Genomic DNA, 250,898 nt, shown 5'->3' with positions numbered 1-250,898 from the left:
TTTGTGTGTCCTGCCAGCTCTTGTCGACGTTTGGGTGGAATAAGTTGGAGCGTCATGGCTTCAAAATCGCGCTGCTCCTCTTTTGATGGAGGAGTGTTCAGACTTGGTGTGCGAGAAAGTGTGTCCGCAATGTAGAGATGCTTAGCCTTCTTGTAAACGAGTGTTAGGTTGAACTTCTGTAGTCTGAGCATCATTCTTTGCAATCGCGCTGGGATCATGTGAAAGTGCTTGTTGTGGATGGTGACCAATGGTTGGTGGTCGGTTTCAATCAACACTGATTTTCCGTAGATGTAATCATAGAACTTGTAACACGCAAACATAACAGCGATAAGCTCTTTCTCGATCTGCGCATACTTCTTCTCCGTCTCTGTCAAAGTTCGTGATGCATAGGCAACTGGTTTGTCATCTTGTAGGCATGCAGCTCCCAGGCCGTACTGAGATGCATCGCAGGTGAGGGTCACTGCCTTCTTCATGTCATAGTACTGAAGCACTGGTGGGCTTGTGATGCATGCTTTGATTCTGATGAACGCCTCTTGTTGATGATGCGTCCAGCTCCATACAATGTCTTTGTGAAGCAGCTGGCGCAGTGGCGCTAACAGTTCACTCAAGTTTGGAATGAACTTCCCTAGATAGTTAATCATTCCTAGGAACCGCTGGAGAGAAGCCTTGTCTTCAGGCGGGGGCATGTCATTGATCGCCGCAATTTTCGATGGGTCAGCTTTCAGTCCTTTGTCTGTGAAAACATGTCCAACATAACCCACCTCTTTCAATCTGAATTTGCATTTCTTGGGATTTAGCCTGAGTTTGACTTGTCTTGCACGATCTAGGACTTTCCTGAGGTTGCGATCATGCTCTTCCTCCGACAAGGATATCATCGATAATCACTGCACATGGATAACCTGTAAAGATTTGTTCCATGGCCTTTTGAAAAACTTCGAAAGCTGCGTTAATCCCAAATGGCATTCTCAGAAATTTGAATCTACCAAAAGGTGTGGCAAATGTTGTGAGCAGGGACGAGGCATGATCTAGCTTTATTTGCCAAAATGAACTCTTTGCGTCCAGGACAGAAAATACGGTTGCCTCGGGCATTTGTGCTGCAACCTCTTCAACTGTACGCATGGGATGGTTTGGTCTCATTAACGACTTGTTTAACTCACTTGGGTCGATGCATAGACTCACATCATCAACCTCTTTCTTATGAGTGGCTACCATGTTCGACACCCATTCAGTAGGTACATCAACTGGTTAAATCACACCAAGTTTTTGCATTCTTTGGAGTTCACTTTTCACCTTTTGTTGCATTGGCACTGGAACGCGTCGTGGGGAGTTGATGACTGGAACTGCATCAGATGCGAGCTTCATCAAGTAGGTCACTGGTAATTCCCCAAGCTCATCTTTGAATAGATCTTTGTACTCTTTAAATACTTTCTCCTCAAAGCTTTCATTTGGAATCGCATCAATGTGAAAAACTTCTTTGTTGAAACTAACTAGTTTCATATTCACGCTGTCCTTGAGTCCCACGATAGACTGCACATTTTGTTTCACAACTCGGAAAATTAGGTCATAGCTCTTTTCTCCTAATTTGCATTTGAGAGTAATCGTGCCTGCAGACTTGACTAATCCTCCAAAAGCGATTAGATTGATCTGCTTGTCTTGTGGCTGTATTTTCTCACGCTGAAACATATCCTTGCAGGTGTTCAGAGAAATCATGTTACACTTCGCACCCGTGTCCACTTTGAGCTTTAGCATCTTCTCTCCGACTGCAACAGAACAATAGCCTTCTTTCTTGTGACTATTCTCGCCCTCCAGTGTTAGGTGCTCGATAGTGAATGTTTCGTCACTGTCCGAATCATCAGTTGATATTTGGTTTACTTGTCTGCCTCTTGCGTGTGCTTTTGCGAACCTGCACTGGCTCTTGAAGTGATTTGGCTTCTTGCATGTGTGACATTGTTGTCCAAAAGCTGGGCACTGGTCACGTTTGGCTGCGTGTGAACCACCGCAATTTCTGCAATTTGAGATTTCAGTCGCCATTTTGTCTTGTTTCTATTTGAAGTTGTGAGTCTTTTTAAATGTGTGGCTGTGCTTTATTTGTACAGTGTCCACACTTGTTGATGCCACGTGTTTTGGAGCAGCTAGCACTTTGCTATGTTGGTCAGTGAGCTGGTTTATTTGACAAATGCGCACTGAGAGAAGTGAACGTCTGATGCTATCACTGTTAATTCCACACACTAATCGGTCTCGGATTAGCTCATCTTGCAATGCTCCAAAATTACAAGTTTTTGCCATATTGCGTAATGTAGTCACATAAGCTTCAATCGTTTCTCTTGGCTTATGTTGTCTCACGTTGAAGCTGTGCCTCTCCATTATGATATTTGTTTCTGGGTTGCATATTTCTTTGAACTTCCTTTTCAAACATGTCGGATCTTCCCGTGACTCCGCTGCGGTTATTTCCACTCCTTGATCTGACACAACTGCTGGGGCGTATGTGAACGATCTCTCTATTTCAATGGCCTCTGGTCCCGCCAGATTGAGGAGTATGTAGGCCTTTGTTTTAGCATTTTTGTCACTGTGTGCTGCGGCTATGAATATATCATATTCTTGCTCTAACTTACGCCAGTTTTCAGCGACATTGCTGTCGAAGATGAGAGGATCAGGCCGCCGAAATCCGTCCGCCATCACTGCCTTTTCACGAAGGTAAAATCTCGTCCTTTTTGCTCACCACCAGCACAGACTGTCTTCGTGGACCCTGCAGACTTTTTGAAGAATCCCACTTCTGACACCATGTAGTTTTGATATGAAGAGACCAGTCCTTATGAGCTTTAAAGTGGTTCTTTACTCAGCAGCACCAAGAACATGTTACAGGCTTCCTAATGTTGCCAATCAACCCCAGAGCTCCCGCGACACCTTGTGGACGGGTGGCATAACAGCGGGTTAGAATGGCTAAAAAATTGGGACATACAAAATAATAAACAGATCTACAATCACTATTGCGCAGCTGCATATCCCAAATTGATGCTCTCGCAGCTATACTTGCACCGCAATGCAGAGCTGGATCTCTGGTCAGACAGAATTGGCGTTCGACCCGCTGTTGCTGCATGAATGGTGGCAGAGCATGACGCGGGACTCTTCGTCTGCCAGAGAGGCTGAGTTCGCGTCATGGAGCTCTGGTAAAGAGGACGATAGCAGGCAGAGTTCCTCTGATCTGTGGAGAGGCCGGCGTCCGCAATATAGAACTCTGGTAAGAGAGCGACCGTGATGTTTTTGTTTCTAGAGGGAACACCGGCCCATGATCAGATCATCAGCCAGCTCTGAACCAGCATCAGAATGATCCTGATTATTTGAATTTCTCACCAGCACCTAGAAACCACCTGACCTGAAAAAGTCTCTTGGAGCCTATGCTAAAGCTAACAGGAAGTCTCCCATTTTGCCTGACTTTGATGATCAGAACATTCAGGAAAATATATGCAACTTTGCACACACATCAGGCCTGGACAAATATTTTATTAGTTTATCTGGCTTTTTTTTTTTTACAAAGCAAGTTTATTTTGAGAACATGTTTCATGTACAACACAATTCAAAGTGCTTTACATAAAACAAAATCATTTGCAGATATAGGAACAAAAAATTAAGACATGACAAACATCACCAATTAGAACAATTTGAATGAAAGGATTCAAACCAAGTATTAGGTTGGATAAATTAAAAGCGCAAATGAGGATTAAAACAAGAGAATAACGGATGGATTCATCATTAAGTTTTCAGCCCTGATTTGAAATAACTGACAGTTTGAGTAGACTTCAGGTATTTCGGGTGTTTGTTCCACAGACGAGGAGCATAGTAACTACATCCTACATCCCCTTGCTCGGTTCTGGGAACACACAAGAGACCCTTCCCAGACAACCTGAATGACCTGGATGCTTCGTTGAGTACGAGTACATCTTGCATATATTTTGGACCAAGACCATTTCAAGATTCATAGGCAAGCAGCAAGCTTTTAAAATCTATTCTGTGCATCTATTCAGTGCAGTGATTTGTTGTGATGTGGTCCAATTTCCTGGTCTTTGTTAGGACTGTGACAGCAGGATTTCGATCAACTGCAGCTACCTAATTGATGTTTTTTTTTTTTTTATCAAGACCTGTAAAGACACCATTACAGTAATCTAGCCGACTGAACATAAAAGCATGAACACGTTTTTCTGTCTGCTTGAACCAGAAGGCCCTTTATTCCAGCTATTTTTGTCAGCGGGTAGATTTAGTAATGGCTTTTAAGTGGTTGTTAAAACTTAAGGCTGAGTCAATAACTACACCAAGATTAATTTGCTCACTGACAGAGTTAAGGTGAGCACCGCTGTCATTTTCAGGGCGAAAAACTAACTTCTGTCTATTCTGGATTGAGCTGGAGAAAATTCTGGTTCATCTAGTAAATAATGAAAGGATGTCAATTTATGTGGGTACCAGTATGTTTAAGATATGTAAAGAGTGATTATATTTTACATATTTGAGACAAAGACTACAGCAGTACACGTATTTACTTAAATCTAAAATGATAAAACCTTATGTGGTAATTAACATTCATCAGCATTGCCTTCTGAGAGAGGCCAAGAGAGTTGTGTTTGTGGCTCTCCCTTTATGCTCTGGCGGTGTAGCCACCGTTATTCTCCAGATAGCTCCAGGACGCTTTTATGATAAGACAATTAATCGGTATTGATGAGGAGGAGGCTGAGAGAGACGTGCTGCTTGCTCTCGCACTCACTCTCGCTCTCGCACTCTCTCTCTCTCCCTCCCTCCGTGGTGGAGGTGTGGCGCTTGTCGCAAACACAACAGAGAGTATACCAGAGAGAGAGGCAGGTGAACGTTTAGAGCAGGGGTGGGCAAACTACGGCCTGCGGACCGGATCCGGCCCCTTGGTCTTTTTAATCTGGACCGCCGAAGATTGGTGCACAATTAAGGTTTGATTGCATTCATTTCGTTTGGACTTGTAATGACAGGTTGCAGTTGCAGAGCACAGGGAGGGAGTGGGAGACGAAGGCAGAGGGAGAGAGTAATGACCATGGAAGGGAAAGTAATATGTATCTGATTAAACGAAGCGGGTAACAAAGTACGAAACATTCAGGAGACGCCTGGAGTCGGAAAGACTCAAATCTACGAGACTTTGAAAAACAAGGAAGTGATTCTTACTCAGTCAGATTCTGGCAATTTTCATGCTCAGAGTGAATTGCTTGTGGCTTGAGTAAATGAACATTTCCTAGAATGGTTTGATTGTTATTATGTTAAAAACTTTCCGCAAACTGGACCGCTAATAAGAGTCGGAGAGCAGTCAAATGTGTAGAGCGTGAACAACAGGGGGCTCAGTACATATCCTTGAGGAGACCCAGTGCTGAGTGTGATGGTGGAGGAGAATGTTACATTATTACTGGCATACAAAGACATTGTGCTATCTTCTTTATTTTCTATTTCTATTTATAACTTTTGGCCCGGCCCTCCACAATATTTTCTGCTTCTCATTTGGCCCCCGCGGGAAAATAATTGCCCACCCCTGGTTTAGAGTCAACAGCGTGACGAGACACAAGGGAAGGTGCTGGGCTCACGGGAAAATAAATCCACCCCATGCTGTCGACGTCGCGCCGGGAAACAATCACGCATACAGGAATGTACAAAATCTGAGTCATTCTGCATATTTTTTTTCAATACAATACTTTGTACCTCACCCCACGGGGGGCAACAAAAAATGGCATGTACTGAAGCTGTGACAAATGAAGCGCGATATAGTGAGGGACCATTGTAGTTACTGCCCTCAGTTTCCAAACACACATTGAGTATTGTTAAAAGGGAAGGTTACGACACGTCTATTTTTTTAGAAAGTAATGCAGGTATAAAATTAGCAATAAGTGAATATCTGAAGAAAAAAAATCAGTTTCAACATTGCATATATTTGTAGTGTATTCATTTGAAGACGTTGAAAGATTTGCAAATCATTGTATTGTTTTGGATTCTGTTTCGCATAACATCCCAATTTCATTGGAAATTGAGTTTGTGTACAGTAGATGATGGTACAGGTTGGACAGGGTACATTTTTCTTTGATGCTGTAAAATCTAACCGTGTGATATAATAAGAATGCAATTATTCTCAATACTGAACCAGAGAGTATACACTGTGTGGTTTCAGTCTGTCACTACCTTTCAGTTCAGTCAGTTCAATGACGACCATGCAACCTTGAATTTCTGCATGTTGTTTCTTCATTAGTTCACAAGCTGCGAACAGAGTACCTAGAAAATAAAAAAAGAAAATTCAACATAAGGTACAAAATAAGATCTGTCAATGGATTCATATAGCATACAGACGGTATTGGAAATTTGATGTCACGACTGTTGTGGGGTAATATTTTAGCATGCTTGGCTTAGCATGAACCTCTTGCTCGCCAGCCACCGAGGCTCGTGGTTTCTAGGTTTAATCAATTTTGCGCACCTTTCATGTCACTTAAGGGTTATACCAAAAAGATAAAATGATTTATTAAAAGATGAACAAGAAAAAAAAATTTGTCCAAAACACACGACTCACACAGGATACAACTAAAAAGCCATGAGTGCGCCTTAAAATCCCATGCGCCTTCGAAATGGATCAATGCTCTGATTTCTTGCACACAATATTTGAAATGTTCTGTCAAGTGCTTTATTACAGCTGCAGCAGTTGTGAAAGCGCTACATAAAGCTGCATTGTATTGTATTCTCTTTAGCGTTGCTCCATCTATTGGATGCATAATACAGCCGCAGCCACTATAGTAGCATGTATGTTGCAGTGTGCCCTCTATATGAAAACAGTTTTAAAATAGGCTACCGTATTTTCACGACTATAAGGCGCCATTAAAAGTCTTAAATTTTCTCCAAAATAGACAGGACACCTTATGGTGCGGAGCGTCCTTTGTATGCGCTGAGTTCCAAAATCTGACTGACAGCCGACACGCTGTTTATATAGAGAAAAGGCGGAAGTGACTGTGGCCAGGCATGCGGGAAAGAAGTCGGCCAATCAGGGAATGGTGGGCGTGTATATATACATATATGGAGAGGGAGAGAGAGAGAGAGAGAGAGAGAGGACAGGCAAGCTGGGGAGCAGTCCGCCAATGGTGAAAGGTGGGCGTGTAAGTGGACGCTAAAGGGACGCTGCAAGCAGGTACCAACACCTGTATAGAGTGTGGCAATGTCCATTGTTGCAAAACAACTCCGGTTTTGGTTTCTAAGAACCCCTGAAAATAAATTCGACAAATAGACACGCCTACGAAGCTCAGTTCAAACTTAAAGCCACCGGTTATGCTTTTGGCATGCGTGCCCATCTCACAGCAGCGGTGAAAAACCAAGTCAAGCAAATGAACTCTGAGCTTGCCGTTATTCCCGGAGGCTTGACTAAAGAACTCCAACCGCTGGACATTGGCATCAACCGGGCGTTCAAAGTAAAGTTGCGAACGGCATGGGAACAATGGATGGCCGATGGCAAACACAACTTTACAAAGATTGAGAGGCAGTGCTGGGCGAGTTACGCCACAATACGCAACAACGAGAGGGAACGCTGCGTTTTTGATGGATTACGGTACTTGCACAATTCTTTCTACACACGCAGACGCGCTGCCACCATGTTTCGCTTTGTTCTTTACTTTCAAATATGGGAAAGCTTCACACGAGAGATATGTTGACTTTGCTGTTGCTGCTCCTTCTTTCCGCTCGGCAATGCGTAGCAACTCACACTAGCATGAGATGCGTTCAATGACAACTGGGATGTCCAGTCCTCTGCTTCTGATACAGAGGATGAGGACTTTGATGGATTTCTGGGTGATGATTGATCGAAAAACGTGAGAACATTGTACGATGGCTAAATAAAATACACCCGAACTCAGTTCTGTTTTCGTTGCCTTTTTAAAAACGTGTTATTAGCTTGTATCTGTATATCTTAGCATGCTACCGTATGCTTCAAGCTAACGTGTTAGCGTGCGCGCATGCATGCCATATGTTTAAGCTGGCGTATGTTTTACCACTGTAAAACTGCGGCCATTGGTACAGTGCAGTCTGTCTATGTCTAAAATACAGAAATGTCACTCATTAATGAGACTGCGCCCAACCGTACGGTGCGTCGAATAGTCGTGAAAATACGGTATTCATCAGACATGCGCCTTATACTCCAAAGTGCCTTCTAGTGCGGAAAATATGGTAGTTAAAACCAAACTAGTTATGAATAAGATGCCTGTTTAAAATAGTTTCTTTTGAGTCATGATTAAACGTGATGACAGAGCCCAAGTTCCTAATTTCACTCTCCTACAGCATTCCAAGGTTTGGGGCTGAGCAGCTGAAATGAAGCCGTGCTGATCAGACAGGCGGGAGGTGAAATAGATAGTAGAGCGTGGGCTGACCTAAGACAGGGGTCGGCAACCCAAAATGTTGAAAGAGCTATATCGGACCCCAAAAAGAAAACCCCAAATCTGTCTGGAGCCGCAAAATAAATATATATATATATATAGGCCTTATAGCGAAGGAAACACAAGCTGTATGTATCTATGTGAGCTATATTAGCCTACTATCAAAATGACTAAATTGGCTACAAATACACAATGGGCCTTCATGATTAAATGTTTTTTTTCTCCCTGCATTACATCCTGTAGAGCAGGGGTGCCCAACCTTTTTTGACCGAAGAGCTACATTTCGATCAACCAAACTACCGCGATCGACCCGTTAGCGCACGAGACCTGACGCGGAGGCATGGGATGCACTTTTGCAGCGTGTTCACTCGCGTAGCTCACGTGTACCGTTTTAAAATAATTCTCTCAGCCCTCCACATTCTCGTTCTTTGCCAGTACCCTCGGTGAATTCGACATGAAACACAGGTTTTTTTTGCAACAGCCACTGCATCCCGCTCTAGAAACATGCGTCTTCGTTGACAGAAGCGTTGAAATGTAATATTTATTTGATACATTTTTACAGCATTGTAAAACATTCAGAATGTTTGTGTCATGTTATTCCTCCTATAGAAACCATATTAAAACAAAAAAATATATTTCCCTCCCCCATCTTTTTCCATTTTTAAGCATTTTTGAAAAAGCTCCAGGGAGCCACTAGGGCGGCGCAAGAGAGCCGCATGTGGCACTGGACAGGCGGATTGCCGACCCCCGGCCTAAGAGAACAGGTGGGTCTGGTGATCTGGAGGAGGTTGGTGAAATACTGAGGGTCACAGGATAAAAAGGGATACTTATAGCAGATTTTTCAAAATGCTGTAGAGGTGCAACGAATAATCCCAAAATGCTCATCTTGATCGATCATAGTTTTAAGAATCAATGAATCATTTCAAAACCCAGTCTAATTTAAAGTGGACAAATACTTGGAATTTCAGCCTCTCAACAGCAGCGTGGTAGTCCTTCGTGAAACCATACGTCTTAACTTTGTGTTGAATCAAAATAAAACATTTGGGTAGTTTTCAGAAGTTTTCAAGTATGATCCAGGAATGTGACATTATATCCCAGAAATAAATGTTGTTTAAAACCTGGACAAAATGATATATACAGTGGTGTGAAAAAACTGGACCTGAATGCAGTTTGAAAAATGTTGCCCCGCAATAAGCAATTGCTGAAATAGCTTCCACACCAAATAGAACATTTCACCTCCAGTTGCTAGAAGGTCATCAAGAAGCACAACTTTCTGCCCGGGGGTCACCGCATCCACTTGGATCTCTGCTTCTGCCTGGAATGGTAAGGTGTGTGTGTTACTATACATTTTGTGCTGGCAGGATTACCTCGAAAATTTATTCCAATACAGTTGCTAGTTGTTAAAAAATATAATCCAAGCACCATATCATTGAAATGCTATCACTTGATTACTTTTAATTAATTTTGGATCACTTCCAATAACAAATTTGCTAATGATGACAAAAATATATACATAAAATCACATTTTTTTTTCAAAAACGTTTTGGTCCTATGAATTTGAAATAGAATGCATGGTTTTGAAATGTAGGAGGAAAACAAAGCACCCAAAATTCACATTTTAAATATCTGAATTTTTCGGCAGTTATGCTAACCACTTATTTATGGTGCTGTAGAAAATTGGTCGGATGACAGCTAGAGAAAACAGACAGTAAAGGCCATATGAAACAATTGTCAAAAGTAGATTTGTGCTTGCTCCATTAAAGTTTTACCTTACTGCCCTCTTATACATCGCAAATACGCACGCACACACAAGAGGTAGGATACATTAAGAATGACTATTTTTACATTCTCTACTTGTGTTTTTATTTTCCAAAAACTGACATGAATGAGTCCGAAATAGCCACAAACCTTTCCAGTTGCCCCTTACAATATAGTCCAAGACACATCAACATTTCCATTTGTCCCAGTCTCAGATCTTTTGAAGACCCCAAGATTTCTGCCAAAATAGCCCTGTATTTGGCTTCATCATACTTCCCATTAAGTACATCTTGCCAGTCCCTGGTGACTAAAAGCAGCGCAAGACTTTAATGCTGCCACCAAAATGTTTGACATGTTTTCAGGGTGAAGCGCACCGGTTCCTTCACGCCAAACATAACCTTTTACATTTCGCCCAATTCTTGTCTCGTCTGACCAGAGCACCTTTTTGCACATTTGTTGTCTCCCTGTTGGCTTGCTCCGCGAGATGTTTAAAAATCTTGGAAAATATTTCTATCTCCTAATCTTTAAACATCTCCACAACTTTATCCCGCAACTACATGGTCTCTTCCTCTGTCTTCATGATACCGTTTGCTTCCCAATTTATCTTTTAAGAGATCTTTTTAATACCATTACATTACACTGAAAAGGCTACATTGTCTTTCATATGAATGATTCATGTGCCTTAATATCCTATCATCTATACAGGGTGACCCAAAAAAAAGGGCCCCAACTCTAATTAGGCCCCGTTTCTTAGTGTTTTGTCCCAATGAAATGAAACTTTGGCCATAACTAGTTTATTATATTCAAAATTATGTCATCAGGCACCGACAGGTATGGCAGCCTCGGTCACATGCTTCCTAGTGTTACCCTGTTTTTTGTTTTTGTCATTTTCGTTAGTTTTTGGCGACCCTAAGCGACTTACTTACACGAGGGAAAAGTTGCTGCACATTGGGGAGTCTTCGCTCGGTCTTTTTTCACCAGCACACGAAAATCCAAAAGGTTTTTCAGAGCTAATCGCGAGCGGAGCGGCGACGCTGTACGGAGCATGGAAACGGCACCGGAGGAGGGGGAAGCGAGACGGCGTGCTCGTCAAGCTCCGGCAGCGCGGATTTCGAACCCCGCTCCCATCAATCCATCTTGCTAATCTACAGTCTTCGCCAAACAAGATGGATGAACTTCTCCTCACAAAGACCAACAAAACCATTGCACGTTCTGCTGCGCTCTGCTTCACTGAAACCTGGCTCAGTGACCGCCACCCGGAATCCGTGCTACATCTAACCGGCTTCCGCCTTCTCCGTGCCGACCGCGACACAGAGCTATCAGGGAAATCGAAAGGTGGTGGGATTTGCTTCTATATCAATGAAGAATGGTGCACTGATGTCACAAAGCCCGACGCACACTGCAGCCCGGACCTGGAGTCGCTGTCTTTAAACTGCAAGCCATTCTACTCGCCACGTGAGTTCACCTCCTTTTTACTAGTCGGTGTTTACATTGCGCCACAAGCTAACGCTAACACGGCGATACAAACGCTAGCCGAACAAGTAAACAAACTCGAACTAAAATACCCAGAGTCACCCCTGATCATTTTGGGCGATTTTAATAGAGCACATCTTAACCGTGATCTTCCCAGATATAAGCAGCACATTGTGCTTTTTACCAGAGAAGGCAAAATTCTAGACCACTGCTATACAACAATCAAAAATTCATACCGATCGGTCGCCAATGCAGCATTGAGTTTTTCTGACCACAATTTAATCCACTTAATACCTACATACAGACAAAAACTCAAATGTGCCGGTTGTTAAGACTGTGAAAAAATGGACAGATGAAGCAAAGCTAGCTCTACAAGAATGCTTAGACTGCACTGATTGGGGCGTCTTTGAAACTTCAACGGGCACACTGGATGAATACACAGACACTGTAACATCATACATCAGTTTCTGTGAGGACATGTGTGCAGTCCTTCCGCTCCTTCAACAATAACAAGCCATGGTTTACTCCCAAACTCAGGCAACTCAGGAAAGAGAAAGAGGCCGCATTTAGAAGTGGGGATCGGGCACTGTACAAACACGCTCGAAACCAATTGACAAAGGAAATTAACATCGCTAAGAGAAGCTATGCAGAGAGGCTGAAAAACCAGTTCTCTGCTAACAACTCTGCAATCTGTTTGGAATGGCCTGAAAGCAATCACTAACTATAGAATGCCATCCCCCCAAACAGTGAACAATAAGGGTCTTGCTGAAGAACTAAACATGTTTTTCTGCCGATTTGAAAAGGACACCCCCGACAAAGGGCCCGACAAAGTGTCCCCCTCCTGCCTGAAAGCTGGCTCCGGTCTTCACACAAATCTTCAACAGGTCCCTGGAGCTGTGTGAGGTCCCATCCTGCTTCAAACAGTCTACCATCATCCCAGTTCCCAAAAAATCTGCAACATCGGAACTGAACGACTATAGGCCTGTCGCCCTGACGTCTGTGGTCATGAAGTCCTTTGAACGCCTTGTGCTGAACCACTTAAAAAACGTCACCGGACCGCTGCTGGACCCTCTCCAGTTTGCCTACTGGGCAAACAGGTCTGTGGAAGACGCAGTCAACATAGGTTTGCACGACATCCTCGAGCACCTCGACAGCACCGGAACCTACGCAAGGATTCTGTTTGTGGATTTCAGCTCTGCGTTCAATACCATCATCACGGAACTCCTCACCCACAAACTTCTCCACCTCGGTGTGGCCCCTACGATCTGCCAGTGGATCCTCAGCTTCCTGACGGGACGGACACAACAGGTGAGACTGGGAGCAACAACATCATCAACACGCACCACCAGCACTGGAGCCCCACAGGGATGTGTCCTCTCTCCATTGCTCTTCTCCCTCTACACAAACGATTGCACCTCAACAAATCCAGCTGTCAAACTCATAAAGTTCGCAGACGACACCACGGTCATCGGTCTCATCAAAGACGACGAGTCTGCGTACCGCCAACAAGTGGAGCAGCTGGAGCTCTGGTGCAGCCGACACAACCACGGGCTGAACACGCTCAAGACTGTAGAGATGATCGTAGACTTCAGGAAACATTCTTCTCCACAGTTGCCCCTCACACTATCCAACCGCCCTGTGTCAACCGTCGAGACCTTCAAGTTCCTGGGAATCACAGTCTCCCAGGACATGAAGTGGGAAGTCAACACCATCTCCATCCTGAAAAGGGCCCAGCAGAGGATGTACTTCCTGAGGCTGCTGAGGAAGCATGGCCTGCCACAGGAGGTGCTACGACAGTTCTACACGGCAGTCATCGAATCAATCCTAAGGTCTTCCATCACGGTTTGGTTTGGGGCCGCCACAAAAAAGGACAAAATCCGAATTCAACGGACAGTTAGGACGGTGGAAAAAATCATTGGCACCGCCCTACCCACTCTTGAGGACTTGCACACTGCAAGAATCAAGACAAGGGCACGGAATATCCTCCTGGATCCCGGGCACCCTGCCCACCACCTTTTCCAGCTAATCCCCTCAGGCAGGCGCTACAGATTCATGCGCACCAAAACCAGCAGACACTTGAGCACCCCTGGGCTAGAGGGAAGAAGCTGTTTATTAGGTAGATCCTGATATACCGGTAGATCTAAGACAGGTCCCAAGTAGATCCGAGGAGTGTTGAGGGGGAAAAAAAGCCAAACAACCATTTGTGTGTCTTTGTACATGTTAATAATATTTTGTTAATTTAATTAATAATTAATAATTTAATAATTTAAATAATAATTTTTGTTAATGTTCACTGCACCCTAATCATCTTATCAGTCTCATTTTCACCCCAAAAATATTTAAAAATAAAATAAAGCAGGTAAATTTACGGTGGTGCGTGATTACGTCACCGGAAGTTGTTAGCTCTCAGCAGTCTGTAATTGCAGCTTGTGATCAGAACTGTTGCGCTCTATCTTTTATCTTCATTATTCTCATTCAGTGTTTGCTTCGTGTACAATTCACCGAGGGCACGAGCAAAGAATAGGAATCTAGGAGGGCCCAGGGAAGCACTTTAAAACGGTACGTGTGAGCTACGATAGTTAACAGGCTGCAAAAGTGCGTCGCATGCACATCGAAAAGTAGATCTTCGATCCAAAAAGTTTGAGAGTCTAGCCATTAACTCCCTAAACCAGGGGTGCCCAAACTTTTTGGGCCAAAGATCTACTTTTCGATCAACTAACATCCCGGGATTTACCCTTACCGGCACGCGCACACACGCACACACACGCGCACGCCATGATGAGAAACAGCCTGAAACGGAAGCATGCCACGCACTTTTGCAGCCTGTTAACTATCGTAGCTCACACATAGTTTTAAAGTGCTTTCCTGGGCCGTCCAAGATTCCTATTCTTTGCTCGTGCCCTCGGTGAATTGTACACGAAGCAAACTCTGAATGAGAATCATGACGATAAAAGATAGAGCGCAACAGCTCTGATCACTAGCTGCAATTGCAAACTGCTGAGCGCTAACAACTTCCGGTGATGTAATCACGCGCCACCGTAAATTTAAGATTTACCTGCTTTATTTTATTTGTTAAATGTTTTTTTTTGTGAAAATGAGACTGATGATTAGTGTGCAGTGTATATTAACACACAAAATATATTACTAACATGGTCAAAGACACACAAATGTTTGTTTGTTTGTTTGTTTTCTCCTCGACACTCCTCGGATCTACTTGGGACCTGTCTTAGATCTAACGGTAGATCAGGATCTACCTAATGGGCACCCCTACCCTAAACAGTCACTGACGTAGTCACTCTTCTTGTACTACAAATACTGCTACTGGTCACTCTAAAATGGTTCAATGATTTTCTGCATCAACTGTACAAACTGTCATTGTATTGTATTCTACCACTGATCACTTTAGCTCTGCTTGATACTTTTGCACATTTTCTCACTTACATTACGAAATGTCCTTGCATACCTATTTGTCATGTCCTTGTTTACGATGATACTAATGCAACGTGTTATACCCGAGACAAATTCCTTGTGTGTTCTACCTACTTGGCCAATAAAGACGATTCTGATTCTGAAAACATCACATCAAAACACTAGGGTCTTTAGCCTTTTTTTCTCCATTCTACAGCATATGTTCTAGATGGCCTGCATTTAGCTCCGTGCATTTCTTGAGGCGCAGCACGAAGTTGTCCATGACGTTCTTACAGACTGAATTGGTAATGATGGCTTTCTTGAGTTCCGTGATGGTACTGGGATACTGGGTTTCCTTGCGTAGACTCTGTCTTTGAGATAGCCCCAAAGAAAAAAAATCTGGGGGCCTTAGGTCCTATGGGGTGCCCACTCAAAATCAGTCTTGAGACTGATTAGTCGGCCTTCGAAGTTCTCTTTCAGACAATCTCAGGACAGGTTTGAGGTCTGAGAACTTGCTCCGTCTTGCTGGAACCAGAAATCTCAGCCAGAGGCATCATTGGACCAATCTTCATCAAATAATCTGGCGCAGCAGTGACAGTCACCAAGGTGCGGAATGTGGAGGTCCTCAAAACCTTCAAGAATGACCTCCAGACCATCTACCCGTCGCTCATGAGCAAGTTTTGAATATAATAAACTAGTTATAGCCAAAGTTTCATTTCATTCGGACAAAACACGAAGAAACGGGGCCTAATTAGAGTTGGGGCCCATTTATTTTTTGGGGTCACCTTGTATTAGATCTGATACTGTTCATTGTGAATAAGATGAATTAATTGCTTGCAGATTAAACAAATAATTGACAAGAACCTTAGAAACATCCCAATTTGATTATTTTCCGTAATCGTTCAACCCTAATTCATAGTACCCAAAAAGGTGCATGAGGAAAATGTGATACACTCTTTAAGATGTCATAGCGGCACCTCTGACATGCCCAATTAAAATTAATCAAAGGGGTTCTTTATGGAGTAGCCAGGAAGAGTGGTTAAGAATTTGGCAGGTGTCCAAAGGGCCTTTGATCAAGGTGGAAAATCTAAGTTCACAGTGTGTTTCATGTCGGCTCATGACCTTCATTCAACAGCGTTAAACAGCATATAAATGTGTAACTTCTGCTGTTGTATCAGTGCATGCATGCTTGTCAGTACCTTCCCATATTCCAAATTGTATGCCACAGAGACGGTAGCCCCAGGAAGTTTTCCTTTCTTCCTGACCATGACAAAACCAACTCCCAGCCGCTGGGCAAGAAGAGGTCCAAACAGGAAACCACGAGCATCTAAACCTGCCAGTCAAACACAAATGGACACGGGTGGGTAAGTCACACATTCATGAAGATTTAAAAAGATCATTCTGATGTCAGCTGAGGCATACTTTGCAAATTTCCCGATTGTGATGAATATAGTTCCTCACATAATTGAAGCTTAGTCAGTCAATTCTTTCATTCCTGCTTGAGGTATAACTTGTAGATCAACAGTCATTCGGCATCACTCCATTGTTGTAGCTTGCATTCATCATGGGTCGCACATTTTCCGTCAGGGGACAGACATTGGCTTTGTGTTCAAAGACGTTCATGAAAAAAATGCTGCTTGGAAAGGAGCATTTGTTCCGATATAACCTGCATATTTTAGCATTAACTCATTCCCTGCTAGCTATTTTAGAGCATTTGCTCCGGCACCTCCCGCGACCCTAGTGAGGATCAAGCGGCTCGGAAGATGAATGAATGAATGAATGATTGTATACAGTACAGTACAGCAAAAAACTACCAAATGTAAGATTAGACTTCTTTCACCAGGAAAAAAAAAAGTTTGATCTCAGCCTTCCATCGTTTTACAATCACCAGTAGAAAAAGGACATGTTGCAAAATACGCAGCAGTTTCTCCCTTCGGGCTCACAAACTGCTGACAGCTAAAATGGGGTATCAACGACATCTACTGGTGGTTGTACTGTATTGTCACGACCATTCGGCACACCATATTGTTGGGCGAAGTCTCAGTAGCGGTGTTATTTCTGTATTTGACACATACACAAAACGCACTGTATTATTGGACGCAGCCAGGCACAATAAAACATACGCCAGCTTAAACATACGGCATGCATGCGCACACGCTAAAAACATGTTTTTAAAAAGGCAACAGAAGCAAAATTGAGTTTGGTTGTACTTTATTTAGCCATTTTACAATGTACTCAGCTCTCCGTGAGCCGTCACCTTACCGTGGTGGAGGGGTTTGTGTGTCCCAATGATCCTCGGAGCTAAGTTGTCTGGGGCTTTATGCCCCTGGCAGGGTCACCCATGGCAAACAGGTCCTAGGTGAGGGACCAGACAAAGCACGGCTCACAAAGCCCCTTACAAAATCGATGGTACTCAGTTTCCCTTGCCCGGACGCGGGTCACCGGGGCCCCCCTCTGGAGCCAGGCCTGGAGGTGGGGCTCGTTGGCGAGTGCCTGGTGGCCGGGCCTACACCCATGGGGCCCGGCCGGGCTCAGCCCGAAGAGGCAACGTGGGTCCCCCTTCTCATGGTCTCACCACCCGTGGGAGGGGTCAAAGGGGTCGGGTGCTATGCGAGCTGGGCGGCAGCCAAAGGCGGGGACCCTGGTGGTCCGATCCTCGACTGCAGAAGCTAGCTCTTGGGACATGGAATGTCACCTCTCTGGCAGGGAAGGAGCCCGAACTGGTGTGTGAGGCAGAGAAGTTCCGACTGAATATAGTCGGACTTGCCTCCACACACAGCCTAGGTTCTGGTACCAGTCCTCTCGAGAGGGGTTGGACTCTCTTTCACTCTGGAGTTGCTCACGGTGAGAGGCGCAGAGCAGGTGTGGGCATACTTATTGCCCCCCGGCTCAGTGCCTGTACATTGGGGTTCACACCGGTGGACGAGAGGGTTGCATCCCTCCGCCTGCGGGTGGGGGGACAGGTCCTGACTGTGGTTTGTGCATATGCACCAAACAGCAGCTCAGCATACCCACCCTTTTTGGAGTCCTTGGAGGGTGTGCTGGAGAGTACTCCTGCTGGGGACTCCCTTGTTCTGCTGGGGGACTTCAATGCTCACGTGGGCAATGACAGTGAGACCTGGAGGGGTGTGATTGGGAGGAACGGCCCCCCCGATCAGAACTCGAGTGGTGTTTTGTTATTGGACTTCTGTGCTCGTCACGGACTGTCCATAACGAACACCTTGCTCAAACATAAGGGTGTCCACATGTGCACTTGGCACCAGGACACCCTAGGCCGTAGTTCGATGATCGAACTTGTGGTCGTGTCATCGGATTTGCGGCCGCATGTTCTGGACACTCGGGTGAAGAGAGGGGCGGCGCTGTCAACTGATCACCACCTGGTGGTGAGTAGGCTCCGATGGTGGGGGAAGATGCCGGTCCGTCCTGGCAGACCCAAACGTATTGTGAGGGTTTGTTGGCAGCGTCTGGCGGAATCCCCTGTCAGAAGGAGTTTCAACTCCCACCTCCGACAGAGCTTTTCCCATGTTCCGGGGGAGGCGGGGGACATTGAGTCCGAGTGGACCATGTTCCGTGCCTCTATTGTTGAGGCGGCCAATCTGAGTTGTGGCCGTAAGGTGGTTGGTGCCTGTCGTGGCAGCAACCCTCGTACTCGCTGGTGGACACCAGCAGTAAGTCAAGTCAAGTCAACAGTATTTATAGAGCACTTTCAAACAGCCATCGCTGCATACAAAGTGCTGTACATGGAGCGATTTAACATATACAATAAACAGTAAGACGAATCAGTAATAAGTAATAAGTAATAAGGCGGTAGAAAGCACCAAGCAGTAAAATCAAGAGCAAATCTAAGTCATGCTGAGTCAAACGCCAAAGAATACAAGTGAGTTTTGAGGAGGGCTTTAAAGATGGGCAGCGAGGAGGCTTGCCGAATGTTCAGTGGGAGGTCATTCCAGAGAGATGGACCAGCAACAGAAAAGGCTTGATCCCCTCTGAGCCTCAGTTTAGTTCTTGGTACGTCTAGCAAAGACTGGTCCACAGACCTGAGGCGCCGGGCAGGGGTGTAGGGGCGTATGAGCTCAGAGAGGTAAGGTGGCGCGAGATTATTCAGAGATTTGAAAACAAAGAGGAGGATCTTAAAAATAATTCTAAAATGAATGGGGAGCCAGTGAAGGGATGCCAAAGTAGGAGTTATATGCTCCCTCTTACGAGTACCAGTCAAGAGGCGAGCAGCGGCATTCTGTACCAGCTGAAGGCGCTTGATGGAGGACTGGCTGACTCCAAAGTACAGGGCGTTGCAGTAATCGAGCCGGGATGTGACAAAGGCATGAATTACTGTCTCAAAGTGTTCATGTGAGAGGAAAGGTTTTATTTTGGCCAGCTGTCTAAGGTGAAAGAAGCTGGATTTAACAACGGCACCAATTCGCCGATCGAGTTTGAAATCACTGTCCAGTTTAAGTCCCAAGTTTGAGACCGTTGATTTCAGATAAGGAGATAGGGGGCCCAAGTCTACAGGATGGAATGTACAAGGTCCACTGGGGCCAAACAATATCACCTCTGTCTTCTTTTCGTTGAACTTCAAGAAATTTTGTGCCATCCAGGTTTTGATTTCTTCCAGACAGGATAGGAGTGGCCTTAATGAGAAGGTGTCTTTCTTGCTCAGTGGGACATAGATCTGGCAGTCATCTGCATAGCAGTGGAAAGGAATACCATGTTTCCTTAAGATGGAACCCAATGGGAGCAGATACAGCGAGAACAGCAGAGGCCCCAGAATTGATCCCTGCGGAACACCACATGACAGGGGAGCAGTGCGTGATTCAGAGCAGCCAAGGCTGACACAAAAGGTCCTGTCAGCTAGATAGGACCTAAACCAATCAAGAGCACTCCCGCCAATGCCCACCAAGTGCTGCAAACGAGTCAGCAGAATACTGTGATCCACTGTATCAAATGCTGCAGTTAAGTCCAATAAAACAAGACACACGTGGTCTCCAGAGTCATTTGCCAGGAGGATGTCTTTAGAAACGCGTAACAGGGCTGACTCCGTGCTATGCATCGTCTTGAAACCTGACTGGAAGAACTCCAAGATGTTATGTTCATCCAAGAAAAGTTTCAACTGCATGTGCACCACTTTTTCCAGAATTTTGGAAATGAAAGGCAGTTTGGAAATGGGTCTGTAACTTGACAGCTCATCTGGATCAAGACCAGGTTTCTTGATCAAGGGTTGGACCACAGCATGTTTAAACTGTTGGGGAACTACACCAGAAGAAAGGCTGCTGTTGATGATATCCAAGACCGATGCACCAACACTCGGGAGAACCTCCTGAAAGAAGCGTGGGGGAAGAGAGTCGCAAGGGGAGCCAGATGGCTTCGTCTGGCGAACTACATCCTCCAAAAGCGCCAAGGACACAGTATCAAAAGAATTTAGGACAGCTGAACATGGAACATGGACAGAGGGGTCAGATGCGGTATTTGGGACCGGAATCCTAGCTGTAGAGACCTTATCAATAAAGAACTGAAGGAATCTGTTGCACATCTCGGCTGAAGAATCCGAGCAAGTAGGCAGAGGGGGTTTGAGTACAGAATCTATCGTTTTAAATAGTGCACGAGGGTTGTGACGGTTGGCTAGAATAAGGTCCGACAGATATTCTCTTTTGGCCTCTTTTACTGTGAGCTAAACATGTAAGGGATGCCGTCAAGCTGAAGAAGGAGTCCTATCGAGCCTTTATGGCCTGTGGGACCCCAGAGGCAGCTGACGGGTATCGACTGGCCAAGCGGAACGCAGCTTTGGTGGTCGCCGAGGCAAAAACCCGAGCATGGGAAGAGTTCGGTGAGGCCATGGAAGCCGACTTCCGGACGGCTTCGAGGAAATTCTGGTCCACCATCCGACGTCTCAGGAGGGGGAAGCAATGCACCACTAACACTGTGTACAGTGGGGATTGGGCGCTGCTGACTTCGACTCGGGACATTGTGAACCGGTGGGCAGAGTACTTCGAAGACCTCCTCAACTCCACCAACACGCCTTCCTTGGAGGAAGCAGAGCCTGGGGACTCTGAGGTGGGCTCTCCTATCTCTGTGGTTGAAGTCACCGATGTGGTTAAAAAGCTCCTCGATGGCAAGGCCCCAGGGGTGGATGAGATCCGCCCGGAGTTCCTCAAGGTTCTGGATGTTGTGGGGCTGTCCTGGTTGACACGCCTCTGCAACATCGCGTGGTCAACGGGGAGAGTGCCTCTGGATTGGCAGACCGGGGTGGTAGTCCCTCTTTTTAAAAAGGGGGACCGGAGGGTGTGTTCCAACTACAGAGGGATCACACTCCTCAGCCTCCCTGGTAAGGTCTATAAAGGGGTGCTGGAGAGGAGGGTCCGTCAGGAAGTCGAGCCTCAGATTGAGGAGGAGCAGTGTGGTTTTCGTCCCGGCCGTGGAACAGTGGACCAGCTCTACACCCTTAGCAGGGTTCTCGAGGGTATGTGGGAATTCGCCCAACCAGTCTACATGTGTTTTGTGGACTTGGAGACGGTGTTTGACCGTGTCCCTCGGGGAGTTCTGTGGGGGGTGCTTCGTGGGTATGGAGTACCGAACCCCCTGATATGGGCTGTTCGGTCACTATACCACCGATGTCAGAGTTTGGTTCGCATTGCCGGCAGTAAGTCGGAATCGTTTCCAGTGAGGGTAGGACTCCGCCAAGGCTGCCCTTTGTCACCGATTCTGTTCATAACCTTTATGGACAGAATCTCTAGGGGCAGCCGAAGCGTTGAGGGGGTCCGTTTTGGGGGCCTCAGTATTGCATCCCTGCTTTTTGCAGATGATGTGGTGCTGTTGGCTCCTTCAAACAGGGCTCTCCAACTCTCACTAGAGCGTTTCGCAGCCGAGTGTGAAGCGGTTGGGATGAAAATCAGCACCTCCAAATCTGAAACCATGGTCCTCAGTCGGAAAAGGGTGGAGTGCCCCCTCCGGGTCGGGGGGGAGATCTTGCCCCAAGTGGAGGAGTTTAAGTATCTTGGGGTCTTGTTCATGAGTGAGGGCAGGAGGGAGCGAGAGATCGACAGGCGGATCGATGTATCGGTCTGTCGTGGTGAAGAAGGAGCTGAGCCAAAGGGCGAAGCTCTCAATTTACCGGTCGATCTACGTTCCAACGACCCATAGCTCGTGACCGAAAAGAACGAGATCCCGGATACAAGCGGCCGAAATGAGTTTTCTCCGCAGGGTGTCCGGGCTCTCCTTTAGAGATAAGGTGAGAAGCTCGGTCATCCGGGAGGGGCTCCGAGTCGAGCCGCTTCTCCTCCACATCGAGAGGAGCCAGATGAGGTGGCTTGGGCATCTGATTCGGATGCCTCCTGAACGCCTCCCTGGTGAGGTGTTCCGGGCATGTCCCACCGGGAGGAGACCCCGAGGAAGACCCAGGACACGCTGGAGAGACTATGTCACCCAGCTGGCCTGGGAACGCCTCGGGATCCCCCGGGGAGAGCTGGAAGAAGTAGCTAAGGAGAGGGAAGTCTGGGCTTCCCTGCTAAAGCTGTTGCCCCCGCGACCCGGCCCCGGATAAGCGGTAGAAGATGGATGGATGGATGGACAATGTACTCACGTTTTCTCTTCACCTCTAACACGCTCACCCTTCACTCATTGGCGACTGGTACCTGCTAGGGGCATGCCTTTAGCGTCCGCTTACACGTCCACCCTTCACTTATTGGCGACTGGTACCTGCTAGGGACGTGCCTTTAGCGTCCTCTTACACGCCCACCCTTCACTCATTGGCGGACTTCCGCATGCTTGTAGTCACTCACTCCGCCTTTTCTCTATATAAACAGCGTGTCGGCCGGAGGTGCTCTCAGTCAGGCTTTGGAACTCTGCGCATTCACTAGACGCTCCGCATTATAAGGCGTCCTGTCCATTTTGGAGAAATTTTAAGACTTTTAATGGCGCCTTATAGTCACGAAAATACGGTACATCAGTAAAGTTGTTTCCAAATTAGAAATTTACAGAACCAGCTGCTGAGGGATGGGACTCATCCAGGATGGGTAACGGAAGGGCGAACGATCCTGATCATGAAGGATCCCTCAAAGGGTGCAGTCCCATCCAACTACCGGCCAATTTACCTGTCTCTCCACAACATGGAAGCTCATGTCAGGCATCACTGCGGCTAAGATAAGTGGACACATGGATCAATACATGAGCGAAGCACAGAAGGGTATTGGTAGAGATACCAGAGGAGCCAAAAATCAGCTCCTGGTTGACAGAACAGTCGCACAAGACTGCCAACATGTGCACAGCCTGGATTGATTACAAGAAAGCCTATGACTCGATACCACATACATGGATCACTGAATGCTTGGAGTTGTATAAGGTGAACAGGACCCTAAGAGCCTTCGTTGCGAACTCGATGAGGATGTGGAAAACCACACTTGAAGCCAATGGCAAGCCACTTTCCCAAGTGTCCATCAAATGTGGCATATACGAAGGTGATGCACTCTCCCCACTGCTGTTCTGCATAGGATTGAACCCCCTAAGCCAAGTAATCACCAAGACAGGCTATGGATACCGCCTCAGAAATGGAGCTACAATCAGTCATCTCCTCTACATGGATGACATAAAGCTGCATGCTAAGAGCGAAAGGGACATAGATTCCCTGATCCACACAACCAGGATCTACAGCAGCGACATCGGGATGTCATTCGGGCTTGAGAAATGTAGTCGGATGGTGACTAAGAGAGGAAAGGTAGTCCGCACTGAAGGGGTCTCACTCCCTGAAGGAACAATAGCAGACATTGAGGACAGCTACAAGTACTTTGGTATACCACAAGCCAATGGCAACCTCGAACTGGCAACAAGGAACGCGGCTATGGCCAAATACCTCCAGCGAGTGAGGCAAGTCCTAAGAAGCCAGCTCAATGGCAAGAATAAGACCCGGGCAATAAACAGCTATGCCCTGGCAGTGATCAGATACCCTGCAGGAATAATAAGGTGGCCAAATGAAGAGATTCAGACCACGGACGTTAAGACCCGAAAGCTCCTAACCATGCATGGAGGGTTCCATCCCAAATCCAGCACCCTGAGACTGTACGCAAGCCGAAAGGAAGGAGGCCGGGGACGAGTGAGTGTGAGAGCCACTGTCCAGGATGAAACATCCAAGCTCCATGAATACATCAAGGAGAAGGCCCCAACGGATGACGTACACAGAGAATGTCTCAGACAATGGGGAACAGAGGATGAGGCGCTGGAAGAGGGACCATCATGAGAGGACAAGCCCCTACAGGGGATGTACCACCGGACCATAACTGAAGTGGCTGATCTCAAGAAGTCCTATCAGTGGCTAGAGAGGGCTGGCCTGAAGGATAGCACAGAGGCACTCCATGCTGGCTGCTCAGGAGCAGGCCCTGAGCACCAGAGCCATTGAGGCCCTGATGTACCACACCAGACAAGACCCAAGGTGAGGTTGTGCAAAGAGGCACCTGAGACGATCCAACACGTAACTGCAGTGTGTAAGATGCTGGCAGGGAAAGCCTACATGGAACGCCATAACCAGGTGGCTGGCATAGTCTACTGAAACATCTGTGCGGGGTATGGACTGGAAACCCCAAGGTCAAAATGGGAAACACCTCCGAAGGTGGTGGAGAATGACAGAGTGAAGATCCTGTGGGACTTTCAGATCCAGACTGACAATGGTAATGGCGAACCAACCAGATATCGTGATCATAGATAAAGGGCAGAGGAAAGCCGTTGTAGTGGATGTAGCGGTCCCAAGTGATGGAAACATCAGAAAGAAAGAACACGAGAAACCCAAGAAATACCAAGGGCTCAGAGAGGACCTGGAGAGAGCCTGGAAGGTGACAGTCGTGATTGTGGTGGTCGGAGCACTCGGGGCAGTGACCCCCAAACTAGATGAGTGGTTGCAACAGATCCCGGGAACAACAACGGACATCTCAGTCCAGAAATTTGCAGTGCTGGGAACAGCAAGGATACTGCGCAGAACCCTCAAGCTTCCTGGCCTCTGGTAGAGGACCCGAGCTGAATGAGGGACGGACACCACCCAAGGGGTGAGAAGAGGTTTTTTGGGTTTTTTTATACACACACTCACACGTACCCGCACAGACAGAGTATATACACACACACACACACACACACACACCGTATTTTCCGCACTAAAAGGCGCACCTAAAAGTCTTCCATTTTCTTAAAAGCTCACAGCGCCTTGTTTATGGTCATTACGGTAATATGTCAACCCCAAAATGGCTCCTTTCTGGAGACATGCAATAGAACACGGCAAGAGAGTTTAACGTTATTGAGTTATTACGTGGTGTGCCTCGATGGGATCACCACCTTATCGTGGTGAGGCACTTTGCACGTCTCCATGACCCCTAGAGCCATGTCGGCAGAGTCCCGTATTCCTGGCAGGGTCCCCCAAACCGAACAGGTTGAAGGGTAGAGGCCAGAAAAAGAGTGATCGCAAACCGGCACCTGGGGGCAGGCACAGGCGGAGTCCAACAGACCAGACTACCGGCAGCCCCCTGCAACCCTTGCCAGAAGAATGTCGTAATGGGTCCCCTCATGCCACGGGAAACCACCTGGGATGAGTGAAGATGGTGGGAGTGAGGACAGTGCACCCACACCCTCACCTTAATCCGAACCTCTGCGCAAGCTTCTTGCCCGAACCCCACACCAAATCTCCCACCCTGCATTCCCCCTAATCCTGTGGCGATGTGGAAAGGCGGTGGCCACAGGCCAAGTATGTGGCTGGGAGTGCCTAGCCAAACCATGCACACAGGCGGCAATGGAGTGATGGTCATTGACACTGCGGGATGGAGCAGTGCATCTCTTCGGCAGCTTCCATTGTGACTGAGCAGCTCCACATTGCTCAACCCTGTGATGGGGAGGGACCTAGAAAAAGTGATCTAAAAATTGTCTGCTCTCCACACTCCGGACGGTAAAACGCAATCATCGGAGCATCCCTCTTCCGCAAATCTTCATGGAACGTCCGCACACTGTTGGACCTGGCTGAAACTCCTGACAGGCCCCACCGGAGGACAGCACTTGTGGCCACAGAGCTTACGAGGTATAACATCAATATCACAGCTCTCAGCGAGACCAGACTACATGGAGAGGACTCCCTGACAGAAGTTAGTGCAGGGTATACCTTCTTCTGGAAAGGGGTCCCTGAAGGCACTCGTTGAAACCATGGAGGTGGCTTTGCTGTGAAGTCCCAACTGCTGAAGCGCATCCCAGAATCCCCTACCGGCATCAATGAAAGGCTGATGACATGGCACATTCCCCTGGCAAAGGGACGCTTCGCCACACTCATCAGTGCTTACGCACCAACTCTGAATGCCGAGCACAATATTTAGGAGGATTTCTACAGAGCTCTGGACACCATCCTGCAGAAAACACCGGCTACAGACAAGCTTCATAGTCATGGGAGATTTCACTGCTAGGGTGGGAAAGGGAAAAATGAACAACAACGGCCTTCATCTGCTCTCCCTCTGTGCATAACATCAGTTGGTCATCACTAACACCATGTTACAAATGAAAAAAGGTTTAAGACCACCTGGCAGCACCCCCGCTCCAAACACTGGCATCTTCTGGACTATGTGATTGTCCGTCAAAAGGACATATGGGATGTCCTCATCACCCGTGTCATGCGCGGAGCTGAGTGTTGGACTGACCACCTCATGGTCAGATCCTCATGAGCATTCAACCCCGTCATCCAAGGACAGCTCTCAACAAAAGGCTCAACTGTGCAGCATTGAACAACCCCACCACCAAAGCAAACCTTCGGCGACTCCTTACTGAAAACCTTGACAAGATCCCAGAGGAATCAGGTGACTGGCCAGCTCTGCACCAGGCTATCCAGAGTACAGCCTCGGAGGTGCTTGGCCAGTCAAGGAGACACAACAAGGATTGGTTTGACTCCAACTCAATCGAGATACATACACTATTGAAAGCAAAGCATGAGGCCCATAAAGCTCTCTTGTCCTGGCCGACATCTCTCACCCGTGAAGCCACCTTTACTGCAGTTAGAACAGTGACCCAGCAAGCACTCCGTATCATGGAAGACACCTGGTGGGTGCAGAAAGCAAATGAGATCCAAAACCGGGCAGACTGTAACAACACCCAGGACTTCTAAAATGCCATCAAAGCACTGTATGGTCCCAAGAAGCGGGCAATTGCTCCAGTCCGATCAGCTGATGGCTCTGCACTCCTCAAGGACCACCATGAGATCCTTGCCCGTTGGGCAAAGCATTTTGAAAATCTTCTGAATCGCACCAACCCTGTCAACTCACACATTCTGGACAATCTTCCAGACCTGCCAACAATCATGAGCCTCGACACCCCACCATCTTATTCTGAAACCCAGCAAGCCATTGCAGGCCTAAAGAATAACAAAATCGCTAGACCTGATGGCATGCCCGCAGAGGTTTTCAAACACGTAGGTTATCTCATCACGCGCCTGGGAACATGGGACCGTCCCGCAGGATTGGAAGGATGCTAACATCGTACCCGAGGAATCTCTCTCCTCTCCACCGCAGGAAAGATCTTGGCCAAAATCATGCTCGGCAGGCTGGTCGAGCACATCTCAGAAGGTATGCTTCCAGAAACTCAGTGTGGCTATCGGAAGACTAGATACACATTCCGCTCAGTTGCTACGCATTGCCGAGAGGCAAGAAGGAGCAGCAACAGCAAAGTCAACATTTCTCTCGTGTGAAGCTTTCCCACATTTGAAAATAAAGAACAGAGCGAAAAATGGTGACAGCGCGTGTGTAGAAATTGGCGACGTGAAGAGGGGGCTGGACGAAACGCTAGCTCATTACCACAGAAGCTAACCGCGGACGTTAGCACGGAAGCTAACTGCGAAAAGTCGCTACGCAGCTGGAACCCACGACCAGAGACCAACCAAACGCCAGCGAGCGTGAGGGAGCTGGTAAACCCACTTGCCACTTTAGAAACACCCAGCAGCAAGCCCACTGGACACGTCACAAACTAGCATACAACCGGCTAGCAGCGAGACCCGACAAAATGCCACCCAAACAGAAGCAAGACACAAAGCAGGAAGAGGATTCCCTGACCCTCACTCAAGTAAACGAATTACTCCAGCAACAAAAAGAGCTTTTTACGGCACTCTTGCAACAACAACAGGAAAATTTCAAAGGATTTGTCAAGATGATAATAGACTCAACAAACTCACGACTTGACACTTTTACCAGGGAAGTCCAAGAAATAAAAACCAGCATCAACTTTACCCAAAAAGAGGTAGACGACATTAAAAACAAATCTAATCAGTCAAACTGGCCATTCCAAAGACATGCAAACAGAATTCTACAAAGTATGTGACGGCATGCTTGTATTAACAGACAAGGTGGACTACTTGGAAGGACAGTCAAGAAGAAACAACTTAGTAATTGATGGAATTGAGGAAAAACCGGGAGAAACGTGGACTGAAACAGAGGAAAAAGTTCAAAAAATCCTCAAGGAGAAGCTGCTGATACAGGGGCAAATTGAGGTGGAGAGAGCTCACCGCACAGGAAGACAAGAACCTGGAAGACCGGGACAAAGGCTAGTTGTGGTGAAATTTCTAAAATACAAGGACAGATCAAGGATCCTACAAAAAGCTAAATACTTAAAAGGCTCCAACATCTACATCAACGAAGACTTTACAGATGCCGCACCACAAAAAAGAAAAGAACTCCTCCCAAAATTAAAAGCTGCATGTGACAGAGGGGAAACTGCCTACTTAAGACATAACAAACTTATCGTCCACCCCCGTACCAGTACTCCAACACAACAGACCCTACTGAAGCAGGAAATTCACACACCAAAAAACATGGACTTCGAACCCTTTGATGACTTCCAACCCTACTGACCGAGGGAGCCAGCGACGACCGGCCGTGAGGGAGCCAGTGATGACCGCGTGGAAGCCAGCGACGACTGCAGGGAAGCCAGCGACCGTGAGGAAGCCGGGAGACAACCAGCCTGCGACCACCGCGAGGGAGCCAGCGACGACCACAAGGGAGCCAGAGACGACCGAGAGGAAACCAGCGATGACTGCAGGGGAGCCAGTGACCGCGAGGGAGCCGGGAGACAGCGAGCCTGAGGCAGCCGGGAGACAACCAGCCAGCGGACGTGAGAGAGCCGGGAGGCAGCCAGCCGGCGAGCGTGAGGGAGTCGGCGACGAACGCAAGGGAGCCAGCGACCACGAGGGACCCAATGATGACGGCGAGAGAGCGAGCGACGACAGCGAGGGAACCAACGACGGCCGTGAGGGAGCCATCGACGACCGCGTGGGAACGGGATATTCACATCCCAAAAACATGAACTTCCAACCCTTTGAAGATATTGACTATAAGCCATTCGATCCCAAGAACAATTTGGACCCAGACAATAACTTCTTCAACAACAAAGGGTAACAAACTCTGACTATTACCTGGATGAACAATTCAACACTAATATAAAATTGGAAAATGCACTTTCGGTAATACACTTAAACAGTAGAAGTCTCTATAAAAGTTAGTTAGTGAGTTCCGCCCGTTCCTATTTGGAACATTGGGCGACGAGTTTCCTCCATTTGGTCCGGTCACTGGCGACCCTTCTTGCTCCATGCCAGCTGACACCCATCTCACTGAGGTCTTCTTTGGCAGTCTGTCTCCACGTCTTCTGTGGCCTACCTCTCTTCCTCTTTCCACCCTCTGGCATCCAGTCCATGGCCACACTTGCCGGTCTCTCTCTTGGCAGTCGGAGTACTTCTCCTTTTCAGAGACAATGTCTGACAGTTCAGGCACTCCTGCCTTCTTCATCACCTCCTCGTTGGTGATGTGGTCTCTCCATGAGATCCTCAGGATGGATCTCAGGCAACGCCGATGGGAGACATCTAACTTGTTGGTTATGTTGGCTGTCTTCATCCATGTCTCACAGGCGTAAATCGCTGTTGGGATAACCACTGACATATAGAGGCGTAGCTTGGTGGTCGTAGTGATGGCTTTCGATGACCAGATGTTGCGGAGGCGTTGGAACACTCCCGCAGCTTTACCAAGTCTACTGTTGACGTCTTTCTCCACACCACCTGTATTTGAGATGTTACTCCCAAGATATGTGAAGCTGTCAATGTACTCTATGTCATGTTGGTGTAGAGTGAGTGGTTGAAGGTGTTGGTGCTGTCCGACGGCCATGGCCTTGGTCTTTTCCTGGCTAATTCGCAAACCGACCTTAACTCCGTGCTCATACAGATTATTGGTCAACTCCTGGAGTGCCGGCTGGGTGTGACATAACAGGGCCAAATCATCTGCAAATTCCAGGTCAGCTAGTCTGCTCCCTCCCCACTTGATGCCAACTTTTGCTCCTGTGATGGACTTCCTCATCACAAAGTCGATTATGATAATGAAGAGTAGGGGTGACAGAATGCAACCCTGTCTTACACCAGTGACAATGTCAAAATCGTCAGTTGTGCCACTGTTGGTTTTGACACAACAGGTTGAGTTGTGGTACAATGACCTGAAGATGTTGATGTACTTGAGGGGTACACCATACAGCTGGACGATCTGCCACAGTAACTCCCGGTGGATGCTGTCGAAGGCTTTCTTGAAATCGATATAGTTCATTCACTTCATAAATACTATGTACAGCAACAGCTTTTTCCCAGTAATCCTGAAACCTAGCAGAATAACAGTTGACACGGCCACATTAATAGATAACATATTTCTAAATAATATTGATCATAAAATGGAAAGTGGACTTCTCATTACTGACATAAGTGACCACCTACCTGTTTTTGCAGTTTTTCATAATTATTTTGATAGAAAAGCTAAATCAACAACTCGTATAACAGAAATAAGATTAAGAACCCAACGTTCCATCGATGCCTTTAAGCAAGACCTAGAAAAACAAAACTGGACAGAGGTCTACTCAAACGAAGACCCAAATACAGTGTTTGAAGTATTTCAGTCTACCATAATCTCCTTGTATGATAAACATTTTCCATTAACTAAAGTCTCCAAAAAGTATAAAGACCCAAGTAAGCCATGGATAACAAAAGGCATAGAAAACGCATGTAAAAAGAAAAACAATTTATATAAATTGTTTTTAAAATTCAGAACTGAAGAAGCAGAAAAAATATAAGACCCATAAAAATAAACTAGTAAATATTATAAGAACCAGTAAAAGAGATCATTATCATGCACTATTGGAGCAGAATAAATGTAACACAAGAAATATGGAAAATACTTAACCAAGTAATCAGAAATAGTCCTAAAAAATGGATTATCCAGAGTATTTTATCAGAGGCAAAAATACTATTTTGAAAAAAACTGCAGGAATAGCAACTGAATTTAAGGAGTATTTTGTCAACATCGGCAGTAACCTAGCAAAACAAATTCCTGATCCAACAAACTTGTTTGAAATAGATATGTAGAAAAAAATCCTCCATGCTGTTCCTTACTGCTGTAAAACAAGAAGTATCAAATATTATAAAAACTTTAAAAAATAAAAAGTCAACTGATTGCTTTAATATTGATATGACAATAATCAAGCAGATTATAGAATATGTAGTGCGACCTTTCACACACATATGCAACCTGTCATTCAAAGCTGGTATCTTTTCATCAAAAATGAAAATTGCTTAAGTTATTCCAATCTATAAAAGTGGAGAAAGACATCTGTTTACAAATTATAGACCAATATCACTACTACCACAATTTTCAAAAATATTAGAAAAACTATTTTCTCGCAGACTTGATAGCTTTATACAAAAGCATGCGCTGTTAAGTGAGAATCAATATGGCTTCAGGGAAAAACGGACCACCTCAATGGCAGTTATGGAGTTTGTAGAAGCAATAGCCACTAATATAGACATCAAAGAATTTACTGTTGGGGTTTTCCTAGATCTAAAAAAAGCTTTTGACACAATAGATCACAGTATATTATTGAAAAAACTAGAAAGATATGGCATTAGAGGTGTAGCTTATAAATGGATAAAAAGTTATTTAGAAAACAGATATCAGTACGTGCAACTCAACAATAAAAAAACAAATCAACTGAAAATCACTCACGGAGTTCCTCAGGGGTCAGTGCTTGGTCCAAAACTATTCATCTTATATATAAATGATATCTGCAAGGTCTCAAAACAATTTAAATGTGTCCTATTTGCTGATGATACAACTTTCTACTGTTCTGGAATAAATCTGAAACAGCTCCTGACAACCGTAGAAAACGAATTAAATTAAAGAACTGGTTCAACAGAAATAAATTGTCACTTAACCTGAAAAAATCGAAGTTAATTGTTTTTGGCACAAGACCAATCAAACATCAAGCTAAAATTATGGTAAACTCAATTGAAATAGAAAAAGCGTATGAAACCAAGTTTCTCGGATTAGTAATAGACTCAAAACTATGTTGGAAACCACATATCGATAACGTAAAAAGAAAAATAGCCAAGACCGTAGGGATCCTCTACAAAACCAAGGAAGTGCTAAATAAGAGATCTTTGTACACATTATATTCTTCATTATTATTACCATATATAACCTACTGTGTGGAAATATGGGGAAATGCCCGCAAAACAAACACACTCCCTATTCTCAAACTACAAAAAAAAGCAATTTGAATCATTAATAGATCAAAATATACGGAACTCACAAATCCACTATTTATCAAATTAAATACGATGAAATTTTATGACCTGGTTGACTTTAAAATCGCCCAATTAATGTACAAAGCACACAATAACCTGCTCTGCCAAAACATTCTGAAGTTTTTCGAAATTCGAGAAAGCAACTATGAATTAAGAGGTACCAACTTTTTCAAAAAACTCAAAACAAGAACAAACATCAAGCAAAGAAGTGTATCTAGCAAAGGTGTTAATCTGTGGAATAATCTCAAAACGGACCTGAAAATGAGTAAATCGCTTGCCGAGTTCAAAAACTAATTAAAAAAATAGTACAAACAACCTACATCAATCAGAGTTAAAATGATAAATTCTAAACATTAAATATAATTATAAATCAGAACTAAGTTGATAAATAGAGAAAGGTATTGAAATATCCATTATGAATACAAGAGAAAATTGACACAAGAGTGCCAGGGTGAGGATGTATATAATCCTGATACAAACCAAAAGTTGTAAAAATATCACGGTTAAGGGTGAAGTATGAGCCTTAATGGAGACTTCTTCTTACTTTTTCTTTTCTGATTGATATAAAAATGATTTAGTAGATATAAACACATAACGGGGTAGGACTAGATAAGTTTTTTACTTCATCCTACTCCCTTGAACATAATAACTGTGTTGAATAAAGACTGATTTCTTTCTTTTTACTTTTTTATCTACCTTATTTTCTGTCAAATTATTACTGTATATGTTTTATGTTCAATAAACAAACAAACATGATCTTTGTTTTAAGACAGCTAATGGAGAAAAGCAGAGAACATCACAAGGACCTATACAAAGCCTTCATCGATCTCAGCAAAGCCTTTGACATCATCAACCGTGAGTTACTCTGGAAACACCTCTCTAAACTTGGGGTGCCACCCAAGTTTCTCTGCATCCTCCAGCAGCGGCATGATGGGATGAAAGCCAGAGTGCTCATCGGAGGACTCCAGTCAGAGCTCTTCAAGGTGAACGTTGGGGTAAAGCAGGGCTGTGTCTTGGCTCCAGTGCTTTTTAACACCCTCGTATCTGCCATCACGTGCCTCTTCCACCATGGCATGGGACATGAAGACGGTGTCCATATGGAGTACCGCCTAGACGGAAGCCTCTTGAACATCAGACGGCTCAAGGCTCACACAAAGATAAAAATCTTTCAGATCTGTGAGCTTTAGTATGCTGATGACTGCACTATACTAGCTCACAGCTCAAACTCTATGCAGCACACCCTGGACACCATTTCCAGTCTGTACCAAACCTTTGGTCTTCAGCTCAACATAAAAAAAAAACCTAGGTCATGTTCCAACTCGCTACCCCAACTTCCACATCCCCCAGCTTTCACATTAATGGCACTCCACTAAACGTAGTGGACTATTTCACCTACCCTGGCTCCACTTTGTCCTCAAACTGCTCCCTTGACACTGAAGTCCACACCCGTATCTATAAAGCATCATCATCGTTTGGTCGCGTACGCAGCAGGGTCTTCGAAAACCGAAACCTGAAGATCTGTACCAAGATCGCCGTGTACAATGCAGTATGTCTCTCCACTCTGCTCTATGGGTCAGAGTCAATGACCCCATACCGCCGGCACATTACTACCCTGGAAGCCTTCCACATTCGCTGCCTGCAAAAAATTCTTGGCCTGTCCTGGGAAGATCGAGTTCCCCATACAGACATCCGTAAAAGCACCAATTCCATCTGCATGGAAGCGGCCGTGGCGAACAAACATCTTCAGTGGATCAGACACACCATTTGCATGCCCGACAATCGCCTGTCCTGCCAGGTCCTCGATGGCCAACTGAGAGGTGCAAAGCTTTCTGTTGGGGGGCAAAAGTGGTGCCTCAAGGACTACAGCAGGTGTTGTTTTATTTTTAGTGATAACCTTTACAATATTAGAATTCTAGGGGGCAGTGTTGCCTTGAGGAAGGGGGTATATAGCACGGGTTTTATGTAATGTGTGGGAGGTGATCCTTCTGTGGGTTAAGGTGGACAGTCGCAAAAATAAAGAGTTCTACGACCATCATACAAGTGGAGTTATTATTCGGATTAACACTGGTAGCAGAGGATGGTTAGCAACTACAGAATCCCGCCACCTTTTGAAGAGGGAAAACCCTAATAGAGCTGGAAGAATGAATTCGGAATTTGGACAAGAGTCACCGACTTGGAGAAGAAGAAGCAAGCCCGCGATATTCACATATGTGGAAATACAAAATGGAGCTGCTCGACGCTGTTTTAGCTTTCAAGCTGTTGGATACGGCGCGCCTGGATAGGACAGACAGATAACTGGCTTTAACAGCATGCAGTGACTTTCATTCATTCATTCATTCATCTCCCTAACCGCTTGATCCTCACTAGGGTCGCGGGGGGTGCTGGAGCCTATCCCAGCTGTCTTCGGGCAGTAGGCGGGGGACACCCTGAATCGGTTGCCAGCCAATCGCAGGGCATACAGAGACGAACAACCATTCGCACTCACACTCACACCTAGGGACAATTTAGAGCGTCCAATCAGCCTACCATGCATGTTTTTGGAATGTGGGAGGCATGCAGTGACTTAACATTCGCTAATATGAAGTCGGCGCTGAAGAGGATATTTGGCGCGAGTGCGGGGACGGAGGGCATTAAACAGGAAACAGTGTATCCTACGGAGCAGCGAAGAAAAAAGAGCGGTGACTGGCAAAAAAAAACCCTCGACAGAAAACCCCACAGATCGGCACTAATCCGCTTGACAAGTATGGACGGCGATCGAAATTTGCAGTATGCCAAAGCACCTTTCATTGGGCAAAAGACTGCCCACACAAAAGTGAGAATGTAAGAATAACGGAGGATGATCAAACGGAAATGGATGAGTGTAATGTTACACTGCTCACCAAGAAATTGCCTACAGATGCAGAAATACTAATGACAGAATGTTTTGGCACCGCTATAATAGACACTGCTTGTACTAGAACAGTCTGTGGACAACAACGGCTTGAACACTATTGTACGGCGTTGGGAAAGAATAATGCAAATACTATGAGAGAGACAGAAAAGCCAAGTCACAGGCCATTTAAGTTTGGAGATGGAAAAGTGGTCTATTCGGTGAAAAGTGTGAAGATACCGGCTACGATTGGGCACACAAAGTGTCACATAGAAACTGAAGTTGTACCTGTCAAAATTCCACTGCTTTTGAGCAAAGCATCACTGAAAAGAGCTGGAACTGTTTTGGACATGGAGCATGACAGTGCAGTAATGTTCAGGCAGCCTGTTAAACTGGACTTTACTAGCTCTGGACATTACTGTGTTAGCATTTTGGCCAGTGACAATATAAATGACAACATGGAGCCCATATCGGCTACTGAAGATGAGATACTGACAATAACAGATGAAATGAAAACCGATGAAAAGATGAGAGTTTTAGTGAAGCTCCACAAGCAATTTGGACATGCCTCTGCTGACAAGCTGCATAGACTCTTAAGTACTTCTGGCAACAAGGACACTGGCTGTGTCACCTTGCTACATAAGGTAGTGAGTCAATGTGAGGTATGTAAGAAATATTGCCGTGTCAAACCAAAACCTGCTGTTGGCTTACCACTTGCATCAACATACAATGAAACTGTTGCTGTGGATTTGCATGAGCTCGAGCCAGGAGTGTGGTACCTACATATTATTGACCAGCTCACTCGTTTCAGCGCAGGAAGTGTCCTGACTACCAAGAAGTCCTCTGAGATTGTGAAGCATTTTATACATGACTGGATCAGTGTGCACGGCCCCCCAAAAAGACTGTTCAGTGACAATGGTGGGGAGTTCAACAATGAAGAAGTGAGAGACATGGCTGAGAATTTCAACATTGAAGTGAAGACAACAGCTGCCTACAGTCCTTGGAGTAATGGGCTGTTAGAACAACACAATCAAATGCTAACTGAGATTATAATGAAAGTAAAAACAAGCACTGGATGCGACTGGAGCACTCAAGAAAGGGCTGCGTCACACAGATGCGAAGTATGAACTGGGTGACAAGGTTTACTACAAGCGGTTGGACTGTCCAAAATGGAAAGGGCCAGGGCCCATTCAATGACACCAGCGGGCAGCTGGTGCCCCCCTGGTATCCGGTTTCCCTTGCTCCATCTGTGGTTGAGTTTGCGGCTCAAGGATCGGTCTCTATGCCCACGAGAAGTGGCACCAGCGACAGAGCTGCTTTATTAAATATGTTTTTGTTGCTCTGAAAAAATGGGAGCTGAGGTGGTGTTTTTTAAAACGCACCATTTATTCATGGTTTTCAGTCTCAACAAATACAGGTACGTCTTTGTCCGTCTCTGTGCCTTCTCTTCTTTCGTCCAACTCAAGAGGCGTTCATGACCGCCTCAGAAAAACGTAAATTAACGATTACTTCAATGAAACTACGAAAACTGAAAATAATGCATCAGAACACAAAATCAAGCGAGGAAATCACAAAATAAATTGTAGTGCCCCCCTAACAGGATTTATTTTGTGATTTCATTGTTTGTGAATACACATCAAAGAAATAAATAACAAACTTCTCGGGGTGTTCACACGGCAACTTTTACTCTGGTGCAGCACCGAGGCTGCCCCCGTAGAGCGTTCACACTTAAAGTTATACCGGTGTAGCCCCTGAAAACAGCTTAAACCGGAGAAAATTCAATCCTGCTCAGGAGGTGGTTTAAAAATTTACTCCGGAGTAAATGCTAGTTTGCGAGGCAGCACCGATATATAATGGGACGTGTGAACGCTACAGGGGTAGACTCGCTACGCGTGAGAAGAGTTGATTACATAAGGGTAGAATGCATTGCTTTTGTGCTCTGTTGTACTTCCGTCATCTTTCCTTTTGTAGGAGACTGGACTGTGTTGGAGTTGTTTGTGTTGTTTGTTTCTTTGTTGTGTGTTCACCTCGCCGCGCAAAATTACCCATAGAATTTATTTTGTGATTTCCTCTCTTGGTTTTCTGTTTGGCACATTACGTTTGCTTTTCTGAGATTCATTGAAGTCATTGTTGATTTACGTGTTCGGGTTCAGTCATTGAACGTCTCTCGAGCAGGGAGGCACGGAGACGGAGAAAGAGAAGGACGTGCCTGTAGTTGTTTGAGTTAAACAAATTAATAAAGTGCATGTTTTAAAAAGAACCTATAGGACAGCTCTCTTTGTTTCGGAACTGCAACACTTTCTCTCTCCCATCCTTTTACGGTGTCTGATAGACCACAGCGTTGATTTGTCTGGATAAGTACAAACCATGGTTTTTCGACATATCACAAACAAGGCGGGGAAAAGTAATTACACTTTACATACAGTATGCGCATGTTTTACTTCCGCATTATTATTAGCGTATTGTACAGCACCTTGTATGCAGTGCTGGCTGTTTGAAAGTGCTCTATAAATACAGTTGAGTTGAGTATTGCACGGCCGCAGAAAGTGCCGTGTGAACGCAACTGGGGCATCCAATATGTGAATAAAATTACAAAGTAGGTCATTCATTGAAGTTGCGCCACATAATCCAGTGTGCCTTTTAGTGTGGAAAATACAATATATATTTAAAATAAAAATATTTGGGAGGAGAAGCAAAAGGTCTTCAAAGACAACAAGAACAGAGCCCTTCTAAAGCACATCTTTTACATTTGACAGTAATTTTCTTTGAGAGGTGAGGTTTCTTACCTACAATCAGGTCAACGCCCCAGTTTTTGTTTTTCACGTGTTCTTCAAACAGGTCAATAACAGCTGCTAAGGCAGTTGGATCCTTCAGGATGGGACATATATCTCTGCAGGAGACCAAAAACATTACATTATGCGCATAGATATTTGTCGATGTCTTCAGGCCTAGACTCATCAAATCTGTCAAATATTGATCAGATATGATCATGTGGGTCATGCTTCAGGGGCTTTTGTAGTCAAGGCCATGCCAAATTGTAAATTAAATTCAAACTGGCAGACTTCCTGTTCAGCATATGACTCCAAGATTGTTTTGTGTACCATCAGAGAGTGAAACCACAAAAATGTCTCATCGCATTATTACTTATGCAGAAAAAATTAATGGATTACTAGTTTTGGAATCAGTCAACTGTCATAGTCCTGTTCAAATGAGTGGAAAGTGGTGAACAAAATTATTGCAAAATATCAACATTATTACACATGACAATTTGACATTTTAGTTCAGATTTTGGCAAGGATCATGCAAGTTGATACACGTGATTTGCTTTTGCGGTCCACGGAAAAAGACGTGGCAGGCCGGATCTGGCCCCCGGGCCTTGAGTTTGACACCAGTGCTCAAATGGCCCCTGTGCACACTGCCTCCTCCCATGGCTCCTTAGAACATCAAACCTGTTATTTCAATCATACTAGCTCCGTCTAAAATACATCACCTCTGTGCTTTAATTAAAAAAAAGCCTTGTTACGCATTTTACAATTTTTGTAATTATGTATTTTGTGTTATAAAAACATTCTTTTTTTTCAAACACTCAAAATGTTCAGAGGCATCTGTGCTATCCATACATATATAGTTTTTATTAGTTCTTTGGGATTTTTTATTCTTTATTTTTTGTAAAAGGAAAAAAAAATTGTGTCTGGAGGTCCCAAACAAGCCCTACTAACAATCCCGACCGGACGTGTTCATGTAAAACGCATTGGTTTGAAGCCTCCTGCAAAAAGGCAAACTCATTTGCGATCCTCTGGCGCCACCTAAAAGTTGCACAATTGGAATGACCTCAACCCAACAATGTGGCACGCTTACGTGTGTCCAAGCGAAAACAAAGCGATTGACGTAAAAATCGCGTGAAATGCATGTATACATATTAGGTTTACGATGCATTCAAAAATATGAATTATAATGGGTCTCTATGGTGCAAAACATGTAAATTGCAAAGATTACGGTATCAAAACCTTTTTTATTATTGCTGCAATCCCTGAGAATTATCAGACGGTGACGTCATGAAATTTAGGCCATTTTAGAACCCCTCCATACGTTTCAGCTCTCTTGTGCTTTTCTGAATGCCTTTGCCTTTGATTCAAAGACATCATTTTACATTTATCGCAAGCGGTGCACTACGAGGGTTAATGCACACAATCTCATCTACATTAAACATCAGACTTCTGATAAAAATAATCCCTCATCCTAAGGGGTTAAATTATCTCCACATTTCGCTCTGCTCCTTGCATCACACAACATCATGCGCCGCAGCAAATTCTCAAACAGTTTATTCAGAATGATTTCATCATGGATAATATAATCTGGACGTCTTCTGTATCACTGAAACCTGGCATCGCCAAATTGATTCCCTTAATCAGGGGTGCCCATTACGTCGATCCTGATCTACCGGTAGATGGTAAGACAGGTCCCAAGTAGATCCGAGGAGTGTTGAGGAGAAAAAAAGACCAAAAACCATTTGTGTGTCTTCGTACATGTTAGTAATATATTTTTTTTGTGTTTAATGTACGCTGCACCCTAATCATCCTATCAGTCTCATTTTCACACGTAAAAAAAAAATAATAATGAAATAAAGCAGGTAAATCTTGAATTTATGGTGGTGCGTGATTACGTCACCAGAAATTGTTAGCGCTCAGCAGTCTGCAATTGCAGCCTGTGATCTGAGAGTAAATCCCGGGAGGTTAGTTGATCGAAAAGTAGATCTTTGGTCCAAAAAGGTTGGGCACCCCTGCCTTAAATCAAGCCAATCCACTGGATACAAATACCTCGATCAACACTGCCCCATTGGTAGAGGTGGTGATGTTGCCTCAGTTTTCAAGAGGCACCTCAAACACCTCCATCTCTCATATATATACTGTAAATATATATATATATATATATATTATAAAATAAAAATTTCTTGTCTCACCCCCCTCGGGTGGTGTCCGTCCCTCATTCAGCTCGGGTCCTCACCAGAGGCCAGGAAGCTTGAGGGTTCTGCGCAGTATCCTTGCTGTTCCCAGCACTGCACATTTCTGTACTGAGCTGTCCGATGTTGTTCCCTTCAGTTATGGTCCGGTGGTACATCCCGTGTAGGGGCTTGTCCTCCCATGATGGTCCCTCTTCCAGCGGATCATCTTCTGTTCCCCATTGTCTGAGACATTCTCTGAGTACGTCATCCGTTGGAGCCTTCTCCTTGATGTATTCATGGAGCTTGGATGTTTCATCCCGGACAGTAGCTCTCACACTCACTAGTCCCCGGCCTCCTTCCTTTCGGATTGCGTACAGTCTCAGGGTGCTGGATTTGGGATGGAACCCTCCATGCATGGTTAGGAGCTTTCGGGTCTTAACGTCCGTGGTCTGAATCTCTTCCTTTGGCCACCTTATTATTCCTGCAGGGTATCTGATCACTGGCAGGGCATAGCTGTTTATTGCCCGGGTCTTATTCTTGCCATTGAGCTGGCTTCTTAGGACTTGCCTCACTTGATGGAGGTATTTGGCCGTAGCCCCTTTCAAGCTGTCCTCAATGTCTGCTATTGTTCCTTCAGGGAGTGAGACCCCTTCAGTGCGGACTACCTTTCCTCTCTTAGTCACCATCCGACTACATTTCCCAAGCCCTAATGACATCCCGATGTCGCAGCTCTAGATCCTGGTTGTGTGGATCAGGGAGTCTATGTCCCTTTCGCTCTTAGCATACAGCTTTATGTCATCCATGTAGAGGAGGTGACTGATCGTAGCTCAATTTCTAAGGCGGTATCCATAGCCTGTCTTGGTGATTACTTGGCTTAGGGGGTTCAGTCCTATGCAGAACAGCAGTGGGGAAAGTGCATCACCTTGGTATATGCCAGGCTTGCCATTGGCTTCAAGTGTGGTTTTCCACATCCTCATCGAGTTCGCAACAAAGGCTCTTAGGGTCCTGTTCACCTTATACAACTCCAAGCATTCAGTGATCCATGTATGTGGCATCGAGTCATAGGCTTTCTTGTAATCAATCCAGGCGGTGCACAGGTTGGTACGTCGGGACCTGCAATCTTGTGCAACTGTTCTGTCAACCAGGAGCTGATGTTTGGCTCCTCTGGTATTTCTACCAATGCCCTTCTGCGCTTAGCTCATGTATTGATCCATGTGTCCACTTATCTTAGCCGCAATGATGCCTGATATGAGCTTCCATGTTGTGGAGAGACAGGTTATTGGCCGATAGTTGGATGGGACTGCACCCTTTGAGGGATCCTTCATGATCAGGATCGTTCGCCCTTCGGCTAGCCATCCTGGGTGAGTCCCATCCCTCAGCAGCTGGTTCATTTGTGCTGCTAGGCGCTCATGGAGTGCTGTGAGTTTCTTTAGCCAGTAAGTGTGGACCATGTCCGGGCCTGGTGCTGTCCAGTTCTTCATATCTGAGACTCTTTCCTGTATGTCTGCCACTGTTATGGTAACTGGGTTCTGTTCAGGGAGGTTGCTGTGCTCCTCTCTCAGGGTCACCAGCCACTGTGCACTGCTGTTATGTGCAACCTCCTTCTCCCATATGCCTTTCCAGTACCTTTCAGTTTCCAGTCCTGGTGGGTCAGCTCTGTTGTTAGGACCCTGCCACTGAGCGTACACTTTCGCAGGTTGTGTTGCGAACAGCCTGTTTTATTTGTCTGGCCTCATTCTCTTTCGTGTACCGCTTTAAGTGGCTGGAGAAGGCTTGGAGCCTTTGTTTGGCAGTTTCGAGTGCTTCAGGTATGGTCATCTGGATGTACCTCTCGGGTATCTGCCTTTTCCTCACACTGCTCTGGGCCTCCGTCAATTGACTAACATCTTTCCGAGTCGCCTTGATCTTAGCCTCCATCCGTCTTTCCCATGGTGGGTAACGCATCTCATGGCTTCCATGGTTGCTCTTATAGCCAAGCATCTCAAGCATCACTGATGGTGAAGCGTATATCAGCTCATTGTTTTCTGTGATCATTACGGTACGGAATTCCCCACAGTTCTGCATTCACACTTTCCATGAGACTTTCAGGTGGTACTTTACATAGCCGTTGTAATCGGTTTCTAGGTTGCCCAGCTTTCATTCTCGCCATGATCTTAGCTTTCAGGTCAGTTGCTGCCTCGCTCTGCATTTCATTCATTGGGGCTGGCCACCCAATCTCATCTGCATACATTGGGTCTTGCCTCCCAATCTCTGGTATGACCTCCTCCTCTGATCTGGCAGCCTGGGGCCCTTCACCATGGAACCTGCGTTGTACCTCATCAATCTGAAGTTGTGACAGCAGTTGCCGTTTGTTGATGTTGGAACACTGAGCTACTAGTTCAGCTAGTTGAGCTACTCATGGTCAACCGTGACTGTGGGTTTCAAAACCAAAGTAGGTTAACCATTTACCCCACATTCTCTGCATGTAAACCCTCTGACTTGGGTTGCTTGAGTAGTAGCATTCCAACTGAGCCATGTTATCGCATCTCGCCCATCTCCCTTCCAGTAGCCCATTTCTCATCAATGTGCTCTGGTTCCCCAGCACCTGATGTAGACCTTGTTTGGCCGGGCGACGTCTGAGCCGGCATGTCATTCATTTTACTGTCTCTCATCATTGTATGAGGTAGGCATTAGCGTGGAGGATCTTGCCCAAGGACCCACACTGGACTGGGTCCTGGACACTGGGCAAGATCCTTTAAAACGATTACAATATTTAATTCATTCATTCATTCATCTTCCGAGCCGCTTGATCCTCACTAGGGTCGCGGGGGGTGCTGGAACTTATCCCAGCTGTCTTCGGGCAGTAGGCGGGTGACACCATGAATCGGTTGCCAGCCAATCGCAGGGCACACAGAAACGAACAACCATCCGCACTCACACTCACACCTAGGGACAATTTAGAGTGTTCAATCAGCCTGCCACGCATGTTTTTGGAATGTGGGAGGAAACCGGAGCTCCTGGAGAAAACCCACGCAGGCCCGGGGAGAACATGCAAACTCCACACAGGGAGGCCGGAGCCGGAATCGAACCCGGTACCTCTGCACTGTGAAGCCGACGTGCTAACCACTGGACTACCGGGCCGCCTACAATATTTAATCTTGATTAAAAATGCAACTGTCATAATTAACACATAATTACTCACACATTTTGTATCGTTTCTAATTTTCCTTTTATATTTTTTGTCCTATTTTCTCCCGTTTTAATGCTCTCATCAACATGGAATCATGGATCAGTCTTCTATGTGCAAAATGCAAATATTTACTGAAACAACAATTTAGATTTTCAATTTTACATGAACATTTTTCACTTGGAGCAGTTATTCACACATAATCTCTCCCACAATATTACTGTCCATCAACAACAGTGAAAAATAAATAAATAAATAAATAAATAAAATGTTTTGTCACACAACAGCTGCTTTAAATGCTCTTTTTAGGGAATCAAAACAGAGCAATATAAAATTATTGAGTGCACATCTAAGGTAAACTATTCAGCCGATAGTGGATTCAAGCCATGGTTGCATACTTCATTTTTCTCAAGTTTGCTTTGAACGCAGTGGTCAGGCTATGTTGATTCTGTTGGTCCTTCTTGCCCGGAAGTCTCTCTCTGGTTTTGTATAGACATCATTTTGGATGAATACACTTGGTTCGAGGCACAACACTGGAGACATTTTCTTATTTTCAGTGTGGTCGCTGCCACTGCACTGCTGAACTCTCTACGTGCCTCAGCGCACCGTCACTGTCAGACGAACACAGGGAAGCTCCACCCCTTTTATTTATATCGACACGGAACACGGTAACCTTCCACACAAAATAATTCCAAACAAGTAACAATCGTGTCAGTGGCATACATCATATTCAACAGGCTACCTGCTCTTTGTTCACCAGTGTTGTCATCGAACCAAGTGTAGTCATCTGAAATGATGAACACTCGGGCACCCTAGGTATCCAACCTCAGTACAGGCATTCAGATTGAACATTCCATTACCAATTAAAATGCCTCTCAAATATGACATTTTGAGCTCCTCTCCTAATTTCAAAAGATTCTTGAAAATGAATTTCAGTTATCTCTCAATCAAACCAGACCTGCAGGACACTAGAGCACTGCAAGTATCCAACAAGACCATTCGGATCTGACGTCGGCCTCTGAAAAGTGACAAGATGGCCTGCGTTCTGACATGACTTGCATTCTAACATGTTGATCTTTTCGCCCATTTATAGAACATCCTAAAGGAAGGAATCCAGCACCCTTCTTTTCTCCACCCAGACCACCCTCGTCCGGATCCGATTTTGCATTTTGAAATAAAAGGCTTCTGAAAATTGTCATGTTAAATTTATTTCGAACAAGTTGGCCTGAATGCCTAACATGTTGACATTTTCGACCGTTCCTACAAATTGAAAGTTTGTTATCCCGTGAAGGCTGTAGGTCTGAGGATAACTACAGCTCTCCGGCTTTCCAACGTGACACCTCCCATTCAAATCTGATTATGCATTTGGGAATAAGAGGCCCCTGAAATGTGGCAAGATGACCTGGGTCCCGACAAGTTGATGTCAACACGTTGACATTTTTTACCGTTTTGAAAAAATTCCTAAAAATCGAAAGTTTGTTATCTCGTGAGGGCTGTAGGTCTGGGGATAATTGCAGCTTTTCAGCTTTCCAATGTGACACCTGCCGTCCAAATCTGAATATGCATTTGGGAATAAGTGGTCTCTGAAATGTGGCAAGATGATCCTATTTCCAACAAGTTGACATTTTTGACCGTTTCGAAAAAAAAAATCCTAAAAATTAAAATTTGTTATCCCGTGAGGGCTGTAGGTCTGGGGATAACTACAGCTCTCCGGCTTTCCAACATGACACCTCCCGTCCGAATCTGATTATGCATTTGGGAATGAGAAGCCTCTGAAATGTGGCAAGATGACCTGGGTCCAGACAAGTTGATGTGAACATGATGACATTTTTGACCGTTTTAAAAAAAATTCCTAAAAATTTTAAATTTGTTATCCTGTGAGGGCTGTAGATCTGGGGTTAACTACAGCTTTCCAACGTGACACCTATAGAATAAGAGGCCTCTGAAATGTGGCAAGTTACATATGAAATATACAGCATCGTAGATGTTTCAGTGGGTGGGCGTATCTTTTTTGACGACATAAGGAGAGTTTCCGGGTAACTTGTGCACATACGTGGTTCATCCAAAAATTAAACTGGAGATCAGTAACTAATGCACGTTTTGTAGCGTTATTTCGTAATTCTTTGGTCACTACCACAAGGCACCAAAATTTATCGGAGTAATATATTCATGTTAAAACTATTATAGTCCAGTTACCTGAACAAAATGCCCTTCTTCGGAAAGTCAGGAAAAGAATGGATATGTCGACGAACCAGTTGAATTTTGGATTCTGAGCGTCCTTCCATTAAACTGAATAGCACTGATCCCGCTGCAGTATGAAGTTTGTTGTGAGTTGATAACTGACTGACCTTGGCCAACCAGGCTGCATTCGGAAAAATAACTGCACCAGAAGTGTACGGCAAGCCTACTTGGACAAACGACAAGCCTCCTTCACGGGACTTCAAACAGATCACTAAATCGCCGCACAGTCTGTGAGGTTCTTCTCAGAACCCCACTGTTTTACGACGCCCATGAGTCTTTTGCCTAGACTTCAGTGCGCGACTCTGGCTCCCACAATTTTAACCAAAATCTGCGGATCTCAGGTTTTATATTCAATCAGCATTTATTTAAATATTCGGGACCCAACTTATTCAGTGATTTATCAACCAGTAGAATAATTTTCAGTAACACTCCAAGATTTCGGACTTGGTCTTTGGCTTCTAAAGACAGTGACTTCAAGTGTTTTATAATAGCAATCCTCCTTTCTTTATTGCCCAAAACAATTACCTCTAATTTGTTCTGGTTTAGCTGAAAGAAATGGCGGTCCATCCAGCTGTTGTTGAGTTTTTCGTCTGTTTCATGACTAAACAATCAAACAAACAAATTGGCCTAACTTTAAGGACAAACACTGGCATTCAGAAGCTGTTGACTCAAAAGTAACATATACAAACTAAACAGACTTCCAAGGACTGACACTTGAGACACCCCACATTTCATGGTCATTCAAACTGATTCAAAACTTCCAGCGGTCACAAACTAATTTCCTCTAAATTGGACCTAAACCATTTTAGCATTGTTAGATTTAATCCCGCCCATATTTCCAATCTGTTTAGACTATCTCATGGTCAAATGTGTCAAATACTGCACTGAGACCCAATCAGACCTGCACCGACACGTTCCCTATGTCAGTGTTCAATGTTGTATCATTTAGTGCTTTAATAAAGGCTGTTTCTGGTTGAAATTTGTTTTGAGGTTGAAATTCATATTGGAATCTATCAAAAAGTCAGTTGAGTTAAAGAATTTGCTGAGTTGATTAAAAATCATTTTCATGATAATCTAGGTCAAAAAGGAAGGGTTTGAGATGATCTGATTTGCTAACAAAAGACGTCCATCGTTCTCTTTTTTTGGAAGAAGCTTGACAGCAGCTATTTTGAGGGGTTCAGGAAACTTGCCTAACTAAAGTGTGCCATTGATTATTTGCTGTAACTCACTTCTAACAGATTTCACAATCATTTTGAAAAAGTCAGATGATATTGAATAAAGACAGCGAGTTGATTGTCTCAACTGCTGAATCAAATCTGTTACAGTTTTTGATCCACTCTATCAGTTACTGCCATAGTAATTGATTTTTTTAGTTAGTTTTAAGTGCTGCATCATTTTGTAATTTTGCTAGTTTGTGACGATGTTTGACCTAATGGATTGTACTTTTTGATGAAAGTAGCAAGCAAATTAAAAATTCATTGCATTCATCTGGATTCAAGGCGCATTATTGGCCTTGAATGAGTGCCCCTTCCCCTGTGTCTCATCATGCTGTTGACTTTCTCACATACTCTATATTAGTGTTGTGTTTGCGCTAACTTTTTTTGTTCTTGTGATAACTTTTTTTGATTAGTTAAGCTGCGCCCCAACTCCTTACCACCGCTGAAGTAATGCACTCGTCCCTCCCCGGAGATGGCACCATCAACAGTGACACATTGCTACGATGACGGTGGCCTTGACCAGGTCGGGATGCTTTATTTTGAAGGTCTCCCAAGCCATTCATTCATTCATTCATCTTCCGAACCGCTTCATCCTCACGAGGGTCGCGGGGGTGCTGGAGCCTATCCCAGCTGTCTTCGGGCAGTAGGCGGGGGACACCCCGAATTGGTTGCCAGCCACTCGCAGGACACACAGAGACGAACAACCATGCACACCCTCACTCACACATATGGACAATTTAGAGTGATCAATCAGCCTGCCATGCATGTTTTTGGAACGCGGGAGGAAACCGGAGTACCCGGAGAAAACCCACGCAGGCCCGGGGAGAACATGCAAACTCCACACAGGGAGGCCGGAGCTGGAATTGAACCCGGTGCTAACGTCTGGACGTGCTAACCACTGGACTACCGGGCCACGTCTCCCTAGCCAGTCATCTGTTTTTTAAACATGTCACGAGGAAGCAGTGAAAGTTCAGATGGAGCTTAGCTTCTTCTTCTTCACTAAAAAAGACCATTGTCTGCTACAAAAGAGACTGTAGAACTTTTTCAACGAATAAGAAGACAAAATGAACGTCATAGCACTGCCCATCACCATGTTTTTCTCCAATTTAAAAACCTCAGTTGTACCGTCCGCGCCTCCAGCAGTCTCAAGTGACTCAAAAGCCTATGAGTCAAGTGAGAGCCACCTTCTTCAGCACCAACACAAGCCTCTTTGCCTCTCAGAAAACAATGTACAGTATAAGATTTGATAATTCAAGATTTAAGTAAATACATGTCATCTTTTTCTCAAATATGTAAAGTATAACATCCGGTTTACATATTTTAAATATGCTGGTACCCACCTACACATACATGAAAATGCTCAGGTGGGGGGGGGGGGGTGATCCTATGTCGCGGTTTTCACTTTAAGTGGGGAGGCAGGGGTTTATATAATCCCTGGGTTTATTGCAGGGGTTATATGACAAAAGGAAACTGGAATAAGTGAAATCCGTGAAGCAGTCATATGAATTTCATTCATCTTCCTAACCGCTTGATCCTCACTAGGGTCGCGGGGGTTGCTGGAGCCTATCACAGCTGTCTCCGGGCAGTAGGCGGGGGACACCCTGAATCGGTTGCCAGCCAATAGCAGGGCACACAGAGACGAACAACCATTCGCACTCACACTCACACCTAGGGACAATTTAGAGTGTTCAATCAGCCTGCCATGAATATTTTTGGAATGTGGGAGGAAACCGGAGCACCCGGAGAAAACCCACACAGGCCCGGGGAGAACATGCAAACTCCACACAAGGAGGCCGGAGCTGGAATCGAACCTCTGCACTGTGAAGCCGACGTGCTAACCACTGGACTACCGGGCCGCCCTCATGATTTTTTTTAAACAAATACAGTATACAATACAATGCTGTATTGAATGAAACCTATGATTAAACATTATTTTTCAGTTTCAAGCATTAAAAACCTACAAAAATATAAAACCATTTTCTTACAATTGACACTTTGTAATGTTTTGTCGACATTGTGGGTTTTGTCATGGAGAAAATTTGGCTGTAGAGCGATGAGGCACTGAGTGGAGACTGTTGACATTAGTCTACAGCACCTAACGGTTAGGGCCTAACCCAATCAGCAATTCACTCGAAAAAAAAAAAAAAACCTACACAAAAAAAATCTGTGAAACAGTGAAGCCGTGTAAGTGATTTTTTTTAAACTATAGCGGGGGATTACTGTACTTCTACATTCCCAAAACTCTTTTGGGACTGTATGCCATGCATGTTTTGGCAAAACATGCATGGCAGTGTAATGGAATCCTCGAAATCGTCCTAAGATGTTATTGTGAGCGCGAATGGTTGTTCGTCTATGTGTGCCCTGTTTTCGTCTGTCAACCAGTTCAGGGTGTACCCCACCTGTTGGCCAAAGACAGCTGGGATAGGCCTCAGCATGCCTGTGACCCTCGTGGGGATAAATGGATTATTAGAACATGGGTGCATGGATGACTGAAAGGATGAATTTGGTTATGCACCTTTTTAGTGAACCGATAAATACTTTGGTATTCATTTTTTAAATTCTCGTGGTATTTAGGAGGTGCTAATGGTAGTTATGTTTAATTGTCATTGGGATTATAAAGGGGTCTTGAAGATTCTCCCCTGTCAAGGGGCCAAAGGGTGTGAGCAGCTAGAGGGTGCTATTAACTTGCAAACTGAAACTCCTTTTGCAACAGGTGGGGCATATGTTCAATAGTTTCAGTCTGTTAAGACAGAGCTGTAGACTTGTTCGTGTTGAATTTTGTTTTCTATTCAATTCGTCTTTAAAACGAGACATACGAGACAGAAGTTACAATAACCTTCGGGATAATGATCCACAAACGTTTGCGCTCACCGCAGATTTAGCGGACAATAATTTTCAGAGGGGAGGTGACCAGCAACTATGAATTATTCCTCTATGAACGTCCTTCAGACACTCACTTGCTTGTGAATCACTTTTTCCATCCACATTACTTAGACCGGGCTCCCTTCCAACGGAAGACAAGCAACTCAACCTTTTCCTTGCCGTCAGAACCAGTGGAATGAGTCGCTTTCCTCTGCATAGACTCAGTACTGAGGTGCGATTGACAACGAAACATTTTTAACGACTGGACTATGACAGTGTTCGCCAAAAGAGTACCGGTAACTTTACTCGGACTATTTTGCTCTTGGATAATAGCAAATTTACAGTAGGTGGTCTTGAGATATGTTGAAAAATTAAAACATCGCTGCCGTCAGGGTTGATTCTGACGTGCTTGGACATGGACCTTCAATTGATTATTTGGCTCATCTACTGCTTCTTTCTACCAGCCGTCTTATTAACAGGTAAGCCGTCGGCTTTTGACTTTTTAATTCATGAAAACAGTCAAGATATGCGTGGCATTGTTCTCCGTACAGTAGTTTCCAAGATCCGTGACCGAAACTGACGTAATCTCGCGTGACGAACGAATGAAAAAAACGACAACACAATTTTCATTCCTTTTCTACACGGACATGTTACTGAAAGTGATATTAATGTTTTAGCGCATAACGTTTGCTTAACAGTTCGTTTTATTTTCAATTTACAAACCCATCGGGCTCATCCCGGTCCCCCCACCCCGTGTCGGAAAACATGGAGTAAGTTTAGGAAAAAAACATATCGATCAAGATGTTTAGGGGCAGGTATCTGGAAGTTCTGGACAAGGAGACGAGTATTCAGATTCTGATATTTAATACCTGTAGGATACTCCACACAATTTGACGTGGAATGTGGATCTGCTGTGGAATGAAATGTCAGGTATTTACATAGCAACGGACATAAACAATATGAGATATTTGTGTGCCTTGCATGAGCGCGCCTTTTTTCCATGTTCGGAAAGTCCCTGTGCACTTCTACATTTATAAACACAAGTTTCAATATTATTTAATGTAGGCTAAAGAGACTCTCGGTCTCTATAAATACACTGGCTAAACCTCAGTGGGACGAAAAAAGACATGTACAGGACAGCTGTTGTTGGTAGAAAAATATATATATTTGGACAGAAAGAGAAAAGAAAAACATACAGATTGAAAGGGAGCGTGTCCGTCCGACCTCGAGCGTGGTGTTGTCTCAACTCCACTCGCTTAGCTGTTGTCGTGGCTAGCAGTGTTGTGTCCAAGGACCGGCAACCCGAGGCCAAGGCCAAGCCAAGGACTTGGAAAAATTTCCGAGGCAAGGCCAAGGCCAAGGACTTGAGAAATTTTCCGAGGCCAAGGCCAAGGAGCACGGACTGATTTTGAAGCTGAGGCCTAGCCGAGGACATGTATAAAACAATGCTATCATACCACTTGGCATGTCTTCATGATTTACAACACCCCTCCATCATAACCCCTTGCACTCCCTAACGCTTGAATGAAGTGTTTTTATTGAAAGAGTAGAACAGTCAGGGTACGTGTTATTTACACTGAGAAAAACAAAAATAAAAGCATATGATATACTGTACATTTATGAATTAATGTTTTAGTGCAGTAGTTTCTTAATATGAAGCAAATCAACACTCAACAGGGATGACATGGCACGGAAGACAAGTTGAGAAATGACTTTGCATAGAAGTCAATCACTGAGTGCAGAAAAAGCGGTAATCTCTGCAGTGATCATTTTACAGTTTACCGGCAGCGAGTCCCAGGGACTCGCTGATCAGAAAAGTATGAGTCCCATTATGTATTGAGAGAGTCCCAAATTTCGAATTCTGAAACGGTCTACTTATTCAATTGCATATGATAATAACACAAACAACATATACATACAATGATAAACAAATGCTGCAAAAATTTAAATAATTCAGTAGCAGGCCTGAGGATTTCGGAAATTCATGGTAACCGTTTTTCGGTTCCGTTGGATTACCCAATGGGAAACCACGGTAACTAATGTTGGGTTCCGTAAACGTTCATTATGGGAACCCATTTTTCTATTTTGACTGATATTCATAATCAAGAATTCTGATACTCAAAAGTATAATGTTTCAGGGGTAAATGTTTGAAACCATGCATTAACAATGAACATTACATCAGCAGCTATGTACTCCAGGTTTATTCCAAATAATAAATGGATCAAAAACTGGTGTAATCATGTGGCATCATCAGAGTATTTTTTCCAATCTCAAACTGAAAGGATTAATTTACTGGTAATCATTAATACAGGTAAATATTGATGTGGCTTTACATCCTCTTCCCAAGACGATGCATGTGTAATCTACTTTCAATTTGATGAACACATTTAACACACGTCATCATGAGTTCTACCAACAGTTAACATTAGCATTACTACACATTGTGACGAAAGTTTTATTCATAAAGTTGCCTTGCTACAACCAGTAAATTAGAGTATAACCAATACTGTTTCATAATATTTTTCATAACGATTAGCCTACAAATCTAATGACCAACTTGCCTCGTAATTGTGCCTCTCGTCGTATCTTGCTCTCGTGTTCTGTGCATACATCCCAGGTGAGTTAATCAGACTTGCATTCCCATTTCTTAAATGCCGTAATTAGTAGACCTTTGTGAGTTTTTATCGCCACCATCTCAAACTTTCATCCGCGCGGTATCTCAGTTTGCGGACTAAAATAGCAACCCGGATGCGCACATAACGTTATCTGTTGTTATCTGTTATCTGTCAAAATTTCTTGAAGTTCAACGAAAAGAAGACAGAGGTGATATTGTTTGGCCCCAGTGGACCTTGTACATTCCATCCTGTAGACTTGGGCCCCCTATCTCCTTATCTGAAATCAACGGTCTCAAACTTGGGACTTAAACTGGACAGTGATTTCAAACTCGATCGGCAAATTGGTGCCGTTGTTAAATCCAGCTTCTTTCACCTTAGACAGCTGGCCAAAATAAAACCTTTCCTCTCACATGAACACTTTGAGACAGTAATTCAAGCCTTTGTCACATCCCGGCTCGATTACTGCAACGCCCTGTACTTTGGAGTCAGCCAGTCCTCCATCAAGCGCCTTCAGCTGGTACAGAATGCCGCTGCTCGCCTCTTGACTGGTACTCGTAAGAGGGAGCATATAACTCCTACTTTGGCATCCCTTCACTGCCTCCCCATTCATTTTAGAATTATTTTTAAGATCCTCCTCTTTGTTTTCAAATCTCTGAATAATCTCGCGCCACCTTACCTCTCTGAGCTCATACGCCCCTACACCCCTGCCCGGCGCCTCAGGTCTGTGGACCAGTCTTTGCTAGACGTACCAAGAACTAAACTGAGGCTCAGAGGGGATCGAGCCTTTTCTGTTGCTGGTCCATCTCTCTGGAATGACCTCCCACTGAACATTCGGCAAGCCTCCTTGCTGCCCATCTTTAAAGCCCTCCTCAAAACTCACTTGTATTCTTTGGCGTTTGACTCAGCATGACTTAGATTTGCTATTGGTTTTACTGCTTGGTGCTTTCTACCGCCTTATTACTTATTACTTATTACTGATTCGTCTTACTGTTTATTGTATATGTTAAATCGCTCCATGTACAGCACTTTGTATGCAGCGATGGCTGTTTGAAAGTGCTCTATAAATACTGTTGACTTGACTTGTTGACTTGACTTGTTGCAACACCCCCCCCACCCCCAACACTGAAAACAAAACAAAACGAAAATAAATTAGAAGAAAGACACCCACACACCACACCACAAACATACATACATGCACAGTGAAATTGCGTTGATCACACAATCAACTCGTGTGTGGTGACTTTTATGGTTAAACTATTTTTCGGTACCATTAAAATGACGCCACATAACGACACACTACCGGTAACGATTGCGACCGTGAAATGCTCAGGCTTGGCGTATTTTTCCTAATTTCCTTGCGTCCCAAAAACGCATATTATTTGGAACTGTGCATCCCGTGGGAAAATAATGCGTCTAGGACGCGGGACGCAGAGGTAACGAGAAGCCTGAATCTCTAAACCAGGGGTGCCCAAGCTTTTCGGATCGAAGATCTACTTTTCGATCAACTAACCACATGGGATCTACCCTTACCGACGTGCGCATGCACACGCACACGCACACACACACACACACACACACACACACACACACACACACACACACACACACACACACACACACACACACACACACACGCCATGATGAGAAACAGCCTGAAACTGAGGCATGCGACGCACTTCAGCATGTTAACTATCGTAGCTCACAAGTACCATTTTAAAGTGCTTCCCTGGACCCTCCTAGATTCCTATTCTTTGTCCGTGCCCTCGGTGAATTGTACACGAAGCAAACTCTGAATGAGAAGAATGACAATAAAAGATAGACCGCAACAGCTCTTATCACAAGCTGCAATTGCAGACTGCTGAGCGCTAACAACTTCCGGTGACGTAATCTGGCGCCACCGTAAATTCAAGATTTACCTGCTTTATTTTATTTTTTTAAATATTTATTTTGTGAAAATGAGACTGATAGGATGATTAGGGTGCAGCGTACATGATACAAAAAATATATATTACTAACATGTACAAAGACACACAAATGGTTGTTTGTTTATTTTTCTCCTCGACACTCTTCAGATCTACTCGGGACCTGTTTTAGATCTACCGGTAGATCAGGATCTACCTAATGGGCACCCCTGCTTTAAACATTCTCTGGGTACTACTATTATTACAAAGACCACTAATACTACATTAATTAATTTAATACCTTCAACTTCACAATAATAATAAATAATTTAATCAACCATGATTTTAAACTATGTATTATCAATACAGTATTCATTATTCCAAACATGAGAAAGCATTCAGCAAACAACTGGAATCAAGCAAAAGGACTCCAAATCTCAACGACCAAACCTGGAAGTGAAGTACCGGCATTATTGACTCCAGCTGTAACGCAAATTACTTGGTTCAAACAAACATTGTTACAGAAAGGCTTTTTGCTATTTACGGTTTGTCAGCTTTGATTACCCTTATAAATAAGTAACTGTGTACAGTGGACCACCACATACTTGTGGTTCAGAACCCACATATTAATCTGTTGGAGCATTTTTTTTCCAATGTTTTTAGAAAATATATGTTTATATGTTTTGTTTATTCCAGGGGATCCCCCATTTATCATGGAAAATGCTTATTCCCACTTTTTCAAGAATTCTTTTGTTTTAAGAAAAATATGTTAATATTTTTTTCCAGTGCATTTACAGTATAATGATGAATCAATTACCCAATTTATGGCTTTTCGCAGGCCTGCTCGGCCCTTATGCCTTGTAAATAGCGTGGATCCACTCTTCATGCAAATACCTTTTATCCTTGTGATGTATTGATTGCAATGATGCTGGTGAGTAACCCAACTAATTTGTTCTTTTTGCAGCTTGTCTTCTTCGCTACAATGTACTGTCCCTGGTATATTTTGTGTACCTCTTGTTGCTGCCGTGGTTTCTGTGTCCCAACAAACACACCATCAAAGGTGAGACCACCTGTGAATGAGTAAGCCTGCATGTCCAAATGAGAAAAGACATGTTTTAACACCATAATTTTTCTATTCAAGTTAAATAAAATGTTTTTTTTAGTTCATGAAATTGTATATATTAAAAAAAAAACGATTACTCCTCAACTGTATTGAAAGAGTACTTTAAAATAACTACTACTGCTTACATAGTGCTGTAATTGGAGCAAAAATAAGTTATACAGGGTCAGGCAAAATGATCTGTGACATTTGTAGGTTAAATAAAAGGCAAATAAAGTAAATAAACAAAAAAAAAGATTTTATTTTCGAAAAGTACATATAATCCCATTCTGTTTCATTGTTTTAAAAATTAAGTGGAATTCTGGCGGTGCGAGGTCGGACGGTTGAATTTCGTTTCAATGCAGATTCAGTAGCTCTGACGTTGGTAACACAAAACAAGATCGTGTTTCGAGCTGGTATGGCAGTGGTCCTCAACTAGAAATGGTGTAGGTCCACTTTTTTTTTAAATAAGACCAAGGTCCGGTCCCATGCACGGCGGTCATGGGGAGCAGGGCTATATGCCTATTTAGTATGGTCAAGCCAAGCTTATACAAATCAACACTCCTCACAACCAACCAATAATGGGGTGCAGGAAAATAACAATTACCGTATTTTCACAACTATTCGACGCACCGTACGGTTGGGCGCAGTCTCATTAATGGGTGACATTTCTGTATTTTACACATATACAGACCGCACTGTACCAATGGGCGCAGTTTTACAGTGGTAAAACATACGCCAGCTTAAAAATACGGCATGCATGCGCCCACGCTAACACGTTAGCTTGAAGCATACGGTAGCATGCCAAGACATACAGATACAAGCTAAAAACACGTTTTTAAAAAGGCAACGAAAGCAGAACTGAGTTTGGGTGTATTTTATTTAGCCATCGTACAATGTTCTCACGTTTTTCGATCAATCATCACCCAGAAATTCATCAAAGTCCTCATCCTCTGTATCAGAAGCAGAGTACTGCACATCCCAGTTGTCATTGAACGCATCACATGCTAAAGTGTGAGTTGCTACGCATTGCCGAGCGGAAAGGAGCAGCAACAGCAAAGTCAACATTTCTCTCGTGTGAAGCTTTCCCACATTTGAAAGTAAAGAACAGAGCGAAACATGGTGGCAGCGCGTGTGTGTGTAGAAAGAATTGAAGGAATGTGCAGTGCAGTTCTTCCACTAAAGGTGAATGCAATGTCTGAGGCATTCAAATAGTATTTGAGGACGCCATTGTGATGTTCATTTACCATGTTGTGGTGTTCTGCTGTTAAACAGCTGCAAAGATCCCGGGTCGACGGGAGCAAAACTGCACACAATCGAAACCTCGCGCGATTCGTCTTGTCTAATTGTCTGTGTGCGGTAGTGATGTGTCGTTCGCGAACGAGCCGGCTCCCAGAGCCGGCTCTTTGAAGTGAACGATGGGAGCCGGCTCCTCATTGGGAGCCGGAAGGGGAGGGTTACCCACACACACAGACACACACACACACACGCACACGCACACGCACACACACACACGCTGCAGTTTAGAGAAGGGGGAGGGGTTAGAGAATAGACACACACAGCAGCACACTGAGCAGCACGCAAACAAGGCAGACGAGGAGACGAGAGAGCTAGTTAGTGAAAAAAAACAACACGGTGGAAAGTGGAAAGGTGAGATAATGGATAGGAAACGCTGTGAAATATGGACTCATTTCAATTTAATTGATACAGTGCACTCCGCTTAATAGAACACCATTGGGCCGAAGCGCTTCTGTTCTACTAAGCGGGGTTTCTATTAACCGGAGACACTTTATTAGGTACACCTTCAGACACGTCGACGACCAAGTTATGCACGCAGAAACCCCCCTGCTGACGAGTTAGAAGAGATATTTCGACTGTGGACGTCCATATCTTTAATCAAACAACAACTTTAATCAACTTCAGTCAAACATCTCAAATCACGAGAAAAATTTCATTACTTTTGTCTGGAAACAGGAGTCCGTAATTTTGCGGTTGACTTCCCTCTCAATCCGCTGGATAAGAGGGAAGTCCTGGAAACCGCGGGCGTACCTTCTGAGAATCCGGCAATGCATCGTATCGTCTGAGTATGTCCTTCTTATCCGCAGGTGATAGCCCTCGTCTCTTGAATGAAGTTGAAGCCATTGTGACGTGCGTGTGTCTATGTGTGGAGTGACGCGTGCTACCTGTTACTGTATACGGCTAGAACTACCGCGTTTTCTCGCGATAGTGGTACAGTATCGCGATAGCTACACTTCGAAAACCACTAGTTTACAATGTTCATTGCTTACGGCCTATTCTATTAAGCGGAGATCTGTTCTACTAAGCGGAGTATCTTTATAGGAAATTGCATTAGGCAAATCTGTTCCAGAGCCTTTTGCTCTATTAAGCGGATTACTCTAGTAACCGGTGTTCTATTAAGCGGAGTGCACTGTAGTTCAAAGGCAGCATGTAGACTGTGCAAGGTTAAAATATCCCATAGATCAGGCTCCACAAATAACCTGCACAGGCACATCAGAAATGTCCACCCATCAGTACAATTTGAAGAGAAAAGACAAGCAAGGGAACCAGCTATGAATGAAAGTGCTAGTGTGTCTGCAACTGTTGCTGCAATGTCACAACTGCCTAGATGTACAACCCAGAGCTCTATGCCACTTTATGCAAAAAGCTATAAAACCAGCAAAACACAACACAATTGACGAGGAACTGGGTAAAATGATTGCAAGGGATTTTCATCCATTTTGTATTGGCTGTGTGTTGTCGCAACATCTGTCCCCTCAGAGAGAATCTTCTCCAAAACAGGGCAAATATTAACAGAGAGGAGAAACAGGATCAACCCCTCAAAGCTGAGGCACTTGGTTTTTCTTCATGCCAATCTTCGCTAAACAGCAACAACAACAAGCAACGGCAGCCTTTCTTCTGGTGTAGTTCCCCAACAGTTTAAACATGCTGTGGTCCAAACCTTGATCAAGAAACCTGGTCTTGATCCAGATGTGCTGTCAAGTTACAGGCCCATTTCCAAACTGCCTTTCATTTCCAAAATTCTGGAAAAAGTGGTGCACATGCAGTTGAAACTTTTCTTGGATGAACATAACATCTTGGAGGTCTTCCAGTCAGGTTTCAAGACGATGCACAGCACGGAGTCAGCCCTGTTACACGTTTCTAATGACATCCTCCTGGCAAATGACTCTGGAGACCACGTGTGTCTGGTTTTATTGGACTTAACTTCAGCATTTGATACAGTGGATCACAGTATTCTGCTGACTCGTTTGCAGCACTTGGTGGGCATTGGCGGCAGTGCTGTTGAGTGGTTTAGGTCCTATCTAGCTGACAGGACCTTTTGTGTCAGCCTTGGCTGCCCTGAGTCACGCACTGCTCCCCTGTCATGTGGTGTTCCACAGGGCTGAATTCTGGGGCCTCTGCTGTTCTCGCTGTATCTGCTCCCATTGGGTTCCATCTTAAGGAAACATGGTATTCCCTTCCACTGCTATGCAGATGACTGCCAGATCTTTGTCCCACTGAGCAAGAAAGACGCCTTCTCATTAAGGCCACTCCTATCCTGTCTGGAAGAAATCAAAACCTGGATGGCACAAAATTCTTATTCTTATTCTTATTCATCCCATGGCCTAAGAGGCCGTCGGGGTGCCATGGTGGAGGTCTGGGCAGTCAGGGATCTCCAGCACCTTCGGTCCTTAGCTGTTCGTAGCAGGGTCTGGAAGCTGCAGTTAGTCCATTCCTTAATGTTGTCCATCCAGCACTTTCTCTGTCTGCCTCTTCTCCGTTTCCCTTCCACTGTCCCCTGTAGGATGGTTTTGGATAGCGAGGTATGCCTTGTAACGTGGCCATACCAGGCCATTTTGCGACGTTTTACCGTTGACAGTACGGGGTCCTGTTCTCCAGCGAGAGTGGTGACTAGCTGTCTGACATAGTCATTTGTCCGGTGTTCTCTATAAGATATATGGAGCATCCTTCTGTAGCTCTTGTTCTCAAAGGACTGAATCCTGCGTTCCGTGTCTGCTGTGAGTGTCCAACTCTCACAGCCGTATAGTAAGGTGGAGAGTACCAGGGACTTGTACAGCCTGACCTTCACCGTGAAGCTGATGGTATTGCTCCTCCAAATTCTGGCCAGTCTTGTCATGGCTGATGTTGCGATGCCTATTCTTGCTTTAATCTCCTTTGTGGAGCTGCCATCCTCACTCACAAAGGACCCAAGGTATTTGAAGTCCTTAACCACTTCCAGGGTTTGCCTGTTCAATGTGATGCTTGTTGGTGTTGTTTTACTGTGGCTATTGACCAGTATCTTGCTTTTCTCTGCACTTATCTCCATGCCATAAGCCCTCGCTACCTCTTCCAGTCTGGTGGTAAGATCCTGGAGTTCAGCTTCGCTTTTTCCCATAAGGTCTATGTCATCAGCGAACCGGAGGTTGCAGATGGGTCTTCCTCCGATGGATATGGAGGTGTGGAACTCTTCAAGGGCCTCGTCCATGATGTTTTCCAGAAAGACATTGAATAGGACAGGGGACAGAAGACATCCTTGGCGGACACTGATCGATGTTTTAAAAAGTTCTCCCATAGTGTTGTTAATGAGAACTGCACTACTTGAATTTGTGTAGAGTGATTGGATGACCTGGATGAGATTATTGTTGAAGTTGTAGTTTCGGAGCACCTGCCACAGCCCCTCATGCCACACACGGTCAAAGGCTTTTTTAAAGTCGATGAAGTTGTGGTAAAGGTCATGTTGATGCTGGAGGTGTTTCTCGATGAGTAATCTGATGTTAAAGATCTGCTCCGTGGTACTCCTTTTTGGTCGGAATCCTGCTTGTTCTTCTGAAATGATTTCCTCTGCCCTGCTCTTTAGTCTATTCAGGATGATCCGTAGTAGCACCTTGCTTGCATGGCAGATCAGGCTGATGGTCCTGTAGTTCTGACACTGCCTTGAGTTCCCTTTCTTAGGGATGGGAATAACGAGAGATTGTGTCCATTTTTGGGGCCATTGCTTGGTTACCCAGATATTTTGAGAGATGTGTGTGAGTACTTTTGTTGTCTCATGCCCTCCATGTTTCCAAAGCTCTGCAGGAATGTTGTCGATGCCAGGTGATTTGCCAATTTGCAGGCTCCTTACTGCCTCCTCCACTTCAGCCTGGAGTATTGGCACGTCGGCATCTTCGCTGGTAGTCTTTGTGGCGTCGGTGATTATGTTAAGGTTGGGTTTTATTGTGAAATTGTAGAGTTCCTGGCAGTAGTCTGTCCATCTTCTGGTTACTGCTGTCTTTTCGGTTAGCAGAGCACCGTCCCCATCTTCTATTATTGTTGCTGTATGTTGCCGTGTCTTTGTCAGTGTCTTCAATGTGGCGTAAGCTGCTTTACTGTTGCCCTGTCGTATCCCTGCATCTATGTTTTCACACTGCTCTGTGATCCACTTCTCCTTCGCTTACCTCATCCTCTTCCTGATATTTTTGTTCACCAGAGTGTGCTGTTCTGCTGCCTCTGGGTCATCCTTCTTGGTCCTTTTTAATGTCCTTCTATGGTCACACAAATCAAGGATGTCATCTGTGACCCACAGATTCTTTTTCTTTCTAAACTTCCCCAATACTTCTGTCGCTGTTTCTACGAGTATGCTCTCCATAGTGTCTGTTAATGAGTCTATGTCTTGTAGTAGGTTAAGTGTTGCAAATTTCCTCCTATGCTTGCCTCAAATATTCCTGCAACTTGTGGGTCTTTCAGTTTGTCTAAGTTGAACCTGATGCGTGGTGTACTGTGTTGCTTTTGTGTTTTAAGTTTGAGTCTGAGCGTCAGCAGTACCATATCGTGGTCACTTCCCACGTCCGCACCAGGAAACGTTCTGGTTTGGGCTTTGTTGATGCTTGACTTGAATCTTTGTGGGGTGAATATGTAGTCGATTTGATTGTGTGTCACACCATTTGGTGAATGCCATGTCGTTCTGCGGGAGATTTTATGTGGAAACAGTGTGTTGGCTGCGGTGAGCTTGTGGCTCCTTGCGAATTCCAGAAGTCTTAGCCCTCTGTCATTCGTTTCTCCTAGCCCAAAACGTCCTGCTGTCCCTTCCCAGTGCTCATGTGCGTCTGTGCCTATTTTGGCATTCCAGTCTCCCTGGACAATGAGAAAGTCCTTCTTGGGTGTTGCCTTGATGGTGTTTTCGAACTCCTCATAAAAAGTTTCTACTGCATCATCATCATAATCCATCGTTGGGGCATACACTTGTATGATAGTAATATTCATGGGCCGCGCAGCGATCCGGATGCTGATGAGCCTGCTGGATATAGGCATGCAGCTGATGACTGAGTTAATTTTGCTGTTGTTGACAATAAAGCCAACTCCATGTTGGTGTCTAGATTCCTCTCCACTATACCATATCTTGTGACCTTCTTCTGTGGTGGTCTCACCACAGCTGGTCCACCTAACCTCAGCCATTCCCAAGACGTCCCACCTGTATCTGTCTAGTTCATGGGTCAGCTCTTTCACTTTCCCACAGGCATACAGTGTGCGGACATTCCATGTACCAATGACGGTATCACTCCTTGGGAGGCTGTGATGACTTGATGGTGTTCTTGTCCCAGTAGTAAACTTGTCGTCCCCACCCTGGGGCAAATCAGTGGGTAGCGCGGTCGTTGTTTTTCCGGGCCTCGACCGATCCGGCATGTGTGATCCTGACTGTTTATTCCTCATGACATTTCAGTAGGCGATTAAACTTGGTGGTGCCTATCTCCTCTCCAAGCTCTTCACCAGGGGGCCAAGGACCCCCCGGTTACCCTTGTCTAGTTTAGCCTGCCGGTCGAAGCAGTTTACCGTGGTGTGGCCGCAGAAACTCTGCTACTTGGAGCCATAGACAAGAGCTGGGTGTTGGTGAGGACCAGTTAGGGATCAACCAGCTATAAAGCATCAGCAATGCAGCTGCGACCGTATCGCCCTAAAGGGTACTACCTCTCCCGTACACCCCATACACCACGGCACAAAATTACTTGAAATTAAACGAAAAGAAGACAGAGGTGATATTGTTTGGTCCCAGTGGCCCTTGTACATTCCATCCTGTAGACTTGGGCCCCCTGTTTCCTTATCTGAAATCAACGGTCTCAAACTTGGGCCTTAAACTGGACAGTGATTTCAAATTCGATCGGCAAATTGGTGCCGTTGTTAAATCAGGCTTCTTTCACCTTAGACAGCTGGCCAAAATAAAACCTCTCCTCTCACTTGAACACTTTGAGACAGTAATTCATGCCTTTGTCACATCCCGGCTGGATTACTGCAATGCCCTGTACTTTGGAGTCAGCCAGTCCTCCATTAAGCGCCTTCAGCTGGTCCAGAATGCCGCTGCTCGCCTCTTGCCTGGTACTCGTAAGAGGGAGCATATAACTCCTACTCTGGCATCCCTTCACTGGCTCCCCATTCATTTTAGAGTTATTTTCAAGATCTTCCTCTTTGTTTTCAAATCTCTGAATAATCTCGCGCCACCTTACCTCTCTGAGCTCATCCGCCCCTACACACCTGCCCGGCGCCTCAGGTCTGTGGACCAGTCTTTGTTAGAAGTACCAAGAACTAAACTGAGGCTCAGAGGGGATTGAGCCTTTTCTGTTGCTGGTCCCTCTCTCTGGAATGACCTCCCACTGAACATTCGGCAAGCCTCCTCGCTGCCCATCTTTAAAGCCCTCCTCAAAACTCACTTGTATTCTTTGGCGTTCGACTCAGCATGACTTAGATTTGTTCTTGATTTTACTGCTTGGTGCTTTCTACTGCCTTTATTACCAATTCGTCTTACTGTTTTCTGTGTATGTTAAATCGCTCCATGTACAGCACTTTGTATGCAGTGATGGCTGTTTGAAAGTGCTCTATAAATACTGTTGACTTGACTTGACTAAAGACAAGCTAAAACCTTTACCTGAATGCTGCTTTTTTTCTTATTGTTTTACAAATTTTAATTTATAATTTGTTGTGTGGTATTCAAAGCTTATGTCACGTCGCGTGTCCGCCAGCAGGTGGCGGGTTTTTTCTCCTCCGCCATCTGTACACCTGTCCGTAATTTCGGGCTGATTACCTGCCTTTATTAAGAGACTCCGGCAGTCATCTCACTGCCGGAGAATTCCACGCCGTGCCATATAGCTCTCGCGCTCGATTTCGCTATTTGTCGTTCGACCTGTTGCCTTTTTGCCTTACGGCCGATTACTCTTGTTATTTGCGTTTCGCTTCTAGATTTTGTATTAATTGTATTTCCGCCAATTCAGGCCCCCCTCGCGTCGTCTTGTTTTCCGCGAGCGTTTTCAGTTGTAGTTTCCTTCTTTGTTATTCCTGGTCCTTATTTGACCAGCGTTTTGTGTTACCGTTTTTTCCCTGTCGGGCTCTTTCTGTTTTTGTCATTAAAGACACTCTTTTCTTTGATTCTTTCGTTGTCTGTTTTTCCGGGGATCCAACCCTTTAGTTCCTTGTTCTGCTCGGAGCGATCGTTATCGCTTCGGGCAGAACGTGATAGCTTACTTATGTTGTTTTACTGTAAATAGTTAAAACCTTGTAAATATACTAGAGCTGTCAGTTTAGCGCGTTTTTATTGGCATTAATTTAAATGAATTTTAACGGGATTAAAAATTTTCTCGCGAGATTAACGCGGCACACGTCACAAGCGGATGTTACGTTGCTCTATAAATACACCAGAAACAAAACAACAAGAGCGCTGCAGAAGTCCACGCCCATGTCTGTTTTGCCAGCCACGGCGGCGCGATACACCGAAAACCGAGTTTATGAATGGAAAGTTTACTTTTAAAAGGTTGCCATATTGCTCCACTGACAAGACCAAAGTCATCTGTTCTTCTCTCTCTCTCTCTGTATCATACAGGTATACGATGTATGCCACTGACGCGATTGTTACTTGTTTGGAACTATTTTGTGTGGAAGGTTACAGCGTTCCGTGTCCATATAAATACAGCGGGTGGAGCTTCTCTGTGTTCGTCTGACAGTGACAGCGCGCTACAGTGGTAGCGACCTAGCGAAAATAAAATGTCTCCAGTGTTGTCATCGAACCAAGTGTAGTCATTCGAAATGAGGTCTACACAAAACCGTAGAGAGAGACTTCCGCGCAAGAAGTACCAACATAATCAACATAGCCTGACTTTGTTAGGGGCAGTGAAACCCCCCTCTTTCAGAATGGTTTGCCCCAGCAGCACGGGGGAAGTGCGTGTGCTTGTTTGTAAGACCGGCAGTTTCGAATACAGCGGCACATAATGAACACTGGTGTCCGGTGTCTCGTTATTCTTCAACAAACATACGGAAACAGACTGCTGTGTTGAAAGCAAACTTGAGAAAAATTAAGTATGCAACCATGGTTTAAATCCACTATAGGCTGAGTACTAGTGTACCTTATATGTGCACTTTATAATGTTATATTGCTCTGTTTTGATTTCATAAAAAAAGCTATTAAAGCTTTTTGTTGTGTGACAAAATATTTTTTTCACCATTATTGATGGACAGTAATATTGTGTGAGAGATTATGTGTGAATAACTGCACCAAGTGAAAAATGTTCATGTAAAATTGAAAATCGAAATTGTTATTTCAGTAAATATTTGCATTTGCCACATAGATTCATGATTCCATGTTGATGAGAGCATTAAAATGGGGGGAAAAATAGGACAAAAATGTAAAAGGAAATTCAGAAACGATAAATAGTTAAAAGCTTATAAATATACACATTCAGAGATTGGAACTTCTTGACAACCTTGTTTTGAGATGAGTCTTTGTACTTTGTTTTTATTTTTGTAGCACTCCATGTTGAGTATGTTCAGAAGAATATAAATAAAGCCATATAAATAATAAATATTTGATATAATGTCTATTTTTTTGCATTAGTACTTCATTTGACACATAATATTCCGTTATTTTTGGTATTAAATTAATTTAAGCAACAAAAAAAATGAGGAGCCATTTGGGAGCCGAGCCAAAAGAGCCGGCTCTCTAAAAGGAGCCGGAATTCCCATTTGAGTCTTTTCCATCGCAACTGGTGGGCCTTGCGTGTATTTAAGCTCCCGCGGCATTACACCTCCATCCGGGTTACGGGTTGTGGAATTTCCGATTACGCAACTTCCGGTAACACGTAATATCGTAGTCAAAATGTTAATGCATAGGTTTTTATTCCGGGTGAAGGACATTCCTTTCTATAGCATTCCGGGGATGGGAATATTTATTCATTCATTCATTCATCTTCCGAGCCGCTTGATCCTCACTAGGGTCGCGGGGGGTACTGGAGCCTGCTGGAGCCTATCCCAGCAGGGCACACAGAAACGAACAACCATTCGCTCTCACACTCACACCTAGGGACAATTTAGAGTGTTCAATCAGCCTGCCACGCATGTTTTTGGAATGTGGGAGGAAACCGGAGCACCCGGAGAAAACCCACGCAGGCCCGGGGAGAACATGCAAACTTCACACAGGGAGGCCGGAGCTGGAATCGAACCCGGTACCTCTGCACTGTGAAGCCGACGTGCTAACCACTGGACTACCGGGCCGCCATGGGAATATTTACTGTACCTCTAATAGCCTCTGGTCTGCTGACCTAAGGCACCAGGCAGGTCCTACGTACCTGAAGGAGCAAGTCCCATTTAAAAATGTGAAAACAAATAAAAGAATAAATAAAAAATAAAATGTACACGGAGCCAATGAAGGGACGTCAAAGAAGGAGTTATGTGTTTGCGCTTAGGAGGACCAGTCAAGAGGCGAACAGCAGCAATTTGGACGAACTGGAGACAAATATATTAAAACTACCGGTACTTGTTCAGTTATTTCTGTTTTTTCACAGCCTTCTGAACAGGGATCGTCACTCAGCATGGAAGAATTACTCGCTATGTTGTCTTTGACCCTTTATTGAAGCATATAGCATGTAATAACCTAAAAGTAAGAATGAATACAACAAAACTAATGTATCTTCATGCATCACAATGTAAATAATGTTTATAATAGACATGAATTCAGCAACTTAATACCTTCATCTTAAAAATAATTTGATGAATCAGAGTATCTATTATGACTTTATCCCATTAATTTTAGCATGATGTATTCACATTGTCATGATTATTACTTTTAATGTTTTATATGTAATAAAATTTATTTCTAATGCCATCAAGATTCATAGTCTAAATATAATGAGAAACCATACAAGTGGAACCTAACAAAAGTACTACAAATCCCAGCAATCAAACCCGGAAGCAAAGCGCCGGTACTATTACCTCTAGCCGTAACTCAAACTCATCATTCAAACTTTCCGAAGCAGCTGGACAAACATTAAATGGCTTTGATTATAACACCTTTCTTTTTTTGCAAATCTGGTTGAAAAAAACTGATGTCTTCTAATTGGAAACAAAGAATGCTTGTCGACACCGGGATAAAATGTATTCGCTTTATGAGAATGAAACTGTATCGTTCCAATTTTCTGGTCCACTTAGGTGCCCTATTTTTTTTCTTTTGGCCACACAAATAACCATTTGACTGAATGTGAACAGTGCCACACAGCGCTGAGGCATTTCATCAAATAACTTGATCACAATGGCACAGAGCAGCGGGACAATCAACAATGCAGGACAATGGCTGACCAATCTTAATGATGACATTGTGGACTTTAATAAAGAGGTACCTGTTTGGGGTTTGGGTTTCCAACGCCAGATAGTGATCAGCAAACAGTCAGCTTAAACGTCATTTTAAAGGCTGTTGAAAGCAAAGCTTGTAACACAACCAGAATGCTTCTTCAGAATTTAAAACTGACAAACTTGCAGGAGCAAATGTTCCTTTATGCGCGACACAAGACTGAAAACTCCCATTAAGTAACAGATGACATGAATGGAAATTATTGTTTTACCTATGAGAAATACCCAAGTAATCAAGGAGTTGATTGTTCTGAACATTGTTAAAGTCAAGTATAAAGCAAATATTGACACACTCTTTCTGCTTCGTTTTTATCTTTTAGGACATACAGGACATTTCATCAGAGCAATATTTTGGACCAGTCTACTTTTTATACTTGGTCATGTTTGCTTCCAGACAGTACTATACACCTATCTTCCTCTCAACATTGCTATTGCTGATAACTGTTCGCACGTGGATATCATCACCACCCATATCGGGCTCTCCAGGTATTTAGTCAGCATTTAAAAAAAAATCTCTCTCTCTCTCTCTCTCTCTCTCTCTCTCCCTCTCTCTTTCTCTCTGTATATATATATATATATAAAAAAAAAAAAAAAAAATCCTCATCTCACCCCTCGGGTGGTGTCCGTCCCTCATTCAGCTCGGGTCCTCTACCAGAGGCCAGGAAGCTTGAGGGTTCTGCGCAGTATCCTTGCTGTTCCCAGCACTGCACATTTCTGGACTGAGATGTCCGATGTTGTTCCCGGGATCTGTTGCAACCACTCATCTAGTTTGGGGGTCACTGCCCCGAGTGCTCCGACCACCACAGGCACGACTGTCACCTTTACCTTCCAGGATCTCTCCAGCTCCTCTCTGAGCCCTTGGTATTTTTCGAGTTTCTCATGTTCCTTCTTCCTGATGTTTCCATCACTTGGGACCGCTACATCCACTACAACGGCTTTCCTCTGCCCTTTATCTATGATCACGATATCTGGTTGGTTCGCCATTACCATCTTGTCAGTCTGGATCTGGAAGTCCCACAGGATCTTCGCTCTGTCATTCTCCACCACCTTCGGAGGTGTTTCCCATTTTGACCTTGGGGTTTCCAGTCCATACTCCGCACAGATGTTTCGGTAGACTATGCCAGCCACCTGGTTATGGCGTTCCATGTAGGCTTTCCCTGCCAGCATCTTACACCCTGCAGTTATGTGTTGGATCGTCTCAGGTGCCTCTTTGCACAACCTACACCTTGGGTCTTGTCTGGTGTGGTATATTTGGGCCTCGATGGCTCTGGTGCTCAAGGCCTGCTCCTGAGCAGCCAGGATGAGTGCCTCTGTGCTGTCCTTCAGGCCAGCCCTCTCTAGCCACTGATAGGACTTCTTGAGATCAGCCACTTCAGTTATGGTCCGGTGGTACATCCCGTGTAGGGGCTTATCCTCCCATGATGGTCCCTCTTCCAGCGCCTCATCTTCTGTTCCCCATTGTCTGAGACATTCTCTGAGTACGTCATCCGTTGGAGCCTTCTCCTTGATGTATTCATGGAGCTTGGATGTTTCATCCTGGACAGTGGCTCTCACACTCACTAGTCCCCGGCCTCCTTCCTTTCGGCTTGCGTACAGTCTCAGGGTGCTGGATTTGGGATGGAACCCTCCATGCATGGTTAGGAGCTTTCGGGTCTTAACGTCCGTGGTCTGAATCTCTTCCTTTGGCCACCTTATTATTCCTGCAGGGTATCTGATCACTGGCAGGGCATAGCTGTTTATTGCTTGGGTCTTATTCTTGCCATTGAGCTGGCTTCTTAGGACTTGCCTCACTCGCTGGAGGTATTTGGCCGTAGCCGCTTTCCTTGTTGCCAGTTCGAGGTTGCCATTGGCTTGTGGTATACCAAGGTACTTGTAGCTGTCCTCAATGTCTGCTATTGTTCCTTCAGGGAGTGAGACCCCTTCAGTGCGGACTACCCTTCCTCTCTTAGTCACCATCCGACTACATTTCTCAAGCCCGAATGACATCCCGATGTCGCTGCTGTAGATCCTGGTTGTGTGGATCAGGGAATCTATGTCCCTTTCGCTCTTAGCATACAGCTTTATGTCATCCATGTAGAGGAGGTGACTGATTGTAGCTCCATTTCTGAGGCGGTATCCATAGCCTGTCTTGGTGATTACTTGGCTTAGGGGGTTCAGTCCTATGCAGAACAGCAGTGGGGAGAGTGCATCACCTTGGTATATGCCACATTTGATGGACACTTGGGTAAGTGGCTTGCCATTGGCTTCAAGTGTGGTTTTCCACATCCTCATCGAGTTCGCAACGAAGGCTCTTAGGGTCCTGTTCACCTTATACAACTCCAAGCATTCAGTGATCCATGTATGTGGCATCGAGTCATAGGCTTTCTTGTAATCAATCCAAGCTGTGCACAGGTTGGTACGTCGGGACCTGCAGTCTTGTGCGACTGTTCTGTCAACCAGGAGCTGATGTTTGGCTCCTCTGGTATCTCTACCAATGCCCTTCTGTGCTTCGTTCATGTATTGATCCATGTGTCCACTTATCTTAGCCGCAATGATGCCTGACATGAGCTTCCATGTTGTGGAGAGACAGGTTATTGGCCGATAGTTGGATGGGGCTGCACCCTTCGAGGGATCCTTCATGATCAGGATCGTTCGCCCTGCGGTTAGCCATTCTGGGTGAGTCCCATCCCTCAGCAGCTGGTTCATTTGTACTGCTAGGCGCTCATGGAGTGCTGTGAGTTTCTTTAGCCAGTAAGTGTGGACCATGTCCGGGCCTGGTGCTGTCCAGTTCTTCATATCTGAGACTCTTTCCTGTATGTCTGCCACTGTTATGGTAACCGGGTTCTGTTCAGGGAGGTTGCTGTGTTCCTCTCTCAGGGTCACCAGCCATTGTGCATTGCTGTTATGTGCAACCTCCTTCTCCCATATGCCTTTCCAGTACCTTTCAGTTTCCAGTCTTGGTGGGTCAGCTCTGTTGTTAGGACCCTGCCACTGAGCGTACACTTTCGCAGGTTGTGTTGCGAACAGCCTGTTTATTCGTCTGGCCTCATTCTCTTTCGTGTACCGCTTTAGGCGACTGGACAAGGCTTGGAGCCTTTGTTTGGCAGTTTCGAGTGCTTCAGGTATGGTCATCTGGATGTACCTCTCGGGTATCGGCCTTTTCATCACACCTCTCTGGGCCTCCGTCAATTGACTCACATCTTTCCGGGCCGCCTTGATCTTAGCCTCCAACCGTCTTTTCCATGGTGGGTAACGTATCTCATGGCTTCCATGGTTGCTCTTATAGCCCAGAGTCTCCAGGATCACTGATGCTGAAGCGTATATCAGCTCATTGGTTTCTGTGATCGTTACGGTAGGGATCGCCCTCAGTGCTGCATTCACACTTTCTATGAGACTTTCAGATGGTACTTCACATAGCCGTTGTAATCGGTTTCTAGGTTGCCCAGCTTTCATTCTTGCCATGATCTTAGCTTTCAGGTCAGTTGCTTCCTCGCTCAGCATTTCATTCATTGGGGCTGGCCACCCAATCTCATCATCTGCATTCATTGGGGCTTGCCTCCCAATCTCTTGTATGACCTCCTCCTCTGATCTGGCAGCCTGGGGCCCTTCACCATGGAACCTGCGTTGTACCTCATCAATCTCAAGTTGTGACAGCAGTTGCCGTTTGTGGATGTTGGAACACTGAGCTACTAGTTGTTTCGCGGTCAACCGTGACTGTGGGTTTCGAAGTAACCATTTAGCCCACATTCTCTGCATGTAACCCCTCTGACTAGGGTTGCTTGAGTAGTAGCATTCCAACAGAGCCATGTTATCGCATCTCGCCCATCTCCGCTTTGTTCCAGTAGCCCATTTTTCATCAAGGTGCTCTGGTTCCCCAGCACCTGACGCAGACCTTGTTTGGCCGGGCGACGTCTGAGCCGGCATGTCATTCGTTTTATTGTCTCTCATCATTGTATGAGGTAGGCATTAGCGTGAAGGATCTTGCCCAAGGACCCACACTGGATGGTGTTATGTGCTCATTTTTGCCCCAAGCGGGATTCGAACCACCGTCTCCCGTATGCCAAACCGATGCCTTACCAACTGAGCTATCCAGCCGCTCTATATATATATATATATATATAGAGCGGTAAGGCATCAGTTTGGCATAAGGGAGACGGTGGTTCGAATCCCGCTTGGGGCAAAAATTAGCACTTAACACCATCCAGTGTGGGTCCTTGGGCAAGATCCTTCACGCTAATGCCTACCTCATACAATGATGAGAGACAATAAAACGAATGACATGACGTCGCCCGGACTGCGTCAGGTGCTGGGGAACCAGAGCACCTTGACGAAAATGGGCTACTGGAACAAAGCGGAGATGGGCGAGATGCGATAACATGGCTCTGTTGGAATGCTACTACTCAAGCAACCCTAGTCAGAGGGGTTACATGCAGGGAATGTGGGCTAAATGGTTACTTCGAAACCCACAGTCACGGTTGACCACGAAACAACTAGTAGCTCAGTGTTCCAACATCCACAAACGGCAACTGCTGTCACAACTTGAGATTGATGAGGTACAACGCAGGTTCCATGGTGAAGGGCCCCAGGCTGCCAGATCAGAGGAGGAGGTCATACAAGCGATTGGGAGGCAAGCCCCAATGAATGCAGATGATGAGATTGGGTGGCCAGCCCCAATGAATGAAATGCTGAGCGAGGCAGCAACTGACCTGAAAGCGAAGATCATGGCGAGAATGAAAGCTGGGCAACCTAGAAACCGATTACAACGGCTGTGTGAAGTACCATCTGAAAGTCTCATAGAAAGTGTGAATGCAGCACTGAGGGCGATCCCTACCGTAACGATCACAGAAACCAATGACGCTTCAGCATCAGTGATCCTGGAGACTCTGGGCTATAAGAGCAACCATGGAAGCCATGAGATACGTTACCCACCATGGAAAAGACGGTTGGAGGCTAAGATCAAGGCGGCCCGGAAAGATGTGAGTCAATTGACGGAGGCCCAGAGAGGTGTGATGAAAAGGCCGATACCCGAGAGGTACATCCAGATGACCATACGTGAAGCACTCGAAACTGCCAAACAAAGGCTCCAAGCATTGTCCAGTCGCCTAAAGCGGTACACGAAAGAGAATGAGGCCAGACGAATAAACAGGCTGTTCGCAACACAACCTGCGAAAGTGTACTCTCAGTGGCAGGGTCCTAAAAACAGAGCTGACCCACCAAGACTGGAAACTGAAAGGTACTGGAAAGGAGGTTGCACATAACAGCAGTGCACAATGGCTGGTGACCCTGAGAGAGGAGCACAGCAACCTCCCTGAACAGAACCCAGTTACCATAACAGTGGCAGACATACAGGAAAGAGTCTCAGATATGAAGAACTGGACAGCACCAGGCCCGGACATGGTCCACACCTACTGGCTAAAGAAACTCACAGCACTCCATGAGCGCCTAGCAGCACAATTGAACCAGCTGCTGAGGGATGGGACTCACCCAGGATGGCTAACTGAAGGGCGAACGATCCTGATCATGAAGGATCCCTCGAAGCCCCATCCAACTATCGGCCAATAACCTGTCTCTCCACAACATGGAAGCTCATGTCAGGCATCATTGCGGCTAAGATAAGTGGACATGGATCAATACATGAGCGAAGCACAGAAGGGCATTGGTAGAGATACCAGAGGAGCCAAACATCAGCTCCTGGTTGACAGAACAGTCGCACAAGACTGCAGGTCCCGACGTACCAACCTGTGCACAGCTTCAATTGATTACAAGAAATCCTATGACTCAATGCCACATACATGGATCACTGAATGCTAGGAGTTGTATAAGGTGAACAGGACCCTAAGAGCCTTCGTTGCGAACTTGATGAGGATGTGGAAAACCACACTTGAAGCCAATGGCAAGCCACTTATCCAAGTGTCCATCAAATGTGGCATATACCAAGGTGATGCACTCTCCCCACTGCTGTTCTGCATAGGACTGAACCCCCTAAGCCAAGTAATCACCAAGACAGGCTATGGATACCGCCTCAGAAATGGAGCTACAATCAGTCACCTACTCTACATGGATGACATAGAGCTGTATGCTAAGAGCGAAAGGGACATAGACTCCCTGATCCACACAACCAGGATCTATAGCAGCGACATCGAGATGTCATTCGGGCTTGAGAAATGTAGTCGGATGGTGACTAAGAGAGGAAAGGTAGTCCGCACTGAATGGCTCTCACTCCCTGAAGGAACAATAGCAGACATTGAGAACAGCTACAAGTACCTTGGTATACCACAAGCCAATGGCAACCTCGAACTGGCAACAAGGAAAGCGGCTACGGCCAAATACCTCCAGCGAGTGAGGCAAGTCCTAAGAAGCCAGCTCAATGGCAAGAATAAGACCCGGGCAATAAACAGCTATGCCCTGGCAGTGATCAGATACCCTGCAGGAATAATAAGGTGGCCAAAGGAAGAGATTCAGAGCACGGACGTTAAGACCCGAAAGCTCCTAACCATGCATGGAGGGTTCCATCCCAAATCCAGCACCCTGAGACTGTACGCAAGCCGAAAGGAAGGAGGCCGGGGACTAGTGAGTGTGAGAGCCACTGTCCAGGATGAAACATCCAAGCTCCATGAATACATCAAGGAGAAGGCTCCAATGGATGACGTACTCAGAGAATGTCTCAGACAATGGGGAACAGAAGATGAGGCGCTGGAAGAGGGACCATCATGGGAGGACAAGCCCCTACACGGGATGTACCACCGGACCATAACTGAAGTGGCTGATCTCAAGAAGTCCTATCAGTGGCTAGAGAGGGCTGGCCTGAAGGACAGCACAGAGGCACTCATCCTGGCTGCTCAGGAGCAGGCCTTGAGCACCAGAGGCATCGAGGCCCAGATATACCACATCAGACAAGACCCAAGGTGAAGTTGTGCAAAGAGGCACCTGAGACGATCCATCCATCCATCCATCATCTACCGCTTATCCGGGGCCGGGTCGCGGGGGCAACAGCTTTAGCAGGGAAGCCCAGACTTCCCTCTCCCTAGCTACTTCTTCCAGCTCTCCCCGGGGGATCCCGAGTCGTTCCCAGGCAAGCTGGGTGACATAGTCTCTCCAGCGTGTCCTGGGTCTTCCTCGGGGTCTCCTCCCGGTGGGACATGACCGGAACACCTCACCGGGGAGGCGCTCAGGAGGCATCCGAATCAGATGCCCAAGCCACCTCATCTGGCTCCTCTCGATGTGGAGGAGAAGCGGCTCGACTCCGAGCCCCTCCCGGATGACCGAGCTTCTCACCTTATCTCTAAGGGAGAGCCCGGACACCCTGCGGAGAAAACTCATTTCGGCCGCTTGTATCCGGGATCTCGTTCTTTCGGTCATGACCCATAGCTCGTGACCATAGGTGAGGGTTGGGACGTAGATCGACCGGTAAATTGAGAGCTTCGCCCTGAGACGATCCAACACATAACTGCAGGGTGTAAGATGCTGGCAGGGAAAGCCTACATGGAACGCCATAACCAGGTGGCTGGCATAGTCTACCGAAACATCTGTGCAGAGTATGGACTGGAAACCCCAAGGTGAAAATGGGAAACACCTCCGAAGGTGGTGGAGAATGACAGAGCGAAGATCCTGTGGGACTTCCAGATCCAGACTGACAAGATGGTAATGGCGAACCAACCAGATATCGTGATCTTAGATAAAGGGCAGAGGAAAGCCGTTGTAGTGGATGTAGCGGTCCCAAGTGATGGAAACATCAGGAAGAAGGAACATGAGAAACTCGAGAAATACCAAGGGCTCAGAGAGGTGCTGGAGAGAGCCTGGAAGGTAAAGGTGACAGTCGTGCCTGTGGTGGTCGGAGCACTCGGGGCAGTGACCCCCAAACTAGATGAGTGGCTGCAACAGATCCCGGGAACAACATCGGACATCTCAGTCCAGAAATGTGCAGTGCTGGGAACAACAAGGATACTGCGATTTTTAATATAAAAATCCTCGTCTCACCCCTCGCGTGGTGTCCGTCCCTCATTCAGCTCGGGTCCTCTACCAGAGGCCAGAAAGCTTGAGGGTTCTGCGCAGTATCCTTGCTGTTCCCAGCACTGCACATTTCTGGACTGAGATGTCCGATGTTGTTCCCGGGATCTGTTGCAACCCCTCATCTAGTTTGGGGGTCACTGCCCCGAGTGCTCAGCATTTCATTCATTGGGGCTGGCCTCCCAATATCATCATCTGCATTCATTGGGGCTTGCCTCCCAATCTTTGGTATGACCTCCTCCTCTGATCTGGCAGCCTGGGGCCCTTCACCATGGAACCTGCCGTTTGTGGATGTTGGAACACTGAGCAACGAGTTATTTTGTGGTCAACCGTGACTGTGGGTTTCGAAGTAACCATTTAGCCCACATTCTCTGCATGTAACCCCTCTGACTAGGGTTGCTTGAGTAGTGGCATTCCAACAGAGCCATGTTATCACATCTCGCCCATCTCCGCTTTGTTCCAGTAGCCCTTTTTTCATCAAGTTGCTCTGGTTCGCCAGCACCTGACGCAGACCTTGTTTGGCCGGGCAACGTCTGAGCTATGTCATTCGTTTTATTGCGGTTTACACATAGAATAGCATTGCATGCTTTGTTACATGGGCAGTTCAGTTTACTGCCGTTATATTTTAGCTGTATGTGTTTCAATGCACTGCATGTTTGCACTGTGGTTGAGAGAGGAAGGTCATTTCAGCTGTGCTGTATGTTGCACATAGAGCTTATTTGACAATAGAGCTTGACTTGACTTGAAAACACACAAATGGAAGCCCATTGAAAGGACGATAGATCATTGTTCGAAATTAATTTTGTGTGTGTGTGTGTGTGTGTGTGTGTGTGTGTGTCAAATGAATGAGAATATAAGTGATTTTGTATATTACATATAGTGTAGTTTAAAATCAAATATTTGACTACTCAATGTGATTTCTTCAGGCTTCCACTGAAGGATCCTTGGACTGTATTGCGCCTTCTGAGTCCTGACCTGATGCTCTGTGGGATTTCTTTGATAACCATCATCCTTTGTAGAAGATTGGTCACAAACAGAGAAATACTGGCTGCAACCAATATTACAACAGTAAGTTGTTATCATGGGATTTTACCACAGAAACTGTTAGTGTCCTTGGGTGTCTTGAAAGGCGCTGAAAATAAAATGTATTATTATTATTATTATTATTATTATTATTATTATTAGGGATTTTGGAACAATAATAAAAACTATAGATGTGACAGTATGGATGTGACACCTCCTTGTGGGTCCTGGCCTTGCCGTGGCAAGGAGGCTTGTGTGTTCCAATGATCCGGAGAGCGTTACCGTCTGGAGCTTGCTCCAGGTAGGGTCTCCCTTGGCTGGCCGGTCTTCGGGTAGGTTCCAGACTAACAAGGTCCCAACGGTGTGTCGGTACGCCGCTGAGATGGCAGCCCCATCATCCGACTATCCTGCAGAGGGCCAACAACCCACTCAGGAGAAATTAATTGTTACGAAACCGACCAGAAGAAACCAGACTGCCCAAACCGAGACAAGACATAGGAACTCCCCCGACCAACGAGTACGGATTGACCTACGCCTGAAGACGCGCATTGCCACATTGAATGTCCGAACGCTTCTTCGGGCTGGAGCTCCTTCACTGCTGTCCTTGGAGCTCTCCCGCTACAAAATCACCATGGCGGGTCTGTGTGAATCAAGATGGCAAGGCAGCGGCGAAATTACAGCAGGAGAACACAGCTTCTTATGGAGTGGCCCTGAAATCCGGACGGGCCTCCATGGAGTTGCGCTGGCCATGTCCAAACATACACGGCAATCACTTATCAGCTGCATCCCAATTAACGATCGACTCCTGTCTGCACGGTTCCTCCACCGACATGGCAAGATGACAGTCATCGTTGCTTATGCCCCCACAGAACTCGCCGATGATACAGTGAAGGACACCTTCTTCGACCAACTCCATCAGGTCGTTAGCCAAACCCCACCACATGACATCGTCATCATCCTCACTGACGCCAATGCAACCTTCTCTTCTTCCTCCAGAGAAGGACCAGCTCACCAAACCCCCACACAACCCATTGGCACCACCTTTGTCGGTAACACCACAAATGATAACGGCAAACGTCTGCTTCTCCTCCGCCATTTAAATAACCTCTGTATCACCGACACATGGTTCCCCCGCAAGCAGATCCATCACTGGACCTGGTATAGCCCTGATGGAAGAACCCGGTAGGCGATAGACCATATCATCATCTCCCGACGCTGGCGATGCTCCGTCACCAACTGCAGGATCTTCAGAGGTGTACAGTTGGGCAACACTGACCACCGCCTGTTGGTTGCCCAGCTAAGACTTAAAATACGACTAGACCCATCTATCAGGCCACAACCACGCTTAATGTCTTCCAGACTCTGCGACCCCACCACTGCCTCCGCATATCTCCGCTTCATCACCAACGCCTTCACCGCTCTCGCTGTTGATGACATCGCAGACTGGGAGACTTTCAAATTAAAGGTCAACCAGTCTGCCCAGGATGTATTGGGAAGATCAAGATCTCTTCCCAAACAACCATGGATCTCACAGCTGACCCTCGACATCATTGACCGCCGCCGTGCTGCTCGCCTGCGCGGTGATATCACAGAGTACCGCAGGCTCAATGCAGCACGGATTGCGGCAATTGCAACTGACAGGGAGAGATACTGGGGAGAAGAGGCCGAACGCATGGAATCAGCAGCACAGCGCAACGACCTTAGACAGGTCTTTCAAATGCTGCGCCAAACCCGCATCGGACCACACATCAAGACCGCCCTCATGAAGGATGCCAGTGGAAATCGCATCACCACTGAAATAGACTGCCTTGAACTCTGGAAAGAGCACTTCAGCAACCTCCTTCATCACCCTCCAGTCCCCACCGACCCCCGTCTTGTTACTGCTGCCAACTCTACCACCCCCAACCCCAACTGCAAAACTGACAAAGTCACAATCGACGAGGTCAGAGCAGCAATAAAATCACTAAAAAATCACAAGGCCCCTGGAATCTGTGCCATCACTGCAGAGCTGCTCAAAGAAGGTGGTGACTCCATGGCCCAGTGGCTCACCCACATCATTAACCATGTGTGGGTGGCAGAACAGCCCCCCACAGACTGGCCCCGAGGCATTATCCTGCCATTCTGGAAGCGGAAAGGCGACAAGCAACTCTGCAACAACTACAGAGGCATCTCACTGATCTCCATACCCGCAAAACTGTTCATCCTTCTCACCCGCGCCCTTCCCGCCATTCGAAGCCATCGCTGCCCCCAACAAGCTGGCTTCATGCCCAACCGGTCCACCATAAATAACATCTCAGCAGTTGAGAAGGTTAGAGAGTTTCGGAAGGACCAACATCTTTTTATAGCCTTCATAGATCTCAAAGCTGCCTTTGATACAGTCGACCACCTCTCCCTTTGGAACATTCTTAAATACCTTGGAGTGCCACCCAAAATAACCACATTGTTCCAGCGACTCTACAACAACTCAGAGAGCTGTGTTCGTGTGAATGGGAAGGACTCAGAGTGGTTCCCCATTAACAGCGGGGTCAGACAGGGCTGCGTGGCCGCTTCTGACCTATTTAACTGTGTCATTGACCACCTTATGATCCGAGTCCGGGAGCAAGTCTCAGGCGTGTCGCTCGGCAACTTCCACCTGACCGACCTTGAATACACTGATGACACCACCCTGTTCAGCAACTCCCTCCAACACCTCAGCAGTGCTCTCTCCATATACCAAACAGAAGCAACAAAGCTGGGCCTCCAAGTAAGCTGGCAGAAAACCAAACTTATGTATATCGGTGACGGACCGAACCCCTCCCCCCTGATCTTTGGCACAGACGAAGTGCAATTTGTCAATTCCATCATCTACCTGGGCTCCACTATTACCAGCAGCAGCGATCTCAAGCCAGAGATTGACCGCAGACGCGCCCTTGCGGCCGCGGCAATGCAGTCACTGTGGCGGCCCCTCTGGCGCCACCACTCAGTGTCCCAAAAGACCATCCATCCATCCATCCATTTTCCGAACCGTTTAATCCTCACTAGGGTCACGGGGGGTGCTGGAGCCTATCCCAGCCGTCTTCGGGCAGTAGGCGGGGGACACCCTGAATCAGTTGCCAGCCAATCGCAGGGCACACAGAGACGAACAACCATCCACGCTCACATTCACACCTATGGACAATTTAAAGCGTCCAATCAGCCTGCCATGCATGTTTTTTGGAATGTGGGAGGAAACCGGAGCACCCGGAGAAAACCCACGCAGGCCCGGGGAGAACATGCAAACTCCACACAGGGAGGCCGGAGCTGGAATCGAACCCGGTACCTCTGCACTGTGAAGCCAACGTGCTAACCACTGGACTACCGGGCCGCCCGTCCCAAAAGACCAAGATGCGAATTTATAACTCAGCAGTTCTTCCCATCCTCATGTATGGTGCAGAATCCTGGCCATTAAATAAGACCCAGGCCAAGAGGATCGACGGCTTTGACACCAGGTCACTCAGAACCATCTTGAACATCAGCTGGCACCTCCATGTTTCCAACTCAGACCTCCGAAAACATACCCTTCAGCCCCCTGCATCCCGACTGGCCGCTCAGAGGCGCATCCGTTGGCTTGGTCATCTCCTCCGATTACCCCCGGAACACCCAACTCGTGCCATCTTCTCATTTGATCCAGCGACAGCCGGCTGGAAAAGGCCACGCGGCAGACCCCACACCAGATGGCTTGATGTCATCAGAGAGGATCTCAAACACCAGGGCCTTACCCTGGAGGATGCAGCGGACCTGGCCCATGACCGTGGTCATTGGCGGACCCTGGTGAAGCTGATCGGCTCTATGCACTGCGACGACCCAGCCGAATGAGACTGGGCCTCCGCGTCGCAAGAGCATTATTATTATTATTATTATTATTATGGATGTGACAGGACTTGGTAAAACCTTATTGCCAAAGGTTTTTCAGTTTTGCAATTCACTTTGCATTGACGCAGAATGAGTGTGTTTGTCTGTTAAATGTTGAAACTCCAGCTTAAAGCCGCACTAAAGCGTAAAATCAGTGGCATTAGAGAGGGCTTTGATTGATGAAAATTCAAAGAAGCACAGGCTTTCTTAAAATCTGCAGTGGGGTTTCATTTCAGTTTCACCATTGGATACAATGATGATTGAGTGGAAACTGTTGACAATGTCTTCAAGTGTTGCTTGGAACATGTCCTGTACTTTTGATGGAAACCCAACTATTGTGATCAAGTTTCTCCTGTGTTTGTGTCCTTTATAACCTTCCTGCACATGCAACAGTCAAGCTACAGTGAAACTCCTCTAACGGAAACAAAGAATGCTCGTCGACACCAGGATAAATTTCATTCGCTTTATGAGAATGAAACTGTATCGTTCCAATTTTCTGGTCCACTTAGGTGCCCTATTTTTTTCTTTTGGCCACTCAAATAACCGTTTGACTGAATGTGAACAGTGCCACACAGCGCTGAGGCATTTCATCAAATAACTTGATCACAATGGCAAAGAGCAGCGGAACAATCAACAATGCAGGACAATGGCTGACCAATCTTAATGATGACATGGTGGACTTTAATAAAGAGGTACCTGTTTGGGGTTTGGGTTTCCAACGCCAGATAGTGATCAGCAAACAGTCAGCTTAAACGTCATTTTAAAGGCTGTTGAAAGCAAAGCTCGTAACACAACCAGAATGCTTCTTCAGAATTTAAAACTGACAAACTTGCAGGAGCAAATGTTCCTTTATGCGCGACACAAGACTGAAAACTCCCATTAAGAAACAGATGACAACAATGGAAATGTTTTACCTATGAGAAATACCCAAGTAATGAAGGAGTTGATTGTTCTGAACATTGTTAAAGTCAAGTTGCCCACCGATACACTGCAACCGATACACTGCAAAACCAAACTGCAAGTTCCCAAATGGTTGCGGAGACATTTGTTAGTCAATTAGTGAGTCAAAGGTTTTAACGGTAGCAGCTATTCTTTTTTTTTTTTTTAACATTTTAAAAATGTTGTTTCAATGAGAAAAATTGTTTGTGACCCGTTAATAATACAGTATAAAGACACTAAATATGAAAGATAGAACGAAACCTACATGGGCGAAAATACCCCCTTATGTGAAAAAATCTTCACGCATTAACACAATTCCCATTCTCCTGCACCCCATATGACCAAAACCCCCCTGTTGGGTTATACGAATTCTATTCTCTGCTCCAGCCTCGCGAAGACATTCACTACAACCAGAGATGAAAGTCCTCCGGATTTTCCCGGAATTCCGGGTTTTTCAAATTTTTATGACAATCTCTCCGGAGAATTGAGGAAAATTTGCCTAAAATTAATCGGATATGAGTTGAGAACATTGAACGAAGACGTGTTTGAGTTCGTTGTTTTGCTTTCAGGAACAGGAAAGAGATTTTCGTCTCTTTATAAACACACTCGCTAAACCCCAGTGGAACGAATAAAAGACAGTTGTCGTAAAAAATATATTTGATCAAAAAGGGAAAACACACAGATTGGCAGAAAAACGTGTCCATCCGACTTCGAGTGTCGTCTCGGCTAGTTTAGCTTAGCTGTTGTCGTGTGTGAGGTTGGTTGTGTGTCCTCGTTGCGTCAGCGCTGATTGGATGAAATCAAAAGACACGCTTGCGTACATGTTTGCGCTGAAGCACGCACAGCAGAGCGCAGCGGACTATCTACTGCTGAGGCTCGCTTAGCTTGAATGGCGTCACCACAACAGTATTACCCTCGCCTCGCATTCTCATGGCCTCGCCATTTCTCTGAGATTTCGAAATTTCGTCGAAATCGGAAGCCACAAAGGGTACATGTGTGCACACAAAAGGAAGATTAATCATTGAATGTTGAGTATTTGAACAGCGTTTTGTGTAAACTGATTCATCTGCGATCGGCCAGGTGTGTGTGTGTGTCTGTGTGTGTGTGTGTCTGTGTGTGTATTTATTTATTTTTCCGGGATTTTCAGAAAAGTCCACTTTCATCTGTGCTACAACGAAGTCTTATCCAACAGCGACCTCTGCTGCTTTGTTCGAAAGAAGGCAACAGCAACCACCACACTGGTTTACAGAGTGAACAATGTTTATTTCGGTCACAGCTGCGAGTTTCCTGGACTCAACATACTCATAGCTGCTCTGCCATTGGCTTGCCAAGCATCATCCTGGCCTCTGATTGGCCAAGAGGGACCTCACTGTCTATGTGTGGATACTGAAGCTAGATCCGTAGCATCCGATTAGCTGCTCAGAGTAAATTGCTTATGGCTCAACGGACATTCAAATAAATGAACGTTTCCGCGAATGCTTTACTTGTTATCATGCTAAAAACACCCACGGGACGCTTCGTCGTCCTCGATGGCCATAGTTAGCTCTCAAAGGCTAAAAACCTTACGCTAACTGAAGCGCTAATGAGAGAGAAGCGCTCCATTAAGCATAAGGTTTTTGGCCTTCGAGAGCTAACTATGGCCATCGAGGACGACAAAGCGGACATTCAAATAAACGAACGTTTCCGCGAATGCTTTACTTGTTATCATGCTAAAAACACCCGCGGGACGCTTCGTCGTCCTCGATGGCTATAGTTAGCTCTCAAAGGCTAAAAACCTTACGCTAACTGAAGCGCTAATGAGAGAGAAGCGCTCCAGTAAGCATAAGGTTTTTGGCCTTCGAGAGCTAACTATGGCCATCGAGGACGACAAAGCGTTCTGTGGCTGGCTGAAAAGTTCATTGCATGCCAGGAAGTATTTGTGATTGTTAGATTCAGACGAGGATGGACGTTGCATTGCTAAAATGGCTACAAAAAGTACCTTTGGATGTCAAGCAGCTAAGACAAGAAGGGCTCTGATGCTGGAAGAGAGGGTAAAAGTGATCAAAATGAAAGACGGAGCAAGCAAAATAAAATACATTATCCAAGAAAAGGTGAAAGTGAATGCTGATCATAAATTTCGAAATTTCTTTCCCTTTTTTTCTTTCTACACTGACAATATGAAGTGTCAAATAAGCAAATAAGTGTGTCCTCATACTTATGCACTATCGGAATAAAAATAGAGGACACATGCGTTTGTGTGTGTGTGTGTGTGCTTACATCTAAGATCAAATTTGCTATAGTGAAAAGCCCCCTGTTGTGAAAAATTTCTTGCTGCAAACATGATTTCGTTGTAGAGGAGTTTCACTGTATTGGAAATGCTTTTTTTTGGTCCTGTATGGCTCTTTTAACATTTTGGGTTGCCGACCCCTGTGTTAGACTTGACGCCCCCCACCCCTTTACTTCTATTTTTTTTTTTAAGTACAATTAATAAATAACCCTCATTCTTTTCCCTACTTTGAACATAGATCCAAGAAGAAGAAGAAGAAGAAACAGATAATGAGGGCGAAATTAATCAAGAATCAGATGATGAGGATGATGAAGCATCATTTTCTGGTGACACCAATCAGGAGTTTTCTACTGCAACCTTAGCCAAGCAACTGGCTGAGCGTCTCAAGGCCATAGTCTATAAAGTACTGCTGGACCTTTGGAGAATCTTTGCAGTGAGCCTACTCGCTTTGGCTGGTAGGTGCTGCATTCGCCGTCACACTCGCACATACAACAACAAGATGCTAAGAGAAGGAACAATGTTAGAATTACTTTATGCTAACTCACTCATGGCCAGAGGCATATTTCTACTCTTTTGCAAATACCTGAGTGTTACGTATCCGAAAAGAGCATGTGCTAGAGGAAGTTCATAAGGGAGGAGTCGGCCATTGAAGCTACTCTATGTTAAATTACAACACACAAGTCCCTACATTCAGGGTCTGCGCTTTTGCTCTTCTCTTTTAATAATAATAATAATACATTTCTTTTGTAAGCGCCTTTCACAACACTCAAGCAGGGTTCGTACAGGTCCTTAAAGTACAGAAAAATCAATTAAAAAACAAGTTGTAAAATTATGTTCTTAATTGTCCATAATTTCCAGGGAAATCTTCTACAATCCATAAAAATCCATAAAAATTAACGTGCGGTGTTCATTTCATTTGTGTATGTAATTTTCCCCAACCTTCCAATTCATAGTTTTATCAGAAAATGTAGGACCTGGTACCCGCTCTGCTTTTCCCGCCGTCTCCGATTAGTTCCGACGATGATCACGTGATCACTTCAGGTCATTCCAGGTAACAACAATAGATTGACGCCATCCTGGGGCAGTAAATGGATAGTTTGGTTGCCGGCTCGGCAAATAATTACCGTATTTTCAGGAAAAATCTGTTCATCGAATTTATCGATCTCAACAAGTGACAGACAAGTGTGTAACGACGCCATTCGAGCGAAGCGCGTCTCAGCAGTCGATAGTCCGCTGCTATCTGCTTTGTGTGCGTCAGCTAAGCTTAGCTGTTGTCTCGGCTAGGCTAGCTTTTTGTTGTCGTAGATCAAAGCTTATTTGATTTGCGACGTTCGTTGCTTGGTTGAAACCAAAAGACACACATTGAGGCACACAGCAAAACAGAAGAAAATTGATCGCCAAGAACTTGCAAAAGAGATAGAGGAGAAAACTAAGTCACTGTCTGCTATTTCCTAATTGTCATCGCAGTTTCATATTTTTCATTATAAAACATGTCTGATCATTGAAGGTGATAGGAGGGAAAATAATAGGGTTGGACCATTTGGGATTTAGACTTCTGACATGGATTTCAGCCGTTCAGGTATACTGGATACTTCTAAGATGGGCAATCAGTACTACTGTTCGTGAAACCAGATTTTTCTAAACCCTGTCCAGGTGACCCATATGACCATTAGCTCTGTTCTTCGTGTTATGTTTCTTCGAAAATAAATTGAAGTTTTATATTTTCTCAATTAAAATTTTTATGTGTGTGTTTTATTTGAGAATTAACGTTTTTTTATTTTCCTACCTGTGATACAGGTTGCAAAGTGAAACTTTGACATACAGTATGTCAAATAAAGGGTTAAGTGATTGCACCTAAAAATAAAGATGTGCCCTTCTTTTGGCAGCAATGATTTGAACACCAGCTGATATGTGGCTTTCTGTTCAGCCCGTGTATTGCTGAGCAGGCATTAAATCCACTGTGAATCCCCCGCTGAATGGAGAAAAGTCCTTAAAAATGGCTAAATTGGCCCTCAGAAGTCATTAAATGCTCCATAAATAAGCAAGTGGAAGAGTAAGAACCCTGTCAAGGACACTTTACAACCAAGATCAAATAATAAAACCACCGATAAAATTATAAATAAAATAAGAGAAAGATTGAAGGTGGATATGCAAGTCTGAATAGGAGGGTTTTGAGCTGGGTTTTGAATGTGGGAAGAGAGTCTGTATTACGAATATTGGGTGGAAGTGAGTTCCAGAGTTTGGGAGCAGAGCAGCTGAAGGCTCTGCAGCCCATTGTACTTGAGACAGGCAGAGGGTAGAGAGAGGTGGAGGGAGGATGAGGACCTGAGTGAGCGAGAGGGAATGGAAATTTGATCTGGCAGATGGGGGGGCAAGGTTATGGATGGCTTTGGATGCATAGAGAAGTATTTTGAAATTAATTCTAAGTTTGACAGGGAGCCATTGGAGCTGTCAGAGGATGGCGGTGATATGATGGAAGGAGGGGGTTCTCGTGATGATCCGAGCTGCTGAATTTTTGCCGATGAACCTGCTTTCCACCACTCCTTCATCTTCCACCCACATTGCGTGGTTTTCCAATTGGCCACGAAAATTCCACACACAAACATGTCAAATATACTTGACCAGACTAAGATGGTCTCATTGTTAATGGTGCCAGCTATACATACAGATTTACAAACTGAAATTTGCAGTTCATTTAAAGTGCATGGCAAATTGTTATTTGTCTTTTATATAACAATGGCTACGTTCACACTGCAGAGTGTATTACAAAACTGTTTATAAAAACACATTAGCAGATTTGCAGACGATTGCCTGTATACTCTCTCTTCCAAGCACTCTCATCTGCATGCATCGATACGAAAGAGACCGATGTGTCGTATTAAAGAAAAGCATTTCATTTATTTGAGGATACTACCAAAAGGGGAAACACCAGTTCACCCTTATCTTCCAATACATCACCTTAAGAACTGTCACGTTCGCGACGTGGTGGTGAACCCCAAAAAACAGGCAGGAGGGAGGAACAGGGTGTGCTTGACGAATTGTATTAAAACATAGAGAAAACTAAATCCAAAACAAACAAAGTCCAAAGTATCAAACAAAAAACATGACTGAAGATAAAACATAACAATGACCAAAACCTGACTGAAACAAACATGACAGAAGCCAAAAGCAAACAGCAAACAAACGAACATGACAGTAGCAAAGAGCAAACATGACCCAACAATGAGTGGCCGGGCTGGGAGTCCTTTTAAAGCACTAATTACCTAATGACCAACAGGTGTGGAGCTGCAGGGGGAGCCCTACAGTGCCACCTATTGGTCCCAAACCGAATCATGACAAAAACTGCAAACCTCTACAGTACAATATTATACTTCACAATTCATTTTATTAATCAATATGAACGCTTCAATAAATAAATAGCATACAGTAGAAATCACTAGAGATGCCAATGCTGAGGCTCCTACCTGTCTGTGTAGGGCAACCTATACATAACTCATACATAACTAGTAGTTATGTATGAAATGATGGGTCCATGAGGCCTCATGAGGCGTGTTGACACAATGACACACTGTGTTGATACTGTGCTGATACTGTGTCGCTGACCACTGCCACCTGCTGGACCTTAAAAATCCCTGCAGTCAACCCACTTGACAGACTGAACAGACTGATTTGATGATGAAGTGTATACAATGCACTACCTCACTCTACCCACAATAGCCACCAGTGCCATTGTTTATGTTGTTTTTTATGCTGTTTATATTGGTTATATTGTCTGTACTGTTCAGATTACATGTCTTTTTTATACAGTGTAGCTGCTATCCTTTCTTAGCTGTGTGTGTTTAATGCACAGCATGTTTGCATGCATATATGCACTGAGTATTGAGAGGAAGAAATTTCATCTATGCTGCATATCATACATTAAGCATATTTGACAATAAAGATGACATTGACACTTGACAATATCATTCACATTCATATTGTATCATTCAACATGTTTCAATAATGTAAAAGTCATATGAATGAGGTTGTTTGTGGGCTTTGTCTTCACAAATTGTGATTTAGAAAAATAAGATGCTCCAGTGTTTTAAATTTCAGTCTGTTGCGTTTAAATCATGCTATTTCCCCTGTTGTGGAGAACACACACACACAATGGAATAAGACATGTCAAAAATCCAAGAAGCACTTGGTGAGACAAGGAGATTTTAATAAATACCTTATTCTCCAAAAGGAGATCAAAATGGCTCTACACGGCGGACAATTTGTGTTTGTCCGGAAGCTGCTCCATAATATGTACGTACTGTAGCAACATCACTCGAGTGAAGCGCGTCTCAGCAGTTGATAGTTTGCTGCTCTCTGCTGTGTGAGCGTGAGCACGTACTCGCGGCGCCGACCCAACTATATCTATATATATAATATATTATATAGAGAAAAGGCGGAAGTGACTGTGGCCAGGCATGCGGGAAAGAAGTCAGCCAATCGGGGAAGGGTGGTCGTGTATATATACATATATGGAGAGGGAGGGATTGAGAGAGAGAGAGAGAGAGAGAGAGAGAGAGAGAGAGAGAGAGAGAGAGAGAGAGAGAGAGAGAGAGAGAGAGAGAGAGAGAGAGAGAGAGAGAGAGAGAGAGAGAGAGAGAGAGAGAGAGAGAGAGAGAGAGAGAGAGAGAGAGAGAGAGAGAGAGAGAGAGAGCCACTCTGCAAAGCAGTCTTGGTTGAAATAGCTTCATAATGTCAATTTTTTCTTGAAAAGTATGCAGTGAAAAGGAATTTTCAATCCTGGTCCAATCTCATCTTCCATCATAATTCAAGATTTGGCCTCACACACAGAGCCAAACCAATTAGAACTGATAGTAGCTGAACCAATCAGAGGATGGATAAACTCCCTCGTCACAGGGCCTGCGGAATGGCTTTCCGGACATGAATCTACAATCTGCTTGGATAAAAGACACACATACAGTGAACTACAAATAACACGGGGGGCGAAGACGCTGATATATTATGAGATTAAAAATAACCATGGGCATTGCGTATTTGTACGGAAAAAAATACCACAACACAAATGAAAATATGAGGAGCGGTAGTGACAAATGGTCCATACATCCATGAGGATTTTATGAAGTAATATGGTGAAAATTAATATTGACTTTTGTTCTTGTTTCAGTTATTTCCGGCGGCCATCCCAAATTCACAATTTATTAAATGTACTTGATGAATATCATAATTTGTATGGGAAGGCAAGAAGACTAGAATAATGTATTACACCCTTCAGCTGATTAAAGAAAAAGTAGGACAGCCCCGTCTTAACCTAAGGGTATATTCTGAAAAAGGGCGGATACGTCCACTCGTATTGTATTGGACACTCACCGCCCACTTTATTAGGTACACCATGCTAGTAACGGGTTGGACCCCCTTTTGCCTTCAGAACTGCCTCAATTCTTCGTGGCATAGATTCAACAAGGTCCCGGAAGCATTCCTCAGAGAGTTTGGTCCATATTGACATCATGGCATCACACAGTTGGCGCAGATTTGTCGGCTGCACATCCATGATGCGAATTTTGCGTCCCACCACATCCCAAAGATGCTCTATTGGATTGAGATCTGGTGACTGTGGAGGCCATTTGAGTACAGTGAACTCATTGTCATGTTCAAGAAAACAGTCTGAGATGATTCCAGCTTTATGACATGGCGCATTATCCTGCTGAAAGTAGCCATCAGAAGTTGGGTACATTGTGGTCATAAAGGGATGGACATGGTCAGCAACAGTACTTAGGTAGGCTGTGGCGTTGCAACGATGCTCAATTGGTTCCAAGGGGCCCAAAGAGTGCCAAGAAAATGTTCCCCATACCATTACACCACCACCACCAGCCTGAACTGTTGATACAAGGCAGGATGGATCCATGCTACCATCCGAATGTCGCAGCAGAAATCGAGACTCATCAGACCAGGCAATGTTTTTCCAATCTTCTATTGTCCAATTTCGATGAGCTTGTGCAAATTGTAGCCTCAGTTTCCTGTTCTTAGCTGAAAGGAGTGGCACCCGGCGTGGTCTTCTGCTGCTGTAGCCCATCTGCCTCAAAGTGTGACGTACTGTGCATTCAAAGATGCTCTTCTGCCTACCTTGGTTGTAACGGGTGGTTATTTGAGTCACTGTTGCCGTTCTATCACCTCGAACCAGTCTGGCCATTCTCCTCTGACCTCTGGCATCAACAAGGCATTTCTGCCCACAGAAGTGCCGCTCACTGGATAGTTTTTCTTTTTCGGACCATTCTCTGTAAACGCTAAAGCTGGTTGTGGAGATTGTCTTGACCATGTCTGCACTGAGTTGGCGTCATGTGATTGGCTGATTAGAAATTACGTGTCAACGTGCAGTTGGACAAGTGTACCTAATAAAGTGGTCGTGAGGGTCGTGAGGGAGGTATTTTTTCCTCTCTGACTTTCGGACGGTTTAATCCACTACGTAGCAAAATGGAAGAACATTGAATTGATTTCAGACACTGTTAATTATCACATTCAAACATTGTTGAGAAGGAATCTAATACCCCCTCTTGGAAAATAAATAGAATTGAGCCCAATTATAGACATTTTCCTACCGATGTGGTATGGAATATGTAAAATACTTGAGGTGTGAAGAGAATTAAATGTATTTAGATCGGGTGGGATGATACAAGATGCCACATTCAAACAATGGAAGAGAAGAGGATTGATCAGAGAGGAAACCAAGTGACGAGACCAGGGGTGCCCATTAGGTAGGTCCCGAGTAGATCTGAAGAGTGTCGAGGAGAAAAACAAACAGTGTAGATGTTAGTAATATATTTTTTTGTCATGTACGCTGCACCCTAATCATCCTATCAGTCTCATTTTCACAAAATAAATATAAAAAAAAAATAAAGCATGTAAATCTTGAATTTATGGTGGCGCCTGATTATGTCACCGGAAGTTGTTAGCGCTCAGCAGTCTGCAATTGCAGCTTGTGATAAGAGCTGTTGCGGTCTATCTTTTATCGTCATTCTTCTCATTCAGAGTTTGCTTCGTGTACAATTCACCGAGGGCACAGGCAAAGAATAGGAATCTAGGAGGGTCCAGGGAAGCACTTTAAAATGGTACTTGTGAGCTACGATAGTTAACATGCTGAAGTGCGTCGCATGCCTCAGTTTCAGGCTGTTTCTCATCATGGCATGTGTGTGTGTGTGTGTGTGTGTGTGTGTGTGTGCGTGTGCGCGCGCACGTCGGTAAGGGTGGATCCAGTGAGGTTAGTTGATCGAAAAGTAGATCTTCGATCTGAAAAGTTTGGGCACCCCTGGACTAGACACAAGGGAAGGTGCTGGGGGTGGGGGGGACTGCGAAGATGCACAGCCAATCAGCTCAGAAGATGCACAGCCAATTAGCTCACGGGATTAATCCACTCATGCTGTCATTGGGCGACGTCGCATCGGGAACCAATCATGCACACAGCCAAACACAAAACCTCTGAGTCATTCGGCTTTTTTTTTCGGAATACAGTACATTGGGGGGAAAACGCGTGATGCACTGAATGCACAATAAGTAAATCGTGAAGTAGCGAGGGATCACTGTAGTTGGATGTAGAACTCCAGAAATTGATTAACTCTGCATGTGAAGAACACATGGGAAAAGTAGATGGGTGAGGACATCCCAGAAAGTCGATTGAATGACATGTCCAGTGCCAGAGAAAACCAGGACACATGTATTTTTTCCTCTCTGACTTTCGGACGGTTTATAATTTACCGGTACCTCACTTGAAAACTTGACATAATGCTGAGTAGAGCACAGAGTTGTACTGAGTTCAAGTATTTCAAACACTTTTGTCAATGCAATCCATCAGAACTGACTATTCCATGAGGACCTTCTCAGTAAAATCGGGAAAAGTATTGTGTTGGAATACCTGATTGTGCTGTTTCAAATGTCCTTTGTGCAATAATTAAAACTAGACGCACAAGGCCTTAAAAGTATCCCTTTCCCATTGTAAAACTACCAGAAAGCAACTTGTAATTACAATACCAAAAATGACCACATCATCACCTACTACCATTGCAGAGGCAAACAAATGGTCAGAGAAGCATGGGACAAAAATGACACTAACAAAATTAGTAAACGTGTCTGTATACAAACATGAATAATAAGAAATAATAAAGTGAAATGTGAGGGCTTAGGCTCTCGGCTCATATTCAGCTCCTCCGAAAAAGTATTTGTTGGCAACACTGTAGGGATCCAAATGTTCATGTCTAGAATGATATCTTGAAGCTTTTTTTTTTTTTTTAAGTATTATGGCTGGCAACTGATTCAGGGTGTCCCCCGCCTACTGCCCGAAGACGGCTGGGATAGGCTCCAGCACCCCCCGCGACCCTAGTGAGGATTAAGCGGTTCAGAAAATGGATGGATGGATGGATGGATGGATTATTATTATTTAATGATGTTCATTCTGTTCTCTCCAGGAATCACATTGCCATCTGCTTTCTCAGCCATCTACTTCCTACTTTTCATTGGTGTCTGCACATGGTGGGCATGTCACCTTCCAATTACTCACCTGGGTTTCAACACTCTGTATGTGATGGTGGGCTTCTTCACTGCTGGCCACATTGTTTGTCTGTACCTCTACCAGTGTCTCCTGGCCCAGGTTCTTTTTCCACCCCACAGTCTGTGGGCAAGGTAAGATTACACACAGGCCATTTTTGGACAGTCCTAATTTTCACCAAGGTAATCCACTGAACCCACTCTGTCCCTCAATGACGACAGTCAATTGGTGTTGAGAAGGTAATTTACACATCACACACAGGCACTGCACAAGCTGACACGCAACCAAATAAACGAAATAATAACAACAGACACACGCACAACGTAGCGATTGGTGAAATGAAAATATGGGACACATCACTGAGATCTGTGGGACTGAAAGGTGTCCAACACTGTTTGAGTATTTTTTTCCCTTTGCTATTTGGCAGCGTGTCATGTGTGCGTCGCTTGCGTGTGACATAGTACAAGTACGTCTGTTCTTGACACCGTTTGGCTGTTGCAGACGACTCGAACAGACTGGGCCGGCCTGAAATAATGACGGCAGCTCATTTACGGACTAACCGGAATAACAATGATCCTCTTTTTTGATATCAGTACATGAAATTACGGTTTCACAATGGATGACTGCTTTACACGCCCTCCTCACAGTCAATCCATTTAGGTTCAATTTCTAGTGGGAGATGCTACCATGTAAACAGAGGCGCGAGGAACAAAGATCTAGGAATGTGCAATTAGTCGATTGAGATGAGCCCGAAGCACCACCCTCAGAACACCGAGAGAGTCATAATCGAATTTCTCCTCTGAAGTCACAAAACGCATGAAAAGGGTTTGGGCCATCTACCATGACTTGAGGACCTGATGAGAAAGTGTAGCTGTTCCACCCTTCCATGGCCAGGATAGAAACCACACATCTCTTCCAGAATCTGAGACTCTCCAGCACCCTGAATTGACCCTGCTATGGAGGCTGAGGATCTTGTTCTCCCTCTAGTTGGAGGATTTTGTTTTCAAACAGGAGGATCACCATCCCTGTCCGCCAAGCGCTATCCTGAATCTCCATGCGACATTACAGAGAGATATGTTAAGACAAGACAGTCGCATAATATCCATAGCTTTTAGGAATGCTGGGCGGATCTCATCTACCCTTGGACCCCCTCCATAAAGGAGGTTTTTAACCACTTTGATGACCTCTACCCCAGAGACAGGAGAGCCTGCCTTGAAGTCCCGAGACCATGCTTCGTCACAGAAATGCTTGTCGGTGGAATTGAAGTCTTCCAAGTATTCTTCCTTCCAACTCACAACGTGCCGAGTCAAGGTCAAGTGGCACCCCATCCTCATTATACACAGTGTTGATGGTGCATTGCTTCCCCCTCCTGAGATGCTCAACAGCAGACCACAATTCCCTCAAAGTTGTCAGGAATTCTTTCTCCATGGCATCACAGAACTCCTCCCATGGCCGTGTTTTTGCCACAGCATCCACCAAAGCCGATCAGGTGCCTCAAGATTAGGATTAGGTCAAAAAGGCCTCATAGGACTGACGGCATCACTTATTGCTGGTGTCCACCAATACAGGCACGACCAACTTGCAGCCGCAGCTCTAGTTGGCTGCCTCAGCAATGGAATGTGGAATATGGTACACTCAGACTCAACATGCCCTGCTTTGCTCAGAACATGGTCAAAGTTCTGCCGTAGATGGGAGTTCAAACTCCCCCCGGAAGAGCTGGATGAAGTTGCTAGGAAGAGAGAAGTCTGGGCTTCCGTGCCCAAGTGACTGCGACCTGACCACGGCTAAGTGGTCGCATAGATGCATTCCAATCTATACTCAGTACTCCAGTATTAGTCATAAAAGGCAATTTACTCATGTAACCAATCAGTCTGATCTTTGCATATTTTCTTTTTTCTTTGTTCCTATCAAGGCTCTTTGGTCTGAAGGACATTATCAAACCTGGAAATTGCTCAACACCGCATGACTTCAGCCTTAACACTGAATATGACTGGCCAGTGTATGTTAATCCAGGAATACTCTTCCTTCTCTACATTAACTCGGCAATGGTTCTGAAGACAGTATGTCATGGAACACTTAAACAGGTATATTTTGCTTGCTTTCTCTTGATAGGTCCTGGCTGTTATTCAAATTTAAAACATACAAGTGATTGATCAGTACTACTTGGATTATGAGTTTGCAATTCCATATTTGTCTCAAAACTTTGAGTCCTTATCTTATCAGTGGTGATTCTAGGATAAGAGGTTCAGGGGTGCTGATCTTGCCAGGCAAGAAAAATTAAACACTTACACATTATCATGCTGATTTCATTTCCACACTTATGAAAAAAAAGAGTCACATGTCATGGGAAGGCGGTAACTTCAATTGAATCGGATAAAGGTTATTTCATTGTTGAACTTTTGCAAAAGAAGAATTGACTTGAATGTTAACAAAGATATTCAGCCATCTTCTACCGCCGGGTCGCGGATAAACAAAGATATCTTAATCCTAATATTTTCTGAAACTTTATTTTAAATGCAATGCATATGTAAAAATACCTTCGCCGAAATTTAAGTAAAGTGAATACTTTCAAAACCGTCAAATCTCTCTCTCTCTCTCTCTCTCTCTCTCTCTCTGAAATAAATTCCTGGATGGTGCACATTACTCTGTCTTACTACGACTGACCTTCATTCCTCTTCTCTAGTGCAAACCTCCACCTTTCTAGGTTTACTTGTAGCTGCTGCCTACCCTCACTACCTATCACAATGTCATCTGCAAACATCATAGTTCAGGGCGACTCCTGTCTGACCTCATCTGTCAATAATAATAATAATAATAATAATAATAATACATCACATGGGCGGCCCGGTAGTCCAGTGGTTAGCACGTCGGCTTCACAGTGCAGAGGTACCGGGTTCGATTCCAGCTCCGGCCTCCCTGTGTGGAGTTTGCATGTTCTCCCCGGGCCTGCGTGGGTTTTCTCCGGGTGCTCCGGTTTTCTCCCGCATTCCAAAAATATGCACAGCAGGCTGATTGAACACTCTAAATTGTCCCTAGGTGTGAGTGTGAGCGTGGATGGTTGTTCGTCCATGTGTGGCCTGCGATTGGCTGGCAACCGATTCAGGGTGTCCCCCGCCTACTGCCCGGAGACGGCTGGGATGGGCTCCAGCACCCCCCGCAACCCTAGTGAGGATCAAGCGGTACGGAAGATGAATGAATGAATACATCACATTTGTAAGCACCTTCCACAACACTCAAGGACACTGTACAGCCAAGACCAATAGTAAAACACAGATAAAATAATAAATAAAGAAAGAATGATTTAAGGTGGGTAGGCAAGTCTGAATAATCTGAGTAATTTATCCATCACCAAAGCAAACAAGAAGGGACTCATGGACAATCCTTGATTTGTTCTTGATTTTACTGCTTGGTGCTTTCTACCGCCTTTAGTACCGATTAGTCTTATTGTTTATTGTGTATGTTAAATCTCTCCATGTACAGCACTTTGTATGCAGCGATGGCTGTTTGAAAGTGCTCTATAAATACTGTTGACTTGACTTGACTTGATGCAGTCCTTCCTCCACCTTGAAGTCTTCTGTCCGTCCAACTGCACACACTGTTGTACTATTCTCATACATGTCCTGCACCAACCTAACGTATTTCTCTGCAACCCCTGACTTCCTCATACAGAACCACAATTCCTCTCTTGGCACCTTGTCATAAGCCTTCTCTAAATTCAATTCAATTCAATTGTATTTATAGAGCACTTTCGAACAGCCATCGCTGCATACAAAGTGCTGTACATGGAGCGTAACATCTATATATATATTGCGCGTCGTCCCGCACGCGGTCTGTCCTTCCGTCTATCCCTTTTCAAAACGTACCTACCTCACCGCGGCGCGCCGCCACTGCGCCGCTCAGACAGTGGCTCACTACGATCGAGCGGGCATCTTAGCGAAAAAATGTTGTCTACCCACAAGCATTGCAATGAAATTGTTAGTTATTTAGTAGAGCTAAACATCTCTTTATTTTCGCGATAAGCAATGAAGATGAACAAAAAGTTGAACCAAGCAACAACACTTTTGTGGGCCGAAGGCCCACCTTACCAGCCTTCCGCAGGAACTAGCTGATGAGCCGCCCGGAGGGCGGCGAACCACCACCTTACCAGCCTTCCGCAGGAACTAGCTGATGAGCTGCCCGGAGGGCGGCGAACCAGCTAGTATATAATAAACAGTAAAACACTGGAACTCTGGAACTCACTTCCTCCCAACATTCGTAATATTGACTCTCTTTCCTTATTCAAAACCCAGCTCAAAACCCACCTATTCAGACTTGCCTACCCGCCTTAAATCTTTCTTTCTTTATTTATTATTTTATCTGTGTTTTACTATTGGTCTTGGCTGTACAGTGTCCTTGAGTGTTGTGAAAGGCGCTTACAAATGTGATGTATTATTATTATTATTATTAACAAATAGGTAACAAAGACAGTAGAAAGCACCGAACAGTAAAACCAAGATAAAATCTCAGTCATGCTGAGTCGAATGCCAAAGAATACAAGTGAGTTTTGATGACGGATTTGAAGATGGGCAGCGAGGAGGCTTGCCGAATGTTCAGTGGGAGGTCATTCCAGAGAGAGAGGGACCAGCAACAGAAAAGGCTCGATCCCCTCTAAGCCTCAGTTTAAGTCTTGGTACTTCTAATAATGTCGGGTCCGCAGACCTAAGGCGGCGGGCAGGTGTGTAGGGGCGGATGAGCTCAGAGAGGTAAGGTGGCGCAAGGTCATTTAGAGATTTAAAAACAAATAAGAGGATCTTGAAAATAACTCTAAAATGTATGGGGAGCCAGTGAAGGGATGCCAGAGTCGGCGTTATGTGCTCCCTCTTATGAGTACCAGTCAAGAGGCGGGCAGCGGCATTCTGGACCAGCTGAAGGAGCTTAATGGAGAACTGGCTGACTCCAAAGTAAAGGGAATTGCAGTAATCGGGCTGGGATGTGACAAAGGCATGAATTACTGTCTCAAAGTGTTCATGAGAGGTTTTACTTTGGCCAGCTGTCAAAGGTGAAAAGCTGGATTTAACAACGGCACCAATTTGCCGGTCAAGTTTGAAATCACTGTTCAGTTTAAGGTCCAAGTTTGAGACTGTTGACTTAAGATAAGGAGACAGGGGGCCCAAGTCTACAGGATGGGATGTACAAGGGGCACTGGGACCAAACAGGATCACCTCTGTCTTCTTTTCATTGAAATTCAAGAAATGTGCCATCCAGGTTTTGATTCCTTCCAGACAGGACAGAAGTGGCCTTAACGAGAAGGCGTCTTTTTTGCTTATTGGGACATAAATCTGGCAGTAATCTGCATAGCAGTGGAAGGGAATCCCATGTTTCCTTAAGATGGAGCCCAGTGGGAGCAGATACAGCAAGAACAGCAGAGGCCCCAGAATAGAGCCCTGTGGAACACCACATGACAGGGGAGCAGTGCGTGACTCAGAGCAGCCAAGGCTGACACAAATGGTTCTGTCAGCTAAATAGGACCTAAACCACTCAAGAGCACTACCGCCAATGCCCACCAAGTGCTGCAAACAAGTCAGCAGAATACTGTGATCCACTGTATCAAATGCTGCAGTTAAGTCCAATAAAACTAGACGTGGTCTCCAGTGTCATTTGCAAGGAGGATGTCATTAGAAACGCATAACAGGGCTGACTCCGTGCTATGCATCGTCTTGAAACCTGACTGGAAGACCTCCAAGATGTTATACAATACAATACATGCTGATTTATATAGTGCTTTCACAACAGCGGGAGCTGTAACAAAGCGCTTTACAAAACAGTTAACATAAAGTAAAATAATAAACACAACACATAACATAAAACACGGACAGTCGTGCAGTCCTAACCACTTTTCCGTCACACGCTTTGTTGTTTGAAGCAGTTTGAGATGAAAGAGGAGAGAATCAAAGTGTCCTTTAACCAGTGGATCAGAGACGTCATGCTCAAACTGTGCACACGTCGGCTACAAGCTAAGTTTCAAAGTCAACAAGAAGCTGTAGAATCCATTGACGAAAAAAGAGATTGGTTCACTTCTCCTGTCCCATGGAAATTCATTTCAATTCCAAGCGGCGACTCACGGTTCCAAATACGCATCGGCGCTCTTCGCCAACGCTCCTCTCTCCTCATCCTCAACTTCAGCGGCCATCCATCCAGCCGCACCAACGCCAACTGTCCAACAGCGCTGACATAGCCACTGAACAAATCGGGGTTGTGAAAAATGCTGCCCATTACTGGCGCAAAAAACACAAGCGCCCCAGGTCTGTCCAGCACCGACAGTCAACGGCGCCGACATTCCTCCCAATCAAAATCTGTGCTGGTACAGGCGTGCTGCCGAGAAGGCGCAACCACCAAGCACAGATACTGCTCCTTTGACGAATGTCGTGGCCAAAAAGCGCTGAAAACAGTCCATATCAGGTCCACACAATGAAACAACAAACAACATGTGACAAAACAAAAGACAAAAACAGCAAAAAAGAACAAAAAAGCAAGGCTCTTGAAGAGCACTTGCCGAAGGCTGCCTACTCGGGCGCCATCAATGGAAAAAAAAATGTTCATCCTAGAAAACTTTCAACTGCATGTGCACCACTTTTTCCAGAATTTTTGAAATGAAAGGCGGTTTGGAAATGGGCCTGAAACTTGAGAGCACATCTGGATCAAGACCAGGTTTCTTGATCAAGGGTTGGACCACGGCATGTTTAAACTGTTGGGCAACTATACCAGAAGAGAGGCAGCTGTTGATGATGTCCAAGACCGATGCACCAACACTCGGGAGAACCTCCTGAAGGAAATGCGGGGGAAGGAAGTCGCAGGGGGAGCCAGATGGCTTCGTCTGGCGAACTACAACCTCCAAAAGCGTCAAGGACACAGTCTCAAAAGAATTTAGCACAGCTGAACACGGATCTACAAATACACAGTGCAGCTCCTTCCTACCTTCCCTGTACTTCTCTATCAGCATCCTCAGGGCAAAGATTGCATCTGTGGTGCTCTTCCTTGGCATGAAACCATACTGCTGTTCATAAATTTCCACTTCCTGTCTCAACCTGGCTTCAACTACTCTTTCCCAAACCTTCATTGTATGGCTCATCAACCTGATTTCTCTGTCTCGCCAACCTGTACAACTCTTTTTCACCTTCCTTTGTGTCTAACCTCTCGTTTAACTCCTCATATGCCTTCTGTTTGACCATGGCCACTTTCCTCTTCACTTCACATCTCGCCCAGTGATTAGATGCTCAATGAATGCCACAGGATTTTCTGACATATTGCTTGGTTTAAGCCCCACAATGTCTTTGACCAAATTGTTGGTTGAAGTCCAAATTGTAATTGAGACATTTGGAGATGTATCGCAGTTTGTCATCGTTTTTTATTTTTTATTTTTTTGTATTTTCCTGAGGATGAAGATAAGCAACGGCAACTCAAAAATGCAAATGAGCCAAAAGAGGAGATGGTAGAGTTGAGCTCATGGATTCAAAAGAGGGACGACTGTGAAGATGACACACAGGTGAACTCATGACTGTATTTGCACATATGATTTAAAAATATATATGATTTGGTTTTAATTACTATTCTAATTTGTGAAGCTTTCAAGGCTAGTTTTCTGTTACCGTCTATATATGTGACAGTAAATGTTCCTTCTAATTTTCCATGCATCTAAGCATTCACATAAACTCCCTGAGCATTGCTTGAACCGCGATGAGCAATGTCAGATATTCACACGGAAGCCAAAACAGTACTACACTTGTCCACAATCCAAGAACATAATGAGTTACACTATGTAGGTATGTCCAAAAATATATATAAAATCATTTACACATAAAAATGTAGTATGTCAGTGGTAAAAGACTTGTACCGTGAATAAAATGAACATGACTTTCAAAGAATTTATGCCACTTTTTATTTTGTGAATTGGTCCAAATTGACTGCATTATCCAGAAATCAATGTACTGGTACATACAGTGCATTTTTTTTGGTAACAATCGGTATTTTTCCAAAATACATTATGGCTTCAGTGTTTGCTATTTTATCACACTTTGTATTTGAAATGAAGAGTGACATAAGTGACATTATGAACACGTGAGGATAAATATGGTTGAAAATTGTATTAAATGTGATCATTAATTTACTGTAACACAACTCATCCATTCATCCATCCATTTTCTGACCCGCTTAATCCTCCAAGGGTCGCGGGGCGTGCTGGAGCCTATTCCAGCCGTCTTTGGGCAGTAGGCAGGGGCACCCTGAACTGGTCGCCAGACAATCACAGGGCACACATAGACTCACAACCATCTGCACTCACGCTCACACAATTTCAACCTTGCAGCGTTCACAACACTTTCTTTTGGTAGGTTCTATCCTTATATAGTCAGCTACAGAACTCATTTTTCTGTAGGCCTTCAACAATTTGTCAAAATGGTCAAAAATGGCACAAATTTGAGAAAAATGGCTGAGAAAAAATGAAGAGAAAGTACATCCATACACATAAACCCAAAAATAAATAAATAAATAAATTTACAAGTACAAGACAAGATAGCTGGGGCTGGAATCAAACACTGTACCTCTGCACTGTGATGCGGACGTGCTCACTTGTTGATCACTGTCTCACTCTGCATTCTGCTTCATCTTTTGTTCAAAAAAATAAAACCAACAACAACAACAATTAAAAAATGTGGTCCCCCACTCAGCCCTACGCAGCATTGCACATGCACCTGATAAAACCCACCATTGCACTCTGGAGGAAAATGTACCATCGTGGAGGAAAATGTACTCGTTCTACATTAGAATTAAGACCCATGCAGTGCATTTTATTACTAAAGCACTTATGGGTAAACTACAAACTTGATTTCTTATGATAATTCTGTTTACAGGATGTGGACATCAGAAAAAAATGCTATTAGCCACAGGAACAGAACTTTGTAAAACAGCTTTTTCATCATCTGCTCCATTTGTTTCGAATAATTTTCTCGCCACATTAAATAACCAATTCATCCAACTAAGTATTTTTTTTTATATTTCATGACATAACAATGCAACTGCTTTTAACTTGGTCCCTTTTTATTTGACTTATTTTATTTTAACAATTTTCTTTTTTTCTGTTATGTATTTCAAGCCTGTATAATGTCTACCACACTACTGTGTGCAGTGTGCTTATTGTAGTATAGTTGTTTATTGTCTATTGGGCAATTATCTGCCACCTGTCTTGACCAGGACCCTTAATGAGAATATTTTTTTTTCCACTCTCCATTGTGGGACGTTGATTGTTCCAGTTTATTATGATTTTGTAAAAGTAAATTCTAATGGTACAGTGATCCCTTGCTATTTCGTGGTTTGTTTATCGCGGCTTCAGTGCATCGCGGATTTTTTAAAAACATATTAATAAAAAAAAAATCCATATACATGTAGTACAGTACTGTACAGTATATGTTGCTCTATGTCACTCGCTGTTGTTTTGCTGACTTTCACAGCTTCTCGCAGACCGTTTGCAGACTTTTTGTAGACTTAAAAAAAAAAATATATATATATATATATATATATATATATATATATATATATATATATATATATATATATATATATATATATATATATATATATATATATATATATACTGTATATATATATATATATATATAGGGCGGCCCGGTAGCCCAGTGGTTAGCACGTTGGCTTCACAGTGCAGAGGTACCGGGTTCGATTCCGGCTCCAGCCTCCCTGTGTGGAGTTTGCATGTTCTCCCCGGGTCTGCGTGGGTTTTCTCCGGGTGCTCCGGTTTCCTCCCACATTCCAAAAACATGCGTGGCAGGCTGATTGAACACTCTAAATTGTCCCGAGGTGTGAGTGTGAGCGTGAATGGTTGTTCGTCTCTGTGTGCCCTGCGATTGGCTGGCACCCGATTCAGGGTGTCCCCCGCCTACTGCCCGGAGACAGCTGGGATCGGCTCCAGCACCCCCCGCGACCCTAGTGAGGATCAAGCGGTTCGGAAGATGAATGAATGAATGAATATATATATATATATATATATATATATATATATATATATATATATATATATATATATATATATATATATATATATATATATATATATATATATTATTCATAAACTAACCTAACTTATACATGTGTAAATCTATGAGTATACAGCATTAAGTCATGTTAATTACTTCAAAATTTACTTGTACATGCATGTATACCATTAAATTTGGCCTTATAAATATTATGTACATGTACCTATATGGAGGGGGGGTTCGCTACTTCGTGGATTTTCGTTTATCGCGTGTGCTTTTGGTCCTCATTAACCGCGATAAACAAGGGATTAATGTATTTGCATAAGTTCTGCATGCTTTATTTGAATGCTGGACATGGACAGGTACCGCCATTTTTTGTAGCACTTCCACAGTGGCCACCAGTGCACAAATAAAAGAATTGGCTTCACTGATTTGATACTTTTGAAGGGGAGTGAGTCAGGTAATGTTTTTTTTATTTCCTCCATGTATCAGCTCATGCTCATGTGTGTGGGAAGAGAGCGCAGTCATGAAGAAACTGGGTCGGAAGAAAGTCCAACACAACTTGGTATGTTTTTTTTGCATTATAGAGTATGTTATGTTCTATTTCTTGAAGGACATTGTAAAAGAAGGAAGAAAAAAATGGGAATCACACAAGGAGAAACTGCAGCAATGCAACTTGAAGTCTGAACGGGCCATAGTCTATCACTTACCTCTGCTTACACAGTAATGAAGTCATAATTACGGACAATACTTACATAAATAAACACTCCAACCGCATTTCCTTTTCTGATCGTGTTTTCTTTCTCTATCTCTGTCCGTCCCTTCCTTCCAACTTCATACAACCTTATTGTGACCTTTATTGTACAAATTCGACTCCCCCGCAGGTTCCTGTGCCCTTGCACATCTTTTGTGATGCTAGTTAGCTTGGGGACCGGGTATTTTAACATGGAAGGCATTATAGATTCATGATCGTCCTCTCATGTTTTATAACAGTCAAAACTGACAGGTGTTTTTCTTTGACAGGTTTTGGTGACGCAACTGGTGGCCGACAGACTGAAAACCCATTTTTAATGCTGGGAAAGAAGATCATGCAGCAGAGTTATGTCTGTGCTCTGATAGCAATGATGGTAATTATCAACATCAACTAATCTGGTAAATTTACCAAAAGGCATACTCCATGACAAAAAGACATAATGGAAATAGAAACTCTAGACACACTTGTTCAAATGACAGGTTATCGTGGTGTTAAAAATGAGATCAAGAAGGCTTTTGCCTTTAATGTGACCTATGAGCTGTACGATGCAATGGAAGAAAATAATGAAATATTTTAAGTGGAAAAATATCCGCACCTGCATTACTGTGCACACCCTCAAACTAATACTAATAATTGCTGCGCTTTTGGCTTTCATCAACAGTATTCAGGTTGAAGTCGATATCAGTGCAGCATATCTTGATGTGGAAATATTTCCGCACTCGTTTTTTGCCAAACTGCTCAAAATCTGTCAGATTGCAGTGACATCTCCTCTGCACCGCCCTCTTCAATCACCCCAAAAATGTTAGATGGGATTCAGATCTGTGCTCTGGCTATTACAAAACCTTCATATTCTGCTGTAGATTTGGGTTCTTTTGTTCATTTGGATGAGTGCTTTGGATCGCCTTCAGGACATGACCTTGTTGATCGTAGTTGCTTCTTTTTGACAATATAAGTGTAGCCTGTACTTCCTTGTGTGCGTTTCTACATACTTGTCTATTAAAGATGATTCTGATAGAAAGAGAGGTGTGTGTGTGTGTGTGTGTGTGTGTGTGTGTGTGTGTCTGTATATTAGAGCTGTCAAACAATCAAAATATTTAATCGAATTAAAAACACAAATGTCATAATAAACTAACTCAAAATTAATCGTCATTACTCACATTTTTTATCGTTTCTTATTTTCCTTTTAGATTTTTTTGTCCTATTTTATCCCGTTTTAATGCTCTCGTCAACATGGAATCATGGATCAGTTTTCTATGTGCAAAATGCAAATATTTACTGAAACAACGATTTTCAATTTTTTTTCAATCAACATTTTTCACTTGGAGCAGTTATTCACACATAATCGTTCACACAATATTACTGTCTATCAACAACATTGAAAAAAAATATTTTGCCACACAACAGCTCCTTGAACAGCTCTTTTTAAGGAATCAAAACTGAGCAATATAAAATTATAAAGTGCAAATCTAAGGTAAACTAGTACTCAGCTTATAGTGGATTTAAGCTATGGTTGCATACTTCGTTTTTCTCAAGTTTGCTTTGAACACAGCAGTCTGGCTATGTTGATTCTTTTGGTCCTTCTTGCGCGGAAGTCTCGCTACGGTTTTGTGTAGACATCATTTCGGATGACTACACTTGGTTCGATGACAACACTGGAGACGTTTTCTTATTTACAGTGTGTTTGCTATGACTGCCCTGCTGAACTCGCGATGTGCTTCAGCGCACAGTCACTGTCAAACGAACACGGAGAAGCTCCATCCGCTTTATTTGTATGGACACGGAACACTGTAACCTTCCACACAAAATAGTTCTAAACAAGTAACAATTGCGTCAGTGGCATACATCGTACTCAACAGGCTATCTGCTCTTTATTCACTAGAGCAGGGGTGCCCAAACAAGATCTACTTTTCGATCAACTAACCTCACGGGATCTACCCTTACCGACGTGCGCACGCACACGCACGCGCACACACACACACACACACACATGCACACGCACACGCACACACACACACACACACACACACACACACACACACACACACACACACACACACACACACGCCATGATGAAAAGCAGCCTGAGGCATGCGACGCACTTCAGCATGTTAACTATCGTAGCTCACAAGTACCATTTTAAAGTGCTTCCCTGGACCCTCCTAGATTCCTATTCTTTGCCCGTGCCCTCGGTGAATTGTACACGAAGCAAACTCTGAATGAGAAGAATGACGATAAAAGATAGACCGCAACAGCTCTTATCACAAGCCGCAATTGCAGACTGCTGAGCGCTAACAACTTCCGGTAACATAATCAGGCGCCACCGTAAATTCAAGATTTACCGGTGACTGACCTGCTTTATTTTATTTTTTTAAATATTTATTTTGTGAAAATGAGACTGATGGGATTATTTGGGTGCAGCGTACATGACACAAAAAATATATTAATAACATGTACAAAGACACACAAATGGTTGTTTTTTTTCTCCTCGACACTCTTCAGATCTACTCGGGACCTGTCTTAGATCTACCGGTAGATCAGGATCTACCTAATGGGCACCCCTGCACTACAGGCTCATCAACCTAGTCTCTTATTTCTCTCCCGAAACAGTGTCTTCTCCCGCTTGGTGTACCTTAGCCTTTTTCGCGACGTACAATTTCTATAAAGAGCTTCTAATGGAGGCTCTTGCTGGCAATCCTTAGTGGAGTCGTTAGATGCAATGCGAATGATTTCAGCTTGAGTCAAGCTGTGGACAATGTTGACAGGCTTGCATGCAGTCGCCATACATTTAGCTATGGCTTCGTCGTGTCATCCATTGTCCTCGCTTTGAAATGATCCATAGCTGTCTGTCTTAGACGAGGGGGCGGAGTACTCACATCAGCTGTGTGCTTGGCCATTAAGTGGTATTTCAGACTCAATGTGCTATGATGATAAATAAGTTTATGACTGCAAAACATCCATGTAACTTTGGTCTTGTCAGTGGAACTATCTGGCAACTTTTTAAAAGTAAACTTTCCATTCATAAACCTTTAAGTATCGGTTTTCGGTGTTTCGCGCTACCATGGCTGGCAAAACAGACATGGGCGTGGACTTCTGCAGCACGCTTGTTGTTTTATTTATACAACAATGTAAAATCCGCTGTGACGTGTGCCGCGTTAATCTCGCGAGAAAAAATGTAATCATGTTAAAATTCATTGAAATTAATGCTGATAAAAACGCGCTAAATTGACAGCTGTAGTGTATATATATATATATATATATATAAAAATCCTCATCTCACCCCTCGGGTGGTGTCCGTCCCTCATTCAGCTCGGGTCCTCTACCAGATGCCAGGAAGCTTGAGGGTTCTGCGCAGTATCCTTGCTGTTCCCAGCCCTGCACATTTCTGTACTGAGATGTCCGATGTTGTTCCCGGGATCTGTTTCAACCACTCATCTAGTTTGGGGGTCACTGCCCCGAGTGCTCCGACCACCACCTTTTACCTTCCAGGCTCTCTCCAGCTCCTTTCTGAGCCCTTGGTATTTCTCGAGTTTCTCGTGTTCCTTCTTTCGGATGTTTCCATCACTTGGGATCGCTACATCCACTACAAGGGATTTCCTTTGCCCTTCCTCTTGCCCTGGGTCGGTGTCAGAGATTTTCTCGGACAAAGTTAAAGAAACGACTCGGCACACAGGAAAATTGTCTTCAATATCGGCGGGAGCGGACCTCTGAGAGCGAACGACGGTTGTTGCTCCGCGATCACACTCGGCTCCCTCTCCGCCGGTTCGAACTTTTATTGCAAAATACAAGAAAGACTTTGCCCCAGAGATTAGCATACCGCGCCCCCCGGTAGTGATCTGATCTACCCGAATACACAAGTCACAGACTTGGCTGATGACTAATGTCCACCTGGGCGCGACAGCTGTTCCCAAACTGTCTTTTGGTATTCAACAACTCTTTGTTCCCAATTTGTTTATTCCCACTCTGTGATTGAATTTAGCCTTCGCCCCCCTTGCTTTGACGTGATTACTCAAGAAAAAGGCCCTCCGCCCAAACGGCCGACACCTCTGCGCTGAGCATGTCCAGACATGCCCAAATTAACCGAAACTTTAAACATGATACAATTTTGCTCATAGATTCTTCTAACATTCCCACCTCTGTATCATAATTAAAGTTTTGTCAAACGCCCAGGTGACATTGATATGCAATTGCACGGGTGGGAGGAAAAACTGTCCTGAGGGGAAGGTGGTGTAACCTGAAGATCAGGACAGAAAACCCTTCCCGGGCAATGGCTACACCTTCAATGAAATCAAAATCCAATCTAAACACACATTAAATGAAAAGTAAAACCTATTAACTACTAACTAACCAATGAATATCAAACTCTAACCTAAACACACAGTAAATAAAAATCAAAACACATAGTAGATGAAAACCAAAACCTAACCTAAACACACAGTAAACGGGAATCGAAAACACACAGTAAATGAAAATCAAAACTATACTAACTACTATATACAAGGTAAGCCAACCCAAGACATCAAACATTCACATCTGCAATGCCTTTCTGTGAAGTCATCATACGGGCTTACATAAGGTTACAGTAAATCATCGTCAAAATCAGTGGTAAAATAATCCTCGTCAGACTCTGTGTGCACCTGTTGGTATTCCGACATGGCCACAGTCAGCTGAGCGGCAACTTTCATTTCGATAGCATTCATGACTTTGGCCGCACAAACTCTCCCCAGCGGAATACCACAAGCGGCACAAAAACAAGAAAATAAAATTATACACCCAATGCTCGAGGTAAGGGTGACCGCCATGCCCTTCCATTTCCCAAACGTATCCTGTAGCCATTGTAAAAGGGCGTACGGCTTGACCCCTTCTACCTGTTGTGACTTCTCCCTATACGCTCTGAGCAGGGTGAGGGTTTCAGTTAGTGAACCGTTAGACAATGTGTGTAGAGGGATGAAGGTACAGCAATCGCCGGTTTCAATCATTTTACACACTCCCCCCCGTTCGGCCAATATCATATCCAATGCTTGCCTGTTCTGCAAGGCCACGAGGGATTTAGCGTGCAATTGTGACGCTGTATGCATGAATAGTGCCTCGGTAAAGTTGGTCAAAGTGTTGACCTTGTGATTCAGATAATTGATTAGTTCGGTGTGTTTATATGTGGTTACTGGGAACAGGCTACCTATGATGGGGAGCTGTGAGAAGGCCGCGTCGACCTCGTTCAACAGTTTATCTTTATCGGGAATACTCCGTGGTTGGCCAATTGCATCAAAATAGATGGGGGTGTTTCGTGTAATTGGAGGTCTCGGTGTGTTATCATCCACGCCTCTCTTCAGCCTGTGTGTACTGTTGAGCGTTGGTTCATCATCACTTACAACAAAGGAAGTCGTTTGTTGGACCCCAGTAACATATACGCAAGTCCCTGACCAATAGGAAGACAACTTAGCATACAAAGTACCTCCGCCACAATACCACCACAACTGTGACCGTCGGACAAAGTCGGTGAGGCTATTCGAGACAATCTCAGTGGTGTTACATAGAGTGGGTTTGATGCTACCGTGGTCAGTGCATGTAGTTTGTTTGCAACTATCCCGTTTAAAACACGTGAAATGCCCAGATGTCGGGGGATGGAACAACATTGGTTTCGTGTCTGCTTGCACCACAGGGAAGTGAGTTGAGTACGCTGAACAGAAAGCTGTGCCCCTCAGGCCCTGGGCCATATTTAAGACGCACTCCGACGGTATGGCTTCCACGATTTGTAGGGCGGCACGCGGTTTCATGCAAACGACGCAATCTTTCTTTAAGGATTTGGCTACTGCCACAACTCGTTCGAGGAAGAGGTTGTCGTTAATTCCTACACCGGTGTCTTCTTTCAACAGGGTCTCAATGGTTTCACCCCTGTAATGGGTTGTAACACCTCGCGCTGGGGATTTCCTTCCATCACGTACTATTGCGACACTTGCTGACGGGCTGCCCCCCCCCTGGTCTCCCCTGTTTGGTGCATCGTGGCGGGACAACACATACTTTGATTGGGACATTCGGATGTGGCCCTGCATTATACCACGCCCACAAAACAAGCCACGAACATTCGTTACTATCAGCGTTGGGCAACGCAGTCATAGAGGAAAAAACGAAGGTTATTGTGGTTTCATCACTACTTCGAGTTTTTCTTATTTTTACCTTGCCGACCCAGTTTCTGGCCTGCAAATTCCGCGTCGGTCTTTTGTAATAATCACCGGAAATCGAAGTAACGTAATTGTCCCATGTCAGCCAGCTGTCTCGTTTTTTCGGGTCCGGGACGCTAGTTAAATAAAACCAGTAGTCAGCCCATTCACTGAATCTAGTTATGGGAGCTGTCTTTCCACTACGTACTTGTCCCACACACACGATCCGTGTAGGTGGGGCGGACTGAAAAGCGGACAGGGGAATAGTGAGCACCGTTTCCCTGTCCAGTTGTGGGAGGGTGATAAGAGTACCAGTTCGACCCCCGAGGATCGCAACGTCATTTCCTTCCGTCGGTTCGTTGCATCCTGCCTCCCAGTGTCGAGTCTTATGGGCTACGTTGCTCCATTCGTGGCCCTGTGCGCCTCCGGTGGCCGCACCTGGGTCGATGGTGCTGCTGATGATGATGGTGATGCTGATGATGCACAGGCAACGTGTGACTGCCTTTCCTGCGGTCTGCTCCATTTTCCTGAGAGGGCTGTTTTTACCGCGGAAAAACCCTCTCTCCCACTGTGGTCTTTCGGCGGCGCGCTAGGTCAGCGCGCTGGTGTTTGGGTGCCGACTTTCCTTCCCGGGACTGGCGTCGCTAGGCCCCTCAACCTCGAACCGAAGGAGCTTGCACTGTGACTGGTGGATCCAGCCATCGCGTCCTTCGACCTTGACTGCAGTTTTTGTTGCCGCAATCACTCGGAAGGGGCCGTTCCAGCGTTCACTGTCCCAGCGAAGTCTTTTCAGCACCTTGAGAAACACCTGGTCTCCAACCCGGACCTGGCAAGTCTGTGGAGCAGAACACGCTGGCAAGTCATTGTGCCTATGCATCTCTTTCTGATCAAACAGTCTTTTCATGTGTGTAGAGATACAAGTGCCCATTGTCATTGGGGCTGGTGCAAGGTTAGGAAGTCTATATGGTCTCCCATACAGGATCTCAAATGGTGATAGTGTCATTCCCTGTGACGGTACTATTCTCATTGCTGTGGCTACGATGGGAATGCAGTCAGGCCATTGTCTCTTAGTCTCTCTCATTGCCTTAATGAGCCTGGCTTTGACAGTTCCATTAGTGCGTTCCACAAGTCCAGCCGATTGCGGGTGGTACACACAGTGTCGCTTCAAATCAATGTCCAACAGCACGCTTAATTTTTTAACAGCTTTGTTCACGAAATGCGTTCCGTTGTCACTTCTGATAACAGATGGAATGCCAAACGTCGGAATTATGCGTTCACACAATGCTTTTACGACGGTTCCTGAATCATCGCGAGCACTCGGAAACAGTTCAACCCACTTTGAGAACACATCAACAACAAGACAGTATCGTCTGCAAAAATTTTTTGAAAAATGCATAAACCTATGTGTGTGATAATACTGATGCACCTGTGCTACCATCCCCCCTGTTGACACATGTGACAAGCCATGTCACATGGCCCACCCGAAAAGAGAGTTTGGGAGCCACGGTTTCCCGTCTCCCAATTTCTCTATCCCCGCGTCGTCTGGTTTTGCCCCCTTGTTTGTCCAATATTTTCGCTCCGCGTGCGGCGCTAGACCTTGTCTTGATTTCAGAACATCATGTGTTGTTTTTCTGCGCCTCCATTGCTAGCGTGTCACGCGTTACTGCTCTATCATTTAGGCACCCCTGCTGAGCTGCCAGTTTAGCAGCCTGATCCGCTAAGCGGTTACCAATGGTGATCGGATCGTTACCAGTCAAATGTGCTTCACATTTACAAATAGCGACTGTTCTGGGTAGCTGTACTGCTTCCAGCAACTGCTGGAGTAACAACTTGTGGGCCACTGCCGTGCCCGTTGTTGTTTTAAAACCGCGGTTTGCCCAATGTCGACAGAACACATGCACTGACCCCCAGCAATATTGGCTGTCAGTCCATATAGTCACATCTTTCCCTTCAAACATTTTGCATGCTTGAATTAATGCTGACAATTTGGCTGCTTGTGCCGAGTAACTCGGTTTTAACGTTCCCTGGAATAAAACCTTTGTTTGTGTTGTCACCGCATATCCTACTCTATTCCGCCCATCCCCCCTTTCTTTGCCGACCCATCAATGAAAACAACATCACCGATCGGGAGGGGCACATCAGTCAAATCGGGTCGCGGCTTGGTGGAAACTTGAACTTGACTCCCACAATCATGTGGTGTACCATCCTCTGGGGTGGGTAAGAGTGACGCCGGATTCAAAGTGCCGCATCTTACTACCGTAATGTGCCCCTGTGATAACAGTAACGCAATGCAATGGAGGTGTCATGCAGGTGACAGGAATGCCATTTTTGTCTCTAACAATAGCACGGACACCGCATGGGGCACTCTTAAGGTTAAGGGATGAAATAACACCACCTCTGCGGATGCTTCGACCGCTAATGCGGCAGCCAGTACGGCTTGTACACACTCAGGGGTTGCTCGAGCCACCGGGTCGAGCCGCTGTGAATAATAGGCTACGGGCCTCATTTTCGTTCCATGTTTCTGCATCAACACTGATGTCATAAACCCATGTTTAGCTGTCACTGTCTGCTCAAACGGTCTATCATAATTTGGCAAAGCAAGTACAGACGAGTTTATCAATTCCCGTTTCACTTCTTCAAATGCTGTGACCGCAATTGGCGTCCATTTTATCTTGTCCCGCAGTGCCATTTGCTTATCGTGAATTATGTCGAGCAGGGGCCTGGTGATTTCTGAATAATTCGCGATCCACGGTCTGCAGTAGTTACACAACCCTAAAAATGACATCATCTGTCTCTTCGTTAGCGGTTTTGGGGCTGCAGCGACCGCTTTTTTCTGTTTGTCGCCCACAACGCGCCCTTCCCCAGTAAGGGTGTGACCCAGGTATACTACTTGTTCCTTCGAAAGTTGCATTTTATCTTTCAATACTTTATTTCCTGTTTCCCATAAATAATAGAGCAAGGCAATTGTATCGACTCTACATTGCTCTTCAGATGCGGACGCGACCAAGATGTCATCGACATAGGATAGAATTTGGCTAACCTGTGGAGCTGTAAAGGAGGCTAGACAGCGCGCGATGGCCTCTGAGAAAATGGTTGGGGAGTCACAAAAGCCTTGTGACAATCTGGTGAAAGTTAATCTCTCTCCTTTATATGTGAACGTAAACCAGTGCTGGCTATCGGGATGCACTGGGATGCTCCAAAATGCATTACTCAAATCTATGACCGAAAACCATCTCGAATCAGGCCTAAGTGAGTTCAGCAGGGTATGTGGATTGGGGACGTTTGGCGCCCTTTTTTGGACATTTTGGTTCACTGCTCGCAGATCCTGTACAAGCCTCCACTTATTTGTCTGCATTTTTTTCACTGGGAATATAGGTGTATTGCACGGGGAATCTGGGTTTGGTCTCAGTATGCCCGCTTTTCGCAATGCGCTAATTAATGGCTGGATTCCCTGTTCAGCATCTTTTTTCAAAGGGTACTGTTTTATGATAGGCCTGTGTTCTGTTTTCCCCAGTATAGTTACTGGGGGGGCATTCTTAATAAGGCCAACATCCGCTGGCCCTGTGCTCCACAGTGTGGCTGGGAGGTGCTCGATGGCCTTCTCCTCCTCTGCAGTTAACACAAATGTGTCAATTTGTCAGCTAAAATGAGCAGCTGGTGTGGTTGTCACCTTCAAATTAACGTGTTGACGCAACCAGCCAACTTCCGTTTCCTCGCACCCCAGATTGGTTGGGGAGGAGCTCCACATGTGGTTTGGGACAGAACTGACAAGATTATTCGTGTTTTCCCATTTGTGTTGCTCTGGTTTGCCGAGCGGTATGTAAATGTGTTGCCCGGGTGAGAGGAGGCGTTTGAAGAAGAAAACCTTTATTAGTCTCACAATGGAGAAATTCCAGATTCACAGCAGCAAAGTTATGAAAGGAAGAAGTAGAACAACAAAAAAATAGGAGCTGCTGGAAAGGCAGCCACTCTCACGGCGCCATTTTGAAGTCAAAAATAACAAAAATAACAACGCAACACATAGGACAGAGACAGTTGTGCAATCTTCACCACTTTTCTGCATACACTTTGTTGTCTGAAGCAGTTATAGATGAAAGATAGATGAGATGAGAGAGTTTGACCGCCCTTCCCACCCGCGCTGTAGCGAAACACCACTGATCTTTCCAATACACATGTTCAATAACAATACCCTGGGGTTCCAGGCCCAGAAAAACTTTCGCGTAGTCTGGGTCTGGACCCGGTGTTTGCTTACGCCTTATGGTCACGTACGGATCGTTTACCGTTCGCACGTTACCCCCTGGCTTTAGTTTGATACCTGCCAACCGAACCAAACATTCGGAACTCCGAGTTACGTCATCGTGCGGTAAATCGAGCGTCCAGAAATAGCGAGCCTCATCTTGGCTATCCCCCATGCGGGCTTCGACCTGTCCCTTGTGATTTACGACGGTGTAAATCTCGAGTTGCGTCTGAGCATCTCGTCCCAATAAATTCTGCGGAGAGCGAGGGTTTAACGCGGCTTCGACGAGTGCCGTCCGGTCTGGGTTTGTGGGGGAAGTGATGGTTACTGTTTGCGATAAAGTCAGGGGCAGCACGGAGCCGTGTGCCCCCTTCATGTGTATTTTGCCATCGCTTGGCTTCACGGTATCACGATCCCACCGACCGAGAACGGTGATGTCTGCACCAGTGTCAACAAGAAAAACAGTCGGGATTCCTTCGACCATCAGCGTAATTTCCGGTTTAGTCATGGGTGAGGTTTGACGCCTTAGTAGGTAGTCTTCCGCGTCGAAAACCTCATCGGTTAAGATGTCGCCTTCATCCTCACTTGAGGTAGGCGAGTCAAACAGAGGTGCAGAGGGCTTTACCGCCGTCATGGCTGCATCCTCTGTTTTGTTCCGTGCTAGTCATAATTCCCCCTCATCTGAAGATGAAGATCTAGAATTATCCTGCTCCCGCACACGCCGGCCTTTCCGCTGCTGTCTGCATTCTTTTGCCATGTGACCCTTTTGTCCACATAGGAAACATCTGCCTTCAACAAAACGTCTTTTGTCCCTTGGGTTTAACCTGAAGGGAGCAAACGACCTTATTTGTTTATCGCTTTTGTAAGGAGGGCCCGTGTTTTTCACTTGTGCGCGTGGGTTTTTTGCGGCGTAATAAACGTTGGTCACGTGACTCTCATTCTTCTTTTTCTTGCTCTCGAGTCGCTCGAAATTCCGTGCATAATTCAAAACCTCATTGATCGGACATGTTGGCCAATTCAAATTGTGTCTTTTGACATATTGGGTAACCTCAGGATGTGCTTGGTTCAACAAATGCTGTTTTAAATGCGAATTGAACAAGTCTGACTGTGTCTCAGGGATACCGCCGTGTATTTTGAACACCGTTCGCAGACGGTGGTAAAAATCGTCCGTTTTTTCGTCAGCCTTTTGAATGCATGTGGCAATTTCTTTTGGATTTTGCGTTCGCTCGTAAGCCTTGGCGCAACGTTCTATTATTTGGTCAAGAGGTCCCCCTAGCTGCGTGAGTTCATCATAGCACAGATAACCTCCCGCAGCTTTATTACCATTAAAGTTGCCCACAACGGCGCCAAACTTAGACCCGTTAGTTAATGAGAGCAACTTCAGGGCCTCACCCGCGTTAAGCCTGTGGATGTGGACTAAGTCGGACAGTTCTCTTACAAACTCGTCCGGGTCGACTTTTGGTTTTGGAAGGGACGCGGCGATGTCTCGGAATTCAGCCGGCGTCCACGGTCTATATACGTACAGCGATTCATCGTTCGTTGACGGCATTTGAACCATGGGGAACGCTTGGAAAGGGTACCCTTCGAGTCTAAATTCATGCGAATCATGCTCTAGCGGGGCGGATGGGTCGAGGATCCGCCTCCACTCACCCACCGTGCCCTTGGAGCGCGTTTGGTGTTGATGCCCAGAGTTTGGACCACCCTGCGGTTTGACCGGGTTCTCTAGACCACAATTATGTGCGGTAGTTTGATCGGCGGGTGTTATGGGGGCTTGATTAGTTCCGCAGGACGGAGGGGGTACCGGATTATTTTCTCTCGTAGTTTGCGGCTGCGGGGGGAGGGCCGGGTACAGCTCTCCCGAAACGGCGGACGCTGGAGCGGCTGAGGGTCGCGTCGCAGCAGCCGCTGCAATTAAATCCTCATCCAGCCTATCACGTCTTGTCTTTCGCCGTATTCGTTTGGCTCTTTCAATGAGTATTTTGCACTTATACCATTGTTTTCCGTGTTCATTATTTTTCCGCTTTTCTTTGTCTTTCAGCGATAATTTGCCCAACACCGTTTCCAGTTCGTCGCAATCATTAACGTCTCCCGAGAACCCGTATTTCTTTTTCCACTTTTTCACGAATCGCGTTGACCCTCTGCAATCGATTTCAGCCAATCGAGTGTTTTCGACTAACGCTTCTACATCGTGACGTTCTGTCGTTTGCTGCGTTTCGCTCAACCGCAAGCGCTGGAAGCGTTTCCAGGTATTTTACACGAGGGGAAAAAACGCGACCTAGAACTGGGTCGTTACCCGAAAACAAAAAACGGCCCGCGCCGGAGTTTATATGGGTTACGTTACCACAATAGCGTGATCACCAATCACACTCACGCACTAACACAAAACCGATACGCGCAATATACGCATACAACGTTAGATGCAAACACACGCCGAGGTGGTCAACCTCCGCAGGAAGACAAAGCTTCCTCACCGTTTACGCTTAGCGAGAAACGGTATCTAAATGAGCCAATGCTCTCACAGATGCGCTTGGGCTCTGTGTCCCGGGAATCTAATTTCCCCCGTACCGCTAACCACGAAACGGTACTCGAGCTAGCCTACTCCTTTTCGGCATTAACTCGTCTAATTCCGTCATTCAGTGGAGATAACCGACTACGCAACGGCTTCTCCACCACGCCGACTGACCTTATTTTTCCAGACAATTGTCCCGATGCCGAGTTGAACCCAGGTTCGTTGGATGATGGCGCTTGCTCGCTCCTCGCGGTGTCCGGTGCGGGGCTGGCTCCTCCTGAAAAGTCTCCACGAGGTTTGGTTGGTTTCGGAGGCGCAAAACGCGCGATCAGCCACGGATCGTCCACCGGAGGAAATCGGAGAGTCCAACAAAAAAGCTCAAATCCGTTCGAACAAGCACATCATCCTGCCGACAACGCCAAGTGTCGGCAACCCATGGCTCGAGAGCCGCATGCAGCTCTTGCGCACCGTTTACCTGGCTCCCTGAAGCCTTTTCAAAAATGTTGTGAAAAGAAAAAAGATGGTGGAAGGAAATATATTTTTTGTTTTAATGTTTTCTGATGGAGGACAAACATGACACAAACAATCTTAATGTTTTCTAATGTTGTAAAAATGTGTGTCATAAATTATATTTCAACTTTTCTGTCAACGAAGATTTGCGTCATAGCTTGCGACACACGTTACGATAAGCAGGGCGGGATGTCATTCAGGTCGCTGTTGTCAATAAATAAATACAAACAGTATTTCATTTACAATTCACCGAGGGTAATGGCAAAGAATGGGAATCTGGAGGGCCGAGAGAGGAATTTTTAAACAATTCACACGCTGTACAAGTGCGTCCCATGCCTCATTCATCTTAGCGGCCGTTGCTCATTATGGCATGCGTGTTTAAGTGCTTGCATATACATGCGTGTGCGGTAACGGGTCGATCGCGGGAGGTTGTTTGATCGAAAAGTAGATCTTCGGTCCAAAAAGGCTGGGCGAGATGCACTGCAGGGAAAAAAAAACATTTAATCATGAGGGCTCATTGTGTATTTGGAACCAACTTAGTCATTTTGATCATAGGCTAATACAGATACATACAGCATCTGTTGCCCTCATTATAAGGCTTGTAATTTTTTGCCACTCCAGACATATTTGTTTTTGTTTTTTTGTGGGGTTTTTTTTTGGTCCAATATGGCTCGTTTCAACATGTTGGGTTGCCAACCCCTGCACTAGACCAATCCATCCATCTACGTTCTCCACTGCTTATCTTTTTCAGGGTGACGGGTGAACTCGAACCTATCCCAGTCTCAGGGCACACACAGAGAAAGATACCCATTCACGCTCACACGCATATCATCAGGGAGTGGGAATTGAAAGAATCCAGCTTTCACACAAGTCAGGGGAATGTGCCACTACACCATCAGTGACTGCACCAAACATATGTAACATGAAATTTTGCAGCTATTTAAATATTGAATGTCTGTTTTTTCTTGTTGTTCAGGTTTGGAGCATCACATACCACAGCTGGCTGACATTTGTGCTACTGCTATGGGCTTGTCTCATCTGGATTCTGCGAGCGAGGTTAAAAACTATCCCACTAATTGCAATGCATGGAATAGAAAACTAAATGTGTGTGTGTGTTAGGGATGTGAATCTCAGCACTGAGGACGATTTGATACACATCTCGATGCACTACCAGCGATGCGATACTTAAACGATACATGGAATTTTCTGGCGACACGATGCGATATGTTTCACCGTCTTCACGATGTGATACGACGCGATACACATTTAGTTCAAATCAATGCGATCCGATACGATACAGTGCAATTTGTTGTGATATTGTGTGTGCAATTAAACATAATGCAAATACGCAAAGAAAAAACTTCAAAAAAAGATGGAATTCAGTATGGTATTGCAAAACGTAGACCACTTTATTCCTTATAAACAGTAGAACGTGTAAAACAACTTACTTAAGCCCTTTCACAGTTGGGTTTTGTGCAAAGAAAATGTAAACAATTTGGCACCTGAGACTCACAGCTGTTGCTGTAGTGTAAACACAAACAGACTACTCACTGAGTGTCTTATATGAAATATTCATCTCCATAGGACAGAAAAAAATCCATTAGAAAATATTTTGGCAGTCACAGCGTCAAAGCTGCTGTGTGTGTGTATTGTAGCGTACACAGACCACTCTCACTGAGTGTCAAAATTAAATGTCCATATATATATGACTCTCCATATATAAGTTTTTCCTTCCGCGGTCACAGTGAGCTGCAAGGGGATCCCCAAAATAAGAGGCAATTTTTTTCTGATCCTGACCTGGTTTGCCAAGAGTTTCTCCAGTGTCCAACGAGGAACTGGACGGGGAGGCGCGGGGAGGGGGCGGGAAACTTGTCGGTGATCTGGTGCCATCGTTTTAAGTGGTCTCCATATTTGTGGTGCTGCCGTTGTATGGCTTCGTAGTGCGACATTCTTTGCAAATTACGGAACTTTTATCAATCTTTCCGTCTTTCTTTTCGAAGCCATAGTATTTCCAAACATAAGATCTGAATGTTGCGGAAGCATTAAATACAGTAGTTTCCTCGCTGCTGCTTGCGCGAACTACCATAGTGTTTCGCTAGTTGTGTACTGGACTGAGTGGACTGTATGTGACGCACGGCTACCGTCCGTATTCAACAGAAAACGCAAAACAATGACGGTGCATTCAATGCGCCTAGGAAAGGGCAGATAGGTGACGTTTAACAAGAATAAAACGGCGCTTGAATCGGATTTTACCGATACCCACCAATGCATCGTGATGAATCTCGATTTCACCCGTCAATCGCGTCGTACCCAGTGAATGAGCCGATGCACTCGCATCGCGCACTTGCGCATCGATGTATCGATTAATATCGATTATTTTCCACACCCTTAGTGTGTGTGTGTGTGTGTGTGTGTGTATATATATATATATATATATATATATATATATATATATATATATATATATATATATATATATATATATATATATATATATATATATATATATATATATTGCGCGTCGTCCCGCACGCGGTCTGTCCTTCCGTCTGTCCCTTTTCAAAACGTACCTACTTCACCGCGCCGCTGCACGCCGCCACTGCGCCGCTCAGGCAGTGGCTCACTACGATCGCGCGGGCATCTTAGCGAAAAAATGTTGTCTACCCACAAGCATTGCAATAAAATTGTTAGTTATTTAGTAGAGCTAAACATCTCTTTATTTTCGCGATTAAGCAATGAAGATAAACAAAAAGTTGAACCAAGCAACAACACTTTTGTGGGCCAAAGGCCCACCTTACCAGCCTTCCGCAGGAACTAGCTGATGAGCCGCCCGGAGGGCGGCGAACCAGCTAGTATATATATATATATAGCGGCTGGATAGCTCAGTTGGTAAGGCATCGGTTTGGCATACGGGAGACAGTGGTTCGAATCCCGCTTGGGGCAAAAATGAGCACATAACACCATCCAGTGTGGGTCTTTGGGCAAGATCCTTCACGCTAATGCCCTGAGAGACAATAAAACAAATGACATGCTGGCTCAGACGTCGCCCGGCCAAACAAGGTCTGCGTCAGGTGCTGGGGAACCAGAGCACCTTGATGAATGGTTACTTCGTAACCCACAGGTTGACCACGAAATAACTAGTAGCTCAGTGTTCCAAAATCCACAAACGGCAACTGCTGTCACAACTTGAGATTGATGAGGTACAACGCAGGTTCCATGGTGAAGGGGCCCAGGCTGCCAGATCAGAGGAGGAGGTCATACAAGAGATTGGGAGGCAAGCCCCAATGAATGCAGATGATGAGATTGGGTGGCCAGCCCCAATGAATGAAATGCTGAGCGAGGCAGCAACTGACCTGAAAGCTAAGATCATGGCGAGAATGAAAGCTGGGCAACCTAGAAACCGATTACAACGGCTATGTGAAGTACCATCTGAAAGTCTCATAGAAAGTGTGAATGCAGCACTGAGGGCGATCCCTACCCTAACGATCACAGAAACCAATGAGCTGATATAGATTCCCTGATCCACACAACCAGGATCTACAGCAGCGACATCGGGATGAGTGCCTCTGTGCTGTCCTTCTGACCAGCCCTCTCGAGCCACTGATAAGACTTCTTGAGATCAGGCCACTTCAGTTATGGTCCGGTGGTACATCCCGTGTAGGGGCTTGTCCTCCCATGATGGTCCCTCTTCCAGCACCTAATCTTCTGTTCCCCATTGTCTGAGACATTCTCTGAGTACGTCATCCGATAGAGCTTTCTCCTTGATGTATTCATGGAGCTTGGATGTTTCATCCTGGACAGTGGCTCTCACACTCACTAGTCCCCGGCCTCCTTCCTTTCAGCTTGCGTACAGTCTCAGGGTGCTGGATTTGGGATGGAACCCTCCATGCATGGTTAGGAGCTTTCGGGTCTTAACGTCCGTGGTCTGAATCTCTTCCTTTGGCCACCTTATTATTCCTAAAGGGTATCTGATCACTGGCAGAGCATAGCTGTTTATTGCCCGGGTCTTATTGAGCTGGCTTCTTAGGACTTGCCTCACTCGCTTGAGGTATTTGGCTATAGCTGCTTTCCTTGTTTCCAGTTCGAGGTTGCCATTGGCTTGTGGTATACCGAGGTACTTGTAGCTGTCCTCAATGTCTGCTATTGTTCCTTCAGGGAGTGAGAGCCCTTCAGTGAGGACTACCTTTCCTCTCTTAATCACCATCCGACTACATTTCTCAAGCCCGAATGACATCCCGATCTCGCTGCTGTAGATCCTGGTTGTGTGGATCAGGGAGTCTCTGTCCCTTTCGCTCTTAGCATACAGCTTTATGTTGTGTTCAACATGAAAACAAAAGACTATATTTTGCAAATCATTATCAACCTACTGTATAGTCATACTGATAAACTTTATCATTTTTAGCTTTTAAATTTAGCTAATTGTAAATGATCGTTGACTTTGAATTTAATGGTTGAAAAAAAAGAACTGAGACAGCTGGCAAAACAGAAATTTGAAGAATGCTCATCAAATGTCATTCCACCAATGTGGAAAGTATCAACGCAGGCCTAGAGCAACTTCTTGCAGTTTAATGTGAAAATAACACCTGCAATGGTTTAATTGTCAATCATTTCACACATAAGTCGCACACCCAGCCAAACTATGAAAAAAAAACTGTGACTTATAGTGCAGAAAATACGATATTTTTAACACTATATGGCGCTTCGGAGTACAAGGCGCACCTTCAATGAACTGTTGTCATATATACAGGGTGCACCGTATTATAAGGTGCATAGAATACAAGCTACAATAGTGGCTGAGGTTGCGTTATCCATCAACTAGATTGACCTACGCTACAGGGACACAATAGATACAATAAAGCTTTATTTATATCACACTTTCACAACCGTACGATGCAACAAAAGTGCTTCACAGAACATTTAAAATACTGCATCTAAAAAAAACTCAATAATGAACCATATATCAGGCGCACCCTCATCTTTTGAGAAAATTGAATACTTTTCGTTGCGCCTTATCGTGCAAAAAAGACTGCAGTGTCTCAGCTAATGTTGAGTGTTTTTACATGACAAACATCCTGATTCTAATGTCTGTTTGAATTTATTGCTAAGAACTGGTCTTGTTCTCTTTTTGTAGACGACATGCAGCCATGCTGTGTTCCCCATTTATCATGGTCTATGGTCTGGCACTGTGTTGTCTGCAATATGTATGGGCCATGGACCTTGAACTGCCTACCACCATGGGAACCATGAGTCTCAGACAGCTGGGGCTAGATAAAGCCCAGTACCCATGTCTGAGACTGGGAGCTATGGTACAGTAAAAAGAAACCCTTTTTACAGAAAAATTGAACAACTACAGACTCTTATATTCTATGCTCAAGAAGACAAGTATAGCTACGTCTGAAGTTGGCCAGTTCACATCTAAATGATTAAAGGTGAAACCAGCGTTGAATTATTATGTAATGCATTGATGTTTGGGGCTGTTTTTCTGCAAAAGGTAAGGTAATAGGAGACTCCACAATCACAGATGAACAGTAAAATCTTGAGCGAAAACTTTCTCCGAATTAAAAAATGGGCTGTGGATGTCTTTACATATGGTTCCATATTTTCTTTGGCCATGGTGATAAAGTACAACTGTTTTCATGGCTGTTTCCCCCTCTTTTAACTATAGCTGTACTATGGAATCTGGAAAAAGTAGAGCTCTCTGCATATATCCATTCTGGTACTATAAAGTGCATGTATTTCCAGAGTTAGATTTGTTTTTAATTCTGTTTTAAACGAGATTCACATTTTCTTCAATTCTCAGTTTGTCATTTTTTCCCCCATCTTTTTTTTTCTCTTCAGCTCCTGTTCACCTCAACTTTCTGGCTATTAGTACGTCAGTCAGTGAAGGAAAACTTCAGTAAGAGAAGGACAAGGGCTACACCACTTGAAGAAGTCACTTCAACAGGTATTTTATTTTATTTTTTAACTTAAATCTTAAACCAAAATGTGCCCTCATTGTTGCATACATGCACTCACGCATGCCCGCACACACGAACACAGTTTACAGATGAATAAATATAATCATGGATCAAAAAAAAAAATCTTCTAATCTCAATAAACTCCAAACAGTAAAGCCAGTGCCCGGATTTAAACCCAAGACCTCTGCACAGTGAGGGAGCCAGTCGATCAAAGTGCCCCTCAAGAACAATTAAATAGACAAACTTGAAGTTGATGAGTTGCGATCCACCTGAAATTCGAGCTAAGGGGTGGATACCTCACACATCTTCCTGTCTTTTGGAGATAAAAGTGCTCCTCTTTTGTTGTCTCACTGGCTTGCCCTAAAAATCTCTTGATGTACTGACTGCTTTCCATGTTTCTCTGACCACGCCTTATACTGAAATTCCTGTTTCTTGCCTGCATTTTTCTTTTTCTTTTCTTTCTCTGCAAACAAGTTGAAATTACTCGCACCTGTTCGTTCTGTGCGACTCTGCTGATCAAACGTAAATGCCAACTGTGCAGCTCAATAGGGTTCAATTTGGTGTGTGTAAGAATATTGTGAACACTAGTAAAGTGAGCATTTCATAAAGTCTGCCACAAGTTATTACCACCTTCTCACGTTTATCATTTAGATGCCCCATTTCTCCCTTATATCACATTTCTGATATTATTGTTTTATATGCTTCATTCATTTAGACTTTCCGTAGAATAGAATGTTGTTGTACAATTTGTATGTTTCAATAGGAATGGTTATTCAACATTTTCCAAACACTGTACAGAAATCCAGCCTGAATTGTTTGTGTGTTTGGGTCAAAGTATTAACCTCTATTTGGTAAAAGAACTCTTCATTTAGTTTATTCTATCCCCCCTCAGATTTAAAAGCTGATTGAATTAGGATTTTATTCTAATTTACCTTCTAAAATATTTTCACAATTGAGGCGAGCAGGAGTAATAGAAGAATTTCACTATTTTTTACCAATACTCTGACTATTCTCGCTACATCATACAATAATTAAGATAACGGATCACTTTATTACTTAAAAAGGTGCACATGCATAAATGTACCATTTTTCAGTTTTTTCATGTAAACGTAACGTTTAATGCTAAGAAATCAATTAATAACAGACTCCTGGAAAGTCCCTAGCGCGTAACAAAAATTGTAGCATATGGGGCAAAATGAATGGCAGACCAGTGTAATTTAAGGTAAATAATATGACAGAATACATGTTTCGGTGCTATTCCACGAGGACTAAAGACATTTGAGGCCAGCGTAACGACGAGTCTGGAACGCAAACAACAAGAAAATGACTTCTTTGTCTTTTCTATTTATTAAAGAAGTAAATTATACCAAAAAAAGTGCAGTCTTTGTTTGTTTGTCTTCATTTGTTTGATTGAAATACTATATCGCTTTCGGCTGGATGTCTCTCATGTCCAGCTCCCTCTTCTCCGCCCTGTTGCCAGTCGCGTGACGTCATAACAATTCATTCCATCAATTAAATATTCAAACATACTACAATATATTTTAAACAAATGGAATCTAACATTTCCATGAAATAATAATGACAATTATTTCAACTTGGTTATGAAATATGCAAATTCAACATATCAATACTAAATGGCATATGGAACACACCACAAAAATCGACCAATATTAAATTGGGACCTACAGATGTTTATGTCTTCTCAAATTTACCTTCCTATTCTCTTCTAACTGTCTTTCCGACAAGAGATCCATTCGACAAAGGAATCTCTGCTCAAGGTCCTGGGAGGCATGGTCCTGAGTTTTTATGCCAAATATTGGATCTACGTGTGTGGTGGGATGTTCCTCATGGTGTCTTTTGTGGGAAAACTTGTTGGATACAAGATCATTTACATGCTGCTTTTCCTGCTCTGCCTCTGTATATATCAGGTAGGAATATGAAAACAGTTTATTTGTGTTCACTGCTTTTATTTTATTTTTTTTAATGATCCACAATGAAATGACATTATAGTGTTGCAAATTATCAGAAATGCCTTTTTCACTCCTAAATGGGGGAGATGGGCTCGTCAGTAAATTTTTCAGGTCCGTCATTTGTCATACGGCAGCAGCTCGGCCACTTGTCCATCATCGACAGCCAATCATTATTTCAACATCACTGTCATCATGAGTCCATCACTCCATTATTGTAACCACACTTCCTTTACTGTTAAAATACCATTCATTGCGGCTATTTTAGGACTATCAGTAAAAAGGTTTTTACATGGGTAACAGCAGTGGTGGGCGCGTCAATAAATTATAACGGTCGATCATTTGTCATTCTCCAGCGACCAGCCCCCATCTATATAATATATAATATATAATATATAATATATAATTTATATAATATATAATATAATTTGCTTTTCCTCATAAGCATCACAGGGTGTGCTGGAGCCTATCCCAGCTGTCTTTGGGCAGTAGGCGCAGTACACCCTAGAGTGCTTGCCAGCCAATCGCAGGGCACACATAGACTCACACCGAGGGACAATTATGAGTGTTCCATTAACCTGCCATGCATGTTTTTGGAATGTGGGAGGAAATCTGAGTACCTGGAGGAAACCCACACAGGCGTGTGCAGAACATGCAAACTCCACACAGGAAGGCCGGAGCTGGAATTGAACCCTGCACCCCCGCACTGTGAGGCCGACATGCTAACCAGTCGATCACCGGGCCGCCCTTGCCAAAAGCTAAAAATTGTTAATAAAACAAATACTACATGTGGCAAACGTCAGAAAGAACAGAAGTGACTCATCTGTGGGGCCACAACCATTCTCCAGTCAGGAAAAGCTGAATAGCATGACCGATTAAATCGTCAGAGTATCGGCAATAATAATTACTGTGGATGGCACAGAAAAATGACAAGTTGTTGTTGTTGTTGATTTTAAATCTCTTTAAATCCTCACTCTGGAATGACTTCCCACTGAACATTCGGCAAGCCTCCTCGCTGCCCATCTTTAAAGCCCTCCTCAAAACTCACTTGTATTCTTTGGCGTTCGACTCAGCATGACTTAGATTTGTTCTTGATTTTACTGCTTGGTGCTTTCTACCGCCTTTATTACCGATTCGTCTGTTTATTGTGTATGTTAAATCGCTCCATGTACAGCACTTTGTATGAAGCGATGGCTGTTTGAAAGTGCTCTATAAATACTGTTGACTTGACTTGACTTAAATTGACAGATCTGGTTTAATGTGTGGTGTTACATTTGCATTGAGCTCTGACACATTACTGTACATAAATTTAAAAAGAAACTAGGAAAATAACATATGAAAAGATATTATTTCGTGGCAACCCACGAGCGAGAGACAGTCACCCTGACCCTGTACCTTTAAGCGAGGGGGCTCAGTTCAAAGGGAAGATAGACTTAAAAGGGATTTTCAACTTAAAAGGTTTGAAGGCAAGTAGTTTACCGCTTCCTCTGTAAAAATCTGTTTTGTTTGGAGAGTAAAAAGCCTTACCGTCATCTCCTCGTCTCATTATTTACAGCAGTCTTCATTTTACCGTTATTTTACTATTCTGTAGTTCACATTGAAACATTTTTTTTTTGCTTGTCTTGACATTTTTAAGGTATACTATTCTATCTGGAGGCGTCTACTGAAGCTCTTCTGGTGGCTTGTAGTGGCCTATACAATGTTGGTGTTGATCTCCATCTACACATACCAGTTTGAAGACTTCCCTGATTATTGGAGGAATTTTACTGGGCTCACAGAACAACAGTAAGATCTTGCTTGACACTCTGTACCGTCTTGTCTCTTTGTTCCACCAATTTGTTTTAACATAAATGTGGGCTAATCGAGTCCTTTGTCTCCTAAGGCTTGCAGCGATTGGTCTGGAGACATTTGCCCTCTCAGAGCTCTTCAGAAGTATTCTCATCCCTGGATTTTTCCTGTTGGCCTGTATTCTGCAGTTACACTATTTCCACAAGCCCTTCATGATAATCACTGACCCTGAACATGTTACACCAATTCACCGGTAAGCCCACTCGTAAATTATTTAATTTGCTATTTAATAGTAATACCTATGTGGCATGTAATGCTTTACTTTTAGATATGGCAAAGGTATTGCTTGTTCACACTTGTGCAAATAACAAAATAATAATTGCACGTAAAACTGAACATGATATATTAGACAGTATGTACAAGATACTGAATCCACAGTTACTCTTGAGAATGTTGCATCAGTATGTGGGCTACCATTTTCCGATCAGGACTATAAAATCCATGATTTAATTAACTGTATGAGCTCGCAATGGCAGACATTCATTATTAAAGCATTGATTAAGATTAAGTTTTAAAAGTGCTTAAAAGTAATCACATTTTGAAGATGTCCTGTAAGTGTAAAGCACTTTACGGCAGCTATAGTATTTGTGAAAGCACCATCTAAATAAAGATGCATCGCATTGTATTATGACGTAATGGCGAATGAACAGGAATGTGTATGGAAAGTAAGACTTAAACCTTTAGGCCTTTTATGTACCATATTTTCCACACTATAAGGCCCACATAAAAGCATTTAATTTTCTCAAAAGCCAACAGCGCGCCCTATAATCTGATATGCTTTATGTATGTTGTTAGTTACAGTCTCTTTATAGTCTCCATTGAGTTGTTTCCTTTCTATGCCATCTAATGGTGACTATTCGCAGGAATCAATTGTAACTAAAAGGCTTCTGCCCGACACTCATTGACATGTGCATTTTCCAGCACATGGTCAGACAAGTACTTTGTAAGCTCTGCGCAGCCATTATGAAACAATACCAGAAACATAGTTAACTACTGACTAAATGAAGGAAGGCGGAGACAAGCAAGACTTCTAAGGATATTTAGAAGTCCCTGTGTCCATCCACATCCCTGTGGATGTGAGCCCGTGAGGTTGTGTGCCTTTTTGTTTAATTAATTGTCTTTGTAACATTTGTATTTGCATGTTTCATGTCCGTGTTCTTGACCAAGTTCTCACGGCTTGCCAATGAATAAACCCTGTATTGTTATGGACCTTGTGTCGTGCTTCATGCTGCATCCTGGGGGAGTGACATCTGGATCAATATTCTGATTTCCTGGATGTAATATTTTTAAATGTCTGTAAAGAACGTTGATATAGCTGCAGCGGTTGTTCCAATTTTAGTATTTGTGTAACCAATGTAACACTGCAGCGGTTGTGAAGGAGCTATATAAATAAAGCTGTATTGTATAAATTATCTTGTATTCCCTTTAGCGTAGCCACATCTAGCGGATGAATAAACCAACCCCAGCCACTATTGTAGCTTCGATTGTATGCGCCTTATAATGACAGTGTGCCTTATACAGTCAAACCTCAGTTTTCGAACGTCTCTGTTCTCGACCAAATCGTTTTTCAACCAAAAATTTCGAGTTTTCTTATGCCTCGGATTATGAACGAAAATCGGTTCTTGACCAAACTGAGCGCACTTGAATGGGCCACTTGACTCTTCTCGCCTTCCTTACAGGAGGAAGTGACGCTTCCTCGTATAGCGTTCCATTGTGAGGAGATGTGTTCAATAAAGATTTATTTTTTCTAAAGACCGTGGTTTCGTTTTTCGAACAGCCTTCTGGAACGGATTATGGTCGAAAACAGACGTATGACTGAATATGAAAGCAGTTTTAAAATAGGCCATTCACTGAACATGTGCCTTATATAAAACATCACTGAACATTCGGCAAGCCTCCTCGCTGCCCATCTTCAAAACCCTCCCAAAACTCACTTGTATTCTTTGGCATTCGACTCAGCATGACTTACATTTGTTCTTGGTTTTACTGTTTGGTGCTTTCTACCGCCTTTATTACCGATTTGTCTTGATGTTTATTGTGCATGTTAAATTGCTCCATGTACAGCACTTTGTATGCAGAGATGGCTGTTTGAAAGTGCTCTATAAATACTGTTGATTTGACTTGACTTATAATCCGAAGCGCTTTATAGTGCAGAAAATACGGTACATTAATTGTTGGATGGTTAACTTGGATACTTTATATGTGGAAAAGCCGCTAAAAATCATGTCTTGAGTTTTTGAACATGTCTAGATGTTGCCAGGTATGGCTGGTGAATGACCATTTTGCAGGTAGACCGGTGGTTTACCGTCCCGGTGGCAAAAAGCTTGTTAGTGGCAATGTTACCCTGTGTATGAGACAGTATTGAAGGTGCAAACCTCCTGTTGTGTTTAGAGAGAGACTTTCTTGGTTGACTTGGAATGACCTACACTCCTTTCTCAAACCATCATATCTCTCTGTCCAGTGTTTTGACATTGTATAATCTTTTGAGATGCACATTATTTCAGAATCTGGACCTGAAGAGTTTGGGGTGGTGTATTTTTCACCCTCTCCTATACAGTACTGGGATGTTTTTTGTTGCTTCCAGGAAAAGCAGCTGTGACCAGACTGGTTCAACTAATATCGGAACGACCTCTGACTTGGAAGAAGTGTTAACCAATATTGTCGACGAATCAGATGATAAAGGTACAAGTTTGTCCTTGATTTATCCTACCACTAAACTTACCCGAGCACTTTGCTAGCAAACACACATCCCATTCCTCCCATTCTCTGGGAAGATTGCTGTTCTGTATGAACGTCACAAAAATCAAATGTATTTTCGATACTGATAGCACACGCTTCGCCAGTGACACGAATGTAAGCTTTATGAAAAGCGGTTGAGAAATGAGCAAGTTATGAATTGATTTTGATGTACGTGTATTGTTGCCACGACTACCACCAATGTTGCAGACCTGAGTTGGTCTGACATTTGGGGTTGGTCAGTGTGGTAATCTCCGCAATCAGTCGTGTATTTTTTTTATGGGGGGGGGGGGGATTCTTTCTACGTGACTGTATTCCTTGAACAGAATTTGTCAGTATTGGTGACTCCTCAAGAGTTGATTACTAGTATTGGTCTGAAAAAAGGTTGTATTGAACATCTGTGGATGCATTTAGCATAATTCTTTCCTAATTATTCATGTCATGTTTCCTTCTCTTTTCAGTGGAGTTTATGCCTACTAAATGGGGTCTGGTGATTGACAGGTTACTGGTCCTGTTTAAAAAGTCTTCAGACATTCTCAACAAAGGTCAGGTCTTTCTCTGGACTCTTCTGGAGCTTCACATCATTAAGATGGTGGCATTCTACTGCGTGTGGGTTGCACTTGAAGAGGTAAGTACAGAAAACAATGTTGTGGAACCAAATCACATGATTTAAATATATCCTGCACGCTTGATTTAAAATTAGTTTGATCTTTGAACAATAAGCCAGAGCCACTTCAAATAATTTACGCAACATTCATTCATTTATTATTTTATCTGTGTTTTACTATTGGTCTTGGCTGTACAGTGTCCTTGAGTGTTGTGGAAGGTGCTTACAAATGTGATGTATTCATTCATTCATCTTCCGAACCGCTTGATCCTCACTAGGGTCGCGGGGGGGGGTGCTGGAGCCGATCCCAGCTGTCTTCGGGCAGTGGGGGGGGGACACCCTGAATCGGTTGCCAGCCAATCGCAGGGCACACACAGACGAACAACCATTCACGCTCACACCTAGGGACAATTTAGAGTGTTCAATCAGCCTGCCACGCATGTTTTTGGAATGTGGGAGGAAACCGGAGCACCCGGAGAAAACCCACGCAGGCCCGGGGAGAACATGCAAACTCCACACAGGGAGGCCGGAGCTGGAATCGAACCCGGTACCTCTGCACTGTGAAGCCAACGTGCTAACCACTGGACTACCGGGCCGCCCTTACGCAACATAAAATAGATACATTTTTTTTTTAATAGTAATCTAAATTTCTCTCTTAAACCAATGGTTATTTGCCACACTTAATGAATGACACTCCAAAGTTTAACAAAATCTGAAAATGCCGAATGCTTATTGACCTCTTGATTTAATTTGACTTTGGAAACAATTTCTCCGATAAGAATATGACGGCCAAATTGTAGCCATCATAAAACATTTATTAACTGTGAACGCAATATTATAAGTAACATTTTAAAATAACTAGTAGTAATATCATAATTCATTTAAATAAATTACCCACTGTTTGGATTAAAGTGTTAAAACAAAGGCTTTCAAGGCTTTCAAGTTAACCCTTGGGTCCTTCAAATGAGAAAAACACTAAGTTACGCGTTTTACAATTTTGGAAATGATGTAAATTGTGTTATACAAACATTCTTTTTTTTTTTCAAACACTCAAAATGTTCAGAGGCATCTGTGCTATCCATACATATACAGTTTTTATTAGTTCTTAGGGATTTTTTTGCTTATGGACAATAAAGGCAGTACTGTGCTATGACACTTCAAAGAAATCTATAAAAATAAAACCTGAATTGGAAGAGGTCATATCACACAAGTAGAGCCTTGATAATGTCAAATTATTTTAATTTTTTCGAATTATCAAAAAAAAAAGAATATTTTGTGGAAGTGCCGTTTTCATGAATATGTACAATTTCTAGTAAATGTTTTGAGGTGTGATAACTACCGGTAAGTCATTTATGAATATTTCAACAACTCAAAATGTTCAGTGGCATCAGAGCTATCCATACATATATAGTTTGCAAAGGAAAGTCACAAACACAAAACGGTATAGAGGTAAAAAAATTGTCCGTTGTTATTGTGTGCCCTTCCGGTGAGTCCATGCGCCCCGGCGCCGCTTGGAGGCTTGCCGGTGTAAACCTCAAGCTTGGAGGCGGGGGCGGAGGGGGAGGCGGCTGCCAGCGGCGTTCAAGGCGGCTGCCAGTGGCGTTCAAAGCGGCTGCCAGCAGCCTCCAATGTGGATGCTCGCGGCCTCCAAGGCGGCTGCTAGCGGCGTCCAAGGCGGCTGCTAGCGGCTCGAATTCGGCGAGCGGCGGCGGTCGATGCGGCTTTTTTTTTTCTTTTGCAAAAAATAAAGTTATGTTGGGTACTCGGCGGCTGTGTGCGCCGGCGCCCGCGGGGAGAGGCGTAGGGGGTGGGGTACGGTGCCGGTCATTGGCCGGTTTCCTACCCCCTCCGCCATGGCCCACAGCGCCCGCTCGGCGATAGCGGCTGGTGGGAGAGGCGTGGGGCGTGGCGTGACGACGGGCTACCGGAATTGTTCATGCAATAATGCCCCGCGAGGCCGTGGGGGCGGCGCCGGCGCAGCCAGCCATTAGGTACCCAACGTAACTTTATTTTTTGCAAAAGGAAAAAAAAAATTGTGCCTGGAAGGTCCCAACCAAGCCCTACTAACAATCCCGACCGGAATTGTTCATGCAACAATGCATCGGTTAGAAGCCTCCTGCAAAAAGGCAAACTCATTAGCGATCCTCTGACGCCGCCTAAAGTTGCAAAATTGGAATGACCTCAACCCAAAAATGTGGCATGCATACGTCTGTCCAAGCGAAAACAAAGCGATTGATGTAAAAATCGCGTGAAATGCATGTATACACATTAGGTTTACGATGCATTCAAAAATATGAATTATAATGGGTCTCTATGGTGCAAAATATGTAAATTGTGATAATTACGGAATCAAAACCTTTTTTATTATTGCTGCAATGCCTGAGAATTATCAGCCGGTGACGTCATGAAATTTCGGCCATTTTAGAACCACCCCATACGTTTCAGCTCTCTAGTGTTTTTCCGAATGCCTTTGCCTTTGATTCTAAGACATAATTTTGCATTTATCGCAAACGGTCGACTACGAGGGTTTTAATAGTGCCACTCCATTCCTGCTCAACTTTGGCAAGCAACATAGTGAATTGAAGCTTCAGATGAAACATTGTTTACAAAAAACAAATTTGTATTTAAAAATGCATTCAACCTATATGTTTTTTATGTTTGTTGTAGCCATCTGTGCTTAACCTGGTTCTGGTGGTGCTGTGGTCTTTGGCAATGCCATTCAGTCGCTTCAGACCGATGGCTTCCAGTCTGTCAACAATCTGGGTGTGCGTAATCATCATGTGTAAAATGCTGTACCAGCTGAGTGTCGTCAACCCTACCGAGTACTCCAACAACTGCAGCCTGGTGAGACTTGTATGAACTCACCTCACCAATACATCTCGCATAAGCCTGTTAGTTAATTTCACGGTTTTTGATTTGAAATGACCAATGGGGAATGTCTCAATTCCCGATGGCCAGCAAGCCCTTGTGTGCGTGTGTGCGTGTGTGCGTGTGTGTGTGTGTGTGTGTGTGTGTGTGTGTGTGCATAAGTGTCTGGAGATGAATAGATTGCGATCTTTTTCACCCGATACCAAATCACATGATTGATCCTGGTTTCCGACCACGTGATTGGATTGGGACATGCCGAACTAAGATGCTCTCAATACTGCCTGGTCAACCTACCTGATTCTGTTTGGCTCCAATAACCTCAATGTCACGTTGCGTGGTGGTGGTGGACCCCAAAAAGCAGGCAGGTTGATACAGACAAAACTAAATCCAAAACAAACGTAGTCCTAAGTATCAAACAAAACCATGACTGGCAAAAATCTCACAGAAACAAAAACATGACAGCAGCAAAGGAACAGCAAGCAAGCAAACATGACAGTAGCAAGAAGCAACAGCAACAAACAAAAGGGCACATGCAGCCTCTTTTGGGTCATACTTCCGGGGTGAGAGGAAACTTTTCCAAACTTTTCAACGCTCATATTTTCTGATGATTTTTCTTTTGCCCTTCTGTTTTTGGACTGTTTGGACTGTGATTGATGTAACAAATCATAGCTTCACCCGATCAATTAAATCTCAAATCGTAACTTAGTCCACGGGCTAACGCCGGTAGCTTAAACTTACCGGCTGTCACCGCACCGGCCTTTCTCCCTCGTCATGGGGCGGCACAACTTCGCCGTTATTTCTGATACTCCTGACGTTCTGCCATCATCCAGTGACAGGACTACTCCACTATTCTGTCGCGGATCTTCTCCGGATCCGGAGGATTGCACCGGAACTGCACCATCATCCTGACATCGCTCGCCTGCCTCGACGTCGCTACATTCACCGCGGGTCGCGTTGACAACAAAAACCCTGGCTCAATCAACTCGACCTGGTCCACTTCTCGACGTCCTGCCAGAAACCGCGGCCGCAACACCAACTACTATGCAGTAGCCCGCCTGGCTAGGTCGGCTAACAGCACTGCCACCGTCAAACATGACACCTCCGCTTTCAACTTTGGACAGCTGAACATCCGTTCACTTACGAACAAAGGACACCTCATTCAAGATGTACTCGCCGAACGCAAACTTGACTTCCTCGTTTTAACAAAAACCTGGCAACAAACAAACGAGTTCGCTGCTCTGAATGACTCCACTCCTCCCGGCTTTGTTTACATCTGCGGTCCCCGTGGCAACGGCCGTGGAGGAGGCCTCGCGGTAATCCACCGCGAGAAGTGGAAAGTCTTACCAGTCTCTGTTCCTGCATCAAGCTCTTTTGAATGCATGGTGTTTAAACTCCCTGGACCCACGCCAACCATGATTGCCACAGTTTATCGCCCCCCGAAGCCACATAGCGATTTCATCAATGAATTTTCCAGTTTAATCACACACTTATCCACTCTCTCGCCAAATGTAATTTTGCTGGGAGATTTCAATATTCACATGGACAACCCCGACCTGCTACTCACAAGAGACTTCACATCCTACCTGGAGAGCCTCGCGATACACTGTCTTACCGACTTCCCCAACCACATCAAAGGCCACACATTGGACTTGGTTTGCTGCTCTTGCCTCTCCCCCTCCAAGCCCACTGCTGATGTTTTTCCTGAAACCGATCATTTCCTCCTCACTTTTAACACGTACTCCGTCTCTCTACAATCAAAACCTCCCCCCTCATTTCTTTTCGTAATACCAAAAATTTCAACATTGACACCTTCTGCTCTATTATCGACCGTCCCCCGCCCCCAGACGCCCTTTCAAACCCGGATGTCCTCACCGCTCACTACAATGCCTGCCTCACAAATATTATAAATTCTCTCGACCAGGACTGCTTCATTCTCTACATCTGCCCCCTGGTTTACACCCGCTCTTAGATCATTGAAATAAAAAAAAACGCCAACTTGAGCGAGAAAACCGGTCTCACCATCCATAAGGACATGTACACTACCCATATCACAAAATACAAGGACCAAATTGCACAAACCAAATACAGCTACTACTCCGGCCTCATCCTCTCCAAAGAAGGAAATTCAAAAACTCTCTTCTCCGTCATGAACAAAATCCTGCGGCCACCAAATTCTGTCCCCCTCCACCTGTACTCCACGGCAACCTGCAACTCCATAATGGAACACTTTAACCACAAGATCCATCACCAACTCCATCAAAACCTGCCTGCGAACACCCCCCCCCCCATCTGAACCTTCTTCTCCTTGTCATTTCTTCTCCAGTTATGTTCCACCAATGACTGCTGAATTATCCAACCTCATACTCAAATCCAAGCCCACCACTTGCCAACTTGATCCCCTTCATCCCTTGTTAAATCCTGCCTTCCTTCTGTGCTTCCTCTCATATCTGCTATTATCCACTCCTCACTCTCTTCTGGTATTGTCCCATCACTCCTCAAAACCGCTGCTATCACCCCCACACTGAAAAAACATGGCTCTGACCCCAACAACTTTGATAACCTCCGCCCCATCTCCAACCTTCCATTTCTCTCGAAAATCCTTGAAAAAACTGTTGCTGCTCAACTCCACTCCCACCTGTCCCTTCACTCTCTCTATGAACCCTTTCAGTCCGGTTTCCGCCCCCGCCACAAGACAGAGACTGCCCTAATCTAGTCTCCATCCTCATCCTCTTAGACTTGAGCGCTGCCTTTGACACAATCTCTCTCCCTATCCTCCTCAATAGACTCTCCTCCATTGGTCTCTCCCACACTCCCCTCAGTTGGTTCCACTCCTACCTCACTGGCCGCACTCATTTTGTCCAGCTCAAATCCTTCACCTCAAAGCCCTCCCCAGTCACCACAGGTGTACCCCAGGGATCTGTCCTAGGTCCCCTTCTCTTCATCATCTACCTCCTGCCTCTTGGCCATATCCTCCGCAAATTTAATATCCACTTTCACTGCTTTGCTGATGACACCCAGCTCTACCTCTCCTGCAAGCCAAACTCCATACTCCCACCCCCCTCCCTCACCTCTTGCCTCTCCGAACTCAAAACATGGTTCACAACAAACTTTCTTAAATTAAATGCTAATAAAACCGAAGTCCTCCTTCTTGCCACCAAATCCACTTTATCCAAAGTAAACAGTTTTTCCTTCAACATTGACAGTTCCCTAGTGTCCCCCTCCCCCTAGGTTAAGAGTCTGGGTGTCATCCTGGATAGCATGCTCACCTTCCACTCACATATCAACACCATCACCCGCACTGCTTATTTCCACCTCTGCAATATTACCAGACTTCGCCCTTCCCTCACCCCCCGCACCACTGGTATTCTTGTCCACAGTCATGTCACATCCCGCCTTGATTACTGCAACGCTCATCTCTTCGGCCTACCTCAAAAGTCCCTTCATAAAATCCAGCTGGTTCAAAACGCATCTGCTCGCATCATCACAAAAACATCTTCCCAGCAGCACATCAACCCGTTCTCCAATAGCTCCACTGGCTCCCTGTTCAACATCGCATCAATTACAAACTACTTCTATGTACATATATGGCCATCCACAACCTGGCCCCTCCTTACCTATCCGACCTTCTCCAGGTGCATATCCCCTCTCGCTCCCTCAGATCCTCGTCCTCCCTCCGCCTGTCAGTGCTCCCTGCCCGACTGAGCACCATGGGAGCCAGAGCCTTCAGTCACGCTGCTCCAAAGCTACAACCTACCTCCGGACCTTCAAAACTGCACACCTCTTTCCACTTTCAAGTCCCGTCTAAAAACACACCTATTCAGGATTGCCTACAACACATAGCTCTTCCATTTCCTATGTCTTTATGATTTTAGGTCCTGTTTTTATATAATATCTCATTTACTAATTTTTACATTGTATTTTCTTATTGTCTGTATAGTGTCCTTGGGTGGCATGAAAGGCGCTTTTAAATAAAATGCATTATTATTATTATAATTATTATTATTATGATTATAAAACATGACAGTAGCAAGAGCAACAATGACCCGACACTGAGTGTTCGGGCTGGGAGTCCTTTTAAGGCCCTAATTACCTATGATCAACAGGTGTGCAGCTGGCGGGGGAGCCCTACAGTGCCACCTGTTGGTCCTTAAATCGAATCATGACACTCAAGGCTCTTCTCTCCACAATAAACTACTCAAACCCAGTGACCGAAAGGCCTGCTCCTCCATCATTGAAATCTGACACCTTCCTCTCGCACACAATATTTTTTTTACACTTAATTTACATTCGGTATGGGCAAGTGATGACCGCGGGCTGCAAGAGGCCCGTGTCCACACTCTGAGTGGCCCCTTGAAAAATTGTGGCTATTCATCATTTAAGTTGTCCATCCCTGATTTACACCAACATTTGTAGCTCTTTGTGTTGCTATCATATCTTATTATAACTTTAATTCTAACTTATAATTTATATATATAATTTATATAATTACAGATTCTGTCCTCTGTACCCAATGATGAGTGGTTGTCAGGCCCAATTAGAGGGCAAAGGAAGAAACTTGCACTGCCCCAGATCAGCTGTCTGATAGGCTGTGTCAAAATAAAAAGTTGCAAACTATCACACTTTGGGTTGATGGCCTACTGACATGATGCCCGATTTGCCAGATGACCACTCCACAACTGACTTGTCCAATACTGGGCTCTCCCTTTACTCACTCTCACCTGATGCTGTGACCACTTCTCCCTGTCCTTCAGAAACTCCACTGGCTCCCCACTCCCCAACTCATCCAGTTGAAAGTTGCTTTTTAACTTGTAAACTTGTTCTCAGTCACATAGCCCTACAGATTAGGCCCGCTGCTACGTCTTTGATCTCCAACATCACACTCCCACCTGTAGCCTTCATTCCTCCGATGACATCCTCATTATTATTATTATTATTATTATTATTATTAGTAGTAGTAGTAGTAGTATTGTGAAAAATGTGACACAGTTCATCACAGATTTTGTATGATAGCTGGGATTAAAAATTGTCATTTGTCTTGCTTAAAGTTTCTTTCTCTTTTCCTAACAGCCATTTCTGAATGAAACCAACCTTTCACAAAGGGAAATAATGAATTCGTCTCTGTATAAGGCAACAGTGGATCCAGCCAAATGGTTTGGCATCAGAAAGGAAGCAACTGTACTGGACTATAGCAAGGTATAAGTATAAATCTTATGTATTGTTGGCTAGCTCTAGCCCAGGGGTGCCCAACCTTTTTTGATCTACTTTGCAAGCAACCAACTTTCCGTGATCGACCTGTTACTGCGTGCGCACACACAGACACACACACACACACACACACACACGCACACACACACACACAGACACACACACACACAAATGCACACGCAAGCACCCATGCACTCGCGCACATATGCATGCACGCACCCACACAGGCATGCCATGATGAGCAAAAGCCATAACGACCCCTAGCATGAGCGAAAGAGAAAAATAAGACATAAGATAAGATATCCTTTATTTGTCTGGGGAAATTTACAGCCTCCAGCAGCAAGAATGTAGGTAGAAAGAAGAAAAAACAAACAAACAAACACAAAAAGATTAAAGTAAATAAAGGAGATGAGCAGAAATGAAGCCGCCCCTCTCCCCTCGTAGGTTTGGGGTTCAAAACCACGCAAAACAAAATGGGAAGAAGAAATAAATAAAGTAAAAGGACGAAAAGAAACTCAAACAGGGATATAAATAAAGTAGATGCAGGAGTCTGTGAGTTTGTGACAAGGAAATCACTGCCTACCTTAGTAGAGACCCGACACAGATGCACTTTTGCAACTTGTTAAGATACGAAAACCTTTATTCGTCTCACAATGGAGAAATTTACAGCAGCAAAATTATGAGAGGGAGAAGTAGAAGACCAAAAAGTATATAAATACGTATAAAAAATATAAATATAAACATATTAAAAATGGGTGAATGGGGTGAGACCAGGTTTTCAGGTCTGTCTATTGAATAAGTGCACGAAAATTGTAGCTACAATTGTACCGTTTTAAAATGCTTCTCCTGGCACTCCAGATTCCAATTCTTTGCCAGTGCCATAGGTGAATTGCATTTTTTAAATTGTTTTTTTACTATTCTTTTTTGTTGAAGTGAAACTGATAGGATGCTTAGGGTACAGTCGAAAATATATAATATTAATAACACACAAAAACACAGACAAATTGTTTTTTTTGTTTTTGTTTCCATTTCCTGCTCCACCCCTATCGATTTGAGACTAGGAAAATAGACACAACAGATAGAGTGATTTGTACATTTCATTCAATTCTAATATTTTTCATTTGCCATAAGTTGCATAAATCAGAAGAAAACTTGAAGTGGAAGAGATATTTCGCTTTGCGGGAAGGAACTTTGTTTATTTCTATTGAGACTGAGGCATGAGCGCTCTTAAAAAAATCTGAATTCACAAGCCCCTAACCTATAGGTGTCAAACTCGGGTCCAGGAGGTCAAATGAACAGGTTCAATGTCAGGCTTGCACAGAGCTTGCTGATCATCTGATCATTTGAATCAGGTGTGTTGGAACAGGGAGACTTGGAAAACATGCAGGGCAGCGGCCCTCCAGGACCTGAGTTTGACACCTATGCGGCCTAACCCTAATCCTGAACCACATATTTTGAGAAATTACTACACAAGGGCATATTTGTTCTCTTTCCCATAGGTAAGACATTTTACAAACAAACACCACCTTACTACATATGAATATCAACTACAAAAGTAATCTAAACTAGAATCTTTTTTTTTTCACGAGAAAAATATTGATAATAGAAACATAATCATTTGTATATTTCCTATTAAAAAGTGTGCCTTTTTACTAGGACCTTTACAGGACATTTTGACATGGTCGGGTGAGAGGCATTTGATGATCAAGTCATTTTGGGAACAAACATAACTACCTCTTTGCCATTGGTAGGTTAATGGAATACTCTCAATTGACACGCCGACACGCTGTTTATATAGAGAAAAGGCGGAAGTGACTGTGGACAGGCATGCGGGAAAGGAGTCGGCCAATCGTGAAGGGTGAGCGTGTATATATACATATATGGAGAGGGAGAGAGAGAGGGGGAGAGAGAGAGAGAGAGAGAGAGAGAGAGAGAGAGAGAGAGAGAGAGAGAGAGAGAGAGAGAGAGAGAGAGAGGATGACAGGCATGCTGGGGAGCAGACCGCCAATGGGTGAAGGGTGGGCGTGTAAGTGGACGCTAAAGGGACGTCGCAAGCAGGTACCAACACCTGTATAGAGTGTGGCAATGTTCATTGTTGCAAAACAACTCCGGTTTTGGTTTCTAAGAACCCCCGAAAATAAATTCGACAAAGAGACACGCCTACGAAGCTCGGTTCAAACTTCAAGCCATCGGTTATGCTTTTGGCATGCGTGCCCATCTCACAGCAGCGGTGAAAAACCAAGTCAAGCAAATGAACTCCGAGCTTGCCGTTATTCCTGGAGGCTCGACCTGACCTGAGGAGAAAACGAAGGTGTTGTGAAAGGCCAAATAAAATTGAGGTGGCGTATAAAGTAGAAATGAAAATATTTATTTTTGCAGGTGTCATATGCTAATGATGTGATATGATACCAGCTAACCTAAATTATGTATTTTTTGGCTACAAATAGTTTCTTTCAGTATTGACTCATTTACTTCTTTCTACAGAACCACTTAGTAGTGCTGCTGTTGGTGGTATTTGAGGCCACGGTGTATCGTCACCAAGCCCACCACTATCGTCAGCTGCAGCAATCTCCCTCGAACATACCTGCTCTGTTCCCAGACGTCACTAGGAATACTTTAGATGAAGGACTCCTACCCTGCTTCAAGTACCTGCTCAACTACACTTTCTACAAGTTTGGATTGGAGGTAAAAGTGTTGTTTATTCACTTGTTCACAATTGACTTTGACAAAAATGTTTCTTTTCAAAGACTTGTGTTATTTTGCAAGATGGCTTCCTGACTTACGAGTCTCCCTCTGAAACAGATTTCAGAGCATTTATTTTTTATCTATATCCCAAATTGACCCCCCCCCCCTCCCCCAAATTATTTCTATTTTAAGATCTGCTTCCTGATGACTGTGAATGTGATTGGTCAACGGATGAACTTCTTGGTGATAATCCATGGTTGTTGGTTGCTGGCCATCTTGGTACAGCGACGCCGGGCAGCTATTGCAAGAATGTGGCCAAAATATTGTCTCTTTCTGGCCATCTTCATGATTTATCAATACATATTGTGTGTGGGTATACCCCCTGCTCTGTGTAAAGGTAAGCCTTGATGAAGTTGATACACAACAAAAATATAAAGTACATCTTCTGCATGATTTGCATGGTCGTTTTGAATGTAGTTTCCCTCATTACAAGTAGAAGTGATGTAAAAGCTACCCATGCTGATGAGTTAAAGTTACCAAGAAATACCAGTTGATCAGAAAAACTGGTTGAAAAGATTACACATTATATGACCAGCAATTTCAAAAAGTAGTAGGACAGACTTTCCCCTGTCAAAGGTTGCCACAGTGAGTTACTCGCATGAAAAATTTGGCAGTTTTTACACAGGATGCACTTCCTGTCACAACACGCATTTATATCCAGGCTTGCGACCCGTCGCAGGTGGGAATCAACATGGAGTATCTTCCAACGAAATGTTATTGTTTGACCTGATTGGAACCCAAGTGCCGTTCTCCCAAGTCAGTGGTGTTGTCCGCTGTTCGATCGAGCCACCATTTTCGGTTTTGTTTTTATAATATTGTTGTCATTGTCTTCTACGACCACTACTAATTTATGGCTTGATGGACTTTTTTTTTTTTGCTATAGATTACCCATGGCGGTGGAACACCCCACTTTTAATGAACTCTGCTCTCATAAAATGGCTTTATCTGCCAGACTTCTACACTGCGCCTAACGCCAAAAATCTGATAGGTTCGTTCATGTTCATTTTGTTTTGTGTCTGTGTGTGCAATTGCCTTTTTCCCCCCCAGATGATTTCTCCATCAGTTCTCTGATGTTAATTGAGAACCACTCATGTGCTCTGTTCTGATTCAATTCAGATTTGTTTTTATAGTACCGTACATTCCCCTCCGTGAGCCGTCACCTTACCATGGTGGAGGGGTTTGTGTGTCCCAATGATCCGAGGAGCTAAATTGCCTGGGGCTTCATACCCCTGGCAGGGTCACCCATGGCAAACAGGTCCGAGGTGAGGGACCAGACAAAGCACGGCTCACAAAAACTCCTTATGACGAACAAAATAAATGGAACTCAGTTTCCCTTGCGTGGGTCACCGGGGTCCCCCTCTGGAGCCAGGCCTGGGGTTGGGGCTCGTTGGCGAGTGCCTGGTGGCCGGGCCTGCACCCACGGGGCCCGGCCGGGATCAGCCCGAAGAGGCAACGTGGGTCCGCCCTTCTCATGGGCTCACCACCCATGGGAGGGGCCGAAGGGGTCGGGTGCAGTGTGAGCTGGGCGGCAGCCAAAGGCAGGGACCCTGGCGGTCCGAACCTCAGCTGCAGAAGCTAGCTCTAGGGACATGGAATGTCACCACTCTTGCAGGGAAGGAGCCCGAGCTGGTGTTCGAGGTAGAAAAGTTCCGACTGGATATAGTCTGACTTATCTGCACACACAGACTGGGTTCTGGTACCATTTCTCTCGAGAGGGGTTGGACTCTATTCCACTCTGGAGTTGCCCACGCTGAGAAGCACAGAGCAGGTGTGGCCATACTCATTGCTCCCCGGCTCAGTGCCTACACATTGGGGTTCACACCGGTAGACAACAGGGTTGCCTCCCTCCGCCTTCGGGTGGGGGGACGGGTACTGACTGTTGTTTGTGCATACGCACCCAACAGCAATTCAGCGTACCCACCCTTTTTGGAGTCCTTGGAGGGTGTGCTGGAGAGTACTCCTGCTGGGGACTCCCTTGTTCTGCTGGGGGACTTCAATGCTCACATGGGCAATGACAGTGATACCTGGAGGGGCGTGATTGGGAGGAACCCCCCCGCCCCCCCCCCAATCAGAACTCGAGTGGTGTTTCGTTCTTGGACTTCGGAGCTCATCACGAATTGTCCATAACGAACACCTTGTTCTAACATAAGGGTGTCCATATGTGCACTTGGTGACTTTGTGGCTGCATCATTGGATTTGGAGCCGCATGTTTTGGACACTCGGGTGACGAGAGGGGAGGAGCCGTCAACTGATCACCACCTGGTGGTTAGTAGGCTCCGATGGTGGGGGAAGATGCCGGTCCGACCTGGCAGACCCAAACGTACTGTGAGGGTTTGTTGGGTGCGTCTGGCGGAATCCCCTGTCACAAAGCTTTTCCCATGTTCCGGAGGAGGCTGGGGACATTGAGTCCGAGTGGACCATGTTCCGTGCCTCGATTGTTGAGGCGGCCAATCTGAGTTGTGGCCGTAAGGTGGTTGGTGCCTGTCGTGGTGGCAACCCCCGTACTCGCTGGTGGACACCAGCATTAAGGGATGCCGTCAAGCTGAAGAAGGAGTCCTTTGTGGCCTGTGGGACCCCAGAGGCAGCTGACGGATATCGACCGGCCAAGCAGAATGGAGCTTCGGTGGTCACTGAGGCAAAAACTTGGGCGTGGGAGGAGTTCGGTGAGGCCATAGAACCCGACTTCCGACTTCAAGGAAATTCTGGTCTGCCATCTGACGTCTCAGGGATGGGGCGCTGTTGACCTCGACCCGGGACGTTGTGAGCTGGTGGGCAGAGTCCTTCGAAGACCTCCTCAACTCCACCAGCACGCCTTCCTTGGAGGAAGCAGTGTCTCAGTGGCAAGGCCCCAGGGGTGGATGACATCTGCCCGGAGTTCCTCAAGGCTCTGGATGCTGTGGGGCTGTCCTGGTTGACACACCTCTGCAACATCGCGTGATCAGCTGGGAGAGTGCCGCTGGATTGGCAGACCGGGGTGGTGGTCCCTCTTTTTAAAAAGGGGGACCGGAGCGTGAGAGGGTCCATCAGGAAGTCGAGCCTCAGATTGAGGAGGAGCAGTGTGGTTTTTGTCCCGGCCGTGGAACAGTGGACCAGCTCTACACACTGAGCAGGGTCCTCGAAGGTATGTGGGAATTCGCCCAACCAGTATACATGTGTTTTGTGGACTTGGAGAAGGCGTTTGGTCCCTATACTGCCGATGTCAGCGTTTGGTTCGGCAGTAAGTCGGAATCGTTTCCAGTGAGTGTAGGACTCCGCCAAGGCTGCCCTTTGTCGCGATTCTGTTCATAACCTTTCTGGACAGAATTTCTAGGTGCTTACTGCTGCAAAAAGCAGATGATGTGGTACTGTTGGCTCCTTCAAACAGGGCTCTCCAACTCTCACTGGAGCGCTTCGCAGCTGAGTGTGAAGCGGTTGGGATGACAATCAGCACCTCCAAATCTGAGGACCACCTCAGTCGGAAAAAGGTGGAGTGCCCTCTCCGGGTCGGGGAGGAGATCTTGCCCCAAGAGGAGTTTGAGTATCTTGAGGTCTTGTTCACGAGTGAGGGCAGGAGGGAACGAGAGATCTGCTGTGATGTGGACTTTGTATCGGTCTGTCATGGTAAAGAAGGAGCTGAGCCAAAGGGCGAAGCTCTCAATTTACCGGTCGATCTACGTTCCAACCCTCATCACCCATAGCTCGTGACCGAAAGCATGAGATCCCGGATACAAGCAGCCGAAATGAGTTTTGTCCGCAGGGCGTCCGGGCTCTCCCTTAGAGATAAGGTGAGAAGCTCGGTCATCCGAGTCGAGCCGCTACTCCTCCACATCGAGAGGAGCCAGATGAGGTAGCTTGGGCATCTGATTCGGGTGACTCCTGAACGCCTGCCAGGCACCCGACCACTGGGAGGAGACCCTGGGACATGCTGACTATGTCATCCAGCTGGCCTGGGAATGCCTCGGGATCCCCCGGGGAGAGCTGGGAGTAGCTAGGGAGAGGGAAGTCTGGACTTCCCTGCTAAAGCTGCTGCCACCGCGACCCGGCCTAGGATAAGCGGTAGAGGATGGATGGATGGATGGATGTACCGTACATTGCAATTACAACAAATACCACAACATTACATGTTGCTGTGTGATTCCCATCCCTAATATTCAATATTTTAAGAACCAAATGAACATGTTTATGATTATACAACACAGAGAATTATGTCTTTTTTTTTCTTTTCAACTATGAACCCTCACTATTTTTTTCCAATCAACACGACAGACACAGTATTGGTTAAGTTTTTGATGAGGTCTTTATTTCGATGTGTATTTTGGCACTTAAAGTGCCATTTTCTAATCTATTTTGTAAAGCTCCATTCTAATTGCCGATGTCTCTTCCACAGTGGATTTTGTACTTCTGATTTGTGCATCCCAGCAGTGGAAAGTATTTAAGTGTGAGCAGTGTGAGGAGTGGGTGGTTCTGGCTGGAGACAATACAGACAATCCTGATCCAATGGAAGGTCGACTGTTTAATCCTGCACCTAACTTCATCAACTGCAGGTACCTTCAGTATTCTATAAAGCTTCCTTTTTATTTGGTGCTCATTTTGTGTTCTGAAGATTGATTATGCACCATTGCACCGTGACTTGGGAAAGATACTGTGCACTATTCATTTTGATGTTCGCAAAATTTGAATCGAGACAACCGGATTGTTCTGTTTGCTCAAGATGTTTCACCCTTAACCCAGAAGGCCTTTTCAGTTCAACATTTTTTCAGATCTGGCATCTCCATATTTATGCCTCAATGGGTGTGTCAGGTGTTGCTTGGCATGGTTAGTGAGGAGACCCTCCCTTGTTGTCCACCCGCCTTGTGGCAAAACAGTTCATTAGAGCCAGTTTTACTGGAAAATAAGACAATCTTTGGGAGGAGTGATGTCAGGACACTGTAATAGATAGGGAAGAGGTGACACCACTTCCACACTTTTCTAGTTTGTAATAGATGGAACACTGTTAAAAACAAACAAACAAAAAAAACAAACCAAAAAAATGGTATTTTACCGAATGTTCTGGCAGCTGGGTAACAAGAAAAATTCTATTAAAAATACAGATGAACCATAATTCACGGTATTTGAAATCCCGACTGATCACATTTAAAATCTGCTAAATCCAAAATATTGATAATTCAACAGGATTGTCTGTTTTCAAATATTCAGTTTCTGTGCATATTACATATATTTCATGTCTATGGTCGATCAAAAAATGTAGACGTTAATGAAAATCATCCAAGAAAAAACACATTTAGACCAACAATTGTTGCTTGAAAAGAAATTCTTCGAAATAACGCATGTGGACTCATTTGATAAAGGGTATTTTTGACCAAGCAATAATTTAAACTTGCAAAAAACATGAAATTAATTAGCATACCTGATCCATTGTCTACTTTGTAACTTAAATGTCTTAATGATGCTTACATATACCTACATCTACTTTAAATTCAATAAAGGAACAAACATAAATGACAGTATCATTGAGCATTTTATTGAACTGCTGACTTCATTGCATTTCTTCGTGATTACAATGCAATTCTACAGACTGGCATGAAAACTGAGGAATATCATTGCCAAATTTGTCAACTATTAATTTGGCCCAAGAACTGAGTGTAACCAGTAAAATTAACATTTTGCATTAAAATCGATTCATTCACAAGGAACAAATTTTATGTGAGCATAACAATTCCGAAAACAACTCTTGAGATTATCCAATTTTCAACATAAAAACATCATAATTAAAAGAAAATGTCAACTTTGTATTTCTCCTCCTAAAAATACGAGTCAGTAATTCCACAAAGAGCTTATACCAAGCTCTCTTTCAGTCCCTATTCAGCATCCACACCACTTGCTATCAAAGTTATCAGATGAGGATGAAGATTTGACAGTTCACGGTGAGAGGCCTTGTGTTTTTCCGCTCCATTTTGGTTCCTTTCCCTTGATTTATAGCAAAAACTGTTTTTTAAATGGGTAAAAGAGCAAAACAGGTAAACAACAACACAACAAAGTTTTTTAAAACTACATATTTAAAGAATAAATGTACTATTGATCTGAATACAAACTCAAACAATAAACTATTTTAAGCACATTCCGTGAGTGTCAGTCAAAGTTTATTCCATTGCAATTAAACAAAACACCCTAGAATTGTTGATCTGCAGTCATGGTTTCATGAAGTAAAATGCATACATACTGACTACCAATCTTGTGTGTGTGTGTGTGTGTGCGTGTGTGTATGTGCGCGTGTGCATGTGCATGTGCGCGTGTGCGTGTGTTCAGTGTTTGTCTTGGCCACTTCTGAAGGCTGGAGCTTCATTTTACAAAAATTCATTTGTACATGAGCAATCTGTGTATCTGTGTTCCTTACCTCTTTCAGGAGTTACCTGGACATGGCTAAGGTTTTGGTTTTTCGCCACTTATTCTGGTTTGTACTGTCAGTGGTCTTCATCACTGGGGCTACACGAGTCTCTGTCTTTGGATTGGGATACCTTCTTGCTTGCTTTTTTTTTTTGCTTTTTGGGACCCAAGTATTGGTCAAACCGTCCAGGACACGCCTTGCCATGTGGGACTGTCTCATCATCTATAATGTGGCAGTCATCATATCAAAAAGTATTTTATCAGTAAGTATGAAATCAGTCATGTGTTCCTACATTTCTACTTTGTGGCATTTTGTCAGTGAGGGGACACCCAAATTCTGTCTTTTGGTAGCATGTAACAACATTCAGTGACACGATGTTTACGCACATTTTCAATCACAGGCCGCACACGAAATTGCTTGCTCCACACAGCTACACAATTTACAGTACAGTAGTGGGAATTTAGGGAAATTATTTTTTTTCTTTTTCCATACATTACGTTTTAATCAATTAGAGAAAAGTATTTTTAAAAAATTGGGTGTTTGAGTTGGATTCATGATTATGTGAATTGTCTGTTTCAGATTCTGGCATGTGTGTTTGTTATTGAAATGCAGAAGGGCTTTTGTTGGATGATCCAGCTCTTCAGTTTGGTTTGCACAGTCAAGGGATACTATGATCGTAAGTATCATTGTCATTTACAGCTAGGTATTTATGGAAGAGTGAAGTCTTATTGTCGAAGGTGTAATTTCAGGAGAAATTGCATGTGAATGCCAAAATGCTGAATGCACAAAAATCAAATGCATGTATGTGGAACATGAGGAAATTTGAAATCACACTCAACAACATAAATAAGGTTGAATCCTGAGCCTGTTGATCACCAGGCAATATACTTCCAAGTGAGCTGAAGCTGCCTTTGTGAAAACGGTTTGAATCTGTCCAAAAATATATAGAAATTAGAGGGTTAGGACGTCCGCCTCACAATGCAGAGAGGTTCAGGGTTCGATTCCTGCTCCGAGTGAGCTTGAAACCTGCCGCATGATTGAAACCATTTAAGCGTTATATGAATGCATACAACAGTAATAAATGGTTGAGGCACATAAATTATAATGTTTGGCATATTTCCTGAAACAATAAATGACTTGGTGGCCTTTTTACAGTCTCACTGCAAACAGTACATCACAGACAGCCGGTACACAGCATGTATCTCGCCTCTGCTTCAGAGGAAGCAGACTTGAGGAGAGATGGGCGATACGAGATATTTTTTTATTCAAAAGATTACTTTTTTTTTCTGCGATAGTTTAGTGATTACACCTCCGTGAGTCGTCACCTTACCGTGGTGGAGGGGTTTGTGTGTCCCAATGATCCTAGAAGCTAAGTTGTCTGGGGCTTTATGCCCCTGACAGGGTCACCCATGGCAAACAGGTTCTAGGTGAGGGGCCAGACAAAGCACGGCTCAAAGACCCCTTATGATGAACAAAATATATGGACCAAGGTTTCCCTTGCCCGGACGCGGGTCACCGGGGCCCCCCTCTGGAGCCAGGCCTGGAGGTGGGGCTCGTTGGCAAGCGCCTGGTGGCCGGGCCTACACCCATGGGGCCCGGCCGGGCACAGCCCGAAGAGGCAACGTGGGTCCCCCTTCCCATGGGCTCACCACCCATGAGAGGGGCCAAAGGGGTCAGGTGCAATGTGAGCTGGGCGGCAGCCGAAGGCGGGGACCCTGGCGGTCCGATCCTCGGCTGCAGAAGCTGGCTCTTGGGACATGGAATGTCACCTCTCTGGCAGGGAAGGAGCCCGAGCTGGTGTGTGAGGCAGAGAATTTCCGACTGGATATAGTCGGACTTGCCTCCACACACAGCCTGGGTTCTGGTACCAGTTCTCTCGAGAGGGGTTGGACTCTCTTCCACTCTGGAGTTGCTCACGGTGAGAGGCGCAGAGCAGGTGTGGGCATACTCATTGCCCCCCGGCTCAGTGCCTGTACATTGGGGTTCACACCGATAGACGAGAGGGTTGCCTCCCTCCGCCTGCGGGTGGGGGGACGGGTCCTGACTGTTGTTTGTGCATATGCACCAAACAGCAGCTCAGCATACCCACCCTTTTTGGAGTCCTTGGAGGGTGTGCTGGAGAGTACTCCTGCTGGGGACTCCCTTGTTCTGCTGGGGGACTTCAATGCTCACGTGGGCAATGACAGTGAGACCTGGAGGGGCGTGATTGGGAGGAACGGCCCCCCCGATCTGAACCCGAGTGGTGTTTTGTTATTGGACTTCTGTGCTCGTCACGGATTGTCCATAACGAACACCTTGTTCAAACATAAGGGTGTCCATATGTGCACTTGGCACCAGGACACCCTAGGTCGCAGTTCGATGATCGACTTTGTTGTTGTATCATCGGATTTGCGGCCGCATGTTCTGGACACTCGGGTGAAGAGAGGGGCGGAGCTGTCAACCGATCACCACCTGGTGGTGAGTAGGCTCCGATGGTGGGGGAAGATGCCGGTCCGTCCTGGCAGACCCAAACGTATAGTGAGGGTTTGTTGGGAGCGTCTGGCGGAATCCCCTGTCAGAAGGAGTTTCAACTCCCACCTCCGAGAGAGCTTTTCCCATGTTCCGGGGGTGGCGGGGGACATTGAGCCCGAGTGGACCGTGTTCCGTGCCTCTATTGTTGAGGCGGCCAATCTGAGTTGTGGCCGTAAGGTGGTTGGTGCCTGTCGTGGCGGCAACCCCCGTACTCGCTGGTGGACACCAGCAGTGAGGGATGCCGTCAAGCTGAAGAAGGAGTCCTATCGAGCCTTTATGGCCTGTGGGACCCCAGAGGCAGCTGATGGGTATCGATTGGCCAAGCGGGCCGCGGCTTCGGTGGTCGCCGAGGCAAAAACCCGAGCATGGGAAGAGTTCGGTGAGGCCATGGAAGCCGACTTCCGGACGGCTTCGAGGAAATTCTGGTCCACCATCCGACGTCTCAGGAGGGGGAAGCAGTGCACCACTAACACTGTGTACAGTGGGGATGGGGCGCTGCTGACTTCGACTCGGGACGTTGTGAACCGGTGGGCAGAGTACTTCGAAGACCTCCTCAACTCCACCAACACGCCTTCCTTGGAGGAAGCAGAGCCCGGGGACTCTGAGGTGGGCTCTCCTATCTCTGTGGTTGAAGTCAAGTCAAGTCAAGTCAAGTCAACAGTATTTATAGAGCACTTTCAAACAGCCATCGCTGCGATGTCACCGATGTGGTTAAAAAGCTCCTCGGTGGCAAGGCCCCAGGGGTGGATGAGATCCGCCCGGAGTTCCTCAAGGCTCTGGATGTTGTGGGGCTGTCCTGGTTAACACGCCTCTGCAACATCGCGTGGACAACAGGGAGAGTGCCTCTGGATTGGCAGACCGGGGTGGTAGTCCCTCTTTTTAAAAAGGGGGACCGGAGGGTGTGTTCCAACTACAGAGGGATCACACTCCTCAGCCTCCCTGGTAAGGTCTATTCAGGGGTGCTGGAGAGGAGGGTCCGTCAGGAAGTTGAGCCTCAGATTGAGGAGGAGCAGTGTGGTTTTCGTCCGGCCGTGGAACAGTGGACCAGCTCTACACCCTTAGCAGGGTCCTTGAGGGTATGTGGGAATTCGCCCAACCAGTCTACATGTGTTTTGTGGACTTGGAGAAGGCGTTTGACCGTGTCCCTCGGGGAGTTCTGTGGGGGGTGCTTCGTGGGTATGGGGTACCGAACCCCCTGATACGGGCTGTTCGGTCACTATACCACCGATGTCAGAGTTTGGTTCGCATTGCCGGCAGTAAGTCGGAATCGTTTCCAGTGGGGGTAGGACTCCGCCAAGGCTGCCCTTTGTCGCCGATTCTGTTCATAACCTTTATGGACAGAATTTCTAGGCGCAGCCGAAGCGTTGAGGGGGTCCGTTTTGGGGGCCTCAGTATTTCATCCCTGCTTTTTGCAGATGATGTGGTGCTGTTGGCTCCTTCAAACGGGGCTCTCCAACTCTCACTGGAGCGTTTCGCAGCCGAGTGTGAAGCGGTTGGGATGAAAATCAGCACCTCCAAATCTGAAACCATGGTCCTCAGTCGGAAAAGGGTGGAGTGCCCCCTCCGGGTCGGGGAGGAGATCTTACCCCAAGTGGAGGAGTTCAAGTATCTTGGGGTCTTGTTCACGAGTGGGGGTAGGAGGGAGCGGGAGATCGACAGGCGGATCGGTGCAGCGTCTGCTGTGATGCGGACGTTGTATCGGTCTGTCGTGGTGAAGAAGGAGCTGAGCCAAAAGGCGAAGCTCTCAATTTACCGGTCGATCTACGTCCCAACCCTCACCTATGGTCACGAGCTATGGGTCGTGACCGAAAGAACGAGATCCCGGATACAAGCGGCTGAAATGAGTTTTCTTCGCAGGGTGTCCGGGCTCTCCCTTAGAGATAAGGTGAGAAGCTCAGTCATCCGGGAGGGGCTCAGAGTCGAGCCGCTTCTCCTCCACATCGAGAGGAGCCAGATGAGGTGGCTTGGGCATCTGATTCGGATGCCTCCTGAGCGCCTCCCCGGTGAGGTGTTCCGGTCATGTCCCACCGGGAGGAGACCCAGAGGAAGACCCAGGACACGCTGGAGAGACTATGTCACCCAGCTGGCCTGGGAACGCCTCGGGATCCCCCGGGGAGAGCTGGAAGAAGTAGCTAGGGAGAGGGAAGTCTGGGCTTCCCTGCTAAAGCTGTTGCCCCCGCGACCCGGCCCCGGATAAGCGGTAGATGATGGATGGATGGATGGATGGATGGAGTTTAGTGATTATTGTTACCCTAATAAAATACATAACTGAATCAATTACTTTTCAACAGTTACAATGTTTTTTTACCTTACTTTTAATAACTAACATAAATGTTAATGTGCTTTTATTTCTACAACGCAACATTGATGTTCAGGAAAAGCAGCATGCTTACAGTTGTCAAACAGCATGTAGGTAGTAACTTCTCTGAACCTTTTCATAATAGACGGTTGCATTTTACTTGGACTGAATCTACTTTGTAGTCAAAAATCAATATAATTTTGTAAAAATAACTCAAATGTAATACAGTAATATATTTAAATTTTATGTAAATGTACTCACAATAGGACATTTCCAGGTCGTAAGAAAATTATTTTTTTCTGACAGCAGGCAGAGCTTGCACTCTCTTTTCTGTTTTCTTGCTTGACTTTGGTGGCAAATTAAAATAAGTTCAGACATCTTTTAAAAGTACAAATTTTACCACATTTGAAGTGATATGAGTTTGCTAGATATTCAAAATGGCATTTGAGTCTTCTGGATCTGTGAACGGCATACATATTTTAATTGTGTATGTGTGCGCCTGTTGTTCTTTGTCTCGACAGCAAACGTAGTTAGTGATAAGAACTGCAGCCTCCCGATAGAGGAAGCTGGGATCATCTGGGACAGTATTTGTTTTTTCTTCCTATTGCTGCAAAGACGGGTTTTCCTCAGTTTCTATTTCATCCACGTTGTAGCAGAGTTGCAGGCATTTTGCAAACAGGCCTCAAGGTAAGTCACAATCAACCAAGGTCCAGTTTACACAACAATTATGAACAGAAAACAGATAAAAAGGTGAAAAGTGTCAGAAGATCATATGAAAGTGGCACAGTTTGGGAACAAACTGGAGGAAGATGGGATTCCATAAACGTAGACACAAACAAAAATCCGTTTAAAAAAACAAAACAAAAAATTCTATTCAAAAGCGCACTGACATGGTATAAACAGAAATCTCTGGTCAAAAGAACCAGAAAAACAATACATTAACAAAAAGCGCTTGCAAAGCCAAGGAAAAGAAACAGCGAGCTATAAACGAAGTACCTAAATTCCAATTTCACGAAAACAAAAACATGGGCAGACAAAAAAAAAAAACATACTGTACTTACTTACGAGTAATGGGTCCAGCAACACCGATGCGTTGACGCACGCGTGCAGCTCACAGAGCAATCCCCGCATCGGTGCGTGTACTGCTACAAGACGATCACGTGACCAATACCTGAACTGCGTCAACGCCGCAGAAGCCCGCCAGACTTTGTTGATAAGGAAGTGCGTCGAGACACGCGATGCCGCCTGCCCTTGCTCGAATAAAAATACAGGTATATATTTTGAAAAAGGAATACACACAGATTATCAGAAAAACATGTCCGTCTGACTCGTCATGTCGGCTACGCTAGCTTAGCTGTTGTCGTAGTTCAAAGCTACTTTGATATGTTGCGTCGGCGCCGTGAAACATTATGGAGCAGCTTCCGGAGAAACGCAAAGTGTCCGCCCTGTTGAGCCATTTTGATCTCCTTTTGGAGAATAAGGTATTATTCATATCTCCTTGTCTCACCAAGTGCCTCTCGGATTTTTGACATCTTATTCCATTCCAATTCAAATGAATTTCAACGTAACTCTTAGTTGACTATTCACATATTTTATTGCAGGTGAAATGTCGAATTTGCCATACAGAAATATCATATACCAACAAAAGCACCTCTGCAACTACATCTGGCATTTGACTTATCATTATTAGTTTGTTTTTTTGAAATTGTTCTAAACACCAAATTTGTTAGGTTTGGTTTTTTAGATGACCTGTGGCAACATTTGGATGATGGGGTAGGGAGACTGGGAAAAAGTGCAACAGCAGATGCTATATCTGAGGTCCAACGATACTTGGCAGAGGGGAAAATTGTACACAGTCAAAAACCACTATTATAATTGGAAAGACCAACACACTACTTTTCCAAACCTCTCCCACCTCGCAAAGCAGTTTCCCTGTACGCCGGCATCATCAGTGCCATGCAAGCAGGGGAAATAATGTGCAAGAAACGCAACAGACTGAAATTCAAAACACTGGAGCAACTTCTTTTTCTGAATAAAAATTTGTGAAGACAAAGCCCACAAGCATCGTCATTTACATAATTTTCACATTATTCAAACATATGTTTATGTTCTCTGCGATTGGCTGGCAACCGATTCAGGGTGTCCCCCGCCTACTGCCCGGAGACGGCTGGGATGGGCTCCAGTACCCCCCGCGACCCTAGTGAGGATCAAGCGGTACGGAAGATGAATGAATGAATGAATGTTTATGTTCTGCTTGGCTCTCGACGAAGGCGGACGCTTTTTTGCTCTGCTCCTGTCCCCCCCTCACACTCCCTTACTCGCCACTCAGTCTATGTGCTGTCCTTGTCTGACTTTCCTAGCCTCCTGCTGTATTTTCATCCTAAAAACAAACCATGGAATTGGTTGGCTGGTGTCTCGATGCCATCAACAAAATTTTCTCGGCGAGAAGACCAGGCAGTGGGGAGCCTAATTGCCCCTCGGGTACATTTGCTGGATATGCTGCGGATATACCCTAAATCCCTGGAGGAAGTGGAGAAAGGTGTGCCTGTCAATACTGTCCGTTTGGGATGTGGAAGACATCGGCCTTCTGATAGCAGGTATGCTGCAGTTTGGTGTTAGCAGTTTCCTGATCTATCGTAAAATTCAACCGACGGGAGCGGCTCTATTGGAAGTGAATAAGCTACCAGTCTTTAAGGATGGCACGGCGCGGATGTCTGAGCTCAACTGCAAAATGGATGCGGTTTTGGAGCATCATTGCAAGATGGACAACTACTTGGAGAAATTGGGATCTGCGCTCAGAAAAGAAATTGCAGATTTGGCTGATCGACGCCATTGAAGAGACACAGACCACGGACTCAAGTCTGTCTGGAATTATTGGCAGCCGTTCCCAAAACATCTACTATCTGGACCTTTCCCGTGGAACAAAGTACGCATGGAAGCTCGTGGCCCACCATCACTTCCTCCTTCTCAGCCATTGACTGATAAGCCAGGACTCTCTCCATGAGAATACTTTGACAAAGCAGCTGCGGGGCCGAGACAAGAACGCCACTGCCACCCAACTCCAAGCCGAGGTCGACAAGGTGTCCGCCTGGAGTACGACTGCTCGACTCCGACTCAACGTGGCGAAGTGTGAGGTGACAGCCTTCACTCTTTTCGGCCACGTCGCGGTACCACCCCCCCCCAAACACCCTTCCCATTCATCCTCCCCCATAGGCTTATTCATGTGCTAGGGTCTTTTTTTATCCTGGACTTAAATTATCCTCGGAAGAAGATAGTTCGAGCTTGTTTTTTTTTTCCCTTTCCCTCTCCCGACCCAGCATTTTTCCTTCCTGAATTCTGATTGTAATTTCCCCATTGGGGGACAAATAAAGGATATCTTAATCTTAATCTTGGGGTGCTTCACACAGCGAGTACCGACAGGCCCTTTGCACTATATCCTATGTTCGGCATTGTTTTTCATGTTTCTGGTGCAAAGCATGCCTGTTCAGTGAAATTTTCGTTGCACGAACGTGTAATGACAATAAAGACAATTCAATTCAATTCATCCATCCATTTTCCGAACCGCTTGATCATCACTAGGGGGACACCCTGAATCAGTTGCCAGCCAATCGCAGGGCACACAGAGACGAACAATCATCCACGCCCACACTCACAGAGGGACAATTTAGAGCGCCCAATCAGCCTGCCATGGATGTTTTTTTTGGAATGTGGGAGGAAACCGGAGCACCCGGAGAAAACCATCACAGGCCTGGGGAGAACATGCAAACTCCACACAGGGAGCAATTCAATTCAGATTGAATAATACAATATGAATGCATAGATGTGAATGATATTGTATCCACTTCATCATCAAATCAGTCAGTTCAGTCTGTCAAGTGGGTTGCCTGCAGGGATTTTGACAGTCCAGCAGGTGTCAGTGGTCAGTGACACAGTATCAACACAATGTGTCATTGTGTCAACACGCTTTATCATGATTTGTAAGTAATACTTATAAACCGAGAGGCTAAAACGACAAATGACAATATGGAGATAACACATAAGCGAGAGCAACAACAAGATTAATAATTCAACGCAGTTGTGGCCCTTAGGAAGTCCTTAAAAACATGGCTGAACATGATGATCAAATTGGCAGCAGGTGTGCCCGCTGGAGGAAAAGCCCTCCACTGCGACTTGCTGGTGACACACAAGAACAGGATCATGACAGAAAGGATTTTTGGGGGGCTTTTTTCATGCTCCAAAGTTATCCACAATTTTTATTTTTTTTGCTTATGTTATGTTCTAATCACACACATTTGCCAAAGATGGAATCAGACAAGACAAAAAGCATGTCACTCAACTACTTTTATTGTGACATTTTTGCAGGTCCTTGTAAACATTTACATACCGTATTTTCACGACCATTCGCCGCACCGTATGGTTGGGCGCTGTCTCATTAATGGGTGCTATTTCTGTATTTTACACATAGACAAAACGCACTGTATTATTGGCCGCAGTTTTAAAGTGGTAAAACATACACCAGCTTAAACATATGGCATGCATGCGTGCACGCTAAAAACGCATTAGCTTGAAGCATACGGTAGCATGCCAAGACATACAGATACTAGCTAAAAACACGTTTTTAAAAAGGCAACGGAAGCAAAACTGAGTTCCCTTGTATCTTATATAGCCATCGTACAATGTACTCACGTTTTTCGATCAATCATCAACCAGAAATCCAAAGTCCTCATCCTCTGTATCAGAATCGAACAATTGTGCAAGTACCGGTAATCCATCAAAAACGCCGTGTTCCCTCTCGTTGTCAGAGTCACTCTCATTGCCATGTGGCTCCACAGAAATGTGCCGGCTTTGCCAAAAACTCGAACAACAGTGCAAGCAGACACGTTCGTCCAAGCAGCCACAATCCATTCGCAAATTGTGGCGTAACTCGCCCAGCGCTGCCTCTCACTCTTTGTAAAGTTGTGTTTGCCATCGATCATTCATTGTTCCCATGCCGTTCGCAACTTTACTTTGAACGCCCGGTTGATGCCGATGTCCAGCGGTTGGAGTTCTTTAGTCAAGCCTCCAGGAATAACGGCAAGCTCAGAGTTCATTTGCTTGACTTGGTTTTTCACTGCTGCTGTGAGATGGGCACGCATGCCAAAAGCATAACCGATGGCTTGAAGTTTGAACTGAGCTTCGTAGGCGTGTCTCTTTGTAGAATTTATTTTCGGGGGTTCTTAGAAACCAAAACCGAAGTTGTTTTACAACAATACACATTGCCACACTCTATACAGGTGTTGGTACCTGCTTGGGGCGTCCCTTGAGCGTCCACTTACACACCCACCCTTCACCCATTGGCCGACTTCTTTCCCGCATGCCTGTCCACAGTCACTTCCGCCTTTTCTCTATATAAACAGCGTGTCGGCTGTCAGTCAGATTTTGGAACTCAGCGCAGACACAAGACGCTCCGCATCATAAGGCGTCCTGTCCATTTTGGAGAAGATTTAAGACTTTTAATGGTGCCTTATAGTCGTGAAAATACGGTAATTTGGTATCCGTATGTGAAGTTGTGAAATGTTTTCAATTATCCAGTCTCGTAGGTGTAATGACTTGTTCCTCTTGTTTTGCTCTTTTGCAGGGGGTTTGACCTCTTCAAAGCCACTATAATGAAAAACATTAAATCACACCAACGGGCTGAGATAAAGTCCTTATCACAACTCAAGAGATCGTAAGTGTTCAAAAACCAGTATTTTAGACAGCACACTTACTTTTTTATGTACTAGAAAATATTGAAGGCTTAATTTCCTTTAAGCTTGTTGTATTTTCTTTTTGGGATGCAAAAATGACTAGGGGAAAATACAAACAAGTTGTGGACACACTTTACAGGTTGATATAGATTTCAATTGGTATTGGTGTAGCATGCCTAAACAACATAATACTGCACATTTCCATTATGAAGGAGCATTTACATTTACTAAATAAATAAATCATATCATACATATCCCACAGTGAGGGGCCTGTTTGGTGGGTGGGGCGTTAAGGTTGCACAATCAGAGTGTGCCTATGAGTGTACAAGATATGATTGACACCTTGTCAGTCATGCTTTCTGTCTCCGATTAGTTATTTTTCTGCGGGCAAACTGGTTTAAACAAAAAGTGACAGTTTGAACAAAAACAGTGGAATCCCAATTTAATGGACTAATTGGTCGGTGGGATAATTCGTTAGAGCCAATTGTCCAATAAAAGCAAGTACCGGTACTATTTTGTGGCCTAAAAATACCCATTACTGTACAGAAGTATTGTGAAAAAGCTTGAAACTGTTGAAGTTCTTTTAAAGTTTACCCTACCCGGTAATTTACCTCGCTGGTGCTTGTGGGGGGTAGGGGTGGACGTGCATGTGTGCATTCAACCAGCTGGTCACTGTCGCCGCATTTGTTCGCTTCTGTTTTTCGCCTCTGTTATGACTGGATTCCATTGATAAGGGCTTGACAAAAATAAATGACTAAATAAATAAATAATACAACTGTTTACTGTACCAAAAGTAGCATGTTTGAGCGATAATAATAATAATGCATTTTATTTAAACGCGCCTTTCATGCCACCCAAGGACACTGTACAAACAATAAGAAAATACAATGTAAAAATTTGTAAACGAGATCTATATATATATTGCGCGTCGTCCCACACGCGGTCTGTCCTTCCGTCTGTCCCTTTTCAAAAGGTACCTACTTCACCGCGCCGCTGCGCGCCGCCACTGCGCGCCGCCACTGCGCGCCGCCACTGCGCGCCGCCACTGCGCGCCGCCACTGCGCGCCGCCACTGCGCCGCTCAGGCAGTGGCTCACTACGATCGCGCGGGCATCTTAGCGAAAAAATGTTGTCTACCCACAAGCATTGCAATGAAATTGTTAGTTATTTAGTAGCGCTAAACATCTCTTTATTTTCGCGATAAGCAATGAAGATGAACAAAAAGTTGAACCAAGCAACAACACTTTTGTGGGCCGAAGGCCCACCTTACCAGCCTTCCGCAGGAACTAGCTGATGAGCCGCCCGGAGGGCGGCGAACCACCACCTTACCAGCCTTCCGTAGGAACTAGCTGATGAGCCGCCCGGAGGGCGGCGAACCAGCTAGTGTCATATAAAAACAGGACATAAAATCATGAAAACATAGGAAATGGAAGAGCTATGTGTTGTAGGCAATCCTGAACAGGTGTGTTTTTAGTCGGGACTTGAAAGTGGAAGGAGGTGTGCAGTTTTGGAGGTCCGGAGGTAGGTTGGACACATACAACAAGACAAGAACTCGCTCCAGTATAAAAACGGCAATAGATCGATAGTTCCTTTTGACGTGCGTTCCTACAACATTGCTAAGCTAATATATTTCCTTTTCATTACCTTTAATTAGAAAATCATCCCTTTAATGAGAAAGTTGCCCCACAGAGGCACGTCTGTGAGTCTGCTTTAATCTACTGTATATATTTGATCGCAGCGACTTGGGTGACTAACCGTCCAGTGTAGCACATGCACATCCAGCGTTTGAAGCTCACTTCATGAGTCTGGCATATTGAAGCCATGTCTCGGGAAATCACTGCTTGCTCTGCTAAAAATGTGGTCACGGTATAGCCCGGAGGCAAAAAAATATTATTTGAGAGGTCGGCACAGCTCGATCGCAGCACCCAACCCTCACTTGAACAGCTGTGAGTGGTTGCCGCCAACAGCTTTTTGTTGTTATCACACGAGAATGCATGCTATGCTATTTACACTTCGAATAATAGTTTAACCACCTTTTAATATTTGTCAGAATGCACAGAATTCGCTCCAAACAGCAGAAGTACAGAGATGGACATAAAGTCACTGAAGAAGACAATCAGAGTCAAAGTGCAGGTATAATCACAAGTGCAACCTGACGGACAATGGTGGAAATGTGTATGCCTTCTTAAAGCTTGGGGTCCCATTATCTGTGCGTGCCTTACATGAGTCAACAGGCTCAGAACTCCATCCCCAATTACAACACGGACACATATACTGCACTATATTCCAAGCGGACATTCTTAGTTCCGTTATGCAGTACAACAATGTGTCTCTAAAAACCTTCATTAACTATTGTTGGTGGAATAATTTTTGTCGACATCAAAAGTCCCTGTCCAGATGATTTGATAGAACAAAGAAGACTATTTATAGGATAGGAGGTAGAGCACCCCAACTCCCATTTGGGATCCAAGCTTCAAGAACACCATTTGTGTTTAAATATATGATAGTCCCTCGCTATATTGTGGCTCAACTTTTGCGGACTCGCTGTTTTTTTTCATATATTTTTTTTCAAGTGCAATTTTGCTTGCTGTTTTTTACAACCTCAAACCCCTATTTGTCCCTATCGACTTCCTGTAATTTTCACTGTAATTCTGTATGCTGTTTTTTAGAGCGTACAAACACGCATTGTACTCTGTGTACAATTGTACCCTGATTGGTTAAGGTACCATAGACCAATTTGAATCAACCTCCTCCATGCAATGTCTCCTGTACAACAATAAAAAATAGTCACAATACCGTAAGGTTATTTTTCTCAAAAAGGTTTGAAGTTTGGCATGTTCAAAAAAGAAAGAAATGTGAGAAAATGTTAATGTGAGTTTTACAGCCTTAAAATAGTTTGTATAATAATTAATTACCGGTAAGTTTACCCCACTGTACATTACAGTGATCCCGAACTTTTCTCAGGTAATATGTTGCATAATATTAACTGTGAATATACCTGTGAATTTCCACTTATTGTTTTTCTTCTTGCTTTTAATTTATGAATCTAGAATCCCTACACTCAATTCCCACCCTTTAAACACTTCCTAAATGTAAATTTTAAAATGCAAAATTAAGAATAAATAAACTTCATCAAAGTTCTTCTACTTCATCTTCCATGTAGAAGAAGAATGGTAGTTATGGCAACTAGCTTGAGTTTCCACAAGAATTTGCATTGTTAAAAGGCACATTAATCCACCATGATTGTACCTTTGGCTACACTGAGAGTCATTTCAAACCAAAAAGAAAAAAGGATGCGGACATTTCGTCATACTCGTGTGTTGCCGGAAGCAGAGCAAGCACTGCTCACATAGATTTCTGAACGCAGCGGGAATGTCTTTCAGAGCCATGATGAAGGAATGGGGATTTGGGGGGATGACGAGCTCTAATGTTCATGGTATTGGTTTTTGTAAAATAAATTTTCCCCCGAAAAAGTCAATATTTTTACTGGTCCGACATACTGTAGAAGGAAGAAAAAGTTATGGTCACAAATGGAAACCTACTCGAAAGACTAATGCTCCAGTAACTGAACCACGAAGTAGTGATGGAAAACTGCATACGGTATATATACACTCTACTGTGCTATACGTATGTGCAGTATGTACATGTTTGTGTGTGCTTGTGTGTCTTTCTAAGAAACAAAGACAGAGCGAAACAAAGAAGGCTGGTCTCAACCGTGGCTTGACCATGCGACAGGTAGAACAAATACATGGAATGCCTGTGAGAAACTCGACATCGACTGTATTTATGATTGTAACATTTACCCTAAAATGTCATCAAGAAGAGAAACCAGTAACCTAAATCTTTGACCACAGTGCTGCATTCAGGATGGTACTACCTTTTTGAATCAGACAGTGAAGGTGAAGATGAGCTGTTACCAGAGGAACAGAAGCCTCAGAAAAAGACTGCCTATCAGGTCAGACACTCTTTTGTAATTATTACTCTTTTCCGTCCACACTGACCAGCCTCAACATTGTGATCACTTACACGATATAATATCTACAAAAAAGAGGTTTAACTGCCATTGATGGCGAGAGAAGTCAGAAGCTGAATTCTTTTACCATGAGCTGACAGTGAATGAGTTAAAAATACTGGGGCAATTATAAAAATAATAATGTTCAGTTTTGATTGACGCACAGTTATCATTATGATGCAATACCATTCGATTCCCCTGCTTAATACAACCACAGCAACAACATATTCTTAAATTTAACAACTCAGACAATGTCAGTCGAGATCAAAAGGAAAGCTGTCAAGTTATTTTCTGACTCTCTTTACCATGATTAGATTATAATGAGCAAATGATAAATGTGTAAAATAAATAATAATAATAACAATAATAATAATGATGGTGACATGGTGGTTGACTTGCAGCGCCACCTCACAGTGCAGAGGTCATACGGCTCCAGTGTTCCTGTGGGGAGTTGGCTTGTTTTCTCCGTGCCTGCGGGGGTTTTCTATAGGGACTCCAGTTTCCTCCCACATAACAAAAAGATGCATGGCGGATTAATGGAACAGTCTAAATTGTCCCTAGGTGTGATTGTAAGTGTGAATGGTTGTTCGTCTATGTGTGCCCTGTGATTGGCTGTCAACCAGTTCAGGCCGTACCCCAGCTACTGCTCGAAGATTACCGGGATAGATTCGAGCATGCCCAACATCCTCTTGAAGATAAGGAGCTCAAATAAATGATGGATGAGTGAATGGACGGATGGATAATAATAATAATAATAATAATATCATAATATTACAATTAAAAAAAAATTACACTGGTCGGCTCGGCGGTACAATGGTTACCACGTCAATCTTACAGTGCATAGGTCGTGGGTTCGATCCCAGCTCCGGCCTGCCTGTGTGGAGTTTGCATTTTCTCCACGGGCCTGCGTGGGTTATCTCCGGGTTTCCTCCCACATTCCAAAAACATACAGTATATGGACAGATTAATTGAACACTCGAAATTGTCCCTAGGTTTGAGTGTGAGCGCTGATGGTTGTTTGTCTCTGTGTGCCCTGCGATTGGCTGGCAACCGGTTCAGGGTGTCCCCCGCCTACTGCCCAGAGACAGCTGGAATAGGCTCCAACCATTGTGAGGATTAGAAAATGGATGGATGGATGGATGGATGGGCATACTGTGATGTTTGGTCACAAACCCTTTTCTTCATCTGCTTGTGCCAAGCTTGTTCCTTTGTTTTGGTGATTCCACTTCCAGTGGCCTTGTTTTTGTCTGTTCCCCCCGCAACCCTTGTGAGGATAAAGCAGATCGGAAAACGGATGAATATTTAAATATTTGATCCTGCTTTTGTATTGGATATCATTATAATGTACAGTGATCGCTTGCTACTTCGCGGGTTCAGTACATCTCAGATTTTTTCAAACATTAAAAATATATATACAGGCTGTATATATATATATATTATTTTTTTTTTACATATACATGGAGTACAGTACTGTAGTACTGTATATGTTGCTCGATGTGACTCCCTGTTGTTTTGTAGCTTCTCGCGGACCGCTTGCGGACTTTAACAAAAAAAAACCCTTTTTTTTTTACCTGTTTGTTAATTGGACGCTACTTCGCAAATTTTCGTTTAGCATGGGTGGTTTTGGTCCCCATTAACCGCGATAAACGAGGAATTACTGTACCGTATTTTCACCGCACCGTATTGTTGGGCGCAATCTCAGTAACGGATGCTATTTCTGTATTTGACACATACACAAAAAGCACTGTATTATTGGGGGCAGCCAGGCATGGTAAAACATACGCCAGCTTCAACATACGGCATGCTAGGGGCGTGCCTTTAGCGTCCTCTTACATACAGTATGTTAGGGTTTGTATGTGACTCCAATAGCACGACAACAGGCATGCTACAGCACGACAACAGGCGTGCTATAGCACGACAACAGGCCTGCTAACAGTCTTTACAAAACCAACTCAGGAAAAAAGACGGGGAGTTAATAGTTCGGGGGGAAGCACGAGGAATCCACAGAGAAATGTCTGTACAAGAAACGAAAGCCTCACTCAGAGAAAAAACTGGGACTTACATAAAAGTTTGGGGAGAAGCACAAGGAATCCACAGGGAAATGTCTGTACACAGTAGTAACACAGTGTTTTCATTGATGTAGTCACTTTTCTCTCCCAGTTGGCTTATCAGGCGTGGGTGAACAATGTGAAAAGAGCTCTAAAAGATCATCAAAGAAACCGAAGATCACAGAGAAGACTTGAAATAGTTGAGGACGAGTGTGCCACACAACAGACTTCACAAGAGTTCTGCTCAGTGCCAGGTAAATATTTGCACATGTTGTTCCTAGACATTCCTGCTGGATAGTATGAGTAGAAGGGATGGACAGTTAATTTAGCAATTTTGCACATGAGAAACTGGAACGCTAGCTATGGGCCAAGCCTATATCCAAATCTCATCTTTGTTTACATTATTTCTATGTATTTAGAAAGAGCATTATGGGCCCTGTTTTCATGCTCAGCACAAGTCGAGTGCAAGACCAAGTCTAACTGCGCCTGAGTGTAGGTTTATTTTTTCATTTAGAATTTTTTTCTAGACTTTGCACTAGTACAGGGTTGGCCAACCAGTTAGAGACGAAGAGACAATTTTTTTACTGAGTTCCTGCAAAGAGCCACATCATACCCTTCCTCGCGCACGCGCGTACACACACGCACACACACACTTTTTTGGCCAAAGATCTACTTTTGAAGCGACCAACTTCTCAAGAACGACGCGATAGAGCACGTGCAAGCATACACATGCACAGTTGCACACTCGCACGCACGCACTCACGCAGGTGCCCACCAGTGCACTCGTGCACATATGCACGCACAACACGATGAGCAACAGTCGGAACGGGCCGAAAATGAATGAAAGCTCAAGATACAACCCTTTTTTTCCCCACGCATTTCCTCCTCCCACTCTTTGCGGTCGACTTGTGACCAGTTCGCTGGCTCACAATCAATTCTGATCGACGTATTGGACACCCCTGCCTTAAAATCTGAGGTAATTTGCTGACTAGCTTACCACCGTTGTTTGCGCATGAGCGGTGATGCAGTCATCTGATTGGTTGCCCTCTATGTCAATCAAGTAACGGGATTGATGATAGCCTGACTAGCTTAGCGCTTAGCGCCGTTGTTTGCGCATGAGCGGTGGTGCAGTCATCAGATTGGTTGCTCTCTTTGTCAATCAAGTAACATGATTGACAAAGTTTTTTTTGAAAAACTTGTTTGAATGGCATCGCCGCTGCCGAGGCATTTTCGACGCTTGGCGTGTGAGAGCTCGTGGCCTGCATTGAACCAGCCAAAGAGCCGATGCGGCTCGCGAGCCGCGGGTTGGCCACCCCTTCACTAGTTGTTTGCGCTAGTAGACTAGTAGAATGGTCATAATGGGGTGTCTGCGTCGTTGTACAATAGAAGTATAGAATTGAACCTTCATCTTGCAGGGGCCCAGGGTCAATGCAAAAAAGGGTTCAGGGTCAATAAACTTTCTCCTCACTGTATTAAATGTATTCTGCGTCATGTCTGTTACCAATCACAAATTTGGATTGTTATGAACGATCAGTCAAATAATCATGGGACAGTACATGACTGTATTCCCATACGTGAATACGTACGTATTCAGTACGTGAGGTTGCAGAGCTGTGAGTCGGACAGGCTTCTCTGCAGTACTGGAGCGCCGCAGGGGACTGTTCTAGCTCCATTCCTGTTCATCCTCTACACCTTGGACTTCAGACACGCCACCTTCAGAAGTTCTCCGATGACTCTGCGATTGTTGGCCTCATTACAGAGACGGACGATCTGGAGTACAGGGGACTGACGAAAGACTTTGTGGACTGGTGCCAGCAGAATCTCCTCCAGATCAACTCTAGGAAAACTAAGGAGTTGGTTGTGGATTTCTGCAGGAAACAGTCCTCACCAGCACCGATGACAATCCAGGGTATGGACATAGAGAGGGTGACCTCCTACAAGTACCTAGGTGTTCTTCTGAACAACAAACTGGACTGGTCTACAAACACGGACACCCTGATTAGGAAAGGACAGGAAACTGAGGTCTTTTGGGGTTCAGGGGTCGCTCCTTAAGACTTTCTATAACTCAGTGGTGGCCTCGGCCATCCATTATGGCATTGTCTGCTGGTGAGGCAGCATCTCAGCCCGGGACAGAAAGAGACTGGAGTGACTGGTCAGGAAGGCCAGTTCTGTCCTGGGCTGCTCCCTTGACACTCTGGAGAAGGTGGGCAACAGAAGGATGCTAACTAAGCTAAATGCTATAATGGACAGTCCCTCCCACCTTCTCCAGCCCGCCCTGACAGCACTAGGTAGCTCCTTCAGCCAGAGACTGTTACACCCGCGCTGTAAGAAGGAGAGATACCGACGCTCGTTCCTACCGACTGCTGTCAGGCTGCTGAATAAAAATAACAACAATAATAATAATAATAATAATAATAATAATAATAATAATAATAATAATAATAATAATAATTAAATGATGTGATGTGTGTGATATGAAAAACAATTGTAAATAGCACTGCGATTTATCCATTTTGTATTTATATTACACTTAATTGAACGGTGTTTGTTTGTTTTTTCTTCTTTCTTCTTTCTACCCACATTCTTGCTGCTGGAGGCTGTAAATTTCCCCAGTGTGGGACAAATAAATAATCTTAAATATGAAAGGCAGTATCGCAAAAGGGAAAAGTAACTAAAAGTTATGAGTAATACAAACACAATGGTGTTTCTGTAGGTTCAGAGGACAATGATGTGTTTGAAGATCCTCACTTGAAGGAGCCAGAGGAGTCTGGTAAGTTCATATTTACTTTTGGACCTCTTCGCTCCATCTTGTGAATGATCTTGCCTTTCTGCCTCATCAAGTAAAACATTCCTGTCTCTATAAAACAATATGCACCCTCTTGATTGATACAGTTTGGGATAGATTCCACAATATTCAATATTATTATGCATATCCGATTTAAGTTGAATAAATATTACATTCTTTGTCAACCTGGAGAAGTTTTTGCAGATATGATTTCACCGGTTTCAATCAGTGACATTAATCTGATAATTAGTTTGCCAGGCGAGTGTAACCAAAGGAAAATTGCTTTAGAAAGCTGTTGCAGATTCAACAAAGGCTGAAATGAAGCAACTGGCAACTTTTCACACTGCAGGTCAATTCTTTTTTTTTATTTAATGTGAACAGTCCAATTATGATTTTTTCTTTCTGGCATGGGCTTCTTTTGTATTTGTGGATATAAATCGGATATGCGTCTGCAGTATGAACGCTCATCTAGACACTTCCGATCTAGATGCCATCAAAAGCCAAATATGCGGAGGAGGGTGCATAGGAGATTTGTAAAAATGGTCCGTAAATCTGCTAGGTTTTGCTAACAGTGTTAATGTTATATTTCACATTCATTTAAACCCACTTGAAAAATGATGGATAAAGTGGACATTTGGTAGTAGTGATTCAGCCATGCATACAGTCTAGTAGTTTCACGCAGCAATGACATGACGTCACCTTTAGTAGCCATCTCCATCAAATGAGAAGATCAAGGAGGAACCTCCAAAATATTTCTATCTCCTACCCCCTGCCGATTGCAGATGATAAAATGAGCCCCGACAAGCTAGACCATTTTCATTTCGGTAAACACTGTGCCATGTAATGTTTTTTTTTTTTGGTGCTTGTCACTCGATGTCCTGCTTTGTGTGCTTGCATGTCACATCAGACACATTTCGTTCACATTATAAGTCGAATTTATTTTTGTAACGTGAACAAGTACATAAAAACATCGGATTCAACAAACAAACAAAAATCTGAATTGGTCACAGAAGACACCTAAAGACAAGCAGTTGACATGTTCATGCATCCCCTATGATCCCAAAACTGGGAGTCTTCAGATCTATACACACATATTGTGCCGAGAAAAAAAACTCATAAATTACCAATTGTGGGCCCGACCAACACTGAAGATTGGGTTGTATTGTTTGCTGATATATTTGGCTAAGATCATGCAGATAACCTTATGCCACTGCAGGGGTTCAGTCCGTCCAACCCCAGGACAAAGAACCCAATTTAATTTGCACTACTTTGACCTAGAAAAGGGATAGGCAACTTAAATGCTGAAGGCTACCACAATTTTTTAACAGTGCGTCTGGGGGGCCACGTAGGACCACACACTTCCGGACTACCGGCTGTCTGGGTTAGGGCTAATAAAAGTAATGGTAGCAGAGAACCCAAAAGTTGGTAGAGGTTTAAGGAATTGTTTAATGAGAGTGCGAGTCTGCTGGTTAAGGTCGGGACACAAGCATGGCTGGCAATGAGAATGTAAGGTTCTGGCTAATTGTTGGAGAGCTGACAATGTGGTAATGGAATGGCTGAATGGAGAATCAAGTGGACAATGGAGGAAATGCGGAGCAAGGTTGGGCAGAGAGGCACGGGTAGGATAACACACAAAAGGGGTTACACACAAGAGGTAATTGCTGATCAGCTGCAGGTGTGTGAAAACCTACTGGGACTCATCCCACCCAGCCTGATAATTAAAAGGAACAGACAAAAACAAGGCCACTGGAAGTGGAATCACCAAAACAAAGGAACAAGCTTGGCACAATCAGATGAAGAAAAGGGTTTGTGACCAAACATCACAGTAAGTCCATCCATCCATCCATTTTCTAATCCTCACAATGGTTGGAGCCTATTCCAGCTGTCTCTGGGCAGTAGGCGGGGGACACCCTGAACCGGTTGCCAGCCAATCACAGGGCATACATAGACAAACAACCATGCACACTCACACCTATGGACAATTTAGAGTGTTGCATTAACCTGCCACACATGTTTTTGGAACGTGGGAGGAAATTTACTGTCTGACAAATGTATTCAGAATCAGAATCATCTTTATTGGCCAAGCATGTAAAACAAGCAAAGGAATTTGTCTCCGGTAGTAGCAGGCTACCCTAGCATCATCAATAGCAAGCAACTACGATAAACAACCAGTAGTACTACCCAATGACAGCTGTGAGACAATGTGCAAAGTATCAAGCAGAGCTAAAGTGATCAGTGGTAGAATGTAACAGTTGTGCAGTTGATGCAGATAATGCAGATAATCATTGCACCATTTTAAAGTGAACACTGGCAGTATTTGTACAGCAAGTTTAAGTGTGTAATTGTACAGAAGTCCTTGAGTGCTTTAAAGTGTCTGGTGCTGTGGAATAGAGATCATTAACAATGTTTTAAGTAAGTACAAAGCTGGAGCTACAATGATTATTGCGGTAATGCTGTTCCACAGGGGTGAGCAAAATTGCAAAGAGCCGCTATACAAGTAGATTTGGGTCCGTGTTTAGGGAATGAATGGCTAGAGAGAAGAAGCTGTTTGAATGTCTGCTGGATTTGGTGCGCATGGATCAGTAGCACTTGCCTGAGTGGAGTAACTGGCAAAGGTGGTGGCCAGGGTCCAGTAGGATTTTCCGTGCCCTTGTTTTGGTTCTTGCGGTGTGCAAGTCCTCAAGAGTGGGTAGGGCGGTTCCAAGGATTTTTTCCACAGTCCTAGGCATTGTGCTTCACAGATGTCTGTTGGCGCAACATAGGCACAGACACCTGGGATGTGCTTGCAGATGCAGTGGTGTAAAGAGGGACGACGAGAGGGGAATTTTCCACCTAGAGGAAAGGAGAGTATGGAGATAGAATAAGAAGCTCGCAGTGCCCATCCTGCAGTTAGTCTTTGTGATCACCCATTGCGGTAAAATCTATCATGCCATGATTGGATTGCTGAGCCACTCAAGATGCCGTATATCGTAAAAAGGAATCATTCATGAACTACCCAGACCAAAAAAATGGATGCCTATTTTTATTATTGTTATTATTATTATTATTTTAGTGCTCTTCCATATTCCGAACACCTGCGTACATAGTTCGTTTTAAATAGCAATTAAATCACCAATTTTAAACCTGAAAAAAGACACTTTATGATAAACAAACAAAATTGATACTTTTGTCTGTACTCCAATGTTTGCCAATGTGTTTGCTGTATTATATAAGTCATATTTAAAACATTTTAGCTACCTGAGAATTCACTGTTTTGCCTAACCTAGTTTTGAAAGCATTTTTTCCTCCAAAAACAGGGGTGCCCAAACTTTTTGGACCTAAATCTACTTTTCGTTCAACCAACCTCCCAGGATCGCCCCTTACCGCGCACGTACACGCGCGCGCGGACACACATGCACACACACGCACGCACTCACACACACACACACGCACACACAAAGATACGCGTGCGCGCGCCATGATGAGAAACCAAACAGAGGCAAGTGATGCACTTTTGGAGTCTGTTGACTATCGCACTGATTGGATGATTAGGGTGCAGTGTACATTAACACAAAAAATATATTACTAACATTTACAAAGACACACAAATGTTTTTTTGTTTTTTTTCTCCTCTACACCTTTCGGATCTAATTGGGACGAGTCCTAGATCTGCCGATCGATCAGGATCGACGTAATGGGCACCCCTGATTAAGATAAGATTAAGATATCCTTTATTTGTCCCGCAATGGGGAAATTACAGAATTCAGAAAGGAAAAACGCTGGGTAGGGATCTGATCTAAAACAATGCAGTTTCTCTTCCACTTCTCTCCCACACTGTTTCTGTCTATGTTCCACAGGTCATGGAGAGATTGTTCAGAGGATCTTAGATATCATACGTTTCTTGTGGGCCATATTACTAGCGATAATGGATGGATTGACCCAGTGGCTCAACCTGCTGACTAAACAGTATAGAGAAACATCAGCTGTTCTGTGCAATGAACGTTACTTCTTCATACACAAGATACAACAAGTAACCACAATTTACGGACAATTTATCTAAAAGAAAACATATTGTCATAAGATCTCGCTGAAATACTCTCTAATTCTTGGAAAACTCCATGTTGGCAGCCTTCTCACACTCCAGCAGGCTCAATGGCTGATCAGTCTCAACGCAGTTATGGCCTCACAATGGATACCAATGCGAGACAAACTGAGACAGAGTGCTCAAATCAATACAGGTTAGTGAGGGGTTTTGGGTGGAATTAATATATATTTCCCCCCTTCCTGAATTTTGTGTTCTTTGCCCTTTTTATTTGTCACACACAAAGGTCTCAGTTCATCAAACCAATGTTAACATCAGATAGAGACAACCCAACGAAATACAAATTTGTCATTCATTTTTTAAGGCATAAAAAACCCAAACCTACCTGTCCCTATCTGAAAAGGCAATAGCCCCCTGAACCTACTAATAGGTTGTGCCACCCTTGACAGCAATAACTGAAATCAAGCATGGAATTTTGGCCCACTCTTCTTCGCAGAATTGCTTCTACTCCGCCATATCAAAGGTTTTTTTTAGCCTGAACTGCCCATTTAAGGTCACAGTACATCATCTCATTGTCGGTTGCATTTACCTGACATGGTTCCAGTGACCAAATTCCGATTATATTTTTGTTGTGTCAAAATTGAAATATTTTTTGTGTCAGGCTGAATATCCCATGGGAATACGTTTTTCACAAATCTATGGTCTCCCCAAATGTGAGTGTTGTTGGTTACATGCATTCATTCATTCATTCATCTTCCGAGCCGCTTGATCCTCACTAGGGTCGCGGGGGTTGCTGGAGCCTATCCCAGCTGTCTTCGGGCAGTAGGCGGGGGACACCCTGAATTGGTTGCCAGGCAATCACAGGGACACAGAGACGAACAACCATCCACGCTCACACTCACACTTAGGGACAATTTTAGAGTGTTTAATCAGCCTGCCATGCATGTTTTTGGAATGTGGGAGGAAACCGGAGCACCCGGAGAAAACCCACGCAGGCCCGGGGAGAACATGCAAACTCCACAAAGGGAGGCGCTGGAATCGAACCCGGTACCTCTGCACTGTGAAGCCGACGTGCTAACCACTGGGTTACCGGGCCGCCCTGGATACATGCATGTTAGCTTAATTAAAAACTCAAAATTGTCTCTCTAAAGTACCACCTTAATATTCACTAAACCAGACACTATAAATGCTGAGAAAAATGAAATAGATATCTAGAAACGAATCACCGAGCTGGACAAGAAAAAGCAAGCACTTGCTTTGGGCCTGCGAAATTGCCAAGGAGATTCCATCTGACAATTTTGACATGGATGGAGATATTATTAACGAAACTGGACAGTATGTTTTGATGGAAGATTACATTATTGACCTTGAGCAATAATAATAATAATAATAATAATACCCTTGAAATATATTTCATTTATTTATAAGCGCCTTTCAAGACACTCAAGGACACTTTACAACCAAAACAAGAACAATAAAAACACAGGTAAAATAATAAATAATAAAAGGAGAGATTAATTTAAACTGAACATGTGATTTTAAATAGTGATTTTAAATGGTTGACCCCGGCAACATCGCCGTCGCGAGGAACACTAGCCGACCCAACCAGGCCGGCCAACACGCCGTGGTCCGCGCATCGGCCGCCGTTTCTGCCATTGTCTCTGCATGGCCGGCGGGAGGACGACCAAAAGGAGGTTTTGCCCCTGGAGCCATTGAGGTGGAAGCCCCGAGGAGATCAGTGGCGGATGCACCTCCGGGAAGGACGAGGACCGACGCCTGGGAAGTGCCCGACCACCGGAAGTGGAGCCCAAGAAGCCCCGCCACCGAGCACCGCAGCAGCCCCCTCATGGGCAGACGGAGAGCGACAGGACAGTCCACAGCAGCGTAGCCCAGACACAGGCCCCGTCGACCCCCACCACAGAGGCAGAGGGGTGGAGAAGGCACAGGGCCCCGTCCGACAGCCGAACAGGCAGGACGCCGCGACAGCACGAACAAGGACAACCGTGCGACGAAAGATGGTCCAACACCACAACGAATTGCAACAGGAGTTTAGGGTTTCTCCCATGACTGTAGAAGTAAACCGTAGAATAAACCGTAGAAACGACAGTAAACCGTAAAAAACGTTTTAAAAAAAAGAAGAATTGCGGGTGAGCAGCGGCAGCCAGACGCGGCAGCCAGACATGCCAGCGTTCACTCAACCCGGAAGTAATTACAACCAGTAACCAGTGTTCCAACCGGATGAAAAAAAATGACATGACTACTTGATACAATGTTTGCCTTTAAACAGCTACAGACAGCCTATATTGACGAGAAAAATAGACGGCTTGCACTTATGGAATGCCCGCAGTAGAATTACTTGTGAGTGAAATCCATGCTAAAATTGATTTTTGGAATCAGTTCTTTCGATGAATGGAGTGGACCAGACCTCTCAAGTCGGTTTCATTTCAGTTGGAATGAGAACAAAAAAATCAATGTATAAGCTGGTGAGTCGTGAAATATAAACCACTTTATCCTGCTTTTCACATCAGGAATGATCAGATGGCTAACATATTGGGTTTTTAATATCAATGATAATGACAAATTGAAAGGTGAGCATTTGAGAAAATTATCATATTTCCTGAGTTACACAAAGTCATTCAACTCCTTGAGTATTAACTCCTTGAGGATTATTATGTAACAAATGAATCATCGAAACATCCATCCATCCATTATCTCAACCGCTTTACCTTTATGAGGGTATGCTGTAGCCTATCCCAGCTGTCTTCGGGCAATAGGAGGGGGACACCCTGAACTGGTTGCCAACCATTTGCATGCTTTATTGTTTATTTGTTTATTTTGTTAATTTGAATGTACTCTCTGTGTGCTTGATTCCATGAGCCTCTTGGAGGAGACCCGAATTATGGAAGACTTGTCTCCTCCTAGACCACAACTTAACAGCACAGCAAAACTCTTGAGTCCTGAAGTCCCGCTTGACAGCAACGACTTGATACCTGATTCCCAATTTATACAACACAGACACTCCAGAACAGCAAGTGAAGTACTTGGAGACAGGTATACATACACACAGACACACAGCCACACACACACACACACACAGCTCAAATCAGGGTTGGCGGTGACCAGACTGGTGGGCCTCCTGGATACCAGCTACACAGCTAGACACAGGTCCATTCAGGAGGATCATCATGTGGGGCCCACATGTGAAACGGAAGCGGCTGTATGGTGTGCGCTGCTTGAGCAGGTTCAAAAGTAGACACATGTTCCGCAGCCGGAGCGAGGTCGGGTTGCTGCAGCAGGATGTGTGCTGCTGAAACGAATGTCACGTGTCCAGTGATAATTTTACAGTTTGAGCCCTGCGAGTCCCAGGGACTCTCTGATCTGAAAAGTATGAGTCCCATTTTTTGGTTTGGTTTGTTTGTTTATTGAACATAAAACATATACAGTAATAATTTGACAGAAAATAAGCTAGATAAAAAAGTAAAAGAAAGAAATTACCGGTAGTCTTCATTCAACACAGTTATTATGTTCAAGGGAGTAGGATGAAGTAAAAAAACGTATCTAGTCCTACCCCGTTATGTGTTTATATCTACTAAATCATTTTTATATCAATCAGAAAAGAAAAAGTAAGAAGAAGTCTCCATTAAGGCTCATACTTTACCCTTAACCGTGATATTTTCACAACTTTTGGTTTGTATCGGGATTATATACATCCTCACCCTGGCACTCTTGTGTCAATTTTCTCTTGTATTCATAATGGATATTGCAATACCTTTCTCTATTTATCAACTTAGTTCTGATTTATCATTATATTTAATGTTTAGAATTTATCATTTTAACTCTGATTGGTGTAGGTTGTTTGTACTATTTTTTTGAATTTGTTTTTGAACTCAGCAAGCGATTTACTCATTTTTAGGTCCGTTTCGAGATTATTCCACAGATTAACACCTTTGCTAGATACACTTCTTTGCTTGATGTTTGTTCTTGTTTTGAGTTTTTTGAATAAGTTGGTACCTCTTAATTCATAGTTGCTTTCTCGAATTTCAAAAAACTTCTGAATGTTTTGGCAGAGCAGGTTATTGTGTGCTTTGTACATTAATTGGGCGATTTCAAAGTCAACCATGTCATAAAATTTCATCGTATTTAATTTGATAAATAGTGGATTTGTGGGTTCCGTATATTTTGATCTATTAATAATTCGAATTGCTTTTTTTTGTAGTTTGAGAATAGGGAGTGTGTTTGTTTTGCAGGCATTTCCCCATATTTCCACACAGTAGGTCATGTATGGTAATAATAATGAAGTGTATAATGTGTACAAGGATCTCTTATTTAGCACTTCCTTGGTTTTGTAGAGGATCCCTACGGTCTTGGCTATTTTTCTTTTTACGTTATCGATATGTGGTTTCCAACATAGTTTTGAGTCTATTACTAATCCGAGAAACTTGGTTTCATACGCTCTTTCTATTTCAATTGAGTTTACCATAATTTTAGCTTGGTGTTTGATTGGTCTTGTGCCAAAAACAATTGACTTCGATTTTTTCAGGTTAAGTGACAATTTATTTCTGTCGAACCAGTTTTTTAATTTGTTTAATTCATTTTCTACGGTTGTCAGGAGCTGTTTCAGATTTATTCCAGAACAGAAGAAAGTTGTATCATCAGCAAATACGACACATTTAAATAGTTTTGAGACCTTGCAGATATCATTTATATATAAGATGAATAGTTTTGGACCCAGCACTGACCCCTGAGGTACTCCGTGAGTGATTTTCAGTTGATTCGTTTTTTTATTGTTGAGTTGCACGTACTGATATCTGTTTTCTAAATAACTTTTTATCCATTTATAAGCTACACCTCTAATGCCATATCTTTCTAGTTTTTTCAATAATATACTGTGATCTATTGTGTCAAAAGCTTTTTTTAGATCTAGGAAAACCCCAACAGTAAATTCTTTGTTGTCTATATTAGTGGCTATTGCTTCCACAAACTCCATAACTGCCATTGAGGTGGTCCGTTTTTCCCTGAAGCCATATTGATTCTCACTTAACAGCGCATGCTTTTGTATAAAACTATCAAGTCTGCGAGAAAATAGTTTTTCTAATATTTTTGAAAATTGTGGTAGTAGTGATATTGGTCTATAATTTGTAAACAGATGTTTTTCTCCACTTTTATAGATTGGAATAACTTTAGCAATTTTCATTTTTGATGGAAAGATACCAGCTTTGAATGACAGGTTGCATATGTGTGTGAAAGGTCGCACTACATATTCTATAATCTGCTTGATTATTGTCATATCAATATTAAAGCAATCAGTTGACTTTTTATTTTTAAAAGTTTTTATAATATTTGATACTTCTTCTTGTTTTACTGCAGTAAGGAACATCGTGGAGGAGTTTTTTTCTACGTATCTATCCACTTCAAACAGGTCTGTTGGATCAGGAATTTGTTTTGCTAGGTTACTGCCGATGTTGACAAAATACTCATTAAATTCAGTTGCTATTTCTGCAGTTTTTTCCAAAATAGTATTTTTGCCTTTGATAAAATACTCTGGATAATCCATTTTTTTAGGACTATTTCTGATTACTTGGTTAAGTATTTTCCATATTTCTTGTGTGTGACCTTTATTCTGCTCTAATAGTGCATGATAATGATCTCTTTTACTGGTTCTTATAATATTTACTAGTTTATTTTTATAGGTCTTATATTTTTTTTCTGCTTCTTCAGTTCTGAATTTTAAAAACAATTTATATAAATTGTTTTTCTTTTTACATGCGTTTTCTATGCCTTTCGTTATCCATGGCTTACTTGGGTCTTTATACTTTTTGGAAACTTTAGTTAATGGAAAATGTTTATCATATAAGGAGATTATGGTAGACTGAAATACTTCAAACGCTGTATTTGGGTCTTCCTTTGAGTAGACCTCGGTCCAGTTTTGTTTTTCTAGGTCTTGCTTAAAGGCATCGATTGAACGTTGGGTTCTTAGTCTTATTTCTGTTATACGAGTTGTTGATTTAGCTTTTCTATCGAAATAATTATGAAAAACTGCAAAAACAGGCAGGTGGTCACTTATGTCATTAATGAGAAGTCCACTTTCCATTTTATGATCAATCTTATTTATAAATATGTTATCTATTAATGTGGCCGTTTCAACTGTTATTCTGCTAGGTTTCAGGATTACTGGGAAAAAGCTGTTGCTGTACATAGTATTTATGAAGTCAGTTGTTTTTTTGTGTCTATTTGGGTTTAATAAGTCAATGTTAAAGTCACCACATATTATTCGTGTTTTCTTATCGTTGTAGTAACTGAGCATATCTGTTAGTTTTTTATTTAATTTGTCAATACATGTTCCTGGTGTCCTATAGATGCAACTTATGATGATATTTGATGCCTTTTTATTGTGTTGTCTTCAAAGGGTTGGAAGTTCATGTTTTTGGGATGTGAATTTCCCGCTCCCACACGGTCGTCGATGGCTCCCTCACGGCCGTCGTTGGTTCCCTCGCTGTCGTCGCTCGCTCTCTCGCCGTCATCACTGGGTCCCTCGTGGTCACTGGCTCCCTTGCGGTCGTCGCCGACTCCCTCACGCTCGCCGGCTGGCTGCTTCCCGGCTCTCTCACGCGCGCTGGCTGGTTGTCTCCCGGCTGCCTCAGGCTCGCCGTCTCCCGGCTCCCTCGCGGTCACTGGCTCCCCTGCAGTCGTCGCTGGTTTCCTCTCGGTCATCTCTGGCTCCCTTGCGGTGGTCATTAGCTCCCTCACGGTGGTCGCAGGCTGGTTGTCTCCAGGCTTCCTGACGGTCGCTGGCTTCCCTGCAGTCGTCGCTGGCTTCCTCGCGGTCATCACTTGCATTTAGAGAGTCCCAAATTTCGAATTCTGAAATAGTCTACTTATTCAATTGCATATAATAATAACACAAACAACAACAATATACATTGATAATAGGTTTATTTCTTATAAACAAGTGCTGCAAAAATTTCAGGCATACAAGATTTGCTGAGAAATAGGTTCTTTTTTCATCCCATGGTTCAGTCTTTGAGTTCATAAATTGTCCTCTCTTTACTCTGCTTCCAATGATGCAAGGCTTTCTCAAAGTCAACTTATCATCGCAAAAACTATCCAACTTTAGCTGCTTCCTCTGAGATATCTCCGCAATAAACCTTCGCAGCACTTGTTCGCAACACTTGTTTTAACGTTACACAACTTGGCAATTGTCTGCCGATCTCGCCAATCTCGTCTCACGAGAATGAAAATCTCATCACATGAGATTACTTATCGCAAGATCAAAACAGGAATGGTGGCGACTGTCAAACTGAGATAGTTGCTGGAAAAAAGATGTACCGTAGTTTTTTTTGGTTTTGACTGAGAAATTTACTTGCGTCCCAAAACCGCACATTATTTGGAACTGTGCGTCCCGCGGGAAAATTATGCGTCTAGGACGCGAGACGCAGAGGTAACGAGATGGCTGGTGTCTGCTGCAAAATGTGCGCTGCTGGAGCAAAGGATGGGTGTCAGCTGCAGGATGTACGCAGCTGCAGCAATGTCGGTGGTGGCCGCAGATGAGAATACGTCTCCTTTGTTTCTCCTGCCTACACGTCCCCACATGTTTGGGAACATTTAACAAGTTAAAATTGTCAGTCAACGGCATAAATCCCAGTGGGTCATTGCTAGCGAATGGGGGCTGATGGCGCAACTGAAGTGTCTGAAGTCTCGCTCAGTGTTTGGGTCCACATAACAAAAACTTCACGGAAAGTCTAAAGAGATTCTTGTTCTCTTTATAACCACACTGCTAAACCCTGGTGGGACGAAAAAAGACGTGGACAGGACAGTTATTGTTTGTAGAAAAATATATATTTGGACAGAAAAAGGAAAGAAAAGAAGAGACACATACAGATTGATGGAGAGCATGTCCGTCCGACCTCGAGCGTCGTGTCTACTCAACTAACTAGCTTAGCTGTTGTCATGGCAAGGCTAGCTTAGCTGTTGTCGTAGATCAAAGCTCTTCGGTGTGTCACGTCCGTTGCGTCAGCACTGATTGGTGGAAGCCAAAAGACGTGCGTGCGTACACGTCCGCACTGATGCACGCACAGCGGAGAGCAGCGGACTATTGACTGCTGAGTCGCGCTTCACTCGAGTGGCGTCGCTATAAGTCGACCGTTTATCAAACACCTAAACATAGTGGGTGCAAACCTGGACAGGAACTCCATGATTTTTTTTTTTTTACTCTGCAATTGCAAACAGAGATTGCTGCACCAAGAGAAACACACAACTGAGAAAATCTTGATGTTCTTGATCCAGAGCACAGCATTTCCTCCAATGAAAATGAGACGTGAGGCCTGTTCAATGACACATCTGAATGTACTACATGTAAAAGGCAAAGACGAGCCTGCAACCGAAGAAGAAAATCACAGTAACAAAGAAAGACAGTTATGAAGCACTCACCCCAAATCACCTACTACTGCTATAGATGAAGCCATTTCTACTGTGCGGCTTTTCGAGAGTGATGACCTCTTATCTCGAAGGAGATGGAGGCAGGTCCAATACATGGCAGACCTATTATGGAAGCAATGGGCGAGAGAATATCTGCCTTAACTCCAACAATGACAAAAGTGGTGACATCTGTGTGATTGTGGATGATACTCCACCAAAACAAATCTTGGGTTATGGGCAAAGTCATCGATTACTCTGGCAGACTATGGATTTGTTCATCGTGTTTGCATAAAAACCAAGTCCAGTGAACTGGGGCAGTCCATTACCAAGGTCTGTCTCCTCCCGGAGGCTGTAGAGTGACCTGCTAGGATGGACCAAACTGTTGGCTGTACATGCTGTGATGTTGTTGTAATTGTTGCGCGGCATGGAAAACAATTAGGGGACGGGTTATATATGAGTCCAGAGCTCAGAGCAATATCATTGTTTATGCCAGTTATGTTATTGTTTGACCCACTTGTCTCGCGCCACCTACCTCTCTGAGCTCATCCGTCCCTACACACCCGCCTCAGGTCTGTGGACCAGACATTATTAGAAGTACCAAGAACTAAACTGAGGCTCAGATGGGATCGAGCCTTTTCTGTTGCTGGTCCCTCTCTCTGGAATGATCTCCCACTGAACATTCGGCAAACCTCCTCGCTGCCCATCTTTAAAAGCCCTCCTCAAAACTCACTTGTATTTTTTGTCATTCGACTCAGCATGACTTAGATTTGTTCTTGGTTTTACTGTTTGGTGCTTTCTACCGCCTTTATTACCGATTTGTCTTACTGTTTATTGTGCATGTTAAATTGCTCCATGTACAGCACTTTGTATGCAACGATGGCTGTTTGAAAGTGCTCTATAAATACTGTTGACTTGACTTGACTTGACTTGATGTAATCTCATATTGAGTAAGGCAAGGGGCTTTCATCTTGGGCATTGTGTGGGAAAAAAAGCTCAGTCAGGCAGTGTTCATCTGAGAGTTTTGCCAACTTAGGGATGCTTGAGTCCATGGCGGGTCATCGAACAAATCCACACGGCCCACAGACTTAAAAAAAAAAAAAAGATAAATAAGTAAATACATCTAACAAACATTTTACACGCAAAAACAGATCATCTAAATGTTAGGAGATAGCCTCGGTCTGTCCAAACTCAATAAAAGACCAAAAGGGCAATTACAACTTGCCACACCACATTTCAGTTAGATAGCTCGCATTATAACACATAGTGTATGACAAAGTGATACGACAGTAGTGACTGAATTATCCACAACTTTCTGCATTAGGCATTTGTGTTCTGTGATACTACTTTAATTACATTCAGTGAAATGGAGCGCATCATCAAGTCATAGCATATTAATTACAGTGAAATCCCTCTCTAATGTTGAACAAATATGTAAACCCCTGCTCCCATGCTTGTCGAGGTAAAGCGTCATAGGAAGGAATAAAGGACGGAAGAATTAAGATTTCTGTGGTATCGAAGATCAAGTGTGACAGAACAAGTGTTCCACCAAACACATGTAATATTTTAGGGATATTGTTTTATGTTAAAATAAGAGCTTCTTTGGAATTCATGATGTCTGGATGAGACAGAGGCAAAGGTCATATTTTGTGTTCCTTATTATGCGAGTCTGTTTTCTTCACCAGGAACCATTAGTCTTCGTGGGCAGAATTGTTCCGATTATTCTGAATGGCCTCCAGCCTATGTTGATATTGGAGGATAAAGCTAAAATCAGTTACTTCTTTCTGCTTTTAGCAACACCCCCTCAACTCTCTCACCCCTTGCTGCCATAATTTTCAAGTCAATCTTGTACTCTTGTGATTTTTTTTCCTCTCAGTGAAAGCTTTGCTGGGAACTAAATGTTTCAGTTTTATATTTGAGTAAAGGATGACTATGTCTACCACCTGTGTGTGACATTGTGTTTTTTCCCCCTAGGCACTTCTTCATTGAAGAGCTGGAAGAGAGCATAACGTTCTACAACAACCAAAACCGCATGCTGAAGCTCTTGTTTGCCACGCACAATCTGCTGGCAGCCAACTCAGACCTAGTTTGTTATTTTATCATTATTTTGAATAATGTGGTCAGTGCCTCTGTGATATCACTTGTACTGCCGATTACGGTCTTTCTATGGGCTATGTTGACTGTTCCAAGACCGACGAAAATTTTTTGGATGACTGCCATTATCTACACAGAGGTATGTAATGTCTAAAAAAATCGGTCAATGCATAACGTAAAATACAGTTTTTAAATTGGAGATTTTTATTTATTTATTAAGGACCAATTATAATTTAAAGCTACCTGGCCCTGTCTGAAAATGTATTTCCCACCCTTGCTAAATCACCAATTTCTTGTGGCTCATTACATTTATGGGGGAAGCTGTTTTCATTTGAACTGACCACAACAAACCTTATTACCTCAGACACATTCAATCAAGGGTGACCCAGTGGTTGACTGGTGAGCATGTCGGCCTCACTGTACAGAGGTTCAGGGCTCGATTATGGCTCCAGACTTCCTGTGTGGGGTTTGCATGTTCTCCCCGTGTCTACGAGGGTTTCCTCCCACCTTCCAAATATATGTGTGGCAGGTTAATGGAGCTATTCTTCAAAACTGCTATTTTCCCTATTGCAAATTGACAGCAAAAGTTAGTTCAACATGCAAACGTGGAATCAAACATCTTTGCAAATTATAAACCAATAAATGAAAAACTGCTTTTTTGATGTGCACAAATGACACAATGGTGTGAAGATTTAAGATGTTTTGAGAATTTCAATTCTGATCTGAGAAATTGACCAAAGTGACTGAAAAAAACTGTGATTGAACATGATGGGGGAACAATGTCAAACAAAAGTGATTACACATTATAAGTCATGTTGCAGTTGAAACAAATGCATAAATTCATGCTGACATGGTGTGGTGCCCTCTAAAGGAAGTAGATTAACAAAGAAATATGTCTGGGTGTCTATGCCTCTCTCCAGGTGATGGTCGTGGTAAAATACCTTTTTCAGTTTGGATTTTTTCCCTGGAACAGTGTTTATGAGATAACTTTAAATGAAGACAAGCCTTTTTTTCCACCTCGCATCCTGGGTGTGGAGACGACTGACACCTATATAAGATATGACCTCCTTCAACTCCTGGCTCTGTTCTTTCATAGATCTTTGCTCATGGTGAGTCATTTATTGGAATTCTAAAGTTTTCCTCACAAAGTCAAGGTATCTTTTTTACAATGCATTTAGGATTCTATTTGTCCAACTCTTGTAATACTGAAACTTATCAACCTCACAGCGACACGACATGGAAGATAAACTGGAAAATCAATTGTTCATTGTTCTAATTTGAGTTTCAGATCCAGTTGTAAATTGCCTGGAAATTAAAGCTTGAATGTTGATTGCTTATCTCATTCTCATCTTTTGATTTTAAACCCAGCTCAGCTCAAGGCAAAGCAAGACAAGCGTCTGAAAAAGAAAAGCTTTTTTTAAACTTGAATGCATACTGTACAGTTTATACCACAGACACATTTAAATGGTGCACACATGCGGTCAAAATAATGCAGATCTGAGAGTGGCTTGTTTCATACTTCGAGAGCAATCGGAACATCATGTTAATATGATGTAACATATGACTGGAAAAAAAAGCTTTTGCTTATAAACAATCCTAGGTTCTCTTTGGCGATTCAGACCATGTCTCTTTACTCTACTGTACTCATGAACGACTTGTCACATAATGATCTTAACCCTTTCATGCCCTCTGGAACCTGATAAGATGATCAGCCGTCCACTGAAAGGTTTAAGTTACTGCAAGTAAACTTGAGTGATATGTTACAATGTTAGTCAATCCCCTTTGAAACTTTTGAAAGCAAAAGCTGTCGATTGGCTTCTTGTCTCATGAAACATTTTTCATGATGACAGATCAAGAACCAAGGATTTGTGTTTTGTATTTTGTACACTTTTTGATATATCCCCCATGCCCTCCAAATTATAGAATTTAGGAAGCTTTTGACTTTGGGCTTGCCCAATATGTCAAGCGTTGCTCTCACAGGATCTTTATATATTGTGTGTGAAAATAGCGTTATGGCTTGTGGGACCAAAAAGACCCCTTAGTGGAACAAAGTAACTCAACGGGTGATGATAAGGAGGAAAAAGGCAAAAACAAGGACGCCCGATTGAACTCTGTGTCTACCACCGAAAATCTAAATATCACAGACCTGGAAAAACAACAAAAGGTATGTGGGAATAAGAGCAACTAAAAACTATTACGGACATGGACCACTTGAGTGGATTTTTTAGGCATTTAACGAGGTTTCTGTCCAGCTCTTTCCAGCTGACTCAGCAGCATCCCTGGACAGACAAAGTGTTTCAGGACTGATTCATTCCAAAAGGCTGAAAAAGGATGATGGTTGTGGAAGCAGAGAAGAGGTCTTTGAGGAAATCACACAGAAAAGCAGTGGCCTCCACTTACGCAAGAAACCCAAAGAACTTAAAAAACAGACCTGTCAAGGTTTGTGCAGTATGGAATTGTACTTAACAGACAGCATATAAATGTAGTTTTTTTCCAGATAAACACGTGAAATGTATAATATTATTACTCTCAGCAATAACTCCTATGATATGTGTGACATTTTTCCCAATTGTTCGGAATTTACTTTTGTGACACATCGGGATTGTAATAATTTTGACTCAGTTCATGGACTTTAGTTCATCTTAAACTGCTTGGACAGAGCAAAGTCAGTTTTGTTGCTACATAACCGTCATCTTGGTCTGACAGTATTCTAGAATGTAATTTGTCTGTCTGCTATTTGTTTCTATTTTTTTTTTTTGTTTCATCCATATGTGGCTGTTATTACCATTCCAGTGAAGCCCACCACTGAGAACATGGAACCCAGCAAAGACCTTACGACAAGGAAGAGGAAAGTCAGAAGGAAAGAGCGAGCCAGCAATAGTATACAGGCTGTCATACGCAAGCTAAAACAAGCATTTATCTGCAGGTTGGTGAACACAATCAACCTATTCCGTGACTCGACTCTTCTATGTGGAAGGCCTTTGAGTGGCCAGCCCAATATCCATATACAGTACATGTGTATATATAATATATATCGGAGTAGCCCCCACCCCAAAACATACAACAAATATACAACTAAAGTACAGCATAGTTGTACTTTTAATTCACTTTCACCATGTGGCATTGTATTACAAATAATGCTCCTTTGCTTGGAATCATATTCAAATGTAAAGACCTAGAAATAATGAATATAAATATTGGGTCATAATAAACATTTGATGTCAAATGAAAATATTTGCAAATATAAAGAAATTGACCTCACTGTTCCAATACATTTAGAAGGAAGTGTAACATGTCTGCCTCTTTTGGCCAGAATCCGGGGACTTTTAAAGCCCATTCAGGGTTTCTTCTTTGATACTCTCCAAGCTGATGATCGTGTTGCCACTGATGTCTACGCACTCATGTTCCTGACTGATGTTATTGACTTCATCATCATTGTCTTTGGATTTTGGGCTTTCGGGGTAAGTTTTCCATCCATCTTCTTCAACCTACTTCTGGTCACTGTGGCAGAATGCACTTCAGAGGCACCCTTCCCCACTGGGTTGTGTGTGTGTGTGTGTGTGTGTGTGTGTGTGTGTGTGTATGTATATATATATATATATATATATATATTAGAGCTGTCAGTTGAGCACATTATTATCAGCATTCATTTAAATCAATTTTAACGTTATTAAATTTTTTATCGCGAGATTTACACAGCAACACGTCACAGCGGATGTTGCGTTGGTCTATAAATAATCCGGAAACAAAACAACAAGCGCGCTGCACAGGTCCACGCCCATGTCTGTTTTGGTAGCCACGGCAGCGCGAGACACCGAAAACGGATACTTAAAGAGTTTATTAATTGAAAATTTACTTTTAAAATTTTGCCAGATGGTTCCACTGAAAAGACCAAAGTTACCTGTATGTTTTGCAGTCATAAACTGAGCTATCATCGTAGCACGTCGAGTCTGAAATACCACTTAATGGCCAAGCACACAGCTGATTTCTCCGCCCCCTTGTCTAAGACAGACAGCTATGGATAATTTCAAAGCGAAGAACATGGATAACACGACGAAAAACAAATTTTCTGAAGCCTTCGCTAAATGTATTAAACTGTGGAAAACGAATTAAACAAATGAAAAAATTGGTTCGACAGGAATAAATCTCTAAATTTGAAAAAATCTAAGTTTATTGATTTTGGCACGAGACCAATCAAACACTAGTTTAAATAAAGGTAAACTCAATTGAAATAGAACGAGTTTATGAAAATAGGTTTCTTGGATTAGTAATAGATACGAAACTATCCTGGAAGCCACACATAAACAACGTTAAAAGAAAAATATCCAAAACTATAGGGATCCTCCACAAAACTAAAGATGTGCTGAATAAGAGATCTTTGTACACATTATATGAAATGTGGGGAAATGCCTGTAAAACCTGCAAAAACCTGTAAATCCTGTTTTAATTGATGAGATCATTAAAACAGGAAAAAAGGAAATTCAGAAACGATATAAAATGTGCGTAATCGCGATTAATTGGGCGTTAATTTTAGTTAATTATGACAGTTGGGTTTTTAATCACCTCTCCGTGAGCCGTCACCTTACCGTGGTGGAGGGGTTTGTGTGTCCCAATGATCCTAGGAGCTAAGTTGTCTGGGGCTTTATGCCCCTGGCAGGGTCACCCATGGCAAACAGGTCCTAGGTGAGGGACCAGACAAAGCACGGCTCACAAAGCCCCTTAATGACAAATAAAATCGATGGTATCCAGTTTCCCTTGCCCGGACGCGGGTCACCGGGGCCCCCCTCTGGAGCCAGGCCTGGAGGTGGGGCTCGTTGGCGAGCGCCTGGTGGCCGGGCCTACACCCATGGGGCCCGGCCGGGCTCAGCCCGAAGAGGCAACGTGGGTCCCCCTTCTCATGGTCTCACCACCCGTGGGAGGGGTCAAAGGGGTCGGGCTGGGCGGCAGCCAAAGGCAGGGACCCTGGCGGTCCGATCCTCGGCTACAGAAGCTAGCTCTTGGGACATGGAATGTCACCTCTCTGGCAGGGAAGGAGCCCGAACTGGTGTGTGAGGCAGAAAAATTCCGACTGGATATAGTCGGACTTGCCTCCACACACAGCCTAGGTTCTGGTACCAGTCCTCTCGAGAGGGGTTGGACTCTCTTTCACTCTGGAGTTGCTCACGGTGAGAGGCGCAGAGCAGGTGTGGGCATACTTATTGCCCCCCGATTCAGTGCCTGTACATTGGGGTTCACACCGGTGGACGAGAGGGTTGCATCCCTCCGCCTGCGGGTGGGGGGACGGGTCCTGACTGTTTGTGCATATGCACCAAACAGCAGCTCAGCATACCCACCCTTTTTGGAGTCCTTGGAGGGTTTGCTGGAAAGTACTCCTGCTGGGGACTCCCTTGTTCTACTGGGGGACTTCAATGCTCACGTGGGCAATGACAGTGAGACCTGGAGGGGCGTGATTGGGAGGAACGGCCCCCCCGATCAGAACTCGAGTGGTGTTTTGTTATTGGACTTCTGTGCTCGTCACGGACTGTCCATAACGAACACCTTGTTCAAACATAAGGGTGTCCACGTGTGCACTTGGCACCAGGACACCCTAGGCCGTAGTTCGATGATCGACCTTGTGGTCGTGTCATCGGATTTGCGGCCGCATGTTCTGGACACTCGGGTGAAGAGAGGGGCGGAGCTGTCAACTGATCACCACCTGGTGGTGAGTAGGCTCCGATGGTGGGGGAAGATGCCGGTCCGTCCTGGCAGACCCAAACGTATAGTGAGGGTTTGTTGGGAGCGTCTGGCGGAATCCCGTCAGAAGGAGTTTCAACTCCCACCTCCGACAGAGCTTTTCCCATGTTCCGGGGGAGGCGGGGGACATTGAGCCCGAGTGGACCATGTTCCGTGCCTCTATTGTTGAGGCGGCCAATCTGAGTTGTGGCCGTAAGGTGGTTGGTGCCTGTCGTGGCGGCAATCCCCGTACTCGCTGATGGACACCAGCAGTAAGGGATGCCGTCAAGCTGAAGAAGGAGTCCTATCGAGCCTTTATGGCCTGTGGGACCCCAGAGGCAGCTGACGGGTATCGACTGGCCAAGCGGACCGCGGCTTCGGTGGTCGCCGAGGCAAAAACCCGAGCGTGGGAAGAGTTCGGTGAGGCCATGGAAGCCGACTTCCGGACGGCTTCGAGGAAATTCTGGTCCACCATCCGACGTCTCAGGAGGGGGAAGCAGTGCACCACTAACACTGTGTACAGTGGGGATGGGGCGCTGCTGACTTCGACTCGGGACGTTGTGAACCGGTGGGCAGGGTACTTCGAAAACCTCCTCAACTCCACCAACACGCCTTCCTTGGAGGAAGCAGAGCCTGGGGACTCTGAGGTGGGCTCTCCTATCTCTGTGGTTGAAGTCACCGATGTTGTTAAAAAGCTCCTCGGTGGCAAGGCCCCAGGGGTGGATGAGATCCGCCCGGAGTTCCTCAAGGCTCTGGATGTTGTGGGGCTGTCCTGGTTGACACGCCTCTGCAACATCGCGTGGTCAATAGGGAGAGTGCCTCTGGATTGGCAGACCGGGGTGGTAGTCCCTCTTTTTAAAAAGGGGGACCGGAGGGTGTGTTCCAACTACAGAGGGATCATACTCCTCAGCCTCCCTGGTAAGGTCTATTCAGGGGTGCTGGAGAGGAGGGTCCGTCAGGAAGTCGAGCCTCAGATTGAGGAGGAGCAGTGTGGTTTTCGTCCCGGCCGTGGAACAGTGGACCAGCTCTACACCCTTAGCAGGGTCCTTGAGGGTATGTGGGAATTCGCCCAACCAGTCTACATGTGTTTTGTGGACTTGGAGAAGGCGTTTGACCGTGTCCCTCGGGGAGTTCTGTGGGGGGTGCTTCGTGGGTATGGGGTACCGAACCCCCTGATACGGGCTGTTCGGTCACTTTACCACCGATGTCAGAGTTTGGTTCGCATTGCCGGCAGTAAGTCGGAATCGTTTCCAGTGGGGGTAGGACTCCGCCAAGGCTGCCCTTTGTCGCCGATTCTGTTCATAACCTTTATGGACAGAATTTCTAGGCGCAGCCGAAGCGTTGAGGGGGTCCGTTTTGGGGGCCTCAGTATTACATCCCTGCTTTTTGCAGATGATGTGGTGCTGTTGGCTCCTTCAAACGGGGCTCTCCAACTCTCACTGGAGCGTTTCGCAACCGAGTGTGAAGCGGTTGGGATGAAAATCAGCACCTCCAAATCTGAAACCATGGTCCTCAGTCGGAAAAGGGTGGAGTGCCCCCTCCGGGTCGGGGAGGAGATCTTACCCCAAGTGGAGGAGTTCAAGTATCTTGCGGTCATGTTCACGAGTGCGGGTAGGAGGGAGCGGGAGATCGACAGGCGGATCGGTGCAGCGTCTGCTGTGATGCGGACGTTGTATCGGTCTGTCGTGGTGAAGAAGGAGCTGAGCCAAAGGGCGAAGCTCTCAATTTACCGGTCGATCTACGTCCCAACCCTCATCTATGGTCACGAGCTATGGGTCGTGACCGAAAGAACGAGATCCCGGATACAAGCGGCCGAAATGAGTTTTCTCCGCAGGGTGTCCGGGCTCTCCCTTAGAGATAAGGTGAGAAGCTCGGTCATCCGGGAGGGGCTCAGAGTCGAGCCGCTTCTCCTACACATCGAGAGGAGCCAGATGAGGTGGCTTGGGCATCTGATTCGGATGCCTCCTGAGCGCCTCCCCGGTGAGGTGTTCCGGTCATGTCCCACCGGGAGGAGACCCCGAGGAAGACCCAGGACGCTGGAGAGACTGTCACCCAGCTTGCCTGGGAACGACTCGGGATCCCCCGGGGAGAGCTGGAAGAAGTAGCTAGAGAGAGGGAAGTCTGGGCTTCCCTGCTAAAGCTGTTGCCCCCGCGACCCGGCCCCGGATAAGCGGTAGATGATGGATGGATGGATGGATGTGTTGACTGGTGCCAGTAGTGTGTTCGCAAGATGAAAAAAATACTGAGACGAGGTGATGAATGAAGAGAATAAGAGAAAGAAGAGTTGAAATTGTAATTGTTGCAGACCAGGAAGTAGCAATGATTAGAAAAGTGAAAGTTTTAAGGTAAGATATCCTTTATTTGTCCCACACTGGGGAAATTTACAATATACAATTTGAATATCCCAAAAGATATATAAAAATGGGGAGGGCATTCATCCTGATATACAAGCGGAGCTATGTTAGCATTTCGTATCAGTGGCTATTTTTAAAACCAGGTTGTTCTAGAAGGTAAAAGTACTTCACAGGAATGGAGGAAATGTGTCTGGGTGCCTTTTTTGTAGACCAAGGGAGATGTGCAGAGTTTTGAGAACCAAATGGAAAAAATTTAGATAAATCGTCATAATTTATGGGAAAGATTAGTGGCTGTGACACTCAAGACAGAAGTGAGTATTTTTGAGGAACAGTATGGTTTCAGTCCAAGGAAGAGTAAAACAAATAAATTAGAGTGAGCCACCACTATTCGTGGGTGATCGGGACCGTACATAACAAAAATCTGCATGTAATTAATAATTAATTAAATAATTATTTAATATAATAAGTCTGCTGGTCAGGCAGCATCTCGGCCCGGGACAGAAAGAGACTGGAGCGACTGGTCAGGAAGGCCAGTTCTGTCCTGGGTTGCTCCCTTGACACTCTGGAGGAGGTGGGCAACAGAAGGATGCTAACTAAGCTAAAAGCTATGATGGCCAGTCCCTCCCACCCCCTCCAGCCCGCCCTGACAGCACTTGGTAGCTCCTTCAGCCAGAGACTGTTACACCCGCGCTGCAAGAAGGAGAGATACCGACGCTCGTTCCTACCGACTGCTGTCAGGCTGATGAATAAAAAATAACAATCATAATAATAATAATAATTAAATTATGTGTAGGAAAATTGTAAATAGTACTGCGATTTATCCATTGTGTTCATATTGTATTTAATTGAAAGATGTTTGTTGTTTTTTTTCTCTTTCTCCTTTCTTCTTTCTACATACATTCTTGCTGCTGGAGGCTGTAAAATTTCCCAGTGTGGGACGAATAAAGGATATCTTATCTTATCTTATCTTAATTGACTCTCATTATAACATAAATGCATTGAAATGAAAACATTTGTGAACCCCTCCAATTTTTTTTGAATAAGCAGGCATAAACTGCCAATAAGCATTCTCCATGAAAAACTGATATTTGCAAAGACAACATGCATTTTCTAATAAGATGTATGACAAAATTTCTACTTTAAATATGGAAATACTCAGAGCATACGATATATGGTAAAGACATGATCTTAAAATATTTCAATGCAAGTTTCAATGCTTGTAGAAAAGACCCAATATCCTAACCGAACAATCGTGTTAAAATCAACAAAATAACTGTGTTGTATTTCTTTTCCCAGTGCTAAGGGCTCTCTTGTATAAAAAATACCATTCAAGGATGGCACAAAACTGCTTCACAAAAAAAAAACAAAAAAACAAACAAAACAAAAAAAGTAAAAAAGGATAATGTATGTCTGTAAGAGTAAGAGGGGTTTAAGGGGAAGTTTTAGGTTGCAGGGAGAATATTTAGAAACATTTGGAATCATCAATCCAGAGCAAAACTGAGTTTGAAAAGTAGAAAAAGAAACAGATCCAAGCAAGTTAGAACCGTTGGAGGAAGCTGTACTGTGATTGAAGAGTCTCAGCTTGAATGAAGGGAAAGGTTTTTCACATAAAGCTGGAGGAAGAACTAAGACAAGTTTTATAGAAATAGTGAAAGACATGGCAGTTCTTGTTAGAGTGGATGTTGCAGAAGATATGACGCACTGTGCCAATCCTTAATGGGATAATAATTAAATGACCTAATTTAGGCTACATTATCATCTGTGGGAGGTGACCAGCCTACATCATTTTAACCAAGCAATTGTTTCACGTTGCCTTCAGTTAATCAATGAATCAGTGAACCAGTCCACCCATCCATGCATCCAGTTCTGAAATTGAAGCACAGGGTATGTGTTGTTGTGGTTCAAAACCACTGTGGTGTCAAAATAAAAAGCACTATAATAGTACAGGGCACCCTGGTGGTCAAAAGGTTAGCATGTCTGCCTCACGATGCAGAGATGCAGGGTTCGATTCCGACTCCAGCCTTCCTGTGTGGGTTTTCTCCAGGTACTCTGGTTTGCTCCCACATTCCAAAAACATGCGTGGCAGGTTCATAGGACAAATTGTCCCTGAGTGTGAGTGTGAGCGCAGATAGTTGTTCGTCTCTGTGTCCTGCAATTGGCTGGCAAACAGTTCAGGGTGTACCCTCCCTACTGCCCGAAGACAGCTGGGTTTGGCTCTAGCACGCCCTGTGACCCTTGTGAGGATAAGCAGTTCAGGAAATAGATGGATGGATGGATGGATGGATAGATAAAATAGTCCAGATAAACCATAAGGCTGAAATTCTGTACAAAACAAGAAGAGATTATTTTCATTGCAGAAGCAATAGTGGCAGTTCAAACTCAGTCCAGTATACTATACAGCAAAATATTTCTTCTTAATCACTTTCTTGTGTTTTTTTGCCTTAGAAACACAGTGCAGCAGCTGATATTGCCTCTACCTTGTCAGAGGACCAAGTTCCCGAAGCATTCCTAGTGATGCTTCTCATACAGTTCACCACCATGATCATCGACAGAGCTTTGTACCTGCGTAAGGCTGTCTTGGGGAAACTAATTTTCCAGGTTCAGTTCACCTGTTCATATTATTCATGTCATTATTAAATTCCATGGTTTGATTCTGAAGAAGTCAAGAAACTCTGTACAGTACAAAAAAACGTGTCTTGAACATGTTCCTGATGTTTACCGTATGTGGGATTGTAATTCCATTTTTCTCCCCTTTTCACCATTATTGTGAATGTGATTGTCAGATGGAAGCACTGTGAAATTGGAGTATGGACATGCCAAAAACTTGTATTTTTGTGAACAGTCACAACAGGGGTGGGGAATTCAGGTTCCTCAAGAGCCATATCTTGCCGGTTTTAGATCTCTCTCTACTCCAAGACACTTAATTCAAACAATCAGTTCATCACCAAGCTCTGTAGAAGCCTGAAAAGATCATAATAAATTGAATCAGTTGTGTTTGGAGTAGGGAGAGATCTAAAACAGGCAGGATGTGGCTCTTGTGGAATGAGAGTTTCCTACCACTGTTCCACAAAATTCTAAGTAGAGCTGCCTGTTGAACCATTCCTGTTAGCGTTTGAGATCTCGGCTTGAAAAAGCAAACAATAATAATTTGCAAAAATCAGAGATGCAAGACTGAGGCCAACAGCTGGATCCCCTTGACACCACCGCTGTGCCTAGAAATTATGTCCATAAAGCCTTTCATCACAAAGAGTGACAAAGAGTGATTGAGTTCAACCCTCACTTGAATCTGACTTACTGCCAACAATGCGAACCAACATCAATAGTCCAAGGACAGAACGGCCCATATCAAGTTTGGTATCCAGTTCCCCAGAAACACCCGCCAAAGTGCTCCTCAAGGGACAGAGTCAAATGCTTTCTCCAAGTCCTCAGAACACATGTAGACAGATTTGGCGAACTCACATGTAACCTCAAGGACCCTGCTGAGGGTGTGGAGCTGGTACACTGTTCCACAGCTGGGACGAGAAACACACTGATCCTTCTGAATCTGCAATCCACTCCCTATGCACCCTCTCCTCCAGAACCCATGAATAGACCTTACAGGAAAGGAGGGTGATTCCTATATTTGGAACAGACCTTCCAGTACCCCTTCTAAAAAGAGACACCACCATCCCTGTCTGCAATCCAGAATCACTATCCCGATGTATACAAAATGTGAGATGTGAGATGTGTCAACAAGGACAGCCCCACAACATACAGAGCATAAAGGAACTCCGAGTGGATCTCATCCACCCTCACAGTTCTGCCACTTAGGAACTTCTTAACCACCTTGACTCAACCCGAGGGATAGGAGAGCCCACCTCAGAGTCCCCAGACTCAGCTTCATTAAAATAGTTGATGTCGGTGGAATTGAGGATGCATTCAAACTATTCTCCCCATTGACTCACAATGTTCTTAATTGAGGTCAACAGTGTATCATCTCGACGATACACAGTGTTAATGGTCCACTGCTTCCCCCTCATGAGATGTCAGATGATGAACCCAAATTTTGTGGAAGCATCCAGAAGTCGTTTTCCATGTCTTTACCAAACTCCTCCCATGGGTGAGTTTTGCATGGTTCTGTTCTGTTTTGTCTCCAGCAGGTGGCAATGGAGGGCCTTCACTCCCGTTCCTTATCTTGTCTTTATCTCTCACCTGTTAATTCGTCTTGTTCACAACTCACGTCCAAGTGCTTGTTTTTCAGACCTTCTCATCCTCATCCCTCTCTTTATGGTGGAGAACCCGACATCTGCAGTCAATTTATTTACCTATGCTGTCTCTTTTTTGACCAGCAATCCTACACCTACTCTCAAGATTGTACTAAAGTTGCATTCGTTATGAGGTTGTTAACCGGCTAATTCTTGGATTATGGTTGTGAGCAATGGGTGCCTGGAACTTCAGTCCCCCTTCCCTGATTTTCTTGCTGTGTTTTGTCAAGTGTTTCACCACCCGGTTCGAGAAAAGAAGGTCGGAGGACAATTGCTACATTGTAACTAACTCCATTAAGTTTCATACATTAGTGGCAGAAAGTGGTTTTGACGACTGCCCACTACACAGTATTTTCCGCCGTGGACTAAGTTCCACCCTCAAGGATGAGTTGGCAGTTCACAACACTAACCTGGTGAAACTCATTAGTTTGGCTCTCTGTTTGGACAAGAGCATGAGGGGGAGATGCCAGGAACGTGGGCAGGAGCACACTCAAGCGACTTTTAAGATCCTCTGCGACAGCAGGAAATGATCCCTATGAGACCCAAATAGCCTCCATTCAAGACAGCCAACCGACCACAGTGCTAGGTGAGGCCAAGGAAGAAGCTATGCAGCTTAGTGGAGGTTGGTTGCACCCTGAGGAAAGGTGGTGGCATTTCTAAACTGGGGCATGCCTATCCTGTGGCCAGTTGGGTCACAGAATGCTCAAATGCTCCGCAAGACCTTCATGCCAACTCCGTGTTTTTGGGTTACCATGGCCAAAACTCCATAATCCGGACATCGATTGAAACATACCCATGTGTGAGAACTGGAGTCCATTGTACCATGCAGTCGCTGGTATCGCTGTTCCCGTCACAGGAGGAGCTAGTTAAGATTCAGCTCCACTTGTGAAGGATCCATAGAGTCTGCAGGGAGACCAGGGTCGCACTGTCGCCCACTGCCTCTTGCAAATTGGGCCATTGTGGATTGTTGCCATAGTAGGGCAGAAGGTGTAGCTTTTACCCGGGAGTGACATCTGGCCGGTACATCATGCGAGTTTCACAGGACCTTTCGAGGTGGAAGCATAGTCAACCCCATTTCCGTCAAGGCACCCACCATGAAGGTCCACCTGTCTTCCACGTTATCCTGCTAAAACCCATGGCATCCAGCCCCCCTAGTTATTCCTCCAACCCTGACTCCTCCTCTCCGGGTGATTGACGGCGAACCTATGTACACGGTGAGAGAAATTTTGGACTCTAGGCGCAGGGGCAGAGGTAACCCGGATCTCGTCAATTGGGAAGGGTATGGTCTGGAGGGGTGACAGTGGATTCCCTCGCTTCTGGATTCTGGATCCATCTCTTCTTAACTTCCACTCTTCTCATCCATCCAAGCCAGATAATGTGCCAAAAGGCATCCATTAATGGGGCGGCACTGTCATGATTCCGTTCTGTTTAGTCCCCAGCAAGTGGCAGTGGTGTTCTGCTGCTCCTTCCTGCTGCGCACTTATTCCTCATTGGAACACAAACTATTTAAGGACATCCCGAATGACAACTGAGTGCCTGATAATTCACTTTGCTCGTACAAGTTGTTCAATTGCTGTTTTCTAGAAGTTCTAAATATTGCTCTGTATTCTCATTCTCCGTTCTTGGTTCTGTTTTCTGTAAGTACCGTATTTTCACGACTATAAGGCGCCATTAAAAGTCTTAAATTTTCTCCAAAATGGACAGTACGCCTTATGGTGCGGAGCGTCCTTTATATGCGCTGAGTTCCAAAATCTGACTGACTGCCGACACGCTGTTTATATAGAGAAAAGGCGGAAGTGACTGTGAAAGAAGTCGGCCAATCAGGGAAGGGTGGGCGTGTATACATACATATATGGAGAGGGAGAGAGAGGGAGAGAGAGGACAGACAAGCTAGTCCGCCAATGGTGAAGGGTGGGCGTGTAAGTGGACGCCTCAAGCCAGTACCAACACTTGTATAGAGTGTGGCAATGTGCTTTGTTGCAAAACAACTCCGGTTTTGGTTTCTAAGAACCCCTGAAAATAAATTCGACAAAAAGACACGCACGCCTACGAAGCTCAGTTCAAACTTAAAGCCACCGGTTATGCTTTTGGCATGCGTGCCCATCACACAGCAGCGGTGAAAAAAAAAAGTCAAGCAAATGAACTCTGAGCTTGCCGTTATTCCCGGAGGCTTGACTAAAGAACTCCAACCGCTGGACATTGGCATCAACCGGGCGTTCAAAGTAAAGTTGCAAACGGCATGGGAACAATGGATGATCGGTGGCAAAAACAACTTTACAAAGAGTGAGAGGCAGCGCTTGGCGAGTTACGCCACAATACGCAACAACGAGAGGGAACGCGGCGTTTTTGATGGATTACGGTACTTGCACAATTGTTCAATTCTTTCTACACACACACGCGCTGCCACCATGTTTCGCTCTGTTCTTTACTTTCAAATGTGGGAAAGCTTCACACGAGAGAAATGTTGACTTTGCTGTTGCTACTCCTTCTTTCCGCTCGGCAATGCGTAGCAACTCACACTAGCATGTGATGCATTCAATGACAACTGAGATGTGCAGTCCTCTGCTTCTGATACAGAGGATGAGGACTTTGATGGATTTCTAGGTGATGATTGATCGAAAAACGTGAGAACATTGTACGATGGCTAAATAAAATACACCCGAACTCAGTTCTGCTTTCGTTGCCTTTTTAAAAACGTGTTTTTATCTTATTTGTATGTTTTGGCATGCTACCGTATGCTTCAAGCTAACGTGTTAGAGTGCGCGCATGCATGCCGTATGTTTAAGCTGGCGTATGTTTTACCACTGTAAAACTGCGGCTATTCGTACGATGCGTCCTGTGTATGTGTAAAATACAGAAATGTCACGCATTAATGAGACTGCGGCCATTAGTACGATGCGTCGAATAGTCGTGAAAATACGGTACCGTATTTTCCGCACTATAAGGCGCACCGAAAAGTCATTCATTTTCTTAAAATCTGGTGCGTCTTGTGTATGGTCATTACGGTAATATGTCGACCCCCCCCCCCCCCCAATGGCTCCTGGTTGGAGACATGCTTATAATGTTATACCTTGCTGTTGGTTCAGTGAACTGTGTCACTGCTTTATTAAATATTTTTTGGTTGCAGCTCAGAAAAAAGGAGAGCTGTGGTGTTGTTTTTTAAAACGCACACTTTATTAATGGTTTTCACAGTCTCAACAAATACAAGTACATCTTTGTTCGTCTCCGTACCTTCTCTTCTTTCGTTTGACTCGAGAAGCGTTCATGACCGCCTTCGAAAAAAGTAAATTTACGATTCCTTCAATGAAACTACAAAAATTGAAAACAATGCATCAAAACAGAAAATCAAGCGAGGAAATGACAAAACACATTCTATAGCCCCCCTACAGAATTTAATTTGTGATTTACTCGTTTGTGAATTGTCAGAGATTTTCTCGGACAGAGTTAAAGAAACGACTCGGAACACAGGAAAATTGTCTTCAATATCGGCGGGAGCGGACCTCTGAGAGCGAACGACGGTTGTTGCTCCGCGATCACACTCTCGGCTCCCTCTCCGCCGGTTCGAACTTTTATTGCAAAATACAAGAAAGACCCTGCCCCAGAGATTAGCATACCGCGCCCCCGGCCCGGCCCTTCAGTAGTGATCTGATCTACCCGAATACACAAGTCACAGACTTTGCTGATGACTAATGTCCACCTGGGCGCGACAGCTGTTCCCAAACTGTCTTTTGGTATTCAACAACTCTTTGTTCCCAATTTGTTTATTCCCACTCTGTGATTGAATCTAGCCTTCGCCCCCCTTGCTTTGATGTGATTACTCAAGAAAAAGGCCCTCCGCCCAAACGGCCGACACCTCTGCGCTGAGCGTGTCCGGACATGCCCAAATTGACCGAAACTTTAAACATGATACAATTTTGCTCATAGATTCTTCTAACATGAATACAGTCCACAACAAAGGAATAAATAACAAACACTTCTGAGACAGTCCAGTCCCCTACATTTTACTGACATCTGATTGTTCTGTTGGAGCTACGCTCAAGAAAATGGCAAAATAAATTCTGTCGTGGGGGCTATAGAATGTATTTTGTGATTTCCTTGCTTGATTTTCTGTTTTGATGCATTATTTCCAATTTTCGTAGTTTCATTGAATTAATTGTTGATTTACGTTTTTCAGAGGCGGACATGAATGCATCTTGAGTCGACCAGAAGGAGCGTAACTCCATCTTGTGGATGCATTGTAGATTGTGCCTTATAATCCAGTGCTTCCAATATATGAAAAAAATTACAAAATAGGCCATTCATTGAAGGTGTGCCTCATAACCCAGTGCGCCTTTTAGTGCAGAAAATACGGTAGTTTGCCTGTTTTTTATGACTGTTGGTTTTGGTATTTTCACGATTGGGTCAGCTTGTCCTTTGGTGACAAGCTATTTTTGTTTGTATTTTTTCCTTACCTTCTGCAAGTGCTTTTGGTGTCTCTCATTTTCTCCTGATTTGTCTACCAGCGTCATTGTTTGTACTTTGTGTCTGCTTTTCGCCACTTTTTGCTGTAAATAAATATTTTTTGTATACTTATATCTGAGTTTACATTTGTATAATCTCGTTCTCTTCCGGAACCGTAACAGTTATTATTTTTTGGATTTACATTATTTCCTATAGGAGATAATGTATTGATTCAGTTTTCATACAATTTGGACTTTAGTCCATGTTTTTGGAATAATTCATCACCAAAACCATTGTTCCACTGTCCGCGCAAATAAGAATTTTATGAAAATTGATTCAGAAATGACTTTAACCATTGTTTTGCTCTAATCAAAGGTTGTTCTTGTCTTTGGGATACATCTGTGGATGTTCTTTATCCTACCTGCTGTCACTGAAAGGTGAATTTCAAGATAACATTTTATGATTAGATTTTTGTACTGACATGGTAACAAACCAAATGTTATTGTTCCATTATTTTCTTAATATTGTAGTTGCTGCTACCACTTTTTCCATTTGTAGGAGATTCAATCAGAACTTTGTGGCCCAACTGTGGTACTTTGTCAAGTGTATCTACTTTGGCCTGTCAGCGTACCAGATCCGTTGCGGGTACCCTACTCGTATTCTTGGCAACTTCCTCACCAAAAACTACACCCACCTCAACTTATTTCTCTTCCAAGGGTAAGACCACAATGCAATCCTGAATCTTTAAATGATTTTATGCTTTTTGTATGTCACAACATTTTTAAGTAGTGTTTTGAGTTAAACAATAAGTGTGTATGTCTGTGTGTGTTTGTTTGTGCACCTGTGTGTTCGTGTGTATCTGTTTGTGTAGTTTTCGACTCGTTCCTTTCCTTGTAGAGCTACGAGCAGTAATGGACTGGGTTTGGACGGATACCACTCTGTCTCTGTCCAATTGGATGTGTGTTGAGGACATTTATGCAAACATTTTCATCATCAAATGCAGCCGTGAGACAGAGAAGGTAAGACTTACCTAGTCAGCTTTCGGACAGTGGCAGGAGTGCCCAATTTGTTGCCCATTCTTGTTTTGTAAAAATGACATTCAATGGATTGACAAAGTGGAGATGTTGAATTATGAACTATTTGCCTTGTTACCTGCAACACAAAGATGAGATGATTACATAAGCTCTCGGCACACGAAATGTCACCAATTGTCACCCAAAAGTTCCTGAAGGCTCCTAATCAGGGGTCATCAATGCAGACGTACCCCAAAAATGGCTCACTAGTGATCGGACATGATATCAGGGGAATTTTGTGGAAATAATCATTTGAAAATGTGAACACTGGCAGATATATATAGTAACCAAGTTTTGCGTATTGATATTTATCTGTTTCCTAATTAATTATAGAATTCATCATACCATGAGCAATGTCTTTACATAAATTGTAAATGATATGAACATTTAACAGGTGACTGTGATCAAAGGTTATTTCTTATTTGAAAGGAGTGTGTCAAACTGGTAGCCCTTCCCACTAATCAGTAGCCAAGTAGTGGCTCTCAGTTTCAAAAAATCCGGTGACCCATGTTGTATATGGTGTGGGGCTGTTTTGGTTGCCATGCCTCTGCAACATATGAAACATGTCTGTCCACTTGGAATTAATTATTTTAAGAACGGATCCTTACGAACATTTCTCCCCCTCAGAAATATCCCCAGCCTAAAGGACAAAAGAAAAAGAAGATGGTGAAATATGGAATGGGTGGACTCATCATCATCTTCTTAGTGTGCATAATATGGTTTCCCCTGCTCTTCATTTCATTGGTCAGATCTGTAGTGGGTGTTGTCAACCACCCCATCGATGTCACTGTTACCGTCAAGCTAGGAGGATATGAGGTAATCAGGATGGCCACCTGTCTATGCTTCCATTTATTGGTTTCTATTTATTACCAGTACTTATTTCAAGTATAAAATGAATGCGGAATACTAGTATTGGTTCATACTTGACTATTGAAATCTGTGTAAGAGTGGGGAAATCTATAGAGACAAAGCTTGATTTTTTCCCCCTTGCAGTTATGGGTTCTAGATGTCCATTTCTTTTTTTTTTTTTTTGAATAATAAAGTTTTATTTTTACAAGAATCAGTTTGTACAAAACAAAGTAAATTAGCTAATGCAATCTCTCCCACAGATAAACTGAAATCTTGATATTTTGGATTGGGAAAATATGAAACTGTTACCTTTTTTAACACTAATGACATTTCTAGTTATATTTAGTTCTCTATTTTTGTGTGTCCGCAGCCACTCTTTACCATGAGTGTCCAGCAGCAGTCGATCCAACCTTTTACAGAGGCAGAATATGAAAAACTCAGCAAAAAGTTTGGGAACAATGCGGTGCGTTATGATTTTTGTCCAGCATGACTCAGACTTGATCTTAGTTTTACTGTTTTGTGCTTTCTACTGTCTTTGTGATCAATTTATTGTTTTATTGTTTCGATATTTGCTTTACCTCGGACCGGCTGTCTAAAAAAGGGCCATTCACGGAAAGGGCTAATATTATAGAGGTTACATTTATCTTTAGCCGATTAGGCGGCTGCACAATTTTACAAAAACATGCAATATGCGATGTGGGTTTTCAATATTGAGATATTAACATTTTAGCATGCAATTAAATACATTGTATTACCTAATTAAATAAATACATTTTTTCATGCAGCAAAATAAACAGTCTTAGTGTATTCTTAGTTGATTAATTGTAATAATTTACAATTTTTCAAAAGTAAGTGCATCAGTGAATTTTAACGGTTCATCATTCATCTGCCAGCCATCCGTCATTCTTAGTCCGTCATTATTTCGAGCTGAACCAAAACTGTAATGCCAGTCCATCACTCCGCAGTCTCTATAGGGGTGTTCACACGGCACACATTTGCTCCGGCGCTACACCGATGTATTTTGTTGCGATATATTTAACACCGGAGCAAATTTTGTGGAGCCGTCACACATACAAAGCCGCTGAGCGTGTCAGCACTGGCGCAGCGTCGGTGCAGCTCCACTTGCGGTCACACAACAGTTTCTGCAACGGAGCAAAATGACAGAAAACAAATGAGCTGCCGTGTTGGTTCTCTTTTAAAACTTGTACACAACTCAAGCTACTACTGTACAGGCACGCCCTTCTCCTTCTCGGCGGTCTCCGTGCCTTCAGCTCAGGAGTGACCGCCCCCGAAAACGTAAATCAACGATGACCTCAATGACACTCAGAAAAGCAAACATGTAATCCACCAAACAGAAAATGTACCCCGCCTACTGTCAACTGGGATTGGCTCCAGCAAGCCTCTGATCCTTGATGCTGCTCTGCTGTTGCATAGATGTTTTTAGCACTCTGTGTCAGGGTTCCTGGGGACGAGAGGAGGTCCTAAATGCAGCGATTGAGCGGGTTAGCGTTCAAAATGTTCATTTGAATGCCCAGTGCAACTGGACGTGAAGTGAAGTTTGGGTGAGGTGGCAAGCGGTCCACATTTGACACACTTGTCCCCCAGGCTGTAAATTTCCCCAGTGTGGGACAAATAAAGGATATCTTATCTTCCAGACAGCCATCGCTGCATACAAAGTGCTGTACATGGAGCAATTAACACATACAACAGTAAAGCAACAAATCAACTGATGCTGAGTCATTATAGGTAAATGAGGTTACCCTGTGAGCACTTTTATTCACTGTATACAACCAATTATAAACCTTTGTTTTGCTGATGACATCGACTTGCTTACTGGAGAAGAAAATTAACTTGCTAGCCTAGTTCAAAGTCCTTGCCAGAATTGCTCAAACGACTGTAGCCCTGGCAAAACTCAGGCCCATATGGAAAGATAATAACGTCAATCTGGCATCAAAAGTGAGACTGCTGCGCTCACTTGTCACCTCAATCTTTCTCTACGCGTGCGAAACATGGACCCTTACAGCAGAACTGCATAGGAGAATACAGAGTATGGAGATGAGATGCTACAGAAGACTTTGGGGTGGATGAAACTGTTCCACATTAGAAAAATTACACACATATGTTCTTAAAATATTGTTTTTAAGTAATGTACTGGGTTTTATTTTGATTTGTTGTAGGTGGCCATGCAGTTCATTTCACTTTATGGTTATGAGGATGTTGTTACAGCCATGATTGAAGGCAGTTCAGGCTCAGTATGGAGAATCAGTCCACCCAGCAGACAGGAAGTCATAAAAGAACTGCTAGGAAGTCCTTCTGATCTAACATTGCGTCTGTCCTGGAATTTCCAAAGGTAAAGTATTTTCTCTTCTTGTTACAAAACACACCGTAGATTTAATGTACCTTATTGAGTCGATCTGTTTGTTTCTGTCTCTGGCCAAGAGACCTCGAATAGTGACATTAAACGCTTTATTTTTTGCTGTAGCCCAGGGCTCAAAGACCTCATTCGGCACCACGGAATTATGTGATTTGGAAAAATTAAGACCAAAACAAAAGAAACGAGTGGTGCCATAGGCATCAATTTCATGGGTGCCTCAGAGAACATGGGCCATCTTTATCTAATTACAACACTTGAGTGGTGTTCTGTCACTAGACTTTTGTGTACTGTAGGCCGCGGTTCACCAATCGACTTTGTTGTCGTGTCGTCACATTTGTGGCTGCATGTTTTGGAGACCCGAGTGAAGAGAGGAGCGGAGTTGTCAACGGATTACTAGCCGGTGGTGTGTTGGCTCCCATGGTGGGGAAAAATGCCGGTCTGACCTGGCAGACCGAATAGTATTGTAAGGTTTTGCTGGGAATGTCTGGCAGAATGCCTTGTTAGAAAGAGTTTCAAATCCAATCTCCGGCAAGGGACATCTAGTTCAAGTGGACCATGTTACGTGACTCCATTGTTGATGTGGCTGATCAGAGCACGTTGGTGCCTGTTGTGGCAGCAATTCCCAAACCCGCTGGTGGACACCGGCAGTAAGGGATGTTGTCAAACGAAAGAAACATTCCCATCAGGCCTTTTTGGCTTCTGGGCCTCCAGAGATAACTGACAGGTACCGGCTGGCCAAGCGGAATGCAAGTTCAGCGGTCGCACAGGCAAAATCTCAGGCATGGAAGGAGTTCAGTCATCTCGGAAGGACTCAGAATCCTGCTGCTACTGTTCCACATTAAGAGGAGCCAGATAAGGTGTATCAGGCATCTGATTAGGATCCCTCCTGGACGCCTCCTTGGTGAAGTATTCCGGACATGTCCCAATGGCAGGAGGCCCCGAGGATGACCCAAGACACACTGGAGAGACTATGTTTTCCAGCTAGCCTGGGGGAATGCCTCGGGATCCCTTGGAAGATGTGGCTGAGGAAAGAGAAGTCTAGGCTTCCCTGCTGAAGACGCTGCCTCTGTGACCCAAGCGGTAGAAAATGAATAGATGGATGATGTGGTTAAGTTACTTTTTTGTCCACGTCAGGAATATTTATTGATCATCATTGGGATTAAGAATGGTCCTTGGAAACATAGGTCCCCCGGACCAAAAAATGTTTGAGAACCACTGTTCAAGAGTTTATGCACGCATATTTTGGGGGGGGGGGGGGGGGGGGGGGGTTGGGTGGGGGCGGGTTTTGGGTGTTTCCTTGATTGTTGGAGATACCACAGTGTGTGCAGTGCATCAATTAGCATTAGTCTGTCTGTCACAGCCTTTTTTTTCAAAAGGAAAAGCAAATCATATCTTTAATGTAACGGGTTAAAGAGTACAAGATATGTTGAACATGTCAAAGCTTTAGTTTGCCTTAATCCCTAACGTAGCCTTTTCCTTTTTGGCTGATTAATCTTTGAATTTCCCCCCGAACAGGGACCTGGGAAAAGGAGGGACTGTGGAGCACACGTTTGACAAACATTCAGTTGACCTGGAACCTGGGAACCCTGTGAGAGCCAACCTAGCATCTCTTCTGCTGGGCAATCGCACTAAGCCAGTGTAGGTTTTGCATTGAAAACTCAAATATGTTTCTGAGGTTAACATTCATTATAATACAGCTGTAATTTACTGTTAAATTGTTTTTGTGTTTTTTTTTCCAGGCATGTTCCAAATATGTTTCCAAATTATATCCGTGCCCCAAATGGAGCAGAGGCCAAACCAGCCACTCAACTATATGAAGGTCACAAAAAAATTGAATATATTTCAATTCTATACATAAGTAAGACAGTCCAGAAGAACAAATCAATATGTCACACATATTGGTACTACTGGTTGGACACAGTCCGAAGAAGCAATAGGGCTCCCTCGTCCCATGGGCTCACTAAAAAATCATTTGAAATGTGTCCATTTGTGTCAAGTCATAATAACAGGGCAAAAAATGTCCCGCCCTTGGGTCCGTACATTTTTTTAAAAACTTTAGCCCTTTTCATTAGTTGAATAGCCTTGGTGGACCAGGTCATCTGCGAGGGAACATCTGACAGAGTGCCCTGTCAAAAGTAATGGGAAAAAAATGATATATTTTATCACCCCGGTTTGGATACACACACACAGACTATAATATTTACAAGACAACTACGAGCGAAGCTGATATGGCTCCCCTCACACTTTTTCCAACTATTCCTTATTTATAATGAATCATGCAGCAGTCCAATCTACTTTACACATTTTTTTTTTAAATGTTGGAAGAGTTCTTTACCTTATGTTTTGTCCTGGTATACCACTTTTATTTGTAGGAGCTGTATTCACGGGACATTAACTGCATCTCATAAATTCTCATCAGGAAACGGAAACTCACTTCTCAATGTATCTGTCTACACACACACACACACACACACACACACACACACACACACACACACACACACACACACACACGCGGCAATTGCCAGTTATTGTGATTGGGTAAAATTGTGCCTTACAACTTCAATGTTCTAATTGCGTACTAATGTTCAATTTTCTAATTACATTAGAAAATTGAACATTAACATAAAGAAAAGAAAGTCTATTTTAACATTGTTGTTGATTTATTTTAGGGAATGAAGAAAAGTACCAGAATATAACCCTGTCCCTGATGAGCGACAATCCACTGAACTCCAGTGGGAAACAGGAATGGTGGGACATTGCCATTGAGGGCTGTGCACCTTCCTCCTGTGGGGTCCTGTCCATGATTGTATTCAATGACAAAGTCAGTCCACCCAGTCTTGGCTTCCTGGCGGGATATGGGTGAGGAAAGCTTATTTACACACAGTGTGTACATGGGAATAATTATAGAACGGATATGATCATGATTACAAACTAATAAGTCAATACAGTGGAGGAAATGACTGATTTTAATTATTTAATCCCGTGTTGAATTTGTAATTTTGCTCTCTTGCAGTGAAGTGTCGAATTTTGGAGGATGTTCATTTATTATGGTAACAGAATAATCATTCAAAAATGCTAAATAAATACACACAGAGAAAATAAAAGTTAATAAATTAATAAATGTGTGCTGAACTAACGTAAAAGCTTTGAGTCACCCCTTTTTTGCCTGAGCAGGATGTCTGAGTCATTGTCATGCTTTTATCCTTAACATGTTTTGACAGCTGCTTTGTCTTGCCCACGGTGCTGCACAGATTGCAAGGTTGTTTCAATCGAAACTATGGTTGTACGAATGTGAAATTATTGTATGTCACAAAGGAAATTATAGGTAACATGAAATACATTTTATAATATAATGTGGAAATATATAATTCGACAAAGGTAAAGATAGTGATTATAAATTAAATTATAATTCTCCTTTGTTTCGTGTGTGTAGATGCCTCACACAGCCGCACAAATCCACTGTTATGTAAAGGCAATCCTTATTGACAGATAAAATGGTAGTGGTGCCCCAGTGAAAGACACAAACACTAATGACAAAGGAGCGCAAAGGTAAAACATACAGCTTCATAGAAATATTGTGAGTTGCACAATTTATGTGATACCCTTCAAACTGTGGATCCATAAATGATCCGAACTACTCAACGTGACTCAATGTTACTCTTTTATCTTTCTACATTTGTACTGGTAATACTGGTCAACTTACAAAAGAGTTACAATGTAGTTTTGTCACTTTGAAAAATTCATACATACCTGAGAGATAAGTATGTATTTTTCGATCTGTATTACATGAATCCAAAATGGCTGCCCCATCTAGGTATTTAAGCTTACTTCTTGCAATAACAATAATGAGGCTCTCTCCATTGGAGTTAACAGCAAAGACAGATTGGGTGAAAAAGACAGTCCATTTTTTAAAAGACCCAAAATCGAGGAACTCTGAGGAGACTAAGATGCATTTGCGTTACTGTTCATGAAAAGACAGATGAATGAATTGGAATAAACATCCTAGCTATCCCAAAATGAAATTAGAATCTTCTGAAAACCGATTGCATTTCATGAAACTTAATTTGTGACACATCACTGTCAAGACATTTTGGCATTAAAAGTTTGACAAATATATATATTTATTATTTTATTTTATTCCATTGCGCATTTTTTACTAATCCGCCAATAATTAAAATAAGTACTGAGAAATGCAATTATTATTTTGGTGGATACAATACTGTGATTTTCTTTGGGATTGAGGGAAATGATTAGACTTGAGATGTTGACAGACATTTGATATGATGTTCATTTGCGTTGTTGAAATGATTCTCCTTTTTTTGCCATCTTTCTAGGATCATGGGTTTGTATGTGTCTGTAGTCCTGGTCATTGGCAAGTTTGTACGAGGCTTCTTCAGTGAGATCTCTCACTCCATCATGTTTGAAGAGCTTCCTTGTGTGGACCGTATACTGAAGCTTTGTATGGACATATTCCTGGTCAGTAGTCTTGTATTACAGTGGCCTGCAAAGAAATGTTTAGACCCCTGTTGCACATTTTTTCATGATACAATAACCATTGCAAATGTACCGTATTTTGCGCACTATAGGGCGATTCGGAGTATAACACACACTTTCAATGAATGGCTTATTTTAAAACTAATTTCATAGATAGGGCGCACCGCATTATCATATAGAGTAGAAGCCACAGTAGTGGCTGCGGTTGAGTTATGCATCCACTAGATGGCGGTACGCCAAAGGGAATACAATATAATACAGCTTTATTTAAATTGAGCTTTCATAACTGCTGCAGCTGTGAACAAGCGCTTTACAGAATATTTGAAATACTACGTCCAAGAAATCTGAATATTGATCCATATTGCAGGCACATCAGATTATAAGGCGCACAGTTGGCTTTTGTGAAATGTGAATGCTTCTGGGTGAACCTTATAGTGCGGAAAATACGGTATTTTGTTCAGATTTTGAATGATGGACTAAGTGGCACTTTATTGAAAAGTGGGGGGAAAATGATATAAGGCTTTCCAGTTCTTTTACAAAGTCGAACAAAAGTATTCATCTTCCTCTACATTAATCACCCCAAAATAGAATCTATAGTAACCAACCTTCTTCCGAAATCACCTCATCAATAAATAGAGCTTACCTTTGTGTAATGCATGTTGTTGTAAAAAGAGATGTTTTGTACATACTGTACCTCAGAGATTTGAACTTTAGGGACATTAGTGGATGAATAGTACCGTGAAGCCAACTTACACAGCCTGCCCTGTGGTTGAAATTGATTTTAATTTATTGTTTTGATCAGGTCATGTTCAATAAAACATGCATGATATATGTAACTATATTGGGCTCAATTCTGAATGTAAATATTAATATTTTTACTAATGCACTAAAGTTCGAGCAAGGAGTTTTTACTATTTGCAGCATTTCTTCCTCTGAGAATGTCTTCTCAAAATCCTGAACTGAATCAAAAATCAAGTTTATATTAATTGATACCCTGCCCTATATCAACGCTCTGTATATAAAATTTTAAACACAGAATATGCCCAGCACATAACAATGTGTCTACAGTAAAAAATATAGATTAAAAAAAAACTGACACATATTAATTCCATTTCAGGTGCGTGAGACTGGCGAGCTGGAGCTAGAAGAAGAGCTATATTCAAAACTCATCTTCCTTTATCGATCGCCAGAAACAATGATTAAATGGACCAGGGACATCCGCAGCCGAGACACACATTGACAAATGGACTCGTTGTTTTCGACTGAGATGCAAAGCTGTTTTATTATTAGGTTTAAGTTCTTTTGAGAACTTCACTGGCAAAGATTGAACAATGGAGACCCATTTAAAAAGTTCAATGAATGTTCAGAAAAGTATGCATACTGTAAACATGTTGTAGATAACTAAGGCAGTGGTTGTTATAAATTGTGTTAAGTTAAAAATCATACGTCCTATTTGCTCACGAACCATAGTTTTTCTACGGAGTGATTACAATAGGTTGCTTTTTGGGTCATCTGTAAACATTTAGGAAATGTGACCTTAACAGCTTTCATGTTGTATACTGTTCAGTGTAAACAATCCTTCTTTGATGTGAAATCACTATTAAATAACACTGAAAAAAATAACATTTGCGGGGATGAGATATATATGTGTGTATATATATATATACACTCGGGTGGTGTCCGTCCCTCATTCAGCTTGGGTCCTCTCCAGAGGCCAGGAAGCTTGAGGGTTCTGCGCAGTATCCTTGCTGTTCCCAGCACTGCACATTTCTGGACTGAGATGTCCGATGTTGTTCCCGGGATCTGTTGCAACCACTCATCTAGTTTGGGGGTCACTGCCCCGAGTGCTCCGACCACCACAGGCACGACTGTCACCTTTACCTTCCAGGCTCTCTCTAGCTCCTCTCTGAGCCCTTGGTATTTCTCGAGTTTCTCATGTTCCTTCTTCCTGATGTTTCCATCACTTGGGACCGCTACATCCACTACAACGGCTTTCCTCTGCCCTTTATCTATGATCACGATATCTGGTTGGTTCGCCATTGCCATCTTGTCAGTCTGGATCTGGAAGTCCCACAGGATCTTCGCTCTGTCATTCTCCACCACCTTCGGAGGTGTTTCCCATTTTGACCTTGGGGTTTCCAGTCCATACTCCGCACAGATGTTTCGGTAGACTATGCCAGCCACCTGGTTATGGCGTTCCATGTAGGCTTTCCCTGCCAGTATCTTACACCCTGCAGTTATGTGTTGGATCGTCTCAGGTGCCTCTTTGCACAACCTACACCTTGGGTCTTGTCTGGTGTGGTATGTCTGGGCCTCGATGGCTCTGGTGCTCAAGGCCTGCTCCTGAGCAGCCAGGATGAGTGCCTCTGTGCTGTCCTTCAGGCCAGCCCTCTCTAGCCACTGATAGGACTTCTTGAGATCGGCCACTTCAGTTATGGTCCGGTGGTACATCGCGTGTAGGGGCTTGTCCTCCCATGATGGTCCCTCTTCCAGCGCCTCATCTTCTGTTCCCCATTGTCTAAGACATTCTCTGAGTACGTCATCCGTTGGAGCCTTCTCCTTGATGTATTCATGGAGCTTGGATGTTTCATCCTGGACAGTGGCTCTCACACTCACTAGTCCCCGGCCTCCTTCCTTTCGGCTTGCGTACAGTCTCAGGGTGCTGGATTTGGGATGCAACCCTCCATGCATGGTTAGGAGCTTTCGGGTCTTAACGTCCGTGGTCTGAATCTCTTCCTTTGGCCACCATATTATTCCTGCAGGGTATCTGATCACTGGCAGGGCATAGCTGATTATTGCCTGGGTCTTATTCTTGCCATTGAGCTGGCTTCTTAGGACTTGCCTCACTCGCTGGAGGTATTTGGTCGTAGCCGCTTTCCTTGTTGCCAGTTCGAGGTTGTCATTGGCTTGTGGTATACCAAGGTACTTGTAGCTGTCCTCAAGGTCTGCTATTGTTCCTTGAGGGAGTGAGACCCCTTCAGTGCGGACTACCTTTCTTCTCTTAGTTACCATCCGACTACATTTCTCAAGCCCGAATGACATCCCGATGTCGCTGCTGTAGATCCTGGTTGTGTGGCTCAGGGAATCTATGTCCCTTTCGCTCTTAGCATACAGCTTTATGTCATCCATGTAGAGGAGGTGACTGATTGTAGCTCCATTTCTGAGGCGGTATACATAGCCTGTCTTGGTGATTACTTGGCTTAGGGGGTTCAGTCCTATGCAGAACAGGAGTGGGGAGAGTGCATCACCTTGGTATATGCCACGTTTGATGGACACTTGGGTAAGTGGCTTGCCATTGGCTTCAAGTGTGGTTTTCCACATCCTCATCGAGTTCGCAACGAAGGCTCTTAGGGTCCTGTTCACCTTATACAACTCCAAGCATTCAGTGATACATGTATGTGGCATCAAGTCATAGGCTTTCTTGTAATCAATCCAAGCTGTGCACAGGTTGGTACGTCGGGACCTGCAGTCTTGTGCGACTGTTCTGTCAACCAGGAGCTGATGTTTGGCTCCTCTGGTATCTCTACCGATGCCCTTCTGTGCTTCGTTCATGTATTGATCCATGTGTCCACTTATTTTAGCCGCAATGATGCCTGACATGAGCTTCCATGTTGTGGAGAGACAGGTAAATTGGCCGATAGTTGGATGGGGCTGCACCCTTTGAGGGATCCTTCATGATCAGGATCGTTCGCCCTTCGGTTAGCCATTCTGGGTGAGTCCCATCCCTCAGCAGCTGGTTCATTTGTACTGCTAGGCGCTCATGGAGTGCTGTGAGTTTCTTTAGCCAGTAGGTGTGGACCATGTCCGGGCCTGGTGCTGCCCAGTTCTTCATATCTGAGACTCTTTCCTGTATGTCTGCCACTGTTATGGTAACCGGGTTCTGTTCAGGGAGGTTGCTGTGCTCCTCTCTCAGGGTCACCAGCCATTGTGCACTGCTGTTATGTGCAACCTCCTTCTCCCATATGCCTTTCCAGTACCTTTCAGTTTCCAGTCTTGGTGGGTCAGCTCTGTTGTTAGGACCCTGCCACTGAGCGTACACTTTCGCAGGTTGTGTTGCGAACAGCCTGTTTATTCGTCTGGCCTCATTCTCTTTCGTGTACCGCTTTAGGCGACTGGACAAGGCTTGGAGCCTTTGTTTGGCAGTTTCGAGTGCTTCAGGTATGGTCATCTGGATGTACCTCTCGGGTATTGGCCTTTTCATCACACCTCTCTGGGCCTCCGTCAATTGACTCACATCTTTCCGGGCCGCCTTGATCTTAGCCTCCAACCTTCTTTTCCATGGTGGCTAACGTATCTCATGGATTCCATGGTTGCTCTTATAGCCCAGAGTCTCCAGGATCACTGATGCTGAAGCGTATATCAGTTCATTGATATCAGTTCATTGTTTCCGTGATTGTTACGGTAGGGATCGCCCTCAGTGCTGCATTCACACTTTCCATGAGACTTTCAGGTGGTACTTCACATAGCCGTTGTAATCGGTTTCTAGGTTGCCCAGCTTTCATTCTCGCCATGATCTTAGCTTTCAGGTCAGTTGCTGCCTTGCTCAGCATTTCATTCATTGGGGCTGGCCACCCAATCTCATCTGCATTCATTGGGGCTTGCCGCCCAATCTCTTGTATGACCTCCTCCTCTGATCTGGCAGCCTGGGGCCCTTCACCATGGAACCTGCGTGGTACCTCATCAATCTCAAGTTGTGACTGTTGGAAAAACTGGGCTACTGGTGGTTAACCGTGACTGTGGGTTTCGAAGTAACCATTTAGCCCACATTCTCTGCATGTAACCCCTCTGACTAGGGTTGCTTGAGTAGTAGCATTCCAACAGAGCCATGTTATCGCATCTCGCCCATCTCCGCTTCGTTGCAGTAGCCCATTTTTCATCAAGGTGCTCTGGTTCCCCAGCACCTGACGCAGACCTTGTTTGGCCGGGCGACGTCTGAGCCGGCATGTCATTCGTTTTATTGTCTCTCATCATTGTATGAGGTAGGCATTAGCGTGAAGGATCTTGCACAAGGACCCACACTGGATGGTGTTATGTGCTCATTTTTGCCCCAAGCGGGATTCGAACCACTGTCTCCCGTATGCCAAACCGATGCCTTACCAACTGAGCTATCCAGCTGCCACACACATATATATATATATATATATATATATATATATATATATATATATATATTAGAGCTGTCAAACGATTAAAATATTTAATCTAATTAAAAATGCAACTGTCATAATTAACTCAAATGGACTAAAAAATTAATCGTGATTACGCACACATTTTTTGCCAGCCAATCGCAGGGCACACAGAGACAAACAACTATCCACGCCCACACTCAAACCTAGGTACAATTTAGAACGTCCAATCAGCCTGCCATGCATGTTTTTGGAATGTGGGAGGAAACCGGAGCACCCGGAGAAAACCCACGCAGGCCCAGGGAGAACATGCAAACTCCACACAGGTAAGCCGGAGCTGGAATCGAACCCGGTACCTCTGCACTGTGAAGCCGACGCGCTAACCACTGGACTACCTTTTTTAGTGTATACAGGTTTCAAGATGGCGATCCCTTTTCAAATATGCATCCAGAGAGTTTTAACATTTCTGAGCAAACGCTATGTGCATACTAATGATTTCCCTTGATGGTTTTTTTTTCAACACACAGTATTTGTTGTTTTTGTGAAAAAAAATACCATGGGTCTTTTAACAATAGTTGAGATTTCAAGTTCAAGCTAAGTTAAATAGGGTTCCCAAATCCTCTGAAAAACCACCACCCTGTGATTCAATCGATGGGTCATGCAGTCCACTGAGATGTGGTTAAAATTAATCTCATGCCATTGTGTCTTCAATGTAATGCGCTCCGAAATCCATTGAACAAGCAAACATTTTGCTAATGCTAATGTCGGATATGTCCCGAAGCACCAAGTTTGGTGTAATCTTCCAAATAAAGAAATTAGAGCTGTCAAACGATTAAAATATTTAATCTAATTAAAAATGCAATTGTCATAATTAACTCAAATGAACAAAAAAATTAATCGTGATTACTCACATATTTTTTATCGTTTCTGAATTTCCTTTTACATTTTTTGTCCTATTTTTCCCCATTTTAATGCTCTCATCAACTTGGAATCATGAATCAGTTTTCTATGTGCCAAATGCAAATATTTACTGAAATAACAATTTCAATTTTCAATTTTACATGAACATTTTTCACTTGGAGCAGTTGTTCACACATAATCTCTCACACAATATTACTGTCCATCAATAATGGTGAAAAAAATATTTTGTCACACAACAGCTGCTTTAACAGCTTTTTTAGTGAAATCAAAACAGAGCAATATAACATAATAAAGTGCACATCTAAGGTAAACTAGTACTCAGCCTATAGTAGATTTAAACCATGGTTGCATACTTCGTTTTTCTCAAGTTTGCTTTGAACACAGCAGTCTGTTTCTGTATGTTTGTTGGAGAATAACGAGACCCCGGACACCAGTGTTCACCAGTGCTGTATTCAAAACTGCCGGCCGTACAAACAAGCGCAAGCACTTCCCCCGTGCTGCTGGGGCAAACCATTCAGAAAGAGGGGGGTTTCACTCCCCCTAACAAAGTCAGGCTATGTTGATTATGTTGGTACTTCTTGCGCGGAAGTCTCTCTACGGTTTTTGTGTCTACCTCATTTCGGATGACTACACTTGGTTCGATGACAACACTGGAGACGTTTTATTTTCGCTAGGTCGCTACCACTGTCAGACGAACACAGAGAAGCTCCACCCGCTCTATTTATATGGACACGGAACGCTGTAGCCTTCCACACAAAATAGTTCCAAACAAGTAGCAATCGCGTCAGTGGCATACATCGTATACCTGTATGATACACAGAGAGAGAAGAACAGGTAACTTTGATCTTGTCAGTGGAGCAATCTGGCAACTTTTTAAAAGTAAACTTTCCATTCATAAACTCTTTAAGTATCCGTTTTCAGTGTTTCGCGCTGCCATGGCTGGCAAAACAGACATGGGCGTGGACTTCTGCAGCGCGCTTGTTGTTTTGTTCTGGTGTATTTATAGAGCAACGTAACGTGTGCCGCGTTAATCTCGCGAGAAAAAATTTAATCCCGTTAAAATTCATTTAAATTAATGCCAATAAAAACGTGCTAAACTGACAGCTCTAAAAGAAATCCCTTCTTGGAACATTATATTTTGAGCTGAACAAAAGACATCATAATAGACCCCTTGGAAAAAATCATTTAGATAACCTCTGCCGCACACAGTTTTGGAAACGAATATCTTTCAATCAGTAAACTGCATTTTTCCATTTGCACACCAGCATCATCTGGCCCCTGTGAGAAGATTTATTTCCAAAACAGAAATGCTCAGCAAAAAATAGAATCGCTTCAGTTCAGCCACTTTGATAAAACTTAAAAAAAAAAAACACTGAAACATATCACTGTTTAAATTCTTGAAACCACGTACAACAAAGGCAAATGGGCTGACATATTGTTTCGACAACAATCGTCTACAACACAATTGAATTGACTTTATTGTCATTACAGGTTCATGCAACGAAAATTTCACTTAACAGGCATGCTCTGCACAAAAAACATGAAAAACAATGACGAACATGGGATATGGGGCCTGTCGTTACTCGGTATGAAGCGCCCCAAGATCTTAGTTCAGAAAGGAAACAACGAGGGTGGGAGAGGGGGGAAAAAACATGCTCGAACTATTCTCTTCTGAGGATAATTAAAGTCGAGGAGAAAAAAAAGACCCTAGCACGTAAACAAGCGTATGACAGTTACAAGTCACAATACATAACATGTAATGAGGGGGTGGGTGGATAGGAAGGGGGTGGTGGGGACGCGATGCGGCCTGTCCGACCAGCTGCTCAGTCCATTCGAGCGCTCCGCAGATCAGTTCACATCGCAGGGAAAAAAAACAGGAACAATGAAGGTGGTGATACAAGGTTATGTATGCACGTGTGATTGTCAGATTGTGTGTGCGTGTCAGGCCGCACCTGCTTCGTCAACGTCTTCTCATGGAGACAGTCCTGGCTTATCAGTCAATGGCCGAGAAGGAGGGGGTGATGGGAGGGCACTAGCTTCCATGCATACTTTCTTCTAGGGGAAAGGTCCAGATAGCAGATGTTTTGGGAACAGCTGCCAACAATTCCAGACAGTCTGGTCTGTGTCTCTTCAATGGCGTCGATCAGCCAAATCCGTGCTTACTTTTCTGAGCGCGGATCCCAATTTCTCCAAGTGGTTCTCCATCTTGCAATGACGCTCCAAAACCGCATCCATTCTGCGGTTGAGCTCTGAGTGTTGGACATCCGCGCCATGCAATCCATGAAGACCGGCAGCTTCTTCACTTACAATAAAGCCGCTCCTGTCGGTTAAATTTCACGATAGATCAGGAAACTGCTAACACCAAACAGCAGTATGCCTGCTATCAGAAGGCCGATAATGTGGATGTCTTCCACATCCTAAACGGACAGTATTGACAAGCACACCCTTCTCCACTTCCTCCAGGGATCTAGGGTGTATCCGGCAGCAAATGTCCCCGAGGGGCAAGTAGGCTCCCCACTGCCTGCTCTTCTCGCCGAGAAAATTTTGTCCATGGCATCGAGCCACCAGCCAACCAATTCCATGGTTTGGAATTGGAAAGGAGGCTAGGAAAGTCAGACAAGGACAGCACATAGACTGGGTGGTGAGCAGGGGAGTGTGAGGGAGGACAGGAGAAAAGCAAAAAGCATCCGCCTTTGTCGAGAGCCAAGCAGAAAAATTGACAAGAAAAAGGAAAATAATTTTAGATCACAAAAAAGTATTTGCCTCCTTATTAAAAACGGTGCAAATGCCTCTTTAGTTGCAGACAATAATGTGATATGTCCTTCCTCGCTTGCCGAACTTGAGGCAACATGACAGTCTTAACCCGTAATGTAGGAATATAAATGTCGCCTAATGTGACAAAACTGCAAATTACGGTCACCAAAATTTATGTTGGCATCTTTCCTTATGCTCACATCATCCTCTGAAAATATTAGAATGATCATTCAATTATGAGGGATTTTAGGGTGGTTTCCTCTTCATATAGGCGCTCACTACAAATGTCACTTCACGAGAGAAACGCATCGACCATAAAATACAAATCCAAAAACATGCATGACAGGCTGATTGAATACTCAAAATTGTCCCTCGGTGTGAGTGTAAGCGCGGATGATTGTTCTTCTTTGTGTGCCATGCAATTGGCTGGAAACAGGTTCAGGGTGTATCCTGCCTACTGGCTGAAGCCAGCTCGGATAGGCTCCAGTACGCCCTGCGACCCTTCTGAGGATAAAGCAGTATGAGTAAAATAAAGGGATGGCTGGATGGATGGATAAAAGCCATTCCACTGTCCTTTACATCAATGCTTCGAAAGTGATCTAAAACAGCTCTGCATACAGGATTTGTGTGATGATAAAATTATGAATAGGATTTTTTTTCCTGGCCTAAGCAGAAGCCCTGGCTTTTATCATCCTATTATAATGTTTCATGAAGCACTGCAAATTATACACAGCACAGAAATCATCATAATGTAACGGATTCATTTTCCCCGCAACCACCCAGACCGCTTTATTGCCCCATTTCTCAAAATAAACTGATTTTTTTTCCCTAACAGGATCTACTAATTACAGTATTCCCGACTAGAGTGTTATGTGGAGTAAAGTTTTGCTTGGAATTAACATCCAAAAGAGAAGAACCTGCTGAATCATTCTAATGAGAATCAGAGAGCTGAACTGGTAGGGCGCTGTTGACAAAATAAAAATTACGATACCCATTCTTTGCAAAATCATATAGGGGACAATATTCAAAAAAGACTGTCCATTTATAATAAGCCCAATCAAGTACGGTATTTAAATTTGAACACCATTCATAACATATCCTTTGTGACGTCTAAAAACTAATTTTCAGAATGTACTGACACGTATTACTCCACATATAATTTGAATTAATGCTATTAATTGCCTTTATCATTTTATTTGAGACAGGTTAAGAGTAGGCCGGATAAATTCACGGAGATAAACTGTCACTCCCTGCAGACATCTGTTAAGCATGGACTTACATTTATCCATATTGCTTAAAAAATTGATTTCCATTACTGTAGGGTCCTTAGAAATAATTTATACAGTACCCAACTATTTAACATCTTTCTTACTTGTGATACCATTTATTGCCTGTAGAGGTCAGTTATGGAATGTCAATAACTCACATTTACTCTATTCATATGAAGTTTCACAACCCAGAAGCCTTTGAGAATACAGTAGATACATGTTCTCAGGGAATTTTTTTTTCCAAAAACAAGGTTGTATCATATGCTCGCTGACTTATCACTATTTCCCAATTCAAAAGCGCCACCGGTTGTTGTTTTGGCAAAAAAAATAAATTAAAAATGTGGTCAAAATTATCTTAAAACTGGAGTAAATTAGTAGAAATGTAAAATTGTCGATGTTAGCTGTTTGCGCCACTGCACGATCTGCTACGCATGCGGCATTGACACGAAACAAAAAAAAAAAACATTGGTGACTTTGATGATATGATTATATTTGAAATATAATTGAATTCAATGTAAATAGTAAAATTGATATTACAAGTGTAATAATTCATAGTTACACTTGAAAATAACTTTTCCCCAGCATAGTCACAGGATTTCGTCAACAGTCTCTACAGTCAGTGCAATCTTGAACAAATCCGCAACGAACTGTGGGTAATATATTTTTGCTGAGGGACCATGGATAACATAAGACAAGACAAGACAAGACAAGATAAGATATCCTTTATTTGTCCCACACTGGGGAAATTTAAGCATATGGGCTCAGCCGAACAAGGGGGCATAAGGGGTGGGGCGACAGCAGTTTGGAGAATTGGAAAACCGTTGCCAACGTACTCTTTTATTATCAATCTTTATTGAACAAATCAAGTTACAATTCACAGTACAGTGAAACTCCTCTACAACGAAATCATGTTTGCAGCTAGAATTTTTTCAGAACAGGGTGGTTTTTACTGTAGCAAATTTGATCTCAGATGTAACCACACACACAGACAAACGTATGTGTACACCCACACACAATTTTATGTGTACTCTTTATTTTTATTTCAATAGTGCATAAGTATGAGCACACACTTATTTGACACTTCATATTGTCAGTGTAGAAAGAAAAAAAGGGAAAGAAATTACGAAATTTACGATGAGCATTCCCTTTCACTTACATCAATTTCTTGGATAATGTCTTTTATTTTTCTTGCTCTGTCTTTCATTTTGATCACTTTTACCCTCTCTTCCAGCATCAGAGCTCTTCTTCTCTTTGCTGCTTGACATCCAAAGGTCTGTTTTGTAGCCATTTAAGCAATTCAACGTCCATGCTCATCTGAATCTAACAATACAAATACTTCCTGGACCCGGTGGCTTTTCTTTCCGCCATCTCACTGTCTCTAACTCTACCTCCCCTCGATCGCCACCCAAGACAGTGTCAAGTCGAGGAAAATGCTTTACTTGTAATACGAGGAAACATTTGAATTTGAGGCATAAGCAATTTACTCTGAGCAGCTAATCGGATGCATTCCACTCTATCTTCTACGGATCTAGCTTCAGTATCTACACACATAGACAATGAGGTCCCTTTTGGCCAATCGGAGGCCAGGATGATGCTCGGTAATCCAGTGGCAGAGCAGCTATGATTATGTTGCGTTCAGGAAACTCGCAGCTGTGACCGAAATAAACATCGTTCACTCTGTAAACCAGTGTGGTGGTTGCTTTTGCCGTTTCCGAACGAAGCAGAAGAGGTTGCTGTTGGATTAGACTTCGTTGTAGTGAATGTCTTTGCGAGGCTGGAGCAGAGAAAATAATTTTGTATAACACAACAGGGTTTTTTTCGTCATATGGGGGGGGGGGGGGCAGTAGAATGGGAATGGTGTTAATGCATGAAGATTTTTTCACATTAGGGGGTATTTTCGCCTATGGAGGTTTCGTTCTAGAGGAGTTTGACTGTAAACAGAACAAATAAGTTATTAATACATGTACAGCAGAGGTGATTGCTCTAAGACTGCAAGGGAAGCCCAGTTTCCCCTAAAATGTCAAAAAGTCAGTGATCAAATATATGTGTGAACGTACAATTGTGTGGACATGTCATTGACTAAATATGCGCTCCAACGCGCTCAACTTTTGTTCCGAATCAGCTTCTTTTTACCAGTTACGATGCGACTCTCTTCTCATTCATTCCTGCAACTTCACCGTGCTGTGTAGATGCTTAGCGTCTACAGCACTGGGCATTTTGAGAGTTCAGTGTAGGTTGTCCCAATGCATTAAAACGAGACGAGTCATTGGATAAAAGCTGGTTTTGTCCCGCCCATCGGACGCTCAGCGTCTCTGGGAGTCTATGGACAGTGGGCATTTATAGGCTGGCCCGTAAGGTCAGCTTTTCTGCATGATGATTGGACGATCTGTCTGAGGCTGAATCTAATTTTGATTAACAGCGAAATGAGCCGATCACCGATCTTATGGTGAAGGCATCCTTTTCATTTTTTTTGAAAAGGAACGGAGACTAGAATTCACGTATAAATAAACGGACGCATTTCATGATGTAGGCCAAAATTGAGCTTCCCCTCCTTGACAGACCAGCATCTGCCACTGATGTACAGAATACAGAGTTAAACAAAAAGAAGAGCCTGAGGATTTTAGACAAAAATTCCAAATAAAGAACATATAGCCAGAGTCTTAACTGGTTTCTTGAAATCACGTACTGCTTAGTTTCTGCTTCAAAAATTAGGAAAAGAAGGTTTGATCATTTAGATTTGTGGATATGGAATTTAACTAGAACAATAGTTAACTTTTTTCATCATTTTTGAAGAAGCCAAACAGTATATTTTTCCAGTAAAGAATAAAGTCAGAGTCAATATAATCAAGAATAATCAGGGATAGGCGGCCCAGTAGACGAATGGTTAGCACGTCGACTTCACAGTGCAGAGGTATCGGGTTCAATTCCAGCTCCGGCCTTCCTGTGTGGAGTTTGCATGTTCTCCCCGTGCTTGCGTGGGTTTCCTCCCACATTCCAAAAACATGCATGGTAGGCTGACTACACTCTCCAAATTGTCCCTAAGTGTGAGTGTGAGCGCGAATGGTTGTCTGTTTCTGTGTGCCCTGTGATTGGCTGGCAACCAGTTCAGGGTGTCCCCCGCCTATTGGCCGAAGACAGCTAGGGAAGGCTCCAGCACTCCCTGGGACCTGAGTGAGGAGAAAGCGGTTCGGAAAATGAACGAATAAATCGGGATATAGCTTTCCAAAATTTGTTGGTATCAGGACATTGCCAGAACAAGTGAATCGTCGTTTCAGGGGACATTCCACAAAACAAACAATCAACACAGATGTCTTTCTTGAAGATAATGTGTATCATTTTAAAAGAGATTTCCCTGACGTTATTAGTCAGAAGGTATTTGTATGGAAGAGACCATATTTTTTCCAGCGTAGACTATCACCAAAACCAGACCAGTAAGAAATAATGTTCGGGGTTGTCAAGATATCTTTTGAAACAGCAAACTTCGAACTGATCATGTTAGACGGGATTTGCCAATAGCAGTCATTTTGGGGTTGGTAAGCGGGTTGTTGACACCCTACATACTCGTACCCTCAACGGAAGGTGCAGTTAAGGGCTACAATTGAATTGAATACAACTTTATTGTCAAATGTGCTGTACTACTGTATGTGTACCATACAGCACAGATGAAATTTCTTCCCTCTCAACATAAAACAAGAGGAGCCACTGCGGGTGTCCGCGCCGCCACCAAAAGAAAAGCCAACCAAAAAAATGACAAAAATAATACAAAACAACACATGAGACAGACAATCATGCACTCTTAACCACTTTCCTGCATACACTTTCTTGTCTGAAGCAGTTACAGATGAAAGAGGAGCGATTCAAAGTGTCCTTTTCACCAGTGGATCAAAGACATCATGCTGCAATGTGCACACGTCTGCTACAAGCCATGTTGAAAGCAACAAGAAGCTGTAGCATCCATTAACGAAAAAGAGAGATTGGCTCTCTTCTCCTGTCCCATGTAAATCCGCTTCAATTCCTAGCCGGGACTCCCAGTTCCACAGACGCATTGGCGCTCTCCGCTGACGCTCCTTTCTTCTCATCGTCGGCTCCTCAACTCATGCATCCATCCAGCCGCACACTGTCCATTAGCACCGACCTTTTCGCAGAACAAAGCGGGGCTGTGAAAATGTTGCCTACTTCAGGCGCAAGACACAAGCGCCCCGGAGATGTCCGGCAACGACTCCCAATCAAAAAAATCAGTGCTGGTACGTGTGTGCTGCCGAGAAGGCGCAACCGCCAAGCACAGATTCTTCTTCTTTGGCGAATGTCGTGGCCAAAAATGCTGAAAACAGTCCACATCAGGTCCGCACAAAGTAACAACACCATGTGACAAAACAAAGACTAAAACAACAAAAACCGCAAGGGTCTTCAAGAGCACTTGCCGACGGCTGCCTATTCGGGTGCGATACAAGGGTGGAAGTGCAAATATTTGGACAGTTTTCCAAACATTGTAGAATTAGAACGATCCTATCCTCCAAGTGCTTCTCGGTCATTATGTCGGTGAGGATAGTCACGGAAATTTCCTAGGTCAAAAAAAGAATTCAAGCAGGCTCTGGAGTGCACTTTTCTCAGTCATAAATTTGAAAAGTCCGACTTGCTACCTTTTTAGAATGCAGCAAAAGTCCGTGATGTATGCAATTAACCCATTTCACCCCACCGGTCGCATTTGTGAAGGACAGCAATGATTTAATTTCCAGGGCTCAAAATTTTGTTGTTGTTGATTACTTAAAAGGGCTACCAACGACACCTGCTTTTGACATTTAAATGTGGGAAAATTTGGGGATTACATTTTTTGGTTTGTTTATTGAACATAAAACATATACAGTAATAATTTGACAGAAAATAAGGTAAATAAAATCGTAAAAAGAAAGAAATCAGTCTTCATTCAACAGTTATTATGGTCAAGGGAGTATGAAGAAGTAAAAAACGTATCTAGTCGTACCCCGTTATGTGTTTATATCTAATAAATCATTTTTATATCAATCAGAAAAGAAAAAAGTAAGAACAAATACGTCTCCATTAAGGCTCATACTTTACCCTTAACCGTGATATTTTTTGGGGTTAATTCTCCTTGACTATTCAAGGTTTTCTTATCTTATTTTACCTGTCTTTCCACTGCAAAACACTCCAGTCCAGTAGATCGCGGTAGTGCACCAAAAGTTGGTTTTCTCACCGCCATATAAAATTCACAAAAGAGCATGAGGAGGAAGAAAAAATAAGTGAAGGAGGAAGTAGTAGTTGAGCAGTTTAACAACACATAATTACATATTTTGACAGAATGTCTTTGTTTCAAGTAAACAGGTAGGAATGAGTGGTCGTTTACTAAAGGTGTTTTATGTCTTACCCTCGTTTGAGCAAACTTAAGGAGCTATTCGTGACACGTAGATCCAATTCATGTAAATTTGCCATGTGAAACGTGCCCGAGTTTAATTTAGAACGGATCCCGGTTCCATTTCGGGTGGAAATGGGTATTTAAAATGTATTCGCACCCCATAGACACGTCCTAATTATTCAGGTTGGGTCTGTTCTTGCAGTTCTACTTCCGAGAAGACTTTCATGTACCGCACTTAGAACGTTTTGTTCATAGACTCATTTATGCAGACTTGCGGCAACTGCGCGACCCTCGTGGACACAAGCGGTTCAGATAATGGTTACAATACAAAAAAAAGTGTTATATAGAGCTGTCACAACAGCTGAAGCTTTCACAAAGCGCTTACAGAACGTCTTCAAAATGTGATCACCTTTACTTACTTTTTACGCCTTATAATACGAATCAATACTTTTATGGATGTACGTCATTTGATCAGAGCTGATCAAATAATAGAATTGATTATCCTGATCGGAAAAATAATAGCTCACACGCTGATGTACCATTCCCGGGGTGAACTGCGGATTGACTATCTTGCCCATACATTTAACATTTCATGTTTAATGGATAGAACCTGACCGGTGTTAGGGCTACTGCCTAATAAGTACAGTCCCACGAAGTGTTTGTATTTTAGTCACTCTTAATTGTGTTTTCACATATTCTATTCATTGTTGAGTGTTTTTTCAAGCAAAAATGAAAAACTCTGATCAAATAACCAAAATTTAGTTGTTGTGAATAACGGCATCGCTCGGAAAAGAGAGGCACTAATTTGATGATCCGTCATGCATGAGCCTTACAGTGCCAATTTATTTGTTGCACATCTTGGAAATATGATGTTGTCAACACGAATAAGACTTAATCTTTGGTGGCTCTGTGGTTATGTCTTGTTTTCAACAAAAGAAATTGGAAATGTTATAAGTCCCATCCCCTGCTATTGGGTTCTACCATTTACCTGTGCTTAAGGAAATGCTTTCACCTGTTTTTTATATAAGGCAAGATTTTTTTGATTTTTTTTTTTTTTAGTGGGGGGCAAAATCTTATTTTAAAGCCATATTGTCCAGTTTTAGGATAATTTTAAAGTTGGTTAGCTTTCACACATCTCAGTAAAACTCAAGATTTCTTATTTATTTGAGATTTTTTTTAAACACACTAAATATTTCTGGTGTTTTGATATGTTTCACGCAGGTATTTTGGAGATGAGTTAGATGGAAGTACTTCAAAAGAGTCCCGGTCCCTGGCGTTACTTGCCCAACTGCATCAGAAGGCCAAAGAGAAGCAGAAGCAAGGTTCCACAGAGGACAGAATACACTGTTCTGAACCACATGCAGATCATCTTGATGTTAGAAAGAAAAGAAAAGCTGACAATGTCAGCAGCCAAGAAAATCCAAGTCATAAGAAAAAAAAATCAAAGGATCCACTCATGAATGTTTCCGCCAATATTCATACAGAGCCTGTTGAGGATGAAGAGAAGAGAAGAGAGAAAGTTGGGAATAAAACGAAAAACAATATCCAGTCAGGTGTGTGCTGGCTTTTTATCCACCTTGCATTTTCAGCAGCAGAAAACTACAATGCTTGTTAATCCTAACATGATTACATGTGTTGGTTTGTTACTTTTCAGACTGCGTAGTTAATAGACTTTCAGAGCCTAGTGCCATTGGTAGAGATGGAGAGGTTGAAGAGACAGATGATAATATTCCGAAAGAAACCTCGGGGAACTCTTCTTTTCCATCCGGTTTCACAGTTCTGGGAGGGTTTGAAAACAAACCAGCTCAAAAGGTACAGTGAGTTGATGATGCTCAGTAAAGCATCTTGTGTGTTAATGTTCCAAATTGTAACTCGTATGAAAAGTAAAAAGTGTCCTCACTTTGTTTCTTGCCCATGATTGGCACGTATAAGTATGTAGAATGTTACTGTAAATTACTGTAACACTCTTCAATTCGTGCCATTTGAAGAATCTAATGTCAAATACACCATCCAGTGTGCATGCACACCTTTTTTCGCTTTGTTATAATGGTGCTTTACCACTTCACAGGTTCATAGAGTCCTGCCTCAGTGGCTGGCTGAGCCTGATGTTATCCCCCGAGACATGAAAAGTAAACTGGTGACTTGCTCTGACATCAGAGGACTTAGTGTGTCGCTGCTAAAACAGCTGCACAATCATGGAATTCAGCACTTCTTTCCAGGTGACTGTAAATTTGAGGTTTGTTTGGAACACGTTTAGTACTTAACGTGTAGATGTTGCTCATGTGACCTTTCTTCACAGTACAAGCAGAGGTCATCCCAGCCATCTTGGAGGGTGCACAGAATGGACTACTGGTCGGACAAGCTGGCTATGAGCTCAGAGATTTTTGTGTTTCTGCTCCAACAGGCAGTGGCAAGACTCTGGCTTATGTCATCCCTGTAATACAAGTGAGCTGCCCACAAGCAAAATTACTTCTACCATGCAGCACATTTCAAGTACTGCTGTCTAATTATTCCTCTTTTTTTCCCTTTCCGCATTACACACTGGTTCTCTTAACTACTCTCGTCATTTAGTCATTAAATCGGGAACGATATCCCAATGCACTGTAGGACACCATATACAGTCACCGTGATCTGTAAGGGATCTTTCTAATTATGTTTCAGAAGAATAGGAATTTTTCTAATGGTATTGAGGATTCATTGATGCCTGTGGGTTTGAGATCTAGAAGCACTATTGTTCCTAAGTCCTCCTCTTCGAACGATGCTGTCGCTAAGGAAGTGTGTTGTGTTGAACAACATTCAGATTTTGCCACCAATCTTTTAGAAACTGAAAGCTACTTTTTGGGTACAGAGTTACATGTGAAGGGCGACCAGTTTCATACACACTTCCAACATAACATACTTGCTCAAATTACCCAACATAATTGTATGTTATTAATAATTAATGATATTTGCTTGTGTTAATGATTTCTCACAGTAATTGGGAAATGGATAAATATCAATATGCAACATTTTTTTCCATATAAATCTCTGCTAATGGTCACATTTTCAAATGACCACTTCAACAACATTCCTAGGAAATCACAATGTCCCATCATTGAACTAAAAGTGTCAATGCTTCACGATCTTGTTAAAAGGTTTGTCAAAAACAGGAGACAAATAGTCAGGCACATTAATTTCAAACACTCTTCTGCGAATAGCCCAGTAAATTATTCTTGTTGTATTGTGTATAATTTTTAGAACAAAATTATATTGCTTGAATTTGCAGGCATCCATATTTTCATTTGAATGTAAAACGTATAGGGAAAGGATACTTGCTATTCACATGGAATATAAAGTGCGACGGGCCATCAATAACAATTTTCTGCAAACAATTGATGCTGCCTGCCTGATGCTGATTGCCAATACCACTAGTTCAAACAACAAATGTACCACAAGCAATGGTCCCAAAATCCTTTCATAATAATTAAAATGCTAACAAAAATCTTCAGACATTGTTGTACCCTTTATTAAATACATTAAAAAGCCTATAGCTAAGCATGCACAAAACCATTGTACAGTACCTGTGTGTACGGTATATCAAGACCCAGGCTCATCCTCGGGCACAGGATTTAATAGGATTTCTAATAGTCACTTGTATTCATGCTATTCACAGCATTTATAGTGATTACAAACGTTTTTAAAACAAAGCACACATACACCACCAGGACACAACATCTGTGTGAATTTGCACTTGTGTTGGGTGTGTCTGGGTGAAATAAGTTATTAGTTTGCCCTTGAGTGGTGAAGGTCCTATTTAGCTGACTGAACCTTGTGTGTTATCCTTGATTGTTGTGAGTCACGAACTGCTCCACTGTTGTGCAGCCCATCGACCCCTGCATTCTTCTTGATCTTCAGCTTTATGAAGAGCCGTCTCACATCCCGTTCGTGGATCACCAGGGCAGGGAAAGCGGGTCAGGGGTGTGAATGAGGTCGTTTCTGATGGGGGGTGGGCAGGTGTGTGAAGAGAAGGTGTCCTTTTCAAATCTGCAGAAAAACATTTTTCATCGCCGGCCAGTCCCTTTATTGTTCATTGCTCGGTGGGATGCTCTCCTGTAGTTTGTAACTGCTTTCTGGTCATTCCACACGGATGCAATTGTTAGCAGGAAACTGTTTTTTCAGGCTTTCTGCATTGCTTCGCTTCCATCCTTCCATTTTCTAATCCTTTTATCCTCGCAAGGGTCGTAGGTGTGCTGGACCCAATCCCAGCTTTCTTCAGGCAGTCGACGGGGTAAAGCCTGAACCGTTTGCAAGCCAGTCTCAGGGCACACATCGACGAACAAACATTTGCGCAGGTTTTGGTGAAGCTCGACACGGCAGAATGTGCATATGTTTTGTTGGTCCTTATGAGAAGTTCATCCATCCTGTTTGGCAGAGAATATTGATTAGCAAATGGGAGCGGGGTTCCAGCTCAATTAGCTTGATGAGCACGCTGGCTCATTTCCACCTTCTCCTCCGGCGCTGTCTCCATACTCCGTAAGGTCCTACCGCCCAGCTAGCTATTATCTCAGAAAAACCTTGTGTATTTGTGTGTGTGTGTTATTGATGGGAATTCCGGCTCCTTTTAGAGAGCCGGCTCTTTTGGCCCGGCTCCCTAAAAAGAGCCGTCTCTTTCGGCTCCCAAATGGCTCCTCAGTTTTTTTGTTAATTAATTTAATACCAAAAATAACGGAATATTATGTGTAAAATGAAGTACTAATGCAAAAATAGACATTATATCAAATATTTATTATTTCTATGGCTTTATTTATATTCTTTTGAACATACTCAACATGGAGTGCTACAAAAATAAAAACAAAGTACAAAGACCCATCTCAAAACAAGGTCGTCAAAAAGTTCCAATCTCTGAATGTGTATATTTATAAGCTTTTAACTATTTACATAAAACAACATAAGTAAGCTTTGAATACCACACAACAAATTATAAATTAAAATTTGTAAAACAAAAAGAAAAAAAGCAGCATTCAGGTAAAGGGTTTAGCTTGTCTTTAGCGAAGATTGGCATGAAGAAAAACCAAGTGCCTCAGCTTTGAGGGGTTGATCCTGTTTCTCCTCTCTGTTTATATTTGCCCTGTTTTGGAGAAGATTCTCTCTGAGAGGACAGATGTTGCGACAACACACAGCCAACACAAAATGGATAAAAATCCCTTGCAATCATTTTACCCAGTTCCTCGTCAATTGTGTTCTGTTTTTCTGGTTTTATAGCTTTTTGCATAAAGTGGCTCATAGAGCTCTGGGTTGTACATGTAGGCAGTTGTGACATTGTAGCAGCAGCAACAGTTGCAGACACACTAGCACCTTCATTAATAGCTGGTTCCCTTGCTTGTCTTTTCTCTTCAAATTGTACTGATGGGTGGACATTTCTGATGTGCCTGTGCAGGTTATTTGTGGAGCCTGATCTATGGGATATTTTAACTTTGCACAGTCTACATCAGGGGTGCTCAAACTTTTTGGATCGAAGATCTACTTTTCGATCAACTAACCTCCCGGGATCTACCCTTCCCGGCACGCGCGCACGCACGTACACACACACACGCACACATGCACGCCCTGATAAGAAACAGCCTGAAACTGAGGCATGCGACGCACTTTTGCAGCCTGTTAACTATCGTAGCTCACACGTACCGTTTTAAAGTGCTTCCATGGGCCCTCCTAGATTCCTATTCTTTGCCCGTGCCCTCGGTGAATTGTACACAAAGCAAACTCTCAATGACAATAATGACTATAAAAGATAGAGCGCAACAGTTCTCATCACTGGCTGCAATTGCAGACTGCTGAGAGCTAAGAACTTCCGGTGCCACCATAAATTCAAGATTTACCTGCTTTATTTTATTTTTAAATATTTTTTGGGTGAAAATGAGACTGATAAGATGATTAGGGTGCAGTGTACATTAACACAAAAAATATATTAACATGTACAAAGACACACAAATGGTTGTTTGTTTTTTTTTCTCCTCGACACTCCTCGGATCTACTTGTAGATCAGAATCTACCTAATGAGCACCCCTGGTCTACACACTGCCTTTGAACTATCAATTAAATTGAAATGAGTCCATATTTCACTGCATTTCCTATCCATTTTCTCACCTTTCCACTTTCCACCGTGTAGTTTTTTTTCACTAACTAGCTCTCTCGTCTCCTCGTCTGTCTTGTTCGCTGCTCAGTGTGCTGCTGTGTGTGTCTCTTCTCTAACCCCTGCCCCTTCTCTAAACTGCAGCGTGTGTGTGTGTGTGTGTGTGTGTGTGTGTGTGTGTGTGTGTGTGTGTGTGTGTGTGTGTGTGTGTGTGTGTGTGTGTGTGTGTGTGTGTGTGTGTGTGTGTGTGTGTGTGTGTGTGTGTGTGTGTGTGTGTGTGTGCGTGTGCGTGTGCGTGTGCGTGTGCGTGTGCGTGTGCGTGTGCGTGTGCGTGTGCGTGTGCGTGTGCGTGTGCGTGTGCGCGCGAGTAACCATTCCCTTCCGGCTCCCATCGTTCACTTCAAAGATCGTTCACGGCACGTTCGCGAACGACACATCACTAGTGTGCGTGTGTGTTTTGACCAAAAAAAAGTCTGAAAGTACAATCCCTATGGCTTAGCAAGCCTTCTCTTGAATAAGTAAATGGTGTATGGTCCCCAAAAAAGAATGGAAAAAGACAAAGACAATACTGAGGAGCATATCACCGAGGCAGTCCCTGGGTCTGCGCCGTCTTGGTATGTGGTTCTCATGGTGGAATTTGCAACCTTGAGCCACTCCACCTTGCTCTCCACAACCATGGTCAAAATGATCCATCTGTCCATTTTCGAAAGCACGTGTCCAGTTCGTGTATGATTCTGTGTGCAAATATGTGACTATGACCCTCTCTAAAGTGAAACGGGCACCATGATGGTGTAGATCAAGTGCACTTCAATTACAATTTACCGATTAATCTTCCACCACTGTTTTGGAATGCCCCATAAAGATTGTGTTCTTCATCAACTCCGATTATGGGATTAAAATTTGTGGGATGCTTCGCCCCTTATCAGAATGTCAAGCAACCATTTGACTCAAGCTTCGAGGAAACTAACGGTGTTCTTTTTCCATCAGGTGCTGATGAAGAGGGTTGTATGTGAAGTCCGCGCCTTGGCTGTGTTACCGACCAAAGAGCTCACCCAGCAGGTCTTCTTCAGATGTTTTTCTGTACTCATAACAACATTAATGAGGCTAAATCTTTCCATGCTTTGGGAGTATGGCTGTTTTTTGTGTTTGTTTTTTTCAAATTGCACATGATTCAAAGGAGAATAATTCTCAAAATGAAAGTTTTTTTGGGGGGGGGGGCGGATTTAAGTGATGAATTTGTAGTGACTGGAAGCGTTTGTTACTTTTCGACTGTCTAGGTTTGCAAGGTTTTTGCAACATATGCTGAGGGAACCGCTCTGAGAGTGGTCATGCTGACAGGCCAGAAGTCATTTGAGGCAGAGGTAGCCTCGCTTTCTGAACAGAGGTGATGATAAAAGTCCAACTCACTTAAGAGCTGTAAAGATGACCCATGCTTTATAAATCCATTTTATTTCTTCCTTATTTTCTAGAGGCGGGATAAGACGATGCTTAGCTGACATTGTTGTGGCCACTCCCGGTCGACTTGTTGATCATATCAACAAGAATACGGGGATGTGTCTGGATCACCTCAGATTCCTTGTAGGTTCCCACAATTCAAGTGTTTATTTTCAAACTGCTGTTCTGATTTATTGTATTATTTGGGACAGATTATTGATGAGGCAGACAAGATGATTGACAGTATGCGTCAGTCTTGGCTCAGTCAAGTAGAAAAGGCAGTGTATGGAACGGCGGACCAGAGACCCCAGAACATCTTCAGGCAAAAAGCAGCCTTGTATGTCACAGCAGCTAGGTGAGTCATTACTGCAGTTATTACACACACAGTAGGTTTTGGGGATTTAAAAATAAATAAATAAATAAATTGAATCCGCCCTTTATGTGGCCTGTAACCAAAGCATTTCAATTGAAAAGAAATATACACGCTCTCAAACTAACAATTTTAATCCATGTAACCTTGTATTCGAATGAAACCGAATGACCAAACGGAATGAAAATGCTCCATATAACCACCAAAGTTGAAATAAAAAGGCCAAATCCAATTGGAATTTCATTCGGATTCACATCGGGGTTTGCATTTGTCAATTTGAACAGACACCACATAGGCTTCAGCCAGTCTGTGTCCGGTATGCGCAGTCTCTGTCTTAAAGTATAATAAGATATCCTTTATTCGTCCCACAATGGGGAAATTTACAGCCTCCAGCAGCAAGAATGTATGTAGAAAGGAGAAAGAGAAAAAAAAAACAACCATCTTTCAATTAAATACAATATGAACACAAATGGATAAATCGAAGTACTATTTACAATTTTCCTTCACATCATTTAATTATTATTATTATTATTATTATGATTGTTATTTTTTATTCATCAGCCAGACAGCAGTCGGTAGGAACGAGCGTCGGCATCTCTCCTTCTTGCAACGCGGGTGTAACAGTCTCTGGCTGAAGGAGCTACCAAGTGCTGTCAGGGCGGGCTGGAGGGGGTGTGAGGGACTGGCCATCATAGCTTTTAGCTTAGTTAGCATCCTTACCGTAAATGAATAGTGACTACCGTAAATTCCGGGCTACAGACCGCACCTGATTAAGAGCCGCATGCTCAGATTTCTGAAGAAAAATCTATTTTGTAATTATATGCGCCGCACCATCTTATAAACCGCTGGCCAATGAGTAGGCCTGGGTTTGCTTCTGCTCCAGGCGGCAGGGACGCAGGCGCTCCGCCTCTGGGTGAGGCCGCAGACGCGGTCCACCGTTGAAAAAAACGCAACAATTTCTTAAGGTTAAAATAATCTCCATATTTTTATGAGCATGATCAATGCATTTGCACAAAGAAATTACGCGGAAACACATAATAAGAGGCCAGACAAAGAGAGATCTTGATGCTCATTTGCATAATTAGAGGAGAAATACTGCAGCCCACTAGGCTTTAAATAGAATAATGCAAAACATATAAATGGGAAAAAATATATGAAATTATTTCTTTAGTCAGCCGCTTAAAAATGATCATCGGTGGCAGCTTTAGGCAGCTCAAAGCACAGGTAAAATGTGTTCTCTTCTTGTTTTCAGTATGACGGAGGAGTCACCTTTTTATTTACAGTCCGAGTGAGGGGCAAATCAAATGTCAGAGGGTCTTTTTGGTTGTCTTTTTACACTGGCTCAGTTCTTCTTGCCGGAGCCTCCACCTTCGCACCATTGACTCATCTATGCAAAGATTACGGGCAGCAGCTCGATTTCCTTCATTAACTGCCAGAGTGATCGCTTTTAGTTTAAAAGCTGCATCATATGCTTTTCGTCTGGTATTCTCCATGTTGATCACGGTTAGAAGAAAGACTGAAATAAGGAATTTGTGATTACCGGTAATGATAAAATTTCATTGAACCCCTGTGTACTACTCATTAATTTTATTGGTCGACTGTTGCACATTAACACACATTTTATCCCGCTATGGCAAAATAATAATAATAATACATTTTATTTATAAGCGCCTTTCAGGACACCCAAGTGATTTCAAGACACCAATGAGATTGTGATTCGTCATACAATCTCATTGGACCTCAGTGAACTACTCATTCATTTTATTGGTCCATGTTTTTCCCGCGATGGAAAAAAAAAAATTAAAAAGCTGCTTCATATTACACGCCGCAGTGTTGAAAGTGTGGGGAAAAAAGTAGCGGCTTGTAATCCGGAATTTACGGTATGTCGTTTACGCTCTTAAAAAAATGACGGCTTCCTACCAGACCTTCTTTGCGAAAGGAAACCTTGTTTTAAACTACTACCAATTTTATTTATCCAGCTGTAGCTTTCATCAAATGTCCAAACAATTCCATCTTGTGCGCTCAAAAGACAAATTAACAACCTTCCGTTAAATCTTGTGAGGCTTACATTAACAGTCATGTCACACGGCTATAAAACGGCTGCTCTGATTAATGTAGTGAGTGGCACATGTAATAAGTAGCTCAGAATAGATCACGTTACAAGCAAACAACTAACCACAGATTTTAAATCAAAATGATGAGCACCGTTATTCTCATCAGACATACCTTTTGGAATTATGGCCAAACATTTCAACCTTGGTTTTCAGCCCTTGTGACCATTTCGATTGTCTTTTAGCCAGGTACCGAACTTGCTCTTGATGCTGCGTCATCAATAGGTGAATAAGGAAACACTGGGAAATTGCCTTGAGTACCTTGAAGGTAAAAAGGTTGATCAGAAGCTCTTTGGTGTCATTAAAAAGAGAGAGAGAGAGAGACAGAGAAAAAAGTCATTGTTCAGACGCGTTGTCATTTCTGTATTCAGCCGAAAAATCCACCCATTTTCATCCATCTCGGAGGGCTGCCATTTTGCCCTGTGCTGCCACTTACTGTCAACTGAAAATTACAATACCGCACCGAAGAGCCTAGGTTTGAGAACGTCAAGTATTTCTGTGTTTAGTTACGTGGCAGAAGCTGAGCTATCAAACATGTAATACTTGTAATTGTAGGGATGTAATAACAATAACGATGACGGTGTGATATTAAAATACCATCATTGTCATGTTACGATATCAAAACCAGCACAGCTACGTCCTCCGTCCCAAAGAAATATTACTTTTCACTTGATTCAGGTGAACACATCATTGTGATCGACATGGACGATGCTACTTTCTGCCCATAAGCCGACAGAAACACATGACTGATCAAACAACTGGCCAAGCCCATTTCACTGCTATTAAATACAAAAACACATCCATCCATCCATCCATCATCTACCGCTTATCCGGGGCCGGGTCGCGGGGGCAACAGCTTTAGCAGGGAAGCCGAGACTTCCCTCTCCCTAGCTACTTCTTCCAGCTCTCCCCGGGGGATCCCGAGTCGTTCCCAGGCCAGCTGTGTGACATAGTCTCTCCAGCGTGTCCTGGGTCTTCCTCGGGGTCTCCTCCCGGTGGGACATGACCGGAACACCTCACTGGGGAGGCGCTCAGGGGGCATCCGAATCAGATGCCCAAGCCACCTCATCTGGCTCCTCTCGATGTGGAGGAGAAGCGGCTCGACTCTGAGCCCCTCCCGGATGACTGAGCTTCTCACCTTATCTCTAAGGGAGAGCCCGGACACCCTGCGGAGAAAACTCATTTCGGCCGCTTGTATCCGGGATCTCGTTCTTTCGGTCACGACCATAGCTCGTGACCATAGGTGAGGGTTGGGACGTAGATCGACCGGTAAATTGAGAGCTTCGCCCTTTGGCTCAGCTCCTTCTTCACCACGACAGACCGATACAACGTCCGCATCACAGCAGACGCTGCACCGATCCGCCTGTCGATCTCCCGCTCCCTCCTACCCCCACTCGTGAACAAGACCCCAAGATACTTGAACTCCTCCACTTGGGGTAAGATCTCCTCCCCGACCCGGAGGGGGCACTCCACCCTTTTCCGACTGAGGACCATGGTTTCAGATTTGGAGGTGCTGATTCTCAGCCCAACCGCTTCACACTCGGCTGCGAAACGCTCCAGTGAGAGTTGGAGAGCCCCGTTTGAAGGAGCCAACAGCACCACATCATCTGCAAAAAGCAGGGATGCAATACTGAGGCCCCCAAAACGGACCCCCTCAACGCTTCGGCTGCGCCTAGAAATTCTGTCCATAAAGGTTATGAACAGAATCGGCGACAAAGGGCAGCCTTGGCGGGGTCCTACCCCCACTGGAAACGATTCCGACTTACTGCCGGCAATGCGAACCAAACTCTGACATCGGTGGTATAGTGACCGAACAGCCCGTATCAGGGGGTTCGGTACCCCATACCCACGAAGCACCCCCCACAGAACTTCCCGAGGGACACGGTCAAACGCCTTCTCCAAATCCACAAAACACATGTAGACTGGTTGGGCGAATTCTCCCACATACCCTCAAGGACCCTGCAAAGGGTGTAGAGCTGGTCCACTGTTCCACGGCCGGGACGAAAACCACACTGCGCCTCCTCAATCTGAAGCTCGACTTCCTGACGGACCCTCCTCTCCAGCACTCCTGAATAGACCTTATCAGGGAGGCTGAGGAGTGTGATTTCATGCAATTTTTTTTGGGGGGGGGGGGGGTATGTTAAGCGTTTTATTTATTTATTTGTTTGTTTGTTTACATCATGAGTTTCCATACAGCATTGTGTGAGGTCTTTGCTCACTGCCCCACAATATCTTGATAATGATCATATCATGAAGTTCATATGCTGACGTTTGGTTTTGACAGTTGACTCACTTTCTCCATTATAGCTTGTCTCCTCAAATGCCACTTCAGAAACTGCTTTTCTCTGCCACACTCACCCAAAATCCAGAGAAATTGCAGCGGCTGGGCCTCCATCAGCCAAGACTTTTCAGATCTGCCAAGACTGAAAGTTGCCGTCACGTTCCTGAGCCAACTATGGACTTGCATGAACCTGAGCAGTTTGACTTCCCCCAAAGTCTGACGGTTAGTTTTCTGTGCATGGAGGCAAATGGATTGTCAAAATGTGTGTCTCTGAATCAATTGTTTGGATGTTTTTTTTATTTTTGTTTTGATTTATATCTATGTATATATATAGGAGTATTACCTGCCCTGTACGCTGAGTAAAAAACCTCTGATCATCCTTCATTTGATCCTGCGCTTGAAGCTCAGACCCATTCTTTGTTTTGTTAACTCCAGAATGACAGCTTACAGGTTAGCGAGAAACACTATTTTATGTGTTTGTGTCACTGTTAAGTATCAATGCTATTTAGTGTCTGAATATCTTTCCATCTGTTGGAATCAGACTTCACCTGCTGATACAACTCTTTGGTGCCGTTCAAGTCGCAGAGTTCTCCTCGAGGCTGTCTCCCAAAGAAAGAAAGAAGACGCTGAAAGAATTTGAACAAGGAAAGATACACCTGTAAGAATGCACAATCCTTGTCACACTCAGTGCGAGTTTAAAAACATTGTGACCATATTCAATCTAGACCCCTTGATACATATTCAACATTTCTTGATTTCTACTAAGCCTATCCACAAAATGAAATAGATGTAAATCATTGTTGTCTGAAATTATGTGTTAGTAATCCCGATTGCCTTTAAGAGCAATTTATTCGGACATCTATTAGCGTAATTAGGCACAAAATCAAATGGTAAACATAAGCATGGCACCATAACATGGTGGGGGCATGTAGTGGTGATGTGACCAGAGGTAATGGGTACTTTTTCTTCATTTTGATACAATGTCAATTACCTGTGCACTAAACTCCATTTTCAATTCATTTAAAGACCAGAACAAAGCTTTTCTGAAGAAAATAGTCAGCAGAACATAATGTAAGAAATTCTAATCAACAGATAAAATGCGTGTGTTTTCATAATAAGACCACCCACCATAACAAAATACTAAAAAGTGGGGATGAGGCTTAAATTATCCACATCTTAAATGGGGTCTATGCACATAATCTCCATTTGTGGAACATATGCTTCATTATTTTCAACCCTTGTTGAACTAACCTTCACAGACAATTCAATTCAATGGCATAGGAACACTAACAGGGAAACAACCCAATGGGGAATATAAAGAAACTGTAACACGATATACAGTAAAAGGCACATCAGATTGTAGGGCGCACTGTCAGCTTTTGAGAAAATTGATTGCTTTTAGGTGTGCCTTGTAGTGTGGAAAATACAGTAATAATAAAAAAAAAAAAACTTTGAGAAATCCGTGCCTCAAATGGCATCTTAGTGGGCAGGCACGGCCCCCTATGGCCCGCCCAATAAGACGGGTCCGACATATGGTGTGGGACGGGACAGGAGCATGCAACACAGCCAGCTTTTTTAACCGGCTGGATTGAATTACAAACAGCTGTTCAAATGTCAACAAAGATAAGATTTAGCTGCCAACACAACCAGCGTTGGCCACTAGACTGACTGGCAATGTGGAAACTTTTTTGGACAGTGGACGAATGGTCCTCCTCTTGTCCGCTTTGAAGCAAAGTGAAGTCACTCCCTCCCGCATACAAACACGGTGAACATGCACCTGACATGCGGCCCGTCGTTATATTTCACATTCGGTCGAGCGATATCAATTGGTCTGGCTAGGGGCGGCCTCAACACAATTTTGAACGCAGATAACGTCCCAACTTCGTTGGAATTTGGTTTATATTAGCACAGGGGTACCAACAAATTTTTCACTTTGTGTATTTAATGCCATGGGCCAGATTATTAAAAAAAATCCATCCACCTACGATATGCACTCAATGTCCAACATGATGCACATATACACAGTCTCATTTGTAACGATCCGTCTTCCATTGGGTTTTGAAGGTTGATTAGCACGGATGCAGCGGCCAGAGGCATTGACATCGCTGGGGTCAAATGTGTTGTGAACTATGATGCACCACAGTACATCAGGACATACATTCACAGGTGAGCCCTCGTATGCTGAGAGGCTGTGAAAGTAATCCTGCATTCAATTGCTTGACTTTTTTTTTCATCCTTAAATGGTGGTTTCATCATTTCCCCTTTTCTTGTCTCAGAATTGGAAGAACTGCAAGAGCTGGAAAACCCGGCCTGGCCTTCACCTTTCTGCTTGGAATACAGGTTGAACACATCCACGTTAATACATGTCTCCCTCACAACATGTTACGGATATTTGTCTTTAGTATGACATTTCACAATGCACCTGAAATACACTTATCATGAGGTGAACTTGATTTGACAGTTTCTAAATGTTGTGTCGGATGTGTCTTAACTTCCAGCAGAGGCTTCGTCGAACCCATGAGACCGATTCACCAAACCAAGTTTAAGAAACCATTGATCTAGCCATTAAGTGTGATTAACTCTGGAGAGACTGGAAGAGTCACAGAAATGCATGGATTCAACAAAATGTATTGGTTGATTCATGGATCTCTAACCTCTTGTGAATTTTGCCCTCGAGTTCCAGATATAACAAATAGATATGCAAAAAGTACTGTATCTCGATCACCGCTGGTCTAGAAAATTTGGCATTTGGCGACAAATTTGTGATCAAGGCTAATACTCCCAACAGTCAGTTTTGGACCTGACCTGGCTTATAAAGCAGGCAGGTAACAAGGCTAGATTTGAGACGAGTGAGACTCGTGAGGATCTCCGGGTCCTCCAAACCCCTCTTCTGCAATAAGCTGTCTCCTCAGGTTGTCCAAATAACTGGCTGAATCAAAGTTTCTGTTGTTCCCTCAGGAGCAGAACTTCCTTCAGATGGTGACTGAAGCGGGGAGTTTGGGTATCCGAAAGCACATAATTAAATCTGAAAACCTGAAGAGTTTGGAAGATCGATATGAACAAACGCTACGGGAGCTTGCTACTGTCATTAAGGTAGTATTACTGAATGTTAATGGAATTCATTCAAATTAATGAGTGTAACAGTTCATTGGGTGTAAAAGGTCCACACAGAAAAAAAATAAACTAACATAAACAATTTAAGAAGTAATACAATATTAATTTCCGAGTGCAAATATACATTCACTCTCTCGGGACCAAAAAGTTAAAACTTGAAAGATTGTCCCACAAGAAAGCAGCTTCACATTCTGCTCGTGCAGATTCTAGGAGAGCCAACAAGCATATCTCACCTTGAGAAACTAGTGCTCTGGCAGTTTAGTAAGGCTGCACAGATTCTCCAAGGTACGATGGTTTCTGACCATTTAAAGTGAGGAGGAGGATTTGCAATTAAAATCTGAATTTTACACAAAACCCATGCACTCGATCAATATGATCAGTGCTCAAGCTAGTTTTTTGGACCAGCTCAACAGCTGTTAATACCTAAAAAAAAAAATCAATCTTTAAGGTCACGGAGGAACAAAAACCAGAGAATACAGGTACAACAATTTTATTCTCTTGCTCGCCAATAAGTTGCCTCTTCATTTTTTGCAGGAAGAAAACGCTAACTGGAGATGATGCCCTCTTTTGTGAGCTGACAGAAGATCGCTTTATGAATGGAAAGCGGTCTTTTATTGTTTAATGTTAATGCAAAATACAACACATTATTATGCTTTAACAGAACAGATTTATTTAATTTGCTGTCGGCCAAATTACGGCTTTGCCCATTCTCATATTGAGACTACAATACAAAGTAGTGTAGAAAGGTTTGTGAAACTGCCCCAATTTTAAATGAAAAACTGCTTAATTGCCAGACTGAATAAGAATCAATGTACAGTACATTGTGTGATTGGTTAATAAATCCTTTTTAAAGTGTGGTGAAATCAATTTGAGTGTGGTGTGGGATCAGCTACACATCACCATAAATGGCGCTTTTCACAGGTCTCTTAACTCATTGTTTTTCATACATTATTTTGGTGACCACTGAGTTTTTCTTTCATGAACAGAGGAGTATATATTTCGACATCTATAAGCATGGAATGCCTCTCCCTCTCCCTACCAGTACTTTGGCAACCAGTACTGTACTTTGAATGAGCCTGACTCGACAAGCAAAAAAAAAATCCTACTTGGCACACACACACACACACATTAATATCAATGACAAGCCTTCACGAGTATCTGACAACATAAAATAGGGCCGTATGCCAGCCCTATACAATAAGTGGTTTCGGTAAAAAGATAAATATCAATATGCAAGATTTTATTTCTATAAATCTCTGCCATTATATTTTAAATTGCTCATTCACAACCTTCTGACAAAATGACTTGCCCGACTTCAGTGGAGGCAACGCAGCCATCTCATTACCTCTGCGTCCCGCGTCCTCGACGCACAATTTTGCCGCAGGACGCAGTTCCAAATAATGTGCGTTTTTGGGACGCCAGGAAATTTCTCGGTCAAAACAAAAAAAACACTACGACACACACGCCAGCGATCCCGCTGCCGTGTAGCAAACGTGTTTATGATTCGTCAATTAAGGATGATTAGACTCTTAAGGATGGAAGAGACCTGCTTTTGTTCTTATAAGCCTCCTCTCTCTCTCTCTCAGCCGCACACACACACACTAGCACGCACCGTTAACACTTATTTAAGATCAAAGAATAACCCACGTGATAAGCCAGAAAGAAGATGCACAGCCAATCAACATGGCTTTGCTGCATCTTCTCAGCCCCCCTCACCCCACATGTACTGTATATGTTGCTCTATGTGACTCACTGTTTTGCCGAGTTTCGCTGCTCCTCGCAGACCGTTTGCGCCCTTTTTTATGAATATGTGAAAAATCCGCGATGCACTGAAGCCGCGAAAAACGAACTGCGAAATAGCGATGGATCACTTGTTGAGGAATGGGAGCTGTCAATTTGCTCTTGGCCCTTCCTTGGTTACAGATTCTTTTATCTCTCTATAAGGTGGAAGAAGACCCAACACCACGTAGTCTTTTCTTCAGTTTATCGCAACGCAACACGAATCGATTCGGGCTCCTGTGAGTCTCAGATTTCATCAGGAAGCCCCGAGCAACTTCAGTCACACGTACATATAGGCATAGTATGTTAATTATGGGCGGGCAGTCCTTCCCCGTATGTAAAAACCTGAAACAAAGAAAGTCAAGCAAAGTTCTATGTTGGCATTTTGACAAAGTGCAGACCATATCTGCTGGTTCACAAACCTTGAGACTAGGTTTACTCCTCGAAGGCACTTGGCAGCCTTCAGGGACTTTTACGAAGTGGGAGGCGGAAAGAAGATAGCCAGGTGCTGTTAATCACTCAAGGGGAATCAGGGCCCCAACTTCACCCTACACTCTTTGTTTTAAGTACAAGCAAATGTTCAGGACAGAGACTAGTGTCAATAGTTCTCATAGCAAGATGAAATTCATCAACAATGTTCTACTAATACTTCTAGCGGAATAATTCCTTAACAAATCCCTCTCTTGATCACAATTAATATTGTGATCACAAAACTTCGGTGTCAAATTCCGTCGTCAAAGCGGAACAACCAATTCTGTCTTGTGCAAAGCATCATCAAACAAACTACAGCCGGAAATAACAGCTTCAGCGAAGCCTGCCACCAGTGCCCACATTAGTAGAGAAATAGAGACCAAAATAACCAGTATAATCAGAAAGATATGTTATTAGTTCTGGGCCCCCTATGAGAACTTTGTCTTGGTTTCACGTCCAGTCGTCCTTCCGAATGTCACTTTGAAGTTGGAGACGCTTCTTGGGGCTGACGCATTCCTTCTCGGTAGACAGCATGATGGGTCCTTTCTGTCACTCTGCGTGGTCCCATTCATCTCGGCTGGTGCCACTTCCGCTGTAGGACCCCCAGATACACATGCTCGGGATACATCTGTGGTTTCATGGAGTGTTCACCCTGGAGTCTCGTCCGCTCCTGAAAATAGGAGACGAGAACACTCAATGACTCCTTGTCTGCTTCATGGGGAATCGTTTGTTGAAGAGCCCCCAGGTCCATGGATTGCCATGGAGCGGGGAACTCCTGGTCACGTCCCATCTTAAAAGGTGTGAGAGCCGTGGTGGACTTAACGGTGGACCTCATGGTGAAAGCGCAAGTGGTAGCGCCTCATCCCAATCCGATTTCTCTGAGGTCATCACCATCTGAGTTTTTGATATAAGCCTCTGATACGTTGGTTCGAGCTTACCTTGAATTGCAGATGAAAAAACCCATGCCTCCCGAATTGGAGTCTTCAATTTAGTTGCCGACAGGACTGGACGTCCATCAATTTCATGCCGATACAAACCAGTCTCATCCCTGGCCACCCGGTTAGTTCTTCTCCTCCGGGATACCCTCTCTTGGTCTGAAATAAGGTTGTTAGTTTGGAAAACATACAATTTCCCATTTTTGATTCCACTTCCATCACTAAAGATCAAGTCGTCTTCTGCTGTCTCTTTAGTCATCTAGTCTGCTTTGTCATTCCTTACTTTTACGTGGGAAAAGTCCTTCTAATATGTGTCCTGCATTTAATAACTACTTCTTTTGGTTTTAGCAGAGCCTCTCTAAGTTTTTGTTTCTTTGTTTTTTCTTCACTATGTTGAATCGATGTTCCTGTGGCAGTTTTAAAATTTTTTTATTGTAAACATTTGCCTCATGCTGCCGCATATCTGATGCATGCTGAATGTTTTTGTTCAATTGGGTCCAATTGCATGCTGACGTATGTCAAAATTCATCAAAATTAGTCTTTTACTTCCCTGTTTTTCACGTTCCTGCCATTCACGTTCCCCTCTCTTTTCTGAAAAAGAACTACAGAAACAGAACCTTCTTTTTCAGAAACATCTCAGTAAATCAGCTAGACCAGGCTGCACAAAAGAAACCGGCATCGCTGTACCTTCTGATGTGTTCAGTCTCCCCAAAAATATAAAGGCAGTGCACATTGTAATTTTCACATGCGATAGTTTGAAACCGCAAAAAGCCAAACGTCAAAGGAGCCACCACATGGCATCCAAACAACAAATCTTAGATGATGCATTACTATACCGAATAAGCACGACGCCATCCGTAGGTCGGAAAGAGGAGAGTACCTTGGATACTTGGATAAAAATTCCAGAAGACAAAATCGAATACGTGGGGCAACCGAGTGTAGTAAAATTTAACTCCAAGGTGAGAGAATGAGAAAATTCCCTATACGATTCTGAAAGTGGTATATGGAAAAAACCGTAGCTAAATCGATTACAAAAAAGGTGTACGAATGAGAATTTTTGGATATTTGAGTAGACGGCAAAAAAGTATGAGCAGCGCGGCCATGTCAGGCCTCGATACCAGTCAATGAGATGAGATCCTCTGACAGGTCCACTCTGGCTGCCACACCCTTAAGGACCTACAATAATTGAGGAGGAGGGAACATTAAATAAATTGCCTTGTGTTTCACCCAACCAGGCCATGCGATAAATTTCAATCTCTAGTTTGTCAAAAGCATTGTGCAGCGGGAAGGACCGATCAGCGGATGGTAAGGTCATATGGAGGAAGTCTAAGGAGACCAAAGCCGATACTGTTGGAAGACAGAGTTCAGTGGTGGGTCATCGGCTGACTTTAGCAACAGTCAGCCTTGTATCAGCAGGCATTGGGAGCAAGTGTGGTCCAGCATGTTCAAGTTCATGACAGTCTTTCAGTGAGGCCAGCAGTGATCCCTATTGTTGGGGATTCGGGTACCCATGGAGCAGATGGGTATTGTCCATTTGGAGGTGCCGTATCCTGTCATTGTTGTTGGTTTTGCGGAGGAGGAGTCAGAGCTTGTTGATCATAGCCTGATTGATGAACAGGTGGGTGCCGGCGGTGCGGGCATTTCCTTGTCCAATGATTCACATCACCACAAATGAAACAGCCAGCTTGGCTCCCGTGACTTCCTCGTCCACGCCCACCTTCCCGTCTCAGACCTCCCCCCAGCCATGCGTCTCGGCCCTGCCTTGTGGGCAGGCCGTAATGTTGAGGTGTGGCTTGGAGCTGCGGTGTGGGTGTGATCAGCCGTGGTGGAGCCTGTCGAGAGACACTGATTGACATTTGATTAGATCTCCCAAGTTTCTCTTTTTTTGCATGCATTACTGGAGGCTCTCTTAGCCTCTTGTATTTGTGAATTCAAAAAGTTGTTCTGTAGCTTGGATGTTTTCTCAGTCTCTTCCTCGGCTCTCATTCGAGATTGTTGCACATAATATAGGAAATGAGTTCGCCAATTCACGTCATCTGAAGTGGGGAGAGTGGGAGAGTTAGTCATTTTCTGCACATCAGACGGACAACCCCCCAGCACTGCTTGCCTGAACAAAGCTTGATTCAATGGATGACTATTGGGGTCCTGTCCTGTGACAGTCACCCAAGCATCCATACAATAAACCAAATAAGTCATTGGGTGTACCTCAGATAGCAATTCAAACGCTAATTGTTGTGGAGGACCCAATGTTGTTGGATAAATGGAACTCAGCGTGTCTGATTTTCTATCATTCAACCTAGTCAATTTGCAAGCGGCTATTCCCTCTAAAACGTCCATAATCTCTTTGGGTAAATACTTACTCTTAAGCCAGTCTATTGCCCACAACTGTATGTCATCGTAAGTTTTAGGCATATCCAGCAACATTTGCCTCATCAATTCAGTCTCCTTAGTTACAAAAGTGGTCGCATCCCAAACACTCATGCTTTCATTATCCTGTTTAATTTGCATACATTTTTCTACTTTTAACAATTGTTTATGAACCACCCTGGGCAGATCAGGGGGAAGCTTGGCATACAAGGGATTCAGGTGGGGGCCAGTAAAATGGCTAGTATGTGTTATCCCCTTCCTCTAGGTTTGTGCTTACAAACCTGCCTGTGGAGCCTACACAATGATTAAAGTGCCCCTCTGTTAAGACGTTTATAAATGTTTTTTTCACTCAATATCTTTAACCCTCACAACAGTGTCTGCGATTATGATGAATATAGACACATTTTCGTGCGTCTGGTGAGCTCAGGTCTCTCTGCCTGCAGATTGACCATCCGCTCCAATTTCCTTTTTCTTGTCTATGTACAAGTGACCACTCGGCGCTTGTAGTGAGGTCCTAATTTTAGCGCTCGTCACCTCATGCGGTGAAGGAGGCATCCTCGCTGCCTTGTTTATCATAACTTTGTCGAGTTACTTTGGTTATATATTTTTTTTTCTTTTTCCAATGTCGAAGGCAGTGGTCAAACTGCCCATGAAATGCAATACAGTATATAGAAGAACCTCTACTTGTCAACTTGACCCTCTCTTTTCCCCTCGCATATCAACCACATCATATTATCATCTTAGAAACATCCACCGGCTCCGCTCTTTTCTCACTCCTCACATTCAAAGCCATCCATAACCTAGCCCCTCCATACCTATCTGACCTCATCCACATTCCTACACTTGTCCGCTCTTTTCGTTCCTACTCCTCTCTCCTTCTCTCTGCCCCCCCTGCTCGTCTCGTCACCATGGGAAACAGAGCCTTCAGTCGATCTCCTCTCCAGCTCTGGAACACACTCCCCGCTGACCTTCGTAATACAGACTCATTAACACATTTTAAATTCCGCCTCAAAACACATCTGTTTGGACAAGCCTATTCACTCGGACCATAAAGACATTATTCTTTCTGTTGTTGTATTTTTTTTTCTTATTTTATTTGATGTTGATCTTAACATTGTATTCGTGATTTTAACTGCTTGTTGTAAGGTGTCCTTGAGTTCATAGAAAGACCCCCACAAATAAAATGTATTATTATTATTATATTATTATTATAGCTCAAATTGAATACACTTAGTTTTTTCTTTTTATATTTCAACCTATTGTCTTATTCTTACAATTTATTCTTAAAACCTTGTTTTCTCGCTTTACTTACCCCTCTGCGCAGTGCATTCGCCCTTTTCTCTCTCTGCGCAATGCATTCGCCTTCCTTTCTTTCCTACTTACCACCAGACGGTATTTCAACCGTTTTCTTGCCTTCAGGCGTTCCGTCCATCTTACAGTTCACCATGTTTTTATCATACTCACCGTCCAATATACTCCCTTATGGACCGTGTGACGTCACGTAATTCTCCAATTGTAACAATGGAGCTGTTCCTAACTTGCCCTAAATATAGAGCTGTTTACTCAGACCCCGATCTCCAGTCGTCAGTCCTACAACAATTTAACAGCATACAGAACAATAAAAATTACCTGGACATGCCTCAGCAATTAACCACTAATTTTTTTATTGCCTACGAACTCAGTTTGGTCTTTGCTCGTCAGCTACTAGCCAAACCTACGACTCAGCGGTTCTACCTAATTTAAACCGCCTACTTGGTGACTCAATAACTGTGCCAATTCAGTTATCTACTACTCAGTGGCAAAGTTTGGACGGTATATTGTTTTGAATATACCTCACACCTATACTTTAATTCCTTTTTCCTGTACAGTACTTCATTTTTCCATTGTCACATATTTCATACAACTCATTATCAATTTGTTATTTGCCACCTACAAGACCCAATCACTATACTTGGTTCAACACATTCAGGTTCAGAGCAGTTTGATTTGATCGGTCCTTATTGGACATAAAGCCGAATCTTGACACTTTGCCCGTAATAACAGGAACAGGTGTGTCTTACCTGGTTATAGTGGAGCGCTCCTTGATTACTGCCTGAGTCTGAAGGTCCTGAAACCGGTGTCAGTCTTTTTCCAGAGAGATCCTGTTCGTGACGCCATTTGTTGAGGAATGGGAGCTGTCAATTTGCTCTTGGCCCTTCCTTGGTTACAGATTCTTTTATCTCTCTGTAAGGTGGAAGAAGACCCAACACCACGTAGTCTTTTCTTCAGTTTATCGCAACGCAACACAAATCGATTCGGGCTCCTGTGAGTCTCAGATTTCATCAGGAAGCCCCGAGCAACTTCAGTCACACGTACATATAGGCATAGTATGTTAATTATGTTAATTATGGGCGGGCAGTCCTTCCCCGTATGTAAAAACCTGAAACAAAGAAAGTCAAGCAAAGTTCTATGTTGGCATTTTGACAAAGTGCAGACCATATCTGCTGGTTCACAGACCTTGAGACTAGGTTTACTCCTCGAAGGCACTTGGCAGCCTTCAGGGACTTTTACGAAGTGGGAGGCGGAAAGAAGATAGCCAGGTGCTGTTAATCACTCAAGGGGAATCAGGGCCCCAACTTCACCCTACACTCTTTGTTTTAAGTACAAGCAAATGTTCAGGACAGAGACTAGTGTCAATAGTTCTCATAGCAAGATGAAATTCATGAACAATGTTCTACTACTACTTCTAGCGGAATAATTCCTTAACATCACTGTATAGCAGGAGTGGGCAAACTACGGCTAATCCGGCCCGCCGTAGATTGGTGCACAATTAAGGTTTGATTGCATTCATTTCGTTTGGACTTGTTCGACAGGTATTTCAACACCGGGTGGCGCAGTAACTTCAAGTTGCAGAGCACAGGGAGGGAGGGGAAGACGGAGAAAGAGGGCGAGAGTAATGACCATGGAAGGGAAAGTGATATGTATCTGATTAAACGAATCGGGTAACAAAGTATGAAACATTCAGGAGACGCCTGGAGTCGGAAAGACTCAAATCTATGAGACTTTGAAAAGCAAGGAAGCGATTCTTACTCAGTACGATTCTGGCAATTTCCATGCTCAGAGTGAATTGCTTGTGGCTCGAGTAAATGAACATTTCCTAGAATGGTTTGATTGTTATCATGTTAAAAACTTTCCGCAAACTGGACTGCTAATAAGAGTCAGAGAGCAGTCAAATGTGTAGAGCGTGAACAACAGGGGGCTCAGTACACGTCCTTGAGGAGAACCGGTGCTGAGTGTAATGGTGGAGGAGAATGTTACATTATTACTGGCATACAAAGACATTGTGCTGTCTTCTTTATTTTCTATTTCCTTTTCTAACTTTTGGCCCGGCCCTCCACAATATTATCTACTTCTCATTTGGCCCCCCCGGTAAATTAATTGCCCACCCCTGCTGTATAGGCTAATCGCTTTGAAAAATATTATGAAACAGTATTGGTTATTCTATAAATTTACTGGTTGTAGCATGGTAACTTTAGGAATAAAACATTTGTCACAACGTGCAGTCATGCTAATGTTAACTGTTGGTAGAACTAACGATGACGTATGTTAGATGCTTTCGTCAAATTGAAAGTAGATGATACATGTATTGTTTTGGGAAGAGGATGTCAAGCCACATCAATTCTTACCTGTATTAATGATTATCAGTAAATTAATCTTTGCAGTGAGATTGGAAAAAATACTCTGATTTTGTGGTATGTTGTTTTCATGTTGCCATATGAGTACAACATATTTTGATCCATTTATTTTATTGAATAAACCTGGCGTACACGGCTACTGATGGAATGTTCAGTGTTAATGCATAGTTTTCAAACATTTACCCTTGAAACATACTTTTGAGTGTCAGAATTCTTGATTATGAATATCAGTCAAAATAGAAAAATGGGTTCCCACGATAAACGTTTACGGAACCCAAAATTAGTTACCGTGGTTTCCCATTGGGTAATCCAACGGAACCGAAAAACGGTTACCGTGAATTTCCGAAATCCTCAGGCCTGCTATTGAATTATTTAAAACTTTGCAGCATGGAATGTTCAGTGTTAATGCATAGTTTTCAAACATTTACCCTTGAAACATTATACTTTTGAGTGTCAGAATTCTTGATTATGAATATCAGTCAAAATAGAAAAATGGGTTCCCACGATAAACGTTTACGGAACCCAAAATTAGTTACCGTGGTTTCCCATTGGGTAATCCAACGGAACCGAAAAACGGTTACCGTGAATTTCCGAAATCCTCAGGCCTGCTATTGAATTATTTATAACTTTGCAGCATTTATTTATAATTGTATGTATATGTTGTTGTTTTTGTCATTATCATATGATATTAATTGAATAAGTAGGCTATTTCAGAATTCGAAACTTGGGACTCGTACTTTTCTGATCAGCGAGTCCCTGGGACTCGCTGGTGGTAAACTGTAAAATTATCACTGGCAACGGTTGCACTCCCACCGAGTGACTGTATGAACTAAGAACGATGTGTCCTGCGATTGACCGGCAAATCATCCGTGGTGTTGTCCGCCTTTGAACCAAAGATGGGATATGATCCAGCTCAAAAGAATCAGCAGTAGAGAAAGTGGTTGGATTGTTTCAGAATAACATTGTATGGAAGCAAATTCATATTGTGGTGCGCAAGGAAGAAAAGTGACAGACAAAAAAAATATTGCCAAGCAATACAAAATATTGAAATAACATTTTCATTACATATTCTATGTTATTAATGGACAATGCCCTAACATTATTTAAGTTTATACGGGACTCAGTAGAGTAGCTTCTTTCAAACTTTCACATTACACATTTCCGGTCCACAAGATAAATATCACTGACACTTTAAAATGATAAAACACTATTACAAGGCTCAACAGTGTGGCTTATTTTCAACATCAATCATGTTCCTAGATCTCAAATCGTAGAGTGGGATATCTCTTCAACAGGGTGTTGGTTTGTTTTGGTTTCAGATGTCCTTGAAGAGTAGTTTCTCCTAATGTATTCTTCATTGAAGCCTGCAAGGGGGGAAAAAGATTTGTTGCCAATGTCTTTTAAATCATATTTACATTTATGTGTGATTTATGACTTCCTCATATGTTTATGCCACATTTGTTTTGTACTTGTTTTGTATAATTTTGTGAAATTGTCAGTGATCTCAGAAGTTCACAACCCTAACAAGTAGAATGAACTGTCTGTATCAAACTTTGGGCGATAGTTTCATAAAATTGTTCAGGTCTGAATTTAATTAAATGTGGGACAATTCACATCGAATTTCTTTGCTGTACCGTATTCCTGTGAAACGTTAAATTTTTATCGCAACCTAACCAAAATGATCGTTTGACGATAATCTAGTCGAACCTTGGTTCACAACCATTTGGTCTGCCACTGTTCATGTTCAAATTAAAAGCAGAATTCATCCGTTCCCGTCATGGGACAAAGTCACCACTGGGCACGAATGCACCAATCACCCTGAAACAAACGGACAGCCAGATTGTGGCCGGGACGCTGGTGAATGGGTCAAGACGCCCAGTCATTCTGTTTCAGGAATAAGCTACCACCTACCAGTACAATTAATAGAACACCATTGGGCCGAAGCGCTTCTGTTCTACTAAGCGGGGTTTCTATTAACCGGAGACACTTTATTAGGTACACCTTCAGACACGTCGACGACCAAGTTATGCACGCAGAAAAACCCCTGCTGACGAGTTAGAAGAGATATTTCGACTGTGGACGTCCATATCTTTAATCAAACAACAAAACAACAACTTTAATCAACTTCAGTCAAACATCTCAAATCACGAGAAAAATTTCGTTACTTTTGTCTGGAAACAGGAGTCCGTAATTTTGCGGTTGACTTCCCTCTCAATGCGCTGGATAAGAGGGAAGTCCTGGAAACCGCGGGCGTACCTTCTGAGAATCCGGCAATGCATCGTATCGTCTGAGTATGTCCTTCTTATCCGCAGGTGATAGCCCTCGTCTCTTGAATGAAGTTGAAGCCATTGTGACGTGCGTGTGTCGATGTGTGGAGTGACGCGTGCTACTTGTTACTGTATACGGCTAGAACTACAGCGTTTTCTCGCGATAGTGGTACAGTATCGCGATAGCTACACTTCGAAAACCACTAGTTTACAATGTTCATTGCTTACGGCCTGTTCTATTAAGCGGAGATCTGTTCTACTAAGCGGAGTATCTTTATAGGAAATTGCATTAGGCAAATCCGTTCCAGAGCCTTTTGCTCTATTAAGCGGATTACTCTATTAACCGGTGTTCTATTAAGCGGAGTGCACTGTACCTATAATTGCACATGTGTCTCTGGATGAAATAGGTAAGTATACAGTCTCCGTCACCAAAATGCGCAGAGCGTGTTGTACCGCATATCAGTGAACGGGGATGATAGAGGAAGCTATCTTTAAAAAATGGTTTTGTGACATTTTTGTACTCTAAAATTCACGATACAGTACTAGTACTTGTTCAGCGTAGCAACTGCCTTATACATGTAAATGTACCTGAGCTTTTCCAACACAGGAGTAGAAATCACCCATCTCTTTGGAGCACAGGCTCTCCACAAAGTTGTTCTGTTTCCAACAGGCCATCATGACTGACAACTCTGTGATGCAGGTGGCCTCTGTAAAAACAAACCAAAACATTATTATATATATATATATATACACACACATTTTTTTTTTTCAGCGCGTCGATCGACACAACATTCCTATCACGTCTTATGGGAAACGTTTCAACGTATAGTAACATCCAATACCAAGTAAAGTGTACAACTGTGACAGAAATGTTGAATGTTGTTTATAATTGACCAAAGACACCTTTGTGACCTGCACAATTGTATTCTTCTGTTGTAGTCAACATTGTTGTGAGAACATTATGCATTTGGGAAGGAAAAAGTATATTGTTGCATACAGCACCGTCCACAGTACGAGCTGTGTTGCGATGGAAGGTGAATCAGTCTGTCTCTGACAGACACCCATTTTACTGACAGACTGGCGCCTGTCGGAAACTTTGAAACACTGATGGCATAAGCGCCGACTGAAGCGATTTTCAGCCATTACTAACCCGACAAGCACAGACAACCTTTGGCAATCTGTCGGTCGGTCGGGGAAGGCCCTCGTTATCGAGGAATGCGGCCCCCAGGACAGGGCGATGGCTCCTGGTGCTTGTGTCTCCGATGACTGTGGAGGCCCAGTCTTCCCCGAAAACCCCGCCCGCAGGATTGACAGAAGTGGGTTGGGGGGCCGGGCGGTTGCAGGGACCTCTCCTTCCTCCGCGCTCGCCGGTCCTCCTCCGCAGCGACGCGTCGAGTCTCGAACACCCGGACCCCGCCCCGCACAGCCCCACGCCAGGCCACCCGATCCGCGGCCAGGTCAGCCCACTGTGCCGGGGGATTCCGGCACCGCTGAAGATGACCCTTTAGCTGGTCTTTGAATCGTCTTTTCGGGGCTCCGCGGGGACGGGTGCCCTCCAGCAACTCCGCGTAGAGGAGCTGCTTCGGGAGACGATTGTCGCTCATCCACTGCACGTGGCCGGCCCACCGCAGTTGGGCCAAGGTGATCATGGCCTTGATACTCCTGAGGCCAGCCCGGGTGAGGATCTCATTATTAGTCAATCTCTCCTCCCAGGAAACGTTGAGGAGAGATCGGAGTCGTCCTTGGTGGATGCTGCTCCGATAGAGGGTCCAACATTCGGCGCCACAGAGAAGGGTCGGGAGGACGACAGACTTGTACACCATGATCTTCGTGTTGGTGGAAATGGCGTGATTCCTGAAGACCCGACGACCAAGGCGTCCAAAGGCTATGTGGGCTGCCTGGATACGGTGAGTGAGGTCCTCCGTGAGGCCGGCGTCCTGCTGGATAATGCTACCCAGGTAAGGGAACGCCGAGACCTGCTCGATGGGTTCGTCGTCTATGGTGATTTGGGGTGGATGATGGTTCAGATGGAGGGTCTTTGTCTTTTTGGTGTTGACGGAGAGGCCAAAGGTCCTGTACGCCACGGCGAAGCCGTCCGCGATGAGCTGGAGGCCCCCGGAGGAGTTGGAGACCGCAGCATTGTCATCAGTGTACTGGAGTTCGCTGACGGTCGTGACCATGGTCCCCCGCTTGCTCCTCAAACGGCTGAGGTTAAAGAGTGACCCTTCAGTTTGGTAGCGTAGAGTGATTCCGTGCTCCTGGACAGGGGTGACGTGGTGGATGAGCGCGGCGATGTAGAGGCAGAACAACGTCGGCGCTACCGTGCAGCCCTCTTTGACACCGGTCCGAACCGGGAATGGGGGAGTCATTTCGCCCTGAGTCAGGACGCAACCCTTCATGCCGTCGTGAAACATCCGGATGAGGGATATGAATTTGGGGGCCTTGACGTTCCAGCACTTTCCAGAGTGCTGTTCGGGGCACAGACTCAAATGCTTTGGCCAGATCATAAAAGATGGCGTGGAACTCCCTCCGCTGCTCCCGGCACTTCTCCAGGAGCTGCCTGGCGCAGAACACCATGTCCGCGGTTCCCCTGCCTGGACGGAAGCCCGCCTGGGACTCCGGAAGAACCCGCTCAGCGAGACAGGTGAGTCGGTCGGCCAGTATACGACAGATGAGTTTTCCAGCAGTTGACAGCAGGGAAATTCCACGATAGTTTCCACGGTCGAGTTTTTCGCCCTTCTTGTGAATATATAAGGGTGGGCATTCCTTCATAACCCAAGGTGGATGGTCGGCTTGGGGATCCGGTCC

General features: G+C 44.0%; 4 protein-coding genes and 2 long non-coding RNA genes across 11 annotated transcripts in view; 3 read left to right on the top strand and 3 right to left on the bottom strand.

The window, feature by feature from the left end:
* Positions 1-3,481: 3,481 nt before the first annotated feature.
* aprt (adenine phosphoribosyltransferase) lies at positions 3,482-46,035 on the bottom strand. 2 transcript variants are annotated; one of them, XR_007964999.1, is made up of 6 exons: positions 45,814-46,035; positions 38,296-38,399; positions 16,241-16,374; positions 9,639-9,717; positions 5,605-6,267; positions 3,482-4,553 (listed from the first exon to the last, which is right to left on the bottom strand). XR_007964999.1 is itself a non-coding variant. In XM_052081181.1 (5 exons), exons 1-5 carry the CDS (start codon positions 45,900-45,902, stop codon positions 6,128-6,130), a joined length of 546 nt encoding a protein of 181 aa, XP_051937141.1. In that variant the 5' UTR covers positions 45,903-46,035; the 3' UTR covers positions 3,482-6,127. The 2 variants fall into 2 exon arrangements, 1 of the variants encoding a protein (XP_051937141.1); XM_052081181.1 differs by having other exon boundaries at positions 3,482-6,267.
* LOC127610743 (uncharacterized) lies at positions 6,630-8,438 on the top strand. Its single transcript, XR_007965014.1, has 2 exons — positions 6,630-6,818; positions 8,128-8,438. It is a non-coding gene; the product is annotated as an uncharacterized LOC127610743 (long non-coding RNA).
* LOC127610754 (uncharacterized) lies at positions 22,633-23,005 on the bottom strand. Its single transcript, XR_007965025.1, has 2 exons — positions 22,731-23,005; positions 22,633-22,666 (listed from the first exon to the last, which is right to left on the bottom strand). It is a non-coding gene; the product is annotated as an uncharacterized LOC127610754 (long non-coding RNA).
* A 3,754-nt stretch (positions 46,036-49,789) lies between the features above and the next one.
* piezo1 (piezo-type mechanosensitive ion channel component 1) lies at positions 49,790-207,376 on the top strand. Of its 5 annotated transcripts, none has more exons than XM_052080973.1 (54): positions 49,792-50,416; positions 55,419-55,514; positions 67,508-67,673; positions 76,100-76,241; positions 83,510-83,726; positions 91,722-91,935; positions 93,714-93,885; positions 99,216-99,323; positions 102,319-102,391; positions 102,850-102,953; positions 116,968-117,047; positions 121,123-121,297; positions 121,830-121,935; positions 123,695-123,876; positions 125,552-125,700; positions 125,798-125,956; positions 128,348-128,445; positions 128,961-129,127; positions 131,774-131,950; positions 137,042-137,167; positions 139,664-139,864; positions 140,057-140,261; positions 140,808-140,912; positions 144,291-144,447; positions 146,307-146,550; positions 146,868-146,964; positions 151,620-151,785; positions 156,716-156,805; positions 158,874-158,956; positions 160,499-160,558; positions 160,678-160,778; positions 162,996-163,137; positions 165,597-165,653; positions 169,505-169,677; positions 169,776-169,885; positions 172,567-172,740; positions 180,076-180,334; positions 181,116-181,304; positions 182,204-182,359; positions 182,448-182,634; positions 182,989-183,121; positions 183,509-183,656; positions 190,707-190,859; positions 197,321-197,382; positions 197,504-197,662; positions 197,817-197,964; positions 198,646-198,834; positions 199,238-199,330; positions 201,045-201,217; positions 202,757-202,879; positions 202,981-203,060; positions 203,914-204,103; positions 205,579-205,720; positions 206,856-207,376. In XM_052080973.1, exons 1-54 carry the CDS (start codon positions 50,353-50,355, stop codon positions 206,976-206,978), a joined length of 7,647 nt encoding a protein of 2,548 aa, XP_051936933.1. In that variant the 5' UTR covers positions 49,792-50,352; the 3' UTR covers positions 206,979-207,376. The 5 variants fall into 5 exon arrangements, with proteins under 5 accessions (XP_051936937.1, XP_051936933.1, XP_051936934.1 ...); XM_052080974.1 differs by having other exon boundaries at positions 76,100-76,245; positions 83,517-83,726; XM_052080975.1 differs by lacking the exons at positions 49,792-50,416; positions 55,419-55,514; positions 67,508-67,673; positions 76,100-76,241 and adding an exon at positions 82,893-83,095.
* A 13,626-nt stretch (positions 207,377-221,002) lies between these two features.
* ddx51 (DEAD (Asp-Glu-Ala-Asp) box polypeptide 51) lies at positions 221,003-237,464 on the top strand. Its single transcript, XM_052081072.1, has 16 exons — positions 221,003-221,147; positions 222,400-222,731; positions 222,833-222,990; positions 223,247-223,397; positions 223,478-223,623; positions 228,275-228,346; positions 228,565-228,671; positions 228,757-228,865; positions 228,934-229,076; positions 233,510-233,705; positions 233,818-233,933; positions 234,025-234,141; positions 235,548-235,649; positions 235,760-235,823; positions 236,442-236,576; positions 237,132-237,464. The coding sequence occupies exons 1-16, from the start codon at positions 221,125-221,127 to the stop codon at positions 237,153-237,155; spliced, it is 1,995 nt and encodes a 664-aa protein (XP_051937032.1). The 5' UTR covers positions 221,003-221,124; the 3' UTR covers positions 237,156-237,464.
* A 9,401-nt stretch (positions 237,465-246,865) lies between these two features.
* The window catches only part of chchd1 (coiled-coil-helix-coiled-coil-helix domain containing 1), a 5,316-nt gene continuing 1,283 nt past the window's right edge, over positions 246,866-250,898 (bottom strand). The window contains exons 2-3 of the mRNA XM_052081188.1: positions 248,679-248,797; positions 246,866-247,187 (exon numbers count right to left, since the gene is read on the bottom strand). Coding sequence (XP_051937148.1) covers positions 247,080-247,187; positions 248,679-248,797 — 227 coding nt within the window. The 3' untranslated portion in view covers positions 246,866-247,079. The remainder of the gene's footprint in view (positions 247,188-248,678; positions 248,798-250,898) is intronic.

The sequence above is a fragment of the Hippocampus zosterae genome, chromosome 11, assembly GCF_025434085.1.
Source record: "Hippocampus zosterae strain Florida chromosome 11, ASM2543408v3, whole genome shotgun sequence".
Lineage (NCBI taxonomy): Eukaryota > Metazoa > Chordata > Actinopteri > Syngnathiformes > Syngnathidae > Hippocampus > Hippocampus zosterae.
Note: the sequence above shows the minus strand (reverse complement) of the source record. Positions and strands in the feature narration are given on the sequence as shown.

Bases quoted from the DNA above. Each gene is read 5' to 3' on its own strand.
- ddx51 (XM_052081072.1), top strand. From the start codon at position 221,125: ATGTCTTTGTTTCAAGTAAACAG. The intron at 223,624-228,274 runs GTGAGCTGCCCA...TTTTTCCATCAG, and splicing joins ATGTCATCCCTGTAATACAA to GTGCTGATGAAGAGGGTTGT. The intron at 235,824-236,441 runs GTTGAACACATC...TTGTTCCCTCAG, and splicing joins CCTTTCTGCTTGGAATACAG to GAGCAGAACTTCCTTCAGAT.
- piezo1 (XM_052080973.1), top strand. From the start codon at position 50,353: ATGGACCTTCAATTGATTATTTGGCTCATCTACTGCTTCTTTCTACCA. The intron at 160,559-160,677 runs GTAGAACAAATA...CTTTGACCACAG, and splicing joins GTGGCTTGACCATGCGACAG to TGCTGCATTCAGGATGGTAC. The intron at 199,331-201,044 runs GTGCGTTATGAT...GATTTGTTGTAG, and splicing joins AAAAGTTTGGGAACAATGCG to GTGGCCATGCAGTTCATTTC.
- aprt (XM_052081181.1), bottom strand. From the start codon at position 45,902: ATGGAAGGACGCTCAGAATCCAAAATTCAACTGGTTCGTCGACATATC. The intron at 38,400-45,813 runs GTAACTGGACTA...GGTCTCCTGCAG, and splicing joins AAGAAGGGCATTTTGTTCAG to AGATATATGTCCCATCCTGA. The intron at 6,268-9,638 runs GTGAAATGTTCT...TTTATTTTCTAG, and splicing joins TGACCTTCTAGCAACTGGAG to GTACTCTGTTCGCAGCTTGT.